The sequence below is a fragment of the Martes martes genome (assembly GCF_963455335.1).
Source record: "Martes martes genome assembly, chromosome: 16".
NCBI lineage: Eukaryota > Metazoa > Chordata > Mammalia > Carnivora > Mustelidae > Martes > Martes martes.
Genome location: NC_137904.1, coordinates 28,442,637 through 28,646,724, shown reverse-complemented (window position 1 = coordinate 28,646,724; position 204,088 = coordinate 28,442,637). Strand labels below are relative to the sequence as shown.

At 41.2% G+C, this 204,088-nt stretch overlaps 4 protein-coding genes and 3 pseudogenes across 16 annotated transcripts in view; 5 read left to right on the top strand and 2 right to left on the bottom strand.

Annotated features, from left to right (window-relative positions):
- TADA2A (transcriptional adaptor 2A) overlaps positions 1 to 5,317 on the top strand; it is a 52,772-nt gene extending 47,455 nt beyond the window's left edge. The window contains exons 14-16 of the mRNA XM_080826412.1: positions 312 to 355; positions 2,422 to 2,495; positions 3,821 to 5,317. Coding sequence (XP_080682538.1) covers positions 312 to 355; positions 2,422 to 2,495; positions 3,821 to 4,006 — 304 coding nt within the window. The 3' untranslated portion in view covers positions 4,007 to 5,317. The remainder of the gene's footprint in view (positions 1 to 311; positions 356 to 2,421; positions 2,496 to 3,820) is intronic.
- A 10,458-nt stretch (positions 5,318 to 15,775) lies between these two features.
- On the top strand, positions 15,776 to 41,326 carry DUSP14 (dual specificity phosphatase 14). 3 transcript variants are annotated; one of them, XM_080826749.1, is made up of 3 exons: positions 15,776 to 15,878; positions 38,096 to 38,184; positions 39,900 to 41,326. In XM_080826749.1, the coding sequence occupies exon 3, from the start codon at positions 39,991 to 39,993 to the stop codon at positions 40,585 to 40,587; it is 597 nt and encodes a 198-aa protein (XP_080682875.1). In that variant the 5' UTR covers positions 15,776 to 15,878; positions 38,096 to 38,184; positions 39,900 to 39,990; the 3' UTR covers positions 40,588 to 41,326. The 3 variants fall into 3 exon arrangements, with proteins under 3 accessions (XP_080682875.1, XP_080682876.1, XP_080682877.1); XM_080826750.1 differs by lacking the exon at positions 15,776 to 15,878 and adding an exon at positions 17,502 to 17,582 and having other exon boundaries at positions 39,900 to 41,320; XM_080826751.1 differs by lacking the exon at positions 15,776 to 15,878 and adding an exon at positions 33,304 to 33,354 and having other exon boundaries at positions 39,900 to 41,320.
- A 2,554-nt stretch (positions 41,327 to 43,880) lies between these two features.
- Positions 43,881 to 130,911, bottom strand: SYNRG (synergin gamma). 8 transcript variants are annotated; one of them, XM_080826229.1, is made up of 23 exons: positions 130,769 to 130,911; positions 123,498 to 123,538; positions 119,804 to 119,922; positions 105,267 to 105,397; positions 104,293 to 104,398; positions 103,654 to 103,765; positions 96,448 to 96,750; positions 95,261 to 95,494; positions 94,259 to 94,336; positions 91,592 to 91,788; positions 90,710 to 90,958; positions 88,823 to 88,956; positions 83,350 to 83,468; positions 83,070 to 83,132; positions 76,598 to 77,545; positions 67,362 to 67,955; positions 65,849 to 66,012; positions 65,011 to 65,064; positions 64,405 to 64,501; positions 62,772 to 62,920; positions 46,531 to 46,641; positions 46,133 to 46,168; positions 43,881 to 45,148 (listed from the first exon to the last, which is right to left on the bottom strand). In XM_080826229.1, exons 1-23 carry the CDS (start codon positions 130,843 to 130,845, stop codon positions 45,017 to 45,019), a joined length of 4,248 nt encoding a protein of 1,415 aa, XP_080682355.1. In that variant the 5' UTR covers positions 130,846 to 130,911; the 3' UTR covers positions 43,881 to 45,016. The 8 variants fall into 8 exon arrangements, with proteins under 8 accessions (XP_080682355.1, XP_080682354.1, XP_080682358.1 ...); XM_080826228.1 differs by having other exon boundaries at positions 119,804 to 119,925; positions 130,769 to 130,900; XM_080826232.1 differs by having other exon boundaries at positions 67,362 to 67,820; positions 119,804 to 119,925; positions 130,769 to 130,900.
- Positions 130,912 to 133,014: 2,103 nt separating this feature from the next.
- Positions 133,015 to 155,941, bottom strand: DDX52 (DExD-box helicase 52). The gene is made up of 15 exons (XM_080826748.1): positions 155,835 to 155,941; positions 154,119 to 154,323; positions 150,917 to 151,047; positions 149,137 to 149,322; positions 147,022 to 147,165; positions 146,314 to 146,425; positions 145,382 to 145,454; positions 144,659 to 144,862; positions 142,049 to 142,139; positions 139,723 to 139,845; positions 139,439 to 139,589; positions 139,167 to 139,242; positions 137,613 to 137,684; positions 136,967 to 137,059; positions 133,015 to 134,264 (listed from the first exon to the last, which is right to left on the bottom strand). Exons 1-15 carry the CDS (start codon positions 155,919 to 155,921, stop codon positions 134,207 to 134,209), a joined length of 1,806 nt encoding a protein of 601 aa, XP_080682874.1. The 5' UTR covers positions 155,922 to 155,941; the 3' UTR covers positions 133,015 to 134,206.
- A 15,372-nt stretch (positions 155,942 to 171,313) lies between these two features.
- Positions 171,314 to 172,029, top strand: LOC308357159 (protein LZIC-like; annotated as a pseudogene). The gene has a single exon. The product of its transcript is annotated as a protein LZIC-like (transcript).
- A 10,741-nt stretch (positions 172,030 to 182,770) lies between these two features.
- On the top strand, positions 182,771 to 190,076 carry LOC308357158 (DNA repair nuclease/redox regulator APEX1-like; annotated as a pseudogene). Its single transcript has 2 exons — positions 182,771 to 182,786; positions 189,589 to 190,076. The product of its transcript is annotated as a DNA repair nuclease/redox regulator APEX1-like (transcript).
- Positions 190,077 to 195,301: 5,225 nt separating this feature from the next.
- Positions 195,302 to 195,686, top strand: LOC308357730 (large ribosomal subunit protein eL32-like; annotated as a pseudogene). Its single transcript has one exon. The product of its transcript is annotated as a large ribosomal subunit protein eL32-like (transcript).
- Positions 195,687 to 204,088: the final 8,402 nt, after the last annotated feature.

Below are 204,088 nucleotides of genomic sequence, written 5' to 3'. Positions count from 1 at the left end.
AGTAGGGGCACCTGGGTGGCTCAGTGGGTTAAGGCCTCTGCCTTCAGCTCGGGTCATGATCCCGGGGTTCTGGGATCGAGCCCCCACATCGGGCTCTCTGCTCAGCGGGGAGCCTGCTTCCTTCTCTCTCTCTGCCTGCCTCTGCTTACTTGTGATCTCTGTCTGTCAAATAAATAAATAAAATCTTTAAATAAATAAATAAATAAATAAATAAAGTAACCAACCTGATAAATGGCACCCAGGCCCACATGGGCTTTTGAAAATTGCCTTCTTTAGTGTGACTTAAGTTAAATTCCTCTTCTTTGTTTTAGTGATTCTGGCCTGAGCCCTTCTATTCCGATGGCTTCAAATTCAGGTAATTCTTTTTCAAGCTGGAGCAAGTCTTGATTGTGAAGTTTTCATTCTAGGGATTCACACATTAGTCTCTTACCCCTTGTGGAAGCAGAGTGCTTAGGCAGAAAGGTAAGTAAGTGTTATCCCAATTTATAAACATCAAGCTTTCAGAATCTTCATGGCCAGAAAGGGATTATCTTCTGGGTTTGAGTACAGAGCGGGGGAAGAAGGAGCTCCAGAGGGGTGATTTCTGTATTTACCAGTGTTCACGAGCAGTTACTTTACCACGATTTAGAGATTTGTCTCACAGATCAGTTAAAGTCTTTGTATCCTGAGCAGAAACACAAGGATTTCTTTATAAGTTGGAGATATGAGGTATTTCTGTTTGTTATCTTTACCTTTTTTGGATATGTCCTCTATTTTGAGGTTAGTTTTCAGAGCAAGCTTCACCCATATGTTATCTGCTAATCCTCGGTGCACTTTGAGGTGATATGATTTATAGAGCTCCGATCCAAATTGTGGTGTTTTTTTGCCAGTTTTCTTGTTATTATTCACCCTTGCTCCATATGCTACATCAGCCGCATTCCTATATCAGAACATACAGACCATGCCCCTGTAGAGACTGGACTAGTGAAAAAGATGACCTGTTTGCAGTTTTACCATTCTTCGGAAGCTTGAAACAATAGACCTTGTGATCCTATTTAAAATCTCTCGGATTCAGGATCTAGACAGAGCCTAGAAAAGGCTTCTTTAGGGCTACTTTTTAAAAAAAATTGATTCCTTTGTTTCAGGTGATTATTTCTTAACACTTAAAAGAGAAAAGAGAGTCTTTTAGAGAGTAGTCAGGATAGCTAAATCCAAATTTTATTTTATAAGTTTCTTACTTCTAACCCTGCCCTCTGAATCTAAATACAGAAATACAAATAATAAAAATATAGTACAGTGATAATTAATAATTTGGTATTTGCGTTTTTGAACCATCTGTATTCATTTATTCTTTGTTGCTTCCTAGGCTGGTGTTAGGCTTCCTCACTCCCTGTATTTAGGCTGGGAGACCCCTTGTTCCTCTTCATGCTCTCCATTGCTCCTAAGGCAGTGCAAAGTAGAAAGCCTGGATCATTAATTACAACCTAGCCTGCAGTAACTTTGGTGAGGTACCAAATGATTTTAGTCTCTCTTTTTGAGCATTTAGGGGAAGGCTAAGCCTGTTGGTTATGGAGAGGCTCTTTTCCCCTTGTCGAAACTGCAGAGAAGCCTGTTTTCTCTCAGAGCAGCCTATAACAGCCCCTATTTCTCCCCACCTCCTAAAAGGCAGCCCCCATAAAACTTGTTAATATATTATTCCACATTTTCTTTTGCCTAACTTAGCCCACTTATCTCCCAACTGAACATTGATTCCAATTATGTATTCGAAACAAAAGCAAAAAATTTTGCACATGAAACTTTCCATCCTAGGTAGTGACCTCATACTTGGGTTTTTTTCTCAGTATGTGAGCTTCTGGTTTGCCCTATAATGGCTCATTGTTCCTTTGTGCGGGTCTTTCAGGTAAACAGGGCTTCTTTGGAAGGAACAGATATTCCCTCACATAATAAATAAGAAGGGCCTTTTGCTGGCCTAACAGTCTGCCTTTGATCTGAAGGCAAATGGTACTTGGTTAATTACCGTGTTTGCCTCAAGCTCCTGGCAGAGTGCTGAGGCCTGGGAAGTGTCTCTCCTGTGGAGTTGTTATTTCCATTCATCAGCTGTCGGGGCGGGCAGCATATGACCTTTCTTCAACTGGGTGACATCTGGGCTTCAGAATTTAGCATCTTACTGGGTTGGAAAGAGTAGCCCCTGGGTTGCTAGGGTATGTGTGATTGTATATTTTAGCAGAGCAAAGGGCACGGGAATTACCACTTGTATTTTCAGGTGAACATTGGGGTGCCCACATTGCCAGCTAGAATGAGGCCTGAGGTGACTGGTAGAGATTTCTTAGAGCTGGACATCATGACCTCGTACCTCACTGGCCTGGCCGCAGTGGACTGTGTTACTTCATACCTGAGGAATTGTCATTCCTATGGAATGCATACCTTTTTCTCTGTCTGTAGGTCGACGAAGTGCACCACCCTTGAACCTCACTGGCCTGCCTGGCACAGAGAAGCTGAATGAAAAAGAAAAGGAGGTAACAAAACAACGGAGAGCTAGAGGAGAAAGAGTGGGATTGATGATACATAAATCCTAGTAATGGCAGCTGTCATTTACTGAGCATTACTGTGTATCAGATACTGTACTGAGTGCTTCATATGAATGAAATTGTTTATAAACCTCAAATAACTCATATATGAAAATGGTTATTTCCTGTTGGAATGGTCACTTCAATGAGCTCTACTCTACACTTACTCCATCACTATAACCATGACATAAAAGATTGTCCCTACAGCATGTATGTAGCCATAAAGGAGGGACTTCGTCATCACATAAGGTCAAAGACTAATTTTGATTAAAAATGCCATGACCTACTTTTCTTTTCCACTAAAATCATCAGACTTGTCTTCATATTACTTTTGGCTGTCTCAAAAATTTAAAGCCAGCCTCAAAGGAGTCATCCTCAAGCATTTTCAAAAAAATGTGCATAGCTCTGAAGTCCATTCCAAAAGAGGAACCGTCTTCTGTTTCTCATGCACTCCTTTTACTGTTCCCCATCTGCCACTCCATATCATTAATTCAGGTCAGATAGTAATTGGAGTCATGGAGTAGGCTTGTTAGTCTTTGATTTCAGCCACAGGAACAGTAAAGATTAGTTTGGGAATAGAGAGGAGTGTATGTTCTAGTTCAGCGTTGCTAAAGAAGGTCACAGGCCTTTCTGAGTCAAGTATTGAATGGCCTGGAGTTTCAATCAGTTTTATCCTTACCCACAAGCAGTGACCTCTCACTGCTCATTGCCGTGGGGTGCCACGGCAGGGGAGCTGGGACTGAGCCAGCTTTCTAGATTTTTAGCAGCTGAAATAGCCTCTTCGCAAGGTCTCTGCCTCCTCCTTCAAAGTAGGAAATGTAATCACAAAATCAGGGACCAGTGCTTTATGCCGATACTAAAAATAATGTGATTCACGCTTGGGAATCCAAGTATCTGCACCCCCACCCCTACTGTGCCCTATGGCTCTTCCCTGACTGGCTGTGTTGGAATGTGCTGGGCCGAGAGCTGTGTGGACCCAGGCTGCTCCTCAGGACACATACTTGTGCTCCTTGACAGACCCAGGTGAGGCGGCTGGAACGTGCTGAAGTCGCTCCCAGCGTTAGACTCTGGCTTTCTCTTCCTAAGTGTCTGTCGTGAGGGAGGATTCTCTCCAAGGAAGAGACTAAATGGAATGTGGTCCAGCCACCCAGCAGCTCCTATAAATAGTTGGGAGTTGATGTCACTTTTTTGAAATTTTATTTTGGCTATACCTACTGGATTAAATTATGAGAATGACAGATGTTAATGTTTATTAAATTTGCCGTGTCTTGCAGCTCTGTCAGATGGTGAGGTTGGTCCCAGGAGCCTATTTAGAATACAAATCTGCTCTATTGAACGAATGTAACAAGCAAGGAGGCTTGAGACTGGCACAGGCAAGAGCACTCATCAAGATAGATGTGAACAAAACCCGAAAAATCTATGATTTCCTCATCCGAGAAGGATACATCACTAAAGCCTGAGGCTCTGAGGGCCTGGGATCAGAAATCACAAGTTTGGAATGCGGTGGGCCGAAGGACAGCACAGGCGCTCTGGAGCGTTTTGTCGCTGAGCTGAATTCTCATTGTAAAAAGAGAGGAAGGACAAAGGGAACCTTACGTTGTATTAATATCTCCTTTCTTCTCCACCCTGCTTTAAAACACTCCTGTTGTTGGTGTTGTGCTGCAGAGTTATGTGCTAGATAAGCTATTATTAAATGTGAGTGGGCCTTTATTCCCAACACCTCTTGTAACTAAAACAAGAACCATAGTACCTCCCATCAGAGTGTCGGTAGAAATAGAACTGAACCAGGCTGTGGTCCCAGGAGTCCAGCTCAGATCTTTGTACTTGGGAGGCTGGTTTTCTGATTATGTTTTGCTTTCAAACTTTACAGAAAGATCTAAAATAAAGAGAAAGGTTATAGAGCATGAGAAAGCTTTCTCTTCCCTTCAGAGGATTTTTTAAGCTTGACGACTTAACGTTTATGAGCAAATGGGAGGAACAAAATCTCTCCATGATGGTCTTGTCCCAAACTACGTCTTTCCCTTTTAATGTCTGACTTTGTACTTTGCAGTCTGTCTCATGTGCAGTAGACTTTTGAGGAGGTGGCACCGGATATAAAATGTCTCTGTTATTTTTAGAATTAATGGATTAAAATGTTTTGCTACTTAATTTGTGGGTGTGTCAAGTATTCTGGTAACTAAAGCACACTTAGGGTGTTGAATGCCCGCCTCATCACGCTGCACTGTCTCTGCTAACATGTGTGTCCTGGCGTCACCCTGTTCTTGCCCTGGGTTTCCCAGGATTCCAGGCCCCTGACGATGGAGATGACACAGCTAACCTCGGCTTTGCTTGGATTGAGACCTGAACCCTAATTTCTCAGTGGTGACAGGCTAGCCTTCAATAAAAGCTACTTTTAAAACAAAAGTAAAGCAGTTTCGTATATGGGACTCACTAGGTATGAGGGTGAGTAACCCCACCACATCTGAAACTTGATCCTCAAACCTTTCCACAAAACAAGAAGCCAAACGTGGAGTCATGGTTATCCCATTTCTGTTAGAAGCAAAGTTGTTTGTAGAAATAACTTCAGAATCTGCAATAAATTGCCTCTAGTAGCTGAATGATTCTTCAATTCTTTCAGCATCCAACATATCTAATTCAAATATCATATGCTTTGTTGGAAGTATTTGCTCAAACTTTTTGACTCCTGTAAATATGCATGCTTATCTGGCGGTTGCAGATGAAAAGGAAACTCTTAGGATCTGAGGGAATTAGAATAAAAGACTTGAACTTTGAAAAGAGGTGGCTTGTGGAAATTCTTTTTTTTTTTTTTTAAGATTTTATTTATTTATTTGACCAGACAGAGATCACAAGTAGGCAGAGAGGCAAGCAGAGAGAGATAGGAGGAAGCAGGCTCCCCGCCAAGCAGAGAGCCCGATGCGGGGCTCGATCCCAGGACCCTGGGATCATGACCTGAGCCAAAGGCAGAGGCTTTAACCCACTGAGCCACCCAGGTGCCCCTGGCTTGTGGAAATTCTGTCTTCTCTTTGCATTGTCATATCTCTCAGAAAACGGGCTCTGCCATCACCATCACCCCTACTTGCTTATAAAGGGATTGCCTCTTGTTCCTGAAAGGTAATTGCTGTTCTAAAAATCGGGGATGCATTAGACACCAAGGTTAGGTGGTGTCTCTGATAGTCCCCAAAGTCCTTAGTCTTGATTAAGGAAGGCTCCCTGGGAGAGGTGAGCTCTTTAGGCAATGATAGGATTGAGAGGAGAGAGAGAGAAAGTGGCAGATGGAAGTGGGAGACTGTTGCAGACATAGTGGGTGGGGGATGATGTGGAGGCAGCAGTGGGAGTGAGGAAAACGATGCCAAAAGGTTTAGTTGGCGAGGACACAGAGGGCAGCTGGCGTAGTTAGGAGTGGGAGGATGGGAGGACAGTCTGATAGAAACCTTGGAACCAGCCAAACTCTGAAAAAACTGATGGGGGTGGGGATCTAGATTTGATGAGGAAAATGGCATGGTTGAAAACAGAAAAATAAGGCTGTGGGCGCACCTGGTTGGCTCAGTCCTTAAGCGTCTGCCTTTGGCTCAGGTCATGATCCCAGGGTCCTGGAATTGAGCCCCACAATGGGCTCCGTGCTCAGTGGGAGGCCTGCTTCTCCCTCTCCCTCTGCCCCTCCCCCTGCTTGTATTCCCTCTCAAGCTCGCTCTCTCTGACATTTAAATAAATAAAATCTTTTAAAAAAATAAGGCTATAATTTCAAATAAATAGATTTTAGGAAGTAGGATTATTATTGTAGCAAGCCCAGCTGTACAAAATTTATGACCTAGACTCCCTGGTAGGTTTCTCAGAGATCAGGCCATATTTTGGGTAAGGGCTACTCTTCAGTCACTGAGTTGCCATCTTTTTGCACTTATAATAGAAAATCACTTGCTGATACTTGACGTGGCTGGTATAAGTACATTATTTCCTTCCATGTTCTTATCACCAAAGGAGGCCCATCTTGTTACTCAAAATTCAGAGCTATCAAGGGCCTTGAAAGTATATTCCATCCTTCCCCTTTGCTGCTAGACAGAGTTCACTATTAACCACCTATACTAATCGAGGTCTCTTTTAGTCCATATTCTGAAGAGGGGGCATTTACTCAAACTCAGTGACATCAATACATTTTGCTGTCAGGAATTTTATTGCAATTTAAAATTAAAGGTTTCTGCTGGGATTTTAGGTATGTCCTTCTCCGCCAGGGGTGGGAAATAGAGATCAAATTTCTTCCCATGTCATGACCCTTTCCATGCTCAAAGATCTAGACTGTGGAGACCAACTAACTCCATGGTTTATCTCTTTTGGGGTTCCAGTTTTCATCCTTGTTAACAATACTCCCTCTGCAACCCCCCCCCATTAAATCTAAACTCAGCTAACTAACCAGTCCTTGCTGAGAGGTAAGGACAAGCTTCCTAGTTTTGAGTCATGAAACCAGCTTGTGGTTAGCCAGAAAGGAAGGAGTGAAGACCAATGACATTGATCAACAACAAAATTCCAGTTGGTGAGTCATTCCAGCTTTAGGAACTATGCAGATAGCTAATAAGAGAACTAAAATCTCCAGTGTAAAGGATCAGAGACCCAAGTTGTAAAGAGAAGCTTGGAAAAACTCATCTGGAACACTCTTCCACTTATCTCTGGGCGGGAGAGTGGTACTGGTTCTAGACAGCATCCTGGAATATTGCCCGTCCATTTTGAACGATGTCTTTGTCAGTACCTTCCAGATACACACTGTATTAGTGTTAACGAAAAAAACTTTCCCACAACGCCTATGTACCTGCTTTTTCATTTGTCTGAATTTATCTAAAAACTAAAGTTTGGTTCTGGAAGTACTGATCTTGAAGTTTGCTTTCCTTTCCAATGTGCTTAGCCAGATGTGGTTCACTTCTCCCTGACCTCCCAGAAAGGGACACAGCCATTCCTGTAGATTTGTGTAAAAGCTAAGACAAAGACTTTCTCTTCAATCAGACCCAATAACCTCCTCTTCTGAGTGTGATGTGAGATGGAGGCAGGATCTCTGATTGCCCAACAGGGTCAAAGCAGCCTGGATAGGATAGTAATGGGCATGCCGACATAGGCACTTAATTTGCGAGGACAGTACATGAGTATTTAATGAGTATTTTGGAACCTTAGTGGCCTATCTGAGAAGTATGCACCAGAACTTAGTTTCCTGCTTTTGAGGCGTTGGGAGATGGGGACAGGTGAATCATTTGAGACAAGCTGGGAAGGCCAGTTTCTAAAACTAATGGGAAATTTTTTTTTTTTTTTTTTTGGTTCAGTTTTGCCAGTTGTCTCAGCTTCTGTTAGTTGAGATGTGCCATGATAAGACTATCAACTGCTCTTTGACATGACTGACCAGGCTTACAAGTCAAGAGACAGGTATTTAAAGGAAGGGTGACTGTCTTACATCTGACATTAAAAGTTCTTTGTCACCATGAGTTACTTGCTTGTTATATATTGTGTACTGGGCCCTCTTTCCTGTTAGGAGCAGGAATAATGAGGAAGTTGAGACAAGAATCCAGAAAGTGACCATCAAAAGGTTTAAAACCCAAAACAGAGTTACAAAAAAAACTTTTTTTTTTTTTTAAATTTAATAGATGTACCTCCCTTTGTCTTTTTTGCAAGCCCTATAGTTAACCTTTGCCAGCCCAGACTTGTTCAGTGTCTTTCAGGGCTGTATAATTAAGGCTGAGGCACTTATTTTCTACTTTGGAGCACAGGAGATGGATTTCTGTGGCACCACACTAATTATTTGGTTGAATTAATCTCTCATTCTTAACCAAGCAACGCTTTTTCTGGCTTGTTCTGGTTTCCCCTGAGGTCTTCCATGGTAGAAAGCCTCCAAGTAGAAGCTTGCTAATAATCCTGCCCTGGGCCATAGTTGTGTTCAACAGAAGTAGCATCTTAGGAAATATGGAAAGGAGGAGACTTCATAGTTGTTTTAAGAAGCCAGGGCTTTAGGGGCACCTAGGGGGCTCAGTGGGTTGAGCGTCTGCCTTCAGCTCAGGTCATAATCCCAGGGTCCTGGGATTGAGCCCTGCATTGGGCCCGCTGCTCAGCAGGGAGTCTGCTTCTCCCTCTCCCACTCCCCTTGCTTTGCTCTCTCTCATTCTCTCTGTGACAAATAAAATCTTAAAAAAAAAAAGAAACCAGCACTTTATTAATCAAAGTAAAAATGTTGAAATGCTGTCATCTTATCACTCTGCTTCAGTGAACTGACAGCCAAGTGCCAAGTCATCACACTTCTAATGCGTCTCTCTCTTCTCCTTGGAGAGCTATCTGCCAAGTATATACTCTGTTTCTGAAATTGTTTGCAATGACCTAACCTTCTCTTTTTTCCCATTAAACAATAGATAACTCCTGATTTGGATTTTCCCCTAGGATCACCCCTCATTTAGGAAATCCCTTAAAAACATAAAAATGTATTATTTTAAGAAATAAAAAATTAATGGAACCTGCACTGGGAAGCTTAATTTTAAGGATTTACTTATCTGACAAAGAGAGGAGAGGGCGAAGCAGACTCCCTGCTAAGCAGGAACCTAATGTGGGACTTGATCCCAGGACCCCAGCCAGAATCATGACCTGAGCCGAAGGCAGACACTAACCGACCGAGCCACCCAGGTGCTCTGGTGCTTAATTTTTTAATGTTCCCAATCAGTGTGTCCTGTGAGGAAACATACTGAATGGGGGGGGGGGGGCACCTGGGTGGCTCAGTGGGTTGGGCCTCTGCCTTCAGGCTCAGGTCATGATCTCAGGGTCCTGGGATCGAGACCCGCATGGGGCTCTCTGCTCAGCAGGGAGCCTGCTTTCCCCTCTCTCTCTGCCTGCTGCTCTGCCTACTTGTGATCTCCATCAAATAAATAAAATCTTAAAAAAAAAAAAAACCGTACTGAATTGGGGCTGTCTTATGTTTTATGTCCATTTTCAATCTTAGAATGTTGTCTAAGATGAGAAGGGCAATTTCCAGGGCCATTTAATAGCTTTCCCCCAAAAAATATATTGAAAATAATTGAAGAGTTCAGAAATGCCATGAAGACACTAGCTCCCAAGTACCAGCGGCCTGAGGAGTGTGTGGACTGATCTGAATTCTCCGTAGAGGGGGAGGGAGCAGCAAGGTTCCAACCCTGTCCCCATGGGAATTTGCTGCCTGCTTTGGAGAGGTAGAACTGTTTTTCCATACAGTATCCTGTTCAGGAGCCTCTTTTTAACCGGGGGCAGGCCACAGCAGAGAAAGCCACTCTACTGGGGACAGGAACCAGAGCCCTTATTTTTCCCCAGAGGAGAGCACTCTGATATATTTTTACCAGAGGGTATTTACCTAAGCTTTAGCCACAGATTTGTGACAGCAACATCAAGCTTACCTGGCAGCCCTCCTCCCCAACCCCACGAAAATCTTTGCCTTGTTTCGGGCGTGCATGGTTTCAAGATTCAGGACACCTGTCAGATTGAAGTCAGCATAGGTTTAACTTCATGATGCAAAGCAAAATGCTTTTGAGAGCAAAATCTCCCAGGAGTGCCTCCGCCCCCAGCAACTGCAGAAAAGAAGGCGTCTGTGGGAGAGAAGGGTGGCTATAGACGTCATCGCATCTTCCAGATCCCAGCTGTGACCTGGCTCAGAGTTTTACAGTTAAAAATAACCATGGCTTAGAGTTGGGGGAAAAAGTAAACTGTTGGGTCTCCATGGAAACTAGAAGAGGGATAAAAGCAAGCCATGGATTTCCAGCAGATGTGGCAAGATGGGGTGGATATAGGCGTTGGGGCTTAGAGGCTTTCCGGTGAAAGGGGATACCCCTGATTAGCATCCAGGATGTAACCACACATTGCTCCAGGGCTCTAGGGACACACTTTGCTGTCAAGATATGTTTGCAACTATAGTGTGTATATCTTAGGTCTGGTGAAGAATGATTTGAGGCATCCAACTTCCTGTAACAGATTTGCTACTATTTGACAAAGCAGAGAGCTGGTGAGCAACATACATAATAGGTTAGATAGTGCCTTTTAACCAATCTGGGAACCTCTGCTACCCCCTGCCCCATTCACATTCCACTCTTTCATTTACAAAGTCAAAGGCTCGGCCTAAGTACCAATTTATAACTAGAGGGGAATTCTTCAAGCTCTTGAGTTCATATGGACATTTACTCTCTTGAGTGGGATCAGGTTTTTTTGTCTTTGATGTTGTAGTAATTATGCAGAATGGCATTAGTTACCCCAGATGTACATGCACTCCTGTGTTCATAACAGCAATGTCCATGATAGCCAAACTGTTGAAGGAGCCAGCATGCCCTTCAACAGATGAGTGGATAGAGAAGATGTGGTTCATATAGACAATGGAATATTACTCAGCCATGAAAGGATAAATACCCACCATTTGCATCGACATGAATGGAACTGGAGAGGATTATGCTGAGTGATGTAAGTGAAATAAGTAAAGAAAGACAATTATCGTACGGTTTCACTCATATATGGAACATAAGGAACAGTGTGGAGGACACAGGGGAAGGGAGGGAAAAATGGGAAGAAATTGGAGAGGGAGACAAACCATGAGAAACTCTGGACTCGAACCAAACTCAGGGTTACAAAAGGGAGGGGGATGGGGGATGGGGTAACCAGGTGATGGGCATTCAGGAGGGCACGTGTGATGATGAGCACTGGGTGTTATACGCAACTGATGAATCACTGAACACTACATCAAAAAATGATGTACTATATACTGCCTAATATAACATAATAAAAAAATAAAATATCTAAAAAAAAAAAGTGGATCTCTTACCAAGTCTGGTATTTTTACTACCAGAGGTGATTGACTCACTCTTGGGGGGAAATATCTTATTTCTTCATTTACCCTTCCTTAAAGTTTTCTTTAAAAACAAAAATTTTTTAAAGAAACATATGAATGGGGCACCTGGGTGGCTCAGTTGGTTAAGCAACTTCCTTCAGCTCAGGTCATGATCCTGGAGTCTTGGGAACGAGTCCTGCATCGGGCTCCCTGCTCGGCAGGAGTCTGCTTCTCCCTCTGACCCTCCCCCTTCTCATGCTCTCTCTCTCTCTCAAATAAATAAATAAAATCCTTAAAAAAAAAAAAAAGAACTATATGAATATATTCTGGTTGTAAAAAATTTTTAAACCCCTCGGGGCACCTGGGTGGCTCAGTCAGTTAAGCATCCCCAACTCTTAATTTCAGTTTGGGTCATGATCTCAGGGTTCTGAGATGGAGCCCCACATCAGGCTCCACACCCAGCAAGGAGTCTGCTGGATTCCCTGTCCCTCTCTTCTTCTCCCTCTGCCCCTCCCCCACTCGTGTGTGCGTGCTTTCAAATAAATATATACATCTTTTTAAAAAGTTGCTAAAACTCCTTTCTTTTCCTTTCTTATTGACCTTTATATGCTTTCTTGTTACCTGCCCCAGTGTGTTAGAAAGACCTGAGTGCTAATTTTTGTTCTGCTACTTAATAATAATGCAACCTTGGGCAAGTTTCTTAATCCCTCATGTCTAACGTGTGGTTGATAATACCTACCTGACTTAGTGTGATGAAAAAGAAGTGGGATAACACACCTGGCGCCTCCTTTCTTTTTTCCTTCCCATCAAACCTTTGATATTTTCATGCAACTCCAGCCAGGTATGAACAGCGTTTGATTTTCCATTACCACACAATTCATACCATGCTAAAGTCTCACAGAAGGACAGTAAGATCTAAAAGACAAGGAGCAAATGTTAAAACAGGCAAATGTGCCTTTTTCAAGGACGTTTCTTTGGAATTCTCATCACTGTGCATCATTGTCACAGCCCCAGGGTTGAATTAAGGGCAGAAAACTTCAGACACAGATATTAAATGACCTAGTTATCATGGATATGTTGTAATATTCCCTTATATAATGCCTACCTCAAGAAGCTTGAAGTCAGGTTACAAAACTGTACATACACTATTGTAACTACATAAATAAAACTAAAAAATCATGTATAGAAAAAGACCAGAAAGAAAAGTTGCTAACTGTTGTTTTGGTAAGGTTGTAAAATTATGGGTGATGCTTTCTCTCTTTTTTTGGTAATGTGGCATTTCCTTATTAATGGAAAAATAATATTTTATGAGAATGATGAAAACTAAAAATAGAAGTTTGGAATATTCTACATGTAATACAATTAGTTAATCCTTATGATAGCCATATAAGGTGGTATCTTACATCTTACAAAATAGCACAAGCCTTCAGCAAATTCTGTAGTAGATAAAATTGTGTGTGTGTGTGTGTGTTTAAAGATTCTATTTATTTGACAGAAAGAGCAAGAGAGCACAAGCAGGGGGAGCAGCAGAGGGAGAAGCAGGCTCCCCACAGAGCAGAAAGCCTGATGCGGAACTCAATCCCAGGACCATGGGATCATGACCTGAACTGAAGGCAGACGCACAACCAACTGAGCCAGCCAGGTGCCCCAATAAAATGTGTGTTCTGGGGCATCCGTCCTCCTAATTCTTTTATCTTCTTCTTATTTATAGTTTTTTTTTCCCCAGATACCTAGTGTCCACTGCTCTTCTCCAACATGTCAAAGGACAATAAAGATTTACTTCTTTAGGGGATTTGCATTTTTATAGTGATCAGTAGTATATACTCTGGAATTAGGAGCATTAGCAAGCAGGTGTTCGAAACATCTGTGAGCCTTGGGACCTGATGGCATCTGGAAATCAGACTTCTGCAAACTTCTGTAGATCAGGAGAGCCTTGATCACAGCTGTTTCCCGGTGCTGACAGATACATGAAAGCTGTTGCCAATTCGTTAACCAGGGGCAATGATACGAATGGAAGATGCAACTGTTCTTTCTAAGGGACTCATAAAGGTCTGATTAGCCTAATGGAAGGCATTGCCCAGGCAATTAAGGAGAACATTTTTGGAAAAGCAGACTTCAGAAGCCAAGCAGAGTAGAAGTTTCTACCCTCTATTTATTGCATCTAATCAGATCAGCTCTCATTCTACACCCAAGCTCCACTGCTGTCAGGCACTGGTTGTTCATTCAGACGTAGTCAGGATCAACCACCCCTTTGCTGGGCATAGACAAGTCCTACTTTTGTAGCAGATGGCCTCTAAGATGTATCTACATATAACATAGTTTTATAAAAATATCTATGTACAGTCTAGTAATGTGCTGTCCAGTAAGGCAGTCACTAGCCTCATGTGGCTATTTAAATTTATTAAAATTAATTAAATAAAAAATCCAGTGTCTCAGGCGCACTAGAGCCACATTTCAAGTGCTCAGACGCCATGTGAGGCTAGTGGCTACTGTGTGGGACAGTGAAGATACAGAACATTTCTATCACCCCAAGTTCTACTGGACAGTCTGGAAGGTAACACTTTCAAGTTGCATTTTTGTAGAGGCATAGGTCAGCCTGCACTTAAAGGTGTAAAGCACAATCCTGCCCACAGGCATATATGTAGTCACTAAATGGTCTTACTGACTTTAGCACTTCTTTTTACTTTCCTTAATCTCTAGATATTTGCACATACACCACACTCAACACAAACTCTATTTTAGCCTGCCTTCCTCCCTCCTTTTCACTGATAAGGATAATGATTCTTAGGGTAGACTTAGTTCCTATAATAAGTGAAAATGCCCAACTCCTTGTTACTAACCAGAGCTGTACTGGAAACCTGCCTTGTTTTAACAAACAAGCTTGAATCCGAAGAGGAATGTATCTATTTGTGTTGCTGAGTCATTGAATTGACTGAAGGAAGGTCTGTGGGGGGAGAAACGAAGCTGCATACGATCGTTTCTATTAGAGATTTTGCTATTTCGGTGTTTGCATGTCAAAATAAGTCACTAGACAAATTGATGGTGGAGCAATTTAGTGCCGGAAAAATGCCTTTCCCAGCAAGATTTGAACTCCTAGTGTTTTTTCTTGAATCAGATTCTGTTTTGTTCTCTTGCCGAAAGATGAATTTTGCCGAATTTTAAAGCTTTAACTCTCCTCTTTAATGAAAACAAAAATAAATCTCTCCAGTCCAGGCCTTTTTAGCTCCCATACGATTATCACTAAAATGCCTTCATGTTATATTTTTGTCTGGGAAACAGAACTTTTAGACATTCCTGCACCCACGGGATGACTCTGAATCCAGTCAGAGATCAGGAAGAGCATGAAAAAGCCTCGAAGCTTTTGGTTGAAGATACTGGGGAGATGTAAAGCCTTTCCACCCCCTCCCACCGCGTCCCACCCCCGCCCCCCAAACCTAGGACTACTGTTTAGACGGTTCGGCAGTTCGATGCCAACGATTTACAACGGTGAGGAGCGGGGGCTGGTGAGTAAAGGGGTTGGGCGTGGTCAGGACTCCTAGGTGTCTGACTCACTGCAGAGCCTTGAGGAAGTCCTTTATATCTCCCCTCACCTGCCAGGGCAGGTCGTGCTGAAAAAGTCCGTTCGCATCTACTCATGTTACAGATGGGCAAACCTAAATTTGAAAAGCCCCTCACAGTGACACAGCAAATAAGCCCTCCACGAATCCATGGGTTCAGCCTGGGCTTCAGACACGCTGCAGCTCTACCTGGGAGGCACGGTTTGTGGATCCGGTGTTTTGAAAGTCCGAGGGCACCTGCGGGGTAGGGTGGTGGGTCGGCGGTCTCGGGGCCGGCAGAAGATGGCCATATCTGTAGCTACTTTGGAGTCTCGGACGAAATAGCCTCCCAGAGTTACTAGAAACTGCCTGTACCCTGCCCAAGCAAATTCACCCAACAGTTGCCATGAGGTTTATTTTCCCTTTACTCTTTGGTCCCAACTCCTGGGCTCTCCCGTGCTGGATAGAAGGTGGGGGTGGGGTGAGAGGCGGTGATTAGTCACTTACTGCAGTCTTCACACCTTTTATATTTGTATTGTCGCCTTGCCTTTAACCCTCTCGCGTCCAGAAAGTACCCCAGTACGCCACCCCTGCGCCTCAGCCCCAACCCCGAAGTGGCGACGAGAGGGGTCGTATGTTGTGAAACACATGAGAAGACTCTAGGGGACGCTGGCCCGAGGGGCACCCAGAAGAGTAGGGGGCGCGCCCCGCGGCTTCGCTCGGCGGCGAACAGAGCAGTGCGCACGCGCTACGCCCGCCGCTCCGCGCGTCCTCCGCCGGCTCTCCCCGCCCCACAGCGCTCCTCTCGCGCGGAAGCCCCTCCCCCGCCCCGAGCGGCCCGCCCCCCCCCGGGAAAGGGCGACGGGGCGCAAGGAGCGTGCGCGCGGCCCGCCCCGGGCGCGGGCGGGGGGGAGAAGGAGGGGCGCGCGCGGCGGGCAGCCCGCAGAAGCCGGGAGCCGCGCAGGAGGACGGAGTGCCAGCCGCCGCGGGGCCGAGCCGGTAGGGGGCCGCGGGCCCGGGCAAGGACCGGGGCGGGGGGCGGAGCGGGCGGGACTTGGCTCTGACGCGACTCTGGGGGGACACTGGCGGGACCCGGCGGCCGGGGCCCCGCGCGACCCTCGTCTCTGGAAACTTTATGCCGGCCCCCACACCTGCTCTCGGGAGGTTCTCGCATCCTCTGGGCGGCCGGGAGGGGTGAGGCCCGGGGCACTCCGCAGCGCCCCCTCCTCGCCGCCCACCCCCCGCCGGCTATGGGTGCGCGCCCCCCGACTGCGCCCTGGTGCGGCCGACGCCCCGGCCCCGCGTACCGGCCCTCGGGCTCCTTGGCCGGCGTCCTGTGGACTCCCCTCCCCTCCTCCTCCTTCCTGACCCTCTGCACTCCGGCCGCGCCACGGTCTTTCCTCGCCGGCGGTCCTCATCCACCCGCTCCGAGCCTCTCGAGCTGTCGGCGGCCCTTTGCATCTTTCAAAGGTTTCTGGTGCATTGATAGAAGCAACTTGACTTTCAGCAGTGCCAAGTATTCAACTTGACTGTTTCTCTGCGGTGGTAGATTGGGGTGCACAGTGCTAACGTGTCTCTTTATTCTTCCTAAGTACCCTCGCTTCAAAGCAAGTTGAGTTGTTTGTGTGTGAGAGGAGTCGCCTGCTGGAGCTGCCTTAGTGGATTGTATAACTATATTTTATTTAGGTGGATGTTGCCATTGGTACCAGCCAGTGTTATGGTAACTGGGCGTCCCAGAGGCAAGGGAAGGAGGAGTGACTTACAATTGCAGTTTTACTGTCTAGGGATTAAAAAAGAAACAAACAAACTACCTTGTACTTTTCATCCAGCAGGACCTCAAGGCATTTGGCAAGTGTTAACTAGCCGTTCTTTGTAGTTTTATAGGAGGGGTAGGGAGAGAGCATTGCCGTCCCGTTTTACAGATGTAAAAACAGAGGCAAAGAACCAGGTCCTGATTCCTTACTAATCTTCAAGGAATATTGACCAAGAAATTGAACCCTGAGTTTTCTGGAATTCCTTGTCCATAAGGCCACACAGAAGTAAAATGGAATGTTGGAACATCTTCCCTGAGGTTGTACAGATCAATTAAAAGTCAAAGAGGCTGGGGCCGGGTGTCAGCAGCCCTGTGCTTGAGACTCAGCTCTGTCACAAAGTTAAGTGATTCTGGACAAGTCACAGCTGCTTCCTCCATGTTTCCTGTTGTTTAAAATGAGGGGAACAAAGGTGCTGTCTTCTTTGCAAAGTTGTGTGTGTGTGTGTCTGGAAGCTCCACTCCCTTGAACTGCATTTGGTGGTTGTTAGTTGTGGACCCATAAAGGCACCCATTCTTGGGTTTCCTTTGGGAATGCAGGGAATGAGGTGCCCCCAGAATGAATAACTGTCTCTTCTTTCCTAGGGACACCTGAGAATTCACGTCAGGGACAGGCTGAGGCAGGGACCCTGACCCTGGGTGGGGGAAAAGTGTTGTGGGGTGGAGGTCGGAAGGCGCCCTGCACGGGCGGCTTGACACATGGGCCCTATTCCTGCCTCCAGCTCTGACTCATCTTCTGACGCTTGGGGGAGGAGAAGGTAGTTGCTTGATATTTTTGGCTTTCCCCCATAAAACAGGAGACGGTTTCCTTCATTCCAAGTCGTTTTAACGTCAGTGTCAAACGTGTCTATGCTGAGTTCTCATCTGAAATCTTTCATATTGGTTGAATGCAGGTATGATTTCTGTAATATTCCCTAATAGAACGGCATAAATGTGTATTCATATAAAATATACCGGTCAGGTGTATCAATCCAGGAAGTCCCTTAAAACTTTAGCATGAAAACCTTAACTTTTTTTTTTTAAACCTTAACATTTTTAAATGATGGTCTTTAGAGAGGAATGTGTGTTTGGGGAATTCCTTTGTATTTGGGATTTGGGTGGATTGAAAATGCTCATTAATAATTCTTTGTAAAACTTAGAACTTGACAGATAATGTTAAGGCCTTCTTTTTAGTTTCTTTTCCAAAAGTAACTGCTATGTGTATCTTTATCAACTCGAGTGTATCCTCTTAGACTTTTCTAAGCATTTTTATAATGTCTGCACAAAGTGATTTTTTAATTGAAATGAATTATAAAATTAACCAGTCCTGTTCGTAGAGATTTGGCTTCTGTCTAGAACACGTAGTATGAGTTTTAAGTACAGCTGGTTGTAAAGGTTCATTACCTCTGTTGCATAGTAGTATTTCTCAAGATGATGGGCAAATGACCCCTTCTTAAACAGCCTCAAAGCACTTCAATCATTACGATCCTAGGTGTTACTCTCTGTTAAAAATGAAAACTAAGGGGCGCCTGGGTGGCTCAGTGGGTTAAAGCCGCTGCCTTCAGCTCAGGTCATGATCCCAGCGTCCTGGGATCAAGCCCCACATCGGGCTCTCTGCTCAGCAGGGAGCCTGCTTCCTCCTCTCTCTCTGCCTGCCTCTCTGCCTACTTGTGGTCTCTGTCTGTCAAATAAATAAATAAAATCTTTAAAAAAAAAAAAAATGAAAACTAAAGCAACAGCACCTGGGTATAAACTTACAGGGTGAGCATTTAAGGTAGTAGCTTTATTTATGAAAGCTGCTCTGAGAAACAGGGAAGTGTTAATGTGGGCGCAGTTCAAATCAGTACTTTCAGGAGACACGTGAGTTCAAACAATTCACATCAGGGGTTTATGTATTAGAGGACTTTTGCCATGCTGAAGGCCCAGTGTTGAATATTGGGGGGGAAGGCAGATAAGGTCCCTGAAAACTGATGAAACTGATAAGCTAATAGTGACATTTAGAGAGGAAGTGTTCTTTCCCCACATTGGCCAGAACTGTAATGGTTCTGAATTCCTGGACGTCAACATTTTACTTACTTTTTTATTGTGAATTGTAACACACAGGAAAGCGTATAAAACAAATGGATAAATTAATGATTTAAGAATGCACAGCTGCAATCATCTAGAAGGTCAAGAAACACCTTCCTTCCGTACTTTCCCAAGGACAGGCTTTCCCCTCACCCCAGAAGTAACCTAGCTTCATTTTTGTGGAAATCTCTTCTTGTCCCTGGTTTTTCCCCCTAAATATTAATATCTAAACAAGTTTCATTTTGTCTGTTTTCACCTTTATGCACATGGAATCAAAGTAGGTATCCTTTTAAATACTTTTTTTTGGGGGGGTCAACAACATAAAAGTGTGTGTGTATACATGTGTGTATATAGGAATGTATATACATACACACATAGTTTTTTTAAAATTCTTGCAGCATGGTATTTTTTAAAGATTCATTCATGTTGTTATCTGTGACTGTAATTAGTTCGTTCTTGTATAAGCATAGCACAAGTTACCCATCATCTGCTGATGGATAGCTGGGTCGTTTCTGGTCTGGGGCAGTTAAGAACAGGGCCTACAGGTGTGTTTATCTGCAGCTTTACTAGCTGATGCCTCATTTCCAGAGTGGTTGGTACCAATTTACATTCCTCCCGTGGTGTCAGCCTTGAATGTATAATCCACTGTATTTGTTGTTGAACCACAGTATGTTTGGATAACCACAGTGTGAATGAATGAAGTGGTCTGATCCCTGGGCCTTTGTGTACCAGTGTATTTATATTTACTTACGGGTTTAATTGTATGGGTTGGACCAACATACTACCCAAAGGGCAGAGATGGTTTTCCACTCTATTGGGTTGACAAATACCCAAGAAAAATTCTTCCTTTTTTTTTTTTTCAAACAGATGTGTGGTTATAGGAAAATTTAAATATGCAAAGTGAAGAATAAAAGTGTCTAGTTACCTAGAAGTCTTATTTTTTTAAAAGGAGTTTTTTTGGGGGGGGAAAAGGATTTTTTTAAAAAAAGATTTTATTTGTTATTTATTTGACAGAGAGCGATCACAGGTAGGCAGAGAGGCAGGCAGAGGGAGAGGAGGAAGCAGGGTCCCTGCCGAGCAGAGAGCCCCATGTGGGGCTCCATCCCAGGACCCTGGGATCACGACCAGAGCCGAAGGCAGAGGCTTTAACCCACTGAGCCACCCAGGTGCCCCAAGGATTTTTTTAATAAGTTTTTTTTTTCTTTTTTAGTAATCTTTACCCCCCAGTGTCAGGCAAGAACTCACAACCCCAGCATCAAGAGCTGCACAGTCTTCCAGCCAGACGCCCCTACCTAAAGTCTCTTAAAGGTTTTGGGTGAATCTTACCTCTGGGGCCGCTCGATGCCTTGATGTGATGATTTGTGTTGTGCTGGTAAATACCTGCCGTGTGCCCAGCCCTGAATGTGTAGGCCGGCAGTGCAAGTTTTAGTGTGTGGTGTGTGCAGGAACCCAGGCCAGTCCTTGTTAGAGGACCCTCGGAGGACCCTCCGAGAATGCTTGTGTGCACGTGCAGGTCCTTTAGGAGGCGCTGAGCACAGACCAAGAAGGCTCCTCTTTCCCTGGCTTTTCCAAAGGAACCACAGCTTCTTCACTATGGGAATAAAGTACTCTTTTACAATCTTTAAAATGTACTTTTCCCCCAATTTTCCTTAGCGTACCATAGTAGAGGGAGTTAAAACTGGGTTTGAAACAGAATTTCTGCTTTTGAGGAGGCAGTTGCCAGGTTAACTTTAATTGCCCGTGTGTCGTGTTGTAGCTGGATTTAAAGCTAGGTGTGTATGGAGTGTGTGCGGGGAGAGACAGGTGGGAGGAGGGGAGAGTGGGAAGGGAGATAGGAGAGGCAGAGGTGGCAAGGTTATGTCAGCACAGGTATTGGCTGATTACCTACAGTGCCTGGTATTATTTGCTAACAGTTTGCTTCTATCCTCGCAGTAGAATGTTCTGCAGTTTTGTAGGTTTAGAAAATACCCTCAGGGCTATCCCTTTTCTTAGTTGGAGGGGTAAAGGAAGAATAATCCAAAGAATGTGAGATTTGTAGTTCTTTTTTAATTTATTCTGTAAGGCATCCTAGAAAATGGTTATATGCTCCGTTTTCCGGCTTTCCATAAATCTTGAGTACTTTCTCACTTATATATTAAAGTTTTCTTCAGATTCTCTAAAATAGTCATAACTTTAAAACCTACTTATATATGAATTAAAAGTTTTAAAGAAAGGATCAAAAGGAGCATCAGAGCCTCTTAATCTGAGTGATTGCAGGGAGAAGTCATATTTGTGTTCTCTGGTATCCCTTGTGGTGGGCAGTAGTAGTTGGTGGAAGAGCTCTGTATTCCACCTGTTACCGGGAAGGGGGCAAAGTGTGGGTGCTGAGGTCGTGGCCATACCGGCCACACAATGTCACAACCGCCCACAGCCCTCCCACCTTGCCACTTGCCGTCCTCGCTCTTAGCACTGACCCAGTTTTAGCCACATCTACTATGGCACTGACAGTTTGGCCAGCTTTTCCCCCTGTCTTCTCGAAGTCTGTGGACAAAGGGGTCCTTTTGAAATTCACATGCAACTGCTGATCTTAACTTGTCTTTGTCTCAGAATAGTTTCAGCATCAAAAGCCTAGGGCAGCGGGTCTTCTTGACTCTTAAGGTCTTTGAGTGTGTGGGTAACACAGAGGACTCTTCTTCGGGTTGAGCAAGCTGCTTCTGTTGAACTAGTAAACATTTCTGTGTCAGATAAGAGCACGTGAAGCACCAGCCTTCCTCCACTGAAGAAAGACACCCATGAGGTGAGCTCGCTTGAAGTTTTGAGGAAGTACTACTGGTAAAAATAAAATCCAGGAGAGGACTGTCAGCATTGCAAGTTACACACAAATTTGAAATAAAAATTTATAATTAAGAATTTCACTCATTTAGCTCTTGTGCCTCTCTGGTGTCCTTGCCAAGTTCTCTTACCAAATCAGCTGTGAGTCTGGCTCCCATGTGAGGAGCAGGTGCAGGCCAGAGCCTGGAGGGGGCGTTTGTGTTGACAGCCATTTGTTGTAGTTAATTTTCTTCTATTCCAAATAATTTTTATTTTTAGAAATTTCAGTCATATGCTGGGGTGCCGCCTGGGTGATTTAGTCGGTTAAGTGTCCAACTCTTGATTTCAGCTCAGGTCATGATCACAGGGTTGTGATATTGAGCCCCACACTGGGCTCTGTGCTAGGCTTGGAGCCTGCTTGAGATTCTCTCTCCCTCCCCCTCTCCCCCTGCTCGTGCTCTCCCTCCCTCTCTCTCCCTTTCTCTCTCTCAAAAATAATAATAAATGAATAAATAAATACATTGCAGTCATATAGGAAATTACAAAGAACAGGGACGCCTGGGTGGCTCGGTGGGTTAAGCCTCTGTCTTCGGCTCGGGTCATGATCCCAGGGTCCTGGGGTCAAGCCCCACATCGGGCTCTCTTCTCGGTGGAGAGCCTGCTTTTCCCTCTCCCTCTGCCTGTGCTCTGTCTCTCTGTCAAATAAATAAATAAAATCTTTAAAAAAAAGAAAATTGCAAAGAACAAATTTTTATCATTACCATCCCAAACTGGTCATACTTTCTCTCTTTCTCTCTTCAATAGCCTTTAATTTGCACTGTCATATAAATATGTTGTATTTAGGGGACGGGAACTCTTTCAGGGTTAGAGGTTGTACATCATTTCACAGATTCTTGCTAAAAACAGGAGAAGTATTTAATGTTTTACAGAGTTTCAACTACCTGGTTTAAACTTTCAGATGAATATGATCCAAAATGTAAGTTAAGTGAAACTTGTTTTCATATTGGATTATGTCTTTTTTTTTTTTTAAGATTTTATTTATTTATTTGACAGAGAAATCACAAGTAGGCAAAGAGGCAGGCAGAGAGGGGGAAGCAGGCTCCTTGCCAAGCAGAGAGCCCGATGCGGGGCTCAATCCCAGGACCCTGAGACCATGACGTGACCCAAAGGCAGAGGCTTAACCCACGGAGCCACCCAGGCAACCCTGGATTATGTCTTTTTGTTTGTTTGTTTGCTTTTTTTGGGGGGCTTGAACTCACAACCCTGAGATCAAGACCTAAGCTGAGATCAAGAATCTGATGCCTAACTAACTGAGTCATGCAGGTGCCCCAGTACTGGATTATGTCTTTTTTTTTTTTTTTAAGATTTTATTTATTTATTTGACAGACAGAGATCACAAATAGGCAGAGAAGCAGGCAGAGAGAGAAGAGGAAGCAGGCTCCCCACGGAGCAGAGAGCCCGATGTGGGGCTCGATCTCAGAACCCTGGGATCATGACCTGAGCTAAAGGCAGAGGCTTTAACCCACTGAGCCACCCAGATGCCCCTGAATTATGTCTTAAGTCCAAGAAACTACTGTATTGTTTTGTTTAAAAATAATTTTTAAAAATGTACATTTGTGGAGTTCCTTATTTCACTTATTCTCCTACAAATTATAGTAAATAATATTTATCTTTTCCACAGTAGCTTAATCTTATTTTTTTAAGTAGGCCCCATGCCCAGCATGGGACTTGAACTCAGGGCCCTGAGATCAAGACCTGAGCTGAAATCAGGAGTCGGACACTTAACTATCTTAGCTGTCCAGGTGCCTCTTAATATTATTTTAAATTCCTTTTGCAGAGATACGTGCTAGAGATATAAATTCTTGGGCCTTTATCCCCGGAAATCCTGATTATTAGGTCTGAGGTGGGGCCTAGGAATGTGCATCTTAACCAGCAGCTCATGTGATTCTCATGCAGCGGTTATTAGGTCCACACTTTGAAAATATTCCTTTGCCATAGGATGATGGCTTTGGAACATAATTTCAACCATGTGTTTTCTGTAAAGGGCCAGGTAGTAAATATTTTAGGCTCCGGGGCCAAACAGTTTCTGCAGCAACTACTTAACTCACCTTCACAGGAAGAAAGCAGCCATAGTTAATGTGTAACCAGTGAATGCAGCTGTGTTACAATAGAGCTTCATTCATGAACACTGTCATTTTAATTCCATACACTTTTTATATGCCATGAAGTGTACTGTTCTTGTGATTTAATTTTTAGCCATTCCAAGCTCATGGGCTGTACAAAAACACGTGGTGGGCTAGACACGTCTGCTTGCCGTGGCTTGCCAGCCCCTGATGTGTACCAGAGTAGAGTGAGGTTTGCTGGCCACGACCACATTTGAATAACAGTGAATAACAGTGATACAATCTGTATAAATTATGCTAATATAGTAATATAAAGAATTGTCATAAAGAATTATGTGTATTGTCTTATTGTATTAGACTATTTTTTCAGGAGATAAAGACAAGGGAATAACTTCAGGAATCTCTGCCTTTGCACTGCCATTTAGTTAAAAACTTGATTCCTCCCTTTGCTATGGGGGAGTCCAGGCACCCAATTGGCCTCAGAGCGTGGTAGGGCTGCTGTCCCACCAGGGAAAGGGCACAGAGCTTCATCAGGGTCCCTCTTTCTAGTTAATTCAGGAGACTCACCTGGTTATCTTACCCTGCTCTGAAACTTTCGTGGGTAATTAGATGTTTTTGATTTATAAAGACAAGTGGGAAATTAATTTATCAATACTTTATAAATGAAGTTACTTTGCTATGAAATCACCAAAAATGTGGAATTGGGTCATGGGTGTGATACAGAAATCCTTGTAGGGAGAAGGTTGAGGCTCACTGCTTGGGGTTTATGGGTGTTGATGCACGCAGTCAGACAGTAGAGTAAGTGATTGAAGGTTGTCAGCTATTCACTGTTGAGCTCTTAGTCCTCTGAACTTTATAAATTCCTTTTTGTCTTCCTTAAAGTCATAATGAACTTTAAAGAGATCTCATTTATTAAAAAAATCTGCATTTTCTGAGATTTCATAGTCTTGCCTCTCAGAGGGTGGTAGTGACTTTGGCAGTTTTGAGGCACATTTTTTATCTATTTTGGGTTTAATTGTTGTGTGTGGTTTTTAAAGTACTCCGCCTCTAGATGTTCTGACCTACATAAATCAAAGTTCACTGCTTAACCAAGAATCTATGATTCATATTTAATTTTTACCACTTCTTGAAGATTTTGAAGTATTTACATAGGCTCTGGCACAAATTGTTTTTTAGTTATCACCAAACAAATTTAAATGTGATTGTGGGATTTTGCCAGCATTTTCTTGGTTTAGGCTTATCAGATTTTTCATTCCCTGAGACCATCTCATACCACATAGCAGTTCAGGATTTTTTAGATTCATATCCCCATTATAGATAAAGCACAATGAGACTGACCTTGTGTGCCTTAATTTCTTTTCTTTGCAGTTTTTGTTTTCTTCCTCAATGAAATGGGGACATTTTGGTAGTTTTTTGATCAGTTGACCTGTCGTGGTCAGATTGTATGACTAATCAACAAATGTACAACTCATGGAAAAGGGGTTCTGGTCCCAGTGGGGTTCCTACTTTTTTTCTATGTAGAGTCTGGGAAGGCCTCTTCACCTCCATTACCTCAGATTCCTCATCTGGGAACCATGACAGCAGAACAGTACTGATCCACATGAGGCTGAGCGTGTTCATGGAGCTTCAGCAAAATAGGCACTGGCATTTTTGTTTTTTGTTGTTGTTTTTTTTTCCAGCAAGTCCAGTGGGACAGACTGAGGCTAATTGATAGCGATGCTTTTCCACTTTCCTGTGTATAAAGACACCTGCCATGTTGTTCACTGTGGAATCCCATTCCATAGGTCTGGGATGGGGACTGAGATGATGCATTTCTTTCAAGCTCCGGGTTGATGCTGCTGCCTCTTGGATCACACTTGGAGTAGTGAGGGGTTATAGAAAAGGATTTGTGTTCTCTATTTGGAATCTGAAAGTAAGAAAGCTCTTCAATGTCAAGAATGACAGTATGTCTTTTTTTTTTTTTTTAAGATTTTATTTATTTGACAGAGAACACAAGTAGGCAGAGAGGCAGGCAGAGAGAGAGAGGAGGAAGCAGGCTCCCCACTAGCAGAGAGCCCGATGCAGGGCTCGATCCCAGGACCCTGGGACCATGACCTGAGCCGAAGGCAGAGGCTTAACCCACTGAGCCACCCAGGTGCCCTTAAAAATTTTTTAATAAAGATTTTATTTGAGACATTTATCATTAAAAATTTTTTTAATAAAGATTTTATTTATTTATTTATTTAATTTATTTGCAGAGGGGGGGCATGGCAGAGGAAGAGAGAGGAATAGACTCCCCGCAGGGAGCCTGACAAAGGGCTCAATCTCAGGACCCTGAGATCATGACCTGAGCTGAAGACAGTTAATTGACTGAGCCTCCCAGGTGCCCATAAATGGCAGTATGTTTTAAATGGACTGGAGAAAAAGCATGATAGTATCATCTATGAGACTCCTCCCTGAGAAATAAGACAACTCTGTTTTTCAGCCCCATTGACTGTTTTACTTTGCTTCTAGCCTGTGCCTTCTCTGAATTGCTAAGGAACCCACTGTTTGCACTGCTCATTTGAGTCACTTAATGCCAGTCAATCTCCCATTGTTATTCAGCTGTTTTATAGTGTACCTTGTTATCAATTTAGGGTGATAAAATGCTAGGACAGGGTGATGGTTTATATTATACCTTTAGAGCCCTCTTCTAGCTATTACTGCATAGCACACCATTCCAAACTCAGTGGTGTATAAATAACCATTTTTATTTTGTTCGCAGATTCCTGTAGAGGTCAGGAATTTGGACCTTATGTAGCGGGGACAACTTGTCTTTGCTCCACAGTGTCTGGGGCCAGTGGTGGGACAGTCAAAGACTGTAGGTGACTCGATGGCTGGGAGCTAGAATCATCGATTTGTCTTTACTCACATATTTCGTAGTTGATCCTGGCTACCCACTGGGATGTCAGCTGGGCTGCTCTCTGGAGCACCTGCATCTTACCTGACCCCATGGTAACTCTGTTGAGCTTCCTCACAGCATAGCAGCTGGGCTCTAAGAGCAAGTCCCAAGACAGCAAGGTAGAAGTGTGTGACATGTTTATAATCTAGCCTCAGAAGCATTATTTCTGCTGTACTCTTTGGTGGAGTTGGTCACATTGTAAGGTCAAGTGGGATGGGAGATATTGTGATTTGTGGCGAAGACCTTTTCCCACAGTCCCCACATCACTTAGAGTAGTGCTGAACACATGGCATGAACTCAGTGAAGACTGTTGGGTGAATGAGTGGCCAGTAGTTTTAGTACTTAGGTGGGTGAGGACCAAATTCAAAAACACAGTTCCAGATATGAACAGATTACCCCCCAATACCCAAATAAATGTGTGCTTTCACCTTTTATCGTTATTAACAGTCTCTTCTCAGTATTCTACTCATTCTATTTCCAACATGGGAATCTCTGAACTTATCATATGGAAGTAAACTTGTTGAAGTCTGTGCTTCTATATATATCACCATAGGGCTATACTTTGTTCCTTGCTCTCATCAAGTGGACTTCCCGTGTCATTCTTTGGACTGTGGTGTGTTCTTCATCCTGCAGCTCGTTAGTCTTAAAATGACTGTCCTTTGTTAGGCTCAGCTCATGGGATGGTGGTGCACATGAGGACACTGAGGACCAGTCCGGTCACAACTACACAGGCAGTTGCTGTACACCATGATATGTGTCACCTTGAGGAATATCTGTGGCCAAACCAGAATGGTGACTCTGTCCTTAGCTTTATGTGTATTATGTGTGTTTATCCTCATCCCAGGACCTCTTCATATCAGTTCACTTATGTGGTGGGAAAAGGAACAACAACTCCTCCTGCAGAAGTAAGTGGTTGAGGTGTTTTAGCCAAATTTTAAAGCTTTCCAGAAAAGCAAGAACAATTTGCATCTTTTCATTTTAATACAAATATAACTCAACATTTGTTTGAATTTTTTTTTTTTAAGATTTTATTTGTTCAGAGAGAGGGTATAAGCAGGGGGAGCTGCAGGTAGAGGCAGAAGGTGAAGCAGACTCCCTGCTGAGTAAGGAGCCCAATGTGGGACTCGATCCCAGGACCCTGGGATCCCGACCCGAGCTGAAGGCAGATGCCCAACTGACTGAGCCACCCAGGTGTCCCTATGAGTTTTATTTTTAAGAGTGTTTTAATTTTTTCCCCAATGGAACATATTTCTGATTTAATAATGAAAATTAATGAGAAAAGTATCATTTATTTATGGCAATGTAGGCTAACATGCTTCTATTTTAAAAAGGGTGACTTTATCTAGTTCTTAAAAAAAAAAAACCTTAAATACTTACCAGAAAGAGAAAATGTGATTATATAGGCTTTTCAGGTATTAAAAAAATAACAATGTAGGCCTCAAGTATATACTGTGTCCTTCTGAAATTCCTACAGCTAAAAATAATTTAGGTCATCTTACACGGTCATTTCTAGCATCATTATGCCCATTTTCTGCTTATTCAGTGTGAGAAGAGAGAAAGCAGTAGGTAGAATTTCAGTTTCTAAATGCCTATTCTAGTGGTTATTTGCTATGATTAGAAAAAAGAGAAAGAAAACTAGCCTCCATGACACTGGGATGGATGCTCTGAGTGGATCGTGACACCAGCTAGCAGCTCCAAGGCTGCTCCCGTACGGATGCCAGTGCTAACTCAAAGCTGGTGCCCACATCCCAGGGCTTCTGCAGTGCAGGGAGCAGTCATGTGTTACCAGCTTCTGCATCAAGATTATGGGCCACCTGGACGGACACTAATTCTGCATTTTTCCTTAGCACTTTAGTGCTTTCATCATCTGCAAGATGTTTCTTAGAACTTGGGGGAAAAAAGTACCTCTCTGGGATTGGTTTAGGCCAGCTCCTCCTGTTTGTCTTGCAGCCCACCCCATCCTGTCTCCATTCTCCTGGCCAGGAAAGTGTTTTTGCCTCCAAGTGGTAAATGCAGCTGCCAGAGCAACTTGGAAGGACTGAGTTGACCACCATGGACAGCGACATGAACTTTCCTTGGCGCTGCCTCTGGTCATCTCGGAGACACGTGTGCTGCCGTGGGAGTGGCGAGTTCACTCAGAGAGTACTTTGCTGTCTTGGAGCCCTCAAACATGCCTCAGTCTTTTACTCCGCTAATACAGTCCCCTCTTCTGTCCTCTAGTACACATTGACTAAGATGATTTTGACGAACCTGGGATGTCATACACATGTATTCTTTCCTTCTTTATGATCAGAATCTCCTGGTCCTGGCACTGGAGCACACTAGGGCTTCTTGTGCCTACCGTGGAACCACCCCTTGCTGAGGTCCCTCTGCTCTCAGGGGGGCCTGTGTCCTAGATGGTATACAAGTCTGTGGCAATATTTCCCTATTCTGGGTGACAGGAGAAACTGAGTAGCTGAGCCCATCTGGGCTTTTCTGTAAGCAGCATTCAGCCCCATGTTTCTTGGCAGATCGAAGACCCCTTTCCTGCACTGAAGGTGCCGGCTGCTGGTGTCACAGTGCCACAAGACAGGCAGTGAGGACATAGCCAGTCCCCACAGTCATGCTGAAAGGCAGCGTGTGGGCTTGAGCTAGGAGCCCAGACACCTTAGATCTTTTTCTGGTTCTGTCGCAGATCTTCTCTGAGTGGAAATCATCTCACCCTTTCTGAACCTTATAGTTTCTGATCTGTAAAAGGGGTCAGGAGTGTTTGTCAGAGGAGCATCGCTAATATCTGTGCCCTCTGCGTGCTCTTTGGCAGACGCTGTAGTTCGAAGCCGCGGAGCCAGCTCCGACAATTTGCAGCAGGTTTGTTGGCACGAGACTGACTAGCAGCAGCAGGGAGGGAGCATCATGTCTGTCTCACTTGGATTCTGCCCTGAGGACTCACAGTCTGTTTTCTCTGCAGTACCAAGTACCTTATCACTGCCCAACAGAGGAGAGTTAGCGGAGTAAGTTAGGCTTCCAGGCCATCCATTATTCACCCCTGACGAAGACACTTCGGCTGCAAAGACCAGTGAGTCTGAGACCTTCACCTCAGGAGGGCAAGTGGCCTCCCAAACAGAATGATAATTTGGGAGACCACAAGGCTGAGTGACTGTTAGTTAGACAGTGACTCAGTAACCTGGTTGGAAATTTGATCAGCATCTTCCAGATTTTCCAGTAAGGAGGGAGTTCTCACCAGCAGTTTGAGAGCCCAATTTTGTGTTTTATTTGACAGACAGAGATCACAAGTAGGCAGAGAGGCAGGCAGAGAGAGGAGGAAGCAGGCTCCCTGCTGAGCAGAGAGCCCCATGTGGGCCTTGATCCCAGGACTCCGGGATTATGACCTGAGCCGAAGGCAGAGGCTTTAAACAATCTTTTTTTTTTTTTTTTTTTTTAATTTTTTTTTAAAGATTTACTTATTTATTTGACAGACAGAAATCACAACTAGGCAGAGAGGCAGGCAGAGAGAGGAGGAAGCAGGCTCCCCACAGAGCAGAGAGCCTGATGTGGGGCTCGATCCCAGGACACTGGGATCACAACCGGAGCTGAAGGCGGAGGCTTTAACCCACCGAGCCACCCAGGTGCCCCGAAGGCAGAGGCTTTAACCCACTGAGCCACCCAGGCGCCCCTATCAGTGACTTTGCTTTTAAAATCACTAGGATTGTGCCAGGGAAAGACTTGGAAGTGGCATGAGACTGTGCTCTGCAGCAGGATGGGATGTTCTCTATAAATTCTGCCCATTTCCACTTCCACCTAACACACACATCTGCACACATCTCTTTAGGTGACCGCTTCCTCTTCCTCTTCATGGTGTGATTTTACCTAGATACTGCAGTGTGCTGCTGTCCAGCGCGGGTCCCCAGAGAAGGCTCTAGCCTTGGGCGAGGCAGCACCCCTCAGACAAGGGCTGACTCTGGGGAGGACTTGTGACTTATCAGGGCCAGCACTCTGAGTGCCTCAGTCTTGAAGCAGGGAACTGGTGGCTCACCCCAGCGTCGGCCTCTACAGTAGTTCTCAAAGTGTGTCCTCTGGCAGCATCACCTCAGAAATGCCAGTTCTTGAGCCCCGCTCTGAAACTCTTAGTGTGTGGTTCAGAAATTTGTTTTAACGAGACTCTGATGCATGCTAAAGTTTGAGAACCACTGCATTTGAAGCTATCACTGTTTCATTTATTATTTTATTGAGGTGTAGTTGATGTATAACATGTTTCAGGTATACAACATAATGGTCGGATACTTACATTAGCACAAAATGATCATCACAATAAGTCCAGCAATATCCATCACTATATAATTACCAATGTTTTTTGTAATGAGAACTTCTAATATATACTCTTAGCAGCTTTCAGATATGCAATACAGTAATATTAACTTGTACATTACATCCCCATGATTTATTTTTACAACTGTAAGTTTGTGTCTTTAAACCTCCTTCACTCTTTTAGTGCCCCCTTCACCACCTCTGGCAACTGCCAGTTTGTTCTCTATATTGGTGAGCTCATTTTCATTTTCTTTTTAGATTCCACACATAACTGATAGAATATTTGTCTTTTTCTCTCTGACTTATTTCACTTGGAAAAATGCCCTCAAGATCTGTTCATGTTATCTCAATGTAAGATTTTCTTTATGGCTGAATAACATTCCATTGTGTTTATATACCACATTTTCTTATCTGTTCCATCTATCAGTGGCCCTTAGGTGTTTCCATGTCTTGGCAGTGAACATGGGGGTGCATATGTTTTTTCAAGTTAGTGTTTTTGTTTTCTTCAGATAAGTACAGGGCCGTGGACTGCTGGATCATATGGTGGTACGGTTTTGTTTTGTTTTCAGTAATCTCTACTCTCAGTATGGGGCTTGAACTCATGACCCCAAGATCAAAAGTTACATGTACTATGGACTGAGCCAGCCAGGCACCCCTGGTAGTTCTATTTTTAATTTCTTGAGCAACCTCCATGTTCTTTTCAGCAGCGGCTGCACTGGTTTCCATTGCTGCCAGCAGTGCAGGGGTTTTTTTTTTTTTCTCCACAGTCTCGCCAACAGTTGTTGTTATTTCTTGTCTTTTTGTAACAGTTGTTATAACAGGTATACAGTGATATCTCACTGTGGTGTAACACACTGATTTAAAGATGTTGAACCATTCTTGCATCCCTGGAACAAATCTCACTTGATTGTAATGTATGCATCTTTTGACGTGTTGTCGAATTTACTTTACTAATGTTTTGTTGAGGATTTTTGCGTAATGTTCATCAGGGATATTGACCTGTAATTTTCTCGTGTCCTTGTCTGGTTTTAGTATCAACATAATCCTGACCTTGTGAAATGAGTTTGGAAGTGCTCCCTCCTTTTTTATGTTCTTGAAGACTTTAGAAATGTAGTATTAATTCTTCTTTAAATGTTTGGTAGAATTCACCAGTGAAGCTGAGTGGTCCTGGATTTTTGTTGGTTGGAAGGTTTTTGATTTCTGATGCAGTGTTCTTACTAGTTGTTGGTCTATTCTATTTCTTCATGATTCATTCTTGGCAGGTTGTATGTTTCTAGGAATTTGTCCATTTCTTTTGTCACATTTGTTGGTGTGTAATTGTTTATAGTAGTCTCTTATCCTTGGTATTTCTTTGTGGTATTGGTCATGACTTCTTGCATTTCTGCTTTTACTAATTTGAGTCCTTTTTTTTTTTTTTTCGTGGTAAGCCTAGCCAAAGGTGGTCAATTTTATCTTTTCAGAGAACGAACTCCTAGTTTCATTGATCTTTTCTAGTGCCTTTTTAGTCTCTATTTTTATTTTTACTTTGACCTTTATTATCTCCTTCCTTCTAACTTTGCTTCATTTGTCTTTTTCTAGTTCCCTGAGGTTTAAAGTTAAATCCTTTGAGAGGCCTTTTTTTGTGTGTGTAAGATTTTATTTATTTATTTGACAGAGACACAGTGGGAGAGGGAACACAAACAGGGGGAGTGGGAGAGGGAGAAGCAGACTTCCCGCCAAGCAGGGAGCCCGATGTGGGGCTCGATCCCAGGATGCTGGAATCATGACTTGAGCCAAAGGCAGATACTTAACGACTCAGCCACCCAGGCGCCCCTTGAGAGCTTTCTTGATTCTTGTTATAGACATTTATCACTGTAGCTTTCCTTCTCAGAACCACTCTTGCTGCACTCCATGAGTTTTGGTATGCTGTATTTCCATTTTCCTTTGTCTCAGGGTAGTTTTTGATTTCTTCTCTGAGCCACTGGTTGTTCAGTAGCATATTGTTTAACCTCCACATACTTGTTAATTTTCCAGTTTTCTTCCTGTAATTGATTTCTGGTTTCATACCACTATGGTTGGAAAAGATGCTAGGTATCTAACTTCAGGTATCAGCTCAGTCTTTTTAAATTTATTAAGACTTGTTTTGTGGCCTTAAAATCTGTCCTGGAGAATGTTCCATGTACCCTTGAGAATATGTATTCTCTTGCTTCTAGATGGAATGTTTTGTATATGTTAAGTCCATCTGGTCTAAGGTGTTGTTTAAGACCGATGTTTCCTTATTGATTTTCTGACTTGGATGATCTATCCATTACTGGTGTTAAAGTCCCCTATTATTATTGTATTGCTGTCTATTTCTTCCTTTAGGTCTGTTAATATTGCTTTATATATTTAGGTGCCCTGATGCTGGGTGCATAATTTTTTTAAAAAGTTTTATTTGTTTATTAAAATATTTTATTTACATATTTGACACAGAGCACGAGCAGGAGGAGCGTCAGGGAGAGGGAGAAGCAGGCTCCCTGCTGGGTAAGACCCCCCCCCCCCCCCGTGATGCAGGGCTCCATCCCAAGACCCTGGGATCATGACCTGAGCCGAAGGCAGCAGCTTGACCTACTGATTCACCTAGGCGTCGTGTAAAAATATTTTTAAGTAATCTCTACACCAGCATGGGGCTTGAACTCACTACCCTGAGATCAAGAGTCACTCTGCCGACTGAGCCAGCCAGGCACCTGTTTGGCTCATAATTATTTACAAATGTTATATCCTCTTGTTAAATTGAGCCATTTATCGTTATGTCATGCCTGCCTTGTCTCTTATTACAGTCTTCATTTTAAAGTCTTTTTTGTCTGATGTAAATATAGTTACTCCAGCTTTCTTCTGGTTTCCATTTACATGTAATATCTTTCTCGGTCCCATCACTTTCAGTATGCATATGTCCTTACATCTGAAGTGAGTCTCTTGTAGGCAACATATAGATGGGTCTTCTTTCATTCAGCCATTTTATTGTTTGTTTGAATCATTTAGTCCATTTACATTTAAAGTAATTAGTGATAGGTACATACTTATTGCCATTTTGTTCATTGTTTTCTGACTGTTTTGTAATTCCTCTGTTGCTTTCTTCTCTTGCTCTCTCTTTGTGATTTGATTTTGTGGTACGCTTAGATTCCTTTATCTTCTGTGTACCTGCTGTAGGCTTTTGCTTTGTGGTTACCATGAGGTTTACATGTAACAAGTTATAAGAATATTTTAAGTTGATAACCTAAGTTTGAATACATTCTAAAGCTCTACAGTTTTACATACATCCCTGATTTTGTTTCTGATGTCCCATTTTTTAAAGATTTTATTTGAGAGGGAGCAAGTATGAGTTGGGGTGGGGGAGGGAGGGCAGAAGGAGAGGGAGAAGTAGGCTCCCCACTGAGTAGGGAACCAGATGCAGGGCTTGATCCCAGGACCCCAGGATCGTGACCTGAAGCAAAAGCAGACACTTAACTGAGTGAGCCATCCAGGCGCCCTATTAAGTTACTTTTTAGAGAATGCATGTGTGAGTGTGGCGAGGGGGAGAGGAGAAGCAGACTCCCTAATGAGTGTGGAGCCCAACTCACGAGCTTGATCTCACAACCTTGAGATCATGACCTGAGATGAAACCAAGAGTCAGGTGCTTATCGGATTAAGCCACGCAGGCGCCCTTTTGATATCCTATTTTACATCTTTTTGTCTTGTATATCCCTTGACTAGTTCTTGTAGTTATAGTTATTTTTACTACTTCTGCCTTTTAAGATTTTAGTTGTCAGGGGCACCTGGGTGACTCAGTCGTTAAGCATCTGCCTTCTGCTCGGGTCATGATCCCAGGATCCTGGGATTGAGCCCCACATCAGGCTCCGGGCTCAGCAGGGAGCCTGCTTCTCCCTCTCCTATTCCCCCTGCTTGTGTTCCCTCTCTTGCTGTGTCTTTCTCTGTCAAATAAATAAAATCTTAAAAAAAAAAAAAAAAGATTTTATTTGTCAGAGCACAAGCAGGGGGTAAGGGCAGGGGGAGAGGGAGAAGCAGACTTCCTGCTGAGCAAGGAGCCCAATGCAGGACTCCATCCCAGGACCCTGGGATCCTGACCTGAGCTGAAGGCACCCGCTTAATTGAGCCACCCAGGTATCCCTATAGTAGCTTTATAAGTGATTAATCTACCACCTTTTATATTATTCTAAATTTTACTATATTTACTTTCACCAGTGAGATTATCCTTTTATGTGTTTTCCTGTTACTAATTAGCACCCTTTCTTTTCAGCTTCAAGAAATGCCTTTAACATTTTTTGCAAGGCCAGTTTAGTGGTGATGAACTCCTGTAGTTTAAAAAAACTCTTTCTCCTTCACTCCTGTATGATGGCTTTGCTGGGTAGAGTGTTCTTCGAAGTGTTTTCTTTCACTGCCTTGAATATGTTGTGCCACTCCCTGTGGGCCTGCAGAGTCACTCCTCAAAAATCTGATAGTCTTATGGGGGGAGGGGGGGAGTTTCCTTGTATGTAACAAGTTATTTTTCTCTTGCGGCTTTCAAGAGTCTCTCTTTGTCTTTTAACATTTTAACAGTTTAATTATGATGTGTTTTAGTGTGGGTCCCTTCAGGTTCATCTTATTTGGAACTCTCCGAGCTTCCCTGGATGTCTGTTTCCTTTGCCAGCCAGGTTAGGGAAGCTTTCAGCCATTCTTTCTCCAAATAAGTTTTGTGCTCCTTTCTCTTCTCCTCCTGGGACCTCTGTAATGTGAATGTTGGTCCCTTTGATGTCCCGTAAGTACCTTAAGCTGTCTTCACTTCATTCTTTTGTTGTTCTGTTGTTCTTTTGCTGTGTCAGGTAGTTTTGTTGAAACCCTCTAGTTGATTTTTCAGTTCAGTTAGTGTGTTCTTTAGCTCTCTGATTTCTCTTTGGTACTTTCTTATATTTTCTATCTGTTGAAGCTCTCACTGTATTCACCCTTATCCCAAGTTCAGTGAGCATCTTTATGACCATTATTTTGAACTCCTCAGGTAAATCACTTATCTCCATTTAAGGACTTCTGAGATTTTATCTTGCTCTTTCATTTGGAACACATTTTTCTGTTTCTTCATCTTCCTCTACTTGGTGTTGGTTTCTGTGCATTAGACAAAACAGCCATCTTTCCCAGTCTTGAAGGAGTGGCCTCAGGTAGGAGATGAACCTTATTGTTCAGTACTGCCTTTGTTTTGGGTTTCTCTAGAAACTTTGCGACTGTCCAAGCAGCCTATTTTTAATGGCTCCCAGTTGTTTCACGTGTGACAAGGCCTGTCAGTGAGGATCTCACTTAGCAGCTTTTAACATATGCACATAAACAGTCCTGTGGGGCTGCAAGTGTGAGTCTCATTGGCCAGCAGAGCCTGGTAATCTAGAGGTGTCTCCTGGGCAGCAGTCACAAAAATCAGGATACCAGATGGGTGTACAAGTTCCTTTCCAGGAGATACTGGAGACTTGGGAGTGGGACAGAGGGAAAGCACAAAGATGGCATCCCCTGGCTTTGGTCCCTGGAGTGAACCTAAGTGGGCCCCCAGACGTATGCCAAGGCAGAAGCGTGCCCCTGATGCTAAAGCTCCAGGACAAGCAGTAGTCTTTTTCACAGAAAAGGTCTGTTTCAGTTGGCTGGCTGTGCAGTGCCCTTGGGGTGGTAGCCAGTGAGAACGGTCTCTTCATTTGTTAGTCTCATGTGCTCTGGGACAGCAGCCTTGCTCACCCCCAGGGCTGGCAGTAGGTGGGTGGGCCCTGGGTGGCAGCCACCAAAACCAGGGCACAGACACATGGGGAAGCTCCCCTCTGGGAAATACTGGCTTTCTGGAGAGGACTGCAGTGGATGCTTACATCCTTGTGTGTTTAGTTAGAAGCTTGCCCCTCAGGCCCCATACTAGAACTATTTTTAAAGCTTTTAATAAATGTTAAATATGAACATGTCATAGGATCCAGCCCTTCCACTCCTAGGTATTTAACCAAGAGAAAGGAAGGTGTGTGTCTGCACAGATACTGTACATGAATGCTTTACGTCATGTTATGCATCAGCTTTCCCAGTAATAGCCTCAAACTACAAGCAGCCCGATTTCCATCAGGAAGCGAATAACCCGTGGTGGATGTGGGTCAGGGAGTAGTACTCAGCAATGAAAAGGAGCCGACTAGTGGCTGTGTGCAGCAGCACAGGGCAGTGTCAGAATAATTATGCTGAGTGAGAGCCGGGCCAAAAACAAATCCCTACATTAGGATTCTGTTGTAGAAAGTCTAGGAAATGTAAAAATATGACAGAACATCAATGGTTGCTTGGCAGTGGGGCTAGAAAGTGAGGGAGGGATGAATTTTTTTTTTAAAGATTTTATTTATTTGACAGAGATCACAAGCAGGCAGAGAGGCAGGCAGAGAGAGAGGAGGAAGCAGGCTCCCTGCTGAGCAGGGAGCCCGATGTGGGGCTCGATCCCAGGACCCTGAGATCATGACCTGAGCCGACCCAGAGGCTTAACCCACTGAGCCACCCAGGCACCCCGAGGGAGGGATGAATTAAAGGAGCATGAGGAAATCTGGAGGGGGGGAGGGATAGATTTATCATGTCGAGTCACTGTGTCGAGTGCATGCACAGAATTCAACACTCATCAAGACGGACGCTTGGTCAGGTGGTGTATGAGCTCCTACGTCAGTCACGTCTCACCAGGCCTGTAAAAAATCTACGTGTTTGAGTGTGATGGTTACCTGGGAGAAGCGGAGGGTGATGGTTACCTGGGAGAAGTGGAGGGGTGGGTAGGGGAGGAACACATTTCAGGAACGCTTACATAAACGAAAAGCTAAGAGATCCCGTGTGGAAGGAGGATGCACTCCCCGAGTGCCGTCTGCCGCCGCTCTGGTAGTTGGCGCCCATGGAGCTCCCCCTGCGCCTGGCTGCTGAGCCATCTGTCCTGCCGCACGGCCCCCCACCCTGCTGGGTGGACTGAGGGCACCTGGAAGACACTCTAGCTTGTTCTGCATCCTTCTCGGGCTCTGTGAGCAGTGTCTTACTGCATTTCCTTTGAAAAATGTGTTTTTCTTACGGCCAAAACTGTACTTAGAGTTGTTACACCATGAGTTAACACAAAGATGAGACTCAGGTTGATATTGCTTACTGGCACATTCTTTAGTTAGCCTGCTTTCCACTTGCTAGTTTTATTCCAGTCAAATGCAGTTTAGTAATAAAACCCAGGAGGAATGCTTCAGAATTTCCTGATTGGCCACATTTTTGCCTCCTTGTCTTTCTGCAGATCTGATTTGTAGCCACTGTGATCAGCACTCCCAATTAGGACTTTCCAGATCCTGACCCAGGACTGCAGAGTAACCAGATTCCTCACAAGTGAGTTGGCTGCAGCACCACCTTCATCTGTGGCACTGAGGGTGTTCTTGTCCAACTGCAGTCATTTCCGGGCCCCCTACGGCACCCTGGGTGGGGAGGACCACACTGCCCAGCAGGCCCAGACTGTGCAACAGTGTGAGAAAGTGATTGGTCTAAAATCTCAGGAAACCAGTATTTTCTATTTTGTTACTGGTGTCCTATATAGACATTATTAGAGAAGATAGATCTTCAAATATTAAACTGAATTTTAATTCCAACATGCATCTGAAGCTAATGGGATTTGCCCTGAACTGAGAATTGGCTGAGGAAGGTAATGATTTTGTTTAACCACACCCAGGTTAACTAAAATGCTCATGAACTTAGACTAATGTATTTTTAAAAGATTTTATTATTTATTAATAAAGTAAATTAGAGATTTATTAGATTTTATTAGAGCATGTGTGTATGAATGGAGGGAGGGGCAGAGGGAGAAGCAGGCTTCTTGCTAAACAGGAGACCCTGGGATTATGACTTGAGCTGAAAGCAGATGCTTAACTGACTAAGCCACCCAGGTGCCCCTAGACTAATATATTTTTTAAAAAATTAATCTCTGCAGCCAATGTGGGGCTCAAACTCACAACCCTGAGATCAAGACTCAAATGCTCTACTGACTGAGCCAGCCAGGTGCCCAGTAGACTAATGTAAGATCATGGCCTTCAAAGTACCTGGGATTATTGCCATGGAAATGCCACAGCATGTCACTATTTATCGATTGACTGATTTATGAATGATGTATTGCAGAGCACGAGAGTATGGGGCCAGTGGAGGGGGCGGTGTGTAGAGGTAGAATCTTAAGCAGGCTCTACACCAAGCACAGAGCTTGAAGCAGAGCTCAATCTTATGATCCTGAGATCACAATCTGAGCCAAAACCAAGAGTCAGATGCTTAACTGACTGAGCCCCGTAGGCACCCCTTAGCTTTTTTTTTTTTTTAAATAATAAAGGGCTGGGCACCTGGGTGGCTCAGGTCATGATCTCAGGGTCCTGGGATCGAGCCTCAGCAGGGAGTCTGCTTCCTCCTTTCTCTCTGCCTGCTTGTGATCTCTCTCAAAATCTTAAAAAAATAATAAAGGGCTAAGGTGACCGTATTTCTTGGCTTTTCTGTAACTCATTCTGAATTCACTATCTTTTCAGTTTATAAAGGCAGCTCCTTGAATATATTATCTAATGTGGTATCATTTTTATACCTTTGTAAGATCTCTATGTCTAGAATTAGGTTTAGGAAAACGTAGTGATCATAGCTATTGAAGTAGCCAACAGGTATATGAAAGAACATGGCTCTAGAAGCAATCAGCTTTTCTGATTTCTTCCTAATTACCAAGGAGCACACTCCCCCTTTAGTAAGAGCAAGGGTCTGTAACGTTGTTGTTCAGGAACCAGTTGGGCATGCTTCTGAGTTTAGAATTATCTCTAAAATAGGATGACTATTTCCATTTACAGCCCCTGCTTTTTTTAATAGGGAGCTGAGTTTTAACATTGATTTTATATGTCGAAGTCTTAGGTTACTCTTCCTATTAATCAATAGGAAATGATTTAGTTACATCCTTGAAAGAACTCTATTATAGAAATGAAGTATTTCTAATCCTTTTACTTTCCCCTTCCATAAAACTAGGGAGGGCCGTGATGAATCCAGAATCGGGAGCATTGAAAGTACTGACAGACACCTGTGTTTTTCAGGAAGGAGAAGGTGATTTGGATTCCTTGGTGGAGGAAAACTCAACCCTCTGGTCTTGCTTCCAACGATGCAAGTGTGATCGCTGGCATCTTCATGAGCTCCAGAGGTCACAGCACACTTCCACGGACTCTCATGGCCCCTCGGATGATTTCTGAGGGCGACGTAGGAGGCATCGCTCAAATTACCTCCTCTCTCTTCCTGGGCAGAGGCAGTGTGGCCTCCAACCGGCACCTCCTTCAGGCTCGTGGCATCACCTGCATCGTTAATGCTACCATCGAGATCCCCAACTTCAACTGGCCCCAGTTTGAGTATGTTAAAGTGCCTCTGGCCGACATGCCTCATGCCCCCATTGGACTGTACTTTGACACGGTGGCTGACAAGATCCACAGCGTGAGCAGGAAGCACGGGGCCACGCTGGTGCACTGTGCCGCAGGGGTGAGCCGCTCGGCCACTCTCTGCATCGCTTACCTGATGAAATGCCATAGTGTGTGCCTGCTGGAGGCCTACAACTGGGTGAAGGCCCGCAGGCCTGTCATCAGGCCCAACGTAGGTTTCTGGAGGCAGCTGATAGACTACGAGCGCCAGCTCTTTGGGAAGTCGACAGTTAAAATGGTACAGACGCCTTATGGCATAGTTCCAGACGTTTATGAGAAAGAGTCCCGACACCTGATGCCTTACTGGGGGCTATAATGCCACCAAAGCCTGCATCAGCAGCCCCTTGAGCAGTACCAGCATCTGCTACACACCGTCTGTTCCCCTCTTCACCTTTCTTTTCAAATGGTTGACTTTTGGTTCTCCCTGAAGTGTTTTTTACACTGGGTGTTCGTTTATTTTAAAAGATAGGGCGGGAGGGGAAGAACATAAGGGGAATGCATACATTGCTAGTAACATTTTTAAAACCAACATTTTGGAATAGTGTTTATGAAAATCTTTAACTGGCTTTTAATCATTTTTAACAATTTGAACAGTTGAATAAACTGTTTGGTTCTGCTGTATTCTGAATCCCATGCCTTTAGGCATCATGGCAGGTGCGGGAGGAGCTCAGTGCAAAAATCACTTTGGGTCCTGATTAACCCTCTAGAGACCAGCTTTGCCCAAGGCTGCCGACCAAACAAATGCTTAGGGAGGATTGATACCAGCTTCAGTCTCTACTGGATTAGCCCTACTCTTTCCTTTCCTATTATTTAGTGACTCTGTAAGTTAAAAAGCTAAACCTTTATTATCTAGTTGTTAAGTAATTATAATGAAATCTGCTGCAAACACCCTCTTGGAATCATTGTGCCCCAGGACTATATTAGCATTATTTTTAATAAATATATCTGCATAACATATTAGAATTTTTACTAAGAATGTCAGGGTGTGTATGTGTATGCGTGTGTTAATGCTGGAAGAAAGATGCTCTCCACTACATTAAAATACGGTTCCTGTGACAACTATGAATGCTACTTAAACTGATCTCCCAGCTGTACTGTGTCAATGTTTGACCTCCCTGCAGATGGACAGATTATTAATACCCTTCACAGTGCCAGAACAGTGGCAAAACAGCATAGAGTGTACACTCTGATAAAACATACCGTTTTCAGTTGTCTCTCGGTAACTGGAATGCACCAAAGCCGTGAGTCCTCCATCAAAGGCCTTGCTGAACAAAAGCTGTGCCTCTGCTGGACTATTAACAAACACAAAATGCCCTAAGCCAAACCTCAAGTGCTAAGCAAATAACAATGGCTTCCTTTGTTGGAATTTAAAAATGACACCCAGTTCACTGCTCCTAATAAATATGACAACATACCTCGTCAGGGACTTGGCGGCCATTTACTCGGTTCGCCCCTATTCCACGCTCCTGACAAACTCCTGGGAGCCAGCAAGCTGCCTGTGCTTGGTCACGATGCTGCTTTTACTTCAGTAGCCAGGTAGGTGGCAGCTTGCTTATTTGTGGAACAATTTTCTAGATTTTTGGCCGATTTTGGCAAGAAGCCATAAATGTAATGCCTGTGGTTACATGTTTACATATATTATATATTCTGGATCTTACCTGGTCTGTGGCAATGGTTTCCATCCAAATTCTACCTCGTTTCATACCATTTACTTTTATAAACATGCACCATTGTCTAAATAAGAAAATTAAAATGAAGTTAATAGTTCGATGGGAAAATCAGAGGAACCCATAAATGCTACATCAGCACATGGTCAAATATCAGTCAAAAGAACAAAACAATCCATGGCTGTGGAGGCTGTGGCTTCCCTAGGATGAAGGCAAACTGTAAGGCTTGTAGTCTGTGGACGAGAGTCCAAAAATAACCACTGTACTAGAGGAAGGGAACACTTGGTAACAGATGTTCTTGGTAGGAAAATTTCCTGCAGAAATCCCGGCCAACACTATGACTGGGACGTTAACTAAGCATTCTTAGTACTTAAGAAGCCTAACACCTTTGTAATCTAAATGTCAGAGCTTATTAGCTGCCCTCAAAGGGAGGTGTGTGACCTAGAGGGTGATGGGGGGATTTCTGTAGTGATCCCCAGCGCCAAGCAAGCATTGCAAATTTCTCTATTTTGAAGGTCCTATAATCTTCCCAAAGCTTGAGATCACACAAGTCATCAAATAAAAGGAGAAGGCATCTTTAACTAACAAAAATGTGTACGTGCATACAAAACATGCAAATAATTTGAAAGATGAAGCCCATAGTGCTAACTAGGAGCCACAGAAAAAATAAAGCAGGGCCAGTAGCACACCCTGTGCCTCCACCTCAAGTGCGTCCAGACAAAAATTAGATTACACACAGCCCTAGAATAGTGAAAAGCAAAATACAATACAAAGAGCGCTGACTAATCGCCACTCAAGCGGTGGGGCTGAAGCCGCCTGCACCATTCGCACTGCGGAAGTAAGTAACCTTGGTTACTGTTTCCAAGGACACTGGACTCTTGGCTAATCAGAGGCGAGGTGAAGCGGAACACGAGGTGGAGCCGTGGGAATAAAGCTGTGCACACAGCACCAGCGCCTACTATCCCACGCTCCCGACGTCCTTACTGGTGGCACGCGAGCGCGCACTGCCGCCGCTAAACCAGCTGCTCCGAGCTGGGACAGCTTCCACGGCCAAGGCTTCCGGGTGATGTTGGCTGTCTCCTCCTGCACCGCCTGTGGGGCGACTACACCCCTCATACTTGGTAAGACCAGCAGCAATGACTCTGACATTCTGGAATCTAGGAATGGAACCATTCTAGTTAGCAGGTGAACATACTTTTTAAAATGTCATTGACACGGGCCACTGCGACAATGACAGTCCATATGGCATTCCCCCAAACTGTCTCAGCAATGTAAAGTCTAACTGGGAGGCACTGCAAGCAAAGGCAGTCTGTCAGCCCGGCCTCTTACAGAGGTAAAGACAGGTTAGCGGCCTGCTTGAATCCTGGTGCCATGAGGAGACCAGGTGCTGCTCAGGCTGACGAGGAGCACAGAGGCCTCAGGGTGGTTACATGCCACTCTTCGAGCCCCATGGAGGACAACGGCCTTGAGGGTAGTAACTTAGACAGCTGTGAGAGCTGGAGATGAATGTGGAGAAAAAGAGAAAAGCAGATCCATCTCCTCACTTGTCTGCACTAGGGCACAGCAAGGGAAAGCAGAAGCGTCAATAGGAGCTGTTCAACGAGAACATTCTGTACCTCTCTTGGAGGAGATGGAGGCTAAAAAGGGTAAGATGGAACAGAACAGAATCCCTTCTAAAGTTTTGTCCTGAGAAGGAAAAACAATCTAATTAGTGATGTAAAGCAGCAATTTTGTAGACAAAACTAACTTGTCCAGTTTATAAATAAAACTAACTGAGGTCAGAGAGCCTACAATGTGAAACACAAAACTCAGAATCTCTTCATAAAGCACATATTTCACAATTCAGAGAAAGATATGTCCTAGCTTGGCCTGTTCTTCCCAGGACTTCACAATCCTTAACAATTTGGCTTTTTTTCTCTCCCTGTTGATTTTTTTTAGTTTAAGTGACAAAGAAAATTCCCCACACCAGATAGCGAGCATGAGCCTCTTCCTTCTAGAATTCCATCTATTTTAGAACCCTTTTCTTCTACTGCTTCTATGTCCTGTACCTCCACTGTAAACAGCCACCTCACTGCCTGCCTCAGTAGGCCACGAGCTCCAGCTTCTAACCGAACTAATTTTCAGGTCCCTCACATAGATACTGCCAAGTCAGGCAGCAATGGTCCCTGCGCCATTGTTTCTGGAAATCTGGACAAAGGCCACTGCAAGGAGGTTTCATCCAGCTGCCTTTCCAAATCTCGTCTGAACAAAAGTACCATGTTCACAGTCTTTGAGGTAAACCAAAGTTTTCTGTGGAGGCTCTTTAGAGGAAGGCTATTCATCTGACAGACGAGAATTTGGGCCTCCGTCAAAGCGAACATTCAGTCCACTGCAAAGTGCCCCAGCATGTTTGGAGGAAACGCCGTCTTGAAAGTTTAGAGTGTTACAAATGAACAAAAGCAGAACTGGTTCGGTTGTGAGAGTGAAGTCGGTGAATCCACCCTCACCTACCTGCCCTTGTCCCACGGAGACGAGCAGTTTTTCTATAAAAAGAACAGCTGCATCACAATTTCCCCCTTTTATTCATTTCAGATATCAACAAACTAAATGTGGGTAAGTGCCTTCTACCACACAGGGCAACAGTGTTCTAGATGTAAGTAAGCACTGGCTCAACACATGCTTGCCAATTCTAGTCCTATAACAACAACTGACTTTTCTTCAAACATCAGTTCTTCACATTTCAATACTGCAGCAGCAAGTTATTCGTCAGAGACAGAAAACTGTGGTCCGTGTCTTCAAACATCTTACCAGAACTAAAGGTAAGTTAGCAAACTTCTGGTACCATGTGCAGTCTGGGCAAGGTGATTTTACCTCAAACCCCCAAGACTGGCAGCGGGACCCTGGGGGACAAAGGTCGTCTGTAGGAAGGACTGTGAACCCGGCAGCTCCTCTGTCCCCGCTACGGCTTGGGGGAATCTTTGTACAGCTTCACGGAGGTGCACTGCACAGTACCTGCCTTCTGCTTCTGGCTCCCCGTCACCTCATGGGGTGTGATGGGAAAAAAACCAAAACCCAGTGGGTCCTTTGTTGAGGAACTTTTCAGAGCAGATCAGGCAGGATGAGGCCAGGAGGTTTTGGTTCAACACAGTTGATCCAGAAGTTGGCACAGCTGGCGTGATACTGGTGTCCTCCATATGCCAGCTTGAAACTGTCGGTTTCTGAGTTGAATGCCTGCCAAAAATAAGCAGAGATGTGGGGCGAGTCAGGCTGCGTCTGCATCTAAGCGCGGCTCAGCAACCCGCAGGAAAACTGCTCCAGGCCACAGGCTGAGGCCGCGTGGCACACAGAGGCTGAGCAGGGAGCTACAGGAATTCGAGTGAGAAAGTTCTTTGCTGCTAATTAAAGGTCTAAAAAAATCTTTACCATTAAACCCAGTTTCAGCACAAGATGGCCAAATCTTTCACAGACAAGGCAGATAGGCTAGGCGGGGGGAGGTGTTCATTATATGGGAACTAAAATAGCCAAGGCTGTGGCTGATTTTTATCCCTCACTGTGCCGAAGGAAGCCTTCCCCTAGGCTGGCCTTTAACTATACTTGTGATCCCCACGTTTCTGGGACTGATTACAGTTCTCTCATGGAAAAAACAAAAGACCGAAAACTCTCACAGACTAATGCCACTGGGACCTGATAACTGAATCAACATAATTAAAAAGTCAACCAAGTACGGGGTTTGTAAAAAGAGATATTAAAGCACGTAAGAATTATTCCCAGACGACTAATGCTTACAGGTAAGTCCCACTCAGCCAGTCCTAACCTCGACTCCTTGGGGGTTTTTCTAAAGTGCTACAAGTAAACAAAACTCTGAATCCCTATTTGTTTTTGTCTGATAACTGCCAAATCCTGCTGCTCTTTGATCTCATTCTCTGTGTCACAACTTCCAGTCTTCCAGAAACTGCTCAATCTGTTACCTTGTTCGTCACAGGGAAAAATGCCTGCAACACCAGAAGCCAATTATGAGCTACGAGCATGCAAACAAGACACAAGCAGATCCACACAGACGCACTAGTTGGTTAAATCAAACATTATGGGAACAGACATGACTCAGGAAAGGATTCACGATCAGAACAGTTCAGGATGACAGTGGAATCATCGGATTTGCTTTCCACACTCAAAATTGAGATGGAGATGCTAAGATAATGTGTGACTGGTTCATACTTTTTTAGGATGTTCTTCTGCAGGCTTCTCTTCTTTCTGAAATAATGTTGAAACCATAAGGTCAACAAAATTCCCAGAGCAGGGCCTCATGCCTCCAAACAAAGCCTTCCGGGTTTAACCTCCTCTCTTCCCCACATGGCTGTGCTCAGGGCACCGAGGGCACAGTGCAGATGGCACTGCATTGCCGGGAAGGGAAGACCTCCCCCACTCCACGCAACCTCTCCCCCCACTGCCCTTTTGTAGAACCGATGTCCTTCTGTGTTCAGATTTCAGGGCTTCATCAAAATACCCGCCTGGGGTCACAGCCCCAGTAGGGGAGGGGGCTAGATGGGGAGGGGTCCCTGGAGGTCATGTGAGGGAAATGCTTTGCCAGCTGTAGGGGAAGGCGTGTCACTTACACGGCTTCTGGAGTCCACGTTTAAAAGGCACACCCCGCACGCAAGTTCCTGAGCATTTTTAATCCCAGGCCGTAGCATACAAGAGGAGAAATCCAGTGAATTTTCATCAGGCTGTGAGGACAGGACAAATGGGTAAGGAAAGAGCAATTCCAAATGCTGCTGGCTTCACTCCCAATCACTCATCCCCAACAGGTCTAGCAGCAAAGTAAGTCAATTTTGATACCAACAATACAGCTATTCCATTTCCCAAACATTTACTGGGTACCTGCTCTGTTCTAGGTGTTAGGGATGCTAGCATGAGTGAAAAACAGTCCCTGTCCTCTGAGAACTCACAGTCTAGGGTGGGGGCCGGGTGGGTACCAGGCAACATGGTGCCACAATAGCCACACTAGGGCACATGGGCGGGGGGGGCACTTCCTCCAGCACAAGGGAAAAAGAGCCCGATGGCAGAGGATGCTTCCTAGCTCTCAGAAACACCCTGGCTGAGTTTCGAGAGGTATAGGCTAGGTGAAGGGGATGGAAGGGGGTAGGTAAGAGGGGCGACGGTATTTATTCAGTGTAGATAGAACAAGCAGCACAGGCAAAGGCCTCTAAGGAGGAGATTGGCTATGGGAAGAAATCTAGGGGGTGGGAGCCAAGCTTATGAAAGGAGGTGGGAGATCGAACTCCAGCATGAAGGCCTTGGAAGGAAGAGAAGAGACTTTACCTTGGGAAGCCACTAAGGGTTCCAACTGGGCCATGACAGGATCAGGTCTGTATTATAGACAGATCCCTCTGATTGCAGTGTTAAGCAGTGAATTGTGGATGGCAATCCTCAAGGTATGGGCCTCAGTTATGCACTATTGTAAGTGATCCAGGAGACAGCTAGTGAAGCAAGTTAGAACTAGGGAAGCGACAGTGGGGGACGGAGACATATGGTCACGTGAAAAAGTCTGGGTGATGTGTGAGATGTGCAAGAGGGGGAGAGGCCCTGGGCAGCCAACAGGATTTACAATAAGGCACATGACAGGAGACCCACATTTGGGGCTGGGGAAAGGAGTTCAATTTGGTGGGGCATCTGGCTGGCTTAGCTGGTTAAGCACCTGCCTTTGGCTCAGGTCATGATCTCAGGGTCCTGGGATCAAGTCCCACACTGGGCTCCTTACTCAGCAGGGAGCCTGCTTCTCCCTCTCCCTCTGCCTGCCTCTCTCCCTGCTTGTGCTGTCAAATGAATACATAAAATCTTAAAAAAAAAAAAAAGTTCAGTTTTGTATATGCTGACTTAGAACTGCCTGTGGGGCAGCCAAGTTCTGATGTTACATAAGCAGTAAGACACATACATAGTTCTAGCACTCAAGACTGTGAGATTTAGAAGTTACCAGCTAGAGAGAGTAAATATAAAGACAGCTATTATCAGTCAAGCCCTTACTTGCTACATACCACACTAAGCTCTTCACATGCATTATCTAATTTCTTCCTTACAACAAATCTATGAAGTATGGCGTATAGCCCAGTGCTTAATAGGGCAGGTCCCAACTTTGGAAAGCTATTAATTTTTCTTTTTCCTTCCTTCCTTCCAATTTTTTTTTGTGGGCAGCAAACTAAGATTTATTGAGGGACAGAGAAGTGATAGTACAAAGCTCCCGGGGAGGAAGGGGACCCAAGGGAGTTACCTCTTTTCTGTAAAAAATTTTATTTATTTAAGTAATATCTACACCCAACAGGGGGCTTGAACTCATAACCCCAAAATCAAGAGTCACATGTTCTACGGACTGAGGCAGCCAGGTGGTCCTGGAAAGATCTTCACTTTCCTTTATTCCTCTCTTTCTCTTTCTATTTTTAAAGTAGGTTCCATGCTGCCCAGTGCGGGGCTCGAACTCACAACCCTGAGACAAAGATCTGAGCTGAAATCAAGAGTTGGTCACTTATCCGAATGAGCCACCTGGGCGCCCCAAAGTTCTTCATTTCTTAAAAGTTAAAATACATATCTAATATATGAACGTTTATGCAATCCCACTCCTTGATATTTATCCAAGAGAAATGAAAACATGTGAACCAAGTCTTGCACAAAAGGTGTTCACAGTAACTCTACTCATATTAGCCAAACTGGAAATAGCATGTTTCTATAAGTAAAAAAATGGATTAAAAACCCATGGTATGGGGTGCCTGGGTGGCTCAGCGGGTTAGGCCTCTGCCTTCAGCTCAGGTCATGATCTCAGGGTCCTGGGATCGAGCCCCGCATCGGGCTCTCTGCTCTGCAGGGAGCCTGCTTCCTCCTCTCTCTCTCTGCCTGCCTCTCTGCCTGTTTGTGATCTCTGTCAAATAAATAAATAAAATCTTTAAAAAAAAAAACAAACCCCATGGTATATCAACACAATGGAATAGCACTTGCTGATAAAAGGGATCAAATTGATAAACACAACAATGTAGATGAATTTTTAAAACATGCTAAGAAGCCAGACACAAGAACACATATATACTATGTAATTCTATATAAAGTTCTAGAGCAGGCAACTCTATGGTGATAGAAGTCTTTGGAAAATAGATCAGTGGTTATTTTGGAATCAGATCATGGCAAGAGAGAACTTTAAAAGGTGATGAAAACACTGCGTATATGGAGGGGGTGTGGGCTTACATGGCTAAATGCATTTGTCGAAACCAATTCGACTATGTATTTAAGATCTGTGCATTTCACTAAGTTATCCCTCAATTAAGAAAAATACTTGAATTATAAAACCAAAACAAAACAAGCAAAAAGAAAAAAAAGTTTCGGAAGAGTTGTACTTTTTTTTTTTTTTTTTTTTTTTAAAGATTTTAAAGTAATTTCTGCATCCAGTGTGGGGCTTGAACTCACAACTGTGAGATCAAGAGTTGCATGCTGTACTGACTGAGACAGCCAGGGGCCTCAGAAAAGCTGTATTCTTTTTTTTTTTTTTTAAAGATTTTATTTATTTATTTGACAGACAGAGATCACAAGGAGGCAGAGAGGCAGGCAGGGAGAGAGGAAGGGAAGCAGGCTCCCCGCTGAGCAAAGAGCCCAATGCGGGACCCTGGGATCATGACCTGAGCCGAAGGCAGAGGCTTTAACCCACTGAGCCACCCAGGGACCCCAAAAAGCTGTATTCTTTTTTTTTTTTTAATATTTTATTTATTTATTTGACAGAGATCACAAGTAGGCAGAGAGGCAGGCAGAGAGAGAGGAGGAAGCAGACTCCCTGCAGAGCAGAGAGCCCGATGTGGGGCTCGATCCCAGGACCCTGGGATCATGACCTGAGCCAAAGGCAGAAGCTTTAACCCACTGAGCCACCCAGGTGCCCCAAAAAGCTGTATTCTTAATGTGAATAAGTTTTAGATATGCCTAAACCAATTTATTTTGATTTTCTGTGCTTTGGCAGAGATTTCTCAAACTTGGCACTACTGACATTTTAAGCTGGATCATTCTTTATTGTGGGGCCTATCTTCTGTACTGGAGGGTGTTAAACAGGATTCCCAGCCAATTTGGGGGCAAAAATTGCCCCCCTCTTCCTCCATTAAGAATGGACTTTCTGGGGCGCCTGGGTGGATCAGTGGGTTGGAGTCTCTGCCTTTGGCTCGGATTGTAATCCCAGGGTCCTGGGATCGAGCCCCCGTCGGGCTCTCTGCTCAGTGGGGAGCCTGCTCCCCCACCCCCCGCCTGCTTCTCTGCCTGATTGTGATCTCTGTCAATAAATAAAATCTTAAAAAAAAAAATGGACTTTCCAAAGAGAAAAAAAATGCACACATCCATACAAGTAAGTATACACATAGAAACACACACGTGTGATCTTATTATATAAAGATTGTGAAGCACACAGTTTACACCAAAAATTAGAGCAGACAATCATCTCTACTGAAAATTCCAGAGTAACCTGATTCTCACAGTGCTTTCTCCGAAAATGTTTGCCCACCTCTTGGGCCCACAGTGAGCCTATGCTTGTGCTCCCCAGAGCACAGGCGCTGTGAGCGCTGGCTGGTGTTTCTCCGTGAAGGACCGAGACGGCAGTGGGACAGCAGACATGTCTCAAATGTCTCTCATATCTGTCAAATACGTGAAGGACTCTGCTGAATTGGGTAATGGTTCTCAAATACTGGAGAACACTGCCTCAGCTTCTCATCGGTTCACAACACAGCATCTGCGGACTCCCATGGTATAAATACTCCCACAGTGGCGGATTCCAAGGTACTGAGGTGATGTCGCTGAACGTGCTGCTGGCAGGAGAGGCCCGCGACACCACCTTATAGCGCTTCCGCATATGGATGTCACACACTAGGGTGCCCAACCTCCTGTTCTACTTTCAGCTCTCAGGAAGTCCCTCAGTGCTAAACGAACTGGGGTCAGTGGCTGTCCAAGGGTGTACATAAAGAAAAGCTAAGAACCAAGTAGGTGGGAGCAAAAAGCGAGGCTGGGAGTTGATGACAACCCAGTAAAAGGATCAAACAACTGTCCCATCCTGAGAACCCAAAACAAGAACTGTGGAAGTGTGAGCAAGTTAGAGGGTTGTGAATTTGGGCTCAGAAAGCGGCCAAAATTTAAGATGGCGCAGGTACTATACTTTGAGACGCTCGTGTGAGGCGGTGGCCGAAGTACCATGGAGACAAGGGTCCCTGAGTCCAGTGGTCAAGGATCTGGGAGCCTGGCATGTTGGTTGGCTTATCTAGTGGATACTGGGGTGACCCAGGATGATGGCAAAATAACAGTTACATCTTTTACCATTAGTTTAAGCGGAACCACTGGGAAGTTAGTGTACTGTTTTTGTATCTGAAAAACTGTATTATTCTTCCCAAGGGGAAAAAATGGCTTTTCCCTAGAAAAATGTACAGATTATATATGATGTTTCCTCATCTCTCCCGCCTTTTTGAAAGATTTATTTATTTATTTGACAGAGAGAGAGAGAGACATCACAAGTAGGCAGAGAGGCAGGCAGAGAGAGCTGGGGAAGCAGGCTCCCCGCTGAACAGAGAGCCCTAGGCGGGGCTCGATTCCAGGACCCTGAGATCATGACCTGAGCTGAAGGCAGTTGCTTAACCCACTGAGCCACCCAGGCGCCCATCCCTCACGCTTTTTAAAAAGATTTTATTTATTTATTTGAGAGAGAGAGTGCGCGTGCAGGAGCAGGGAGGAGGGGCAGAGGCAAAGGGAGAAGCAGACTCCCTACCAAGCAGGGAGCCTGATGTCCCAGGACTCCTGGACCATGACCTGAGCCAAAGGCAAATGCTCAACCAACTGAGCCACCCAGGTGGCCCTCTCATCCCCTTCTAATTTGATATCATAAACTATGTATTAGCTTCACAAACCTTTCTCAAACTAACCTGAGCTGAATCCATTCCAATCACACCTAGGGCAGGTAGGACAGACAGTTCTCAAAGAAAAGGGGAGGCAGACATTTCACAGATGTGCATGAGGACTCTGACCTTGAAGTGAACCTACATGGCCTTAGCCAAGCTAGATAATAACTTATTTATTTATTTGACACACACACACACACACACATACACACACAGAGATAGTGAGAGTGCACAAGCAGGTGGAAAGGGAAAGGGAGAAGCAGGTTCCCTGCTGAGCAGGGAGCCCAACACAGAACTTGATCCCAGGACCCTGGGATCAGGACCTGAGACGAAGGCAGACTGACTGAACCACCCAGGCACCCCAATAATTTATTTTTTCTAGTGCGATCATGGCCAACTCTGGTCAAATCTAGAAGCAGGTTGTGGGTGCCTGGGTGGCTCAGTGTGTTAAGCCTCTGCCTTCAGCTCAGGTCATGATCCCAGGGTCCTGGGATTGAGTACCGCATCAGGCTCTCTGCTCAGTGGGGAGCGTGCTACTCCCCCATCTCTCTCTGCCTGCCTCTTTGCCTACTTGTGATCTCTGTCAAATAAATAGATAAAATCTAAAAAAAAAAAAAAGTTCAGAAGCAGGTTGTACTATTATTTGTTTGCTGTCCAGTTCTGTCATCTATAAAATGATTAACGATTTCACTTGTCCTACCTTCCTTTCTCAGTGGCTGCTGGGACCCTCAGAGATATATAAAAAGTTCTCTGAAATGCTCTAAATGATTATTAAAATTATTTATTTTGACAAAATCTAACAAGCTTTTTTAAGAGGTTAAAAATACAGTAGCCCTTCTATAATCTACATTATAGATACTTATCATGTTACTACATAAGGGCTATTTGAGAAATAATTAGAATCTGGGAAAACCCAATACTGAAATCAATCCAATTAAGAAAAGCCCTTTAGTATCTGCTTACCAAAGGCATAAAGAAAGCGAATGAAAAGGTCATATTGCAATTTCCTGTGAAAAAATCATAAGGCTCTTCATAAATTACCCTGTGGTCAAATTAATCTTTCAAATGATAACATTAACCTTTATAAGTACACAACTATAAGCAGGGGGGGTTGTTCTACTTAGCGGCAGTGTGATACGGATCGGTGGCCGTAATTGTTTAAGAAGGTATGCCCTCTGCAGGCCATTTTAAATTGAACATCATCTACATTTATGGCAAGTGTTTCATGTATTTAGTAAAGATTTTAAAAAGTAGTTACAGTATAAATGACCTACATACAATATGTTCCAAAATGAGACTGGGATATATAATCCTGGGTCTTCAGTCAATAATAAACAGCTAAAATGGTATCCAAGAAAACCATTATCAAAGGAGAATTTGGTAGTAATTAGTGTTCTTTCCAAATGTCCTCATTATAATTCTTCTGGACAAATGGTAGGATGGGCATTTCCTAGTCCCTGAAATGATGCACAGCCATACAGCAAGCAGAGGGAACAGACTGTGATTGTAAGCCACACGTGTCACTTCTGGGAGGAAGCCTTTAAGACCGATATGCTGTTTGTCCTGTTCCCTTGACCCTCTCACAGTAATCAGCTATGTTGCATTTGGTGGAGGCTTTGTCACCCTAGGTCCCTGAATGAGAAGGACCTGCCCACAGGGACTCCTCCAACTTGAGATGGACATGTGCCAGGAGCAACACAGCTCTGTGGTTTTACATGACTAAGATGGTGGGGGGAGCTGTTCCCATAGAACAAACCCGGCCTAGTTTGGCTAATATAAAAAAATGATCTAAACATGGTTCCACAAGTAATTCTAGACTTTTGGCTTGAATTATAATGTAACCATTTTGATTCTTAGTCTCACTGTTTTGTCTAATTTTTCCTACTGCTGCCCTAACAAAGGAGCAAAAATTTAGTTGTTTAAAACCTAAGTTGGGGTGCTGGGTGGCCCAGTTGGTTACAAAACTGCCTTCGGCTCGGGTCATGATCCTGGGGTGCTGGGATCGAGTCCCACATCGGGCTCCATCTGCTCTGTGGGGAGCCTGCTTCTCCCTCTCCCTCCTACTCCCCCTACTTGTGCATGTGCGCTCTCTGTCAAATAAATAAAAATCTTTAAAAAAGAAACAAAACAACATAAGTGTATTCTCTTATAGTTCCGGAGGTCAGAATTCTAAAGTAAGCCAGCAACACAGCATTCTTTCTGGAAATTCTAGGGGAGAATCTGTTTCTTTGTCTAGTTTCTAGAGACCACCTGTATATTCCTTGAATCATGGTCCCACCTTCTATCTTCAAAGCCAACAGCACAGAATCTGCCGATCTTTCTCTTTGGTCCAACTGTCATATTGGTTTTTCTCATGCTCACTCTATGCCTGATTAAATTCCCCATTTAAAGACCCTTAACTTAGTCACATCTGTCAAGTCCCTTCTACCACATAAGGTAATAAATTCACAGGTTCCAGGGATTAGGACATGGTCATCTTTGGGGGTGTGTGTGTGTGCCTTATTCCATCTACTCTCTCCCCTAACGTCAACTGAGGATAGCCATGCTATCCACCCAGGGGTGCCTGGGTGGCTCAGTGGGTTAAGCCTCTGCCTTTGGCTCAGGTCATGATCTCAGGGTCCTGGGATCGAGTCCCACATTGGGCTCTTTGCTCAGCTCCAGGGAGCCTGCTTCCCCCTCTCTCTCTGCCTGCCTCTCTACCTACTTGTGATCTCTCTGTCAAATAAATAAATAAAATCTTTAAAAAAGAATAAAACAATGTGTGCACCGCCAAGATGACAAAATGCTACCACTATTAAAAATAATAGTTGCCATATAAAAAAACAATAGTTGAGGGGCGCCTGGGTGGCTCAGTGGTTAAAGCCGCTGCCTTCGCCTCAGGTCATGATCCCAGCATCCTGGGATTGAGCCCCGCATCGGGCTCTCTGCTCAGCAGGGAGCCTGCTTCCTCCCTTCTCTCTCTGCCTGCCTCTCTGCCTACTTGTGATGTCTGTCAAATAAATAAATAAAATCTTTAAAAAAAAAAAAACAATAGTTGGCAGCTTAAAAAATTTTACAAATATTTTTATTAAAAATATTTTTAATAGTAGCTATTAACTATTAGTTAATAATAACTAATAACTATTAAAATAATATTTGCCATATAAAAAATAATAGTTGGCAACTTCTGTTGCCACAGCAACGGGAAGTAAGAACTCAGAAATTTACTGCGTACGCCACACTGAAAAGAAGCCCACAAGAACGTGCTCTATACTGAGGGTGACAGTGGAATCAAAGCCTGTAGGATTTTCAGCTGACTGGAGGTTAGCAGAATAACGGCCCGTCTCTTTCCGTAGATTTTATATGGTAACATGGATCCATTTTGATTTCCAGGGCTGAGTCTTTCTTTGTCTCAAACCTACTGCACTTCAACTCTGAGGTAACAATTCACTCAGCTCACTGGAAGGCAGGGATTTTTACCTCCTGAGAAACACGCAGGGCCTTCGGTTTGTGCCCAGAGATGCGCGTGCTCCCACCACAAGAGGGAGCTCTAGTCCGTGCACAACAAGCACACCGAAGCTTGAGGGAGAACTTCAGCTTCAGTAAATGCCAGGGAGCCGCAGTGTGGAGTCTGGGGTCGTGTGCTTTGCTTTCCTCAGCCCAAGCACCACTACTGTGATGGAGCCCTTAACACGCTAGGCCCTTTTCCCTCAAGAAAGGTAATGCAGCTGCTTCTTGATGGGAAGAGTTTCATGATGTCTTCATGGAAGAAACAATCTTTTTTCTTTTTTTTTTAAAGCATCCTGGAAGCCGGCATGGACACAGTAAGAAGAACGGACTTTTGACACTCATGATCTCAGGGTTGTGAGATGGAGCCCCGTGTGGGGCTCCGCACTCAGGGCAGAGTATGCTTCCTCCTTCTCCCTCTCCCTTTGCCCCCCGCCCTCCACTGGTGCTCTCCCTCTCAAATAAGTAAATCCTTATTTTTTAAAAAAACATTTACTTGAGAGAGAGAGAAAGAGAAAGTGCACACAAACAGTGGGGAGGAAGAAAGAGTCTCAAGCAGACTGCACTGAGCATGGAGCCCGATGTGCGGCTTGATCTTACGACCCTGAAATCATGACCTGAGTCCAACCAAGAGTTGGATGCTTAACCCACTAAGATGCCCAGGCCTCCCCGCAAATAAATCTTAAAAATAAAATAAAATAAAGCTAGGATGTGCATTCAAGTCCCTGATTTATCAGTTTCAGGCAAGGTTCATCTCTGAGCCTTAATTTCTTCAGCTGCAAATGGGGATGATATTACTGACCTCACAGGACTGTACCAGGGTTAGATGAGAATGAATGTAAAGCATACAGCACGATGCCTGACAGGTTCTAGGTACAAAATAAACTATTATATTACTGGAATCAAATAGGACTATGGCAATTTGGTTCATTAAGGAACTTTAAATTCTACCTAAAATGAAGCAACTATGAAGAGTTAAAAGCTTCCTATTCAACCTCAGTCCTGCTTCTCTCTAGTAATTATCTCTCCACATTGTCTCCCAGCCAGAGTCCCTGGGGTTTGCAGAGTTTTGTTCCAACTAAACTACACAGATGTTGGTTTGGATCATTTACATTCGCATATCTATTTCTAGAGTAAAAGTTCCTTTGTGACAAGTCCTAGATTATACTTCCTCTGGAGAATGCATACTATTCTTCATGCAGTTTTACAGACCAAAGACCTACTAGTTATCAAAAGGAAATGACATAGTATAATCAGGAATAATAGCCAAGCAGAGAAGGATTGTTTTTCTCTCATACCTAACTTGGTGAAAAAGGCACAACTGGGAAAGCATGAGTAATTAGAGGAAGTGAAGACTCAGTTGAGTTCACGTACAATCCGCATGCATTCCTAGGTTCTCTAGCTGCAGACTAATTAATCCCTATACAGTTAGCCCATGTCTAAAAAAAATGTTAGGTAACATCACTCACTAGATATGGATGGTAGATATGGAGGTTCCTCATGGGAGCTTGATGAGAGGACATGAATGACTGGCAACTCTTCCCATTACCTCACTTTCTGCCACAAAGATGGATTTAGAATCACCCTATGTGGACAGGGCAACACTTCCCAGGTTAGATGGACCCAACAAGTGTTCTTAGAGATCACAAAGCAAATTCCATAGCTTTTTTTTTTGTTTTAACTTATCTCTACAGCCAACATAAAGCTCCAATCTACAACCCCAAGATTAACAGTCACATGCTCGGGGTGCCTGGGTGGTTCAGTGGGTTGGGCATCTGACTCTTGGTTTTGGCTCAGGTCTCAGGGTCCAGGGATCAAGCCCTGCATTGGGCTCCATGCTCAGCAGGGAGTCTTTTTGAAGATTTGTCCCTTTGTCCCTCCCCCTGACTCACATGTGTACATGCTTTCTAAAATAAATAAATAAATCTTTAAAAAGAAAAAAAAAATGGAAAAAAAAAGAGACGCATACTCTACCAACTGAGCCAGCCAGGTGCCCCTCTATGGCTTCTCTAAAAAGGTCTGAACAAAATTAATCCTTAGTATAAAAAAAATCAGAATAGGGATTACAATCTCTGAATGGGATGATGACAAAGAATGAGCACAAGGAAACCTTTTAGAATGATGGTTTATCCTGTATCTTTACAGGGGCATTAGTTATTTGGGGTATGCTCTTGTCTAAGTTCCTCAATGGTTTAAGTAACGCCAACTTACTGAATGCTGTAACAGATTTTTGTATTTACTAGAGGAAGGCAGGCAGGAAGGCCCGGAGAAGCTGCCCAGAAGGCAAGCCTTTCTCACAAGCAGCAGCAGTAGCACTGGGGGAGTCTAGAAGTCTGAAAAGATGTACAAGGATGAAAGTGGCTTCCACCTCACCCAGTGACAGTGGCGACCTCAAGAAGTCACTACATGATAGCAACCCACGTCAGGGTTTGCCTCGAATATCCCTGGCACCAAACTGAATAGGATGAATATATAAGGAGCTTGATTAAGGCACTTGGTCTTCCGTGATAATTTTTCTGCAAAGAGCTCAGGACAAGGACAGATGCTTTGTATCACAGCCATCTTTTTCTACCAACACCAGGAGAGAAGAGATGAGTAGCTGATTTGAGGTGTGTGTGTGTGTGGGGGGGGCTAATAAAGATTTTATTCATTTATTTATATAGAGAGTGCACACACAAGTGGAGTTGGGGGGAGAGGGACAGAGAGGATCTTAAGCAAGCTCCATGCCCAGCACAGAGCCCAATGCAGGGCTTGATCTCATGACCCAGAGATCATGACCTGAGCAGAAACCAAGAGCCAGACTCTCAAATGATTGGGCCACCCAGGTGCCCCTGATTGGAGGGTTTGTATAGAAATCTAGTTTTCAAGACATTAATTAAATGAGAAACTGACTGCCATCAAAACAAAGAATGTTATAATCTAAATGGAAAGGGTGAGGTTCTTTTTTTTTTTTTTTTTTAAGATTTTATTTGAGAGGAAGAGTGAGAAAGAAAGAAAGAGAAAATGAGCAGGGGGAAGGGAGAGGGAGAAGTTGACTCTCTGCTGAGCAGTGAGCCTGATGCGGGGCTCACTCCCAGGACCCTGGGATCATGACCTGAGCCAAAGGCAGCGGCTTAACTGAGCCACCCAGGTGTCCCACAAACTAGTCCTGGGCTACAAATGGGGAAAAATGTACAGGAAAGAACTTGACTTTTTCTATCAAGTTGCTGCTAGGAGAGATGCCTGGTGTTTCACCTCATTAACTCGGATGCTAAGTAATAACTGTCCTTCCCCAGAAAGGCTTCTGCACATCTCTGGTTTTCCCCATCCAGTTTGCCCCTTCAAGGAGGCAACATATTATAGTGGTTGAAAAGCAGACTTCTGATTTTGAGACTGAACCCAGGTGATATCTTGGTGCCTCAGTTTTTCACCTGTGAAGGGGGGAGAATAACAGTATCTACCCTCGAAAGTTCTGTATTAAGTACATTAAAAAGTTAAGAGTTAAGAACTGGGTACAGCACATGGTCAGTGCTCAGTAGAAGTTGGCTGATGATGAAGAAGATATTCCCGCTTCATCTGGTTCACATAAGCATAATGTTAGGAAGCAAAAGATGGCGAATTAGGACAGACCCAGATGCATACTGATCTCTAGATTGTTAATGTTTGGTCTTAGACATCTTGTTGCTATAAAACATGCCATAAATGAGTTTTGATGTAAGACTTCTTTAAGTGAAGTGAGAGAGGCTCAGATGAAGCAGAGGTAACATTACAGTGAACTCCAGGATAAACAACCAGTAACATGTCCTTTCCTATCCCACAGCCACCCCTGAATATGTCATCAGCCAACTCACTTGGTTTGTAGTTGGTGCTTAGAAACATTAGAAAACCTAGGGTTTCATCACCCAAACACAACCCTCGTGCCATTGTAGCTTAGTTCCTTCCAGCCCTGGAGTGACAGTTCTGTGTTATTTCAAACTTGGGGCTCCTTTTTTAGAGCAGAGCATCCTAATATGAAGATTCACACAACTGACTTGACAGATCCTCTAGACTTTTACAAAGAACAACTTGTGCATTTAACTCGCGCTTTTTTTTTTTCCCCTAAGATTTTATTTATTTATTTGACAGAGAAAGACACAGCGAGAGAGGGAACAGAAGCAGGGGGAGCGGGAGAGGGAGAAGCAGGCTTCCTGCAAAGCAGGGAGCCTGATGCGGGGCTCGATCCCAGGATGCTGGAATCATGACTTGAGCTGAAGGCAGACGCTTAACGACTGAGCCACCCAGGCACCCAACTTGCCTTTTTTTGTGAGCTTGTATTTAGAACCGTTGCCTTGGGAAGTTTTCCTGTAAGTGAAACTGCTGAGCCAAACTACTCGGAATGTAAGTCCTTCCATTCACTTGCCTTTTACTGGGGTTTATGCAGTGTCTGGCACCGTGCTTAGATAGAGAACAGAAAACAAACAAAATGTGGTCTTGGTCCTTGTCCTCAAGGAGTTCACAGACGGAGGGGAAAGTATATTGGTGATACCAATTTATAGTTCCTAATAAATTCCCTAAGGAATAGTTCCCATTTTACCACACCGACCCCATTAAGATTCCAAGAGGCAAACCGAACAAAAACTGGGTTTATTAGTAGGTAGAAAATGAAATCTTGCTTGGGTCTGAATTAATGTTTACTCATTAGCAGTGCCTCCCTTTCATGAATCACTTTATGGTGTTGCTCAGATTTTACGGGGATGCTGGTCTAGTTCACATCTACTTGCAGGTTTTCTTTACAGAGCAAAGACGTGAGCCAACCATCCATGTGCCCTGCTGGGCTACTTCCCAGTTCCCATTCAGTCTGTTTTCCCACACTCAGATTGACTTCCACTAACTTGTACTTGGAGCTATGCCATTTGGCCTATACTGAGAGATTTCAGAAGAAACGACTCAGTGAAACCTACTGCTTTATTTGCTGAAAGGAGGTTGAAAATAACATAGGTTATATTAGTTTCCTCTTTACAAAAGCCCACAAAAGAAATGTTTTCTGGTATTAGTACCGGAATAATTATGCATCTCCCAATAGTGGATTTATTTTTATATTATGACCACAGTGAATCATGGAACTCATCATGTCTTCTTTATGTCAATTCCTAGAAAGGGTAAAGTCAACTAACTACAGCTCACCACTAGCGAATGCAAGCACTTTAAAAGCACACACTTTTGTATACTTAACTTCATTCCTGGCTTTATCTTATCTCCCTTCCTTTCTTTTTCCCCTGTTTCATTTTTCTTATCCACTTATTTAAAAAATTGAAACCAGTTATTAACATTATGAGGTATAAAAATGTGCATCTAGTTTGAAAAAAACTGGAAGGTTCAAAAGGGTATAAAACAGAAAGTACGAAGTCCCATCAAACACTGCATTAGAACACAAAGAAAGAAACGACATGGTCTGGCTTTTAAGGAGCAAACAACCTAGCCGGCAAAAAACAAGCAAACACACAATTATCAACAGGCGTGTTAAGTGCTCAGACAGAGAGAATGTGCTGTGGACACACAAAGGAAAGGCATCGAATTCAGACCGAAGGGCTCTGTGGGATACTTCTGGGAGAAGCGATGCAGAGTCCAGAGGGAAAAGCAGTCTAACATAGAAAGAGGCAAAGGTAGCCCAAGGGATGGGAAGGGCCTTAAATACTGAGCTAAGGCGTTAAAACTTGATCCTGAAGACTATGGAGAGCCTACTGCAGGATTTAAAATGGGATTTAAATGACATAACCAGACTTGAATTTCAGAAAGAACGGGCTTTGAGGGTGTGCAGAACAGATTGATGGGGGATAACAAAATGAACCAGCAACTCTAGCTATGTGGTCAGAAGTGATAAGGACTGGAGTGATTTAATACATTAAAAAAATATGTAAGAATGCTACGATTTTTTTTGCCAAACTCAATAGATTTAACCTCTTGAATTCAGATTTCTATAAGTATTTCATATCACCAAATAAACATAATTTTATCTCTTCCTTTCAAATATTTATACTTTATTTCTTATTGTACTGGCCAGAACTGTATTTTTTAAAAAATAATTACCTAAACTGTATGATTTTAGGTTATAAATTGAAAAATAGTCCAAGGAAACAAAATAGAGATTTTGGAAATGATTTAAACTCTTTGAGAACTTAATATTACAAACCAGAAGCAAAATAACAATGGTGAGAAGATCTGCTGTTGAAGGCATGTTGTTGGGAGAGCTGGTATCTACCTGCCTATCAGTATAGCGCAGGAACAACCGCTTCCTACCCCATGACTGTGGGCCCGCTCAGATGGGTCACACACTTACTTGTGAGGGGGGGAGAAAGAAAAGAAGAAAATGGAATAGCATATTTATTCCAGCTGTGGAAGGAAGATAAATTTCTGACTATTGTGAAATAAAGGACATTATCAGAGACAAACTGAATAGGCATGAATATATAAAAATAAAATAGTTTTGCCCAATGAAATGGAAAACGAAGGGAAAATAGAAGATGACGGGGGGGCGCCTGGCTGGCTCAGTCAGTAGTGTGTGACTCTTGATCTCAGGGTTTTGAGTTCAAGCCCCACAATGGGTGTAGAGATTACTTAAAAATAAAGTCTTTAAAAACAAAACAGAACACCTTCAGGGACTCACTATGCACTTGCTAAATGAAGTAGCAGACAAACAAAGCTGGAACATAGTGTAAAGAAAAGTATACTTCTATGTTGTTGGAAGCACTATGTGTTGGAAGCACCACTAGCCCAAACTCTCTAGAAAGCCACACAAGTAATAATATATATATGAACACAAGCACGTGTGCAAACACTCATTCTGACCTTTTAAGTTCACTTGGAGGAACTATATCCCTGGAAGGGTAAATAATCATTTGCTTAATGATATTCAGAATGGAATCATTCATAACAGAAAGAAGTGGAAATAATCCAAGGGCCTACGAAAGTAAAAAGACTAAATGAACCATAGGACGGCAGCGAGATGTGTTGCCCAGCATTTTAAAAGGACACATATGGGGCCATAGGGAACTAGAGGAGCAAGCAGAGGAACACACAGCGACGCTCTGCAAAATTAGGGTCTGTGTATGTGACAGGTGTGGATGGAGGGATGCGGGCAGGGCTCCCGGCTGGCTCTGGCAGGAGAGCGTGCGACTCTTGATCTCGGGGGTGTAAGTCTGAGCCCCATGTTGGATGGAGAGGTTATTTATTAAATAAATAAAATTTGAAAAAAAGGAAGCAGCAACAGGATGTTGCCAGAGCAAATGTTTTCCTATGCTCTGGATTTATGTGGGCACTGCCGGCCCAGGGGCTGTCGAGGAGCCGAGCTGGGGCCTTCGGCTAACTGTACATTGATCTCCTTCCTTGAATGTCCCACAATCCAGGAGGCAGCTCACCTTCACCCTGCAGAAGGTGCCGCCTCAGGGGCGTACACGTCGCTTTACTGCTGAGGTTTCTGGCAAGGAAAGCAAGTGCTAAGCACTGAGAGGCCTTACCGTGAGCGTGGCCAGGGACATGAAGCCAATGAGATTATTCCATACTTTATCGATGTCCTTCAGCAGCTGCTGGAGTTTCTCACTGCACACTGCAGTGGCCTTTATGCCCAGCTCCACGCGCTTGGTCACCCTGTACACCTCAACGACACCTGGAGGGTGAGAGCGCGGGGTGAGGGCGGGGAGTGCAGATGATGGGTAGCACAGGGTCGCACTACCGCCTGCTGGTGTCTTTGTGGGAAACGCGGACTGTATCTGCACAGAAGTGAACGGACTACTCCTTGGGACCAGTCTACACAGTGCTGCAGTGTAACTTACTGGTAAGAGCACAGACCATAGCTACAATATCTGGGTTCAAATCCCAGCTCTGCCACTTCCTAGCTGTGTCCCTCTGGGCAAGCCACATAACCTCTCTGGACCTCACTTTCTTCATCTGTAAAATGGGGATAATAAAACCACTTCCCCAAGGAGGACTGAATGGGTTAATACTGTAAAAGGCTTACAGCAGTGCCTGTAGAAAAAGAGACACTATGCAAGTATTAGCTCATTTTTCCTGGCTTCTTTATAAGTTCATCTGTTTAAGTTTGGGAAATTCCATTAAACTGGGATTAAACATTCAATGTTTCCCATTTAAAATGGGAACATCAAAAGCCTAAAAGAATCTGATTGTCAATATCATCACAAAGTAATTAAGAAATATCTCACTTCTCTGAATGCCCGATGATTTACAAATTCTGTGGCTTCATTCATCTTTTAGATCTACTTAGCAGAACAGCGCATGGCGCTTCTCCTGTGGTCTCTGAATTGTGGCTGAATTCTTCCAGCCAGGATGAAATGTGCCAAGCATCTTCACTTTCTAAGGACAGCCACCAGACACATCTCCAACTTTCCCCTGAGCCTCTAGAAGAGAGGACTGGAGGAATTCCAGGCAGTCCTCAGATTAGGGCATCATCAGCGGGGGTACAGTACTCTGCTTTTCCTCTTCCTTCCCCAGAAGGGCAGGAAGGTGCCAGGGTGGGGGGGGCGCAATTCTGATAAAGGGAGGCCAGGGAAGACCTTACTCAGAAGGTGACACCTGAGCAGAGATCTGAAAACAACTAGGGTCCAAGACCAGTGGCTCTGGTCACGGGCCAAGTGTAAACTTCAGGAGGAGAGCAATACTGAACTGGACAGAGGCTGGGGTCCCAAGCTGGACTGAGACATTTAATAGCTGAAGACAGGCAGGAAGGTAAGGAATCTGTGATGTCATTAAGGGGCAGAGAGGAAGAACCGACAGAGCATGGTCAAGGTAAGGCATTAATTGGAGGCCCAAGAATTTTGCTGCGATCAAGAGTTGGACTCTTTACCGACGGAGCCACCCAGGTGCCCCTGCAAGGGTTTCACGCTAATGCCTCATCTGGGTCAGATTCTTTGATAAACCAGTAACACAGACCCAATTTTCACTGGGATGTGTGTGAGGACTGAGAAACTTCGCCAAAGGTACCTTAAGTTGAACAGCTGTTTCTGTGACTCAAGCATCTTACCTAGAAAGTCATATGTAGCTTGAAAGATCTACATTAAAATACTTAACATAAGGGAAAACTGAAAATATTGTGAAGTTCAAGATTCTGAATAAGTAAAACACAAAAGAACATACCTAATAAATACTCCATGCCTTGAGCTGACTGGATTACTTCTGTGCACACACAACTACTACTGATTCCATTTAAAGTATCATTTGCCTTCTTAATGACCTACAAGAAACAAAACCACACCACCTTATATAATGGAGAAGAGTCACCGCAAATCAATTTCCTATTAGTAGAAAACCCAACAGAGAAGCCAGGGGGCTGAAAAAGCATGATGGGCTGATAGATGTATATGACTCCACAGACTCAAATCTGAGAACTTAATTTTAACCTTAAAGAAACAATTCTCCGTTTCTTTGGAAAAGAGAGAGGTTCTTAAGTTTAAATGCTATTTTAATTTAGGCAGCATTAATGATATCATTTTGCTATTTTTTTAAACACAGTGACAGGTGAGGGCACAAGTGACAAATGAGCCAGTGTTTGCTATCGTAAACGTGAAAGAAGCCTCCCTTAGGATGTGTGACTTTCCATAGAGCTTCCCTTTGCATAAGGCCATCGAGGGAGGGCTCTCCTCAGGTTTTCCTCTGTCCTTTCAAATGAACCACAGAAAGAAGGCAAAATGGCACAAGACAGCACTTACATGCATGTAAGCACCATAAAAATGACATACTCACATCTAGGGCACTCCCCAGGCATCTCTGCCATTCATACGCGTATCTCTCATTCTCCTGTGAAATTTTGACAGGAACTGGTTAAACCGGGAAGCCTGGAATCCTCTGTGATTTCTCTCCATTTAAAGAGCACTGGAAGACTTTCCTTTTTATTAAAACCACTCTACTTCAAGCACAGTGTATCTTTTGAAACCACTAATGACTATTCAAAATTACTGATACGTGTAACTTCTGAGCCCTGGACTTGCGAACCTGAGAGGAATGTTTTGTAGCAGCTTCCCTCTATAAATGTTGCCTCATTTGTTCTAGTAATAGCGGAAACTGCTTCAAAGGTGCTAACCACACAGATGTTTTGTACAAGAGCAAACAGTAACCCACCGGCAGGCCCACCGCTAGGCCGTTACGCGCCGGGATGAATGACAAGGGCAGGGCGGAAAGTTAAGAGCGTTGGCTATAGGAGAAAGACAGCATGGGACTAAGAGGCAGCCAACAAAGATCCGGAAAGTTTTCCCCCTCCTCTATTTTGATGTTTTAACATTCGCTAAGTCCAAAATGATAAATTCCAAGTGCCCAAAGAAAAGTTCCTTCAAACACTTCCCTCCTTGTGAAGTCTCATGAATCATTTCAATTTTAGGGTCGCTGAAAACTTTCAGCAGATGTCGCACCTGCGAAGTATTTTTATCCAGGGCTAATGCTGCCATTCTCCCCCTCTAATTAAATATTTTATGTCTGGTTCCTTGTGTGACCTTCTGCCCTCGCTTCCCCACAAGCATTTTTTCTTGAGGCCCTCAGTGCCTGGCTGGTCTTAGATGTGCCCTCTGGAGGAAACTCCCCGACTCACCTCCACCTCTCCTGTCAGATCTTTGTACTTGTCACGGATGACAGGCAGGGCTGGCTTCTCACTCAGAGTGTTGGAACGGTCTCTGAAAGGCTGCTCCAGAGCCGGAGAGGGAGAAGAACGGCTTATTTCTTTATCGCCAAGGCTCAAACTCCTTTTGTGTGATCCTGGAGAAGTGGACAGCACAGTCAAAGGTTCTCAATATTCAGCTTAATTCAAGCCAACGCTTTTCCTTGCTACGTGACCCTCTTCTTTAGATGCTTATGTCACGAAGCATTCAGAAACACAGTCCTCGTTCATTCTTCTCTGGCAAGCTATCCAGGTGTATCTCAGAGACAGTGTGTGTTTGGCTTCAGACCATGTCAATAAAGCAAGTATTGCAATAAAGAGAGTCAAATGAAATTTTTCGGTTTCCCAGTACATGTAAAAGTGATGTCTACCCTACATTGCCATCTGGTAAGTGTGCAATAAATAGCATTTTAAAGATCAGTGCATAAGAACTGGGTTCTTTTCCAGTCATTAGTCATGGGTTTGCAGTGAGCTCCTCCCTACTCCCAATCCAACAGAAATCAATGATACCTTCAGTCAGGACGGGCTTAAGTACAAGTAGAAGGGGCACACTTAAATGCCTTCGGAGAGCAGGCAGGTCAAGTAAATGACTGAAGTAGGTCAGCTGGAGACAAGAGGTGGTGGGCCTGTGACACTGGGCCAGCACGTCCCATCTGTCAGAGTGCTGCTCAGTGCTACTCAGCGCACAGGATTGTCAGATGGGGAGATACAGGCCTAGAAGTGCCAGATATGACAACTTTTCAAGAAAAGCTAGAAATCCAGATTGTGAAATCTCACGATTCTTATCTACTGGCAACTGTACCACCCATTAAAAAACATTCTGTGCGGACCAATCAAAACAGGTCTGCAGACCGGATGCAGCTCCATGGCTACCACGCTGCAGTCTCTGAACTAAAAAATACAGTCCACAGCCAGGAAGTAAGAGCGGAGCTAACTTGCTCACAAGAGGATCAAATCCATTTCCCTAGCTTTTTTTTTTTTTTTTAAGATTTTTATTTATTTATTGGACAGACAGAGATCACAAGTAGGCAGAGAGAGAGGGAGAAGCAGACTCCCTGCTGAGCAGAGAGCCTGATGTGGGGTTCGATCCCAGGACCCTGGAATCATGACCTGAGCTAAAGGCAGAGGCCCAACCAACGGAGCCACCCAGGTGCCCCTCCCTGACTCTTTGAACACAGCTCCCCTCTAGCCAACACGCTAATGAACAAGAGACTCTGTGCTATGTTTGTTGTTAGCCCCAAAAGCAATTATCTGAGGGACACCGGCTTGACTTCAGTCTTGTTGCAAACCTTTTTCATAGCTATCTGTAATCGATCCTGACTTCAGAGGCTGCAAAATCTACTTCCCCCTAAACCAGAGACCAACTTTTTATTCGTATGAAAGAACATCTATCGCCTCAGTGGAAGAAACCACCACAGTACAATGATGGCCATTGAAAGCTACTCACCTTGAACCGAGAGGTCAAAGGTCGCCAGCTCACTTTTGATCATTTCTTCACTGGATTTCATTTTGCTCTGTGAATTGGCCACCAAAAAGTCAAATTTGCTGATTTTGGGCTTTTCACTTTGAAACTCTCCAAAGTCATCTGAACACTCTTTGGGGGTGTCATGAGAAGTGCTGCTGGAAGCTGGGCTTGGGCAGGTGGCCTCTTGGCTCCGTTCCGCTGTCGGCAAGTCCTGTCTTGTGAAATCTTTATAGTCCCCGCTTTCATATTCCTTTTGGTCACTGGCCTGAGGAATCACATCTTTAAAACTGGCAAAAGCTGGGAAAGCGGTCTCTGGAAGAGCATCTTCACTTGCGAAGGTTGTTACTTTGGAAAGAGAGGTCATGGTGAGGTTTTCGGAACTGCCAAATGATGTCTCTTTCTTTTGAAGAACTGAGGCAGCAGAGGAGGACCCACTTCCTGCTGAGAGGACAAATGGAGAAAGTTTTCTGCCCTGAGACGCATCATCCCTGTCTGACCAGTCATAGCTCGTAAGTGCGCTCACTGCAAAATTGCTACTGTAGGTTCCAAAAGCAGCATATTTTAAGTCCTCTATATCTGAAAGGGAAATAAGACCCCACAATTAGAGGCAAGCTCATGATTTAGGTAAAATGCCCTAAACTCTGCAGAAGTAAAATGTCTAGCATATTTGACTAGTTTTATGTTATGTTGGAGTTAACTAAATTTAGAGCTTGTACTAAAATTAAAGGAATTGGGCTATAAAATCTGATCTTTAAAAACCCACGTTAGCTTTGAGCTGGCATTTATATTTAGTTACAAAGAGGTTTTTTTTTTTTTTTTTGCATGTAAAGATTACTATAAAAAGATAGGAGTATCATCTACCAATGTATGACATGGTTCGGGTCACTTAATAGACTGTTCACTTATAAACTTTAAAATGTACTTACAATATTCCCTGCCTAAAACTGGGCCCTTTCATCTTGACTTGGTTGGGAAATGTTCCTTTAACACGCGGACGTATGAAATGTACATGACAAACTACTTGAAAACTGACAATTTCTCAAAAGTAAAGTAAGGTAAAAATAATGTTACCTAACTTTTAACCAATTCTTAGGAGTCTCTGTCTCGGGCAAGATCAAAGGTAAGGTTTTAATGAAGCAGTTACTTACCTAATTGTTATTGTCAATATGGACGCCACACTGCTGTGATGGAGTATGAGGGGGGAAAAATTAATCTAATCTACTTTAGCCTCTAAAAAAAATAGAATCAAAGGTCTGGGTCCTGGGTGGATTCCTGTTTCTCCTTCAACTATGTATCAGCCCCTCATTAAAAAAAAAAAAAGAAAAGAAAAAAGGAAAAGAAAAATGCTGGGGCAGAAGACTCATTTTACAAAGCATTCTTAATATACATTTAAAAATAATTTAAGACGTAGAGAGAGAATGTAAGGTTTTAAGTAGGCTCCATGCCCAGTGTGGAGCCCAATGTGGGGCTGGAACTCACGACCTTGAGATCAAGACCTGCCCTGAGATCAGTTGCTGGACCCTTAACCGACCAAGGCACCCAGGCGGACCAAGAATGTAGGTTTTTGATGTAGACAGATCGCGGTTCAACTCAATGGTGCCACCTACTGCTTGTGTGACACAACGCAAATTATTTGACAGTTCTTAACAACCTTGGTTTGCTTTTCTGTAAACTGAGAAGGCCATGGCCTGGGAACGGCTGTGTTGTGGCGCCGGAGGGTGTGCAAAGGACCCGGCTCAGCGCCTGGTGAGCAACGTGTATGGGTGGGATTGGCTCAGCAACGTTGCCACCACGCTCCACCGGACATTTAGTTGCTGCTTTAGGGCCTAAAATGGAATTATTTCGTAGTACAAATGAAATGTCAACTCCTCATTGTAATGGTCCTAACTAGGTGAAGTTTCTTTCTCGCTTTCAAAGACCAAAAGCCGCCGAGGCTGAAAACCGCTGGTGTGCGGAGCCCCCGGCCAATGTGCCGGCCGTTCAGTCTGGCCAAGTGTCATCTTAGTCTCGGTGGCTCAGTTTGGCCAAGTGTCATCTTAGTATCGGTGGCCCGGCCGGACAGCCAGGTGCAAGGCTCCCTCTCTCTCACAATGGCAGACATGGCTGACAAGGCAAATGCTCCACAGTTCTGGGACTCAGGTTTCCCTAAGTCGATAGGTGACCCACACTAGGTCACTCTGTCTTTTGGTTAAGGGATTCCTGACATTTTCACAGCTCTTCGAAGGGTATACTCCAAACCTGTCTCGCTTTCTCCCTTAACCCTACTAGCAAAAGGGCACTAAATTAGTAATAGGAGTGGAAAATCCTGGATTACACAAAAGGCAAACCAGCAGAAAGTAGGTAACTTCCACAGAACCGTGTATTTTAAACTTCTGTGGTGTAAATGGTACTCTTCAAATCTGGCTTGTCAAACAGGAGGGGGCAAAAGATTCAGATGAGAAATGTACAGTTTAGAATGATTAAAACAAGGCTTCAGGCAAAACGCTTTCTTGGTGTCTGGCTGCAGTTCTTTGTCCCTCCCACCAACCCCTCAAAGAATTAAAGGGATCAGTAGGTGCCCTGACTCAGAGAGGGGAACTGCCCTGAGGCAGGTGCTGTTAGGACAGTCGTCTTCAAGGGGTACATGCGGGAAAAAGTCTCACAACATGGGTATTTGTTATTGTTAGATGCTACTAGAAAGCTTTTTTGGGGAAACTGTATTATGAAGTACTCCAAGAATCTCATCTACTACGAGGGTAGCAATTTTAGCAATTTTCCCAAAGACCAAAGGCAAATTTAATGAAAACTTAAGCTCTAGTTCAAAAACCACAACCCAGTTGTTATGGTAATAAAAAGACCCTTTTGTAAAATTCTGCAGTAAGAAAAAAACGGGTTAAAAAGAAAAAACACCAGAAATGATTATATTATAATCAGGTAAAAAGCATTATAAGCAATAAGGGATGACCTTAGCTGAAAAGCTTTTAAATATTCTTATAATACTACAGATCTTCAATAAACCTTACTTTTATTAAAAATGAGAGGCATAACATTTTGCCTTTTGGAGTAACTCATGGAAATGACCAAATGAAAGATTAAAAAAATTTATAATTAAAAAAAAGATGAGTAAATATGCAAGATATGCCAAAATCCAGCCTCGAGGTTGATTTTAAAATTTTACTTTTCCTTATTCATTGGCTACTAGAGTATAAAAAAAAAATTTACTGAAGTGCAATGCATCTGAACACAAAAGGAAGTACTAACTGACTTAGGTAAGGAAGATGTGAACATTATCTTTCATCTTTGCATTTATAAATAATATAAAAACTGAGTAGTATTTCCTGGAGTGGGGAATATTTAGTAAACCATTTTCTAAGAAAAATGTGGTAAATCAGTTCACAGAGGGTAGGTTAAACCAAGAAAAGTTCTCATTTCCCATGTTAACAATTCTACATTTTCTAAGCAGTTAAATTACATGTATTACTGTATGATGGTTTTCAAAATATTAAAGATACTGTGAGACCTGCAACATCAGTGATGGAAGCCCTGTCTGGAAAAAATGATTTGGAATAACCCACATTTTGTAATCACTGAAGTTTCTATAGATGGGTTTTCCATTCAATAGCTGAATTCTGACAATTGCAGGAGAAACAGGAAAAAGAAAACAGAGAATGGATGCAATAAAATGAAAAGAGAATCACTACTGCATTTCTAGTTCTCCTGGAGAGCTCTACGGCTGTGCTGGGTTGAACAGCAATTGCACACAGATAATAGGCCAAATTGTGTGCTGTAATACAAGTGTTTGTTGGCAACCAGGAATGTCCTATTACAAAGGCCAGGGGAATGAACTAGGTGAGCTCCTTTCCATCATGGAGCTCAAATCAAGACATGGATTTCTTGCTTATGCTGGCAAGTAACCCTAGCAGTCTCTTCCATAACCTCTATTCAAATCCCCCCGGAAGATGGTGAAGACAAAAACAAGGTATTTCTTGGAACAAAGAATGTGAGCTGCCATTACACGACGCGAAGGCCATACTGATTTCCATGGAAGTTTTCTAAAGCAGTAAGCATATGCCCAGGCGATTAAGTTCCTGGCTTTTGAGAAGGGAGCTTAGACAAAGAAGAAAAGGATATATGCGCGAAGTCTACCATTCTTCAGGGTTTTGTACAGCAATAAAAATGTTCAGGGGGCTAAGGAAGAAATCTCTTTTAATTTCTTATACTGATTTAATCCAAACTTCACTTACCAAAGCAAACCACGAAATATTGATACATCTCAACTTCTTTCCACCCCTGACACTATTCTACCTTCACATGCTCTATTAACTATAGAACCTGGGCTGTGGCCTGGAAGTCTCAAACACTTGGATAGTTGTTCAAGAAAAGAGAATGAAAGTGACCACACTGTGAGTCTGACAGGCTATGAAATGCTGCGGTATAACTGCCTTCTAGTGTTCCCTAATCTGTCTAGAAATCTCCCATTCTTCCTTTGTCCTGACTCACAGAAATCTATGGTTTAAATGATACCCACACAATCTGTAAGCACCCCCAGATTTCTGCGCCAGTACTTTAAAGTTCAACAGAGAAAATCAGCTATTCTGGAGATATGTGAAGTCAGAAGAGGCTGGAAGGTCAAGGAATGGTGTCAGGCTTTACAGCTGACTCTTGAATGGTATGGGTTTGAATTGCACAGGTCCATTTATATATGGATTAAAAAAAATAGAGTTTAGTACTGTAAATGTATTTTCTCTACCTTGTGATTTTCTTGGTAACATTTTCTTTTTGCTAGCTTACTTTATAATACATAATACATCTAACATACAAAATAGGAGTTAACGGACTTTATTTTATCAGTAAGGCTTCTGTAGGCTTATTGTCAAAGTAAGTAGTAGGCTATTAGTCAAAAGCTGTATGTGGATTTTTGGACTGCGCTAGGTCAATGTCCCTAACCCCCATGTTGTTCAAGGGTCAACCATACAGGGGGACTGCTCATGGTCATCACGAAAAATCAAATCTCATTAAAAAACCCATCAAATGAGCTGTAGGTGGGGCCTTTTGGCCATGCAAGGGAGAGGGCAGCACCCGGAAGACCCTCCTATGCCCGTGACCTTATAATGCTCTCAAAGCCATTGGGCCAACGCTTTCCAAAACAACATATCAAAAGAATTCAACTGATGGAAAAACAAAGCTAGAAGAAGCTCTTTAAAAAGAAAATAATTTGATTTTGATATATCAGGATTTAGCCCAGCTTCACTGATACTGTCAGTGTCCCCTTCATGTTCATTTGCGACTTTTAAAAATCAGCAGAGATTTTAATGTGAACAATAGAGTGATTGCAGAATCTGAATACACTTGTATAATTTCTCAGGCACTGACGTATGACATCAAGCACTAACTGTATTACTTTACTTGGCATAGGAGTAAACAGAACACATCATAATTAAGACATAATATATTTATCCAAACACAGTAGTTTGAATGGCAGACTCAGCTTTTCTTTGAATTAATCCAAACCCCAACATGCAACTTCTTTCCTTCTCAAATGGCCTATTTCAGATACTGTGAGTGATCTCTCTGGAATCCTATTCAAAATCCTCATCTTTAATGGTTTAATTTCCTGTCTACCTCAAATTTTTTAAAGAACAAAGAACTAAAATCTCAAAATATAAGAAAAAAATGTCAACCATGGAAATAATCCTTTTTTCCCCAAGATTTTTATTGGTCTTGGGTTTGTAATCTAAAAAACAATAATATTCCTGAGGTTTTTTTTTGCTATTAATATACTCTAAAATGAAACAAATATTTTCCAAACTTAGCATTCTCTTATTGCTAATTTTTATATGTCTTTCTAGGATTAGTTTCTTAAAAAGGAAAGTGGCTTAAAGCTTACTTTGAGGACCTCCCCTAAAATTGTTTCAAGAACTTGCTTTATGGACTCTGAGTAAAAACAAACAAACAAAAAACACAAAAGACTCAGGGTGGCTTCATGATACATTCTGAAGCTGGAAAGAACGTGCTCTACAATTAGAGCCCGAGTGCCCATTTCAGACCCACACTGAATTCAGTTCTGAAGACATTTTGGTATTAACACTGAACACTCTCCATTACAGAGATTATCAATTTAAGCTCAGTTTGCATGTACTGTGCTCAGAAGTCCATCTCAATACTATTCCATGATTTAAGTTAAACTTACAGGCATCTAGTTATTAACAGATGTGTCCCCTGTCCCCAACACTCAACTCTTCGATCTATTCCCTCAGCCACTCCCTCTCTTCATACCGTAACTCCTAGTGGAGACAGGCTCTGTCATGTTTACTAAACGGTAAGACCTACTCTGTTTTTTCCACTAGAAGAAAGGAGTAAACTTTTCCTATTACATAGTAAGGTTAAAATTACATCTTAATTCAGTGCCATGTTGAAAATTTCTATTAATGGAATTATAAAGGGGAAAGGCTAAGCCAATACTTTCTTAGGAGAAAGGTATTTGAAGAAAAAACAAAAGGGAAAGGCCCTCTAATCACAGGAGATGCTACAGCTTTACACTTGATACGGACCAGATATTTCTCTGGTCTAACCCTTAAATAGTAGAAATTACACACATCCCCACACTTTCAAAATATGCCAAAGAATTATTTATTAACATAGGACTTACAGATCACAAAAGAGAGTGGTACAGAAGAGCTGGAAAAGAAGTCATCAGAATAGGCATGCAGATCAGTATTTGCAGAGGAATATACCAAAGCAAGTTCGAAAAGGCACATTCACACAGAAAATGTCTAAATTGAAAAAAAAAAAAAGACATCAGAAAAGCAGCCAAAAAAAAAATACTAATAATAAGGCGCTGATTAAAATACAACGATTTTCAATGTCAAAGAAGAGCTACTTTACAGGTAGGTAGGTAGCTAGCTACAGAAGTCTTGCTAACCCTTTGAGAGTGTCACGAATGAGGGTAAGCTCTTGCTGCCAACAAAACCAGATGATCTTAATGACTGCACATCAAGATGGTTCCGTGCCAGAGAGATTAAATTTGGTGGTGGGGACGAAAGCAGCCTAGTTGAAATTATATGCAGCAAGGGCTCAAAGGGTTAAATGTAATAGTATGCAGAGAAATCAGGCAATGTTATTAGTATTATCTACCTTCCATACAAGGAATTATAGCAAGAGTTAAAAGAGACAGTATCCCCTTCAGAGTTAAGTTGGGGTTTCTAAACAAGATTAAGGTACCAGAGAGAGCAATCTACTAGTTTATTCTCTTTTCATCGGCTCACTTGTTATTTCTCCAACAAGAAGTACCTTTAACCCTCAAACTAAGAGAGCAAGAGATACTGTGGTCAACATGAGGTTAAAGTCAAACCAAAGTGCACTGAAGAGGTCCCTGTCATTTACCTTCGACAGTACATGTAGGCAGCAGTTTTGCTCAACAACAATATAGCTCATGGGTCAGGCATCAACCCCTTTTACCAACCGCTCTAAAGGGATACTGCTCCTTTCCGACAGGCGGTTTACAGATCAAAAAGAGGAAACAATCTGCTTTTAAGAATCTCTGCAAACTTAAGAGACTTGGCTTGAACATTACAGGTTCCAAGCTGGGAATGTTTCAAACATACATAAAAGAACATGAGCACAGAAGATTATTTTAACAGGTCAGTCAGAACAAGCTTGGTCACAAGAACCTGCCCCTCCCCAAATAAAATGAAAAAATTTTAAAGGAAGGAAAAGAAAAAGACATCCCAAACCTGATTTAGAGTCATCTCATAAACACACCTAGCTTGGCACTATGAAAGAATATAGATTCACTTTCAGAAAAATAGCTTCTAATTCATAACTTCAGAGTCCAAAAGGCTAGTATACATGTCATGAGATTTTTAAATAAAAATCAGATATTTTTCAAAAAACAGAGCATTTTGCAACCGACTACTGTGGCTCAAGCAGCTCATACAAAAAAGAGAAACAGAATCACTCTACCAAACAAACAGCAGCAAAAAAGAAAAAAAAAGGAAAACATCTGAGGAAAAAATACAAAAAAAGGAAGTAGACAGTCGGGCGCAAGGAGCTATGCAGAGTCCGCGGCCTTCAGACAATGCCCCAGCCAGCCAGCCACCACGTGACACGCGTCCTGTCTCTGAGAACCTGCTCCTGATCCAGCACACTGTTTAAGAATATCTCCGACTACTCCAGCAGCCAAAGGACGGAGGAGGTTTTGTTCTCTGACTTACCATTTTGATATATGCAAAAGCCATAATATTTTGACATTTCTGCCACAATCTGTAAACTTGGAAATGTCTTGTATGTCCCTCTCTAGTTAAAACACAACAAACCCTTTGAATGTATAATATGTTTTCTAGAATAATACAGTAATACTGAGATAGTTCTCATTATTAAAGGCCACAAAATGGGTTTATCTTTCTATATAACATATCAAATAACAAAACAAAATAAAAACGAGGACACTTGGGAATCTAGTTTTTATGACAGGAAGCTGGACTAGAGAATAAACCACTACAAGTAAATCCATACAGAATTTAGAGAGGGCTCCCTTGTAAGATGTTTTCAAACATTTTATGAGAAAGTTAGTAGTTACCCTATTCTACCATCTACAGATTTGTTACAATTTAATACTTCCAGCAATAGAGTTTACACCAAACACTGTACCTGAATTCCACTACAACTCATGCCCTCCTCCTTGCCAGACTCTGGCACACACGACATCCAGACAAGCTCTTTCCCTCCTCCCTTGTGGGGACGTGGCAAACTGCAGTACAACCGGCTAGACATTTTTACTTTCTTGGCCTACCAAGAGTCAGTTTCTGTAAACCGAACAGAATAATATATTGGCAGCTGCCAAACAGACCCAAGAGAAGAGAGAAGGAGAGGGAAACACCGACCTCACTCACAGAAATAGAGGAACATTACTGACACTGCAGAAGTCTTTATAAAAAGTCCTGGTGATGTAGGGTTCATTCAGCAGTGGATTTTTATGTGCCTCTAACACCAAGTTGGTGTTTGATTTTGAAAATAAATTAATCGATCCAATCTAAGTTCCACAGTATTCAGGGGATCCATATATCCAAATATCTACAGAATCAACTTTAACACTGCTTTAATGGGATTGGCAATGAAGAGGTTATTAGAAATTCATAAAGGTTAAGAGCCAGAGCCTCACGCTACTGGAAATCGGCACCCACCACACCATCTTTGAAATCTACATCACCATCACCAGAGTAATCTCACCAATTCCTCACCTGCAGCAGGAGGATGCTGGCCACTAACTGTTGGTAAATCCAAAGAGCTATCAGACATGACATGCTTAAGATCTCCTCCCACATCAGCCAGTTTCATGTCAAACTGAACAGAGAGTGCGTCTTCAGAGTCCTCCTTGCCAACACTGCTGCCACCAATGGAAGGGAGATCCAAGGACTTCACTGAAGCAGAGTCTTCTTTGGTGTGTCTGAAAGCCACGGATTTCTCGCTCAGGGATTTGTCTGAGTTCATGGAAGAAAATTTACTGGAGTGGAAGTCAGCAAAATCATCGTCACTTTTTCCTGAAGGAGTGTTATCTTTTAGTTCTTCAACACCTAGTCCAGATCCTTCCAGAGAAAGTTGTTTGAAGACATCGTATTTGGTAGACGCGGCAGCTGAGCCTTGTCCCATCTTCACTGCACTGCTCGAGCTGCCGGGCAGAGGAACAGGACTAGCTTCCTCTTTAAGGGCATCGTATTTGTCATCGGCCTTTTGCTCAGCTGAAACAGAGCTGTTACTGAAAGCCATAAAATCTGCAAAGTCATCCTGCTCCCCAACAGATGCTGGACTAGAATATTCTCCAAAAAGGTTGAATTCTCCAAAATCATCAGCCAAACTAGACATCTTCGTGGCTGCCAATGCTGTCGTGGATGCAGCGGGCGCTGCTGGCTGTGGTCGTGTGGAAATGGCTTTGGATGCACTAAACGCAGCTGAAAAAGACAAGGGTTTCTCGCTGCTGCAGTTAACCGAGGAAAACATGTCTAGATCTGCTAAGTTCAGAGGGTTTTTCACTTGTGTTTGTTGTTTCTGTTGTATAGCTCCTGAGGGGAAGGCTGCTGGAAAAGTTTGGTCTTTTGTTGGTGGTTCTAGTGGTGATAGACTGTCGGCAGTTTTAAAATCTGTGAAGCCATCATCTGTGCCTGCAGATCTGAATTCTGCAAAGTTTTCCCCTGAAAGAACAAAAAAACACAACACAGCCAAATAAATAAGAATGCTGAGCTGAAAACCACATGGTGCACAGCATATTAAATTACAAGCATACTTTTAGAGACTTTCCCCTCACTGGTTTGACATTATTTAACCATGCTGTAAACCCTACCAAAACATCTCTTTGGAAACTACACATCTGTTTCCACACTGAAGGCTAGTGATACCAAAAGAAATACGAATCAACCCGAGAGCACCTAACAGCAGCAGTTTTATTTGCTCATCTAAGTGTGCTGGGTCTCCTAGGGCCAGGTCCTTCAGCTGGCCAAAAGTGTGGCTCTCGGGGCTTCTGCTCACTACAGCTAGCCAGCCCAGCACACAAGGGAAGAAGAAAGAGGTGCTTGAGGTTTCTGAAGAGAGACACGTTGAAATAATGATCCCTTAAAGATAAAATGCTTTACATGGTGATCAATCGAGGCAAAAAATGTCACAGATACCAATGAAATATTACGAAAAGTCCTGCATCTAATATTCAGAATGTGAAACCCTTTGTTCATTTAGGCACTTTAAGCATATTCTTAGGTATCACTGGTTTTCCTCCAGTATATGGAGGCATAAATTGGAAGGGAACTTCCACGAAAATTTTTCAAAAGGTATCTACTTACTTGCAAAGCATTCTAGCTAAGGACACTTTTTTTAAAGATTTATTTATTTGAAAAAAAAAAAGATTTATTTTTTTGAGAGAGGGAGAGAGAAAGCAAGAAAGCAAGAGAGAGAGCGAGCGAGCATGTGTGCTCATGTGAACATGAGCGGGAGGGGCAGAGAAGCTCAAGCAGATTCTGCCCCAAGCAGGGAGCCCGATACGGAGCTGGATCTCACAACCCTGAGATCCGACTCCAGCCCAGGCCAAGAATTGGACACTCAACTGACTGCACCACCTTGGTGCCCCCTGCTAAGGACACATTTTATTTTATTTTTTTTTTAAAGATTTTATTTACTTAAGGACACATTTTAAAGTGGTGGTTTTTCTATACCCTACAACAAATAAGCTGATCTCATGGAAAAAAAAAATTCTGAGTACTTGGGCTGTTCTCAAAATCAGCCATCCCACTAAACCAATGAGTGCTTGTTCTTATTTATTAAAATTTGAGGCATTTAAATAAGTACCAACTGTATTAAAAATTTCAAAGGATAGGATTTAAACCTTATATTGTGCTACTCTGAGGAAGGATTTATTGAAAACTTTTTTGTTATTGTTTTTTAGAGAAAATAAGTACAATGAACTTTCAATAAAAAATTAAATAGACTCAATTAAGATGCTGATAAAAATCTTGACCCATGATTCTTTAAGATTTTATTTACTTATTTGACAGAATGAGAGAGCAGGAGGGCACTAGCAGTGGAAGCAGCAGAGGATGAGGGAAAAGAAGCAAGCTGTCTGATAAGCAGGGAGCTCGATGTGGGACTTACCCCAGAAGCCCAGGATCATTAACTGAGCTGAAGGCAGTCGCTTAACCAACTGAGCCACCCAGGTGCCCCTAAACCCATGATTCTAAATAGAGTTCCTTTATTATTAGAGTAACATTATCACTCATAAGTATGAGGTTAGGATGCAGATGATCTTAGTTTTTCTAGTGGTGTCTAAAGGTTTTCCATCAAATCCACTAGGTTTTACCAAATAATGAAAACCAAAAGATAAACCAAATATAAATATAGCTATACCAACATCACTTATTTGAAAACGTGAGTGCTATTTCTAGAGAGTTATAAACTAAAATATAGGCTTTAATTTCTTTGTCCAGTTTTAAAATTCTGTTTGTCCCTAAAAATGAGATATAGAAACAAATGAGCTATTAAAGTATACTTCAGGGGCGCCTGGGTGGCTCAGTGGGTTAAGGCCTCTGCCTTCAGCTCGGGTCATGATCCCGGGGTCCTGGAATTGAGCCCCGCATCGGGCTCTCTGCTTGGCGGGGAGCCTGCTTACCCCCCTCCCCTTCCGCCTGCCTCTCTGCCTACTTGTGATCTCTGTCAAATAAAATCTTAAAAAAAAAAAAAGTATATTTCAAACCAAAATCTAATTCTTAAAACTGTCATTAAAATAAAACAAGCTTTAAATATATTGTGTTTGTAACATGATGTATGCTTTGATATATCATAAGAAAGCATGGAAAAACAATGGAAGCTGATTTAATCAATTCACCAGCATAATTCATCAACACAAAGAAATCTACTTAATATTATCAGGGAAATTTTAGAAAGAGAGGAACAGCATTCAAAATTTCTGTATTTTATGTTTTTAAGACATATGACTAATAAAACTAAAGTCAATTTCACAAATTGACAGGAGAAGCATATGTAAAACTTAAAAAAAAATCACACACAATTTTGGATAAGTATGTTACCGATAATATTTGTATCGTTTTTGTAAATGAAAATGTAACAAGCAGCCAATTTTGTCACAGTCTAAATTTTTGATGTGCTGCTTTGAAATATCTGTGAAATTGACATGTTTTGCTTTGTTATTTTTAAAAAGAAATCACCACAGCAAACTAAACTTACTGATGAATTGTAAATGTTTTCATTAGAAATGTAAGCTAGGTGAAAGGTTCAAAAAGAAAGAAAAACGGGTGGGTTTATAAGCTCAAAAACAAAGGGAACTTTGGGGCAAATAAATTAGTTGCAGTCATTGGAAACTTGCATATCAGAGGATACATTAATCCTCTGAATCCTCATAAATTCCCCTACTTGTCACTTTTTAGGCCCTGAAAACATTTCAAAAGAGGTCACTTGTTGCTAAAACTTCAGTAAGAAGGGTCACTTCTCCATATAGAGTATTTTCCTCATCTCTTTAAATTTACGGTTTAAACTGTAGGAGTAGGAAAAAAGGAAATAACATTAATCTCTGTCACTTAGTAACCTACAAAACCCAGTTCTGAACACAATACTACATGATTTTTCATAAATTCTAAGACACTAACATACTTGATGCATTCAGGCCACTGTATGTATGTATGTATTTGACAGAAAGAGAGAAATCACAAGTAGGCAGAGAGAAAGGCAGAGAGGGGGAAGCAGGCTCTCTGCTGAGCAGAGTGCCTGACATGGGGCTTGATCCCAGAACCTTGAGATCATGACCTGAGCCGAAGACAGAGGCTTAACCCACTGAGCCACCCAGGCGCCCCTGGGCCAATGTATTTTTAATGAGAACAGAATAAAATTTATTCTCCTAAAATGAACAAAGAGTTGGCACCTCTACCTGGAACTCTTTAACTCTGAGTTAAAGTTAATACAGATATGAAAGCAAGCCAGCGCACATGGCAGTAACGATATGGGATTCTGCTACTTCAGTTCTCCAAGAGCAGCAGGAAGGTACTGCTTCCATTCTGATGAAACCACTGTCTTTCCCAGGAATAGCACACCTATGGTAAGACCTTTACTACCACCCTAAGCAAAGAACTCTGATATTAAACCATGCTCTTTACTCCAAACTCACCTTGACCTGAGAGGCAGGTGAGGAAAGCACTGCTGGGAGTCAAACCCAACTAACAAGCCAAAGTTCCTCTAGGGTTTTGTGGATTTTTTTTTTTTTTTGCTTGTTTTTAAAGATTTATTATTTTAGAGAAAGAGAGCATGTGAGTGAGCAGGGGGAGAGGGAGACAGAATCCTGAAGTAGACTCCCAGCTGAGGGCAACCCCAGGACAGAGATTGCGACCTGAGCCAAAATCAGGAGTTGGCCCTCAACAGACTGAACCACCCAGGTGCCCCAAGTTTCCTCTAAGGTTTATCTTTGTACTCCTAGTGCCTAACATAGGCACTGAGGAAAAAAGTTATTACATCCTAAAGGCTTGAATGAAACAAGGAAACACTTCTGGAACCTAACAGCTATAAGAGAGAGTATTTTTAGAATTGCTGGGTTTCTCTTTTTAGAGATACTTAAATAGTACACTTAAAAAAAATTTTTTTTAAGATTTATTTTTGTGGGCGCCTGGGTGGCTCAGTGGGTTAAAGCCTCTGCCTTTGGCTCAGGTCATGATCCCAGGGTCCTGGGATCTAGCCCCATATTGGGCTTTCTGCTCCAAAGGGAGCCTGCTTACTCCTCTCTCTCTCTCTCTGCCTGCCTCTCTGCCTACTTGTGATCTCTGTTAAATAAATAAAATCTTTAAAAAAAAAAAAAAGATTTGTTTTTGCAACAGAGAGGTAGAGAGAGAGAGTGCACAAGTTGGGTGGGGGACAGTAGAGGGAGAGGGAGGAGCAGGCTCCCTGCAGAGCAAGGAACCTGATGCAGGGCTCCATCCCAGCACCCTGGGACCATGACCTGTGCAGAAGGCAAACACTTTAAAGACTGATCTACACAGACACCCTAAGCAGTACACTTGTTCCGTGAACTTTCACACATACATTACCTTTCCTATTATCTCCTCTCACTTCCCCCACTCACTCCCACCCTCTTGGACAGAAGGGTGAGAACAAAAGAATGTTCCGAATTTGAGCACTCAATACACAAAGGTAGAATATGGATGGCACTGTACTCAGGAAGAAATCCTCCTGAGAGTATAAGATATCATAGCATGTGCAGCTAAACTTGGAAGGACATAATTTGACCTATGGATTATCTAAACCCTACATATCAGGTTAGGATTTAACCACAAATACAACTTCCAGTCTTTATACATATGGCTCTCAAACTATCATTCTATATTCCCTTCTACTCTAAGCCCTTCTATAAATTCCTCTTATCTTAAATTATAGCCAATTCTGAAAATCTTAAAAAGACTGGTTGCTACCTTTTGCATAGTCCACAGACTGACAACAGTTCAAGTTCTTGTTAAACATTAAAATAACAGAGACCAGTCAGAGCCCTCCATTTGATACAGAAGTCTAACTTGGCTTGAAGGCTTCCAGTGAAAGAGAACACACTAGAATTCAAAAGAAATTGCCTCAGGGCACCTGGGTGGCTCAGTGGGTTAAAGCCTCTGCCTTCGGCTCAGGTCATGATCCCAAGGTCAGGGGATCGAGCCCCACATCGAGCTACACCTAGGGCTCCCTGCTCAGTGGGGGGTCTGCTTCCTCCTCTCTCTCTCTCTGCCTGCCCCTCTGCCTACTTGTGATCTCTGTCAAATAAATAAAATCTTGAAAGAAAAAAAAAAGAAAAAAGAAATTGCCTCAATTGGGGGTTTGCCCTTAATTTTAGAAAATAATTTCCAATAGCTGAACCACATTTTGCTTCCTTATAATTTCCAGAGGCACAAAGCCAAAAAATCCTCTTACACTCAATATAACAAAGACATGTTCAGAAGTATCACTGAAAGATCCATGATTCACATACCTGTACCCCTGGGGCAAATAATACATTATATGTTAATAAAAATAATTTAAAAATATCTTTTATTAAAAAACGAGGAGTACCTGGCTGGCTTAGAGGAACATGCAACTCTTGATCTTGGGGCCATGAGTTCGAGCCCCATGTTGGGTGTAGAGATTACTTAAAATAAATAAATTTTTAAAAAAACAGAAGTAATTTATCTATTTAAGGAATCAAAAACGTACCTGAAGATTTACTCTCTGCTGTCTGTTCGAGTTCTCTGAAAGCACTGTATTTATCACCAGGCTCTATGATGAAAAGACAAAGTCCATTAAGTTTAGGAATCTTAAAAAAAAAAAAAAAAGTTTAGGAATCTTGATATTAAAACTCAAGGAAGTAAGTAAGGCAGACTGGTTAATCATACATACTTGACACGTGGTGTAAGCATTTTATACATTTCTCACAAAAGGTCACCACTAAAATGGTTTACATTCATAGGTTTATGAATTGACAATGTGTTTTTACCTCCAAATGGAATAGTATTTTCAGAGGACTTCTCAGCTGCAATTCCTTTAAACACAGCATATTTATCCATCAAAGCTGATGCTTTAGTTCCAGGAAGTGGCATCAACAAAGAAGGGGCACTATAAGGGAAAATGAAATACTTCTTATTGACAAGAACACTGAATCCTTCCCTTATCATCAAGTAGAAGCTTAGAATTAAAATGGTAAATAGGTACTACCTGGTTAAAATTCATGGCTCCCTGCTTTAAAAGTTAGAAACTATTTATATTCACCACAGAAGGGAGAACACTTTTTTTTTTTTTTTAAACATCCTTTTTTCTTGGAAAAATATACTGACACACCACCCATGTGATAATTCTTTGTTTGATTAGCTGAAGAGGGGTCAGACCCACACTGACCATCTAATCATCTCTGTATGCCACAAAAACAGTTGTAATGGCACTGGGAATAGATTCTCATAGGATGACCTCCTAGAATTTTAACTTAAGGTCCGTAAAATGGCAAAAGTGAACTGTTCCAAATATGTACACCCAATATTTTAGAGTAAATTCTCTTAACCTTAATATAAATTATTCTTTGAAATGGGTTCAGACTGCAGAGGTAGAATAGTTAAGATAAACATCTGTTTATGAAATGTTGTTCAGGCCAAGATGTAAATTGTTCTTATTTGATCTTATAGCATTGCTTACTGGCAGAAGTTCACACATCTGATAAGCAGCAGTAGAGTTAATATAATTTACATTTTTACAAGGATCACATCAGCGTTTCCAGAAGCTATCTTTGTAGCAAAACAACAATCACTTCAAAATTAGATAAAGATACTTTTGCCTGTGGACGTATTTCTCGCTGGATGGAAAAATAGTGTAATGAGTACTATCTGTGTGGGTAATTCTTGGATAGCTTAAACACACACTATAAAAGCACTGCCCCCCCTTTTTTTCTTATCACACCCAGGCAGCTCCCTGGAAGAACAACTTTACATATGAATGACTACGTTCCACCACTAGTTTGTGTCATTCAATACCACACACACAAGTTATATAAATGGATTTCTATTGAGTTCTTTGCCCTGAAGCAAAAATCTTCCATAGTCATTTAAATCGTCTTATCAGCGGCCTACAAGCAAGGTAAAAAACCCAGCTCCCGCACATGCATGCTAATGGAGGTCCACAGTGCTATAGGACTTAATGCTATGAAATATTATAATTTCACACCACTACCAAACCGCTGCAATGTATTTAATCTTGACAAACAGGTCATCATCTATACATTATAGGTGGATTTTTTAAGCCCCATAAACAATTAAACTACAACTCATTGAGCGGAATGTTACATATAAATAAAAGTAATTAATGCTTGAGGGGGAAAAAAATCACAAAGTTGAACAATCTATTTGTTTTTCCTGAACTGGCAACTTCAGTTACAGCCTTATAAAGCCCACTGGTAACATCTACTAAATATGGCATATAATTGATTTTTATTAATTTTAAAATTATTTTCAGGATTGGAAAAAAATAGAGGACCTTCAAGGTAATGAAATACTGATTGAAGTTAACAAAATAAAATTCCACTAAAAAAAAACCAAACCTGCTGACTCAGACTGTAATTTTATGCACATTACAAATGAATAATTCATTTTAATTCTCTGAAATTCTTGGAAAAAAAAAACAAACCAAATTGTAATCACCATGACAGTGTTTAGGCCAGTTACATAAAGTATTTATCTATTCCGAATATGAAAACTGTTATTTCTACTCTTTACACTAGTGAAAGATACTCAGTGAGAGAGGTACATTCTTTTAAAATTTAAGACCAGGCATTCTGTTGAAATATAAGACTTAGAATTTGGCCACCAAAAAAAAAAAGTATTTTGCTTTTTCTCAGTGTGTCTATTTGTTTTACACTCACTGCACATGGCTGTCATAGATGATTTTACTGAGTTGCTTACCCTGTTAAATGCAAGCCCGCTAAACAGGCTTGAGTCATGGAAACTTAATCAAGGCAAAAGGGCCCACAGTGACCACCTGGCTGAGTAGAGACAAGCCCTCTGCTCAAAACATCCACAGGCCCTAACAGACCAATGGGCTACTTGGCAACATCACTAAATAGGGAAAATTCCATTTGTGGCTACACTACCCCATCTTCCCCCTTTAAAAACAGCTCCCACGGGGCGCCTGGGTGGCTCAGTGGGTTAAAGCCTCTGCCTTCGGCTCAGGTCATGATCCCAGGGTCCTGGGATCAAGCCCCGCATCGGGCTCTCTGCTCAGCGGGGAGCCTGCTTCTCTCTCGGCCTCTCTACCTGCTTGTGATCTCTGTCTGTCAAATAAATAAATAAAATCTTTAAAAAAAAAAAAAAAAAACAGCTCCCATGGGGCGCCTGGGTGGCTCAGTGGTTTAAAGCCTCTGCCTTCCGCTATGGTGGTGATCCCCGAGTCCTGGGATAGAGCGCCCACCCCCCCGGCCCCCAGTAAGGGTCTCTGCTCAGCGGGGAACCTGTTCCTCCTCTCTCTCTGCCTGCCTCTCTGCCTACTTGTGATCTCTATCTGTCAAATAAATAAATAAAAATCTTTAAAAAATTAAAAATAAAAAAAAACATAAATAAAAACAGCTCCCATCCACTGCCTGGTGGTCTCTCCTTTGCAGTCCAGCCTGCTGCTCCCTTGCAGTGTATTAAATAAATTTCTATTTCCTTTGTTCTGCCTGGGGGGAATCTTTTCACCACCTGCACACTGGCCTCCACTTGATCATCACCCCGCATTTGGGGACCCCCCCCGATCTGATCAGACAGACACCACACTAAATACTGTCACTTAAAAAGTAAAATGAAGCTAACCAATTCAAAATCCCTCCACCTTAATCCTTTTTGAACTCTTTTATCCTCAGTACCCCTCGTCTGTGGTGTTTCCTGTTCCAGGCTCCCCAGTGCTGGCTCACAGTTAAGTATTTTGGGAATGGATAAATGAACGACACTGCTGACTTCCAGATGCCCTTTCATGCTGACTCAAGTGCTATTTGTCCTCTGACACTGAGTCTGACCAATTTCTCAAATGCCCACTTTTCAGTGCCTGACTCTAAACCCAGAGTACTCTCATCATCTCATCACAATTTCACCCACTAAGAGTTTTTTCTTCCACAGGAGGAGTAAACCACTAATTTGATGAATTTGGCTTATAACCTGCATATTGCAACACGTTCATCCAATAATCCTTTATTAATTACATAATATGGCTAGGGACTACAAATATTGCCATGAAAAAACTTCATCAGGTACAACAGCCTAGTAAGGGAAACAGATAAACCAGTCATCAGGGCCCAGACATCTAGGAGGCACCAGGGTGGTAAAGAGGGAGGGCCTTCATCTTTCAGGTGCCAACTGATGCAGAGAGGTTAGTAAACACTTCCTATGTTAAACTGATTTTTGAAGTAGAACTAGAATGAACTCTTGAGAGAATTTCAGATTGAAGAAGGGTAAAGGTCAGAAACCTGAAAAAGTAGGATCAGTGCGGAGTCCTTGTGGCACGGCTGGAGCATAAGCTGTGGGGGATGAGAGGACAGGCAGGGGCAAGAGTACATCCAGCCTTTTTCCACGCCAAGCAGAACTGACAGAGTTGGTGGTGGTAAAGGAGAGAGAGAGCAGGGAACCAAAGATAAAGGACATGTTTCTGATTTGGTGACTGGATATGGTGACATGATTCACCAAGGAAGGGAACAGTGATTTAACACATTTTTATTTAGCTTTGAGTAGGAAAACACTGAATCTAATGTTATGCAGGTAACTGCAGATGCCCTGGGTCATTCAGATATGTTCTAGAGAGTAGAACATATATATTTCGTTTGAAGGACGAGACAGGAGAGAGAAGTATTATTATGTATCTATCGGTTAATGTGTGTGCCACTGTAGTGGGCTTGGAAATCACTGTTATTTTACAGTCCCACCCTTTAAATGTTTCTCCTCTGTGGCACTTATGGTTACCTGACAAATTCTTAAGATCAGGATAATAATTCTTTTCCTAATTTGTTTTAACAGGCTCCCCGCTGAGCAGAGAGCCTGACTCGGGGGCTCTATCCCAGGACTCTGGGATCACCAGAGCTTTTCCTAATTTTTTTTGAAAGATTTTATTTATTTATTTGACAGAGAGAGAGACACACACAGCCAGAGGTGGAAACACAAGCAGAGGGAGTGGAAGAGGGAGAAGCAGGCTTCCCGTTGAGCAGGGAGCCTGATGTGGGGCTCAATTCCAGGACCCTGGGATCATGACCTGAGCCAAAGATGGACGTTTAACAACTGAGCCATCCAGGCACCCCTCTTTTCTTAATTTGTAGTTACCTACAAAGCCTATCCCTTAGTTCTTGTTACATTGTATACGCAGGAAGCATTAAGAGATAATCAATTGGTTAAAATGGAAAAGATGAATGATATTGCACAAACAGGAACATAAGAGAAATGGTAAACGTATCCAGACAGAAACAAGTTCCAAAAATAACCAGAGAAATTCCTACTACTTGCTCAAAATCTGGTATGTTCCACTCTATGGAAGAAGTAGTATCTAAAAACTTACATTTTTTTTTAAGGTTTTATATATTTGAGAGAAAGACAGAACAAGGAGGGGGAGAGGTAGAGGGAGAAGCAGCAGCAGACATCCTGCTGAGCAGGGAGCCCAGTGCCACCCAGGCACCCCTAAAAACTTTTAAAAAATGATGGAAAGGTGCTGGCAACATATTGAGTCAGTTACCATAACGTAAAAGTGAAGCTAGTACACAAGACGTTACAGAAATAGTTATGTAACTATATATGCAAAAAAATGAACAGAAATCTGAAGGCCTAAAAGTCACTGATATCAAACATAAAGGAGAAATGAATAATCACATTTAGATTTCTGAATTATTATTTCTGTGGAAAATCAACAGCATGTTATACTGCAAAGATATCATATTATGTGCCCCTGTCTAAAAAACTTTTCAATAGCCAAAGACTTGCTTCTGATACAAGAACATGAAGTCATCACCATACAGGTACACTTGGCTATAATCAGGTTTATTTTTTTAATTTATTTTTTTTAAAGATTTTATTTATTTATTTGACAGAGATCACAAGTAGGCAGAGAGGCAGGCAGAGAAAGAGAGGAGGAAGCAGGCTTCCTGTCGAGTAGAGAGCCCGATGCGATGCGGTACTCAATCCCAGGACCCTGAGATCGTGACCTGAGCTGAAGGCAGGTGCCCCTGTAATCAGGCTTATAGCACAGGCAAAGAAAAAAATATTGGCAAGCAGTGTGTACTGGGAGGAAATGGTAGTGCTACAGTTGTGGGTGGACAATGGGGAGAAAAGTTTCAAGGGTAAAATAATAATAAAGAGGGAATAATTAAGGAAAGCATGAGAGTAAGAAGACTTAACTTTCTTACATAGGCTTCTCACTATAGATGCCCCTTTCTCAATTATTAAACACAATGTTAACTATATCCAACTGTTTTCTACCTGTTTCCATGCTGGGAATTACTTGTTTTTGAAGAAGCAGGCAACTCTTGGAAATCAGTGAATGAGTCATCAAGGGAGCCTGACTTAGAAGCATCTTGAAAATCCTGGAAGTCATCTTCTTCTGGTTTTACCACCTAGGTTTATAGAGGACATTTAAATAGAGAGATCGAATTGATACAAGAGTAAATAACAAATTTACAACTGTCAAACTCAAAAACTACCTTTAAATCTCCCAGTTTAGGTACCTAAATTAGGTAAGCATGACTATCTAATTTTAGAAGAACATACTTTAGATATAACACCAACTCCAGTATCCAAAGCAAGAATCTGTCTTGTACTTTTTTATTGTGGGGGCAGGGAGGGGTGGCGGGAGGGTCAAAGGGAGAGGGAGAGGGAAGAATCTTAAGCAGCCTTCACCCCCCACGTGGAGCCTGACACATGGCTCAATCTTACCACCGTGAAATCACAACCCAAGCCAAAATCAAGTCAGAAGCTTAACCGACTAAGCCACCCAGGTACCCCTGTCCTGTATTTTTAGATACAAGAACTATCTTTCTGGCAAAAGAATTAATCTACACAATTTTAAAGCAGCTGAATCATATGTGCTATGAAGTGTGTAAACCTGGCGATTCAAAGACCTGTACCCCTGGGGCTAATAATACATTATATGTTAATAAAAAAACATAAAAAATTATAAAACAGCTGAATCACATTTATTACTGAGAACCTGCCATCTTTAAAAAAACATTTTATACATGATGTGAATTACAAAAGTGGTACAAGCTTGTTACAATCCATTAATATATGTATAAAATCAACAATGAACACTGACTCCTAATAACATGCTCTGAAATTTAAGAACTGTGAACAGTTCACTTGTTTTATAGAAAAATGAGCTTATACTACATTGTTCTGCACTTGAAAAAAAAGATGTAATTATAAGGTGGACATCTTTTGCATGTTGTACATGTAGTAGTTCATTCATTTTAACGATCAAATAGTTTACCACTATATGGATGAAGCCAAATTTATTTAACCTTCCTTCCTCTGAGGGACATTTAGCTATTTCTAGCTTTTTACTCTAACAAACAATGCTATGACAAATATCCTTGCATATTTTTTTTTAAAGATTTTATTTTTATTTATTTGTCAGAGAGAGAGCGAGCACAGGCAGACAGAGTGGCAGAGGGAGAAGCAGGCTCCCCGCGGAGCAAGGAGCCCGATGTGGGACTCGATCCCAGGATGCTGGGATCATGACCCGAGCCGAAGGCAGCCGCCCAACCAACTGAGCCACCCAGGCGTCCCACCTTGCATATTTTTGTTCATCTGAGTTACTCTTTCTATGGGACAGATTCCTAATAGTGTGACTGCTAGGTCAGAAAATACAGACATTTATAATTTGGGTAGCTATTGCCAAACCTGCCTTCCAAGAAGCTGTACCAGCAAACCATTTTCCCTGACACTATTATGTTTTCTAACTTTTTGCTAATCTGAGAAGTGAAAAATAAATGGAAATGTTTGAATTTCAGGTTTAGTAGCTCTTCCAAAAGACACAGTCTAGGAATTTAGTTAACCTCATTAAGCTTGATGTTTAAAATGTATATACTATATATCGCTTCTCGGCCTTTTGGCTAAGATCAAGTGTAAAATGTATATACTATAAAGAACTATATAAACTTTTAGCCAAAATTCAAATCCCTTAAGGTGTAAGAAATTTCTTCATTTTTTTAAATAATGAGAAATTAAATTTTGTATTGTTTTACTACTGTTTAATTTTCACCTACAGTGTCCACTATAATATAACAATCTTCTCTGCATCCTTGGAAAAAAAGCTGCCCAGATTCCCCTTCAGGGATTATTTGGAATATACACAGCTTCTCCACTTACCTGATTTGCAGGGTAAGTTGGCATGAAGCCACTGGAAGCCTGGGCTGCAGCTCCCCCAACTGGTCCAACAAGGTTAATGCCCATAACTGGCTGTCCGAGGTTGAGGGGTATGGAGCCTGCAGGGCCTGAAGACATCCCAGTTGGCTGACTCACCGCAGTAGGCAAAGTCATAGGAAAGCCACTTAAAGTTGGAATAGGAGCGGCCGGAAATTGACTTAAAGCATCAGGACTCATGGCAGGAACACCTCTCTATACAGAATAGAAGGAAAAGGGAACATTTTAGGGGATTGCAAACCACATACAATCTAAATTCAGCAAAGGAGACCTAAATGTAAAATCTGTAGTCCTGACAGCTTTCCACCCGGAGTTCCAAAACTCATGAATTTGATACAAAAAAATAACTTACAAGGTTCATGTAAACCTAGCATCAGGCAAAGAAATGGTTAACACAGCTCAATAGTGACATTGTACTCTCTGACAAGTTCAGCTGATTCATTATAATCAAATCATTTTTTAAAAAAAGTATAAAAAATCATTTAAAATGACTTTGTATTATGAGAAAAATTGCTTCCAGAGCAAAAATACTTTATATTTAAGGAATTTTAAACAAGGGCTTCAAAAACAGGAAGAGTAATTTCATCTATTACTGAATAACTTTCAAGTTCAGAAAGGGTACAGTTAGATCAGAGAATGTTAATACACTAAACAGCTTTAAACAAAGGAATATTCTGCTAGAATGTGCAGAATATAAAACTGTACATTTTTGAAGTACTGTATCCTAAAAATAATCTAAATTTTGACATACAAGAAGTTCTTCAACATTGTAGTCAATAGAATTTATATTGAAAAGTTATTTGATCTAACTTAAGAAACAATGTCTACCTGTGTTACTGCTATCATGGCGAGAACAGTATAAAGTTCTTCCTTAGTCAATCTGCCAGGCGTAGTTCGATTAGCTAAGGCCCATATCTGTCCAAGAGTTTCCCTGGGAAGTCCAGATGACATCAGAATGGGATAAAGTTTAGCAGTATCTATTCCAGTTGGAGTCATTGTGATTTCTAAAATTTTCTTATAGGCATCTATCAAGGGAAAGACCAGATTACAAATGTAAACATATTAAAGGTGACTGCTCTTGGTTGCCCTTGTTGCTGACACAAGAATAATCCTTAGTCAAACTGCTTTAACAGAACCAAAGCCATGTTAGGGTTTGAACTGCTGTAAAGATTATTCAGGTGGAAATATCCAACATAAAAAGAGAGTCTGCAGCTTAGAAGACAGGTTGGTACTTGGTCCCAAAGATGAAGATTTGGGGCTAACGGTCAGAGAAAGTCTTAGAGCTCAGGAGAAGACAGTAACAATACTAAGAGGCAGTATCAACAGAGCTGTAGAGTAATGGTGGTGGGAAGAGTCTGAAAATAGCAGTGGGGAGGCGAGAACTGTACCAGTACCACCTGTCTCCTCCCCCAGCGGGTTAGAGGCTCTGAGTAAAAACAGCACTGGGTAAGGTGCTATGGGAATAGAGCCTTCAGAGAAAGCAACCAAGCCAAGTTGATAAAGCAGAATACATGTTTGAAAAAAGGGAAGGGAGGGGCACCTGGGTGGCTCAGTGGGTTGGGGCTCAGGTCGTGGTCTGGAGGTCCTGGAATCTAGTCCTGCTTCAGCTCTCTGCTTAGTGGGGAACCTGCTTCTTCCTCTCTCTCTCTCTGCCTACTTGTGATCTCTATCTGTCAAATAAATAAATAAATAAATAAATAAATAAATAAATCTTTTTAAAAAATAAATAAATAAAAAAGAAAAAAGGGAAGGGATTGCTGAGGAATTTTTCCACAACAAATGGGGTTTCCAAAGGACAAAATGAGAAAGGTTCTTAGAGACGAGGTTGCCATATAAAACAGAGGATGCTAATATCACATGGGACATACTTTTATACTAAACAGTTATTTACTATTTATCTGAAATTAAAAACTGAATGGATGTTGTATATGATTATTCGCTAAATCTGGCAACCCTACTTAGAGGAGTTTTGGAGGATGACAGTGGGTAGAGCTAAGGCAGACAGAAAAAAAAATGTTTAAAGCAAAAAATTTACATCCAGGATTTAAATATGGATTATAGGTTAGTAGGCTGGCTATAAAAACACATATTTTGGCTAGGAAATATGTGTGCATGTATGTTTGGAAGGAGGGAGAAAGAAATACAAGCTGGCAGAAAATGGAAGGAACTCAAAATATACTGGATCTGGGTTCTGTTTGTTTGGCTTGAAGACAGAGAGGAAGAAGATGCAAATTGTCTAATGGGCACTTGGAAGAAAACCTACTTTTATGTACAAATGAAGTCCCATAGGATTTGGGGAAATTAGCCTTTTAATTGGTGGGCATATGATTATGATGTAAAGTAGACATGACTGGTTTTCCCCCCAAAAGAAGTTCAACTACAGTTTTCCAGAGATTGGCAAAATAGAGCAAATCACACATGTTACAATATATTAAGACCCATTAACACATGCTGCTATAATCGTCATTACTGTGGGTACATCAGCCACAGCTCAATAGAGTTATTTCCTCATAGCAACTGAACGCAATCACAACATATGCACCTAAGGGATTTTTTTTTTTTTTTTTTTTTTGCTCAGCAGTAATAATATACCTAAAGTAAAAAGTAAACACCACCTTCCAATGTTGAAAAAGATGCCACTTGGTCTTTTAGTTCACATTTAAAAAAAAAAAGATTATTTATTTATTTGACACAGAGATGCAGCAGCGAGAGAGGGAACACAAGCAGGGGGAGTGGGATGGGAGAGGAAGAAGTAGGCTCCCCGCTGAGCAGGGGAGCCTGATACGGGGCTCTACCCCAGGACCCTGGGATCATGATTTGAGCCAAAGGCAGACGCTTAACGACTAAGCCACCCAGGCGCCCCTTCATATAATATTATAAGTCATAAGACAATTATATTTTAAAATATAAAAATCACCATGAGTTCAGAAAATTACATTAAATGTATTAGTACTACTCTTTTTTTTTTTTTTTTAAGATTTTATATATTTATTTTAGAGAGCAAGAGAGCACAAGCAGGGGGAGGAGCAGAAGAGAGGAAGCAGCAGCCTCCTCACTGACAGAGCCTGATGTGGGACTCAGTCCCAGGACCTTGGGATCATAACCTGAGCTGAAGGCAGATGCTTAACCAACCAGGCCACCCAGGCGCCCATGTCGGTACTATTCTTGAGAGGTTATTAATAATCTATGAAATACAGTATCTCTTAAAGCATGATAAATCTAAGCAAAGCTTTTAGAAATAAAAGTCTATGATGGTCAATAAAACATTAAAGCAAAACATTTCTCCCACATTTATACAGCTATTTTACATATAAGGCTGTCTTAAACATCAGATCTTTTAAATTTTCTGTACTCTTTCTGAAAAAAATAAACAAGAAAAAAGTTAAAATTCCTTCTGCTTATTTTGTAACCACAACAGTCAATATCCACAACTCTATTTTCAACACTTAAAGTAAAATATCCAGATGGGAATCCTGGACAAAGCAGCTTTTTTACCTGGAACCAAACTCTCATTGCAAATCCAAGGAGGCATTCTGGGCTGAACAGGATCCTGTGAGGGAAATACTCCCACACCTAGGAGATAAGAGACGTTATTTAACGTAGGTAACAATCCATTGCAGAAGATGGGGAAATTGCACTGAGTCACCCTTTTATATAAGAAGAGCGCTGGCCGAAGATACTAAAAAAAAGTCACCAATATGATTAAAAGATTTGGTTTCTAAACAACTCTTGTACATTAACTACGTCCTAAAGAGAAAACGAAAAAAACTAAGATGTACCAAATCAATATTCTGAATCACAGGAGGCTTGCAACATTTCACATGTATTACAAATTAAAGGAGAAAACATAACATCTGGTAGTTTAAAAATTACACACGTGAAAAAATGTAATTGCTCAAGCTTTCCTTGCAGCTTTTGATATTTCTTTGCGAAGTCTGATTTTTTTTTTTTAACCTGTATACGACACTGCTGCCTTAGATGTATAGGATTTTTTATTTTTATTTTGTTCAGAAAAATCCTCTAAAAGTTTGTCTCCTAGGCCATGCAAATTCTAATTCATCTCTGCAAGTTGAGTTTATAAACACTTGGATTTTTTTAGGCAGCAGTGTGCATGATTTATTTCAGAGAAGCAAAACTATTTCTCATTGGTGACTTTTCCAGTTAAATTTTAACTTTCAACCTTTATGGAAGAACAGAAAGTGTAAGACGGCAAAAAGAGTTTTTATAAAATAAAAGGAAAAGAAATTTAAAATGAGGAAGGATTCTGATTTTAAAAAACTGGTTATCACAAAATTTTTAAAAGGAATAACTGTGCCGAAAGAATTCAGAGCAAAATCGTAGGGGTTAATTGGAGAAAGGAATGCATTAGAAGTATTTTAAGCAAAATACTGATTAGCAAAATCAAGCAGCATTCATTTGAAGATTAATGCTTAAGGTGTTAGCATTTGAGCTATATTTGGTTAAATCAACTTTTTGCTGAATATTTCATGAGCTCACCACTCTCTTCAATGGACAGGTTTTGGTCTGAAGTCTTTTCTGCCTCTGCAGTGGTGGTACCACTTACACGTCCATCTACAGCACCCCCGTTTTTGGTCGTTAAACTGGGATGGTTCTTACTGGAACCTGGGCCTAGGGCTTTGGGCCCAACTTCAGAGGTATTTAATTTAATTTGTTCCTGCCCAGACGTACTTATATCACAAGATACGAGGAGCTTCTCCTCCAAGGAAGGGCCTAAACAAACAGCATGAAGGGTTAATTTGTATATAATTGCAAATTTCTGTTTTCAACCATCCATTTCCATCCCCAGATTCTCAAGGGTAGGCCCTGCCACAGATAGTGTAAACTTTGAAATAATTCAAATAAACTTTGAAATAATTGAATTATGTATACTATACAAGTATACACACTTGTATAGGACCTGAAAGACTTTAGAGCTTTTTAGAGAACTTAAATATCATTATCTACTTCGGTTCTCAAGAATTCTATGGGCCGGCAGGTAGAATGGTAGAGTGGAAGGGGTGCTACTTCTGGAGACCTACACAAGATAGAGACACTTCAACTCACTACTGGGGGGCCCCTGGCCAGTCATGTCATCTCTGGGTGTGTTTCTACATCTGCCTATTGAGGAATTTTGGACTAAGTATATGTCTGCTAGGATCTATGTCTCAGAAATGAAGGTTTAACTGTCCCCACCCCCCCCATCTTTTCACAAGTGCTAAACTAAGGTACAGTTTAAAGATTTGTCCAAGGACACACTGACTATAAATAGGGAACCCAGGCTTCTGACCCCCAAGTGCTCTACCACTGAACCAGAGAGAGAACTTTCTAAAGTGAAAGTAACTTCAGTTTCACTTTAGAAAGTGAAATATTCTAATATTGGTAATTTTCTCAATATTGGCAATTTTCTCAAACAAGAGTACTCTGTAGAAATCAGTTTGTTTTTAAAGTTCAAAGACGGTTTAAATAATTCCTTACTTAGGAGCAAGAGTTTTAAATCATTTTTCTAGAATGTGAGGTCCCCAGAATTAAAAAATCTAGATTCTCATTTTAGTGAATTTGAGTAGTAGTCATACATTCAGGTACATGTTTCTTTACCAACAACAGTGTATCATTTTACTTATATAAGAGAAATAAATTACCCAAGATTATCTTAAGAATGGTTTCATTAATATTCTAGGAGTTACCTGCTTTCTGTACATTGTATGAGGCTGCAGCAGTAGAGAAAGAAGGAATTTGCCCAGGGACACCATGTAAGGCAAAAGACACTGGAATCTGACCTGGAGGGAGAGGCTGTGCTCCAGCCTTCTGTGTATGCAACTGGCCAAGTGGGGTGGTGGGATGGAAAGACTGAAAAGGCTGGGAAGTGGAAGAAGGACCACATGTGGGCACTTCAACAGGCCCCTGCATAAAGTCACTGAATTCTTCTTCATCAAGAAAGGCAGATGATGGGGAGACAGTTTTAGTAGAATGAGATGATGTGGGATAATCTGCAAAATGGAAAATGGCAATGAAACACACGGAAATGAAAATCAACAAGGAAAAAAGAAATTAAGATGTAGTACAATTCCAAAAGAATATACTGAAACATGAATAGCAGAGGTGAACAAGAACTAACATGCAACGAGAGTCAAATGGAACTATTAAATGAATGAAAAACACTTCGATGTTTATTTACACACAATTTTTTTCCTTTCAAAAAGCAATTAAAAAAAAGCAATTTTATAGGTATTTTACATTTTGTTCAAAAACAAAAAAATTTAAACTCAAAATTCCCTTCCTTCTTTTATTAGGTTCATACCAATTTTGTCCCCGAGATCACTAACAGTTTACATCCAAGTGGTGATGACTTTTGACACCCAAGTCAGTTGTTTGGATAATATCCTCTCAAATCAGTATGTGCCACATTTTAGAAAACCTACCTCTTCCATTCTGCTGAATACATTCTGGACAGATACATACTCTGATGATTAAATTTCATTATGCCAGTTAGAAACAATGATTGATACATTCTTGTCATCTTAAATATACCACACCTAACCCACACACTTTGCATACATAGTTCACATCAGTGAAGCTACCACTTGAGGAATGAAAATTACAAAAGAACATTGTAAACAAAATACTGAGGTGGTACTGTAAAAAGCAACAAAATCAGGACACCATAAAGTGCTAAGTGAAACAACTCAAAGGTCAATTTAAGATAATAAACCCCGACTGAGGACTATGTTTAAAAGATCTTTGGCTCTAAAGTCTATACATCATTGTAGCTCTTTACTGTTAAATGTGAGGTTTACTTATGTAATAAGCCTTGCCTATAGGGACTTCATTTAATAATATTGTTTTTGCTTCTTCACATTCTTTTTTCAAAATCCAAAAAATTTATTTTAAATAAATCAACTTTTAAAAACTAGAGTCACACAGATACACAGATGAAGGCAACGTCAGCCCTATCTCTAGCTCTGCCCATCCATCATCCGCAACCAGCTTCAAACGGAACCATGTGCCTCTCAACCTGCCTTTTTTGTTGTTGTTGGGGTGTGGCTAATATATATTATATAGTTTATAACTGTATAGTTATAACTACGTATATAACTACATAGTTATAACTACGTATATAACTACGTATATAACTACGTATATAACTACGTATATAATATATAGTTATAACTACGTATATAACTACATAGTTATATAACTATATAACTATGTAGTTATATAACTATGTAGTTATATACGTAGTTATAACAGTTATATACGTATATAACTATGTAGTTATATACGTAGTTATAACTATACAGTTACATAGTTTCAGGTGTACAACACAGTGATTCCATAATGGTATATACACTGTGAGATGATCACCACAATAAGTCTAATTACCATTTGTCACCAAAGTTACAAAAATTTTTTTTTCTCTCTTAATGAGAACTTTTTTTTAAAAGATTTTATTTTTCATTATTTATTTGACAGACAGAGATCACAAGTGGGCAGAGAGGCAGGCAGAGAGAGAGGAGGAAGCAGGCTCCCCACCGAGCAGAGAGCCCGATGTGGGGCTCGATCCCAGGACCCTAGGATCATGACCTGAGCTGAAGGCAGAGGCTTTAACCCACTGAGCCGCCCAGGTGCCCCTCTTAATGAGAACTTTAAGCCAACTTTCAAATATGCACTACATATTGACTATAGTCCTCACGCTGTACATTACAACCTCATGACATTTACTTTATAACTGGAAGTCTGAACCTCTTGACCACCTTCACCAGTTTCACCCGGCTCCCACTTTCCTCTGTCAATTACGATTCTGTTCTTTCATTTTGTTTTTCAGGTTCCAGGTACAAGTGAAATCATATGGTATTTGTCTTTCTCTGGCTTATTTCACTTAGCCTAATACCCGCAATGTCCATCCATGTTGTTGCCAATGGCAAGATTCCATTCTTTATGGTGAGTAGTAGTCTGTTGTATACATACACCATATCTTCTTTACCAATTCATCCATCAATGCACACTTAGGTTGCTTCCATACCTTGGCTATTGTAAATAATGCTACAATGAACATGGGGTGTGTATTTTTTTTTTAAAGATTTTGTTTTATTTATTTGACAGAGATCACAAGTAGGCAGAGAGGCAGGCAGAGAGAGAGGAGGAAGCAGGCTCCCCACTGAGCAAAGAGCCCGATGTGGGGCTCGATCCCAGGACCCTGAGATCATGACCTGAGCCGAAGGCAGAGGCTTTAACCCACTGAGCCACCCAGGCGCCCCTGTATATTTTTTTTGAGTTAGTGTTCTTATTTTCTTTGGATAAACACCCAGTAGTGGAATTGCAGGATCATATGGTAGCTCTATTTTAAATTTTTTGAGGAATCTTCACACTGTTTTCCATAGTGCCTGCACCAACCTACATTCCCACCACCAAGGTATGAGGGTTCTCTTTTTTCCACATCCTTGCCAACATTATTGTTTCTTGTCTTTTTTATGATAGTCATTCTAACAGGTGTTAGGTGGCATCTCATTATAGTTTGCAGTGTGATTTGCATTTCCCTAATGATTAGTGATGTTGAGCATCTTTTCATGTGCCTGTGGACCATTTTGTATGTCTTCTTTGGCAAAATGTCTCTTCAGATTCTTTGCCCATTTTTTGTCATCAGATTTTTTTTTTTTTTGCTATTGAGCTGTATGAGTTCTTTGTATATTTTGAATATCAACCTTTACGGATATATGATTTGCAAATATTTTCTCCCATTCAGTTGAATGCCTTTCATTTTGTCAATGGTTTCCTCTGCTATGCAGAAACTTTTTAGCTTGATGTTGTTCCACTTGTTTATTTTTGCTTTTGTTGCCTTTGATTTTGGAATCAGATCCAAAAAAATCACTGCCAAAACTAATGTCAAAAGTTTACCACCTATCCAGACTTCAAGCTCTATTACAAAGCTGTCATCATCAAGACAGTATGGTACTGGCACAAAAACAGACATATAGACCAATGGAACAGAATAGAGAGCCCAGAAATAGACCCTCAACTCTATGGTCAACTAATCTTCGACAAAGCAGGAAAGAATATCCAATGGAAAAAAGACAGCCTCTTCAACAAATGGTGCTGGGAAAATTGGACAGCCACATGCAGAAAAATGAAATTGGACTATTTCCTTACACCACACACGAAAATAGACTCAAAGTGGATGAAGGACCTCAATGTGCGAAAGGAATCTATCAAAATCCTTGAGGACAATGCAGGCAGCAACCTCTTTGACCTCCACCGCAGCAACTTCTTCCTAGGAACATCGCCAAAGGCAACAGAAGCAAGGGCAAAAATGAACTATTGGGATTTCATCAAGATCAAAAGCTTTTGCACAGCAAAGGAAACAGTTAACAAAACCAAAAGACAACTGACAGAATGGGAGAAGATATTTGCAAACGACATATCAGATAAAGGGCTCGTATCCAAAATCTATAAAGAGCTTATCAAACTCAATACCCAAAGAACAAATAATCCAGTCAAGAAATGGGCAGAGGACATGAACAGACATTTCTGCAAGGAAGACATCCAGATGGCCAACAGACACATGAAAAAATGCTCCACATCACTCGGCATCAGGGAAATACAAATCAAAACCACAATGAGATACCACCTCACACCAGTCAGAATGGCTAAAATTAACAAGTCAAGAAATGACAGATGCTGGCGAGGATGCGGAGAGAGGGGAACCCTCCTACACTGTTGGTGGGAATGCAAGCTGGTGCAACCACTCTGGAAAACAGTGTGGAGGTTCCTCAAAAAACTGAAAATAGAGCTACCCTACGACCCAGCAATTGCACTACTGGGTATATATCCTAAAGATACAAACGTGGTGCTCCGAAGGGGCACGTGCACCCGAATGTTTATAGCAGCAATGTCCACAATAGCCAAACTGTGGAAAGCGCCTAGATGTCCATCAACAGATGAATGGATAAAGAAGATGTGGTATATATACACAATGGAATACTATGCAGCCATCAAAAGACATGAAATCTTGCCATTTGCGACGACGTGGATGGAACTAGAGGGTATCATGCTTAGCGAAATAAGTCAATCGGAGAAATATAACTATCATATGATCTCTTTGATATGAGGAAGTGGAGATGCAAGGTGGGGGGGTTTGGGGGGAGGTAGGAAAAGAAAAAATGAAAAGATGGGATTGGGAGGGAGACAAACCATAAAAGACTCAATCTCAAGAAACAGACTGAGGGTTGCAGGGGGGAAGGGGGATGGGAGAGGGTGGTGGGGAAATGGACATTGGGGAGGGTATGTGCTATGATGAGTGCTGTGAAATGTGTAAACCAGACGATTCACAGACCTGTACCCCTGGGGATAAAAATACATTATATGTTTATTAAAATAAAAAAAAATTAAAAAAAAAAAAAAAAAAAGTTTACCACCTATGTTTTCTTCTAAGGGTCTTATGGTTTCAGGTCTTACATTCAAGTCTTTAATCCATTTTGAATTAATTTTTGTGTATGGTATAAGACAGTAATCTAGTTTCATTCTTTTGCACGTGGCTGTTCAGTTTTCCCAACACCATTTATTGAACAGACTGTCCTTTTCCCACTGTGTACTCTTGCTTCCTTTGTCATAAATTAATTGACCATATATGTTTGGATTTATTTCTGGACTCTCTATTCTGTTCCATTGATCTATGTTTCTGTTTCTATGCCAGTATCATATTGTTTTGATTACTACAGCTCTGTGATATACTTTGAAAATCAGGGTATGTCATGCCTTTAGCTTTCTTCTTTCTTCTTTTTTTTAGGTTTTTTTAAAAAAATTATTTATTTGACAGAGAGAGAGATCACAAGTAGGCAGAGAGGCAGGTGGGGGGGGTGAGCAGGCCGCCCGCTGAGCAGAGAGCCCAATGCGGGGCTCGATCCCGGGACCCCGGGATCATGACCTGAGCCAAAGGCAGAGGCTTTAACTCACTGAGCCACCCAGGAGCCCCAGCTTTCTTTTTTCTTAAGACCACTTTGGCTATCTGAGGTCTTTCGTGGTTCTATACAAATTTTAGGATTGTTCTATTTCTGTGAAAAATGCCACTAGAATATTGATAGGAATTGTCTTGAAATCTGTAGATTGCTTTGGGTAACATGAACATTTTACTCATTCTTCCAATCCATGAGCACAAAGTATCTTTCCTTTTGTGTGTGTGTCTTCTTCAATTACTTTCATCGATGTCTTCAAGTTTTCAGTATACAGGTCTTTCAGCTCCTGGTTAAATTTATTCCTAGGTTTTTTATTCTACTTGATGCAAGTATAAACGAAATTGTTTTCTTAATTTCTTTTTCTGATAGTTTGCTGTTAGTGTATAGAAGTGCAACAGATTTTTACATACTGATTTTGTATTCTATAACTTATCTGAATTAATGTACTATTTCTAACATTTTTTTTTGGTGGTCTTCAGGGTTTTCTACATGTAAAGCTTCTTCACATTTTTAACTACTTTAAATTGCTTTAATATTTACTAAAGTCTAATGCCACAGGAGCAGCCTTTTTAAAAAAGGGCTCTCATCTGAAAAATGGGGACACCACGTGCTTCCTTTTTGGACACTTTTGGATTCATAGAATCTTCAATGCTTCTGGGTTTTATGAAAGATGCAAAATGAATATTCAAAACTGCTGTCTTATTTAATTTTGTTTAAAAAAACAAAAAGCCATGACCCAATGAACTCCAACCCTTCCTAAAAATGGTTACACGAGTATGGATTTAAGTTCTTAATTTGGGTTCTCAGACCAGCACTGGTAGAAAATGGTAATAATGGAAAACCGAGAGCTACTCTGAGTATTTTTTAAATGGACCCTATTTACCAGCAGTAAGGCTGCAAATGTTAAACCAATATTTCTTTGCATTTGACTGGAATTATGTTAACCTATGTGTCATGTATATTTTGGTTTATAAACTCTCAACAGTGATATATATGATTAAGAAGAAGTATAAAATTATGTGATTGTTTGTAAATTCCATATCTTAAGGTAAACAGTCAGGGGGGCAGGGGTATTAGTAGATGTCTTTGGTGGGTAAAAGGTTGAAAACTTTTTTTATGTACTTTATGTTAAGTCCCTATCTGGAGAAGCTCTGGAAACTTCTTGAGCTTGCTTCAAAAATCTTTTTTTTGGATAAGCACAGAGCAGTTAACTAGAAAGAGCTAACTGCATGCATGTTGACTGAACTCCTGAGACCTCTTAAACACCAAAACAATTTATTATTTAACAGTGAGGTTGTCAAACTACACCTAGTTATCGAAAGAGGGCATTCTATATGGACAGAACAGTGTTTGTCCTAACAATGACCATTCATCTCCGCCTCTCCTTCTTCTAAGTTCCACGCAGGTTCCAGTTTTAAACATTCCAATATTTATTTTTCAATTACTTCCTAAGTAGTTATAGTAGCTTATAATTTTCATTTTTATTTACGTTTTTCCTTTCTGAACTCATTCTGACTGCTATATCCATTCTCTTTTCAAGCTTGCTATATATCTTACTTTGAGGCACATCTGGAATGAGAATCTATCAAGTGAATTTAATAAGACAGAGTTAAAGCTGTCCCAGAAAGAACCAGTAACTGTGCCAATATTATATTATTCCCTACTGATATCACCTATAAAAGGTACTACAATACAAGGGTCTAAGGAAAATTTATCAACGTAATATATGCCAGCAGAAAAGAGTACTTGGTTGGCTGAAAGATTCAACAACTCTTCATCTGTTAATGATATGTTATTCTTAACCCCCTACAAATTTTAAAACATCCAAATCTTTATTCAGCTTGAAGGATGAGATGAGCACTGACTCTCCACATACACATAATGGTCAATTAAACACACAGGAAATCACCTTCCAATAAAAGGAAAATTTTAAATTAAAATTACCTGGTTTCTTAGGGTGTGATACCGGAGTAGGGTGCATCTTAGCATCTCTGGAAAATCCATCCAAGTTTCCTTTTATGGCTTCCAAAGCATCATCTCTACTCTTCTCTCCTGTCTAAGAGACAACAGATATATGCATATATCTTCACTTGTGGCTCACTTCATCCTAGATCCTCCCAAACTGAAAGTACAGATATTGGTCTGTTTTCAATATTTTTACCACAAACTTCTGACAGGGAATTCTCCAAGTCAGAAAAACACTGACAAGTGTGTAAGTATATGAAATGCATAAAATGACAATCTATAAAACACAAAAATATTAAAGGGTTCATTTATAAATACTTCAGGACACAAATGATATTAAGTATCCTATATTAATTAGTATTAAAATCAATTATTAATCTTCCCGAGAAAAGATCATGAACATTCCAGTGGTAGTAAAAAAGACCTGAGATGATGATGGTTGATATCCCATTCTGTTCAATAATAGTGTCTTACAGGAAAAGAAGAATTCTTCACTTTTTAGACCCAAATGAATCAACCACAACCTGAGCTTGGGCTGGTGCCCAGGGGACAGAATCCCCTGAATGAGTGAGAGGCACACACAGGGCGGATGCGGGCTGCGGTGGTGGAATATATTACCTTCGGTTTCACACTACTCAGAAGTCTGAGCTTCTGCTTCTGCTCTTCAAACTGGCGTCTTTTCCTTTCTTCTTCTAAGAGCTTCTGTTGCTGTTCAAATCGTTTTCTGAAGGAAAAACAATCTAGTAAAGAACTAGCTTCAGAGATTATCAACTGTGTTATATTCATACTTCTAACAGTTTCAGCAATATCACCTTATACTTCTAGAATGAAAACCCTCACTGCTAATTATATCTGATTTTCTTTTTTTTTTATTTTCTTTTTTTTTTTTTTAAGATTTTATTTATCAGATAGAGATCACAAGTATGCAGACAGGCAGGCAGAGAGAGAGAGAGAGGAAGGGAAGCAGGCTCGGTGCTGAGCAGAGAGCCCGATGCGGGGCTCGATCCCAGGACCCTGAGATCATGACCTGAGCCGAAGGCAGAGGCTTTAACCCACTGAGCCACCCAGGCGCCCCTATATCTGATTTTCTTAAGACAACACTATTTCCCCATTAATTTTGAAATATACAAAATGAGTCCAAAAAATGATTTACCTAAGTTATAGATATGAATTTATTTCTTGTCTAATTTGCAAAAGAAAGGGACAATCTTTTGCATTCAGAAATAATCTCAAAAAACGGCCAGGGAGGTAGACAAAAAAGAAACTGACTTGGGAAGGCAGTGTTGTACAGGAGAAAGAGCAATGCTTGGGGCATCAGGAGGCCTACATTCGGGTCCAGGCTTTGCTAGTAACTACGTGATGGGGGCTGACAAGAAACTGCAACCTCTGAACTGCATTTTCCCTAAATGTAAAATTACAGGGTTGAATTAGAGGAGCCATAAGATCTGTTCTTGCTTAAAACTTATATATAAAAATGTATTGCAAGTATCTTAAATGTGACACAACTGTACTGGTTTCAAATCTGCATTAAAGAACTGTTCTTAAAATAGCAGCTATCATGCGTCTTTATGCTTGATTCTGAGGTCTCTTACTGTTGTTCTTCAGCAAACTGCTTCTGCATGTCTGGAGTGTACTGTGGGCCCGGAGGACGCATTCCCAGGAAAGGCGTTTGTCCCAGGTAAGGCATTCCTGCTGCTGGCATTGGGCCCATTGGTATTCCTGCCTGAAAGAAACAAAGGCTTGAAAAACACAATTCCTCCTTTTAATTGTTACACAGAAAAACAATGACTTCCATAAATTCTTACTTAGTGTTTTTTTTTTTTTAAGATTTTATTTATTTATTTGACAGACAGAGAGCACAAGTAGGCAGAGAGGCAGGCAGAGAGAGAGGAGGAAGCAGGCTCCCCGCGGAGCAGAGAGCCCGATGCGGGGCTCGATCCCAGGACCCTGAGATCATGACCTGAGCCAAAGGCAGAGGCTTTAACCCACTGAGCCACCCAGGCGCCCCTTACTTAGTGTTTTTATTAATGAACCATATGATTTTCTTTTAAATAATAGTCAAAAAAACACACACTAAAAATGGAAAGCTCCCCTTACTATCTCATCCCTTTCATTTCCTTGTCTCAGAGGTGCCCACTGCTAACAGTCTGAGGGCATGTGTGCTTGGAAGCACACGGGTATGTTCTAGTCAGTTCACTAACCCATATTCTTTGAGAAGAGGTATCATATCTTACATGTCTTTGTATTTCCAGCAGCAGATTAGAGCTTGCCATGTGGTGGTTATTCCAAAAATGAGATTAAACATGCTTTCCCAGTAAGTATGATAGGATAATAAATATTTTGATGTTTATTATCACAGGCCTGATAGTCAAACTTCCACAGAAAACAAAATATATTCAATCAGCAATAAGTGATATAGCAATACCACAGCATAAAGTTTATTCAAGCATCCAAAAGTAAGAATAGTATTACACAACAGCTAATCACAAAATCTAATGTTAATAATGATGATGATGACACTGATAATGATGATAATGGCTTATTTTACACTGAGTGGAAATTCTACTTCTCAGCCTTCTCCCTGACAGGCTTCCCTTCTCTTCCCTAATGGAAACCTGGCTGTCCCTGGAAGCGCTCTCTCATTTGGAGGCTGCTGCTTCTCTTCCACATTTCCTGCTTCTTCTAAACCTCTTATCCTCTCTTCCTTCAAAAACCAAAATACATGCATCTAGCTACTTTAGTCACCCAAATTGCCCAGTCCGTTCATTTCAGGATGGCTACTTTCAGTTATAGTGGATGAAGGATGTGTTTGTAATAATGGTTAACTCCCCTACTTACACAAACTTGGTTAATGTAAACTACTGAAATTAAATTACTTTAAGGTTAAGATTATTTTCACACTATGGGAATTAATATAGTCAGATTTTCATCACTTCATTTTTTTAAAAAGATTCTTTACTTTCTTTTTTTTTTTTAAAGATTTATTTATTTGACGGAGAGAGATACAGTGAGAGTAGGAACATGAGCAGAGGAACTGGGAGAGGGAGAAGCAGGCTTCCTGCCAAGCAGAGAGCCCAATGCGGGGCTCCATCCCAGGACCTTGGGATCATGACCTGAGCCGAAGGCAGACGCTTAACGACTGAGCCACCCAGGTGCCCCAAAGATTCTTTACTTTTAAGTAATCTCTACATCCAAGAGGCTGGAACTCAACCCCAAGATCAAAAGTCACATGCTCCGCTGACTGAGCCAGCTGGGTGCCCCATTTTTAATGTTTTTTTCTTAAAAGATTTTATTTATTTATTTGAGAGAGAATGAGAGAAGAGAGAGAGAGAGATAATGAGACGGGAGAGGGTCAGAGGGAGAAGCAGACTCCCCACCAAGCAGGGAGCCCGACGGGCGACTCGATCCCGGGACTCCAGGATCATGACCTGAGCCAAAGGCAGTCGCTTAACCAACTGAGCCACCTGGGTTTTTTTGTTTTTTTGTTTTTAAACAACACTAAGATCTTGACTTTAATCTAAAAATGTTTGTTGAAGAAATCATGTTAGTGTTTTCCTCAAAGTACTCCCTTTAGAAATTATCAAAAATATCCCTTCATTCTGAACCTTGAAAAAAGTGCATCTCATTGAAACAGTAGGGGATTGTTTTAAGACCTAGAAATAATATAATGTGGGTAAAGCACCTAGAACACTGTGTAGCATATATGAGTAAATAGCCGTTATTATAATTATTAAAAATTACACTGCTGAAATATAATTATACTGATGAAGTAATACTCTCTCAAAAACAATGATGACCCCATTTTTTTTTATGGAACAAAGTAGGATTCTGCAGGCAAATACAGAGTCAAAGCAACTAAATAAGAAAAATGAACATTTCATAGTTATAATATACGTATCATTTTATTGTGTTCATGCCATATGCCAGCTATAGAAGTAGGTACTTACATACACTATTCTCAATATATGTAAGATCCTTAGAATTAGAGATATTTCTGATAACAATCAACAAGAATACCTTAATATTAACACTTATGAAGCTCCTCATATGTCCCAGGGACTTTTCTAAGGGCTTTATATATATTAATAGACTTAATTCTTGTAACAAAACGAGGCGGTAGGTGCTACTATTATTCTCATTTTATAGATGAGGAAATTGAAGTACAAAATAGTTAACTACCTTATTTATTGTGGGTAAGTGGCAGAGCCAGTATTAGAACGAGGAAGTGTCTGGTTCCAAAGTCCACGTTCTCCACCATTAGGCCATGCTGCCTCTCCAATTACCAGCTACCACAGATTTAGACTTAAAAACAATTTTAATGTGTTCTGTTGTGTGTTTATTCATATGATCAGTTATATACTTGCTCAATGAAGAGTAGCAGCTTGGAAGGCTTATGAATGGTTTTAGGACCTTACAATGGGAGTTACAAATAATTCATACTGAAATTACTAACACTGTCTATTCTAAATCTTGGGTGGGGATGGCAATGTATACTTACTTTTAGTCATGGTGTGGTTCTCTTGCTGCTAAAAATCAGCACTGTAGTCCTAGGATTACATTTATTTATTTTTTCCAGATCTACTTAAGTATAATAACTAAATCAATTCCTTATTTTTTCCAGCTTTACTGAGATGTAGCAGACATAACAATGTGTAATTTTAAGGTATGCAACCTGTTGATGCGATACACTTATATACTGCAAAATAATTGCCACTGCAGTATTAACATCTCCATCATGTCACATAACCACCATTTCTCTCTCTTTTTTCTTTTTTAAGATTTTATTTATTTATTTGACAGATGGAGATCACAAGTAGGCAGAAAGGCAGGCAGAGAGAGAGTGGGGGCGGGCAGCAGGCTCCCTGCCGAGCAGAAATCCTGATGCGGGGCTTGATCCCAAGACCCTAAGATCATGACCTGAGCTGAAGACAGAGGTTTAACTCAATGAGCCACCCAGGCACTCCTCATCATTTCTTTCTTGCGATGAGGAATTAAGTTCCTTTTTAAATTGACTTAGTTTGGGGCACCTGGGTGGCTCAGTGGCTAAAGCCTCTGCCTTCGGCTCAGGTCATGATCCCAGGGTCCTGGGATCGAGCCCTGCATCAGGCTCTCTGCTCAGCTGCGAGCCTGCTACCGTCCCCCTGCCTCTGCCTGCCTCTCTGCCTATTTGCGATCTCTGTCTGTCAAATAAATAAATAGAAATCTTTTTAAAAAATTGACTTAGTTTACTCAAGGCACATAAAATGCAAAAAAACTCCCCCCAAACTCCACTCAACTCATATAGGCCAAAAGATCAGATATTCCACAAAAACAATAAAGAAATAAAGAAGGCATTTTCCTGCACACTGCCTTCCTATTTACAAAATTCTGTTCTTCAAGAAGATTCAAGCTTGCTGAATGGTATTTTGTCTTTCTCCTAGTACTGAAAAGTTACTTTATACATTTATACAGTTTCTTAATTCATTCTTTTGAAATCTAGATATACCAAAAGGTTAAAAAATACTAAACTTTAGTTATATACTGGGTGGATGACATGACAAAAGAAATAACTCAGAAATCTGAGATATATCCAAAAAACTGCTAAAAACACTAAAGATAAAGAAATTCACTCGTAGATGTAGAATACTGAAGGCTACTGAAGACTTGAGTTAACTGGAGAGATAGGACAGACTAAAAAAGTAAAAATATCAATTTCAATCAAAATCTCGACAGATTTTACGTGGAATTTCACAAGATTATCTTAAAAATTTATACTTAAGAGGAAAGAAATATGAATAGCTAAAATTCTTTAAAAGAAGATCCATTCAAGCAGTTATTAAGGCTTATCTTGGGCTAGAAAAATTAGGAGACTAAGATAGTTACTGATGCAGGGATAGACAGAGATAGCAATGGGATAAACAGAAGAGCTCAGAAACTGACCCAAAGCACATAAAGAAATTGGATAGTATAGGAGTAATCTTAGAAATCAATGAGTAAAGAATGGGCTACTGATAAATGATTTGAAGACAACTGTCTACTCAAATGGAAAATAATAAAATTAGAACTTTAGACTCACACTGAGACCAAAGATCAACTCCAGATAGGTTTAATAAGAAAATACAGGAGAATATTATTATGATCTCAGAGTAGGACTATATCTAATGAGACATAAAACTCAAAACCATAAAAGAAATGATTTATCCATCCGTCTGAACTTTTACAACACAGGACACTACCACCAAAATTAAAAGACAAACCAAAGTATAGGAGGAGATACTGGCAACACAAATAACCACAAAGAATCCAGAATATACAATGAACTCTTAGAAATCAATAAAACTGGAACAAACAGCAAAAAAGTGGAAGCAACTTAAACGTCCATCAACCGAAGTATATATACTGATGCATTGGAATACCACACAGCAGCTATATGAACAAACTTGGCTTCACTCTGTAACAGGGATAAATCTAGGGAAGAAACAATGTCCAATTAAAAAAATCAAATGCAGAAGGGAACAAAACCTAGAAAATATATAATGTCCATGAATATTCAAACATGTAAAATAGTAGAAGTATAAGAATACATATGAAAACAATAAGCATTGAATTTTTGATAGTGATAACCATCTCTGGGGAAGTAGAAGAATGGAATTATAATTGTTTTGTTCAATTCTTAAAAAAATATAAGGCAAATATGGTATGTTAAAATTTGATAAAACAATATGACTATCTTCATAGAAAATCCTGAGGAATCTACAAAAAAAATTCCTGTAATTTTTACAAAACAAACATACCCAAATCAATCATTTCTATATATTAGCAATGAAAAGGACACTGAAATAAAAACTACAATGCCATCTATAATTACTCAGAAGAATGAAATGCCTAGATGTAAATCTAACAAAACATTTAAAGAATTTATATGGTGAGAACGATACAATGCTGATGACAGAAATCAAAGACCTAAATAAATAGACACATATACTGCTCATATAATGCAAGAATCCACATATTAAAGATGTCAATCTCCCTCAAATTGATAAAAAAGGTTTACCATAATTCCTATCAAAACTCCAAGAAGACTTTTCATAGACATAGACAACATTATCCTAAAACATGAATGGAAAGATAGAAGAACTAGAATAGCTAAAATAATTTTGAGAAGGCTTATCATATAGCCAAAGAGATTTAATTAGTAATCAAAATCACCCAACAAGAAAAGTCCTGGACCTGATGGCTTTGCTGGTAAATTCTAACAAACATTAAAAAATAATAATAATAAACAACTTGAGTCCATGAAAACCTTAAAAATTTGTACATCAAGAAATACTATCCACAGAGAAAAAGGAGCCCACAGAATGGAAGACAATATTTGCAAATCACACATCTGGTAAGGGATAAATATCTAAAATATATAGAGAACACTAACTCTGAAAACAACTTGAAGACTGGCAGAATAGACCTTCCACAGCTAATTACAGAGAGAAGCCCATATCAAAAAGCGTAGGAGGGGAGCTGAATGAAATGGAGATAAGTGGGGCGCTTGGGTGGCTCAGTGGGTTAAAGCCTCTGCCTTTGGCTCAGTTCATGATCCCAAGGTCCTGGGATCGAGCTCTCTGTTCCTTGGAGAGCCTACATCCTTCTCTCTCTCTCTGTCTGCCTCTCTGCCTACTTGTAATCTCTGTCTGTCAAATAAATAAATAAAATCTTAAAAAAAAAAAGAAAGAAATGGAGATAAGCAATATGCCTGATAAAGAGTTCAGGCATGGTCAGTAATGGTCACAAAGATACTCACTGAACTTGAGAAAACAGTGGAGGATCTCAGTGAGACCATCAACAAAGAGAAAATATTAAAAAGAACCAGTCAAGGCTAAAGAATTCAATAACTAAAATTTAAAAATACACTAGGGGTAATCAACAACAGATTAGAGGAAGCAGAAGAATGGATCACCAATCTGGAAGCCAGCTTAATGAAATGCAACTAACCTGAACAGCAACAACAACAAAAAGAATAATAATAAATGAGAACAGGTTAAGGTAACTCTGCAATAGCATCAAGCATAACAATATTCATTTTATAGGGATTCCAGAAGAAGACAGAGAAGGGGGCAGAAAACTTATTTGAAGAGATAGTAGCTGAAAATTTCCTAATCTGGGGAAGGAAACAGACATCTAGATCCAGGAATCAGAGAGCCCCCAACAAGATAAACCCAAGGAGGACCATATCAAGACATACAATAAATAAGAAGTAGTGATAAAGAGAGAATTTTAAAAGCAACAAGAAAAAAGAAAAGTCAGCTCATAGCTTTATGGGATTTCCCTTGTACAAGGGACAGCTGATACAAGGTATCAGCTGACTTTTCAGGAGACAATGCAGGCCAGAAGGCAGTGGCATGATATATTCAAAGTGCTAAAAGGAAAAATCTTGCAAACAAGAATACTCTACCCTGTAATGTTATCATTCATAATAGGAGAGATAAAGAATTACCCAAATGTACAAAAGTTAAAGGAGTTCATCACTAAACCAGCCTTATAAGAAATGTTAAAGGGAATTCTTTGGCAAGAAAAGGCCATAATCAGGAATAAGAAAATGATGAAAGGAAAAAATCTCACAGGTAAAATGCAAACACATAATAAAAGTAGTTGATGAGTCACTTATAAAACCAGCATGGAGGTTAAAGCACAAAAGCAGTAAAACCAATTATATCTATAAAAATTAGCCAAGGGATTTGCAAAATAGAAGGATGTAAAGTATGACATCATATACATAAAATATGGGAGAAGGAAGTAAAAATTTAGTGCTATTAAAATGAGTTCAAACTTAAGTGACTATCAACTTAATAGACTGCTACAGGCATAAGATGTTATATATGAACCTAATGGTAACTACAAATAAAAAACCTGTAATAGATACAAAAAAAATAAAGAGAGAGGAATTCAAACATAATACTAAAGGAAGCCACCAAACTACAAGGAAAGACAGCAAGACAAGAATGAACAAAAAATAATGACAAAAACAACCATAAAGAAGTAACAAAATGGCAATAAGAACATGATTATCGGGGCACCTGGGTGGCTCAGTGGGTTAAAGCCTCTGCCATCAGCTCAGGTCATGGTCCCAGGGTCCTGGGATCAAGCCCCACATCAGGCTCTCTGCTCAGCGGGGAGTCTGCTTCCCTTCCTCTCTCTCTGCCTGCCTCTCTGCCTAATTGTGATCTCTGTCTGTCAAATAAATAAAATCTTAAAAAAGAAAAAAGAACACGATTATCAATAATTACTTTATTTAAGAGATTTATTTTCTTTTAATTTTTTTAAAGTAAGCTCTATGCCCAAAGTGGGGCTCGAACTCATGACCCAGAGATCAAGAGTCACATGTTTTACTGACTGAGCCAGCCAGGTGCCCCTTCAAAATTACTTTACATGTAAATAGACTAAACATTCAAATCAGAAGATATAGGGTGACTGAATGGATTAAAAACAAGACCCACAACCTATATGCTGCCTACAAAAGACTCTCTTTGGAGCTAAAGACACATGCAGATTGAAAGTAATAAGGGAGGGGTGCCTGGGTGGCTCAGAGGGTTAAGCCACTGCCTTTAGCTCAGGTCGTGATCTCAGGGTCCTGGGATTGAGCCCCGTATTGGGCTCTCTGCTCAGCGGGGAGCCTGCTTCCTCCTCTGTCTGCTTGTGATCTCTCTCTGTCAAATAAATAAATAAAATCTTAAAAAAAAAAAAAAGGTAGTAAGGTATATAAAAACATTCACCATGCAAATGGAAGTGAAAAGAAAGCCAGGGTAGTAATACTTACACCAGACAAAATAGACATTAAAACAGACTCTAACAAGAGACAAAAGGACAACAGGATATAAAAATTATCAGTATCTATACACCCAACATAGGATACATATATAAAACAAACATTAACAGACATAAAGAGAAAAACTGACAGTAATACAATAATAGTAAGACTTTAACATTCCACTTACATCAATGGAGAATATTTGAATGACACATTAGACCAGATGGACCTAACAGATATATTCAGACCATTCCATCCCAAAACAGTGGACTACAGATTCTTTTCAAGTGCACATGCAACATTCTCCAGGATAGATGACATCTTAGTCCACAAGTCTCAATAAATTAAAGAAAACTGAAATCATATTATGCATTTTTTTCAACCACAACAGTATGAAACTAGAAATCAGCCATAAGAAAATATCTGGAAAGAACACAAATAACATGATACTAAACAATGAATGGGTCAACCAAGAAATCAAAGAGGAAATCTCAAAATACATGGAGACAAATGAAAATGAAAACACAATGTCCAAAATCTTTGAGATGCAGCAAAAATTGTTCTAAGAGGGAGGATTACAGCAATACAGTCCTATTTCAGAAAAATCTCAAATAAAGAACCTAATCTTATACCTGAAGGAACTTGGGGGAAAAAAAAGCCCAATGACACCAGCAGTTGGTTCTTTGTATAGAAAAACAAAATTGATAAACCTTTAGCCAGACTCGTCAAGAAAAAAAGGACTCAAATAAATAAAACCAGAAATGAGTAAGGAGAAATAACAACAAATACCACAGAAATACAAATGATTCTAAGAGAATACAATGAAAAATTATATACCAACAAATTGGACAACCTAGAAGAAATAGATAAATTCCCAGGAATATGTAACATCCTAAAACTGAATGAAGAAGAAACAGAAAATTTATACACACTGATTACTAGCAATGAAATTGAATCAATAATCAAAAAAATTCCCCAAAAACAAAAGTCCAGGACCAGATGCTTTCACAGGCGAATTTTACCAAACACTGAAGGAAAAGTTAATGCCTAGTCTTCTCAAACTAGTCCAAAAAACAGAACAGTAATGAAAGCTTCCAAATTCATTCCACAAAGCCATAATTACCCTGATACCAAAACCAGACAGACACTACAAAAAAAGAAAACTATAGGTCAAAATCTCCGAGATACAGAGACGTAAAAATCCTCAACAAAATATTAGCAAATCAAATCCAACTATACATTAAAAAAATCATTCACCATGGTCAAGTGGGATTTATTTCAGGGATGCAAGAGTGGGTGGCTCACTATTTGCAATCAGCATTGATAAATCACATTAACAAAAGAAAGGACAAAAACTGTGTAACAATTTCAGTAGATGTGGACAAATCATTTGACAAAATACAATATCCATTCATGATTAAAAACTCAACAAAATGGGTTTAGAGGGAACATACCTCAATACAGTAAAAGCCATATATAAAAAACCCACAAATAACATACTCAATAGTGAAAAACTGAGAGCTTTTCCTCTAACACTAGGAACAAGACAAGGACATCCATTCTCACCACTTTTTTTCAACATTTCAACATTCCATGTACTGAAAGTCTCAGCCACAGCCATCAGACAAGAAAAAGAAATAAAAGGCATCCTAAATGATAAGGAAGAAGTAAAACTGTCTGTATTTGCAGATGACACGATACTATAAATAGGAAACCCAAAGGTTCTACCAAAAGACTGTCAGAATTGACAAATGAATCAGTAAAGTTTCAGGATACAAAATTAACATACAGAACTCTGCTGCATTTCTATACACTAATAATGGAGGTAGCAGAAACAGAGATCAAGAAAACAATCCCATTTACCATTACACCAAAAGTCATAAAATACCTAGGAATAAACTGAACGATGGAGTCAGAAGACCTATACTCTGAAAACTATAAGATATTGATGAAGGAGACTGAAGATGACACAAACAAATGGAAAGACAGCTCATGGACTGGAAGAATATTGTTAAAATATTCATACTACCCAAAGCAACCTATACATTCAATGCGATCCCTATCAAAATACCAACAACATTTTTCACAGAACTAGAACAAATAATACTAAAATTTGCATGGAACCACAAAAGAGCTTGAATAGCCAAAGCAATCTTCAGAAAGCTGGTGGTATACAACCCCAGATTTCAAGATATACTACAAAGCTGTAGTAATCAAAACAATATGGTACTGGGGCATCTGGGTGGCTCAGTTGGTTGAGTGTTTGCCTTCTGCTCAGGTCATGATCTCAGGATCCTGGGACTGAGCCTGGCATTGGGCTCCCAGATCAGTGGGGAGTCTGCTTCTTCCTCTTCCTCTGCCCCTCCCCCTGCTCATGCTCTCTTTCTAATAAATAAATAAAAATCTAAAACAACAACAGCAACAATAATAATAATATGGTACTGGCACAAAACCAGATCAATGGAACAGGACAGAGAGCCTAGAAATAAATCCATGCAAATATGGTCAATTAATCTACAATAAAAAGGCAAGAACATACAATGGGGGAGAAGACAGCCTCTTTAACTAATGGTGCTAGGATAACTGGACAACTACATGCAAAATAATGAAACTGGGCCACTTTCTTACACCATACTCGAAAATAAACTCAAAATGGATTAAAGACTTAATGTGAGACCTGAAATTATAAAACTCCTAGAAGAAAACACAGGCTGTAATTTGACACTGGCCACAGAAATTATTTTTCTAGATATGTCTCCTCAGACAAGGGAAGCAAAAGCAAAATCAAACTATTGGGACTACACCAAAATAAAAGGCTCATGCACAGCAAAGGAAATCATCAACAAAATGAAAAGGCAACCTACTGAATCGGAGAAGGTATTCGCAAATAATATCTGACAAGGGGTTAATATCCAAAATAATTCGGTATCTATTCAGTATATATAATGCAACACCAAAACACAAACAAGGCGATTAAAAATGGGACCTGAATAGACATTTTTTCAAGGAAGACATCAGATGGCCAATGACACATGAAAAGATGCTCAACATCACTCATCATCAGGGAAATGGAAATCAATATTACAATGATATCACCTCACACTGGTCAGAATGGCTAAAATCAAAAACTCAAGAAATAACAAGTGTTGGTGAGGATGTAGAGGAAAAGGAACCCTCATGCACCTTTGGTGGAATTAAAATTGCTACAGTTACTGTGGAAAACAGTATAGAGGCTCCTCAAAAAATTAAAAATAGAATTCCATATGATCCAGTAATTCCACTACTGGGTATTTACCCGAAGAAAATGAAAACATGGGGCACCTGGGTGGTTCAGTCAGTTAAGTGTCTGCCTTTGGCTCAGGTCAGCATCCTGGGGTCCTGAGATCAAGATCCGCATCAGGCCCCCTGCTCAGCAGGGAGTCTGCTTCTCCCTCTCCCTCTGCCCCCAACTTGTGCCCATGCTGTCTCTCTCACACTGTCTCTCAAATAAATAAATAAAATCTTTAACAACAAAAAAAGGAAAATGAAAACACTATGCACCCCTATGTTTATTGCTGCATTATTTATAATAGCCAAGATATGGCAGCAAACCAAGTGTCTATCCAAAGATGAATGTACTCCATTTATATACACACACACACACATACTAATGGAATATGACTCAGCCATAAAAAAGAATGAGATCTTGCCATCTGCCATGACACAGATGGACCCTAGAGAGTATAATGTGTAAGTGTATAATGTATAAGTACACATAATACTCATTATACTTATAATAATACTAATTAATATATATATATAATGTATAAGTACAACGCTAAGTGAAATAAGTCACTCAGAGAAAGACAAATACTATATGATTTCACCCATATGTGGAATTTAAGAAACAAAATAAGGGAACTGAAAAAAAAAAAGAGAGAGAAACCAAAAACAGACTCTTAAGAGATCTAGCATGTGCAGATGGAGGTGGATGAAAAAAAAAGGGGACCAAGAGTATACTTATCAGGGCAACTGGGTGGCTCAGCCGTCAAGCTCAGGTCATGATCCCTGCGTTCTGGGATGGAGCGGGCATCGGGCTCCCTGCAGGGAGCCTGCTTCCCCCCTCTCCCTCTGCCTACCTGCGTGCTCTCTCTCTCAAATAATAAATAAAATCTTAAAAAAAAAAAAAAAGGAAAGAGTACACTTATCTTGGTAAGGACTGGGTAATGTATACAATTGTTTAAACACTATATTGTACACCTAAAACTAATATAACACTGTGTGTTAACTATACTTCAATAAACAACAACACTGGATTCTATGGTAGATTCTTTCCAGCTATTTGCTGTCTTTACTCTAAGATTACATCCCTAGTATATTCTTCCTGGTATATTCTTCCCCTACTGCTGTTTGTTTTGGACACATTACTTTGGTAAGTAGAAGTAACTGATAAATGCCACTTCTGAGAGGAAGCTCTAAACATTGTAACAGGGTCTGGCCATCTCTTTTCCCTATGTCAAGGGTCTGGGATCCTAGGATCTCAGGGTCTCAGGATAAAGAACACATGGATTGGAGTCACAGCCAAACCACAAAGGACACCCATCACAAATGAAAAATAAACTGTTTTCTTAAGGCAGAGATTTTGGGATTGCTATTTATGTAACATAACCTAGCAAAAGCTGAGTAACATGGATTTAAAAACCTACAAAAGCTCAATTTAGTCCCATTTCTTTTACTGGAGATGAATGAAGAATGATTCCGGAAGTTCTCTCAAATCCTTACATAGAGAACAGAAGCTTTATTTGCTTATATGACTTCAACACGACAATAGCTTCAACTTAAATTCTGATCATAAATGCTGAATATTACTTATTTATAAATTATATACATTTTTGCAAATACAATGTGTTACTGTACTAATATACTGTATACATAATTAAACAGTCATAGAAAATTTTAAATAATTGGCAAAAACAAAATATATGCCATTATAATATTTATTAACAGTATGCAAACTTTTTTGGTTCTGGCTTATTTGTGAAGGAACACATTTATTTTAAGGATTTATTCATTTATTCTAAAGAGTCAGTCCGGGGGGAGGGGCAGAGGGGGAGAGACAGTCCTAAGCACACTCCATGTTGAGCATGGAGCCCAACACAGGGCTTGATTCCATGACTCTTGAGATCACAACCTGAGCAGAAACCGAGTTGGACACTTAACCAACTGTGACACCAAGGTACCCCCAATATGTTTGTTAAAAAAAAATACTGTAACACTTTGGATTCAGCCATTCAAAGACCTGACTCCTAGATTCAGTTTATTTGGCTACTTGGTTTAAATGGATATCATAGCTAGAGAAGATAATTTACAAAGAGAGATCCAAAATGGAAGAAGCCCATCTTATCTTAGTGCTTACTAAATCCTGATATTATCAGTTTCATTCACCAATTCTAAAATTAAAATGTAACATTATTTGCTTTTTTTTTTAAAGATTTTATTTATTTATTTGACAGAGAGACCACAAGTAGGGCAGAGAGTCAGGCAGAGAGAGAGGGGGAGAAGCAGGCTCCCCGCCGAGCAGAGAGTCCGATGCGGGGCTCGATCCCAGGACCCTGAGATCATGACCCGAGCCGAAGGCAGAGGCTCAACCCACTGAGCCACCCAGGCGCCCCACATTATTTGCTTTAATCAGTCTACATCTCACCTGCTCTCACTCATCAGCCCTCTAATGATTTTCCTTCTATCTACTTTTGCCCTCCTCTCTCCCTCCAATCCTTCTCTAGTCCATAGTCAGGATGACCTTTCTGAAATACAAATCTGATTGTATCATTCCACTGCTTTAAACTATTCAATTGAGAGAGAATTCAATGTAGAATTTGTATAAAACAGACTTACTCAAGACTTAGGTTCAAATCCTGGCTTCCAATGCTCTGTGAGCATCTTCACAAACCTATAGATTCCTTCTCAGAAAAATGGAGACACCACCTCTTTAAAAAATTATGGGGGTTACATAATTCAATATAAAGAAGGCTCTAAGTCTTCCAAACAATGACACTGCTCCTTTTCATGAGAACAATGTTATTTCTAACAATGCTTCTTCATGGCATCAGGTCCCTGAACTTTCTAAGATGTCATTCTAAAATTCTTCTAAGCCAGTAATCAAATAAAGTAGGCACCAGATTTTCCTTACATGACTTATCTTGTTTTTTCCCCCAACTCCAATGAACATATCTTTATTTTATTCTGAAGGAAGCCACCTGAGATGCAGACATTTATTTCCAAATATAACATTAAGCTCCTAGCATGTAGTTAGTAAGTAACACATAACAACAAATAATAACTTTGTAAACAATTGGTTAAAGAGGCAAGTACCTGCATGGCAATTGGTCCTTGGGACATTTGAGAACTATAATTCATTCCTATCATGCCTTGCATATTAGGCTGCATGACAGAGACCATAGGAAATCCTTGCTGCTGCATTGGCATCAGTCCTGCTGAAAAACAAAGGTGTCATTAAAGTCAACGTATTTATTTTTTACTTAAAAACTTTTTTTTTTTTTTTTTTTTTTTGAGAAAGAGTGTGCACATGCACACGCTCTTGGCAGAGGCAGAGGGAGAGAGAGAATCCCAAGTGGGCTCCACACACAGCGCAAAAGCCCAACACAGAGCTTGATCCAATGAGCCCGAGATCACGACCTGAGCTGTAATCAAGAATCAGATGCTTAACCAACTGAGCCACCAGGTGCCAGTAAAGTTAATCTATCTTAAAGTTAATTTTCTTAAAACCGTAAGTACATGAAGGACTTGTTGCTTGGGAGGTAGCACAGTTTAGTGGAAAAAGCACAGGCTGTGGCGTGAGACAGACTTGAGTAAAAATTCCAGTTCTATCTCTTACTTAGCTATGCAATCTTGGGCAAGTTGTAAAACTTTATCTGTAAAGTGAAGATAATAACCTTTTTACAGCATTTTTGTGCATACTTAAAAAATGGACAGGATGGCCTAATTGTGGTATTTGGCCTTCAAGAAGGACCCCAGCAATTTCTGCCTTTTGGTACTCATTCCCTTGTCATTCCTCCCATACTGAATAGGGCTGACCAGTACAACCAACAGGATATGGTTAAATGAGCATGTGTAACTTCCAAGGCTGGTTTCTTTTTTCTTTTTTTTAAAGATTTTATTCATTTATTTGACAGAGAGAGAGAGAGGAGAGAGAGAGAGAGAGAGATCACAGGTAGGCAGAGAGGCAGGCAGAGAGAGAGGGGGAAGAAGGGCTCCCCTCTGAGCAGAGAGCCTGATGAGGGGCTCAATCCCAGGACCCTGAGACCATGACCGGAGCCGAAGGCAGAGGTTTAACCCTCTGAGCCACCCAGGCACTCCCCAAGGCTGGTTCTTAAAAGCTACTGCAGCTTCCTCCTTGTTCTCTTCCATCACTTGCTCTGGGGAAAGCTACTGCCACATCATAAGAATACTCAAGCAGTCCTATAAAGAATCCATGTGGCATGGAACTGAAACCTCTTGCCAAAAGGCAGCACAAACTTGTCATCTATATGAGTGAGCCATCTTGGAGATCACCCAGCCCTAACAAACTTTAAGATGCCTGCAGACGTGGTTGACATCTTCACTGCAATCTCTTTGGTCTGGAGCCAAAACCACCCAGTGAAGCCATTCCCAAATACCTGATTCATGGATACAATGTGAAATAATAAAATTTGTATTTTTAAAGTTTGGGGGTGTTTTTTTATGCAGCAGCATATAACTACACAATAACATATATACTAATAGCACGAATTGTGGGTGCCAATGAGAAATGTCACTTAGTACCTTTGGGACTTGCTTAATTTCGTGCCTCAGTTTCCTATCTGGAAAGCTGTTTAACACCTAACATTCTTAAAGAAATGATATTCCTCTTCTCTTTCCTTACATGAACAGTTAATATAACATTTACCACAAAATAACCATCAGGATGGAAAGTATATAATTTAATAAATAATATTGATTGCTAAACTGAATGCTATACTAAAATATAGTGTATTTTAGGCACAGTTCTAGAGAGTTGGTATACAAATGTGAACAAAACAAAATCCTTACATGGCCCGAATACAAATTTCAATCTAATTTTGCACTTTGTTACATTTATGTTGGTTCTACTACAAGGAGCTTTTAATCAAATTTTGATTTTAAAAAATTAAAAGTCCGATAAAGTATACCGCATTTACCTTGTGAGTTCTGGGAACCTTAAAGGTTATTTAAACACAGTTTAATCTCATAAGCATGAACATTCATATTTACAAGTACATTAGAAGCAGCATTTACCTATTCATTCAATCATTTATTCAAAGATTTGAGGGCCAAATCCTCATCAGGTACCATTCTAGGGACATGGCGGTCTACAAAACCAGGTCCTTACCCTCATGGAACTTACATGTTTTCCCTCTTGCCCCTTTGCACCTAAAGCTTTGTTCATCTGGATTAGTTTTATTTAATTTTCCAATGGGTAACTCAGGCATCTGGTACAACATTTAAAGGTATGAAAGTATGCACAGTGAAAACTCTCGTCTCTCTCTTGTCTCCTGTTCACCTACTACTCATGATCTTGTGGCTACTCTTGCTGTCAGCTTCTTGTATATGCTTTCAGAGTTAATCCATGCATAATTTAAAGGCTTCTAATGATCATAAAGTCCACGCTAACATACTTTGTAAAAAGAAAAAAATCTCAAGAGCAATTCCAAATTCCAGAAGAAAAAATATTAGGCAAGCTTTTGGGCTCTCTTCTTGCTCCATATGAAGATTTTTACTTGAAAGTTTTATAAAAATGCAAAATCTTGAGCCACAATAATGAATAACTCTGTAACACCCTCCTAAAGAACAAAAGCTCTCAAACCACTCGCTCTAAATCTGGGACACATCTAATTACAGAGAGCTTAAATAATGCATAAATGTCAGCACAATGAAAATAATACAACTGACCCTTGGAAAAATTTACCTGAAACTCAACCTCCATCATTGATTCCAAATGGAGACAAAGTCAGTATGAGCCACTGACCACCTGCTACTGAGCCACTCTTTATCTTTCATCTCTATTGGTGACCTGGGAGTCTCTGTTTCTCCAGAAATTCTACCATAAGCAATCAACACTGGCTTTGTGAGAAGGGACGGTTGTTAGAAGCAGACTGGTATGTGTCCGGGGTACAATGAAGAGGGTGTGAGCAGAAAGAAGAGAAAGGCAGACATATTCTTTCTTCAGTGCTGTGTCCCAGTGGCACAGCTGCATGAATCAAGATTGTATCCCTTCACTACAGTTGCCCTAAAGATACGGCTAGAACTGATACTGGCAGGCCCTTGTCTGAAACAGAGAGAAGGGATATACCCAGTAAAAAAATTGAAAAGAATAAAACTGAGACTTAAGAAATAATTTATACTGGGGCACCTGGGTAGCTCAGTGGGTTAAAGCCTCTGCCTTCGGCTCAGGTCATGGTCTGAGGGTCCTGGGATCGAGCCCCACATTGGGCTGTCTGCTCAGCAGGGAGACTGCTTCCTCCTCTCTCTCTGCCTGCCTCTCTGCCTACTTGTGATCTCTCTCTGTCAAATAAACAAATAAAATCTTAAAAAAAAAAAGAAAGAATTTATACTGCACCAGAACATATGATTTCTTACAAACACAAGACCAAATTCATATAGAGAAAACACAGTAATATAAAATAATTAAAGGGGTTCATTTAGTCATTCAACAAACACCCACAGAAACCCTATAATCTTTTTTTTTTTTTTTAACCCTATAATCTTCTATCAGTATGTTGGGAGCTACAGATACCAACGAGCATAAGGCAGACAAAGCTTCTGCCCTATGGAGCTAACAATCTAGAATTACACAATTTTTGCGATTTTTTTTTTGTATTTTGGGGTAATTTTTGAGAAATTTTAAGAATAGCAAATATATATATATATTTTTTTCCAAAACTGTAGGAAAATTTTACTCTATCTGGCAGCAACAAGACTTTTTTATCCACTTTATTCCCAAGTTCAGAAACATGACAGTGCAAAGTTTATTACTTCAGCTTTCACATACCTTGAGGGGGTCTCATTCCACCTGCAACAGGAAACATGAAGCTGCAAACAGAAGAAAAATATCAGGATTTTAATATGTACAAGGATTTCAAATAAAACATGTAATTTTTTAAATAAACAAAAGAAATGTAAACAGGGTCCTGCCATTTGTTCTACAGTAGATAGTATCAACACAGAATGAACATCTGTAAGACACATGCCTGCACAGGGAGAACATTTTTGAACTAGAAAACAGAAGACCTTGAAACTAGTCCCAGTCCTGTCATTGTGTGGCTTCTCTAGATTCCAATTTCTGCATCCATAACATGAGTAGGCTAGATTAGATTCAATTCAGCGAACATTTATTAAGTACCTCCTACATGGAGGAATTGAATCAGCTTACGGTCTTGTTGAGGACATGCTTGCAGGCGACTAACTCTAATGTCAGAGAGAACATGCTAAGTGCTGGGAGAAGTCCAAAGTACTAATGGATATGAAAATAAAAAGATTAATTTGATAGTCAAATTAATCTTTTTCCTTCCAGAAGGAAGGTAATAGCTCAGGGAGTTTTGTGAAGGCATCTTTTAAGCTGAACCTCAAAGTCACACTGCAGTTTGAGCAAAAGCGGAGGCCAGAGCTGTGTGTCTAGAGAAATGATTTAAGGTTGAATATAAGATATAGAATAAGAGAAGCAGGCTGTGGAGGATCTTTTATTTTCCTTTGAATACTATATGAAGGCAGAGATTATGAACTGTGGTAAAAAATACATCCCCAAATTTTACCACTTTAACCACTTTTAAGTGTACAGTTTGTAGCATTAAGTTCACTCACGATGTTGTACAACTATCACCATTATCCATTTCCAAAACTTTTTTATCATCCCTAATAAAGACTCTATACCCATTAAAGAATAAGTCCCCATCACTCCCTCCCCCAACCCTTGGTGGTCACTACTTTTTGTCTTGAATTTGCCTATTTCTAGCTACCTCAGATTAAGTAGAATCATAGGATACTTGTCCTTTTCTTTCTTTTTTTTTTTTTTTAAGGATTTTACTTATTTATTGGATAGAGAGGGAGAGAGAGACAGTGAGAGAGAGAACACAAACAGGGGGAGTGGGAGAGGGAGAAGCAGGTTCCCGGGCTGAGCAGGGAGCCAGATGTGAGGCTCCAACCCAGGACCCTGGGATCATGACCTGAGCCAAAGGCAGACGCTTAATGACTGAGCCACCCAGGCGCCCCAATATGCCTGTCCTTTTTTTTTTTTTTTTAAAAGATTTTATTTATTCATATGTCAGAGAAAGAGCAGAAGCACAGAGAGCTGTAGGCAGAACAGGCAGAGCAGGCAGAGGGAGAAGCAGGCTCCTGGCTGAGCAAGGAGCCCGATGTGGGACTCGATCCCAGGACCCCGGGATCACGACCCGAGCTGAAGGCAGATGCCCAACCAACTGAGCCACCCAGGCGTCCCATACCTGTCCTTTCTGTATATGGCTTATTTCACTTAACACGTTTTCAAGGTTCATCCAAGTTGTAGCAGGTGTCAGCACTTCTTTCCTTTTTATGGCTGAATAATAAATACTCCATTGTATGTACATACCACATTTTGTTTATCCACTCATCTGTTGATGGATACTTGGATTGTTTCTACCTTTTGGCTATTGTGAATAATGCTGCTATGAACATTGGTTTACAAGTATCTGTTTGAGCCCCCCCGTCAATTCTTTTGGGGATACACACATATATATACACACACACACACACACACACCCCTAGGGGTGGAATTGCTGGGTTATACAGTAATTGTGTGTTTATTTTCTGAGAAACTGCCAAACTGTTTTCCACACCTGTGGCACCATTTTACATTCTCACTGGCAATGCATGGGGCTCCAATTTCTCCACATATTCACCAACACTTGTTATTTTGTGTTTTTTTAAAACAATAGTTATGCTAAGGAGTATGAAGTATTAGCTCACTGTCATTTGATCTGCATTTCCCTGATGTCAGAGGTTCCAAGTAGGGATCATTTCTAAGTGAAATGATCAGAAATGTGGTTTAGGTTTTTCAAGGAACAGGGTAAAGCAGAGAAGATTTGAAGCAAAAAGAATCAGTTAAAATACCACAATAAACTTAATAAGAGGAAAATGGCCATAACCAGAGTGGTGGGATTAGAAAAGAAGTGGCGAATGAAAGCTATTTGAAAGGAAGAAACAAGAGGACTTGGCAATTGCCAGGATGGAGAAAAGCAGAGAAGAAGCAGACAGAGCTGAAGATGATGCTGAGAATTTGGAGCCTGAGCAATGGCAAGGATGGCGATACTGTTTCCTAAAAGAAGGAACTGTTGAGTAGGTTTGGTGAGAAAGGAGGCAGGAGTGAGTGCCTCTTTGAGGAGCAATCTAGCAGGCAATCAAAAATGTAACTCAAGCTCAGGAGAAGGGTTTAGATCAATCCAGCCAAGATTTTATTTTTTTAAAGATTTTATTTATTTGTAAGAGAGAGCACAAGCAGGAGGAATGGCAGGCAGAAGAAGAGACAGAAGCAGGCTCCCCGCTGAGCAGGGAGCCCGATGTGGTGCTCAACCCAGGATCCCTGTGATGATGACCAAAGCCAAAGGCAGACACTTAACCGACTGAGCCACCCAGGTGCCCCTAGCTAGGTTCTTCTAAACAAAGGTAAAAAATAAATAAATAAATAAATAAATAAAATTATGCCCTGGTTATGAACGAAATAGCTAAGGAAATTTGCATAAATAGGGAAAAGACACCAAAAGGCAACTTGGAGAATTCTTAGGATGCAAACTGAGTAAGGAATGGCCACTGAAAACCAAGGGAGTTAGTAATAATTGAGTGATAACTAAGAAAGGACCACATTTCAGAAAGAAGTAAGTAGTTACCAGTATCTAATGCTTTAGAAAAGGTGATCAGAATGAGGATTAACAAAAAAAGCTGTTTCCCAAAATGCTGATCTTTGAGTAAACAATGTCAAGAGGAAGAGAAGCTCTTGGACTCTGTAGGGAGAAAGGTTTAGGATAGAAAAGATATACTTAGTAATTGATAAAACAAAGTTTTTGAGGGAATGAGATTAACAAAGGAAGGAAGCAAAAAGGATCTGCGTTGAAAAGGAAGAGGGACTTCTTTCTATGATCCCGGAGGGAAAGAAAATGGGACAATTCAAGGAAGAAAAAGTCTGAGTGGGAAAGACTCAATTTGAGAGTCAAGTATCTGAAGGGGGTTTCAGATAATCTTTAAAGAATCTAGTGAAATCCAGGAATTATATGCCAAACGTATATGCTCTTGCATTTTTCCATTGCCTAACATCCCCTTCCCAGGAAAAAGGCTAAAAACCAAACTTTAGAGTCTTTTAGCTCTGAAATATTTTTAATTAAAAAAAAACAACTGTGTAAGGTGGTTTACAAAGTTCTAGTTGGATATCTATCTGGTTATATGTGATTTATAGCTCTGTAGAGGATTTGAACTGTTAGCAATTCTACTGCTGACAAGCAGGCCCATGCCCAAAGAGAGGCTTCAATAATGAACAGCTTTTCTGAACTGCACACAAAATGTATTAGCTAAGCCGTTTTACCTAGATAAGATGTTTAAACTGCAAGTTGAAATTTGGTAGTATCAGTTTTTTAAAAAAGCCAGTCACACGCAATGTATCAACTTGTCAAGACTTCTTCAAATAGTTTTAAAGATTACAATTACCAATATGGCTTAGTGCTAAATAAAAACTAGAAACTCAAGTTATATTTTCTTTTTTCCAGTTCAGCCATAAGTTAAGTGTAAAGTTCTATGCAAACCCCTTCACTACCCTGTCCTATTTTCCCCTCTGTCAAATGACACAGAACTGCAAGCTTGCCAAGGTCCCAACTAAGATAACCAAATAGACAAGAATAAATGTATAGGATGTATAAAGGCTACCTTGAAAACCAATAAAAACTAAATTAAGAACATTACTGACAAACATGATTTATTCCAGTAAGCAACCCAAACTAGTGACCTATGCACCATTCATATGATTCTCTGGAATGTTTAGACAACTAACATCAACAAGCAGCTAAGACACTGATAAGACAGCAAAAGTCTGGCAAAAAACAAAAAAACCCAAACCCAAACACTGGGCAGCAAGACGACCAATACTTTAATTTCAAAGGTAAAACCACTATTTATTACCAATATGCGAGCATGAAAGCAGAACCGGGAGGTCTACTTGTCACATGTCTATCTGGCTCATTCTTCCCTTTCAGTTACCTTTGCTAACCCTTCCCTTCGCAGGCATGGACTCCAACAAAATCTCTTAAAGCATCTCCCTCTTCCAGACTCTCAAACTCCTAATACAGCTCATAGAGCACAGGTGAGGTGTGTCTTCCTAAAGGACCATTTGTCTTTTTTTTTTTTTAAGATTTATTTATTTATTAATTTGACAGACAGAGATCACAAGTAGGCGTGGCGGGTCGTGGGGGGGGGGGGAAGAGTAGGCTCCCTGCTGGGCAGAGAGTCTGATGAGGGGCTTAATCCCAGGACCCTGAGACCATGCCCTGAGCCGAAGGCAGAGGCTTAACCCACTGAGCCACCCAGGCGCCCCTAAAGGACCATTTGATAAGGCACTCCTGGCATTAAAACTACTTAGTGATTTCCCCTTAACTTGAATTTCCTTACTTTATATCCAAGGCCCCCTCCAGTTTTAGCACAACTTTCTCAGTTTAGGCTCACAAAACTCATCTCCCACTTAGTGCCACGATCCATCTGGCCTTACCTACTGTTCCTTAATGTGCAGTAGGCCTTCACATTTCTTACGACAGTCCCTTGACCCCTTCCTCTTCCTCCAAATGAGACCCAGCTGAAATACCTCCTTTGCTTTCAATGTAGCTTAAAGCTACAAATATTTATAGAATGTTTTCTATGTTACAATGTACTAGAAGCAGTGGGAGATGCAAAGATGAGGAAGTCCTTCAGGAGCTTAGAAAAGAGAAGAAAAAACATAGACAAGCTCACAAATGAGAATATCCCGGAAGGACAGAGACTAATCAAGATCTTTCAATTCTTTCTTCTCTGCAGTACTTGTCTCAAAAAAAAAAAAAAAATTATACTCATCTCTTGGGTAAATTTTGTTCTTTATATAACTCTATCATTTATTCGAAAGTAGCCCAACCAGGATATCAATCAAAAGTAGGCTAATGTTAATGAAACTGGAAAAAGCCATTGCTTTTTGTTTAGTCTCTTAGAACAGAAACAGTATCTAAGAAATATGGTACCTTATAGTTCCTGGATTTTCCCCATTAAACACTGAGAAAGGTTGCCTGGCTTTCTTTCTCTTCCCTTAAAATATACCCAGGCTATCATAATGTTAACTTCCTTATAAAATAACCTTGACCCTCACCACTGCACTCTAAAAACTGTAATATTCTTTCCATATTGAGTATACAGCTTTTCGGCCGCAGAAAGTTTCCAATATATGTAACATTTACCATACATTTTGCAAGGAAAGGAACATTTAAACCACTTTTCTCTCCCATATATCCTCTAGAGTTTTATTTATTTATTTTTTAAAGATTTTACTTATTTGTCAAAGCACAAGCGAGTGAGCACACAAGCAGGGGGAGCGGCAGGCAGAGGGAGAAGCAGGCTCCTGCAGAGAGGGTAGCCCAATGCGGGACTGGATCCCAGGACCCCAGGATCATGACCGAAGCCCAAGACAGCTACCAACCTACTGAACCACCCAGGTGTCTCTATCCTCTAGAATTTGAGAATTCGATGTTACTCCAACCAACTTTTACAGATGAAAGAAATTTTAAAATCAATCATTCTAACTTCTATCACAATTCAGGCCACACTTATTTTTAAAAAAATGAATGTACATTAAATGGTGACATTAAAACACTATAAACTAAGGGGAATGATCCACTCAACTTTCTGCACATGAGGTCCTCCCCACGCACAAAAAACAGAACCCAAATCAAACCACCGAAAGAAAATCCACAGGCCTAAAATACCAAATTTATATTTTTTCAGAACTTAGTGCCATAACTAATCATATACTTGATCAAATTAATGCCATTCAAGAACATTTTAGAAACTGTCATCGCATAGAGAAAAGAGATTACATATTTGTCTTCTGCAGCCAGAAATTGACTTATATCAAGTATTCATGAAAGACTCTAATTAGAGTAGATTAGAAAACAAAAGTTTTAAATCTAAAGTAGAAGATGTGTCAAGGAAATGGGAAATGGGGCTGCACACAGGTGGTTCATTCAACAACCACAGCCCTTTTTTCCTAGCGTATATATATAAGCACTTGCAGGAGGTGGTAACTTTAAAGACTTTACACTTCTTAGTGTTCCTGACTCCAAAATTAAAACACTGCCTATGGAAACACCATCACTTTGCTTTCCAAAAATAATTTCGGATGCTTAAGATAAAAGGCTAATTTTATCTTCAAATGTGTATGTATGTACTATGTGTTGGTTAACAAAACAAACTCAGACTAGGTCATTACAGGAGTGGGGTGAAAACTTTCCCGACTAAAGGATTTCCTTAAATGATGAACTTGACAAGTTGCAGACGTTCTTCTTTATCATTCTGGATACGAGAACAACAGCAATTTTTATTTGACAGAGGACAGATTCATTTAAGGACTAAGTAAAGTCTGGAAGCTTTGTTCTAATAACTGCGTAACTGTTGTTTAACAATTGATTTTAATAAGGTGACCAGTCTTAAGAGTTACGTCTACAAGAGCTTTATTAATTCAAAGGTCTTTAGCTTTTCCCGCTGTTTCTTTTGTGTTGCTGAGGTGATAAAAAGGACAGGACATTCTAAACGGGGGAAGACAAATAGTACACACACACACAAACAAACACACCTTGCAAACGGCTGTTCAGTTTTGTGGCCAGATTTTTCAGAGCCTTCACTACCCTAACCCTGGTCAAGCCCGGAAAGCCCTGGGAAAGGGAAGTCTGGTCGCTCGGGCTAGAAGCGAGAGGTCGCTTTCCCCAGCCCCGGCCGGGTGCCAGCCCAGCCAAGCGGACCCTCTCCTCCTGCTCCTCTTCCTTCTCTCCTCCCCGCACTGGGACGCTCTCTCTTGCTGCTCGGCCCCAGCACCAGTGCCCCTGAGCCTGGGAGACAGGAGTCGGGCGCCGGGTTTCCCCCACCCCCTCGGCCTAGGTCCCCAGAGGACCCCCTTCTCCTGTAACCCAGTACCAAAGGAAAAGGGTCGAAGCGGGCGAAAACCGCCATAACCGCCACACAACCCTCGCCCCCGCGGGGCCTGCCCTGGGGCCCAGCCCGGCTCTTGACACTCACCTGCCTCCCCCGGCGGCCCCAGCCCCGGCTCCCGCGGCCCCACCGCCGCCAGCTCCCGCTCCTGGCCGCAGCGCCATCTTGCTCCGAGCCGGCCGCCGCCACCTTACAAGCAGCTGTCAGCTGAAGACAGCCACTTCCGGGGCGAACGCCAGCCCCTCCACGCCGCGGACTGGGCGACGGGGCGGAGCCGTGCGCCCACGTGACCCTCCGCGCCCCGGGGAGGCGTAAGGTGGCGCGCCCTCGTCACGTGGCCCGACCGCTGCCGAGGGTACTGCGAGAGCGATTCTAGTTCTGGGGTTACCCGGGCGGCTCGGGAGAGCTGATTCATTCTCTGGCAAGGGCCTCGGAGGGACCGGCTGGTGGCCGAGCGGCAAAGCGATGTCCTTCGGTTTGAAAAACCGTCATGTTGGTTGGTGGAAAGAGGAGATTGAATCCTGCTTTTCAAACTGGAATGAGGGATGTACGGATATTCTTTTATTCTTTTTACACGTAAAGAATAGGTGGATCCTGGACCCTCCTTTGATAGCTTCACAGAGCTGATCAGTGAGCACCTCTCTTTTTCCCGAGAACTTGCTAGCTTCCTCTCGGCACCCACCCCAGAAGATGAAGGTGTTTGAAATTCGGTAAAGCAGCCTAGCTCAAATAAACCTATAACCCGTATACAAAACCTTCAACGCGCATCGTTCATGTGTTTGGTTCTGCCACCACGCTACCCAATAATCCCAGCTTTCCCTATATTTGTAAGCAGGGGCAAAATGGTGTTTGGAAAACAGTTCATTACTCTGAACTTACCTCGATATATATCCATATATATTATGTCACGTATAATACAAAATCTGGGCATATTTTTACTTTTTTCCCCTACTCGAACTACCGTAAGTAAAATACAAAAGTCCAAGGCTAACCTTTTCAAGCCTTCAAGCAGTTTGCTTATTAGCGAGTAGTGGATAATTAGTTTTACCTTTCACTCTTGCCCCAAGGCTTTTACACGGAAACCATTTGTAATAATAGTTATCTTATTGGGCACAAATCACTAGTCAGGAACCATACCGAATTTTTTCAAATCCTCAGTGTCCCTAGGAGTGAGTATTGGCATTTTGCGGATGAGAAAACCAAGGTTTAAAGAAGTTGTAATTTGCCCCGGTCATAGAGTTGCAAAGCAGCTGCACCAGGATTCAAACCCAGGTGTTTCACATAAAAGTCCTTACTCATTTCACTAGCGCAGCTGCTAGTGAATAATTCAATTATCATGTATTCTCTTTTCACAACGGTCTACCAATTTAATTTCTTCTTTAGGTGAAACTGAAATTTCTGTATAGTCCCAATTGATTAAAAGTGCTAAATTCAGTATTAATCCATTGACAAGGCAAGTTAATACTGGTGTATATAGCCACCGTTACTTAAGGATGGGTAGTTACACAGGAGAAAATACTCACAAGCAAATGAAGGGAGTATTTTATCAGGATCACAGATGTGATCTCGTTTCTGCCATGATACTTTGTTCTCCTTTGCCTGTGGATTCCTTCGTCAGCTAGACTCAGCACAGGTCAGCCTTCCATGGTGTTAGGTGCCATCCTCTGATGCTCCAACATGTTGGCATTATGCTTAACAAGGCATTTGCCTGCCACACTATTTGTTCCTTTACTCTATACCCACCACTACGCTCTAAGGGCACAGACTATATTATTAAGCCTTGTATTCCTAACCAAATACATCATGTTTGTTTAAGGAATATTTGGCATTAATTTATAACATGGCAGGCACAGAGGTAGGCACTTCCGATACTGGGACATAGTTGGTATTACTCCGAATCTCACACATGAAAAAACAGAAGCTCTGAGAAATTAAAGAACCTATTCAAAGTCATACAGCTGGCAAGAGATGGCCCCATCACAACTACCTCCAGGATATACAGAGTCAAGGATGTTTGCAAGAACAAAGAAAAGTCACATGCTTGTATTTGTTTTTTTACACCGTGTAGCAAACGGTCTCCTTTTACATAAATTCTGAAGATGAACAATGTGTCTCATTTAAAATACTCAAGTTGGAGTATCTGCCCTGACATTAGGATAAAAGGATGAGAATAAAGGAAATTAGTATGTTTTAATTCAAATGCTACTAAGATTTATATCCCAGTATTGTAATAGTATTGATAATAACTACCATTCATGTCAGGTGCCATTCTAAGTACCTTCCATGTATGAAGTAAACATTTTTTTTTAAGGCAGGCTTTTTTTTTTTTTTTTAAGATTTTACTTATTTTGTCAGAGAGAGAGAGAGAGAGAGAGAGAGCGAGAGCGTGAGTGAGTACAGGTAGGCAGAGGCAGAGGGAGAAGCAGGCTCCCCACAGAGCAAGGAGACCGATATGCGACTCAGTCCCAGCATGCTGGGATCATGACCTGAGCTGAAGGCATCCACTTAACTGACTGAGCCATCCCGGTGTCCCTGAAGTCAATTTTTTATTCCAACTGTACAAAAACTAGCAACTAAGAAAAATCTGCTAACAGTGAATAGTCTCCATCACTATGTAAGCGTAACTCTTTACCTTTGGCAGAGACCTGTTTACTAAATGCATGCAGGGCCATAAAGCCTCAGGAAAGACAAGCTGTAAGAGAATGCAGCCTCAGGTGTATCAAGTAACAGGAACATTCTTTCTTATCAGGATAAAGTGTTTATCGGTTTTTGAGCAAAGTCATCTTGAATGGAAAGAGACAGGAAAGAGTATGATTAAATGATGGAAAATGGAAGAAAGGGAATGGCTGACCATAATCTTGTAGCTGCAACATTAGGACAGGTAGGGTATGAGATGAGCTCTTTTACCAATGAAGTATAAGGATATTTAATAGACCAAAGAATTTAAAATCCTAGGGAACTTGAGTAACCAGCCACAGAAGAAGCTCTTTGTTGTGACTCATACCACAAAAGGCCATCAACAAATTAAGAAATAGTAAAATAAAGAAAGCAATAGGTATCTTCTTGGTAGACAGCCTGTGCTGCTTCTTGTCCATTCAAAAAAAAAAAAAGTGAGGGTGGTGTTGATTGAAAGGGGGCATTTAATCTCAAGACTTTATTTTAAAATTTGGTTCCAGATGCCTCCCCACAGCATACATCACACCTTCCTTCACACTGAAGGGAAAAATCCTTCAGAGCTCACCACATTTGGCTGTTGTTCTTCTATAAGAAGTATTTCTCCGCATTCACACCACAGAAATGTGAATGAATGTGATTTCCATTGTGTCATCATTTAAAAGTCACCTATAAATTGAAATCTGACATGATGCATCGATAGTTTACGATCATTTTTCATCAGTCCCACTTTCTTGTAGTTGATTTCAAATGTTACAGGTGATTACAGGATTTGAAGTATTTCATGAAAACAACATTCATGCTGGGGTCATGAAGTTCCACTTCTGATACAGTCTTTTAAAAAGTCTGCTTTTAACTTTTGTCTTCAAGAGCTACTTTCTTCTTGCTGTTCTGACCAGGGACCTTTTTCCTGTGACAAGAAAATTAAAGAAAGCTGAATCCAAAATTCTAGATATATGTACTTTCTAAAGCTCTGCCAGTTTAAAAAACATTTCCTGAAACCTGTCTAATCAAGTATACGAGGCACTAGGAACAAGAGGATGCATTAGACATGGTTTCGGACCTTTAGGACACCACAATCACCTAAGTGAGACAGAAACATCACCGTACACTACACTACAACCTGGTATAAAAGATGGAGTCTGACTCTGAAATTACTAATAACAAGAGCTCACACTGATTAAGTGCTAGACACTGTTGTAAGTGCTTCATATGTATCAGCTCAGATAATCTTCCTAACTTAGGAAGAAGATTCTAACATTACCCTCATTTGACAGATGAGGAAAATGAGGCAGAGTGGTTGAATAACTTGCTGATCATCACACACTGATAATAAATGTGAGATATGAACCCTAACGGTATGATTTTAGAGTTTAGTGAATGCCATTAATTAAGTTAACGGAGGAAAAGGAAGAACGTTGGGAGAAAATAATCAATGTTTGCATTCTACAATTTAGTAAGGCAAAGTTCCTGGATGTATACTAACTTATTTAATCCTCAACCAATCTTGAGGTAGCAGAGTTTGCATGATTTACGTACTTATTTCTATTATACACGGGGAAATGACCTGTCCAAAGTCACACAGGAAAATGTGGTATGAGAGCCAATCCTTCTAAGTCCAAATCCAATTTTTCCCTCCATTCTACCAAGCTGAGTTTGAAGTGACTGATGTGAGGTCCACCAGGCAACAGGATTCAGGTTTATATGGAAAGCTGGGCCCGGACATATGGACATCAGAGTTCTCAGCAAGGTATGGGTAGGATCATTAAAGGACCATCTAGAGTAAAAAGGTAAGCTGGAGTTGGATCAAGTGTTGTTTACGTGCTCTATAGAGAAGGCTGGCTTTTTTTTTTTTTTTTAATTTGACAGACAGAGATCACAGGCAGGCAGAGAGGGAGGAGGAAGCAGGCCCCCTGCTGAGCAGAGAGGCCAATGTGGGGCTCAATCCCAGGACCCTGGGATCACGACCTGAGCCGAAGGCAGAGGCCTTAACCCACTGAGCCACCCATGTGCCCCGAGAAGGCTGGCTTTTAAATGTGAAACAATGGAGATGACCACAGCATTTTAAGTGGGGGGCTGAAGTGACAAGATTTATATCAAGTGTCCTCAAAGTGTAAGTGCAGCTAAGTTTTAACACCTCAAGTGTAAATACTACAAACTTATAAAAATCAACATTCAAAGTATAATTCTTTAAAATATTGTTGTTTCTTATTAAAATTCAACATAGCCCCATCTTAATACTATAAATGATTTCTGATTTTTTGTTAAAACTTTCATCAGCTGCTGGTCAGTGCCTGAGGAGATTACACTTCCAATTCTAGCTTTAAGATCACACACAGAATAAGGTTCTGAAGAATACACAACAGTTCTGTTACAGCCGCAAGAAAAAGTCTAATAAGGAAGATCAGGTGACCAAGGTGGCCAAGCAGGGTGACCATCTCTTACCAATCCACTGATTTAATAAGTGTCAGCCAGAAACCTTTGCCACAAAATAAATTCAAATAAAGAATGTTCTTAATACTAAGAACTAACAAAAATGAGTACGTATAGACACAATTAAAATTTTTAAGCTTTCAAATGATATTTTTGTAAGTCTGTTGCATTTATTCTTCCCAAGTTATTAAAGCTTAAAACTGCACTAAAACTTTGGGACACTGTGTACACTCTATATCCTTGAACTAAACGTTACTTCTCATAGTCAAGACAAAATGTCAAATAAGATTCTTGTTCCACTTAGAAGGAAAGTGCATGCCAGTTTTCATGACTTTCTTCACTGTGTCCCCTCCGTATGCCTAAATTTTACCTGTACTTAAAAATCGTTCTAGCTCCTTGAAGCTTTTTTAACTATACCAATTCAGAATATTTGTCATCTCCAAACTTATATTTTATTTAAAAATTATTCTCTAATGTTTTTTAATGTATACTTATCTCCTTTCCCTGACTCTAAAGGGGTCTCATTTTAGATTCATTCACATACCAAAGCACCTGGCAGGAGAAAAGGTAGTTGGTAAATGCCTACATTTTATATATATTATATACAAACTGGTACTGGTAGAATTTGAAGAGTGTTATTTTCCTTAAATACTGTAAAGAGCAGTACAGGTTAGCATGGTCTTGATTACCTCTATTAAAAGATAGTCCTGTGTGTATGCTAAGAAGAAAAAAAAATCAATGCTTTAACATCCTCCTAAAACTCAGCTAAACAACTACAAATTTACTCAAGTCATACTTTCTAGAAGTGTTACAGTGTGCTTCAGGATAAGCCTAAGACTACACTGAAATCCTGCCTAGAATGGGGAGCTTCAGGGAAGATTCCATCAATGTGAGTCAAGAGCCCTCACCATCTCAGCGGTATGTCCTGATGTAGGCTGTGTGGAGCTGGTGTGGAATGCAATATTAATTCAAAGTGAACTGAAATCATTCTTTCAAAGATGGAAAAAAACAGATCATTACAAGTTCCTAAATCACAAGCAACCTAAAATATATTATTTTTTTAAAATTCTATAACTGACTGAACCTATCAATTCTACTTCAAAAAATTCATCCTAAGGAGAAATAAAGCCTACTATAACCATATGACAGTCAACAGTCACTTTTCTCGTATATACTTACCGTTTATTCTTAGCCTTTTCTAAGAAATATTTTGGAGTTGTACTAATGCTTTCCCTTTCCAATGGCTTCTTAATCATCTTTTTCTTTTGTTTGCTGAAAGTTATAAAAAGAGAAAAGAATGAAATTCAGTAGAACTTACCTGAATAAAGAGTGTAAGCTAAAACTAGTTTTGATTGTTGATCACAAAATTAGGTGACACTATAACCACTTTAAAATGCTGATTACCCAACAGCATTTAGAGATAACCCCAAGGGATTATAAATTTGATCAATTTTTTAAAAAGGTACTGATTATGATTTAAATATGTCCTGTATCACACTTATCTCCTGTGCCAACAAGCATTAAGGTTTGATTTGGGGCAATTAACTGCTTTTTATCAGTTTTATGAACTAAAATAAATTCTAAGCTTATTTCACTTATATTGAGTAATTTAAAAAAAATCTGAGTACTTAACATTTCGAGAATGAAAAAACTGACAAGGAAGACATATTCACAGGTATTTAAAAAGGAAAATTTTTATCTTAGAATTTCTAAAAGTAGTAGTATTGCTAGAACTGTAATTGTAAGAGTGTGAAAGCAAGAAAGCATATGTGGGGGGAAAGGGAGAGAAAGAGAGGGGGAGATCTAAGTAAATTAAAGATTGTACCTTAGTAGTTTTTGGAAACCTTTTATGTATTCTGGCACAGGACATCCGGCTTGCTGTATAACATTGGCAACACTGGAAAAGGAACCCATAAACATAAATTTGTATCTGATCAAATTGATGTTTACATACTTAAAACCTCTGTAAAATTCGAGAGGAATGAAAACTACACACATGAGAAAGTAATCCAGTACAGTGTTCTGCTATAAATGATCACCAGATGTAAGAACACTAGATTGTTGAGAGGACTGTCTGCTAGACTGAAATTGATGTGCCTGCTGATGAGTAATTTTACCTAGCAGCTATTTTTGCTCAACATTTACCAAGCCCTGAAAAGCTGACCCAATCTTGGATAAGGACACTGACCAGAAATTATTAGATGATAGTGCTTACTATGCACCTGGCACTGTCTTAGGCTTTTTACGTGTAGTGACTTACTCAATCCACTCAAAAACCCTTCACTAATGAAATACTATCCTTATCCCCCTTGCCCGGATGGAAAAACCATGAGAGGCATGGTTATGTTGACATGGAGGTCATCAGATTCACATGCTTGGGAGTTACTGACGAGATGGAAGTGAATCTAGACTTTTGGGATAGACTCCCCTACACATGAACGTGTAAAGTCAGCTGAAAGGATACCCAAGGCTGATGACAAAGCCAAGGTTCAGAAGGCACAAATCAAAGTCTTTGCCAAAACTGATAAACACAACAAAGTACAAACAGCCTTTGACCATAACTCAATTTCATTTGTTAGAAATGCAAAGTACTATCAATTATCACCAGTCTAAAATTATTGTAGGCAGCCAAAATGTAGGAAACTCAGCATTTATTTTAAGATCTATGATGCTGGGCTAAATTAAGACCCAAGATTCTAAAAGTGCATGTGTTACCCAGGCTTCAAAGAGCTACAACTGAATAATATGGGGAGTGTGTTACTGAAACAGATTTCCTAGGACTAAATATAAAACTCCATCTGCCCAGAAGAGTAAAGAGAAGGATGCACCACGGTAAGGGATAATTTTGACTGGGCTGAAGAGACTCGGGTTAACTTTATTCACCAATCCAAAAACTTCACTATTACATTGCGAGTAATATTAACCAATGGCTATTGGGAGAATCCTGTGAATCTGAAATTTAATAATGAACATTCCATTATGAATACTTCCAAATTCTAGTAATGAAAGGGCAAAAACAAAGCCCTCTGATTTTTCCTTTCATCACAGCTAAAATCTGGTTGACTAATGCTATAACAGTATTTGGGACTTGTCCATTTTAACTGTGTGTGCATACAAGAACATGAAGTGGTCTTGCCATCTTAATACGACGTTAGTTTTCCAAATTTACTTTTTTTTTTTTTTTAAAAGATTTTATTTATTAGAGAGAGAGAGAAAGAGAGACAGCGAGAGAGGAACACAGCTGGGGGTGTGAGAGAGGAAGCAGGTTTCCTGCTGAGCAGGGAGCCTGTGTGGGGCTTGATCCCAGGAACCTGGGATCATGACCTGAGCCGAAGGCAGCCGCTTAATGACTGAGCTACCCAGGTGCCCCCTAATTTACCTTCTTAATAATGGTTTATCATCTTCAGTGAAAAATGTAACAGCTTTTCCTTTATGCCCCGCTCTTCCCGTTCGACCTAAAAAAAACCCAGACCATAAAAAACACTTTTCTGGGGAAAGGGAACGTCAAGATTCACATATAAGTCACTGGCTTTTCACTAAAATGAGCACTACAAAATGAGCACGTATGAAGGGAAGGAGTAAGTGCAAGACAGACGAGTAGTGCCGGGGTGTCAGCGGGCAGAGGGGTAAGCAGCAGGAGAGACAACTCACCTATCCTGTGGATGTATTCCACTGAGCTCGTTGGAAAATCATAGTTGATCACCAAGTTCACACCTTTAAAATCAATCCCGCGGGCCAGCAAGGCTGTACAAATAAGAACCCAGATTTTTCCAGCTCGGAAGCTGTGGACTGTGTTATCTCGCTGGTTAATAAAACACATGTTAAATATTTTAGTACTACTCTGGGAACAGAAAACAAGTACTTCATAAATCCCATGCCAATATTTTAAAGTTTAATAGTTCTTTATCACTTTGAAAATATACACTTGACTTTACCTGTTGCTGTGTTCTGTCTGCATGAATAACATCTACATTAATACCTTCATATATGAGCTCATGAAAAAGTTCTTTAGCCCTTTCGATGGACTGTACAAAAACAAGAACAGGAGGATTGAAACCCTACAAGAAAGAAGGCAAAATCAGCACATATAACCCATAATCAAGAATACAATCACAGTATTTCGTATGATTTTAGTTCATAAAAGAACCCAATTCAATTTAGTGTACCTTTTATTGCCAAATTTCTCAGTGGTCTACATCTGCCTCCATCTTCTTCACCATCCATTCTCTATACAACTTGACTCTAATTTCCACCTTGCTAATTCCAACAACCATGTCTAATTAATCCCCTTTACCTTTCTATAATGACAGATGCTCAGTCCCTAGAATAATCATCTCTTGGCTTCTGTGCCTCAGAGATTTTAACATTCCACTAAAATGCAGTAACTTTTATTAATTCACTGTTTATCCTAACTGTGGATATTCCTCTAAAGCTTAGTCTTTGGTTCTCTGTTCTCTCAATATAGTCATTATCTTAATATGTTAAATATAATCTCAGTTATCAACTACCCTCTCCAAGCAGATGATTTTTACATTTCTATCATCAAACCCCACCTCTTCCTCAAACTGGCTTTCTCTATTTTCAACTGCTCTATTAGGGTTTAACCTTTTTATCTTGGTTCGCAAGCTCCCCTTTTGAAATCTAATAAAGCTGTAAAGCTTCCTAATAGGCAACCATTCATTCACACAAAATCTAACACACAACTTCAGAGGGTTCACAGACCTCCTAAGGCTAGATAGAAATCCCTGATGTATAATCTCCATGTGAGTATCCATGTGAAAAGCCTTAAATTTCCTAGTGCCAAATGATACCTTTAAGAATATTAATGAAACAAATGTACATGACATTGTGTGCCAAGCACTATTCTAAGTACTATGTCTGTATTAATCATTAATACTAAAACAATTCTATGAGAGAGATATTATTTCCATTTTACAGATGAGGAAGCTGTGAGGTTAATTTGCCTGAAGCTAGAATTCCAACTCAGGTTGTCTGGCTCCAAAGTTTAAGCTCTTAACCACTTCTGTAGTCACCAGGTACTTGCAAACACCTTTTCCTTTCATCCTCCAACTATTCTTAACATTCCACCATTGAGGCTGTCACCCTCATTTCTCTCATTTATTTCCTCTTCATCTCTAACCAGCCTAATTTAACAACCTACTGACTGGTTTCTTTACTTTCAGTCTCTTGCCATTACATTTTATGTATCACTGTTTAAGTAATTTTCCTTAAAATTCTTCAAATGTCCAGTGGTTTCTCTCTCTCTTTTTTTTTAAGATTTTATTTATTTATTTGACAGAGAGAGATCACAAGTAGGCAGAGAGGCAGGCAGAGAGAGAGGAGGAAGCAGGCTCCCCGCTGAGCAGAGAGCCCGATGTGGGGCTCGATCCCAGGACCCTGAGATCATGACCCGAGCCGAAGATAGAGGCCTAACCCACTGAGTCACCCAGGTGCCCCTCCAGTGGTTTCTCTTAATGTGATCCCAACTTTCCTGTACAACCTGATCTTCTTTAATTCTCACCATAAACTCTTTGCCTTAGATAGGTAACCTCTTCATGAGTCTCTAAACCCACTGTGTTTCCCTCTACTGCTTGGAATATTCCAGCTGCTCCTCCAACCATCAACTTCCCACAGATCCTTCCAAGGCCCAGATTAGTAGCATCTCCTCCAGAAGGCTTTCCCCAACTGATTAACTTATGCTATGTGGGTGCTTAAGAGAAATACTCTATAGCCTCTTATGACACTTTACTGCAAACTATGTTAACACAAGTCTATTCCTTTTATCCCCTAAAAAAGACTAAATTCTAGAGGCAGGGCTTAAGATTTCTATTTGTTTTATTTTCCCCTGCCCTAACCCCTCAGTTAACTTCTGATTATGGCTTCTACTCAATACTTACTTAAGGGATAAAAAACAGAAAACCACACTCGGTGTCCTAATTATTCTACAATGCTCCTAGAGTTCTAGAAGAAACCAGCAGAGGGACTGGGGGAGATGAAGGGAACCAATACAGATGGAGATGTGGAAAAAGGAGGCTTCTAGGGCATCAGGTAGGTTTTTTCCTAGCCTACCCTGAGCTGGAACAGAAAACTTACCATAATCTAAGTGGTGAATCTCTCCACTTGGGACAACAGATGACTCAATGTTTTCAAGAATTTACCTCTAGATTACTAAATATGATATAGGAATAGTGCTCAGCCTCCTACCAGTCACATAAGGTTTAATGAACTTAATCAAAATTCAAGAAGATAGCCCAAATATACCTTTTTAACAAGTTCTCTCATGGCCAGAAGTTTCCCAGTCTCAGACCCAACAAAGAGAAGCTCTTGTTCTACAGTATCTACTGCAGAATTCCTGAAAAGAAAACATACTTTGCAGATTGCAAGGGCCAATTTTTGCTTTTCCTCCCAAATTCTAAATAAATGAAAAAATTTACACATAACCCCAACAGAATCAAGTTTTCCATTGTCAATATAAGCATTTAATCATTTATACTTCAATATGAAGACAAAGTTACTTATTTATTTTGAAGTTGAATTTAAGTAATCTCTACACCCAACACGGGGCTTGAACGCATCACCCTGAGATCAAGAGTCGCATATTCTGACTGAGCCAGGCAGACACCCCAAAGTTATTTTTATTTTTTTATTTTTTATTTGTTTTTAAAAAGATTTGCTTGAGAGAGAACGTGCATGCATGCACAAGGGGAGGAGCAAAGGGAAAGGGACAAGCAGACTCTGCATGGAGCCTGACTCAGGGCTTGACCCCACAACCCTGAGACCACGACCCAACCTGAAACCAAGAATCAGATGCCCAACTGACTAAGCCACCCAGGTGTCCCCCAAAGTTATTTTTAAATGTTTTATTCTAATTATAAAAATGTTATCTAAAGAAAACTTGAAAAATATGGAAAAATGTAAGAAGTAAAACAAATTGTCCATAATTCTACCATTTTAGAATAAATTGTGACATTTTGTTGTAGTCTAAGTCATATATTTTCCTGTATCTAATTATTTACTTAAAAGAAGTTTCTAAAAATAAAATTACTGGATAAAAAAATGCGAATATTTTTAAGGTTATTAAATGTCTGAGTTTTTCTTAATGATTAATAAGAGTTTTGTTTTGTTTTGTTTTTTATAAGAGTTTTTTTAATAGACAGTTGGGGGTGAGCTTTAAAAGGTTTTATAAACACTAATAAGATGCTGTAGTACAGGGGTGCCTGGGTGGCTCAGTCGGTTAAGCGTCTGCCTTCAGCTCAGGTCATGATATCAGGGTCCTGGGCTTGAGCCCCATGTCAGGCTCCCTGCTCAGCAGGGCGTCTGCTTCTTCTTCTCCCTTCTCCCTCTCCCTCTGATCCTCCTCCCCGTTTGTGCTGTCTCAAATAAACAAAATCCTTAAAAAAAAAAAAAGTTGTTGTAGTACATTACACTGTACCATAAATATTTTTTCCCTCTGTCTTCATATTTATGGTGTATTTGTTCTTTCCTTTTATAAACAGAAGTTTTAAGTTTAAAGTATTTTTTATTGTTCCATTTGGCTTCTTTTTTATTTAATATGGTATTTCTAGCACTTTTAAAAAGAAATCATTTATTTGAGAGAGATAGGAAAAGAGTGAGAGGGAACACAGAGGAGAGGGAGAAGCAGGCTCCCCACTGAGTAGGGAGCTCGATGCGGGGCTCAATTCCAGGACTCTGGGATCATGACCCGAGACAAAGGCAGACACTTAATTGACTGAGCCACTCAGGTGCCCACAAGCACTTTTTCATAAAGCTATAGTCTTCATACTTATCATTTCAGGGGTTTCATATTATTCTATCACGTGGCTATATTATACTTTCCTAACACACTAGTCTACTAGTGCACATTCATTTAGTATAAAATGCTTCCCCCCCATTTTTTTTAAGATCTTATTTATTTATTGGACAGACAGAGATCACAGGTAGGCAGAGAGACAGGCAGAGAGAGGAGGAAACAGGCTCCCTGCTGAGCAGAGAGCCCTATGCGGGGCTCAATCCCAGGACCCTGGGATCATGACCCGAGCCGAAGGCAGAGGCTTTAACCCAGTGAGCCACCCAGGCGCCCCGCTTCCCCCAAAATTTTTAAAAAGGATTATAAATCAACTGGCTCAGTAACATAAGCTTCTTCCTCTATGGTCCTACTTAATTAAGCCATCAAAGAAACTAAATCTTCTGGGTGGCTATAGAGTTCATGTCACACTTTGTGGGTAGATGGGAAAAATCAAGTGAAAACATAATGACAGAAATACTAATATGACAATTTGAGAAATCTCCCTTTGGATTATTCTAAAATAGAAAATCCTTGGGGTGCCTGCGTGGCTCAATCAGTTAAGTGTCCAATGCTTAATTTCAGCTCAAGTCATGATCTCAAGGTTGTAAGATCGAGCCCCAGGTCAGGCTCTGCTGTGGGCATGGAGCGTACTTAAGATTCACCCTCTCCCTCTGCCCTTCCCCCTCACCTTTCTCTCTCTCTTCCTCTCTAAAAAAAAATAAATAAAATGGAAAATCCTTACTCAATCTTGACTTTAAAGAATACATGTCTTTCAGTAAAACTTTCCCTGTTATTAATCTAAGGCCAAAACAACTTATCTCGAGTGTTTAAAAAAAAAGGGGGCGCCTGGGTGGCTCAGTGAGTTAAAGCCTCTGCCTTCGGCTCAGGTCATGATCCCAGGTCCTGGGATCGAGCCCCGCATCGGGCTCTCTGCTCAGCAGGGAGCCTGCTTCCTCCTCTCTCTCTCTGCCTGCCTCTCTGCCTACTTGTGATCTCTGTCTGTCAAATAAATAAATAAAATCTTTAAAAAAAAAAAAAAAGACTTGCATTAAAAAAAATTGGGGATAATAGAGAAGAACAATTACCTTGCTCCAATGGATACCGTAATGACATTGTCCAGGTTGAGTTTGCACCACTGCTCAACATCATATGCAAAAGTTGCACTGAACATAGCTCTTCTGACCTTATGGGATGTGCAGGCCAGGAAAATGGAAGCCAGCTGGTCTCTGAACCCAGTTTTGCCATCTTCAAAGAGTTTGTCTGATTCATCTACTACCAGCCACTCTACACTGAGAAATAACATAACAACTTGTAGGTACTGAACTGGAAGACCCAAGACACTTCACTGACACTTCACTGAACTGTGGGGACACATGAAGTAGTAGTCAAACGATTATGCTACTTCTGAGATCTACACATTATACCAGAAAAAGGTAAAAGAAAAATCAGCAGGAAAAGGTAAAAACAAGATAAACATAAAGCAATGTTCTATTCCTTTAGCCTCAAAGAGATGAGATTCCATTAGCAACAACAGAGCTTCACATAAACCTTACAAACTCCATCACCATCGTTAAAAGAAGTGAAAACATCTGAATTCTGTACTAACTGCTTATCAGAATCTTTAACTTTCTTCCAGACCAGATAGTAACATTCCTATGAATTTAATGAAAACCATTATTCTTAGCACCAACACTGACTGAAAGCTGGCAGATAGCAAGCTCCAATGGGCCATAATACAAGTAGTCAAGGACAAAACAGAATCAACTAAATGAAAATACACAAAGTAGAAATTAAAATATTATCTGTACCTTGTTAAATCTATTCCTGGAGGATCTTGCTTTAATAAATAGATTAGTCGATTTGGAGTAGTCACAAGAATATCTATGGGAAAAACAAATGGTACACATTGCAAAAGCAAGATTCATCTCTCTTAAACAAGGGAATTAAGCCTCCTGAATGTCAGTGAAGAACCTGAAGAGGGGAGAGGAGGGGCAGGTCATACACTTGCTATTTTACTAGACCAACCCCACAAAAGTTCTTATTTGCAAGCTAATGTATGTACATATTTTTTAATCCATCATAGCACAAACTACTATATGCTTACTCTCTTTTTATTATGTTTGATCTGCCTTCTCAACTTCTAAGAGGCAAGAAGACTATAATACAACAGTGTTATTTACAAATATTTAGTTTTTTGGGGGAGGGGGAAATCCTTTCTTTAAATGAAATTTTACTCAGAAACTCAAAATGAAAGACAGGTAAAAGCTGATTTCCTAACTGATATAAGGGTAGGGATGTAAGCCATTCTTATCTGCAGAGTATTTCCATGGCAGATTAAAATTCAACAGTATAAAGCAGGGTTTCTCAGCCTTAGCAGTACCACCATTTTGGTTCAGATAACATTTTGCTGTAGGCAACTGTCTTGCACATTGTGGGATGCTGTTACCTCTTCCTAACACAGGCTAGTAGCACCCCAGTTTTGCTAACTTCAAGTATCTCCAGATATTGCTAAATGTCCCTGGGGTGGTAGGTGAGGTGGGGGCAAAACTGCCTCTGGATAAGAATTACTATATATTTAAATAAGTACCGAGTGGGAGTGGAGAGATCTCTTTTAGTTTCTCTAAAAACCAAATTAGTTGTGTGTATGATTACACTTTTAACAACTCCTAGGTGGCAGTTAAGGATATTTGTAATTTGCAAATCCCTTACATGCTCTGTATATCAAGCATGAATCACTTACCAAACTTCTTAGATGATTTAGGTCCAAATTTCTTGGCTGCCACTGCTGCTTTGTGGATCATGTGTATCCTGAATCCTGTTCCCTCTGAGATTTTTACTAACTCTCTGTGAATCTAAAATGGCAAATGACAAAAATATTAGCTGCTAAGATACTTAGAAAAGATGTATAATCTTGTTTACATTATTAAAATAAACCTATTACCAACCCGTGAATAACTGAAATTAAATCTATAATACCATGTGCGCTAACCTGGAATCTCAGCATTTTGCAATCTGTTACATACTGTTTTTGGAATACAGTGCTATTAGAAAACCGTCTCAGGCTTGGCATGTATTTTCTATTAAGCACGTTGGAAGCGTGGAGCAGGTCACTGTGTTAGTTCTTCTTTCTCAAAAACTGAGATAAGGTTATGTTTTAGAGAGGGACTATATATTCCAGGAGCCTCAGTAGCCTCAACTTAAAAGATCTTAGAACATTTGCCAAAGAAACATCATTAATGTTTAAATCATTGTTTTAGAAAACTACAAAATGATTCAAAAAACTTGTCCACGTGCAGAAGTTACAGAACAGAGTAAGATACAGTACAGAATATTTGCCTAGGCCAAAATACATGGGCCTTACTCTTTTTGAGACCCTTTTACTACCCTCAAATAAGAAATGACTAAAGCAAACATGAAATACATCCTCTTTCGAAGCTACATGTCATACCTGGTTGGCAAGTTCTCGTGTTGGTGATATAATCAGAGCTCTAAAGCCTTTATTTGTGGGCTGTTTTAGTTGCATCAAAATGGGAATGCTAAAAGCCAAAGTCTTTCCAGATCCGGTAGGAGCAGAAGCCAGAAGTTCTCGACCCTAAAACAAGGTATATTAAGTATAAGGTAAGTACATAAACTTTTCAGAGCCTGGTCAAGTCATGCAACCAGCCACAGAAATAACAAAATAATCATAATGAATGTAATCTTTCATATTCTCATTGCTTGTCTAACTTTTCCCATATTTGCTTTTCTAATATCATCCACCCCTGCCACCAGTGCCCCAAAGGAGTTTCTTTTCTTTTTCTTTTTTTAAAGATTTTCTTTATTTATTTGATAGAGATCACAAGTAGGCAGACAGAGAGGGGGAGGCAGGCTCCCTGTTGAGCAGAGAGCCTGATGCCGGGCTCGATCCCAAGACCCTGAGATCATGACCTGAGACGAAGGCAGAGGCCCAACCCACTGAGCCACCCAGGTGCCCCTCAAAGGAGTTTCTGACTGCTGCTACCAAACATCATTTGACCTGGGTAAAGAATATGGGTAACTAAAATCCAAAGATAATTCAAAACCTCAACTATTTCCATTATTCTCTCCCACCAAACTCCCTTATCAAAGCAAAATTATAAAACCAACTTTTCCCCCTGGTATCTGTACTGCTCAATCCCTAGGGATGGTTTTAATAAGTAACAGAATGGCTAAAGATAATAAAAAGTGGCAATAACTTGAGTGACAATAATTTATAGGTGACAGTCTTTCAAAACATCACTATGATTTTCAGAGTTTTAAGCTGAAGTTGTAACAGAAACAATCTTAGATGAAAATTAAAAGCAAATTTACTATAATGTGAGGCAACAACATCATTCAAAGGTATTCTTATAGGACACCTATGTGGCTCAGTGGGTTAAGCTTCTGCCTTCAGCTCAGGTCATGATCTGAGAGTCCTGGGATCAAGCCCCGCATTAGGCTCTCTGCCCACTGGGGAGCCTGCTTCCCCCCTCTCTCTGCGTACCTCTCTGCCTACTTGTGATCTCTCTCTGTCAAATAAATAAATAAAATCTTAAAAAAAAAAAAAAGATATTCTTACTTCAGTTCCCAAAGAAAACAAAAAGGACTAATATGGATGAAGAGGTAACTCCTATCCTTTGGCTACATGGGACAAAAAGTCAGCTCTCATTAGGACAAGAAAAACCTCAAAACAATTTAACTTCCAAAACTCTAAGTTAAAAGCATGCCTCTACCAACAGTAGATAAACTATGGTATTTTCAAACAAGAGAATATTACTCACTGACAAACTACTACAAATGCATGAATCTCAAAAACAATACACAGCATGAGAGAAACCACAAATTAAAAAATAAATAATGGATGATACCACTTACATGACATTCTATAGAAAAGGCAAAACTAATGCATGGCAATAGAAATCAGACCAGCAGTTCCCTCTGGGCAGGGGTGAGGTGAGGACTGAATGGAAAGGGCACAACAGAATTTTCTGGGGTGACAGAAATGTAACACGTCTCCTTTGGGGGGATGGTTATATAGGGTATGCACTGTTGAAATTCACTGAACTGTGAACTTACAATCTATGCATTTCACTGTATATAAGGCATACTTCAATTACAAACAGTACTGGGTGGGGGGAGTCAGGCTATGTACAAAAATTCTGTATTTCTGAAATAGTTCCTAGGAATAATAAGCTAAATCATGGATGAATAAACAGAACACAGTCCCTATCCTCAGAGGGTTTACACGCTAGTAAAATGTAAAAGGTAAACACAACTAGTCTAACTACATAGTAGTATAAAGTGTAAGATAAATGTTGCAAACAAAAAAAAGAACACACTAAATACCTTGGAGAACTGGTAGTAGAGAAAAGAATGTTAGTAAAAGAAAAAGATCACATCTAATTGTAGTGATATGGGGCCCCAGGCATTTGAGATGGACCTTAAAAGCAAAGGAAGGTTTCAATAGGGAGAGTAAGGTAAAAAAGAAGACTTCATAAACAGGGAAGAGAATGAGCTAACACACAGAGGAAGGAATGTTAGAGGCATTCTAGACCTTCATACTCACATGCAGCATAACTGGAATGGCTTGCATTTGGATTGGTGTAGGCATCTGGAAGCCTGCATCCAGAATGTTCTGAAGCAGTCGAGAGTTGATTTTATATTCTTGGTCAAGTTGCTGAAAGGTAGCAATTGGGTCAGGAAGATCAGTTCCTTGGACGTGAATTTTATGTTTATTCCGGAAGGAGTTTATCTGAAAAGTGAGATAAAGAGGTCACCATAGATATGGTCACATACATTGTCAGACGATATAAGGTAAAAGTAACAGTTTCCAGTGTAAGCTTTAATAACATGAAACTTTCTGGTTAAATTCCAAGCCCTAAAAGGTACAGATATTAGATCACTTCATGCCCTTTCATAGAAGAGCTTCATAACAATAACACCTATCTATCCACTTTCTTGTATTAATGTGTCAATGCCATGAGTAATGGTTATTTATATTAATGTGCCACGATGATAATCATAACTTAGAATTTTATATAAGTTTCTAGAAGGCAGACATTGAATCCATCTGGTAATTTCTTTACATGACATGTAGCACACAAGTGCCAAAGCTTTTTGATGATTTACTCTAAACTCTGTTTATTAAAATTGAGGGCCAAAAGCAGAGTCAAGTGCTGCTGATTCGGTTTGTTTTCCCATTCTGTGTAAGTGACAGCCAAATACTGGATTCAGGGTTACTGAGGTGAGGTGAACAATACTTTTCATCTGCAACACAGCAGGTGTGCAGCAGACATGACAACGATGCATTTGTTATTTCTTCTGTATTCTACTCCCCCAAGGTATAAAATAGGTTTCTTAAGAATTTTAACTCTTGGGGTACTTGGGTGGCTCAATCTGTTAAGCGTCTGCCTTTGGCTTAGGTCATGATCTCCGGGTCCTGGGATGGAGCCCAGAGTCAGGCTCCTTGATCAACGGGGAGTCTGCTTCTCCCTTTCCTCCTCCACCTGGCTCATGCTCTCTCTCAAATAAAAAAATAAAATCTTAAAAGAAAAAAAAAGAATTCTAACTCTCAAATCCCTGTCAGAGGAAATGTTTCTAAACCAATAAACAACCTGCTCAGCAGGGAGCCTGCTTCTCCCTCTCTCTGTGCTGCTGCTCCTGCTGCCTGCGCTCTCTCTCTGTCAAATAAATAAAATTGTTTAAAAAAATAAACGAACCAGTGAGCTTAACAAAGAGGAGAAAAGGGGCAAATTTTATGTTTATCAAAGGGGATATGATTATTTTAAAAATTTCATTCCAACTAAGTTATCAATCTTGGAATTTGGACAGGTCAAAAATTCACACTATATATAGTATATGAGAATTGTGTGTACACACACACACACACACACACACACACCCCTCTTTTGACCTGTTCAAGTTTTAAGATACTTTCAAGAATTTTAAGCTTTAGGGGTGCCTCAGTTGGTTAAGCATCTGCCTTCGGCTCAGGTCATGATCCTGGGGTCCTAGGATTGAGCCCCACACTGGGCTCCCTGCTAAGCAGGGGAGTCTGCTTCTCCCCCTCTCTCTGCCCCTACTCCTGTGCTCTTTCACTCACTCTCTCAAATAAATAAATAAATAAATAATCTTTAAGAAAAAATTTAAAAAAATTTTTTAAACTTTAATGTTTTAGCCACAGCACAAATACCTACTTTAAGTTTTCATTAAAGTGATATCTAAACTAATATAATTAATCTTCTATCTTCACAAAACTTTATTCACATTTACCAGGAGAATAACCCAAGGACAAGGAAAAATTTAGTAGCTCAGAAAAGCAACTGGGGCTAAGACATTTTTCTAACCTTTTCTTTTCTAAGATTCTCCAACTTCCCTGAAGTTAGTTTCTTTTCTCTTTTAATTTTTTTATCTTCAATCTTTGCTTCTACAGATGATATCCACTGTATAGTAGAACCTTCTTCTTGAGAAGTAATTTCTAAAATATATATTAAAAAATTAAAAGATTTTTAAGTGCAACATTCTTGAGAGTAGCAAACAGGCCATAGCATCACACTAAACAAAAGTAAAGTACTAACTAATACAACACAGAAAAGAAAATAATAGGACGAATGACAATTGGAAAAGGAGAGGCAAGTTCCCTGTTGGTAAAATCAAAGCCCTGAAACTCATTCTCTTCTTTTCATTAGTTATTTCAGCTGTGTGATATGTAGATGACTGCATACTTGAAAACAGTAACAGATTAAATTGAAAATACTTAAATAATAGATTTCACTAAGGCAGCTGGCTTTTCTACACTCAGTTAGAAAATAAATATGAGGAAAGAATAGATTTCACTTACAATAGTGATAAACATAGCACAGTACTTAAGGACTAGTCACTAATATAAAGATAGCAATTCTCACTGAGCTATAAAATTAGTTCAATGTAAAGTCACGGCAGGATTGTTTTGGAAACCAGACTAGCTGACTCGAAAAGTGCACGTGGAAGGGTGCCTGGGTGGCTTAGTCGGTTGAGCATCCAACTCTTGGTTTCAGTTCAGATCATGGTATCACGGTTGTGGGACTGACACCCAAGTTAGGCTCTGCACCCAGTACAGAGTCTGCTTCAGGTTCTTTCTCCCTCTCCCATTGTCCCTCCCCACGCACACTTTTCTTTTTTTCTCTCTCTCTAAAATGGACAAAATAAAGTCTTTAAAGAAAATAAAATAAAAATGGAGCGCCTGGGTGGCTCAGTGGGTTAAAGCTTCTGCCTTCAGCTCAGGTCATGATCTTGGGGTCCTGGGATCAAGCCTCGCATCGGGCTCTCTGCTCAGCAGGGAGCCTGCTCCCTCCTCTCTCTCTGCTTGTCTCTCTGCCTATTTGTGATCTCTGTCTGCCAAATAAATAAAATCTTTAAAAAAAAATAATAAAGTTCAACTGGCAAAGTAAATATGGAAGAATAGCCTTAAAAATTCTAAGAAAAGCAATAAGGAAGACAACTTCTGGTATTTCTTTTAAAATTTCTTTCACTTCACTGAGGTACCACTGATATACAATAGACTGCATTTATTTAAAGCATACAACTTGAGGAATTTTGACATATGTATACATCTGTTAAATCATAACTACATTCAAGTTTATTTTCATCACCACCCAAAATCTCCTTGTGGCCCCTTGTAATGCACTTCTCCGTCCCTAAGCAACCACCTATCTGCTTTTTGTCACTGTAGATCAATTTGCCTTTTCTGGAATTTTATATAAAGGGAATCATGTAGTATGTACTAAATTAAGTTTGGCTTCTTTCACTCAGAATAACTATTTGGAGATTCATCCATGTTGGAGCATGTATCAATAGTTAACTTTTAATTTAAAGGTAGTATTCCACTTTACGGATATATACATTGTTTACCCTTCACCTACTGAAGGACATTTGGGTCATTTCCAGTTTTTGCTACTGAAAATAAAGCTGCTATGAACACCTGTGTAGAAGTCTTTGTGAGGACACAGGTTTTCCTTTCTCTTAGGTAAATTCTTGGAATGGAATAGGTGAGTCATATGGTAGGTATATGTCTTAACTTTAAAAAAAATTCCTTTGTCAATTTCTACTCTAAAAGCCTCTGGAATTTTAACTGAGTTTGTTTTGCACTGGTTCTATAGATCATGTTAGGGAGAAAAGCTGACCAATCAAAACATGGTATGCCACATTACTCTGTACTATGCCACATATGTGCTACATTATAGTACATATCTGTGTGTTTCTGGCTGCCCCACAGTTGAATCCTTTTCCCAAGTTTGTGGCAGGTTTTTTTTTCCCCACCCTAATCTTGGTGGAAGGCTTTATCAAAGTCAGGGAAGTAAAATGTGTAACACTGTAACAGCAAAAGTGTGGAACTGAAGTCAATGTCCATAACGCATGGACTTGTCAAGTCAACTACAGAACATCCCTATCATGTGTAATGGTATATTACACTATGATTCAATGAACAAAGCACTGGACTTCCTACTGATACAATGTTCCTGGAGGACAATTCCAAAATACTTAAACTTAACTCTGAAATTCCATTTCTAAGAATTTATCAGATATACCCCTCATACACACAAAGATAAGTGGAATGGCATTTACTGCAACACTGTAATAGCAAAAGTGAGGAAACAAACTAAAAGTCCATCACAAAGGAACTCGTTAAATCAATTATGGAATGTATAATGGGATATATTTTGTGTTAAGATGAAAAAGGCAGGGCACTTCCTACTGATTCCAAACAATATCTGGGGTGTGTGTGTGTGTGTGTGTGTGTAGTGGAGGAGGAGGGAAGGTTCAGAATAGAATAACACATGTAGTATGCTATTGTTCAGGATTTTTAAGGGAGGTATAAATGCAGTGAATAGGTATGTTTCTAAAAATATGTAAGAAAATGATTAACAGCAGTAGCCTCTGGAGAAAAAGGGGACTAGTAGTAGTGGGAAGAAAATTTGCTTTTTACCACTTTATAACTTTTAAAAACCAGGTATAAGTATTTACTTTACTGAAAATGGTAAATGGAAACTTAATAGATATAACAAAGTAAAAGATCAATATCCCTGAAGTACAGAAAAAAAAACCTGTGAGAGTAAGAGTAAGAATAGACAATTCACAAATGCTGAGATGCAAATATCCACTAAAGCATATGAAAACATGCTCAACCTCACCAGTTATCAAGAAAATATAAACAAAAATTAGTTTCATTCATTAGATTGACATAGAATTTAAGACCAGTACTATCCAGCATTGACAGGTGTGGGAAGTCATTTTTCATTATCTGTCCAAAGACAGAAGTGTGCATACCCTTTCCGCCAGTGATTCCACTTTGGGGATGCTAATCATAGAAATAACAGGACCTGTACAAAAGGATATATACACAAATATCTTTATTGTAGCTATATTTGTAATGGCAAATATCTAGAAACAGTCTGAATGCCATTAACTAATGAATGACAGAATACTGTCTGATTTATAATCTTAACCCTGTATTATTTTTGTAATTGAAAAAGAAATAAAGAGGGGGGAAAAAAAAACCCAAGAACAAACCTGATAACATCACCTTCCTCTTTTTCTTGTTCCGTTCCCTCTTCTTTTCAGTTAGACTCTCTTCTTTTTTCTCTTCATCTTGAAGCTCCCGATGAGTTCTTGATAATGCACTTGATAACTCACCTGGGACAGACTTCTTGTTTCCAAAGAAGTCCAGTCCCTGCAGAATCTCTGAAGAATCAAAATCATGTTTCCTTTTTCCTACCTAAAACCCAAAAAATTTAAAATGTAATCTGACAGACTGACATTGCTTTCAAACCCAAGCAGTACTGGCAGTAGGGGCATGGATCTAATAACTCCCCACCTTTTTTTAACCCTTTCACCAAGTATTTGTTGAGCTGCCAAGTGTGTCCGAGTAAATGGAATACAAGATGACAACTTTTCTGACCTTTCCAAAGTAGTAATAATCATAAAAGCAATTACCGTCTATATGTTTATTAGCGTAACACCTATATGCTGTCATGAATTCTAAGCATGCTTGTATATATTAAATTACTTCATCCTTCAACAGTGCTAAGGGGTAAATAGCGATATTACATGGAGGACATTGGGAGAACAAGAGAAGTGAGTTGGGGGAAATCAGAAGGGGAGAGGAACCATGAAAGACTGTGGACTCAGAAACAAACTGAGGATTTTGGGCAGGGGTTTGGGTGAGCCTGGGTTAGTACTGAATGGAGCACTGGGTGTGGTGCATAAATAATGAATCTTGGAACACTGAAAAAAAATTACAAAAAAAAAGTAAAAAAAAATAGGGATATTACAGATGAAAAAAATCAAGGCATTAGGAGGTCAAATAATTTGTCTAAGGTCTCCAAAGTTGTAACTGACAGACCCAGTATTTGGACCCAAATAATCCGGCTCCAGAGTTCAGACTCTTTTTCTTTTCTTTTTTTTTTTTTTGGTTATTTATTTATTTGACAGACAGAGATCACAAGCAGGCAGAGAGGCAGGCAGAGAGAGAGGGGGAAGCAGGCTCCCTGCTGAGCAGAGAGCCCGATGTGGGGCTCGATCCCAGGACCCTGGGATCATGACCTGAGCCGAAGGCAGAGGCCTTAACCCACTGAGCCACCCAGGCGCCCCCAGAGTTCAGACTCTTAACAACTACACCTACCGCCAGAGAAAAGAGAAACAGACGTGTTGCTCAATATCAGGGTTGATATTGAAGATTTTCCCAAACTGGGCCCCAACTAACTTTTCCCGATTTATCATTCACCCACTACTTTCCTATGCAAGAGTCCCCATTTCTAAGTCGCTCTTCTCATTGGTTACTTAACATGTCATGAGGTTACAGGAATAAAAAGACCCATGCCCACTAAAGGTATATGCATACGGCAAGCCAACTGGGGTACACTACAGTGAAAAAATCTGTTCTCTTCATTTTGGGTACATTCTGCTTTCAAGATTCCTTTCTACCTGTTTCGGAGAAAAAGCTACTTTTCAAAAGAATTCTAACTGTGCTTTGAATAAACTAAAAAGCGGGGAGGGAGAAGAATTTCTGTGCTAGGCCCACCGAAGTCTACAAAACAAGGGTAAGAGTTCACTCCAAAGGCAGGACAGGACCAGGTAGGTCTGCGCACGAGCCCAACCGCAGAGGAACAAGTCCCTCGGTCTCCCAGTGGCCACGGTCTCCCAGTGCCGGCTCTCCCAGCAGCCGGGTGATTCTCTGGCTCCTGCGCCTCGCAGTTACTCGGGCTTCTGACTTCCTACGTACAGTACCTGGAATCGCGCGGCGTCCGCAGAGAAACGTTTCACGTCGAATTTGGCCCCCACGCCAAGCCGGCGAAAGAGATCGTGAGCATCCATTTTTACCCAGAAAGCACCGCGGTCCCACAGCGCCTGCGCAGAGGACTTCCTCCCCCAGAAGGTCCGGGGCGGGGCCGTGGGCGGAAGTGGTTCTGGGGGGAGGAGTCTGGCGGTTGTGAGAAACCGGTTGGTTTTACCCTGTTGTTATTTGTTCTTTCAAAAAATATTTTATCAAGAGCCTCTTATGCCCGGTACTATTCCAGACTGGTACTTCGGTGAACAACACCTTAAGATTCCTCGCCTGAGGAAACAACATTTTAGTGGAGACAAAGATACTGTTAAATAAGCAAGATCTTTTCTGAAAGTGGAAACTGCTTTGAAACAAATAACGGTGTTATTGATAGAGAAATGGATGGGGATCCACTTTGAGGTTGATTAGTCAGGTTCATTCTGGAGAAGTGATATTTGAGCTAAGAGAAGGCAGCCTTTCCCAGATCTGGGAAATGGCATTCCACAAAGAGGAAACACATAAGAGGGGGAAAGGTTTGGAACAGTGAGGAAACAGAAGGCCAAGGTGACCGGAGCCAAGTTCTAATGAGGAAGTGTGGTACAGATAAGGTTGAAGGGGCAAATAGAAATCAGATCTCATAGAATCTAATAACAAGGTCATGGTAAGGAATTTGGATTTTAATCTCACTACGAAGGTATTAATTTTTTTTTGTACTGAGAACATGATTTAGCATATCACTATATACTTAGTTTCTTCACTGTATTTGTACTGTAAAAAATTATTCACTTAGGCATCTCCTCTCCCCATTCTAGAATGAAAGTTTGTGAGCACAGGGGTCTAATTTGCTTCACTGCTGTATTCCCAGTTTCTGTGCACTCTTCCATAAGTATTTGGTGACTGAATGAGTGAATGTTTTATAAAAGTTTACTCTGGCTATTTGCAGAATGAATCGTAGAAAGGCTAAGAGCGGAAAGAGGGAAGCTAGTCAAAGTAGAAATGATGATGTTGGCTTGGATTAGAGTGGGTCTCTGTGCTGATGGAAATGAATGGATAGATTTGGGATAATATTTGGAGGTAGAGCTAAATGCACCAGATTGATTTTAAGTGGAAGTGAGGGAAAGGTAGGAATCACAGGGACCGCTCCTAGGTTTTTTGCTTAAAACTCTGGGTAGATGGTATGCCATTTACTAAGCTAGGAACCATTATGGAAGAACAGCTTTTTGGTGAGGATGAGGCACGGGAGTGGTGGTGGTGAGAAATCAATTGCTTTGTTTTGGGCATGTGAAGATGCCTAGCTGATGTTATATGGAGAAGTCCAAGGAGGCAATTGGTTCTGTAAGTCTGAATCCCAAGGGAAAACGTCAAGTCTGGAGAAATAAATTTAGGAGCTGTCAAAATATAAATGGTACAATGGAATACGATCTAAAAAGCATTTAATTTAGAAATACTTTAAATAGTGTGCGTAATTCCTTTACATTCAAGAAAAGTGTGGAGTAAGCACAGGATGGGGAATGTATATCTCTTGGATTTACACTCCTGATTGGATGGATTCCACTCCTGATTCCCTCTCTTAGTGGGAGAATCTTGCTGTTCCATTTGTCTCCACTCTTGAAGAATAAGTATTTTTCATGAAACACGGTTCCTAAGTGAAAGCCCCAAGTACTTTACCTGTTGCTTCATAAAAACAGCTTATCTCAACATGGGAGGAAATGAATTGACTTAGAGCTTATTAGGAAATGAAGTGTTGGCAATTCAGCACATAAATATGGCCACAATCTTTTATAAAATCAACATGTATGAAACCACAACTACCAGACTTTGTAGGTGATTTAAGGAATTTCCAAGAATAATTCTACTTCATGAGTTTTCTTCTCTTTATGAGCTGACTTCAGAACACAATCCCTATGTCAGTGGTGACATATCTAAAAGCAAGATCATGTGGCCAACAGACATGAAAAGATGCTCAAATCACTCATCATCAGGGAAATGCAAATCAAAACTACAATGAGATACTACCTTATACCTGTTAGAATGCCTAAAATAGAAAACACAAGAAATGAAGTGTTGGTGAGGATGTGGAGAAAAAGGAACCCTCTTGCACTTTTGGTAGAAATGCAAATTGGTGCTGTCATTGTGGAAAACTGTATGGAGTTTCCTCAAAAAATTAAAAATAGAACTACCCTATGATCCAGGAATACACTACTGGGTATTGACCCCCAAAATACAAAAACACTAACTCAAAGGGATACATGCACCTGTTTATAGCAGCGTTATTTACAATAGCCAAAGTATTGGGGTGCTGGGTGGCTCAGTGGGTTAAAGCCTCTGCCTTCGGGGACACCTGGGTGGCTCAGTTGGTTGGATGACTGCCTTCAGCTCAGGTCATGATCCCAGAGTCCTAGGATCAAGTCCCGCATCGGGCTCCCAGCTCCACAGGGAGTCTGCTTCTCCCTCTGACCTTCTCTTCGCTCATGCTCTCTCTCACTGCCTCTCTCTCAAATAAATAAATAAAATCTTTAAAAAAAAAAAAAGCCTCTGCCTTCAGCTCAGGTCATGATCCCAGGGTCCTGGTATCAAGCCCCGTATGGGGCTCTCTGCTCAGAAGGGAGCCTACTTCCCCCCACCCCGCCTGTCTCTCTGCCTACTTGTGATCTCGGTCTGTCAAATAAATAAAATCTTTTAAAAAATCCCTTACAATACCCAAAGTATGGAAGCAGTCTGAGTGTCCATTAATAGAGGAATGGATAAAGAAGATGTGGCTACACATACAAACACACAATGGAATATTATCCAGACATAAAAAAATCTTGCCATTTACAACAACATGGATGGATCTAGGGAGTATAATGCTGAGCAAAATAAGTCAGTCAGAGAAAGACAAATACTATATGATCTCACTTATATGCTAGATTTTAAAAAGCAAATGAGCAAAGGAAAAAAAATCAGAGAGATAAGCCAGGAAACAGACTCTATTTTTTAAATATATATTTTAAATTTGGGGGTATATTTTTTTAATTAAAAAGACTTGCATGCTCTACCAACTGAGCCAGTCAGGCACCCCAACAGACTCTTAACTATAGAGAACAAACTGAGGTTACCACAGGGGAGTTGGTTGAGGGGGATGGTACAAATAGGGGATGGGGATTAACGAGTAAACTTGTCATGATGAAAAAATAAAATAAAACAAAAAAGCATAATTAGGAAAAGGCAACCACTTAGAGAGATGGTGTGAATAGAGAAGAGGAGGGGACTCAGGACTGACCCTTAAGAGTTTAGAGATCAGGTAGTGGAGGATAAACCTATAAAAAACAAAAGTTTGAGAAGAAGTAATCAGTGACAGAAGACAAGGAATATTGTGTAACCAAAGCCAGAAGAAACTTTCAGGAAGAAGGTAGTGATAAGCTGTTTCAAAGGCTGTTGAGAGGCTAAGAAGGTTACTAGTGACCCTGATAATATCAGTTTTAATGGCATGGTGGATGGAGATGATTGAGTTGATAATGGTGGTGAGGGGAGACTGTGATGAAGCCAACTCTTTACAAAGGTTTATCTGAGGGCACCTGGGTGGCTCAATCAGTTAAGCCTCCAACTCTCAGTTTCTGCTCAGGTCATGATCTAGGGTCATAAGATCATGCCCAGTGTCAGGGTCCACACCCAGAGTCTGCTTAAGACTCTCTCTCCCTCTGCTCCTCCCCCATTCTCTTTGTCCCTCTCTCTATCAAATAAATAAATAAATAAATCTTTTTAAAAAAAGAATATTAGGGGCGCCTGGGTGGCTCAGTGGGTTGAAGCCTCTGCCTTCGGCTCTGGTCATGATCCCAGGGTCCTGGGATCGAGCCCCGCATGGGGCTCTCTGCCCAGCAGGGAGCCTGCTTCCTCCTCTCTCTGCCTGCTTCTATGCCTACTTGTGATCTCTCTCTCTGTGTCAAATAAATAAATAAAATATTTTTTAAAAAAATATTATTCTGGATCATATTAATAATCCTTCACACCTCTGTTCTTGCAGAGCAATGAATTGTATTGAATGTTGAGTATATGCTATATATTTTACTTTCATGAGCATGTAGTTGGTGTTAAACAAGTCTGACTTTAAATACCTCCCAGCCTCTCCACCTAATAGCTGTGACTTATTCAAATTAACCTGTTCAGAACTCATTTCCTCATCTGTAAAATGAGGATCATGAGACTTACTTCAGGATTCTTCTAGAATTAAGCTAGGCTACTAGGCAATGGTGTATAGTGCAAAGAGCATGAACTGGGAGTATCAGAAAGACTTATAGGTGAATCTAGTTGTAGGTACTGATGTGATAATCTTAGACAAGTTATTTCACTGGTCTGTGCCTCAGTTTCCTCATTGGTAAAATAGGGATTATACAATTATAATGTCTACCTTGAAGGCTAGGAATAAAGTGATTGTTCACCACACAGGGCTCAAAATGGTAGAAGTGGGTCAGGATACTGTATATATACATTTCCTAAAATAGAGAGATTATAACCATTGAATAAAGCATTTGGAACAAAATCTCACATACAGTAGGTGCTTAATAAATATTAGTTTTTTTCCCATCTTTTGGCCCATTCTCCTAGTTGAGTAGCTCTTGACCCTCACTGCACATTAGAATCCTCTGAGGAACTTAAAAAACAAAACGAAAGATGGGGTGCCTGGGTGCCTCAGTTGGTTGAACGTCGGACTTCTGTTCTCGGAGTGATGAGTTCAAGCCCCACACTGGGCTTCACTGGGAGCCTACTTAAAAAAAAAGAAGGAAAAGGAAAAACAAAAGAAAATTAGGTCCCAGAAGTTCTGGTTTAATTGTTTTAGTGTAGCAGGCCTATAATCTCTGAAAGCTTCTCAAGTGATTCTTTTTTTTCTTTTGTCAGAGAGAGAGAGAGATCACAAGTAGGCAGAGAGGTAGGCAGAGAAAGGTGGGTGGTTAAGCAGGCTTCCTGCTGAGCAGAGAGCCCGATGTGGGTCTCGATCCCAGGACCCTGAGATTATGACCTGAGCCAAAGGCAGAGGCTTAACCCACTGAGCCACCCAGGCGCCCTTCTTCTCAAGTGATTCTAATTGCAGTCAGGGTTAAGACTCACTGCTGGGGTGGAGGAAATGGGAACAAGGCATGAAGAGGGGTGGGAGATACAGGCTTCCAGTTATGGAATGAATAAGTCATGGGAATAAAAGGTACAGCATAGGGAATATATTCAATGATACTGTAACAGTGCTGTGTGATGACAGCCGGCAGATACACTTGTGGTGAGCGCAGGGTAACACATAAATTTGTGGAATCACTATGTTTTATACCTGAAACTAACATAACATTGTGTGTCAACTATTTTCAAGAAATTTTTAAAAAATCATGAGATGTGAAGAATTTAATATTTATATTTATTTATATATGTAACATATATTAAAATATCTAAAGAAATATTAATATATGTAATATAATCAAATACCTTATACATTCATAATTCAATCAAGTAGATAACATCTGGTCTCAATATGTCTTAAAATGCCAGTTCCACTTCTTTTCTCTTTATAGCCCCACACTTTATTCTGAACATTTAAAGTAATCGGTATGTATTTGCCAAATTAGTGAATGTGGAGAAATAGGAACTCTCGTGCACTGTGTTGAAAATATACGAAATTGTGTTAAAAACATAAAAATGGGGGCGCCTGGGTGGCTCAGTGGGTTAAGCCTCTGCCTTTGGCTCAGGTCATGATCTCAGAGTCCTGGGATCGAGCCCCGCATTGGGCTCTCTGCTCGGTGGGGAGCCTGCTTCCCCGCCCTTGCCTGCCTCTCTGCCTGCTTGTGATCTCTCTCTCTGTGTCAAATAAATAAATAAAATCTTAAAAATAAAAACATAAAAATGATTCAGCCACTGTGGAAAAAAATTTGTTGGTTCCTCCAAACACTAAACATAGAATTACCATATGACCCAGAAATCCTACCCCTAGATACATAGCTAAAGTAACTGAAAACAGGTACTCAAACAGCTACTCAAATATGTACATGTACATGCAAGTTCATAATAGCACTGCTCAAAAAAATTAATGGATAAATTTACATTTAATGTTTGAAAAAATAATCACTGCTAGAATTATCTTTCTGAAGCCCAAATGGGACCATGTTGTTTCCTTTTATTTTTTAAGATTTTTATTTATTTATTTGCTTGTTTGTTTGTTTGAGTAAGAGAGCATGAGCAGGGGGAAGGGCAGAGGGAGAGGGACAAGCAGACTCCCCGCCAAGCAGGAAGCCTGACGCAGGGCTCACACCCAGGACCCTGAGATCATAACCTGAGTCACCCAGGTGCCCCAACCATGTTGTTTCTCTGCTTAAAAACCTCTCATAATTGCCCATTGTCTACTGAATGTAGTCTGTACTCCTGTAACTTGTATGCCAGGCCCTGAGCAATGCTTCTCCATACTCTCAAGAAATAGGACACACACCCATGAATAATTTCAGCTTGGGTTCAACTCCCCCCCCCCTTTACTTACCAGCCATATGACCTTAGGCAAGTTATCCTCTCTAAGCTTTAACTTTATCTTCTTATTTTGGCTTTGCTTCTTCTAACTCAGAACCTTTGTACGTATTTTTCTTTCCTTTTGGAATGTCCTCTCTCCTTTTCCTCCCTGGAAAACTCCTTGTTTTATATCTAAAACAAAACTCAGTTTTATATCTCCTCCCCTCTGTAAAGATTACCCTGAATGTCCCCTCCTTGACATAGTCTATCTTCTTTCCAGAAGTTCTCATGCTACTTCGTAAATACCTCTATTTTAGCTCTTTTCTTGTTGCGTTGTAATTATGCTTTCACATCTATCCCACACCAGACTTTAAGCTTTTTGGGGGACTGGGCCTGTATCTCAGTTATTCTCATATTATGTTTGCTTGGCATGCAGCCTGTTTCATAGTAAGTGCCCAATAAATCTTGTTGAGTTAATGAGGTGAAATAAAACAGACAAAGATCCCTGAAATTGCCAACCTTGCGGATTTACGAGTGGACCTATGTCTTTTGCTTGGTGCTTCGTAATAAATTGGGGTTGAATAAATAAAGTCAAATGGAAATTGTTGGACTTCTATCAATTCTGATCTTGACATGTCCAGGTGACTCATTAAGGGACTATTTCCTCTTGGGAAAAAAACAAAACAAAACAATTTAGAACCATTGTCAATAAAAGTGGCAAGAAAATTGAGTCATGTTTTGTATAACTGGAATTTCTCCAAAAACCAGTATGGTCTGACTGGTAGACACACATGGCTTCTCAACTGTAGCAAGTGAGAACACGAAGTCTGGACAGCACTATAGTGGGAGCTACTTGGGATATCTTGTTTTTATGAACAGCGTGATCACACCATGCCTTAAAATTATGTTTTTTAAAATATTTTTTTTCTTCTCCACTCCCCACCTATCATACCCCAAACTTTGTGGTTGTTGTTTTCAGTGTGCTTGGCATGGACGAGGGCTTAGGGATACACAGAAGGATTGGACACAGTCCTTGCTCTCCAGTAGCTTCAAGTCTGCTAAGGGTAGAGAGCTCTTTTCAGACAAAGCAAGAAGATTCTATAGGTACAATAGTGTAAGTTATAGCAGGTAAGGGAGTAGCCTCTCTGTGGTGGCAGGATGGGATGGGCTTTCTGGAAAGTTAGGAAAGGTTTATAGAGGAGATCAAGTTGGCCTACCCTTAGACAAGACAGGTCAAGTTATTTTAAGTAAGGGGAACAGAAGCAACAAATATAAAGAGGTATGAAAAAAAAAAGCCTATTGTGTTTGGGGATCTGCTAGTGGTTCAAAAAAGCCAGAAATGAATAAAAACAGAGAATAAACTCGTGGTTGCCAGAGGGGAGGTGGGTTGGGGGACGGGTGAATGGGAGGACTACACTATCATAATAAACATTGAGTAACATAAAAAGTTGTTGAATCATTATATTGTATACCTGAAACTAATATAACACTATGTTAATTATACTGGAATAAAAAAAATAGAAGCTTAGTGCAGAGATCTAGTGGTTTGTCAAACAGAAGAAAGTGATCAGCCTCTTACTTTCTAATACTCCTCCTCCCACGAACCTCAAGTGTAGGGCTATCCGAGAAGTCGTTTCATTCTTTACATTCTTCACAGAAATTTCATAGTTGGGACCAAAATAAAACAAACAACAAATCTTTTTTTTTAAAAGATTTTATTTATTTATTTGTCAGAGAGAGAGAGGTAGAGAGAGTGAGCGAGCACAGGCAGAGGCAGAGGGAGAAGCAGGCTCCCTGCCAAGCAAGGAGCCCGATGTGGGACTCGATCCCAGGACGCTGGGATCATGACCTGAGCCGAAGGCAGCTGCTTAACCAACTGAGCCACCCAGGCATCCCCAAACAACAAATCTTTTTGCTATCAATATAAAATATATTCAATTGCCCTACTTCCGGACAGAAAGACACATGACATAAGTCACTTGTTGACATGAGGTTATAAATTCTAATAATGAGGAAGTTCATATGAATAATTTGCATGCATTTGTATTAATTTAAGTAAAAAAGGTGGAAACAGATAATGCAGCAAAAGATGGAGTTGGATGGTGGGTAAGGACTTGGTTCCATACCCATTATAGGATACCAAGGAATTTTGACTTGATCTTGTAGGCACCGAGCCATTAAAGGATGTTAAGCAAGTGATATAAATGATTTTTAATTTTACAAGATCACTCTAGCAGCAACATGGAAGGGAGGCAAATCTGAAGTCAGAGACCAGAAGAATATTGCTATAGTTAGTCTAGTGAAGGGCTAAGGCAGTAGCAAAAGGGAAGAGGATAAAGGGGCAGAACTAAGGGACAATAAGGTGGTAACACTGATAGGAATCCCTTAGTGACTGGATGTAGGAAGATGGGTAGAGGGAGAAACCCAAGATAACTTCCATGTCTCAAACTTCTGTGACTGAGTGAGGATGGCTCTGTTTGTGGAAATGGAGAATATTGGAGGGCTAGGTTTGTGTAAGGACAATATAATCAGTTTAATTTTGAGTAGGCTGAGTTTGAAATTTTTGTGGGATACCTGAGTGGAGTTTCTAAAGGTCATGTGGAAATGGGAATTATTTCTTTGCAAAGGGAACTAGAGACTTCTAAATCACAGCTTCAGGGTCTTAATTAAAATATAAGTTGGGGTGGGGGGAGAAAAAAATAAAAGTTAGGGAGACGATGATTGGACAAAGATAACAAATCAGCAGCCACTCACACTTAGAAGAAAATCTCACTTTCCCTGGAGCTAAATTCTCAATGTCCAGTTCTCAAGATTCAAAAATACTATAGCAGGTTAGAGATCCAAATCAAGGGGGGTACCTAGCTGGTTCACTTGGTAGAGCATGGACCTCTTGATCTCAGGGTTGTGAGTTCAAGCCCCAAGCTGGGACTGAAGCCTAGTTGAAAAGAAGGAAGGAAAGAAGGAAAGAAGGAAGGGAAGAAGGAAGGGAGGGAGGGAAAGAAGGAGGGAGGAAGAGGAAGGAAGGAAGGAAATGCAAATCAAGTACCATAAGAAATCCAAATTTTTATACTTTTTGTACTTTTTTTTTTTGCCACCAAGGGTCAAAAGAGTGACTTCTCAGGCTTTAATGCAAGTATAATGCGATGTAAATGCAACCATTCAAATATTCTTGTAAGCAGGACAGAATTCAAGTAAATATCACCAGGACCAAAGCCGACCTCACGGTGGCACTCCAGACTTATCAGAATAAAGGCCTCTGGAATCACGTCACCAACCTGTAAATGGATGGTCCCCATTGAAGTCAAGAGTTGGCATAAACACTAGGTCCATAGACTCCACAGTCAAACTTCCTGTGGAGAATTTACAGGGGAGGATATGCTTTTCTGATTTTAAGATTTTATTTATTTGAGAGAAAGAGAGTAATTGAAAGAGAGAGAGAGCACGAGCGAGTGGTGGTGCAAAGGAGAAGCAGACTCCCCACTGAGCAGGGAGCCCGACCCCAGGACCTGTGCTCATGACCTGAGCCAAAGGCAGACTGGGCCACCCAGGCACCCGGCTTTTCTGGTTTTAAATCAGCTCTGACCTGAGGTTGGATCAAAAATATAGGCGTATAATGTAGAGGAAGGTAGCCATCAAAAACAGAATTTCCATCAAGCCTTACGACAAAGCAAAATAATATCCACATTATCCGTTTTTTTTAAATTTTTTAAAAGATTTTATTTATTTATTTGACAGAGAGAGATCACAAGTAGGCAGAGAGGCAGGCAGAGAGAGAGGAGGAAGCAGGCTCCCTGCCAAGCAGAGAGCCCGATGTGGGGCTCGATCCCAGGACCCTGGGATCATGACCTGAGCCAAAGGCAGAGGCTTTAACCCACTGAGCCACCAAGGCACCCCCATTATCCGTTTTTAATAGCTACCGTTGACTGGTGCCTATTGTAGGCTGCACACAGTTCTGGTACTTTTCATATTAGAAGAGCTCACTGAAGCCTCACAACAACCCTATGAGATTAATAATCATTCTTGTTTTTCTGAAGAAGAAACTGAGTCTTGAAGACGTTAAATAGCTGGCATCTGAAATTTTATAGATAGTATGCAGCCATACTATATGTATCTACAGATCTGAACCCAATCTGTGTGATTCCAAAACCTGAGCTCTTTAAGCAAGTCTGCATTCCTTCATCTTAGTGATGCCAAGATAAGAGCAATAATAAATGAAACGTGGTTTTCTTTGGGTATAGATGTTTGGCATGAGGTGATTTCAGGAATACCCTATTTAAGGGGGTCTGGTGAGGACCCCTGTTGTGAATCTGAAGCCTCTTCGTGAAACTCTTCCCCACATATGAGAAACATTTAGAGTCACACGTGTGTCCCACAAGGTACTTATTAATTACAAAGAGACAAACAATAAATTTACTGTGGAGAATCCTTGTGGACATTATGTCAACAAAACCATAAAAGTATAAATGATACAGCAAATGTGGTAAAATACCAATATTTGTGCCATAGAGAAATTCTTTTCCTTTTATAGTGGAAAAAAAGAGGGGGGACAAGGGAGGATTTGTTGACATCAGTCAGCAGTGGAGCAGAGGACTAATTTCTATCTTTGATCTTCATCTGTGAAAGCTCAGATCCCACAAAGGTTTCCAAATGAAACATTTACCTTTTTAGGGGGTAGAGAATTATTGGGGAATCCTAGACTCTATATAAGGGAAGACTCCCAAAAGAAAGACATAAATAATAAAACTCCAGAATAATGGTTTTATACTGACCATAGACTACAGAGGTGGGAGTTGGTTGTCCTGACTTCTACAGCGCTTAATCAAGAGTATCAAATCATATTTATAAAGCATTTTTAAAATGCCTTACAGACTTCAAAGCTGTAAAGCTTCTCTGCATCTCTAAGCATTCATGTCCACATTTTGTATATTCTCAGTCTAAGATAATTACCAATCGGCCTACTTTTAAAAGAACTATTCTTCTAGTGAGAAGGAAATGGTGTCTGGAGAGTTTTTTGTTCGAAATGTCGGTGTTTGCATGATTTACAGTGTAATTAACCAGCCTTGCAGCACCAGCAAACTGGCTCCCCTCACGATTCATCATGTTCCCAGTGACTTCAGATCATCAACTCTGCTGGGAGAAAACCCCTCCTCCTTAGTGATGTAAAAATATTATGTCACCCCCAACGACAGAATGTGATCTATCCTTATATACCTATTGTTTTTCAGATCTAAGGGATTTTTTCCTTGATTATTTTTGACACTACCCTTGGTGCTAAAAATCTAATTAAATACACACATACAAAATCTAATACTACTTAAGAAGAATGTTGTCATTCAATTGCTTATAATCACCAGAACACATTTGTTAAGATATAATTGTGCAGCATAAAAGGCATAAAAGTCTAGTAGCCCAGAATCTAACATAAGAATATCTATATGGATAAGTACATAATGAATATTATCACAAAATGACTTTAAATCTCTACATTAAAAACTTATTAGCTATCTAAAAACTTCAGAAGTGTTTACTTTTGGCCTAGTAATCCTACTTCTAAGAATTCACCCTAAATTTATACCTCCAACAATATGGAAATACATGGGCACAAGGTCAATTATTGCTACATTGTTTGTATTTGCAAAATATTGGGGACCATCTAAATGCACATGTAGAAGAGAGTGGTTGAATCAACTTTGGTACAAGCACATAGCAGAGCACCTATGTGAGAAAGAATGAGATACATGTCTGTAAACTGATATGGAATGATTTCCAGGGATATACTGTTTAATGAAGAAAGCAAAGAACAGAAGAATATAGTATGCTACCTTTTCTGTAAGGAAAAAAAGAGGGGAGGGAAGGGAAGTGAGAAAGTAGGCATGAGCTTGCTTTTTGACCAAAAAGGAAAACAGGAAAGATAAACCAGAGATGAGATTGGTTATTTATAGGAGGTAGGTGGGAATGTGGCTGAAAGGGTGAAGGGGGTAGGTACTGAGCAGAAGTTGGAAAGTGATGTTTTTCCTGCATATTACTTTTTGTACAGTTCTATCTTTTAGAGCCATGTTAATGATGCATATATTTAAAAAACACATATACACACACAACTAGAGAAAAATGCTAATAAGGGAACATGAACAAATCAACCCAAGTTTTGAATGAATAATATAATCACACTGAAATGCAGAGTGGTGGGAGGGAAGGGGAACTAACTCAAGCCAAATAACTTGAGAATATAATTTTTTAAAACTCTATACTCTCAGACTAAAGAAAAAAAAAGAACTATAAAACCAACAATGGTTGGTTTTTGTCTTTGTTTTTGGTAGCAATTCTAAAACTACTTTCTGTGTATTCTGGGGTTGGGTAAATAAGTAAAAATATTATAGACAATGGGATTCAAACTTCTCACTGAAAGAAAAGAGGTACAAATAGGGAGAGAGAGAAGAGTGGAATATATCCTATAGTACTGGATTAGAATTAGACAAGACAGTATGAACTCATGGCTTTTTTTTAAAGATTTTTTTTAATTTATTTGACAGACAGAGATCACAAGTAGGCAGAGAGGCAGACAGAGAAAGAGGGGGAAGCAGACTCTCTGCTGAGCAGAGAGCCCAATGTAGGGCTCGATCTCAGGACCCTGGGATCATGACCTGAGCTGAAGGCAGAGGTTTTAACCCACTGAGCCACCCAGGTGCCCCTGAACTCATGGCTTTTAATAGAGATAGATATGGGTGTGTTTATATATGAATATAATTTTTAGCTCTGTCTACTGAAAAAGCGCAGAAGCAATGATACCGCAGGAGCAATAAGCACACCTAGTGCCCAGAACATGGTTTCTAAATTCCATTTGCTCTTTGGCGAATTGGCTGATTCCAGAGCTAGAGCTGGGAAAGAATAAGTTTAATGTCATATTATGCCTCATATTAAGCTACTAAGTTAGCAAATGCTCGAAGAATGGTGGGACATGTCCAGATGATAAAGAGTCATACTGAGGGGCTCCTGGGTGGCTCAGTGGGTTAAAGCCTCTGCCTTTGGCTCAGGTCATGATCCCAGGGTCCTGTGATCAAGCTCGGCATTAGGCTCTCTGCTCAGCAGGGAGCCTGCTTCACCCCAACCTCCCCGCCTGCTTGTGATTTCTATCAAATAAATAAATAAAATCTTGAAAAAAAAAGAGTCATACTGAAAGTCTCTTACCAGCCAAATCTGGGACAATTAAGCATAAAAATAAAAATGATAGTAATGCATTATAACCCATGGAATAAAATAAAAATATATAAACAAATGAATAAGAAATGTGTGAGAAGGGAAAGTAAGTCTTTACAGTAGAATGTCAGCTAATGTATGTACTGCCGAAGTGAGCACTAGAATGTCAGCTAATAAATGTATGAGGAATGATGTGATTAGAAAATCACTATTTGGCAGAGTGCCTGGGTGGCTCAGTTATTAAGCTTCTGCCTTAAGCTAAGGTCATGATCCTAGGGGCTGGGATTGAGCCCCGTATCATGCTCCCTGCTTGGCAGGAAATCTGCTTCTCCCACTCCTATTCCCCTGCTTGTGTTCCCTTTCTCACTGTGTCTCTCACTCTCTGTCAAATAAATAAATAAAATATTTTTTAAAAAAGAAAATCATGATTTGGCAACTATCATTGTAATAATTGAATCATTACTGGATTATTTTTAGCTTTACCAAGCTAGTGGGTGAAATTTGGATGAGAAACAGGATATATACATAGTCACAAAGTATGTTCTTACAAGATATTTATTAATTACAAAGAGAAAAGTAGTAAATTATATAGTGGTAAAATATGAATGGGAAATCTTGGTGAGAGGTGTACAAGAATACTTTTGTGCTATTTGTACAATTTTTGGTAAGTTTGAGATTATATAAAATTTTTAATTATATAAAAATTAAAAAGAAGTGGTATTTAAGGAGTTTCCTAAGCTACAACAAGACAAAACTGTCATCAATGTATAGTGGGTTGATTCTGCCTGCCTCCTTAGCAGAATAGCTTATGAAAAGCCATCATTTGGGGGGAAGGGAATAGTGCGAGGTCAAAAACCCTATTAGATGTTTCCTGAACAAAATTAAAAATTTTTTTCTTTTTTTAAAACTTTTTACTATATTTTTATTTTTATTTATTTTATTTTATTTTATTTTATTTTACTATATTTTTAAAGTAGCCTCTACCTACACACCTAACATGGGACTTGAAATTACAACCCCGAGATCAAGAGTTGCATGGTCTACTGACTGAGCCAGCCAGGTGTCCTTAAAAATATTTTTTTTTAAAGATTTTCATTTATTTATTTGGCAGAGAAAGAGAGATCACAAGTAGGCAGAGAGGCAGGCAGAGAGAGGGAGGGAAGCAGGCTCCCCGCTGAGCAGAGAGCCCGATGCGGGGCTCGATCCCAGGACCCTGAGATCATGACCTGAGCTGAAGACAGAGGCTTAACCCACTGAGCCACCCAGGTGCTCCAAAAATATTTTGTTTTTAAAAAGATGTAAGTCTGTTGGAAGAGAGTTTTTGACAGCAATTTTTAAAACTCCCTGTTATGTACCAGGCACAAATTTATTTCTAGTTGTTAAAAAAAAAAAACAACCAGTTGGATGAAGATTTCAATCCCAGGAGACCTAAAAATCAAAGATATCAAACAATAAAGGAATGGAGAAATTTCTGTTCTCCTCCAAGATGGTAAATTTAAATAGAAATTTATGATTATTATGGCAGTTATAAAGTCTTCACGTGACTGATGCATAGACATATTCCAAAACTGTTTTTTTCTATTACATATTATTCTATTACATATTAGTAAATATACGATCATTAAAAAGAACTGTCCTGGGACAGGGGACCCTGAGGGCCTGAGGAGCCAACTGCACTTCCAAATGGTTTGAACTTTGAGCTTCTTGCAGTCCTGAGGAACAATTTCACTTTCCTCAGGTTTATGACACTCAAAACTTCAACAGTTGGAGGTTTACGCACTTTGGGACCAGTCAACACTGTGCAGAGTTCAAAGTGCTAGGAGACAAGAGATCCAAATGGCTTCCAGAGGAAAGACAGAGACAAGCAAATTAAAGGAGAATTTAGAAGAATGGTTGGACAGCAATTACAAGATTTGGTGGAAATGCAGAGAAGAACTTGATACAGATGACTATGAAGAAACCAAAAAGGAAACTGCAGCAACTAAGTGAATTTAATGATTTACTGAAGAAAAGTATGCCCGGAAATATGACTTTGGGAGATGAGCCAAGTTGAATGCAACTGGCTAACCAGGCCTCTATCAGTCAGGCCTTTTAAACCCCAGAGGTCATCAGATTACCTGAAAGAAACAAACAGGTCAGCTTCAGACAAGGTTAGCAGAGATGGATCTAGATCTCGTGGTGGGAAAGCTGGAAAGAGGCCTCTACTCTCAACAGAAAGGGGAGATACTAACAGCTCTCAGGACACGTGGAGGGAAGCTGAGTGCAGATGACAAGGCCTTCTTGTCAGCAAATGCAGGTGCTCTTCTCGGCCAGTTTGAGAAAGTCTCTCCAGACCTTGCCTCTAGAGATAAGTTTCTTGCACTGGCAAGCTCTGAGGTTGAAAAAACAAAAAAGGGACATAGTGTGGAAGCTTGGCACATGGAGCACATTTTTGCTGCAAATGGCCGTTTGTCTCCTAGGGATTTCGAATCATTGCAAGGAAAACAGGAGATTCTTGAAATGCATTGATACCCTAAGAAAAGGTGACAGAAAAATATACTTGTGGCTTCTGTTCATACCCTTCGTCATTGTGCTTTGTGTAGGGCTGCCTGTCTGAGTGATCCTGGACTTGTTGGGATGAGGGACCCATTAGGCCTGATTCCTTATGTCTTGGGGGTTTGACAAAGAACAGAAAATAGTTTCTCTGCTTATGTTTATTAAGCCTCCTTGTTGGTTTTTGTTTTGTTTTAAGCCTCCTTGGTTTTTGTTTGTTCTTAAGATTTTACTTATTTGAGAAAGAGAGAGCGAGAGAGCACAAGTAGGTGGAGGGGCAGAGGGAGAGGGAGAAGCAGGCTCCTCACCAAGCAAGGAGCCTGATGTGGGGCTTGATCCCAGGACCCTGAGATCATGACCTGAGCTGAAGGCAGACGCTTAACCAACTGAGCCACTCCGGTGCCTCAAGCCTCCTTGTTTTTAAATGCTGATAATAGATGAAAAGATGTGAACTTAAAAAAAAAGAAAGAAAGAAAAGAAAAAGAGAACCATCTTGGTAACTTGGTAATGAGGTACTAATACTACTGTGACAACTTGCTAGATACTCTTCTTCTTCTTCTTCTTCTTTTTTTTTAAAGATTTTATTGTTTTGGGGGCACCTGGGTGGCTCAGTGGGTTAAAGTCTCTGCCTTCGGCTCAGGTCATGATCCCAGGGTCCTGGGATCGAGCCCCGCGTTGGGCTCTCTGCTCAGCAGGGAGCCTGCTTCCTCCTCTCTCTCCGCCTGCCTCTCTGCCTACCTGTGATCTCTGTCAAATAAATAAACAAAGTCTAAAAAAAAAAAAGTCTATAAAAAAAAAGATTTTATTGTTTTAGTTTTTTTTTCGGGGCACCTGGGTGGCTCAGTCATTAGGCATCTGCCTTTGGCTCAGATCATGATCCCAGCCTCCTGGGATCGAGCCCCACATCAGTCTCCCTGCTTGGCGGGAAGCCTGCTTCTCCCTCTTCCATTCCCCCTACTTTTGTTCCCTCTCTCTCTCTGTGTCTCTGTCAAATAAATAAATAAAATCTTAAAAAAAAAAGAGATTTTATTGTTTTTTTAAGTAATCTCTACATCCAACGTGGGGTTTGAACTCACAACCCTGAGATCAAGAGCTGCACACTCTACCAACTAAGCCAGCCTGGCATCCCCACCAGATATTATTCTAAATTCTATAGTCTATTCTATATTCTAAATTCTAGTTGTGATTTGCGTATATTAATTCATTTAATCTCACTGTGACCCTGTGTCGTAGATACTGTTATTAGACTCCATTTACAGTTGAGAAAATCAAGGATCTCAAACTTTCTTGACTCACTGTGGTGTTAGTGTCTCAGCAATTTTTTCATGGTAATTGACACCAAAAGAAATACTTAATAATTTCATTCACACGTTGTTAGATCCAAATAACTTTTTTTTTGAGAGAGAGAGAGAGAGCATGCGCAAGCCAGAGAAGGGATAGTGAGAGCAGGAGAGAGAGAATCTCAAGCAGGCTCCACACTCGGTGGGGAGCCCGTCACAGAACCCTGAGATCATGACCTGAGCTGAAATCAAGAGTTGGTTGTTCAACCAACTGAGCCACCCAGGTGCCCTGTTAGATCCAAATATCTTAACATATATTTATGATTTCACAATTTAGTAGCCATTAAAAATACAAACTAAAAGAGCAAATAGTATTTCATTTTTTAAATAATCAAATTACTTGCTAATGGGATATGTGAGCCTGCTGTGCACTGCACAGCTTCAGAGCTCAGATTAGACAGTGCTGCTTTCATTTCCTGCTCTGTCCTGATATGCATACAGTTCTTGATTTCATCAGAGCAACTGCAGGGAACCCAGGTTTGCAAAGATATGACACCAAATCCATGATCCACCTCATACTAGAAGGTAACATAATTTCTTTTTTTTTTTTTTTTAAGATTTTATTCTTAAGTAACCTCTACACCCAATGTAGGGCTTGAATTTACAACCTCAAGATCAGGAGTCATATGCTCTACTGACTAAGCCAGCTGGGCACCCCTTTTTTTAAAACTTTTTTTTTAAAGAAGTTCACATAATTAAAAAAAAGATTTATTTATTGGGGTGCCTGGGTGGCTCAGTCAATTAAGCATCTGCTTTAAGCTCTGGTCTTGATCCCAGGGCCCTGGGATTGAGCCCCACATTGGACTCCCTGCTCAGAGGGGAGCCTGCTTCTCCCTCTGCCTCGGCCTGCCGCCTCCCTGCTTGTGCTCTCTCTCTCTCTCTGTTTCTTTCAAATAAATAAAATCTTAAAAAGAAAGATTTATTTATTTGAGAGAGAGAGTGGGGGCCAGGGACAGAGGAGAGAGAGTTTTAGGCAGACTCTATGCTCAGCACGGAGCCCAACATGGGGCACAATCTCACTACCTCAAGATCAGGAACTGAGCCAAAGCCAAGAGTTAGACCTCCAACTGACTGTAAGACCCAGGGACCCCACCACAGAAGTTCACATAATTTCTAACAGATGTTGAGTTTCACTATGATGCCCTTAAACTTTTAAAATATTCTATGTTTCTAATAAAGGACATCTATGAAAAACCCCAATAAACATCACACTCAATGGGGAAACACCTGAGAGCTTTCCCCCAAAGATCAGGAACAAGACAAGGATGTCCACTCTCACCACTGTTATTCAGAATATACTAGAAGTCCTAGTCACAGCAGTCAGATGACAAAAAGAAATAAAAGGCATCCAAACAGGTAAGGAAGAAGTAAAACTTTCACTATTTGCAGATGACATGACACTATACATAGGAAACCCCAGAAGACTCCACCAAAAAGCTACTAGAACTGACAAGTGAATTCAGTAAAGTCATAGGATATAAAATCAATGTACATAGATCAATGGAGCAGAATAGAGAGCCCAGAAATAGACCCTCAACTCTATGGTCAACTAATTGTTGACAAAGCAGGAAATAATGTCCAATGGAAAAAAGATAGCCTCTTCAACAAATGATGTTCGGAAAATTGGACAACCACATGCAGAAAAATGAAATTGGACCATTTCCTTACACCACACATGAAAATGGACTCAAGCTTAGCAAACTCAACACCCAAAGAACAAATAATCCAATCAAGAAATGGGCAGAGGACATGAACAGACATTTCTGCAAAGAAGACATCCAGATGGCCACAGACACATGAAAAAGAGCTCCACATCACTTGGCATCAGGGAAATACAAATCAAAACCACAATGAGATACCACCTCACACCAATCAGAATGGCTAAAATGAACAAGTCAGGAAATGACAGATGCTGGTGCGGATGCAGAGAAAGGGGAATCCTCCTACACTGTTGGTGGGAATGCAAACTGGTGCAACCGCTCTGGAAAACAGCATGGAGGTTCCTCAAAAAGTTGAAAATAGAGCTACCCTAAGACCTAGCAATTGCACTACTGGGTATTTACCCTAAAGATACAAACATAGTGATCCGAAGGGGCACCTGTGCCGAATGTTTATAGCAGCAATGCCCACAATAGCCAAACTATGGAAAGAACCTAGATGTCCATCAACAGATGAATGGATAAAGAAGATCTGGTATATATATATGCAATGGAATACTATGCAGCCATCAAAAGAAAAGAAATCTTGCCATTTTCGACAATGTGGATGGAACTAGAGGGTATTATGCTTAGTGAAATAAGTCAGTCAGAGAAAGACAACTATCATATGATCTCCCTGATATGAGGAAGTTGAGATGCAACGTTGGGGGTTTGGGGGGTAGGAAAAGAATAAATGAAACAAGATGGGATCGGGAAGGAGACAAATCATAAGAGACTCTTAATTTCACAAAACAAACTGAGGGTTGCTGGGGGGAGAGGGGTAGGGAGAGGGTGGTGGGGTTATGGACATTGGGGAGGGTATGTGCTATGGTGAGTGCTGTGAAGTGTGTAAACCTGGCTATTGATTCACAGACCTGTACCCTGGGGCTAATAATACATTATATGTTTATAAAAAATTATAAAAATTATAAAAACATAAAATCAATGTATGGAAATCTGTTGCATATTCTATACACTAATAATGAAGCAGTAGAAAGAGAAATTAAGAAAACAATCCCATTTACACTTGCACCAAAAATAATAAGATACCTAGGAATACACCTAACCAAAGAGGTGAAAGACCTATATTCTGAAACCTATAAAACATTGGTGAAAAAAACCTGAAGATGACACAAAGAAATGGAAAGCTATTCCATGCTTATGGACTGGAAGAACACATATTGTTAAAATGTCTATACTATCCAAGGCAATCTACAGATTTAATGTAATCCCTATCAAAACACCAACACATTTTTCACAGAACTAGGACTAACAATCCTAAAATTTGTGTGGAACCATAAAAGACCCTGAATAGCCAAAGCAGTTTAAAAAAAAAAAAAAGCAAAGCCAGAGGTATCATAATTCTAGATGTCCAACTTATATTACAAAGTTGTAGTAATCAGTACAGTATGGTAGCAGCACAAAAATGGACACATAGATCAGTGGAAAAGAAAGCCCAGAAATAAAACTACAATTATATGATCAGTTAATCTTTGACAAAGCAGTAAAGAATATCCAATGGGAAAAGATAGTCTCTTCAACAAATGGTGTTGGGAAAACTGATCATCAGCAGCAAAAGAATGGAACTAGATCACTTTCTTACACCATGCACGAAAATAAACTCAAAATGGATTAAAGATCTACATGTGAGACCTGAAACCATAAAAACCCTAGAAGAGTGCACAGGCAGTAATGTCTCTGATATTGGTTGTAGCAACATTTTTCTAGATATGTCTCCTGAGGAAAATGACATATCCAATAAAAGATTAGTATCTAAAATATATAAAGAACTTATACAACTCAACACCTGAAAAACAAGGAATCCAAATAAGAAATGGGCAGAAGACATTAACAGACATTTCTCCAAAGAAGACATCCAGATGGCCAACACACACATGAAAAGACGTTCAATGTCACTCATCATCAGGGAAATGCAAATCAAAACCACAGTGAGATATCACTTCACACCTGTCAGAATGGCTAAAATCAAAACCAAAACAAGTGTTGGTGAGAATGTGGAGAAAAAAGAACCTTCTTGCACTGTTGGTGGGAAGGCAAACTGGTGCAGCCACTCTGGAAAATAGTATGGGGGTTCCTCAAAAAATTAAAATAGAATTACCTACCCTAAAATCCTGTAATCACACTACTGAGTATTTACCCCCCAAATACAAAAACATTAATTCAAAGAGATACATATGCCTCTATGATTATAGGAGCATTATTTACAACAGCCAAAGTATGGAAGCAGCTCAGCTGTCCATCGATAGATGAATGGGTAAAGATGCTGGGACGGCTACAAATACAATGGAATATTATGCACCCATGAAAAAGAATGAAATCTTGACATTTGCAACAACATGAATGGAACTAGAGAATATAATGCTAAGTGAAATAAGTCCGTAAGAGAAAGTCAAATACCATATGATTTCACTCCTATGTGGAATTTAAGAAACAAAACAAATGAGCAAATAGAAACAGACTCTTAACTATAGACAACAAACTGATGATTACCAGAGAGGAAGTGGGTAGGGGGATGGGTGAAATAGGTGATAGGAATCAAGGAGTGTACTTGTCGTGATGAGCACTGGCTTATCTATGGAATTATTGAATTGCTATATTGTACATCTGAAACAAATATAACACTGTATGTTAACTATATTATTTTTAAAAAATAAAAATAAATAAATAAAATATTCTATCTTCCTCTATAGGCTTGCTGCTCTGGTACCCTGTGGTTCCTTGGGACACAGTTTGAGAACTATGGATCTAACACAGAATTATTTTCAGGGACAATTATTTTGAGGGACAAAACTCTTGAGGAAAAATAAAACCCGGTTCTCATATTTTATATTACTTAGTGTGAATGTTAACAAACTGTATATGAAGTTAGTATTTTTATTCATTTATTTACTTATATTTTAAAAACGATTTTATTTATTTATTTATTTAAGAGGGTGCACCTGCGCATGAGCAGGGGGAGGGGCAGAGGGAGAGGGAGAAGCAGACTCCTTGTTGAGCCTGATAGGTGGGGCTGGGGGGGGGTGCACCGGGGAGGGGGGTGGGCGGGGCATGGCTTGATTCTGGGACCCGTCATCATGACCTGAGCTGAAGGCAGACACTTAGCCAACTGAGCCATCCACGTGCCCTGACATTCCTTGGTGCACTTAAAGTCTGATGTGGTTCCCTGAACTTAAGATATATTCTAACTTTTTGAACACATTATTATAGAAAATATCTTGTTTGCATTGCATTTGAGTTTTGTCTTGAGGAGGATAGGAAGCAAACATTCATCTCCTAATTGTGTACAAAAAAGAGAAAATGAGACACAGAGAAGAAGAGTTTAGCATCACGCCGTAAAAAATTAGAAGGCATCACCTACTCATCTGTGTTATAAAAAATCATGTTAGCATCTTAGTCTCTAACCATCATCGTTCTTTTGACAATAAGGCGATAATATGAAACAATCAATAAATTTTTAAATGCCCATTTTTACAACGATTTTTCTATTAAACTCAGTATATGTGGGTTTTTTTGCTCAATAATTTAACTCTTGATTCTGACTATGCTGACATAGTCAAAATAACGCCAGCCTTGGGTATCCCATGAATGATGTGACTGACGTATGCTTAATGACAGAGGAGGGAAATGCTCACTGTTAGATCACTCCTAGAGCCATGATAACGGGTTTACTTTGATTAGTGTGACATCAGAGTGTATTAATAGCATGAAGAACCAAGGAAGTTTCGCTTCACTGGGCCATCATCATTTTGATGGTAGATTGACCCAACAAGCCTGGGGTTCCCAGAGCACTGAGTAAAAGAACTCCGAAGCATCTTTGCAAAGCTATTCTGCAGCCCAGACTGAGATCTTCCTTGGGGCCTCCTTTATTCTAATTAGGGAGAAACTATAGACCTTGCCTTCGACAGCCACTTAGCTCCATGTCGCCCCTTTCTTTTCACTGTTCAGATTGAGTACCTGGGATTCTTTAGGGTAGAAAGAAAGGCATTTCCCTGGGTCCTTGGGGAAAGCAGGGAAGTCTAAGATAATCCCAATGGAGAAGTGGTTTTTTATAGATTCGAATGCTAGACCTATTGTTGCTCAGGTATCTTGAACAATTGTCTCAGGACTGAGCCATAGTTCCCCATCCAAAGTTTCATTTAAATGTCATGATGAATTGGTTGCAAAAAGAGGATGGAGAGGAATGTGAAAGGGTTAGTAAAACAAAGAACCATAAATCATCTCTGGTGCAGTGAGCCCCTATCATTCAGCCTGTGGGCTTCTTGTCAGAGGAGCTACAGAGAGAAAGAGAAGAGGGATAGGGTCTTCCCACTGTGGGGCGGCAGCATCCCCCAAACCGGGAGGGCCACTTGCTCCCAACCAAATCCTTCCTGAGGTTATTTATTTATTCATTTAGGGAATGAGTGATAGGGACAAGGACATCTCCATTGTGTGGTATGTACTATAGTCCAGGTACCCAAGCTAGATGCTATTGGGGTGGGAGGCGGAAGGGAGCGGGGACGTAGGACCGAGATGGATAAGATACAGGACCTGTCTTAGTATTTATTAGACATGTCTATGGCAAGACTCTGTCCAGCCCTTAGCATAAACACTGGTCCATAATGAGGGTGTGTCTCCCTTTGTAATACAGATGGATTTCTGAGCCCTACCTCATTAAAGTCAATTTCCATCCAGCGATTCTCTACATTCTCCATAAAGCCGTCCGTGTTCCTCTCGGTTGGAATTCATTTCCTCCTCCCTCACATTCCTGTCATCCTCTCTTTGCGTACATACTGTATCTCCGTCAGCAGGCCTTTTGGAGGTCACCATCCTAGGGCGGAAAGTAGAAAGAGCCTGGGCTTGGAGCCAAATGGGCTCAAAATAGAATCCCGGCTCCACGACTTATCAGCTGCATGCAATCTGGGTTAGTTTCTCAACCTCTCTAAGACTCACTTACCTCCTCTGTAAAATGGGAATAAAACTAGTTCCTATGTTTAGAACTTTGTGACGATGAAACGAGATATGGTGTGTTGCTATTTAGAAAAGTGCTTGGAATATAATAAGAAGCATTTGGGAGTAGATCGTCATTACTGTTAGGTGCTTCACAGGTGAGGAAACCAAAGCTCACAAAGCTTCGATAACTTAGCTGCATTATAACGGGGAGGAAGTATGGCACTGCTCTCTCACATTCCTTTCCCGCCATTTACGATGTAGACAATCCTGAGGAAAATAATTTCATTTTTCTTAGCCTTCATTTCTTTGTGCAGGGAGACAATGGTGACTTCGAACATCCGTCCCACTGCTTATATTATGAGGATTAAAGGAGATGATGGATGTGAAGAGCTTGGCACATGGGATGCTCTCAGAAAATTGAAAACCACTATTTTTTACCAAAAGTCACCCAGATGACAAGTGGCAGGACCTGGATTTAAATGTAATGAGTCGGACTCCCACAACCTTAGGCTTTTCTATTAAAGTCACCACCAGTTCCCTCGCTGTCTGAACTGGAATTCTAAAGAATTAGCAGATGCAGTGAACATTTAGAAGGCTTTTCTCAAGTGCAATAAAATGGGTTTATATTCCTCTTTTGATGACTGCTTTACCTTATTTCACAAATAGGTATTCACACACCCATAATCTTGAATCTAGGCTTTCCTGTCCTAATCAACTATATATATATCATATCGATATATATGCATATACATATAAATTATATGTGTGTGTGTGTGTGTGTGTGTATTTAATACAGTTTTTTTCCCCCAAACTCATAGAATAGCCAGCATCTCAAAGGAACATACTGCTGACTTCCCAACTCACAGAAACCTTCAAAACACTTGCCTTTAAAAGAAACCATCATCCCAGGGAGAGCATTACAGGGATTCTCTTGTGAGGAGGACTAGGGTTAAAACTCAAGCATGTGAGGGTGCCTGGGTGGCTCAGTGGGTTAAAGCCTCTGCCTTTGGCTCGGGTCATGATCCCAGGGTCCTGGGGTTGAGTCCCGTGTCGGGCTCTCTGCTTGGCAGGGAGCCTGCTTCTCTGTCTCTCTCTGCCTGCTTCTCTGCCTGCTTGTGATCTCTGTCTGTCAAATAAAAAAATAAATTCTTTTAAAAAAACAAAACAAAAAACCTCAAGCATGTGGAATGAAATCCAAACAAAAAGGAAAAGCAAGGACTTGCCTTCTTCTTCCCGGCAAGCCCTGCCTTGCAATACTGCCCCTCCCTGTCCCCAGGAGGGGCGAGAGCCCAACCAAGGGTCAAGGAGTGGTGACCAGGTTAGCAACAAGGGCAACAGAGGGAGGAGACAAAGGAACAACAAGTGGAAACGGCTGGCTGAATGCCTGAGCATGTTTCTTTGCTGAAAGAGAATGGCCCGACAACCGCTCAAACTGGGAGAGAGGAGGGCAGAGGAGAAGAGGACAGCTAATGGATGGGGTGGCCCAGCAGGGGTCAGAGGTCATGAGGGCAGTGAGCGAACTAATTGGCCACTCTGTGCATATTCACTTTCTGCTTCTAGCCTACAGCTGGGCCTTGAGAGAAAGCCCTGGGGTTGAAGCGGGCTTTATTCATCGGCCAAGATTTGAAGCTGACTGGAGAAAAGCAATGAAACTGAAAAGTGAGATCAGGACCCTCTTTTTTTTTTTTTTCTCCAGGGTCAGCTGACCAGGAACAGCCTTCTGCAAAGGAAAATGCTAGATTCTACTCCATCTGACCACTCATTCATTCATTCACACCTCCCTTCCTCCTCACCTCCATATGTTAACTAGACATTAGTTAACCAGAGTGTGTCTCAGGACGCACTCCCGACGGGAAAGAACTGTACACACCTACAGTTTAGAACACAGATTATCAGAGTGAGTCCTGGCTTTCAGGGTCATCTGACACTGCTCTCATGTTTCATACTGAAGGAACAGGGGAGAGCAGTTTGCTCAGGCTCACAGAGAGGTAGCAGATGGGGGAGCAGAGCCCCAGCCTTCTCACGCTGTTCAGCGATATTTCTATCACACTCTTCTCAGAAACACATTAACTTTGAAAACTTGTACCGATGGGTATAGCTAACAGCCCGGCCTCTGGCCAGATAGCCGGGGCTAGAACGCTGGCAACCAGCTCTGGGGCCTTCAGATGGTGACTTAACATTTCAAAGCATTAGTCGGCCCATCTGTGGAAAAAAGAGGGTTGTTCTATGGATTAAATGAGGCAAATGCATGTAAAGCAAACACGTGCTTCAATAAATGTTAACTATTACTATTACTACTGCCATGACTTGAGAGCCCGGGATAGACTGGGCTTACGATGATAAGCATGAAGCCCATTGCACACCCATCTGTCTTCCCCTGCGGTCTCCATGGCAACCTGTTCCAACGTGGAACTCCTCGTTCCCCCTCAGTTAAGAGACTTCATGAGGATCAGAGGGAAACTGGGGAGCCCTATCTGAACTTTCTGCAGACAGATCTGTCCAAATTTGGATCGAGCGGACTTGCGGGGAGTCAATACATGCAAAGGGCTGAGAAGAGTGCCAGGCACTTGGAGAGGACTCACTCAAGTTAGCTCGTGGTTACTACTGGTGTTGTTACTGGGGAGGTGGGTAGCTCTTTGTCATTGCAGAGGTTCAGGCGTGAAGACTGGCTTACCCGTGGTCAGGAACGTTGTCAAGGAGCTTCACAGATGGGAAGGAAGTTTGGCCAAGATGAGGTCTGAGCTTGGTAAGTTTTCTTCGTAGCCTTTTTGTCTACCTCTTCCCAGAGCTCTGAAGCAGACCATCACTCTGATACCATTACATGTGGATTCTGGAGCAGGTTAAAAGATGAAAATACAGAAGAGATGTGGACCTTCTACAAACAATGAGCTCTCCAACCCCACCTGGGACTTTACATTAGGAACATCTGGAGTCACAGAGTGGAGACCATGAGCTTCGACCCCAAATTTACTTATTTTTTCCTTTTTTAAAAATTTAAATTTTAATTCTAAAATTTTTTAATTTAAAAATTTTTTTCCTTTTTAAAAAATTTAAATTGAATTAATTAACATACAATGTATTACTGATTTCAGATAGAGGTCAGTGATTCATCAATCCTATGTAATACCCATTGCTCATTATATCACGTGGCCTCCTTAATGTCCATCACCCAGCTACCCCATCCCCCCAGTCCCCGCCCCTGCAACAAAACTGAGTTTTTTCCCTATGATTAAGAGTCTCTTACGGTTTGTCTCCCTCTCTGGTTTTGTCTTGTTTTATTTTTTTCTCTCTTCCCTGATGATCCTCTGCTTTGTTTCTAAAATGCTACATATGAGTGAGATCATATGATAATTGTCTTTCTCTGATTGACTTATTTTGCTGAGTGTAATGCCCTCTAGTTCCATCCATGTCGTTGCAAATGGAAAACTTCCATTTTTTTCTTTCTTTCTTGTTTTTTTGAAATATGGAACGCTTCACAAATTTGTGTGTCATCCTTGTGCAGGGGCCATGCTAATCTTCTCTGTATCATTCCAATTTTAGTATACGTGCTGCCGAAGCGAGCACCAAACTTTCATTTTTTGATGGCTGACTAGTATTCCATTGGTTCAACCCAAAATTTAACTTTGAAGCTCCCTTTGGTCATCTGTTTTTCCCACTTCATTCATTCATTCATCTTTGAAGTACAACTTAACAGACAATAACATGACAGATCTCAAGTATTCAGCTCAGTGTGTTTTGATAATTACATATACTCATGTAACTTTCACTTACAGCAAGTATAGAACCGTCTATCACTCTGTTTGTCCTTTCCAGTCAATCCCTTAATCCTTCTCTTTTCTTTAGGCAACTCCTTCTTCTATCACCCTTGATTCATGTTGCCTGTTACTGGATTCCACACGCTTTTGTATCTGGCTCCTTTTCTTAAGCATATTTTTGATATTCATTCACATTGTTCATGACTTAGCTGTTCATTCCTTTTTATTGAATAATACTCCATCGTATGAATATACCACAACTTATCTATTTTCTTGGAATAGACATTTAGTTTATTTCCAGTTTTTGGCTGCTATGATTATTCTTTTTTGAAAAATATTTTATTTATTTATTTGACAGACAGAGGTCACAAGTAGGCAGAGAGGGTGGGGGGGAAAGCAGGCTCCCCGTTGAGCAGAGAGCCTGATGTGGGGCTCAATCCCAGGACCCTGGGATCATGACCCGAGTGGAAGGCAGAGGCTTTAATCCACTGAGCCACCCAGGTGTCCCTCTTTTTTTTTTTTTTTTGCTATGATTATTCTTATATATTTTCCTGAGCCCCATTGCGTTTATATTTTAATTATGAAACAGATACAGAACAGTTTAGAGAATATTACAGATACTCATGTTTACTTCCCATATTTAATAAAAGTTAACATTTTGCCATAGCCAGTTCTTTTTTGAAGAAAGTTTATAGATTTAGTTGAAACCCACTCTGTATCCCTCCCCACTCCTCTTGCCCTCTCATACTTCACCAGTATCCACTGTTCTGAAGTTGGTTTGAATTCATTCTGTGGTTTTATGTATTTAAGAATATGTATGTATGGATCGATCTGTTTTCATCTAATGTGGTGGCCATTTGGTGGGCCCTTTCCATCCAGAGGGCCAGGTCTTCTGGGAAATTTTTCTTGGATTATTTATCTGAGCGTTTCCTCTCTTCTGCTTTCTTGGCTCTCTCTGGAACTCCTATAATTTAGATATTGGGCCTCCTGCATTGGTCTTATTTTCTCTCCTATGTTTTTTTTTTCTCTTTCTCTTTAATTCAACTTTCTGGGAATTTTCTCAGCTTTATTTTCCAATCCATTTATTAAGTTTTCCATTGAAATTGTCATATATTTTTAATTTCTTTTTTTAATTTTAAATTTCTAACTTTTTTTTTATTCCTCAAATGTTCATTTTAACGTTTCCCCTATCTTGTTTTATGGATGTAGTAATATCTACTCTTACCCCTCTAAGAATAGTAATTATAGTCCTTTTATTATTTGTTTCGATTTTTTTTTGTTTGTTCTTAGTTTTCTTTTCCTGCTTAGAACCTGTTTTCTCCAGGTTGCCTTTTCCCGTTTCTTTTCGTCTTTATTGTCTTTGTTAGAGGTCTTTCCTTAGGAGTCTGGTGATGCTAAATGCTCACTAATATTTAAACATAGGGCACTAAAAAACTGAAAGTTCTGAGTTTGAGGTTATGGTGCTCACTTACCTGGCTGGGCCATGTCCTTGGGGGAACGCCGATGTGAGAAGTACTAAGATTTTCCCCTTGGACTAGTCAGAAGCCCTTAGAAGCATTTCCCAATCTCCTTCTCGGAGGGTACAGCCTCTCTTCAGTTTATCAGGATTTACTATATAAACATTCACTTAATTCTCTTGCTCTGTATAATAACTTGCTCTCACATTTGTCTGCTTTTTATTTTTCCACAGACTCTTTGTTTTAATCTCTTAAAAGTTCTGGCTGCATGAAGCAAGAAAGGAAATCTAGGAACCTATTGGCTTTTTAAAGATTTCTATCCAGTTGTATTTATCACTCTGTCTTCATCCTCATTGCCCGAGGTATCTGGTAGACCAAATCAGGTTACTTCCCAGTTTTCTCCACTTATAGATTGATATTCAGCTTTCTTTGGTTTTCTGAGTCAGTTATCTCCCATTTGTTTGCTTTCTGGCTTCCAAAGTTCTAGTGCTATAGTCTTCTCTCCCATTCTCCTTATCCTTGTGAGTTTATGCCTTTTATAAAAAGAATCTGCTGTCATCTTTGTGAGGTTTTTGGAGGAAATGGCAGAATGCTCAATATGCCACGTCTTTACCGGAAAGTCGTTCTTATTGTGATTTTAAGTCACGTTTCTCAAAATACTGGTGAGGTCAAGTAACTTTGCATTTGTTTCTTGTCTATTGTGTTTCTTTTTCTGTGACCTGCTTGTTCATATTCTTTGTGTATTTTTTCTCTTAGATTGTGGGTCCTTTTTAAAAAAATGGATTTGTTAGGGACGCCTGGGTGGCTCAGTTGGTTAAGCGGCTGCCTTCGGCTCAGGTCATGATCCCAGCGTCCTGGGATCAAGTCCCACATCGGGCTCCTTGCTCGGCAGGGAGCCTGCTTCTCCCTCTGCCTCCGTCTGCCAGTGCACGCTCTCTCTCTCTGACAAATAAATAAATAAAATCTTTAAAAAAAATGGATTTGTTAGAATGTGTATATAACCTGGAACTCGCCCTTTGTTAATAGTATTCTCTGAAAAGGTTTTCTCCCACTTTGGAGCTTGGCTTTTCACTTTGTTGTGTTTTGTTTTTTTCCTTTTTCTATTTCAATATAATATAGGGTTCCTGGGTGGCTCAGTCGGTAAAGCATCTGCCTTTATGTCAGGTCATGATCTCAGGGTCCTGGGATTGAGCCCACTGTTGGGCTCTCTGCTCAGTGGGGAGTCTGCTTTTCCCTCTTCCTCTGCCCCTCCCCCTGCTCATTTGTGCTCATGCTGTCTTTCTCAAATAGATAAAATCTTAAAATATATATATAATTAATATTTTAAGCACATTTAGTATATTAAATCTCCATTTTAATATAGTCAAGTGTATTCTTTATAGTATTGTGCTTTTAGGTTCTTACCTAAGAAATCCTGCCCTACTCTAAGGCCACAGAACTATCCTCTGATATTTTATTCTAACAGTTTAAAAATTACGCTTTTTCACATCAAAGCCTTTAAGTTACTCTTTATATAGAGTGTAAGATAAGAAGGTAATTTTATTTTTATTTTTACATATTGACAATCAATTGTTCTAGCATCACTTATTGACTATCCATCATTTTCCCAGTCATCTATGATGCCATTGCTGTAATTCTTAAATGCATGCGTCTATTTCTGAGCTCTCTATTCCATTTCATTGCAGTTACTTTTCTCTTTCTGTGTCAGAATCACACTATTTTAATTACTATAGCCTTATTAAAAATTTTCACTTGTGGTAAAGCAAATGCCTCATCCTTCTTCTTCAAAAATGTCTTTACTATTCTTGGCTCTTTTCTGTCATATTTTAAGATTAGCTTGAAAGTTTCCTATACACAGATATGGCCAGGTTGAGATTGTTATTGGAACTCTATTGAATTTATAGGGTAATTTGGGATTTAAAAAATAATATTGGGTATTCCATCCATGAACATGGTATATTGCTCTATTCATTTAGACCTTCTGACTGTCAATGAGGTTTTATAATTTCTCCATTTGAATCAACGCTTCTTTTATTAGATCCATTGCTGGTACCTATATACCTTTTAGTTTTTGTGGATATGGTGACAGGAACTCTTAAAGATTACACTTTCTAATCCGTTTTTGCAGGTATATAAGAATGCTTTTGATTTTTTGATATGCTGAGATTGAATTCAGCAATCTCTCACGATTCTTGTGATAGTTACAATAATCGGTGTACAAATTTCCTTGGATATTCTATGAAGACAATCATATTGTTAACAAACAGCAACTTTGTTTTTTCCTTTCCAATCATTATACCTTTTATTTCTTTTCTTGTCTTGTGGCATTGCCTGGGATAGCCAGTAGAATATGGATGAAAGTGGTGAAAGTTGATAGATGTTAGTTAAAGGAACATGTCACCTTTACTATGATATGTCACTAGAGCTGCTGGCTCTGGAACTATGTTGTGCCTGGTGGGTCTGTACCAGCAAAAGGTATATGTCTTTGGTATCTGAGAATAGGCATTTTTATTCTCACTTAATAGACAAAGAAACAGAAACTCAAAGAGGTAAATAACTTATTAAGACCACATAGCTAATAAGTGGAAGATTCAAACCAAAATCTTCGGATTCACAGTCAAACACTATTTCCATGATTCCAAACTTCCTTCTGGCTCCCTATCTGTGCTAATGGGTCACCTTTCTCAGACAACACACTGCATCTTAAAAGAGATTATTTCAGAACAAACAATGCTTTTACCCAGTTAGATGCCTCTAATAGTGGGAGTGTTAGGCAGATACTGTTTTGCCTAAACAGAAGACTTGTCCTACTTATAATTAACAAACAAACAAACAAAAAAAATAAAACCTCACAGACTCTTAGAGTTGAATGGTTTCTTATCTTTTCCAACCTCCTATTTAATGTAGTTATCCCTATACCCCATTGCTGAGATCACCCTCCAGCCTTTACCTACTGCTAGGGTAGGTTTGCTTCCTTGACAAACAGTTGAATAATGGTCGTGTGGATCCACATTCTCCCCACAATCTGGTCCAGAGAGCAATCCATTTTCTCCTCTACATTATACCTCTTCAAGTATTTGTTCTCCTTAGATCTTCCCTGTGAGACTACCCATCTCTAGAATGTTTGCTATTGTCTACATGAGATTATTTCCAGACTTTTCACTATTCTGATTATTCTCCTCTCAGTGCTTTCCAGTTGCTCACTGTCCCTCTTGAAACCGACGCCCAGACTTTAAAGTGCGGTCTGATTGCAAACAAGTGGAGCTCTTTTGTCACCTGATCTGGACACAGTCACTTCTATTGATGCACTCTAGATTTTTGTCTTCTTAGCAACTATGGCACATTGCTGACTTAAGTTTAGGGTTCACTCTTTGGCTTTTTTCCCATTCCATCCCCTGTATCCTTTCCTGCAGCACTTCAGAGCTCTCTAGGTCAGGGCAAGGTCTGTGGGGAGGTAGCTAGGACAGAAATCTACTCTGTGACAGGGACAAAAGGGGAAGGATCTGCAGCTTGGACTGCCAACAGGTAACCCAGAAACACCTGATTAGTCAGGAATAGATGAATTCATCTGGGGCTGCTGTCCTGGGACAGAACAAAAGTTAAATTTCAGAGCATCAGTACTTTGAGATTTTTGCTATAGAGTTTAAATTTCCTACAAGAAACCAGAAATCTCATGATTTTTTAAAAACCTTCTTTTAAAAACCTTCTTAAGAGGGGCACCTGGGTGGCTCAGTGGGTTAAGCCTCTGTCTTCGGCTCGGGTCATGATCTCACGGTCCTGGGATCGAGACTCACACGGGGCTCTTTGCTCAGCAGGGAGCCTGCTTCCCCCCTCCCTGCCTGCCCCTCTGCCTACTTGTGATCTCTCTGTCAAATAAATAAATAAAATCTTAAAAAAAAAATAAAACCTTCTTAGGAGATGATAGAAGAACCCCAGGAGGGGAAGGGATAGCAGGAATCAGAGTTCTCTGCTCAGCTTTATTGACAGGCCAGAAGGTTTAAATGAATAGAGCAACATACCATGTTCATGGATGCAATACCCAACATTGGTTTAGTGGGGTTACCATCCATCCATCCTACTATCTAACACAAATGAATTTCAGGAACATGCCTTTGAGACGGAAATCCTAGCTGCCCAAATCTCCCTTGCTCCTGTCCTGTTTACAAACCCATACTTACAAATCAATAAGCTTCCCCCTACCCCAACCTACATTCCTTGTCTCCACCAAATAGTTGTAATTTTGCCTGGACAGTATTTACAAGGACAGCATCGTGTGACTCCAGTGTTGACAATACAATAGTGTTAACTGCAAACATGAGATGGCAGGAAGTCTAAGTGATTGTGGCTGAATTTGACGCATTTGTGCTGGTAGCAGCCTATGTACCTAATGCAGGCCAAGGTCTGTTACGCTTGGGGTACTGGCAGTACTGAGATGAAGGCTTTCGCAAGCTCCTGAAGGGTTTGGCTTCCCAGAAGCCCCTTGTGCCATATGGGGACCTCAATGTGGCTCATGAAGAAATCGACCTTCGCAACCCAAAGGGAAACAAAAAGAATGCTGGCTTCACTCCACAAGAGCGTCAAGGCTTTGGGGCATTACTACAGACTGTGCCACTGGCTGACAGTTTCCGGCACCTCTACCCCAACACAGCCTATGCCTATACCTTTTGGACCTACATGATGAATGCTCGATTCAAAAATGTCAGTTGGCACCTTGATTACTTTTTGTTGTCTCACTCTCTGTTACCTGCATTGTGTGACAGCAAGATCCATTCCAAGGCCCTGAGCAGTGTCCACTCTCCTATCACCCTACACTTAGCACTGTGACACCACCTCCAAATTACTTTAAACCTGGGAAATGAGCCCCAAGCTAGCTTTAAAACTTAACTTCCCCAAACTTCTTTAAAAACAGATATAGATATCTGCACTGTATTTCCCTTCTAAAAATATAAATCCTTCAACCAAGCTCTTACTGATGCTTTTCTTTAAACCCCCAGTTTTTTCTTTTTCTTTTCTTTTCTTTTTTTTTTTTTTTGCCTTACACAAAAGCTATTGCTGACTTCCTTTGAACTGTCCACATGAAAACAAAGAGCCATAGTTTCAAAAAAAAAAAAAAAAGGTACCTGTCATCCATTTTCTAAGTACTAAGTACTTGATATATCTTAACTCTTTTTGTCTTGGCAACAGTCCTTTGTGGTAGACACTATTATCATTTTTTTACAGGTAAGGAAACTGAGGCACGGAGTTTAAGTGTCTGCCCAAGGTCATGCAGCTGAAAGCCGTGTGTGGGATTGGACTCTGGGAGCCCCTTTGTGGTGTCTGGGCTCTGAACCACCATAGGTGCTGTGTCTTTAGATGGGGAAGGGACCTGCTGTGGATGCTCCATGCGTGGGACCTGCAGCCCCAGACCTGAGTTCCCACCCCAGCTGGTTCCTTCACCAAATAGTTTCCTCTAGTCATAATCACCAGTGACATTCCTTTCCAAGGGTAGGATCTTCCAGTAGGCTTCAGCTCCTTTATAGATGAAGAAATGTGAGATCTAAGTGTTAAATCATGTCCTCAGGGTCATGCAGGCTATAAATGACAGAATTAGGATGTGAACCCAGCTCTGGGTGACTCTAGTGTCCCCTCAACTTCCCTTACACTACGGTGCATCTACTGTGGGGCCATCTCTTCAGAAAAAGCCTAGACACTCTCAGTATCCTCTTTCATAGGGGATGAAGAATGTGGGGGGGGGGCATTCTTCAGGGAAAAAACCATCTTTGTCATCATTATTACCAAAAATCATCTTTGTCATCATTATTACCATCTTGTTAAAGGTCTACCAGTATGCTGGATGCTACAGTCTGGGAAGACTTTTCACGCCTCTTTGAGGATCCCTGAAAATATGAGTGTTTCATCATTGATCTGGCAGAAGGAAGTTAAAGGGTAAGTAAGTCTTCAGCAAGTCCTAAAATGGGTTTCTCCATTTCTTGAGCTGATTGGCTGGATTAATTTACTGTTTCTCATATACTATTCTCTGGTCTTGCATTCAGATCAAGCATAAACTTTTGCTTTCAGAATGTGAGTCTAGGGCGTGATTCCTAGAGAACCACAGGCTGGTTCTGGGATCACTGGGCTATGCATATTCCTGAGCACACATATGTGTAGGGACACACGTATACACGGCATGGACAAGCACACACACACTATACCACCACGTTCGTGGCAAGCAGTTCCTGGAACCAAGGGTTGCCTTCAAGTGAGCAGCTAGTGCATGGGGTTGCAGTCTCCATTCCCGGGGACAATTGTATGGCCGGTTCCACCAGCCTGTGGTGGGGTGGAGCCTGCCCTCTCAGACCGATTCCTGGCTGGGACAGTCCTTCCAGAGGTGTATCCAGGGGCCTTTCAAGGCCTTCTCAACACATCCCCTGGCCTGGGCCTTGCAGGGCAGGCAGCAGCAGTGCCCACTTCTCAGCCCCCATGGAAGGGTCCCCGTGCTCTCTGCTGCCCCCTCTGGCCAGCCGTCCTCTTGCAACAATGGAGGGATGCCTTCTTAGGTCAAAAGGGAAAGCATTATTGCTGCTCTGTGGCCAGGCAAACAAGCCGCTGGCTTTGAAGTCCCAGGGGGGATGTGCTCAGGCTGGAGTGGTGAGTCTGAAGGAGCTGCCTCCCCCAAGCCTGGCTGTGTTTGTTAACTCCACCCTCCCACCCAGGTCTGCTGCATTTGATGTTTCAGTGGGGAAGCCGGAGGAGGGAGTCCTGCTCCCGGGGTCCTCAGAGGGCTGTTTTCAAGTCTTGCTGAGCCTGCGGTCCTACTTGGGAGCTGAATACAGACTAGGGGCTGAGTCCAGAGGAGGCCTGCCAGGGAAGTCCTGCCCTTCGAGGCAGTCAGCTGGGATGTGGCCACGGGCAAACCGCAGAATGTGTTACTTCCCTTGGGCCATGTTTTTATTCAGGTGGCATCAGGTAAGAATGAACAGCAGGGGAAGACTGGAGGGAGAAAGAGGCACCTAAAGGCAGCATTGGTGCCTTCAGTGGCCATGGGCCTGCCATTGCCACTTACAGAGTCTCCTTCTTCCCTTCTCCCCTTGACCACCAAAGCAGCACAAGGCGGCCATTTTGCCTTTCCCCATTCTGCTGTGCCTCTGCCTCAGAAGCTACAGAAATGACAGAGACCTTGCCCACCTGGCCCCTCCCCCAAGCAATAAAATGCAGTGAGTGAGGACCTCTGGGGGTGGGGAGAAATTTCTGGAGAGTAGAAACCTGGGTAAGACAGTGCTCCCCCTGGGGTGGCTCTCTGGGCTTGCCTCAGGATTTCACTGCATTCCAAAGCAGGTTTACGGCCTTTCAGGCCTGGGCCACAGGGAACAAGACAAGGGATCAAACATTATTATTAACCGGTTCAATATCCCATACGAATATTGGCCATGAACAGCTTCCCCCGCCCCTGCCTCTCTCCTCACTCTTCCTGTTCTCCCTCCCTTCTGAACTCCTCTGTTTGCTACACCCAGATGTGCACACTTCTGCCAGATTCTCCCCTCCCCACAATGCCCCTCTCCAGTCTGTCCCTGCTTTCCTGCCCCCTGCCCTCCCCCCAATATCATGATTGAGAAAGAGCTTGTTGATAAGACCTGGAAATCTGGAGTTATAAATCCTTCTAGCACAGCCGCCCTATCTCCATGCTGATGCTTGTGGTGCCACAGAAAGGAGGCTCACCTGCTTGTGACCCATCCCCTACCTCCCCGGCGTTCTCCAATTGTCCTCTGCAAACATGGGCCAATAGGCCAATGGGAGGTACCTGTCTCAACAGGTGTGAGCCTGGTCTCACTTTCCTACAGGGTGATGGGGAGGTCACCCTCCAGCCCACCCGCTCTGGGCATTCCTGTGATTGTGAAAGGACAGCCGACGCCACTCTCCTTTTGGTTCTCCCCTGATTGCAGCTGTGGGAGGCCAAGCCCACCTCAATGGCTTTAGAAGTTTCCAGGTTAGCTACTGGGTGCCCTGGCTACAGCGCAGGAAGTGCTTGTATTGTCTGGGAGGGTAGCTTTCCCTGCTAAGCCATAAGCCCCTTGAGGGAAGAGAGTGTTTCTTATTTGTCATTGAATCTGTATGCCCAGTAGACTGCGCAGAACACAATTACTTGGTAAACGACTCAGAACTATCTGGTAAATTGCTGTCATACTCATCACCAGGAAATATTTACTGGGGGAGTCTCATGTGCAAAGACCCTGCTAAGCAGGAGGCAGCACAAAGATTAATTAGACATCATTCCCGCTTTCAGGGGCTTATCCTGGAGTCAGGGAGACCTAGAGGAGTTCGCTTGCCAGGCGGTCACAGGAAGGAGCTGGAGCTGGGGGCCCCAGGGAATCTGCTTTGGTAACCAAAGTTTGACAAAGAGTAAACTTAAGCAGATAACCCCAGACCCAGACCCGGTTCACTGGGGATCTCTGCATATTCAGAGTAGAGATATTAACTCACTGGCTATCTGCCTGTCTAGCTTTTTCCTATGTCATGTCAGTGTCCTCGTCTCAAAAAGGTGAATAAAAGTAAAAAAAGTAGAGTCTCTATTTGGAATGAATTCCTTAAGCTGGTAGCCTGGGCACAGAGGAAGTAAAACTTGCCCCCACCACATGTTAGGTGGGCCTTGTGGTTTGGTTTGGGCTCCTCATGGATCTGCAGCCAGAGCTGCCACTGCCCTCAGGAGGAAGGAAGGAGGAGGTGCAGGTATCCGTCTGGAGTTCAGCTCATCCTAACCCCCCTTAACGGAGTGGCTCATCTGTGCTGGCCTCGGGAAAGAGAGGAAATGAAAATGGGAGTGTAACTCTTCTTCTAGGAAAGGCGATGTATGTCTCTGAGAACCTGGGGGAAGAAGGACAGCAAGCTGATCTCTTGGAATCTGAGGGTCAGCCCAGATGATGGGAGAGACTGTTGCTGTAGCAATGCCATTGTCTCATCAAGGTCACCCTCTCTGCTTGGAGTGAGGGTCTAGCATCATGCATGGATGGTGGGGGAATCATCAATGGGTGGCATTTTCTGCACAGCTCTTTTGGGGGGTGCTTCTGAAACTGTTTCTGTAACTGTTTCTACTGAAACCCCATTAATGGCAGAAAAGAGCGAATTTGCGTTTCCCAAGTGTTGTGGGGTTTCAGATCACTGCAAACAGGAGATTTCTTTGAAGCCCCATATTTTATCTCAAAAATGTGTGCAAATTTTGCACCATGATCATACATATGCTTTTATATTTTAAAAAAATGCAGTTAAAATTACTTATTTCTGAATAAAATTGATGCCTGGAGAAGATGAGCTATTTTTCCTAAGGCCTTTTGTATTCCCTATGGCTCACTGCCCTATGTCCTAGTTTGTGAACATGCCTTTTAGGACATCAGACCCATAAACACACACACCACATTCAGGGGTACCATCCTGAAGTGGGTCCCTGACCTACTTCCTTTGCCATGCCCTTGATACCAAAACACTCCTCTGAGTTTGTCCTATGCTGCCCTGGCCACACACTCCTCCGGGCTGACCCACAGGATCATCCCTTCCCTTCTGGACTTATCCTGGTTCTTCTTGCAGGATCTGGAGGTCAGGTGACCTGTAACACTCTTCCCCAAATGTCTAGGGACAGCGGCTCTAAACCTTTTTGCAGTGTCCTTCACCAGGAATGGGCAGGGCAGGCAACAGCAGCATGAGATCCTGAGGGGCTTGAAAACAACTCCTGAAGTGGGTACTTCAGGACCTAATTACCTAACAGGCTAGGAATTGCCCTTTTGCCCTTGGTGGGCTTTAGCTCTGTACCTAACCTTGCTCTCCCTAACACAACTGTTCCATCTGTAAAAGGGAACCAGGAATCAAGGCTGCTGTTTATCTGACAAGGTAGAAGCTAGGTGATCTGAAGTCCACTGTACGTTGTTATGGATTCAGGATATCAGTGGTTTTCAGATTTTAAAAAAATGCAACCCATTGATTTATTCATACCTGCATTTACACACGTGTTTATTCACTCTTGTGAAATAGTGGAGCTAGAAGAGTGACCAAGAGGGACATGGTCTGGGCCTCTTTAGGGCGACATGTCCACCCTCAGACCTCTGGGGAAGCCCAAGCTTGTTAAAAAGAGGACCAGCCATTTGTCTGGCACCAGTCAGACCAATATGTCAAAATTAAATTCAACTGGTGGAAATCCAGAGGCATTGACAATAGGGTGCACAGAAAATTCAAGGACCAGATCTTGATGCTTAACAATGGTAATGGGATCAACAGGAAAATAAAGCACATGCTGCCCAGTGGCTTCTGAAGCTCCTACTCCACAATATCATGTGGAACAAATCTTACTGTGCAGAGACTGCTTGCAACATCTCCTCTAAGAACCGCAAAGCCACTGTGGAAAGAGCAGCCCAGCTGGCCATCAGAGTCACCAATCCCAATGCCAGGCTATGCAGCCAAGAAAATGAATAGACAGCTTATGTACATGTCATATTTATGTTAATAAAACCATAAAGCTACAAAAAAAAGAGGAACTTACAAATGGCAGACAGAATTAAACAAATAGTCTCCAAGGATGTGAAAGAACCTCAGAGAGGGCCGGCCCAGGGCCTTCTGCAGCCTGCTAGCTGCTCCTGCCCCGGAATGTTCTGTCTGGAAGGATAAGTACACGAACAGCAGCTTCTGGACTAAGTCAGAGGTAACGGTGGGTTTACCATCTGCACCTTCTCATATGAAGGTAAGAAAACACAATACAAGATTCTCCTCCAAGTCCGCCCGCCTGCCCAACTGTGCCAGAAAAATGCACCAAACCCTGGGTGTGCAAACACACTTGAGGGCAAGGAAATTCAGAGTCTCACTGGATCCTCACTTTAGAGCTGCGACACAGTAGCACCGGAAGTCCCCCATTTCACAGATATACAAACTGAGGCCTCAGAGAAGGGAAGCAGTTCCTTGGTGCTCACCTAACTAGACTGAGATGGGGTCACCAAGGAGGTGGGTAGGAGTAGGGCCGAGGAGGGTGTGACCCTTGATTCTAATGAGCAGTGCTGGGTTGGAAGTTTCCAGCAACTTGCCAGACAGACCCCCACGGTTCTGGAGACACTGGCCACTGCCTCTTATCTTCCCTCCCCATGGCAGGTGCAGATCTGATGTCCCCTGTGCAGAAAAGCTCTGGGCTCCAAACCTCAGTTCCGAGCTCGTGGGACAATGGACACATGGGCTTCGGAATGTATGCAAACAACCCATAGCCCTGTCCCCCTCCTCCCCAAAGATTGACCAATGACCCCTCTGCCAGCACCTGGATTGTTCCTAAGACACCCAGTGTGCCTTTGGCAACTGCCTGACAAAAGAGTGTCACACTTTTCTACCCTTCAGTCCGGCAGTATCTTCATCTGAACCTGTGCTACCACTTACAGGGGAATTCAACCAAATCTGGACTCAAGTTTGGGTGTCTAGCTAATCATGTTTAGGGTCACCTACCTATGACATTAGGACCTCTGGGAGAGTCCCTGCAAAGTCTGTGAGGTCTGCTAATTCCACCATGAGTGAGGAATGTGTTTATTCCTCTATGGGGCAAAGATCCCCCCACTCGAAGTGACGCTGCCACATTGTGTAACCAGGAACATGGGCTGTTGCTGATGTAAACACATGGCCAGGGCCAGACCTGCCAGGAGCCCAGTCTCCTTTTCCCAGAGGTGTTTCTTATGAATGGTTGTGCCCAGTGAAGCAATTTCCTGCCTTGTAAACTTCTGCCCAGCAAACCACATCTCCTATCTACTGCTGCCCGGCTCTGGGTCATAAAGCAATTCCCCAGAGACCAATCTGAGCCTGATCAAGAGTCCTTGAGTAACGAGAAAATTACCCTCCACCTGCAGACGTAATGACACTTTGCAAGCTAGTGGCTTTGCAGTTTCTGAACGTAAACATCACATGCCTTACCCCATGCCTTCCCTCTGCTCATCTGAGATGTGGGGTCCGCATATTTGATTTTCAGACTCTGGTCCACTCCTTGGAGGCACTGGCTGGCTGGTGACCCATTACCTTGACCTGAAGACCTTGCAGCCTGGAGAACATATTTCACAGTGTCAGATCTTCATTTACAGAACCGGGGCAAGAGAAGTTCAGGCAGGTGTCCCAGGCATGCAGAAGACAGAAGGTCTGGGCTCAGACAACACTAGGAACTCATTGATTTGGACACTCATTTTGCATGTTGTGGTCCCTCGATGTGGAAAGTCTCCCCCACTCCCCTTCCATCTGGTGAACTGGCACTCATTCTTTATGACGTAGTTCAAGTGTCTTTCAAAGAACCTTCTCTGATTTCTATCTAAACAGAATTGCTTCCATTGTCCTACCACTCTGCCTTCTCACACCTACACACTGCAGTTCAATCACCGCTAATTTGTCTGTCTCCCCAGCCATGTTGAGAACACCCTCGGGGCGTCTTGGAACCCCCGGTACCCACCACACTAAACTGGCTCAAAGTCAGTGTGCAAGAGGTTTGTTGAATGAATGAGCGAATGGGAATCTATGACACATCTCTCCACCATACTTAGATGCTGTGGGTAATGAAAACGTGCAAAGAATACAGTTAGAGGAATGAAGACCTGGACTGGGCTTGTGAAGAAAGGCATAGTCTAGGAGTTCCATGCTTGAGAAGGTTGCAGTCTGGTCATCTTCCCGTGGATGATAGGAATATTTGCAGATGGGGTATAGAGATTGGGCCCATGGAAAGATAGTAGTGGTTTGTTGTTGGATTTCCTTCTTGAGTGCTGCGGTCAGGAGCCAGAAGGGGTTCCAAGCTGGCCTAACTAGCCCTAGTTAACTACCACATTAGCCATGAGACATTACCTAGGACCTCCATTTTTTATCTATTCCCTCCCTTATCCCCCTTTATAGAAGTAATAACTGTGAGGAACGTCTGGGTGGCTCAGTTGGTTGGGTGTCTGACTCTTAGTTTTGGCTCCGGTCATGATCTCAGGGTCCTGGGATCGAGCCCTATGTCGGGCTCCTCACCCAGCAGGAAGTCTGCTGGAGATTCTCTCTCTCTCCCTCTCTCTCAAATAAATAAATAAAATCTTTAAAAAAAATAGTAAAAATGACTTGATCCTTCCTTTGAAGTTTGAGGAGTTTGAGATTTTGGTAGTGGTAGGTGGACACTGGGTCATTTTCCAGACATTTGACTAGTAAACTCCATGACATACATGCACACATTCATTCATTCAAACATTTACTGAGCACCTAATAGGTGCCAGGTGCTGAAGGATGGGGTCCAAATGATGAACAAAACACCAAGTCTCGGGCACCTGGGTGGCTCAGTGGGTTAAAGCCTCTGCCTTTGGCTCAGGTCATGATCCCAGAGTCCTGGGATCAAGCCCCGCATCAGGCTCTCTTCTCAGCGGGGAGCCTGCTTCCTCTTCTCTCTCTGCCTGCCTCTCTGCCTACATGTGATCTCTGTCAAATAAATAAATAAAATCTTAAAAAAAAAAAAGGCAAAAAACACCAAGTCTCTGTTCTCATAGAACTTAGATCCTATTCCGGGGAAGACAGTCAGGGACAGTGGGGTTGGGGCCCAGACTGGAGGTTAATAATGAACACTTATTTCATTTTTCTCTATACCAGGCAAAGGGCTTGAGGCACCCTGCATCTCCTTTCATCCTTATGACAACCTTATTTGCAGATACGGAAACAGAGAGCCTAAGTAGACGTCCCAAGATCACACATCTAGTAAGTGGCAGAGCCAGGATTTGAACCTAGATTTTTACTGTCCTCCAGCCTGAGCTCTCCACCACAACTTTATACGGCAGCTGCAAATGTTTATTAGATGAACAAAGAAGTGGGTGAATGGTTAACCCTAACTACAGTGGTAGCCTGTTGCTTTGCTTCCGTGATACAAACGTGAGCATAAGTTTTTCATTTACTTATTAAGTCAAGCTTCTCCCAAGTATGGCTCCTGCTGAAAACAGATTTCCTGAAGATTGAGAAACAAGCACCTTTCTCCTGACCATTCATGTTTTCTGGGCAAGGTGATCTGTTTTAGGGATATGATTTTTTTTCTTTCAGTTTTATTGAAAAATAATTGATATATAAAACTGTATAAGCTTAAGGCATGTAGCATGGTAATTAGATTTATACATATTGAGAAGTAATTACGAATTAAAAAAAAAACATCTATTTATTCACAAGACAGAAAGAGAGAGAGCAACCAAGAGTGGGGGTAGGGGTAGGGGCAGAGGGAAAGGGAGAAACAGACTCCCCGCTGTACAAGGAGCCTGGTGGGACTCGATGACAAGACCCAGGATACGCTGGGATCATGACCTGAGCCAAAGGCAGATGCTTAACTGACTGAGCCGCCCATTCAATTAAAATCATGAATTTTAATTGAAAAACTTGTACAAAAGAAACTATCACCTTAACTTCTCTTCTGGGTTTGCAGCAAAGTCTCTGTATTTGGCTATAGGATGATGCCCAAATATATCAGGTCTTAATTCCTGGAAGATGTAAATGTTACCTTAAAAGGAAAAAAAGAGTCTGTGCAGATGTGATTTAAGGAGAATTAGATAATCCAGTGGGCCCTGAATGTGGTCACATGTATCCTTATGAGAAGGGGAAGGGGGAGATTGGACGCCGCAGAGAAGGGGACAGGACCTCGGGGGCGGGGGCTGGGGATGCTTCCACCGGAAGCTGGCAGAGGCAGGCAACAGAGCCTCCCCTACAAGCTCTAGAGGGTGTACGACCTGCTGACATCTCGGTTTTGGCCCAGTGATACTGCTTTTGGACTTCGGGCCTCCAGAACCGTGAGAGAACATATTTCTGGTATTTTGTGACAGCAGCCACAGGAGACAAATATAGTCTCTCACAGGGATCCCCCGACCAATGAATCCTCCTCCTTCCCCACCCCGTTTCTTGGATATTTGTTTCATCCTAGTACCCATCCACACCTGGCATAGTGTATGTCTGTGTATCATCATTGGCTCCTCCCAACTGAACATCCATAGGAAAAGGGACTTTTTTTTTTTTTTTTAAGAGAGAGAAAGTGGGGAGGGGCAGAGGGAGAATCTCAAACAGGAGCCACACTCAGTGCAGAGCCTGATGTGGGGCTCGATCTCAGGACCCTGAGATCATCATTTGAGCCGAAATCAAGAGTTGGACATCCAACTGACTGAGCCACCAGATGCCCTGAAAGTGACCCTTTTTTTCATGGTTTTCCTCCCCCATGCCTAGAAGAGCATGGAGCACATAGTAAGTACTCAGTTAACATCGGTAGGATGAATGCCTGAAGGTCATGTTATTGCCCCTGGAGAGCTCTGACATTGCATCAGGGTCTGATGACAGCAGGCACAACCCCACGACCTGCTACCAAGTTGCTTCCTAAAGTGCCACTTTAAAGAATATCTGAGGTATGGAGTGCCTGGGTGGCTCAGTGGGTTAAAGCCTCTGCCTCTGGCTCGGGTCATGATCCCAGGGTCCTGGGATCGAGCCCCGAATCGGGCTCTCTGCTCGGCGGGGAGCCTGCTTCCCCCCTTCTCTCTCTGCCTGCCTCCCTGCCTACTTGTGATCTCTGTCTGTCAAATAAATAAATAAAATCTTAAAAAAAAAATAAAGAATATCTGAGGTAGAGTCTATGGTCTGGCAACCCTGTCTCATTTTCTACATCAGTCGATATTTCCTCCTTTGTTCAGCCCCCAAACCTAGCAACCACCTTCAGCGCCTCTCTTTCTCACACTCCACGCACGAACCACCAGGAAATCTCAGTGCCTCCAAATCCTCTCCCTTCAAGAGGACATCCACAATCAGACCACCTCTGTTCACCTCCACCACCACCCCAGCTCTCAGGCTGACGGCAGCAACAGCTTCTGGTTTTCTGCGGTCACTCTTGGCCTCTCCCTACAACTCAGCGGCCAGAGGGATCCTCTGAAAACGGATGTTCCATCTTGTCCCTGCTCTGTTCATAATGGGCAGCTTTCAGCTCCTTCAGGGTAAAAGCTGGGTCCTCACGGCAACTTACAGCAGTCCCTTCAGGTGGCGACAAGGCCCTCCGTCACTTGTTGTCATGCCTCACACCTGTTCTCCTCCCTGACCCACAGTTCTCCCTGTCACTCAGCTCCAGCTCCTCTAGACTCCCTGTCGGATCCTTCCTGGTTTTGTCATCACACACCATTCACAGTTACTGCTTGTCTCCCCCACCAGAATGAACTGCAGGAGGAGGATTTTTAAAAAATAATCTCTACACCCCAAGCTGGGCTTGAACTCACAACGCCGAGATCAAGAGTCACACGCTCCACCAACTGAGCCAGCCAGGCACCCCAAGGAGCAAAGGATTTTTATGTATTTGATTCACTGGTGTATCTTCAGGGTCCAGAACAATGGTGCTCGGCACACAAGGGTATCAGTAAATATTTCTTGAATAAATAAATGAGAGACGTTATTTTGGACTAGATGATGTTTCCAAAAGCAAAGGGATACGCGGAAGGTCTTACAGTAGCTCAGGAAATCAGGCCCGTTTTCCTTATACTGGAATTTGTCTTTAAAAAAAAAATTAGCTTTCTCTTTTTATCCCTTTTGTAATTGAGAATAATTGAATATAATTGGCTTATTAAGGTTGTCTGCATAGTAGGGCATAGAAGAGAAACCTGCCTTTTGGGAATGCAACAGTATTAAGAAAATTAAATAGGTGAAGACTGTAAAGAAATATCTCCTTTGTGTTGTGTGATCTGTTGGCATAAACATACACGTGTGGACTGTGGGAAAACCACTTTGATGATTCCTGCTTTTGATGTTAACCTCCCCCCCACCTTTTGCTCTGCACTGCTTTCCCTTAGAATGTGTTTCCTCTCTCTCTATGCGCACAGCACTGTACACACACCCAGGAAAAAATGGTCATTCAGGTGTGTGTGAAGTCCTGCATACCCCAAAGATTCATTTAAAAAATACGGTCATGTTATAAATCTTGGCTGACAATCTAGTATTTGCCTAGTCGGAATGACCTCTGCACCATAACTGGGGGCAGAGAGAGAGGGGGTAAGAGTGGGAGAGGGAGGGAGAGAGAGAAAAGGGAGAGGGAGTGGAGGGGGGAGGGGAAGGAGGGAGAGTTGGAGTGGGAGGGGCAGGCTTTATACAATTTGCTTCAGCAGATTACAGCGTCTCATGAATATTCAGCCAACATGAATAGTAAAGGAATATTCAACACCCAATTGTTTGAGGCAATTGGGGTGTGTTTGAAGTATTAAAACAAGGCCATGTCAGATGGCACTGCACTGGCCATCTTATATTCAGGAGCAGATTTTGGTGGTGTTTGTTTGAATGTGTTTGAATGAATTCCTAATTCAAAGGGGACACATCAGCCCCGAGTTTCCTTGGGAAGGCATCTGCTCCTGTTTCCTCCTAACCCAGGCCATTCCTTGCTCTGGGCAGTCCTCCTCTACGGCCCCCCACCCACCTTTGGTCTGGGCCCCCTGGCTCTCACACTTCCTGCAAAGTCACTGAATTTTACCTTCTTCTTTCCCTCAGGAGACAAAGACTCCCTTCAGTCAAGCCTTCCCCCTCTCCTCAGACCTCCCTCCAGAACTCATCCTGGATTTGCCATGTACCACAGAAAGGAACAACATCAGTTTCCTGGGAATTTGGTGGTTTTCTTGACCAAGCATCAAATTGGTGATAAGAAATATCTGGAAATAGCAACAAAGCCCAGAAGCCTACAGGAGAAGTCACTGCGGGATGACAGGATACTAAGGCAATGTAGCAGGCACAGATGCCTCCAAGGGCTTGGCAGGTATCCACTCATTTACTCCTCAAACAACCTTATACAGGAGTAACTATTATCATCACTCAATTTTATGCAGGAGGACAATGAGGATGGGGCTAAGGGCTGGCATTAGAGATTCTAATCAAGGCATTCTGGCTCCAAAAGGAATATCAAAGACTTGCCCCCCCCCCACCAGCTGGGGGCCAAGATCTGAGATTCCCTGGGTGTCAGCATTGTGTTCTTATCCACCTGAATCTAGCAGCTAACCCCCCAGTTATCTCTGCTTTTGGTGGGGAATACTCCCCTGTTTGGCAAAGAATAGGTTAAGACAGGTCTTCATTACTGATTTCATTCCTTGTCCATGGATGTTAAAATGATATCTGCTTCCCCAGGGCTCACCCTAGAAAATGACAGCAGGTCATGGAAAAAACAGGTCCATCGATCTGTTAGTCTAGGCTCCACGTGTAAGGAGAGAGCCTGGAAATGTCAGTGGAATTGGATGGACGGAATGGAGGAAGAATGGGGGTTTTCAGTTGCCATGTGAATGTTCAGCATGGAGAATTCCACTTGCAGCCTATGTGGTGACCCCCGTGCCCCGCTTAGAGCCAGTGGAGGAGGTCCCTGCTTTATTCAGAAGGGAGGTGCTAACCTTGCTGGCATTGTTTCCTGTGTGTCTTGGTTTCTATAGGGTTTGGTTAGGAAAGTCCCCAGAGACTTGCCCCATCCATCTATCCTCGCTCCTCTCAGCCTCCAGCTCTGCCTCCATAATCTCTTGGATGAATAAGGCCTTCTGGGGGGTCCTCAGGGTTATTGCAACAATGCAAGATCTAAATCTGTCAAATGCAGATACTTGCTGTCCCAGAAACAACAAGAGTCCAGATATAGGGTTCCAGCTGAGGCTGGGGCTTGAGGCCTGTAATCCGTTCTTCTTCGAACTCCCAGGAGCCATCTAATAGGACATCCCAGCTAGTGACAGCGGATTTTGGCCTCTCTTGGCCTGTGATGCTTGGCCTTGGCCCCCACTCCTCTCTACCCAACCTTGAGTTTTCTCTTGACCCTTTCAGCTCCAATTACATTGTCTAGAGGAGCCAGGAACCAGAGGAGTTTGGCATTTCCCTATCTAGCCATCCCT

Bases quoted from the DNA above. Each gene is read 5' to 3' on its own strand.
- DUSP14 (XM_080826749.1), top strand. From the start codon at position 39,991: ATGAGCTCCAGAGGTCACAGCACACTTCCACGGACTCTCATGGCCCCT.
- SYNRG (XM_080826228.1), bottom strand. From the start codon at position 130,845: ATGGCGCTGCGGCCAGGAGCGGGAGCTGGCGGCGGTGGGGCCGCGGGA. The intron at 65,065-65,848 runs GTGAGTCGGGGA...AAAATTTCACAG, and splicing joins ATCTGACAGGAGAGGTGGAG to GAGAATGAGAGATACGCGTA. The intron at 45,149-46,132 runs GTATGAACCAGT...TATTTTTGGCAG, and splicing joins CAGAAGAACATCCTAAAAAA to GCATTCAACTCAGAAACCGA.
- DDX52 (XM_080826748.1), bottom strand. From the start codon at position 155,921: ATGGATGCTCACGATCTCTTTCGCCGGCTTGGCGTGGGGGCCAAATTC. The intron at 142,140-144,658 runs GTAATTGTTCTT...TTTTCTTTTCAG, and splicing joins ACGGTATCCATTGGAGCAAG to GAATTCTGCAGTAGATACTG. The intron at 139,590-139,722 runs GTAAAGTCAAGT...TTTATTAACCAG, and splicing joins CAGACAGAACACAGCAACAG to CGAGATAACACAGTCCACAG.